The sequence below is a fragment of the Castor canadensis genome, chromosome 12 (assembly GCF_047511655.1).
Source record: "Castor canadensis chromosome 12, mCasCan1.hap1v2, whole genome shotgun sequence".
Classification (NCBI taxonomy): domain Eukaryota; kingdom Metazoa; phylum Chordata; class Mammalia; order Rodentia; family Castoridae; genus Castor; species Castor canadensis.
The window spans coordinates 86,521,564-86,729,853 of NC_133397.1; the positions used below are offsets into that span (position 1 = coordinate 86,521,564).

The following is a 208,290-nucleotide window of genomic DNA, read 5'->3' on the forward strand; positions in this document are numbered from 1 at the left end:
TTTGACTTAATTCTCCCAATAACCCAGTTGGTAGTTATCATCAACACTAAAAGAACAAAGGCGCAAAAGTACCCAGCTTTGAACAAATCACAGATCAATGGCAGAATCAAACCTGAACATTTGCCCTCCAAACCCCAACCCAGCCCCTGTTTTCCTCTATCCTTGGCTCTCTCCCACTAATAGAGAACCACATGTTGGGGTTCATGCTTTTTTTACCTTAAAGGACACTGGGGAGTTGGGGGAGAGTCCTAAACAAAGCAGTATGAAAGTCGGGCTCTTTAACAAACTGTGTTACTTGGGGCATACTACTTTCTTGTTATCTGGAGTTCCCACCTGACAGTAGGTGCACTGCACAAGATCACCTTTTGGGCCCCATTAGTCTGTGCTGGGCATAGCAGTGACCCACATGCTGCTGGGATGGAACTGCCCTGAATGAAGTTTTGACAGCACATTTCACACTTGTCATTAATTTCCAGCCTTTTATCTTCGCCACATCTACCCCATCCTCACTGTGGCCCTGGTGAGAGCCACATCAAAGATAAGCTTTGCATGTTTGATACTTTGCCCCCCATTGTTCTGGATCTTTCTTTCTTTCATTGGCAGCACTGGAGCTTGAACTCAGGGCTTCACACTTGCTAGGGAGGCACTGTACCATTTGAGCCAATCTGCCAGCCCTTCTTCTGGATCTTTATGAAGGAATCCTGTGTGAACTCAGGGTATATCTGCACTTTCTTAGAATTTGTCCCATTATTAACCAAACAAGCATTTGTGGAGCACCTGTTACATGGTCATTCTAGATTGGGGAAGAAAGGAAAGCCATGAGTTAGAAATCATTCTAGCCTTCAAAAAAGAACCATGCAAAGAATCAGTAGAGAGAATGGGCCCCCAGAATGACAGATTAAGACATCTGTCAGTCTGCCCATCCATGAAAGCAACAAAGACACTGACAAAACTCATAAAATCAATTGTTTAAGAACCATGGACATTAACCAAAGGCTTTCAGCAATCCAAGAAACATTTATTCAGAAAAAAACTTGCTGAACCTCCATAATAGCAACACAACTTCCCATCCTTCCTCCCCAACTCCACAACAGCCTTGAAATCAGCTTCACACCACAGAACAAATAGCAAACAGCAGGTACTAATCCTGTTTATCAGTCATTATGTTGATGAATGTTCCTTTTAAAAAGGCAGGTTGCCTAAATAGACAAAACAGCAGGACCCAATTCTATGTGGTCTATAAGAGACACACTTTAGATTAAAATGAAATTAGGTTGAAACAAAATGCTGGAAACTGCAAAACAGAGCTGAGGAAGCTGGCGTGGAAATACTAATAAGTGACAAGATAAACCTTAAGGAAAAACTGCTATTGGAGACAAAGAGGGACTTTCTATAGGGTCTATTCATGAGAAAGGTTATAAACAATTATAAATATAGGCACCTAACCATGGAACCCCAAAATGTCTGACACAAAACCTAACAGGGTTGAAGAGAGAAATAGACAATTCGACAATAGTTAAGAAATATCCCACTTTCAAAAATGGATACAACTAGCCAGGTGCAGTGGCTTACACCTGCAATCCCAGCTACTTGGAAGAGATTAGGCAGATTGCAATTCAAGGCCACCTGAGCAAAAAATAAATAAATAAATAATGTTAGAGAGACCCCATCTCAATCAGTAAGCTTGGAAGTGGTAATATGTGCCTATCATCCCAGCTACCAGGGAACATAAATAGAAGGATCACTATCAGGACAGGATGGGCAAAAGTGTGAGCCTCTATTCAAAAAATAACTAGAGTAAAAAGGGCTAGGGGCATAGCTCAAGTGGTAGAGTGCCTGCCTAGCAATCTCAAGCCTCTGAGTTCAAACCTCAGTACCACCGAAAACAAAAAAAAAGATATAACTAGCCAGAAATCAACAAGGAAACAGAAGACAAAAAAACAAAATACAAAAGATCAACTAAGCCTAAAAGATATCTGTAGAGAATATTTAAAACCTCTATGGAAAATTCTCCAAGGTAAATCATATGCTAGGCTCTAAAACAATCCTCAACAGACTTATAAGGGTTGAAATAATACAATATATAGCCTCCCACCACAATGGTGTTAAATTATAATCAAAGAACAGGAGGAAATTTGAGAAAATCATAAATTATGTGAAAATTAGGTAACACACCCCTACATGTATAGCATAAATGAAAACATATATCACAAAATTATACATGTAATAGTATCATTCATAACAGTCAAAAGGTAAAGCTGACAAGTGGGTAAATAAAATAAAATGTGGTATGTCTCTATGATGAAATGTTATTCTGCAATTGAAAGGAATGAAGTACTAATATATACTCCAACACAGATGACCTTCATGCTAAGTGAGAGAAGCCAGACATAAAAGACCACATATCAAATGATCTTATTTATATGAGATGTGTATGATAAACAGATTAGCAGCTGCCTTGACTTGGGGAGGGGAAAGAGGAGAGATGTAATTGCTGGTTGGGTATGAAGTGGGGTTTTGTTTATTTTATATTTTTTCTTATTTTAAAAATTGCTTTATTGGGGTTATAATAAACTGAATATATATGAAATGCACATTTTGCAAAGTTTCGAAATCTATATCTGAGAACTCATCACTGCCATGAAAATAATAAATATAGGCATCACCTTCAAGTGTTTTCCCGTTCCCCTTGGAAATCCCTCTTGCCATCCTTCATCCCACAGTTTCAAGCAAACTACTGACTTGCTTTTTGTCATTGAAGAGTTTTTTATTTTTGATGTAATAAAAAGTTCTAAAATTACATTGTAGTGATAGTTGTACAGTGCTGAAAATGCTAAAATCCACTAAACTGCACACTTAGAGTAGTACAATAATGTAGTAAAACAAATAGGCTGGGGAAAAAAAGAAAAGGCATTCAAGATCTGTTATAAGAAAGAAAAGGGCCAAGCATGATAGAGCATGCCTGTAGTCCTACCTACTCAGGAGGCTGAGGGTGGGAGGCTTGCATGAGCCCAGGAGTTCAAGGCCAGCCTGCACAGCATATCAAGAACCAGTGTCCAAGCTTAAGGGAGAAAAAAGGAAAAGTAGGAAGAAAAATAAGAGAAGCTACAGACAATATTTGGCTTTGTTCACAATTTTGCTTTGTGGTCAGCTCTACCTGGAATTCTGTCAACTATGTTTCTATTCCCAGATCTATAGTCCCAGAACAATGAGTGCTATGGAGAAAAGGATGAACAACACACCCCAAAGGACAGAGGAACACCGACTTGACATTGGAGTTGAGGCAATTTACAAGATGCTTTGACCTAAGAGACAAAGACAGTAGGAAGGATTTTCTAGACAAAAAAAAGAGCTGCATGAGGAGTCTTAGCCTGTTTTCTGTTGCTATAACTGAATACCTGAGACTGGGAAATTTATACAGAAAAGAAGTTTTTAGCTCACAGTTCTGGAGGCTGCAAGTCCAAATTTGGCAACCCACATCTTCTTGTGGGGGTCTTGTACCACTTCAGCTCATAGTGGAAGGCGGAAGTCAAGTGGGCACATGCAAAGAGAGACAGAGGGGGCTAAGCTCTGACAATAACTAACTCATTCCTGTGAGAAAATTCACAAGAGTGGATTCCTAAAGTTCCCACATCTTAAGGTCTCACCACCTCTCTCCACAACTGCATTGTAGATCAAGCCTCAATATGAATTCTGGTGGGGACAAACCATATTTGAATCACAACATGAGGGGATCGTACACAGTGGCTTACTCCTGTAATCCCAGTTGTGTGGGAAACAGATTGTGATCATAGGATTGTGATCTGATGTAGTCATGGACAAAATGCATGAGACCCTATCTGAAAAAATAACCAAAAGCAAAAAATGGCTTCAAATCCTAGTTCTAATCCTAGTACTAGTTCAAATCCTAGTACTGCCAAACAAACAAACAACAGCAACAACAAAAACACAGCATGAAGAATGGAGGCAGCCAGGGGTGAAGTGTGTTGAGGATGGCTGGAAGATGGTTGCATGACCAGGAACACAGAACAGGAAATCAGAAAGGGAAGGAGCCCAAAGGCCCTCTAAGGTGCACTAGAGAAATTAGATTTTTATTCTGGTCTGGGTGATGCCAGAAACAGCTGTTAACCAGAGCCCATCCTGGCTCCAGAATGGGTGATACATTCGAAGTGTGGATAGGTAAAGAGAGGAATGATCTAGACTTGCAGGAAACCAATACAAGAGCACAGGAAAGGGAAGGTGGCTGGTCCATCCTAATCAGAAGGCAGCATTAGGAGAAAAAAGTCATTCTCTTAACACAGGCATTCATTACAAGTTACGGACTATGTTTTTGCCTGTCAAAAGTTGATATTCAATTCTATTACCAAAGCATTCATTGCTCCACTGATAAAAGACCTGAAAGAAAGCTGTAATAAGAACATAATAAGCCAAGAGAAAGTGCACTTCTCCAAATCCCCTGAGTCATTGGATACACGTGAAAGTTCTATTGTTAAAATAAGTTTAAATTCTGTGATGAAAAGAAATGCCATTTTCATCACTACTTCAGTGACAACCCCCTCTTCGAGGCACACATATGAGGGTGGCCTGGTATGCTTAGGTGGCAGGTGGCTGCAGGGTGGAGGTATAAATTTTTGCAGGCTCGGGGCTCTAGAAGATCTGTCTGAGCTGTTCCTAATGGTCTGCTTCATTTCTTTTTCTTTTTAAAATAATTTTTCATTAGGATGTATTCATTATACAGGGGCGACTCATAGTGCCAATTCCAACTAGACTTATATTGTTCATTAGTTACATTGTCTCCATTGTCTCTCCTCCTCAGCCCCCTCCCCACCTACCTAAAGCAATTGCAAGAGGTTTCTCACTTCTTTTTCATATTGCTTCACTTTTTAATGCCTCCATTTTTCTAAATGCTAACTAGACCATGGACACTTGTCACACATGCTTAAGTAGCATTGTGAGAATTAATGGACTTCCATTGGCCAAAAAACACAGTGTTAGAGGACCTCAGCTGACTGTTAACATCCTTTTTGAATAATCGGACTCTCAGAGAAACTGTAGAATTCACCAAAGGGAATTCTGTAGAAACCATAGAAGCGTTCTAACTACAGTTAAACACAGAAATAGAAATCTGAGTACTTTGAAAGAGAGGAAATGGGCTGTCAGAAAAACACTGTTGAAGGATGTGTGCATTCTGCACAGGAAAGGTAGAAAAGCCCTGGAAGCCGAAGTATTAAAAGCTGCAATTTCCCTAGAAGAATCCATCCAGAGAAGAAAGGATCATCTGTCACACTGAACTTTGATTTGTTATAGTCAGAAACAGAAAACCACCTGAATGACCTCAAGAAACGGAGTTATGAAAATATAATATTAATATTTTTAAGCACTTGCATATGTCAGAAACTGTAGCAAGCCATTTATAGGCCAAAGTCTTATTTAAGCCCCACAGTGACCCTATGAATTGGCAAAGCTACTCCCCCTGTTATATACCTAAAGAGACTGAAGTCCAGAGAGGTTAAAGGACTTGCCTGAAGTCACACAGCTTGCATGGGACAGAGTAGTATCAAAGTCTAAGCGTTACCCTGAAGACAAACTCTAAATGGCTTGAGTAAATTGCCTCAAAGGATAGAAGGCATGTACACTGAAACCATTCCCAGGACCACAGCAGAGCAAAGAGATGTCTCTGTCCTGGCCTTTCTATGTCTGTCCACACTTCCTTGCCCCACACATAGCCTGTCTTCTCCCTCACATCTTTCTCAAAGGCTTTCTCTTGCCCCAAATCACCCTCACTGCATCCTAACAGTTGGAACCTTTCTTCTAACCTGCTTGTCTCTCTAGGTCTCCTATGGTTTGGACATGGCTGTCCCCTGGGGTTCATGTGTTGGAGGCTTGGGCCTCAGTACAGTGATGTGGGAGGTGGTGGAACCCTTAAGAGGTGGTTCTAGTGGAAGGAAGCAAGGAATTGCTCATCAGAAGGGATTATGCTGATCTCACAGAATGAGTTAGCTTTCATTCTGTTTCAAACAGCAAGACTGGCCCCTCCTTCTTCTCTGGCTTCCTGTCTCACCATGTGACCTCTTTCATACGCATGTCTGTTCTGCAATGACATCAGCCATGACACCCTTAATAGAGCCAAGCTAATATCAGCACCATGTTCTTGGACCTCCTGAAGTGTTTACTAAATAAACCTCTTTTCCTTACAAATTATCCAGCTTTGGGTATTTCTTATAACTACAGAAAATGGACTAACACAGGGCTCAATTCCAAATTCCTGTGAAAATGATCTCCATTCTGTCAAACTAGGCTCATGGGTCACAGCCCTCTGGCCAACCAGCGCTAAGCTGTCCTTGGGTCAACTAGTGCAATCCAGTCATCAAGGCCAAGATGGAGTTTCATGGAACACAGCAGAGCCACTTAGGTAGCAGGGGCTGGAAGGGTTACTGTCCCTAGAAAGAAAGGGGGAGCTGAGCAGAACAGGCAAAGATTAGGGTTTTTATCAGCCCCCAGTTCCCAGACCCAGGCTCCTCCTCAGGAAGTGGGGACTGAGAAGTAGCAAGGGCTATTGATGAGCAGAAGGTCAGAAACAAGGATCACCAACCCCAGTGCTTGTCCCAGACCCAACAACTCCATTTCTGTGAATATCTTCTCTTCCATCACTCAGTCTCTTCCTTCTCACGCCTCCAAGACTAATCAGTTTGTTTATTGGTTTTTCCATTTTCCCTAGCCAATAGCTCTAGAATTCACCCTTAGTTTCCATTTCTCAGCCCAAGCCCATTATCTCAGTTGCATCAATTGAACAAATAACAGTTCCACAGCAATCAAAGCAACTCTGAGGAAGGACTTTTCTTATCTGTTACAGGTAAGAAAACCAAGGCCGAGAGAGGTGAAGAAGTTTGTCCAAAGTCACACAGCTCAGAAGTAGCAGATTAAGGCTCAGACCCCAGCAGACACTTATGCGCTCCTAGGCACTCTGTGTGGGAAGAGTAAACACAAGAGACGGAGCCTGCCACCCATAGCTTATAGCCAGTTCAGATCACAGAGTGACAAGCAGAGCAGAAAAGAGTTAACCAAGCAGGCTGGCTATACAGTTGGCCCTTGGCTGGCATCTGAGAATTTGGCTTCTGCAGTATTTCCCACGAGGCAAACAGTGTGGTTTACACTGAACACCTGCCTTCCTTTGTGGGAGTTGAAATTTGGGTACATGCTAAGCAAAGTTGCATTGGTGACCAATCTCTAAGGAAAACTGTGGGCTCAGAATCTCTGGGTGCTGGAGGACTTCACTTGGGAAGGAGAGAGTATAAGGCAGCCTTACATGGGTTCTCCAGTCCTGGTCTCTTTTTTCCTTGGGGGTTGGCTATGAATCTTTCCTAGGTCACAGCCATAAACTTAGGTGTGAGTACAATTATATGCTAAGTCCCATGAGTTGTTCTCACAGCTCTCCAAACAAGGAGATGGTTTGGGGACCCTTACCCATAAACCATGATAAATACCATGTAGGAAGACATAAGGACACATAAGAACATGTAGCGGACATTGGGGCTCCTGGAAGGCCCTCTGTAGATGCTCTGCTTCAGCCAAACCCAGATGATAGGAAGTATTTCCAAGGCCAAGGGCAAGAGGAACATGCTCCAGACAGAGGAAGAGCAAGGGCAAGTGTGTGGTGGCCCGTGTGCATGTCCCGTTAAAGAAACTGAACAATGCCCACGGTGGCTGTAACACTGTGAGCCAGGAAGGCCTGGCAAGGTAAGAGCTGCAGCTCAAGGGCAAGAGTTAGACCGGCTGCTGTACCTCTGGTGAATAATGGAGGGGCCAAGAAGTGAGGAACAGCATGGTCCTAGCACTTTTCTCTTCTGGTGCAAAAGGGAGCTTGGGTTACAAGGCAAGAGATGGAAGCCAGGAGAGTAGTGAGGAGGCTATTCACACTGCAGGGCTACATGACAAAGAGGGTGGTCACTGTAGACAGAGGATGGGATTTCAAGAGGAAGAATAATTGAGACAGCAGCCTTTCTGCTGTTCTCCTGACACCCAGTGCTCAGCCTGGTCAACTCCCAGCTTACCAGACAACCTAGGCCTGTCCCAAATACTGGCTGCACTCCTGCTGCTAGTGGCAGAGCTGGTCTGTGGAACAAGTTGGTCTGAGATGACATTTTCAATCTTTGGCAAAGGCAGGATAGAGGTTGCCAGCTGTCCTTTTTTGGAAGTATTGTCCTTTGTTTTAACAGCTTAATATTTTTTTTCCTGAAGGGTGTTAACATTTCCTTTTATTGATAAAAGCAGAGTGACAGTTGATTGGAGTTAGTCACATGTCTTTACATGACAGAATAAACCTTGGTAAATTAATCTAAAATAGAGCTCCTAAGATTGGGTCATTTACTTTAAAACAAAGATTTATTTCTTACAGTTGCAGAAGCTGAAACTTTAAGGTGAAGGGCTCCATATCTGCCATGGGCATTCTTGCATGGCAGAAGGCAGAAGGGAAAGAGAAGGAGAGGGAAAGAGGGCAGGGGGGGCTAACTAGCTTTTATACAAACTCACTCCCAGGACAGATCAGGACATTAATCCATTCACAACTGAAGAGTCCTCATGACCTAATCATGTCTTTAAGGTCCCTCCTCTCAAAACTGTTACATTGGGGAATAAGTCTCCAACACATGAACTCTGGGGAGACATTTAAACTGTAGAAATAACTCACTTTCATTGTTTCTCATTTTAGCTGTTTTAAAAAATTTTTTAAATCACTGCTCTGTGAAATCCAGAAGTCTGGCAACTACATAATTGGGAGCAAAGTCCAAATTCCTTCACCTGGTAGCATGGTGCTCTCTAGAATCTGGTGTGCACCCTCCTCAACCTGTCCAGTATTCTCACCACTCCCAGTCCTGCCAATGGGAGGACCCTCCTGGCTTCTCACCCCAGTCCTTACCCCAGGGTCAGTCCATCTCCTCCTCCTCAAACTCTCCTCTTCTAATCACATCCCCTCCCTGACAACTCTCTCAGCCAGCCAGTTTGACCTTTTCTGCATTTCTGTGTGTTGCAAACCCTACCCTTCTGGAGGCAGAAATTGCCCAGACTCCACACCATCCTCCCTGCCCCAGGGTCTGGCAGGGAGAATGGCACACAGGAAGGGCTCTATTCCTCTCTGCTGGCTCCTCTTTAGTGAGCCAATGCTTGTCCAGGTTGTGGCTGTCTTACACACACTTACAGCCAAAAGAAGAGGCAATGCATTTCAAGGCCTGAAGCCTGTTCACAGTCTTTAAGAGGCCAAGCAAGCAATAATCACTCCCCTTTTTACCTGGTTGCACAATCCTGGAACAAAGAAGCCACTCATCACTCATGGGAATTATTGGAGATAATTCTCTCTGCACAGCTAATGCAGAGAGAATAAGGCTTATCAACTCCACCTGTCAGGATGGAAGCCTTGAAACTTGGTTTAGAGAGTTCAGGGCAGTAGAAATAGTTCTGTGACATGATTGTAGTCATGCAAGCTATCCTAATGATTTCTTTATAGGGCTGGATCTCTGGAATGAATATTGCTTCCAGCAGCTTAGGAAAGAGTTCTCCCCACATATACTTACCTACCCTCTGAGCAAACCATATCTTTGTTGCTTTGTTCTTCTCAAGTACTAATGTCACTATCCTAAGTAAAACACTTTTAAAATTAAATAGGTAAAAATAAGTAATGTATCCATCAGGAGGCTTTACCCCTGAATGATATGCTATCAGAAATATAGGTTTAATTTCAGCTATGGTGACAAAAAAGCAATAGTAAACTATGTGAAACTGAATATTCTGAAATTCTTCTACACCGATGATGAAGGCATTCCCCTCTATGTAACTCACCATCATTTACATAAGGGCTTACTGCTAAGTTCAACTATGATGCAAAAAAAAATTTTTTTTCTGAAAGTATTCAGCCAGGTATAGTGGTGTACATCTGTAATCCCAGTACTGGAGAAGTAGAGGCAGTAGGATGGAGAGTTCAAGGCCAGACTAGGCTATATGGCTAGACCCTGCCTCAAATAAACAATCAAAGCAAACCGTCCCCGTATAAGCCTATCTGGAGCAGCCAGCTCCCTGGCCCATCAGCAGCACCCCCACCCAGACTGACTCCACATGTCCAGCCTCCCTGGCCCAGCTCCTCCCAGCTGACCAGGGGCCAAGGGTCCAGTGCTGGCCTCCCCTCCCCCAGCTCCTGTGGACCCAATTTGCTTTAAGCAGCCTGAGCTCTCCCCACAGTTCTGGTGGGAAGCTCCTCTCTTTCCCTGGCTCCCCAACCAGCCTTGGGGCCTCCCCTTCCCCTGCGGAGCCTATAATGTGTACTTCTGCTTCATCCTCCAGACAGCACAGAGAAGCATTTAATCAAATGCTGCCATGTGGACAATACAAAGGGATTCAGTGACCACAAGGTCACTGATAAAGGGTACTGGCATAAAGTTTAAGTGTAGGTAGGGAAGGAGTTGGGGGTAGGACCATAATTAGTTCAGTTGATCGGATCTAAGACGTCCTCCAGTTGTTCAATATCTCAGGATGATCGGGTAGTATTGCTGTCTGAGGGGCAGTTTCAACTTTTGTCATAGACACCTGAATTGCAAGGTGACTGTGGGGAGGAAAGACACAGAAGAATAAAAGGTTAAATGCCAGAAGGCCAAAATGGAGTTAGTTAAGTCTGTGCCCAGTACCCTCCTTCAAATCCCTCCTTCCCTCCTTCTCTCCTTCCTTCCCTCCCTCCCTCCCTCCTTCCCTTCTCCCTTCCTCCTTTCCTCCCTCCCTTCCTTTCTTCCTTCCTTCCTTCCCTTCTTCCTTCCTTCCTTCCTTCTTCCTTCATTTCCTCTTTTCCTCCCTTTCATCCTTTTTCTTTCTAACTTTTTTTGGCAGTACTTGGGGTTGAACTCAGGACCTCATGTTTGCTAGGCGGGTGCTATACCACTTAAGTCCTGTCCACAGATCCTCTTTCTAACATTTGTCATTAAATAAAACTCCTACTGAAACCTGCATAAAACACATGTGCAACTAAATGTGTTGCTGTAGGAGGAACCCCTGTCAGTCTCCCTACCTCAAGAGACAGCACCCCTGTGTTCTCACTGGAATCTTTTTTGCTGCTGCTCTCTCCCCCACACCCACATCCTCAGCCAACTGCTGATTCTGCCTCCCAAGCCTCCTGCCATCTGAATGCAGAACCTGGGCCAGACCAGTCCTGGACCCCTGCCCCGCTCTTCTCTCCATGGCAGGAGGCAAACCTTGCAGGCTGTGTGACTACAGGGCCAGCAACTTCCAGCTGGGCTCAGACATTGGAGGCCAGTGAAAGATGGGGATGGAAGAGCCCAATCACGGGAACCTGGGCTCAGTCTGGGCAGTAGCTGTAGCCACCAGCCTTCCATGGCCCCAGCTTCCATAGGACAAGTCTGCAGGGACCTCAGACTCCGTGAATGACACCACCTTTTTCTTCCTCTCCTCATTTGGGGGGTGGCAGTGGCTTCTTACTTCCCACCCTGTGTTTGCCTCCCCAGTTTCTCTCTTATCACATAGTCAATCTCCACTTTCAGTTCCCTATTGAGGACAGATATATCCACCCCCTCCCACTTCCAGTGCCACTGCCCTCCATCCTGCCTACCACAACCTCATCACTGGCCCTAGAGTTACTGCACTCCTGCAGTAACTCTAAACACAGGTCTTCTTTGACTAGGACAATATCACTGTACATAGTCCTTGCCCAATTGTTCGTAGAGATCTCTTCATTCTCAAAATGACACTGTCTGGAATGGTCAGTTATGTGGTCATCCTACCATGTATTTTTCGTTCTTCACACAGCAGCCAGAGAGAACCTAAAGAAACACATTACACTCTAGCAATTCCAGTCTGGATATACACCCTCAAAAAACTGAACGCAGGGTCTCAAACAGATACATACACTCAAGCTCATAGCAGTATCATTTACGATCACCAAAAGGTGGAGATAACCCAAGTGTCTATGGAAAAGTGAATAAAGAAAATATGGTCTATATACATAGTGGAGAACTAGTCACCATTAGAAAGGAAGGACGTACTGACACATGCTAAAACAGAGATAAGCCTTGAGGACAGTATGCTAAGTGAAATAAGCCAGTCTCAAAACAACAAAGACTGTATGATTCCACTTATATGAGGTATCTAGAATAGTCAAATTCAGAGACAGGATGCAGAATGGGGTTCCAGGGCCTGAGGGAAGAAGGAATGGGGAGCTGGTGTTTATAGAGACAGTTTTAGTTTGGTAAGATGAAAAGAATCCTAGAGGGTGGTAATAATTGCTTTATGATATGAAGATTCCAAATGCCACTGAATTGTGTACTTAAAATGGTTAAAATGGTAAATTTTATGTTATGTATATTCCACCATAATTATTTTAAAAACTGTGGCCTTTTCATCAAATTTGGAAAAAAAATTCCATGGATAAAACTAAGGCTTAAAGGTCCCACATTAGTGGCCCTACGTTTCTCCAGGCCCAGTCCCACCAGCCTCCCTCCCTCTGACCTCACTCTGCTGGAGTAATTCCCACTACTGGCCTTTTTCCTCCTCCTGGGGTCTCATCCCCCATCTTTCTGTGACTGCCCCTTCACACCACCTGGTGTCTTCAGAGATGCACCTGCTCAAAGAGGCCCTTCCTGGGCACCCACCCTAAAGGGTTTCTCCTCCCTTTCCAGCTTCATTTAAAATGTTTACTGAAGTGTGAGCAATAGATTTTAAAGGATTTTAGGGGTGGGGTGGGTCAAGGATAGCAAAAGTCCTGGAGGGAGGGTGACCTCTGTCAAAGTAGCTGAGGGAGGAAGATCCAGGGGCAGGAGGGAGCACAGAGAGGCCTCTGAGGGCTTGCAGCTACTGACCTCCTAGGCCACAGCTGTAAAAGCTGTTCACAACTCAGCAGATGCTGCAACTTGATTGATTTGCCCATCTGACTCCTGATTCAGTTGCTCCACATAGCTAATTTCCAATACCTAAGAAAGAAAGTTTCAAATCCTATTGTTAAAAAGTCCTCTCAGGTGAGGGTATGTCCCTTCTGTTAAAATTAAAACTTTGACAAATTCAGCAGGGTTTTATTGAGCAAAGAACCGCAGCCCTGAGAACCAGAAAAGGTTCAGAGAACTCCTCTCCACCAAGTGGGCAGGCAGCGTTGATGGACAGGAAAGGAAGCCAGACAGACAGCTGGACTGCTCACAGTCTTCTCTGAGCATAGGAAGATCAGCAGGCGCCTATGATTGGCTGAAGCTCAGTTGCTGAGACTGGCTGGGACTCAGCTGCTTATTACAAAAGTCCACTACTTCCCTTCCTTGGGTAAGAACTCAAATGCAAGGTGTCCTCAGGCCAAACTTGGTTTCATTTAACTTTGTTCCCACTCAGTTCTTGGAAGGATAAAGAGAGGATGACACTGGTGGAGAAGGGGTCTAGGATGTAGGCTCAGGGAGGTTCTGGATTTGAGTAGCTCTCAGGTGGCTCTCTGGGAAGATTGAATTCCTGGCAAGTTGAGTATTCACTCTGATGACAATCAGACATCATCTCTCCAGATCTAATAACTAATTTGGAACATAAAGAAAATGAGAATGAAAACCTTCTCCAACATCTTATTGAGCTGTGTGATGTTTGCTTCACATCCAACTAGCAGAAACCAGAAAGCAGGCTGGAAAGGAAAAATAACCACAAATATTGTTAAGCTTCTATTGTGTGCCAGTTGCTTTATATCCATTTTCTCCGAATCACACAAAAACCTTGTATTATTGACACTGATTTATAGGAGGAAACTGAATGGGGAAGCATGAACTTGCCCAAATGTTGACTTCAAGGCATGTTCTCCTTGCTCTTGGTCACCACCAACTCCCAGACAAAAGGCCACTTCGTTAAATCATATTCCCAGCTCATTTTAGTACTTGAGATGAATATCCATCTTGGCTGAATTATAACTTTTAAAGTAGGAATACTCAGTCATGGAGGGTGATCAGAGCAACACAGGTATGGCCTCAGGAAGTAGGTTGAGGATAGGATCCTGTATTTATTGAGTATTGATTGTATGCAGAGCCCTTGCTAGGAACTATGAAGGGTGGGAAGAAATTCAAGCTGCACTGGCCTCAGGGGCTTAACATCTGGTCCTGATACCTTGCTATTCTTGATGCATCATCTCCCACATCCAATGGCCATTGGGTTCTATGGCCTGTACCACTGCAAAGCCTGGGGCACTGTCAATCACACCCTCACAGAGCACTATCCTAGCCTGGGGCTGCCCCTCAGTGCTTGAATACAGCAGGGAAAGTTGTCTGTGCCTCAGTTTCTTTGTTTGGAGACTGGGAAGATGATCTTTGTCTTACCTGCCTCATGGGGTGGCAGAAGGATAAAACAAGATGATAGAGTCAATAAAAAGCATTTTATATGCCTAAAGTGATATTTATTATCATTATTACAGAAAAACTTTGCTTTTGGCCTCATTGCCAGCCTGGCTTGATTCTGGTTTGAACTGAGTATTGTAGTCATGACCAAATTGAATGCCTGTACTGAGCTCTGGGTTTGTGCCAGTGGGTACATGATCTCATTCGATCCTCACATCAGGATCACATGCTTTGTAACTTGGGTGCTGTTATCATTACAGCTAGCCTTCCATATCCGGGGGTTCCACATTCCTGGATTCAACCAACCGTGGATAGAAAATACTTGAAAAAATTGCATCTGTGCTAAATATGCACAGACTTCTTTTCTTATCATTATTCCCTAAACAATACAGTATAATAGCTGTTTGTGAAGCATTGACATTGTATTGGATTTTATAAGTCATCTAGAGATGATTTAAAGAATATGGGAGGATATGCGTAGGTTCTATGCAAACACTACACCATTGTATATAAAGGATTTGAGTATCCATTGGTTTTAGTTACCCACCCCCCCCAAACACACACACATAAATACTGAAAAATAGCTGTTTTCTTAATTGGCCAAGGATGAAGCTAAGATTCAGAGAACTTGAATGAATGGCAGGGCTGAGGTATAACTACAGGTCTGAGTCCAGAGCCTATGTCATGAGCTGAGCAGGGGGCTGAGCAGAAGCATCTGCCCCAAAACTGAGACCAGATGGACAGTTTTACCCGCTGAACACATCAATGCTCAGGCAAGCAGTGGGCTCCTAGCTGTGGGTGCTTGATTGAGAGCAGACCTCCCTGGTCTAGGTGGTTCACCAATACAATAGCACGGACAAGCAGGATGCTCAGATTTAGAAATGGCAGCAGGTATGTCACCCTGCACCCCAGCATTGGTGTGAATAGTGACTCTTGTCTACAGGCACACACTTGAAGGGAGTGTAGCTGGCTCAATGTCACCTGATTGCAGGAATCTATTTGCTTTTGTTAACCTCAGTGTTTGCTTTTGCTTAAAGACTGGGTATGGTTGTTGATCATACAGGCCTCACAGACAATTATTGAAGGTATTCTGCTGTCACCGTTACATTCCAAGACTTCTTCCCATACAGCTTAGTCCCTTCTTCCTGTCTGAAGCTATAGAAAGATTCGTTCTCGGCTTCCAAAAAAGAAAACCAAGTTGATATTTTGCTGAATTTGAATAGCAACCAGAAAAGAAGGTCAAGTTTTAAAAGAGGCAACATGGGAGGGGATTGTAATTAAATCCTCTCTGGGCTGGGTAAGGATGATTCATTTCAAGTACATAACATTCTGGAAAGCACGTGACCGAAGGTATTTTTCTAAATAACCTCAAGTGCTAGTCAAGTTATTTTTTAAATTGCATGCCAGCGACATCTCCTAACTGGTATTTCGCCTGGCAGGCTCTGTGCCACTCCTCCAGCCCGGATTTTCCTGCAGGCAGATCCTGGCCTTATTTTGCTCATGGTGTCTGATGCTGCTGCCACAGCCTGAGGATCACACACTGCAGGGCAGGAATGCATTTGGTGGTCCAGCTGTGGAAGGCACCTTCACTTGGTTAGAGGTTCTCTCTGTGTCCCAGGGAGATGGCCCAACAAAGCCCTTCAGTGGGAGGCATCATGAAGCCTTAGATTTTCTCCAAATGATGGTGCTGTTGAAATTCCATCTCTTCCAGGAAGTTTTCATCATAAATAATTAGGAGAACCCAGGACACTGTTTGCTGAAACACTCCCTTCTAATGTCGGCAGTCCCCACCCCGACTCCCATGCTACTCCACTCCCACTCCCGTCATCCCAGTGGTTCCCAAGTTAACTCTCCGGAAGCTCTAGAGGATACACTAGGGTGGGCCCTGGCAGGACCCCTGAGTCCAAGCTAAGCCCATCAGAGGCCTTTCAAAGCTGGGGAACATTGATCTCTGGAAGGGAGAGACAGCTAATCAAATGTCCAGATAAGAGCAGTCCAGAAGTCAGAGGGAGAGCCTCCTGATGGGGAGTGAGCCAACTATAAACAAGGTGTCTATGTGGGTAGACGAAGTACAGTCACCAAAATTTTTTACTTTGGGTTGAATAATAGGGGATTGAGGAGAAAGGGTAGGGAAGAGTAATAGAGGGGTTAGACGGATTAAAGTACAATACATTCACAGGTAAAACACCAATCCACTGGGTCCAAGCTGAAGGCTTGGCTTCCCTGAAGGCCAGCTGTGCTCAGAGTCTGCAAGACATCTGTCTGTAAAATTAGTCCAAGTGGAGTTTCTGTCACTTGCAACCAAAAGATTCTCAATAATGTCACCTGATTCTCTTCGCACGTGACCTCACTAGGAAATCTTTTTTCTCAACATTTTGTTAGCATATAATAGTTGTATAGAGGGATTCATTGTGACATTTCCATGTATGCTTACATATACCTTGTTTAGGTTCATCCCCACCATCATTCTCCCTCACTTTCCTCCCCCTACTTAAAATAAGTTGACAGGTTTCGATGTTCTATCTTCATACATGTATATAAAGTGCATAGACCATATTTACCCTCCTTTACCCTCTCCATTCTCCCTCCCCCTCCCACTAGTACGCCATCCCTAACAGGACCTGTTTTACATTCCTGTCCTTTACTGATTGTCTGTTTATTGTTCAGTGAGGTTTTGCCTTGTTTTACCTATGAATATATAGTACTTCAGTCTAACCCCTCTATTACTCTTCCTTACCCTTTCCCCTCACACCCCTATTATTCAACCCAAAGTAAAAAATTTTGGTGACTATACTTCATCTACCTTCACAGGCACCTGTTTATAGGTAGGCTTACTTTAACAGATCTTGATGTGTTGACATACTAGAAATCTGATCTGAAAAATAAATGAGTAAGCATTCAGACGCCTGGAAGGATTATTTATCTGAAAGAAAGTACTGGAAAGAGTTCTTTCAATTACAGTTTGCTTAATGCATTAAAAATAATTCTTTTGAAATCAAGGTGCCCATCAAAGGGATTTGTAACATAAATTTCAGAGCTCCACCTGCATTAGTCTGTTTGGTCCCATGGGCGGGGTAGCTTAATACTGTCTCACAGGCCTGCAGTCTCAAAGTCCAAGATCAAGGTGTCACCACGGTTGGTTTCTTTGCAGTCTTTTCCTTGACTTATAGATGCCCATCTTCTTCCTGTGCCACTCCACATCATCTTCTCGATGTGTGTGTCTGTCTTTCTATCCAAAATTTCCCTTTTTTTATAAAAACTGTAGTCATGTGGGATAAGGGTCCTCTTTAATGACTCATTTTAACTTGATTACCTCTATAAGTATCCTGCATCGAAATAAAGCCAGATTCTGAGGTACTAAGGTGACTAGGTGAATTTGGTTTTTTTAGTGGGGGAACACAATTCAACCTGTAATACCATGGGATGGAATCCTATGCAGGCAGGACAAAGAAGGAAGGCTGTCTGAATGTGCTGAAGGTAAAAAATTTCCATGCATAGTATGTTAAAAAAAAAAAAGCCAGTCTTCAGGCCTATGTACTTTCGTCCCTCTGTAAACTATGTGTGTGTGTGTATACATGACAGGAACATTTATATGTGTAGGTATATTTCTTGAATTTCTGGAAGAAATCAAGAAAATACAATACACATTTACCTTTTTATAGAGGAAATTGAGGAAGAAGGAAAAGAGACTTGAACTTTTTATTTTTGTTTTATTGACTTTCTATATTGTCTGAGGCATATACATGGATGCTTATATCAAACATATAAATATTTATCTAAATGTATATACACACATGTTTCTTTTCATCTTTATTGTTTTCTGTGCTCTATTTAAAGTATAAGCTATATGTTTTCTTATAATCATGAGTTTGTACATAAGTTCTCAGGATAGGCTTTATATAAATCAAGCAAGACCTGCGTCCTGTGTCTGTCTGTACTTGTGAGCTCTTAAAAGGTTATGTTTGTTCTAACCCATTCATTTGAGCCCTGGCATGGTTGGGCAGGAAATCAGGTCCCTTCTCATGTTCTAAGTGCAGTGACAGGGAGGGGGTAATGGTAAACAAGGTCAATCACAGCTTGGGGTTGGTTAAAGGTAAATGAGGAGAGTCACCAGGTGAGGCCTCTGTCAGGGCTTGGCACTCCCGACACTGTTGCTCCATTCCGATGCCTGCTGTGTTTTTGTAGGTCCAAGAAACATGTATTTGGAGGGAATAAGGAAGTTGGATTTGGTGCAACATTTTTACTTTTGGAGCCTTCTTCTTAGATCAGTCCTTTTTCACCCCAGTTCTGGGAGAAAAATAAGCCATGGGGTTCTGAGACACTGTGGAATATAATCAACTCACTTCCCTGTGCACCTAGGCATTTTCATTAAGTACTGCTCTTGGAGAAAACAGTCACTCCTTTATGTTCTGCAGGGCTTAATCCTCTTGCAAAACCTGATTTCAAAGGGCAGTCCTAGTATCCACCGCCCCTCCCCAATGTTCCACCCCACAGGAACCATCTTCTAGTTCTAAAAGGAGCCAACAGTCACTATGGCCCAAGAAACAAAACAGTCAGGCTAGAACCATCTGTAAAGTTCTAGCCCCATCCAGAACGCAGGTTCTACCTTGGCACAGTCATTCTGGACCTAGAATCTGGCCTGTCTAATCCAAAATGGTAGCCATTAGCCTTATGGCTGTTTGAATTGATGTTTAAATAAAATTTCAAATTTAGTTGCTCAGTCTCACTGGCTACATCTCAAGTCTTCAGTAGCCACCATATTGAATAGCACAGATTAGAGAACATTCCTATTATCACAGGAAGTTATACTGGAGAGCCCCAGTATACTATGTTTATGACGTAGATCACAAACTTTACCAAGAGAGAGCCCTAGGTCCTAACTTTACCAAGTCCACAGAGGGAGTATGTAAGAATGTCTAAGCAGCACCATGGGCTGGAACCATACACAGTTTATTCAAATCTCTAATAATAATTATATTATGATAAAACAGCTAGTTAACTTAAGCAGAGATATAAATGGTAGGAACTATGAATTCCAAATAAAGAGAAGTCAATCGGTATTAACTGTCTTTCTCTGCAGTGTGCGATGGCAAAAGGATGACCCTGGTCTGGGTACATTTGTGTTCTCCCTGTTCGTTTGTTCCCTGATACAACTGTTCCCTTCATTTTTATTCTATCTACTTTTAAAAATAAATATGACTGGAAAGAGTTCTTGGGATCACTTTTTGCAATGCTCAAAGTTATCTTTTTCTCTCCCTCTTTTGTTATAGAAACCTGGTATTGGGTAGAAATGTGTAAACTCTACTACTTCAAAAAAAATACTTTAAATATATCTTTCCATTTCTTTATAATTAGTAAAATGCATCTAACATGAAGTTTACCATCTTAACCATGTCTAGGTGTACAGTTGAGTAGACCTGAGACAAAGCTAGCTTGGTACTCAGCTAATACTATTGAATATCAGATTATAAATATAACAGGCCAAGAATATAGGGCCAACGAAGAATGCGGCATTCATATGGAAGCAAAGGTGGTTTCAAGAGAAATGCGGGTGTCTGAACTATGCTTCTTCCAGTGGCCCTCATCCTCCTGACCTGGCTTCCAGGCACTCAGCACAAATTCTCTCCTAATAAAGAAAGCCAAGGGCTTTTGGGCAGTCACAGGTTAGTCATGGGAATGGGTAGTATACCAATTCTCCCTTCTCCATTTTGGGGTTTCTAAGGTCTTCATTCTGGCTTTCCTTCTTCCCAGAGTGGATTTTCCAGGTCTTCCCCTGCCTGCCCGCTCTTGTTCTTACCCTGTTCTCCCATCCTGCACTTACCTTATTCTGGGCTCAGGAACAACCCTGCTCTGATTCTATGCCCCAGGCTTAAAAACCTGGTTACTGATTTACACAGGTGGCCAAGCTCCTAGCTGATACCACAGTTCTACTGACTCTTCCCTCTGTGATCAACTGAGCTACTGCTCACAGGTACCCCTACTAGTGAGATTGTATTTCTCTCTGAACTTCAGTGTTCTCATCTATAAACTGAGACTAGTTAAGCCTTGCCCACTGGATAGTTATAGATGCAGATGTAAAAGAAGGAATAGTAAAACCACAAGGTTATTCTATTTCCTAAGACTGTCTTGCCTTTCCCTCTCCAGTTTCCAGCAGGACATCCCCTTCTCATCATGCCGCCTGGTGGCACCATTCCTAAAGGACCATGTGGTCTACTCTTGAAGAATTTCAGGATGCTGAGAACTTTTGTTTTGCCAGCTCTGTCCTTCCTGCAGCTGAATCCATCTCCAAGCCCTTGTCCCACACTGAGGACTATGTCTGGTCTCTAGAACTTTGACAGCCTTAGCTGTGTTATTATGTCACTGACCAAGGTCCAGCTCAGACACCATCTGTCACAATGCCTCATCTCATGCATCTCATCTGCCCTTCTTCTGCACTCTGAATGTTTCCTCCAAACATCATGTTGAAATGTCATTGCCATTGTGATAGTATTGAGAGGTGGGACCATTAAGAGGTGATTAAGTCATAAGTGTTCTGCCCTCATGAATGGATTAAAGCAGTTATTGTGGGTGTGGGCTAGTTATAAAGGGGGGGATTTTAGCCTCCCTTCTTTCAGTTCTGGAGGCTAGAAGTAAGATTGGGGTGCCATTCTGGTTCATTCTGGTGCAAGCCCTGCTCCAGGCCATGGCCTTCTTCTCACTGTACCCTCATGTGGCAGAAAGAGCTAGCGAGCTCTCTGGTCTCTGCTTATAAAGGCACTAATTCCATTTGTGAGGGCTCCACCCTCATGACCTAATCACTTCTCAAAGCCCCTCATCCTAATACTTTCACATTGGTTTTTAATGTATAAATCTTGGGGGACACAAGCTTGCAGATCATTGCACCCACTGTCCCTCAAAGTGAGCAATTTCCAGTATGCTGCACTCAGCCAACCTCTTTTCTCTCTGTGTGCAGTTTCTGTCAAACATGTCTTTGTCTTCCACTACCTTCACATGCCAATGCCTTGTGGGCTGGTCCCCTACCCTGACCATACCCCCAACCCCCACTTTTGCTTGTCCACCTCCAGACACCATCTTTCTGGGGACTTAAGATCAGTATCTGCAAAATGGGACTCAACATCTTCTAATGTGTCTGGTCTCTAGAACTTCTTGGACAGTCAGTTTCCCCTGTCTTCTTCCATCTCTGGAGGACACTCACATTCTCACCATTATTGTCCCTTCATCTATGCAGCACTTACTTGTTCAAAGGAATGCTGTCCACTGGTACAAACAGAATAGTTTAGCCTCCTTCTTTCAAATAAGGAAAATCTGAAATCAGAACTATGACTCTCCATAGAGGAAAAAAATTAGCTTTAAATCATAGGGAAATTGTGAAATAAATCACTTAAATCGAAAAGCACTTTATTTAGCTGTATGCTGTGCTTTAAAGTTTCTTTATCTTGCTTTTAAGGAGGCTGAATCTATAACCCAGTGGGTTAAGGAGATTTGGTTAGCCTGGGAAACAGTTCAAACACCAAGGCTTTTAAACAGAGTCAGTGCTGTAGTCACCAGCCTCAGGGACAAATTCTTCATTGCTACGGTCTTTCACTCAATGCCAGATGATAAGGACTGTCTTGCTAGCAATTTTTTTTATGAGACTATGCTTACTTCCCTGAGTGAATAATCATATTGCCATAACAGCAAGATTCATGAAAAGAGCATTAGATACTTGAGAGAAGTCATAAAACACAATTCATTAACTTTTCAGTTGCTGTAATCATCTCTTCACCCATACCTGAACTTAAAATGGACTTACTACATAGTTTTTCTTTCTCCTGACTAAGGCAAATGCCTTTTATCCTTACTCATTTAAAAACTCCACGGTGATTTCTAACATTTGAAACCAATTTCTTTGCTCTCTTCACTGTGCTTGAACACAGAAAAGATTTTTGTTGTTTCTGGGTGAATTGTGCACAAAAGATATGCTCAAGTCCTAACTCGGTACCTCTGCATGTGACCTTCTTTGGAAATAGGTCTTTAGATGCACTCAAATTAAGAGGAGCTCATCCTGGGTCAGGGTGGGCCCTCCTCATCCAATGTGACTGGTGTTCTTTTGATAGAAAGGAGAGATGGGACACAGAGCCACTCACAGAGCAAAGGGCATATGACAACAGAGGCAAAGATTAGAATGATGCTTCTACAAGCTGAAGAACTCCAAGGGCCACCAGCAACCACCATGAGTTAGGAAGAGGCAAGGCAGTATCCTCCTGAGAGCCATATGAAGGATCAAGGTCCTGATGACACCTTGACTGTGGTCTTCTAGCTTCCAGAAGTGTGAGTGAGAGTAGATGTCTGTTGTTTTAAGCCAGTCTGTTCATAGTGATTATTAGAGCATCCCTGGTTGGCTAGTACAGCAGATGCTGTTCTCTGATGGTGTCTAAGCATATACTATAATACGAGTTTTGTGGAGCAGAAGCTCCATAAAAGCAGGTGTCATTTGCAAGGGGCACCCTGCAGGGACCCCATTATCCCCTGTGTGTCATCAGTACTCCATACAGGAGGCGGCCCTGTGATGAATGAACTCTGAACTCTGTGCAGTGCCTACTTCCTTACATCCTTGCTCCTACAGGGTCCATCCAGTGGGGACAGGAAGATATTCTTTGACTCTCTTGGGGCTTGTCCAGAGCTAGGTCCCCTGTGAAATGCCAGTCAGTTTCTAAAAGAACTTGAGCAAGCCACACGGTTTCATTCTTCAGTTCACTGATGAGTGACATGAGACGACAAACAAGAGTTTGTCAAACTCCTCAGATGACAAATTAGGAATTGGCCTAGGGTGAGGGTTGGTAGGCAAAGTTAAGCCCTATTCATCCTTTCAGAGATGCTTCGTAGCACCTGTGCCACTCAGTGTGCACCAGTCCCCTGGCCCACCAACACTACAGGCGTCCTGCGATCAGCCCCATGTGGCCCATAAACAGCAGGCACATAGTCCCAGCCTGACTCCTCCCTCCTACTGCCCTTTTTGTGAAAATAGAACAATGGGATATCAATGGAACAATTTGTCAGGTTGTAAGATCTCAGTTGAAAACCCAATATCCTCCTGCCATATACTGGGATTGGATTACCATATATAGATTTATGTAAAATTCATAACAGTCTGCATGATCTCTCTATACACACATATCCATCACCCCAAACCAAACTTCCCACCTGCTTCTAGTGTATCTATATGTTTATGCTAATGAAATGAGATATGACTTGTGGAGGACAAACCTCCTCTCTGAGAGTCACAAGCCAGGGTTGAACTCTGGAGCTGCTGTGTGACTTCACACAAGTCACTTCACTTCTCTGAACTTCAGTTTTCTCATCTATAAACTGAGACTAGTTAAGCCTTGCCCACTGGATAGTTATAGATACAGATGTAAAAGAAGGAATAATACCATTGTTATTAACTTGACTCTTTTTAATACAGTCACAGTTCTTTTAAAACCTGATGACATTTATGAAAGCCAACTAGACAGAAACAAACAAAAACCAGGAAAGAGATGTCCTGTCACAAGATGACTTACTGGAACTACACATGGACATAAGTCTGAGCTTGTACATTTCATTTCAGACATGGAGGGGGTGGAGACAGTGCTCTTGGAGTAAAAACACCTGTCACCTTCTGGGAGACAGGGCCATTCAGGAGAAGAGCTGGGCAGAAGGCAAGAAGGAGGAAATGGGGAAGGGAGACTCCAGGGGCCTCCGGATCTCTCGATAGGGGAGAAGAGGGCACATGGCTTCTCCAAACAGGATGCACACCTGGTGGTCACGTTCTCTGACCTTCCTGGGGCATTGCCTGTGAGGTGGGCCTGGAGAGAGCCCAGTGGCCATCAGGGCTGCTCTATTTAGACTATTTCAGGATGCTCTGAGCAGTGACCAGTCCCAGCTTTCCCATCAGCTGGCTCATAGTGCACTCTCTAAACCAGGGGCCACACACTTTCAAACTCAGCTGAAAGGCATGTTTCATTTGCCTAGCATAAGTTCCCTGTTTGTCCTTCCATATCCTCCCCTCCCCAACACATGCTGCCATTTCTGCTTTACACGTGGTGGCTGGTGTGGATTGACTTCTTTGCCCCTCCCCATTCCTTTCCCATTCTCACATGCCTTCCCGGAAGAATGAGCTGGAAAGCTCAACTTTACATTTTCCACACTTCTTGTCAAACTAGGGTCCAGGGCAAGACTTGGAAACTACATATTAGACGTAATCATAGGATTGGATTCTGAGCTGAATGACACCCTGAGAGGTCCCATCCTCAGGCAAGTGCCGATGAAGGCAAACATGCATGACACAGTCCTGTACCAGTGTCACTGGCCACAGTTTTTTTGGCAGCCTGACTGTGGTATGACTTTGGACATTGCTCTTGTGAGCTTAGAAGAGCCTTTTTCATCTTTCCCAATAATTCTAAACACACATTCCATCCTTCAAAAATCTTTCTCTGCTTAAATAGTCATAGTGGATTCCATTATCTGCAACTAAGAACTTAGGCCAATGCAGTGCATTAAAGTTTTCATAACACACCCCTCGGTGTTCCAGGGAAGCCTTTGTCTAAAGAGCCATTCTAGGAGAGCTGATGTGAAGTGACTTTCTTAAAATCATAACCTGGCAGCAACAGGTTGATTTATTATGACATGCCTAACATCCAATGTAAATAAATTAACAAAGGCTTCAAAAGAGCCTCACAATGCTTTAGCCCTTGAGTGGAAATAATTCAAAGAAAAAAGTCAGGAATGTGAAGACTTGCACAAATTTGCACCTGAAAAGTCTGGTCTTCATTTGTGTCTTGTATTAGTCACTGCTCAGGCTGGACCTACATAAACTTGCTGTCTTTTGCACATGAGAATTCACAATTCCAATGGGAAGGGTGCAGAGCATCTCGGCATTTTGTAAATCTCAGGCTGAGATGCGTCTCCATGTCAGACATGGCGCGTATTTTGGTTATTTCCAGAGCTCATGCCATTCTTAGGATCATCTTTTCTATTTCTACTGTGCGCACAAATGTGGTTTCTTCTGCTGTGAATGCCATGCATGGGGGCAATGAGAAGTGATACTAAGCAATTTTTGCAGGAGTCTTTTTGGGTATTTTTAGGAAGAGGCACTTTGAATTTTCAGTTGTGTGAGACAGCCTGTTTTTGGGTGGGGACGCGGGCCTGCTTGCATCAGTCATTTCTGCGTGGAAGAAAGGTTTCTATCCTGGGCCTGGCAACGCTGACGCACAGAATGTTACTGAATTTTGAAGAGGTAACGTGGGGAAAATGTGATGTCTGAGGCTGAACTAGGAGAATGACATGCCTGTTAGGGGGCCTATGAATCTATGCCCAGAGTCTCCCGGGAGCCTCGAGCCACTTACAACTGTGGGATGGAGGCCAGCTTAGTCTTTGCTGGCTGCTATAACAAAACACCATAGTTCCACGGGCTTAGAAGCAGAAATTTGTTTCTCACAGATCTGGACAAGTCCAGCCTGTAAATCCAGGATCAGGGTCCCTGCAGGGTCTGTCTCTGGGAAAGGTCCACTTTCAAGTTCAGATGTCTCTTCTCACTGTGTCCTTTCATGGGAGGTGCAGGGGACTTTCTTAGGCCTCTTTCATAAGAACATTCACAAATCCCAATCATGTGGGCTCTACACCTACAGCCAAATCACCTCCGAGAGGCCATACCTCGTAACGCCATCACCTTGGGTGTAAGGATTTCAACATACATTCAAACATCACACTGCTGTGTATTCAGATGTACAGTTATTACATCTTAATCCACAATCTTTAAAGAGAGTTTTGGAAGGGACACAGTCAGACTAAAGAACTTGACAGAGAGTTGTCTTTTTCTTCTTTTTTTTTTTCCTGTTCTTTTTCATCTTTTTGAGAGATGTCTTTTCAATATGAATAAAGAGAAAATAAATAGTGACTTCTCTGAAAACTCAACTGGTCTTAGGATTTAAAACTGGATGAAATTCTGCTTACCATTAGGAATTTAATATTAAAAATTGCCAAGCCACTAACAATCACAGCAGAAAACTACCATATGGAAAAGTTATCAGCATGTCTTTTTTGGGAGCAGAAAATCACAGCAATGTTTTTAAGTATCCAAAAAAAAAAATCCATTAGACATGTTTCTGGAGATTTTTCCTTCCATTGGGGTGAGAACAACATTCCCATTAATGGCAAAGGGAACTATTCATATTTTCAGAAGGCACGAAGGGCTACTTGCAGATGAAGGATGTAAATTCAGCCCAAGAGCCCAGTGAGGTTTTCACAGCACTCAGGGTCCCATCCATCTGACATCCCAGCAGTCAGATGGAAACACAGATCCTTTATTCCCGAAGTGCTGCTGGGTGTCTGAGCCTATCCACAAAGGGGATGGATAACTATTACTTCCCAGCCTTCTCCTGGATCCCATTGTTAGCGGGTGGGAGGTTCTGGCAGCTGTGGTGTGTACATCAGGAATTGAATCAGACTTCATTTTTAAAAACTGGCCTCCCTCACTGTCACTCTGTGGATATAGTGCACTATAGATTGCTTCCATCTATCTGTTCAGCTATCGTAGATTTAGAGTTCCATGTTTCGTTTCTATTCAAATAAAAGTGCGCAAAATCCTTGTCTTCCCCTGCAGGGTTACAAATGCAGCCTGGAGAGAGGGTTGTTTGGAAATTCTGGGGAACAAAAGCAGGACAACAGTCATCGCTGGGGTTCTAAGTGAGAAAGATCTTCAGTTGTACTTGTCTCCTCCTGTACAATATATCGCCTCCTCCTGAATCACCTTGCAAAGTTGCCCTCTTCCCACCCTTTGCATCATCCCCTAAGGGCTTCTTGAGTTCAAGTGTGTTTTTTCTGGCTTGACAGTCTGCGTGACTAATCCCCCTTTGTGCAGAACACAACCTGCACAGTGGAATCAGGAGCCCTGATTAACACATTATGTTACTTAAGGTAATACAATAGTTTATTAAGAGGTTAACAAGATTCCTTGACCACAAATAACTTTTTACCACACATTCTCCTCTAGCAGAAAAAGAGTCCTCCTTTAAAGGACATAGGACAAGCAAGCTTGGAAGACAAGGGTCAGGAAGAGGCATGATGTAACACCCAAACAAGCAATGGCGCGGTATGCATGTGACATCGTGACATCAGCACCACTTTTAGATAAGACATGAAGGGCCCCTAGTGGCCTCTTGTCCCCTTTGCCCCACCTCCACACCAATTTGCTCAATAATAAAAGCAGAATGTAAGCAGGTATGTTTCAGGAAATTCTTCATTCATTCATTTGAGATCAGCAGAATTTCTGAAAGTACACAGTCTGCCTTTGCCACAATCACAGCAGGAGCAAGTCTCAACCTGGACGTTGTGGACAGCACCAGATGGTTCTTCCCTGACTGGCCTGGTACTGTGCAGGAAAATGGGCCCTGGAACCAATAACAGACCAAGGAGGGAAGCGAGGCTATGGGGAAAGTCATGGGCTGAGAGGAACAGGGGAGCTGCTTATGCAACCAAGGTCCAAAGTCACAGGGCCTCAGGAAGGAGAAAGAAGAGGTAAATGGGGAGCAGCTGTGGGAATCAGGCTCCAAGGGAATCCAGGACAGAAACTCAGGGGAGGCTGAGTGTGGGATCTCATATAGCTTGTGATCCATCCAAGGGCCATGGTGAACATAGGGATGGCCTTGGAAATGCCACCTGATCTTGCTGAGCCCCAGTTTCCGCAGCAGCAAAACAGGAAAACACCACCCTGAGGTGTTGCTATGAGCATGAAGTGGGCTGCTTTTTTTTAACACATGGAAGTGGTTAGAGTATTTAGCTTTGTAGGCACAGTATAGCTTACAACTCAAAGCTCATGAGGCATCATCAAGAGATGACATTTAAGTGTGAGGTATACTAGGAAAGACTGAGAATTCTGCCCCTGTTGGGTGCCATCCTCCCACTGTCAAAGTTAAGACTTAGGAAGTCTTAACTTTAAGACTCTGTAAGACTAGAGTTACTCATCTGGGAGCCATTGGCCCATGGATTAAACAGGACTTAAGAGTCATGAAGCTGGACAAACTGACCAGATTGGTAAATGAGGTAGGTAAAGGAGGAGAGATCTGAGTCCAAGCTCTGAGAACAGTTGGTTTCTGTTTTTACATAAAAAACAACCTTAATTGAAATGACAACTTTAAGGCCCTTAGCAATAAAAATGGAAAAAGTTGTGCATGGAATAATATGTACAAATACATATATAATGATAACAATGAGGAGGGAAAGTCCTCTTTCGGCAGAAGGACTCAGGGAGCACTTCTTGGAAGTGATAGCATATGATCAAGACCTTGAGGGACAGGAAGCAAAGATGTGACTTGGGAGCACCTATTATCACACACAGAGCACAATATTCTGTGGAAAACAGGTAGGAAAGCTAGGTCATGGTCAGGTTAAAATAGGCCCTGAAGATGGCAAGAAATGAGGATTTGGTTTGGGGTCACTGGAAAAACACTGAAACTGGGAGCAAGGGTTTCAGAGGAAGAGCCATGGATCAACACAGTCACCCACAGGGCCCTGCGGCTCTGGCGACTGTGGTGTGGAGTTTCAGGGAGCTGTGCCAGAGCAGCACGGAGATGGGAGACAGTTAGGAGGCCCACCGTGGTAGCTGTTTACCAACCAGTTCAGAAATAGATCAAGATGCCCCTGCCAGTCTGGCTGAGCCAGTGTGCTCTGCTCAATGCCAGGACTATCACAGGGCTTTCTAAACCCACTCCCTTGAGCACACAGTATGTGTCAATTTTCCCAAGATGACCTGCTCCATTAATCAATGGACTTCTCTCCAGGCCCATGGGTTTCAGGTTTTAAATAATTGACAGCTTGAAGATTACATTAGGGAATTGTGAAACTCTCCTAAGTGCCAGGTCTATCTTGCACAATTCATATTCTGAAGTTACTATGGCTAGTAAGAAGGCTATGGAATAGTCCTAAATTAGAACTGAGCTATAGAAAAGAAAGAAAATGGGCAGAAAGAGATGATTGCAAGTAACAATGGGAAGCAAGGATCTACCAGGACTCAGCTACTCTTTGCTAGAAGAAGATAGGGGGAATATTCAGAAGTAAAGTTGAGCTTCCAAGCCTGGATATCACGGACAAAGATAGTATCTTTAAGAGGACTAGGGAAGCTGGGAGAATGAGCTGGAGTAGAGAGGAAATGAAAAAGGAGGAATCAAGTTTGTGTTAGACAAGCTGAGTTGAAGATATCCAAATGGAAATATCAGTGTGAGACGGGGAATGTGGGAGCGGAGCTGAGAGACGCTGCAGGACCACAGGTACAGATTAGAGAGTCTTCAGCCCAGAACCATTGGACTGGATTCTCCCCAGAGAGAAGGGTAAGAGCAATGAATGGGCTGAAGACAGAGTCTTAGGAACCTGCACACTGATGGAACAGCTGGAAGAAGTAATAAGGAGGAGAGGCATAGATCAGGCCTTGATATAAAGGCAGCATGATGATGACAAATGAATGAATGAGTCATTAAGAAAGAAGAGTTGGGAAAATATATTAGTCTTATTTTTTGTCTTTTAAATAACTTTATTCAGACATAACTCACACCATACAACTAAAGTGTACAATTTAATGGTTTATAGGGCATTCACAATGATAAAACCGCACTGCAATTTGAGAACATTTGTAATCACCCTTACACCATTTATCTGTCATATCAGAAACCACCATGTCGTCAGCAGTAAGCAACCATTATCTGCATCTGATTTCTGTCTCTATAGATTTGCATCTTCTAGACTTTCACATAAATGGAGTTCTCGGTCATTATTTGGACTGCCTTCTTTCATCCAGCACAATGTTCTCAAGATCCATTATGTACTAGCATGTATAAGTACTTCACTCCTTTTTATTGCCAAGCTGTCTTCCGTCACATACATATTCCATGTTTTGTTTATCCACTCATCAAATGGCATTTGAATTGATTCCAATTTTTGATGCTGAATGCTGTTCTGAACAGCATTCAAGTTCTTGTGTGGACATTTATTTCCATTTCTCTTGGGTGTATACTTAGGAATGGAATTACCAAATAATGGTAACTCTGTGTGTATCTTTTTGGGGAGCTGCCTGGCTGTTTTTCAGAGGGACTGTACCATTTTCCATTTTCACCAGAAGCGTATGAGAGCTTGTTTCTCCACATCACTACCAGCACTCTTAGTTTCCACTTTGTTTCATTTTTCAGAATTATAGCTGTTATGGTTTGTGTACGAAGTCTCCCCCAAAAGGCACATATGTTGAAGACTTGGACTCTCATCACTGAGAGATGATCAGATCATGGCACTCTGACTTCATCGGTGGATTTATCCTCTGATGGATGGTGATGTTATCGAGAGGCCGAGGAAAGTAGGACATGGGGCCAACTTGGAGGAAGTAGACCACTAGTGGAGTGCTCTGGAAAGACACACCTTGCCACCGCCCCTTCCTGTCTCTCTCTTGGCTTCCTGGCTGCCATGAAATGAGCAGCCTCTTGTACCACACCCTCCCACCACCATGATATTCTGCCTTACTTCAGATCCAAAACAATGAATGTAACCAACCATTGACTGAAACCTCTGAAGCCAGATAAATCCTCTTTTTAGTATTTTCCTCTCAGGTATTTGTCACAGCCAGGAAAAACTGACTAGTGATAGTCAACCTAGTGAGTGTGAAATACAATCTCATCATGATTTTACCTTGCATTTTCTTAATGATTCATGATGTTGAACATCTTTTTATGTGCTTACTGGCCCGGTGTGTATCTCCTTTGGAGAAAAGTCCATTTAGATCCTTTACCTATTTTAAGTGGATTACTTGTCTTTTATCTTTTAGATATAAGCATCCTTTATATATACCAGATATAAATAAAGCCCCTTACCCGATACATAGTCCCCCCTTATCCATGGTTTTGCTTTCCACAGTTTTAGTGCCTGCAGTTAACTGTGGTCTGAAAATAGTAAAGGAAATTTTCCAGAAATAAATAATTCAAAAGTTTTAAGTAACTTTGTATTATAGTATATTGTTATAAGTATCCTTATTGCTAATCTCTTACTGTGCCTAACTTATAAATTAAAATTTATCATAAGTATGCATATGAACAACATAGCATATGTAGAGTTTGGGACTGTTTGCAGATTTGGGCATCCCCTTAGGGTCTTGGGATGTAGCCTCATGGATAAGGGGGGACTGCTGTATATGATTTGCAAATATTTTCTTGCATTCTGTGTGTTGCCTTTCCATTTTCTTGATAGCTTTCACATTTGATAAGATCTGATTTTTCTACTTTTTCTTTGATTGCTTGTACTTTTGGTGTCATATCTAAAAATCGTTTGCCAAATATAAGTTTATAAAGACATACCCTATTTTTTTTCTTCTATGAATTTTATCTCTGATGTTAGTGCATTTGATTCATTTTGAGTTTTTTTTTTAATATGGTGTGAGAGAGGAACCCAACTTCATTTTCATGTGTTGATAATCAGTTGTTCCTTTTGCTAGATAGACTATTATTTTCCTATTGAATTGTCATGGTACCCTTGTCAAAATTAGTCACCCACAAATGTGAGGGCTAATTTCTGAGCTTTCATTATACTCCCTTAGTGTTTTATACTGCCATCCATGCATTATGCTAATATTTTTCTTTTTATTTTAATTTAGAGTACATATGTCTACTTCATGACTTGGTATCACAGATCAGTGTCATCTCCCTTAAACTACTAGCTCCCCATGAGCTCAAATGCCCATTGAACCTGATTTGCACATGCATAGAGAACCTGATTTGCATGGTGGAGCAGCTCACTGGAGTTACTGTACTTTCTTCAGTACTATGCTTTTTTTTCTTTTTGAGGTGCTGGGGATTGAACCCAGAGATATACATATACTAAGGAAGCTCTCCCCACTAAGCTACATCCCTAGTTCTTTTGCCTTTTAAATTAAGGTCCCTCTCTGCTTCCCCTCTCTGAGGGCCATGGAGAAATCACAGCCTGGAGACAGCAGGTCTTGACTCAGTGCTCTGATTTAGACTTGGCCTGACTAGACTCTGATGAGAAAGAGATAAGAGATGTAATGATAGCATGCTAAGGCAGCTCATTTCTCTGGGGGAGCTGAAAGTAAATGAAGTGATAAAGAGACACTGAGAAAAGTAGAAGGGAATAGAAATAATGGAGGGGATGAGGCAGGGCCCTTGCTAAAATTCTCATCAATGACTGTGACTGTGTCCCTAAGCCAGCACTACTACAAGGTACACAGTGTGCTTTGAAGCATAGGTGTGAGCAAAAGAGAGGCCCAGGCCTCTATTCTGCCTCCATTCCCTACCAGCAGTGTTCTTATGCAAGTAGCTTAACTCCTCTGGGCCTCCATTCCATCATCTGTCATTGGGAAAATAATAAAATGACCTTCAGGTACAGTTGTGAAAGAAACAACTAAATGAATTCTTGCAAAGCTCTTAGCCTAAGGCCTGGCACAGGAAGCCCAATTTACCCCTCTCTCCCAATCTGCCTACCAAAAAATGTCTAGGGCAATGGAAATCAAACTTTATATGCATTCAAATCTCCTGACACAGTTTGCTAGGCCAGCAAGTTCTGGGTTGCAGGCTTATGAATTGCATTTCTAACAAATTTCCAGATGATGGTGAAACTGCTGGTCCAAGGAACACACTTTGAGAACTACTACTCTGCAATTGTGAGCAGTCAATAAAACCAAATACTGCCTGCTGGCATCTTCAGTTTCAGTTTTTAATCTTTCATTAAAAGCCCTTGTAATCACTCCTGTAGAGAGACATGCTAGACCACCTGGATCTTACTAATGTTATACAAAGGAAAGGTGATTTTAATTACCAATTTCTAGAATATAAAAACACAGTCAAGCCCAGTTGCCAAGAAGAAACCTTCTCCCCCTTATCTGGAAAGGAAGAAATCTGAAATAACATGCAATAGCACGTGTGCATTCAAAACATCATATGAAGTCATCTTTATCATAGAATCATGTTCACTGTCAACACAAGTATTCAACTGGAGCCACTGAGAAAAGCCGCTTTCTCACCCAAATCTTGCAACAAAACATACTGATCAAATAATGCTTGCCTATGCAGGAAATGCTAGTCTGCTGCCTGCTTGGGAGAGACTATAAATAGCTCCTTGGAGAACATTTTTCTATAATTAGCTTTTCACTTCAAATGAACTATGTGTAATGAATTTCCTACCACTAGATGTTCTTCCTGGTCAGAGTACATGACAGATTATGCATTTGTTGGTGCAGAAACTTAGCTGTTCAAACAACATTGCACAGAAGTCAGAGAGTTAAAAAATGAGACAGAATTAGAAACCATGCTAGGAAATTAAATGCCCATTGTATGTGTGTATGTGTGTGAATGAGTGTGTGTGTATGTGTGTGTGTGTGTGTGCTGCTCTTCCTACATATACACATAAGTACATTAGAATCAGCTCTTCGTAAAAGGGATAGGAGCTGAGAGCTGCTCAGGCAATGGCCACTTGAGTGCCAATACAGTTGTTTTTCTACCTGTTCTTAGAGGGTGTTCCTTGTGCGTATCTCAACAGCTTGTCTGTGTCTCAAATGCTAGCCAAGAGCAAGCACTTCATAGAATCAGTGATTTCTCCTCTATTGGTGGAGTTGAACTGTGGCTCCACAATTCTTTCTGAAATCATCTCAGCTAATTGCAGAGCTGAACACCACCTCCCATCCTTCTGGCACTTTCACAGTGCACCCACATTTGCTGCCCTCACACCTGCCTCTCCCTAACTCCCAGCACTCTGTACACAGACACTTTTCTTCTCTTCTATTTTCCACAGGCACTGAGTGTCCTTCCCACATTCCACAGGTTTCCTGTGGTGGCTGTTGGGTGGTGAAAGGGTTTAAAAGCTTCCATGGCACACTGGCAGTTTCTCTAGTCCCAGTGACAAAAGCTACATCCCTGTCCCCTGTGATAACCAGCAGGATGACCAGCTCAGCAAGCAATCTCCTTAGGCAGGCTTGTTCTACTTCTTCATTCTGGGGCTAGGTGGAGCTGCACTCAGTCTTCCTGTAGTGACGGGAACTTGCCTCTCTTCCCAGCCTGAGATCCAGAGTTGGTTTGAAGATCATTTGTTTACAAAAGGGCACTCCCATCCACCCTATTGCTAAAGTCCAAACAGTGCCCTTGGTAAGATGCCAATATACTAATAATGCACATATTGACCTATGGACTTTACTTCCTTCTATGAATTACCAGGACCAAGTGCTGCTCTTTTGCCAATCCCAATGCTTCATCTACAGTTCTATTTCCAATGCTTGGAAGATAGCCACTTTAAGAATGCAGTAAAGATATTAATAACTGGTACATTAAGAGGAGAACAAGAGAAAACAGAAGCAAGAATGGACAGTGATGTAGGTCTGCTCTGGCAGCTTGTATTACCCAGCAAGACCTCATGGAGAATGAAACATACCATAAGCCTCTTTGTGCTGGCATCTGACACATCCAAGTGGTGGGCTGGGTGAGAGGAAGCTTGGGCTCAACAATCATTAAACTCAGGTTCAAGCCTTTCTCTGTCATGTATTTACTAAGTGAATGAGGGCACCTTGAGCCTCTCTAAGTCAGATTCTTTATCTGACAGCTGGAAATAATAAATCACTTTTTTAAAACAGGATCTTATGAAGATGAAATGAGGTAATGTGAATACCTGCCACATAAGTATTAGATAAATGTCACCTTTTATTACTGCAAACATTATTTACTAAGATAGCATTTTAAAAATCCTCTTGTCCAGACAATAGAATATTATTCAGTGCTAAAAAGAAATGGACTAAAGCTTTGGAAACAACCCAGATGCCCTACGAATGATGAATGGATCAAGAAATTGTGGTACATATACACAATGGAGTATTACTCAGTCATAAGGAATAATGACATGAGGTTTGAAGGTAAATGGATGCAACTGGAGGACATCATATTAAGTGAAGTAAGCCAAGATCAGAAACACAAAAGCTGCATGTTTTCTCTTACATGTGGGCAACAGATCCAAAGATAAACACGTGCACAAAAACAAGCATGATCATACACAAACAGAACATGTTTGTAATTGTGGAATTACACTATGGAACTCGGGGAAAGAGAGAACGGAAAGGAGAATGATAGAGCATCAGTAATATTGTATAACATAAGCTCTGAAGGTAGAGAATATAAGGATGTGTACTGAAAGCTGTTGAAAAATGGGGGCGCGAGGTAAAGGCGTAACTGAGAGTAAAGAAAGGGGTGGAACGGACCAAAGTAAATCACATCCACAGTGGGCATAAAAAAAATGAGCTATGAAAACACACAGAGGCAATGCAGATTACTAAGTGAATAAAGTCGGTCTGAAAAGGCTTACAAATGATATGATTCCAACTGAGTAAAATTCTGGAAAAAGCAAATCTATGGAAACAATAAAAAGATCGGTGGTTGCCAGTGAATGGGGGTGGGGGAGGAACAAGCAGAGCACAGAGGAATTTCAGGGAGGTGCAACTATTCTGTATGATACTATAATGATGGATACATGGCATTGTACAATTTGGCCAAACTTATTGAATGTACAACACCAAAAATGAGCACTAAGGTAAACTATGGACTCTGGGTGATTATGATGCAGGTTCATCAAGTGTGACAAATGTATTGCCCTGAGGCAGGGGGTGAACAGTGGGGGAGTCTGAGTGGTCGTAGTGAGGAATATGTATTTTCTCTGTATTTTACTTCTATATTGCTGTGCGCCTACAACTGCTCTAAAAAATAATGTCTATATTTTATTCCTCTTACAAGAGAGAAGTAAATGGGACCTAAAATCAAACCTTATTATTAGAGGAAATGCACATGAAAGGATTTCCTCGGGGGCTCAAATATAAAGACAGATTATTCTCAAGTGCCCATCTTGCAATAGTGTTCTAGCTCTTTTTCAGATTTGCATGTATATGCTCATGTGCAGGCCTGCACACGTATGGACCATTTCCTCCCGTGATCCTCAAAGATACTGTCACTAACATGCAGGGCACGAGCTGAGGGTTGGGGCTCTGTCGCCTTCAGAGCAGCCCAGTTTTCCTCCACAGGTCTTCCACACCAACTTACTTCATTCTTTATAGTTTGCCAACCGCATGACTAACAGGCACGAATGCCAAGTCAAGCCTAACTCTACCAGACAGACTGCACAAGGCTTGATTGTCTTCTGGTAGCATCTCAGGCTCAGAGACAGTTTGCTGCTCCCTGCACTTTTCTGTGAAGTTTCTGCAGAAGCAGGGCACTCTAAAATTGACCTTGGTAGTTGCCACACAGAGTGGGCATTCTTGATTCATAAGCACCCTAGCCTGAGTTAGTCTTCAATTACTGTGTTCTAAGGCCTCCTTTTCATGCTTCTACTTACCTAACTTTTCCCTCTGCCTTAGAGGCTGAATTATTCTTTCCCAGCATAATGTTATTCTACCAGATAATGCATGGTATGGTGCTTTATTTTTCTTTTGAATGTGAAGTACAAACTGATATTCAGGAGTGACAAATAGACTTCTGAACTTTCATATGAAAACAAAGGGTCTTCCTACTTTAGGATCAACCAGAAAAGCAGTGATATCATCTAGCACGAGATCTTCTTCTTGTGGTCTATTCCAAAGTTTGTGTTTAAGTTACTCAACGTATGTGCCAATGGGGTTCCAAGCCCTGAGCTAGTACTGTAATATAGATCACCACACATTGTATGTAACACTAAAAATGGACACTGATTGTCACCCAATACATGTTGGGAAATTAATTAGATAAAGATTTTTTAATTAGGATATATCACAGATAACACTTCAGTGATAGAAAAGAAAATCCATTTGGACTATGAAAGCTTTGAATTATTAGCTGGGTGTGGTGTTGCATGTCTGTAATCCTATTACTTGGAAAGCAAAGGCAGGAAGATTGTGAGTTCAAGATCAGCCTGGGCAAGGTCCTGTCTCAAAAAACAAATAAACAAAACCATCGCTTATACCTTCAAAGACTGGTATAATTTACTAGAAAAAAATTGATCCTCCCCTCTGTACATTTTGATTCTTTGAAAAATATTGCAGTCATCATCAGTGCAGTACTCACTTGATAAAGTCATGTTTGTATAAAGGACTAATGACTGGGGAGCATGCACGAATTCTCCATTTCTGGCAAGGCAGTTTTGAAACAGTTCTTTTGCTCCATGGTTTATGTTTTAAGTAATGCATAGATTATGCTCTAGTTTGGCTTCATCATCTGGTTAATGAAAAAGCCCTGCACCGGTGCCGCCTGGCTCAAGAAGCCCATTCTAAGTCCTTCCTTTGAACCCATTTGGCACTTTGTCTTCTGGCACTTGCCCTATTTAGCTCACATTTATCTTTGTCTCAACATTGTAAACGCTTTGTGTACAGAAACTGCCTCAATGTTCCCTTGGTCCATCCCAGGCCAAGCCCAGCCTGACTCATGGCAAGCCTTCAAGGAGTGTCAGAGGAAAGAACTGAACTGTCAAGTGTGTAGAATGAACAGGAGGTACACTTGCCTCTTCAACTCTCATCTCCATTTGGAGGGGAGGATGCATTGTTCTGGGGACTCTGTTCTCCACTTGGCCTCATGGTCTGACCTAGGTGAAATTTTCACTAAGGAGATGGGATGGCATTTGGAATAAATCCAACAACCACAGGCAAATCATCTCTATGGTGCATAGGCAAAAATTATTTAGTAAGATATCTTACAACAGATAAAATCAGGGTATAGCAAAAATACTTGTTGCACTACAGTTATTTGATGAATTACTACTCAGGTCATTTCAAGTTTCCTAAAAGATCAGTGAGTGTTCAAGTTCCCTAAGGGAGTAGGGGAAGGGAGTTGGAATCTCTCTCAAAGCAAAAAAAGGAAGGGAGGTGGCTTTAAATTCTTCATTAAATCTGGTTAAAAGTACATAAAGTCATCCTTTAGTAGATATTAGTCATATCCACACTTGAAGGGCAGGGCAAATCCTACCAGCCTGAAGGGAAAGAATGGGGAGAAAAACAAAGCAAAATAAAATAAAGGAAAAAAAATATTTTTTTCTCTGTTTGGAAAGAGAGGAACTCCAAAATCATGATGGGCCAAATGCTTCTTCTCTTTCCTCAAAAGCCCTCTAAGTCAGAAGCAAGCCTAAGAATAACAGCTGCTCCTCGGATGCTCAAAGCTCCTCGTGGCTGATTATTTTTCAAGAGGAGAATTAGACAAAAATAATACGAGTGGGAAATAAAGAGAATGACCTACTTTACAGGGGGGGAAAAAGGAGCTCTGTGTGAGCGTTTTGATCTAATTGACGGTGTGGGGTTGCATGCCCAAATAAGGTGCTGCATAGGAGAGGCCTCTGAACTTGAGCAAGGAGGAGAAATCAAGGCCCTAGAACCGCGTGAGGCGTGACCCCCCCCCCAAGTCCCCAGTCAGGGCTGATGCTGGGGCAAAGACCTTAGAAGACCCTTTCTGGCCACAAAATTGAGTATGAGAATTAAAACAAATAAATAAAAATAAAAAAGGCCAGCGGGGGCGCTTTTCTTTCTAGGGCTACTTGCCAGAATGTGTGAGCGACAGGGACGTCCTTAAGGGCTGCTGAGCGCAGTGCTGTGCCAGGAAATGTACCTAAGCGATGTCAGGAAAAGGGGTGACCTTTAGTGTATGTGGAGGGGGTTTCTATGCTTCTACCCAGGTGCCTCATGGCTGTGATCGCCGCCGCCAGGGTGGAGAGGGGCTTCGAGCTTAGGGGAAACCGCCACCGTTCTGGACCTCGGCGGGGATACAGTCTGCCCTTTTTACCCCTCGATCTGGGAGCCCCGCAGCTCTCGGCTTCTGGGAGCTATTTATGCGCATCTGTCTCGGCTCAGTGTTTGCAGGAGCTTGGTAAATGCCCCCCACCCCCCTGTTTTCTCGCGCGCTCCTCTCCTGCTTCTTTTTCTTGGATTCTCGCCTGTCTCCTCCCACAGAGGAAAAAAAAAAAGGTCACGTATGTTTGGAAAAATATGTAGGTCAGTGGAACATTTCCTGCACTGGTGCAAAAGGAGAGGAGGGCAGAGGGGGAGGGGAGAGAGAGGCAGAGTGGAACTCCGAGTGCGTGCCCCAAGCTCCCCCCACCTCACCCCACTTGCCTCTGCAAAATAAAATAAACGAGGAAAGCAATTAGCTGGTTCCTTTCCATCCTTGACCCATTTTCCAGACCGGCTACGGAAGAGACACCAAGGATTCCTCCCTAGTAGCCGCTGCTGTCAGCGAACAGCGTTCACCCACCACCCTCACCTCCCCGGACCCTCACTTCCCACCTTGCCCTGGTCCTCGCCCCCTCCCCCACCGCCGCTCTTGGAGACATCACAGGATTCCCCCGCAGAGACGCGCCCAGGGCCCGGGTCCGCGCGGGCCCGCAGCCCTGCCCTTGGATCTCGGCGTTGGTAGGGGGGTGGTAGTGGGGTGCGACCGTGCTGTGCTCGGCGTCCCCCTCCGCGGGACAGTAGGGTGGCTGCGGGCACTGCAAAGGTCTACACTAAGCGGAGGTGAAAGATTCCTTGCTACCCCCAGTGACAACTTTAACGGGATCTCGCCTGGCAGCCCCGCATCTGCTGGCCTCCCCTCTCCACAGGTTCACCACCAAGCACAACCCCCAGCCCTTCACCGCACCCAGTCCTGATCCAAGGCTCCAAGCCAGACCCCACCGCGCGTCCCTTTCAGCCCAGCAGGGCCATCGGCGGCTTGGGAGGTGCAGGGTGTCTGCGCTGCTCAGAGAAGCCAGGGGTCCTGGGGTCCATCTGCCTGCGGCGCGCGCGGGGTGCGTGTCCCAGGCTGGATCTGGGCCAGGATAGACCCGGACAGCCGCGGCAGCGAAGCGAAGGAGGAGGAGGAGGAGGAGGAGGAGGAAGAGGAGCAGGAGGAGGAGGAGGAGGAGGAGGAGGGGGAGGAGGGGGAGGAGGAGTGGGAGGAGGCGGAGGGAGCGGGGAGGGGGAAAGGCAGCGGCGGCAGCGGCGGCTGTCCCCGCCGGCTCTGCGTGCGGAAGAGTTTGCCGCGCGAGCAGCCGGCCTGCCGCAGGAGCCAAGGGTCCGGCGCGGGGCGGCCCAGGAGCGGCGGCCGCGGAGCTCCGAGACCAGCGGGAGCGGCGGCGGCGGCGGTGGCGGCAGTGAGAGCAGCGCCTCCCGCCGCCGCCCGGGAGAAGCTCGCAGCGCCCGCTCGCCGCCTCGGCTTCCAGCGGCGGCGGGAGGCGCGTCTCCCCGGCCCAGTCCGCGCCCGGCCCGGCGGGGCCGCCCCGGCCAGCTCCGAGGTAAGGGCCGCGGGGCCGGGGGACGCAGGGTCCTGGGGTGGGAGTACGACGTACGCGTGGGTCGCAGGACTCCGTCACCTGCTCGCCCGCGCGGGGGACGCGCGGGGCCGGGAGGGGCGCTCCGGCGCGAGACTGCGCAGCGCTGGGGACTTGAGGCGCACGGGGAGGTGAGTGCCCCTGGGCACGCACTATCGGGCTGCCTGGGGCATCGCGTCCCGCCAACGACAGCAACAATCCTGCGGGTGGGCTCCAGGCGCGTCTAGCCGCGGGAAGCGGAGGACTGGGCACCCGAATCTCGGAATTTGGGGCTTCTCAGAGGGTACCACTGGCTTGGATAGGGTCTGTGTACCCGGACAGCAGCTTCGGAGGTTGTCCTCTTTCCTCCCAGAGCTCCATCGCGCACCCTCCTAAGTGTGGGTAGCCCGGGACCCCCGGAGAGTGCGCCATGCGCGCCTGGGGCCCGCGGTGTCTCCACGTTCCTGGTTCGGAAATGGTTCTGGGCCGGATTGGGTACCGGGTCCTGTGAGCTTAGACAGCACGTCGCTTGGCTCTCAGGAGCTCCCAGGTTGGATGCCAGCGTGCTCTTCTTTTGGGAGGTGTGTGCCCCCTCCCTGAGCGGAGGAGGGGCGCACCTTTGACCTTTCTAAAGAGCAGCGCTGAGGTTGGGAACCCCGGGTAAGGGACAAGTATCAAGGGGCTACTTTCAAAACCGGCCTTGCCCCTCTGCCTGCCATTCCTTAACTGCTTAAGGTAAGAAAGTTTGCTTTTGCCTGTGATTCATAAATAATTAGCAACCAGTTTTGTTGATTAAGCAAGATGGAAACCTTAAATATACACACGCACTTCCACAAAATCTAAAATCCTCCAGGATTGTATCCTGGAGGCGTTAGTTTAGGAAGTTAAAAAGCCCTGGCGTTCAACAGGTGTTAAGAGGGGTCCTAGAGGGGTGAGTGCCAGCTTTTCTCCTTTGCCTCTTGCTTTGGTATCCGCCTCAAATTCATTAAACTGGTTAGCCTGTTTGTTTACAGGTAAAATATTGAGTAGTTATTAATGTAATCAGCAGAACCAGTCTTGATCATTAGAATCCAAACCTTCTTTTCCTTAATAGGAGGGTTTTCCCTGTTTCCACTTCCCAGGTAATTAGTTCTGAAGCAATCTCTGGCATGACTTAGCTCTGTCAACACCTCTGTGTCTCTCACAGCAACCAAATGCCCATTCTGTGAATTGACCAACTAATTACGGCTTCCATTAAAAACAGAGCTGCCCTCCTTGGAAGGCACCCTTCAAATTCAAGGGCATATATGGGCTCTATCTTTCTGCTACTGAGATTTCTTTAAAGGAAAATGTTTGTCAAAAATAACCCTCAAATTTATTTTTTAAATAACCCCCAAGTAAATATAAGCATAATGTTTAAAAGAGATATTCTGAGTTGGGCCACTGTTTTACAAAGCAAAAATTCAGTGTCATTACACTAAGCCAGAAGTAGTTGAATTACTGGTATTTCTCAGCAGTCTACTTAAAGATTTAGTTAAAAATAAAGTGTGCAACACAAAGACATTCAGTAATTATCTTCTACCTCACAGAGAGATGTGGAGTGTGGCTTAGAAGAACTGTTAATGTGCTTTTAGCCATTTTCCTCTTAGAAACTCATGCCTCTGTTTGCTGATCTGTCCCACTGTGTGCAAAGGTAGAACTGGTTTTATTTTCAGAACTCTCCACAGTGGCTTCCAGGGAGGCAAAAGGAGGGAATACACTCTAAGGAAATATGTTACTAATAAAATGCTGCCTAGGCCCTGAAGAGTTACGAATGCCAAGAAAAGAACCAAGTAGACTTTGCTAATTAGTGTGAAAAAAAAAAAAAAGAACAGATATGATGGATGCACAGGTGGTAACTGAAGAATTGGTCTTTATATAGAAAATAATTGTCTTTACGTTCATGTGGTTCTTTTTTAAAGAGTTTGGTCCCTGTATTATGTTTCTGACTGTTTAATAATGAAAATGATAAAAATAATGAAAATATTTTTAAAACCCCACATCATTATTAATTTAAATGCATCTTTTAAAATAATCTTTCTTAATTCCTGTTAATCTGTGTATCATACTTGTAACACTGTTATTTGCTCATAAATACAAGATTCAGTGTTATTGAATTTCTTAGATTTAAATACTGTATCAATATACTTTTTTCACCTCCATCTTTGTATGTTAGTTTTTTTTCAGTCTTGCTTTTGAACTCGAACGCACAGGACTAAGTCTTCTTTCTACATTTTTAACACAAGTATGTGTTTTGTTCTTGACAATGGCTAGTTCTTCTGATGTGACCGCCACACAGACTGTCGCATGCTGATAGCATGCACCCTGAAACATCTTCACAAGACAGGTCAGATTATGAGGCGTTGAAAATAGCCTGGTGACTCAGTATTCTTGGCTGCTTTACACCAACAGTTTAATTGGCTTCATCATAGCAGGCATCTAATTGTGTTTCACATTTAAATAGTGAAAATGGTACTTGATGTCTTATTTACTTACAGAAATGTTTGATTAGCATATTCTTGATCCTCATTCTATTTGTAGCAAAGACAGGAGGTCGGGGACAGTCACATTCATATTTCTTTATCTCATCCCTATGAGTCCTTGTTCATAACAGATGCTCAATAACTAGGTGTGGGAAATGAGCTGAATTGTTGGTAGTCACTTTCCAAAAGTTAGAAATTTCTGAATGCTAATGGAGTGCTTAACCATGAGTAATTCTATTTTAAATCTGGTGATAATTAATACTACCCTAGAGCACTAAATAAACATTTATTAAATATGAACATATGTTTAAAGAGGAAGTTTTCATGAGTCTTTAGCTAGGGCACTGCCGTTTCTCACTTGGATTCTTTGACTGAGATTAGACACCCTTTGGTATTTTAGGCAAAGTCATTTCTTAAGTAGGTTTTCCCCAAGGACCACTTGATCTTCCGCAGGTCTTAAAGTGTGGGTCCATTTGTTGATTCAGAATGGAAAGGAGAGAGTTTTTCTCCTATGCCAGTGTGAAATAAACAGTGTATAAAGAGGTGGAGGGTGTGGGACCTCACAGTGCTCATGAGTCACGTGGGGGTCCTTATTAAATGCAGATTCTAAAGCAAGGTGTCTAGGTTGGGATCTGAGCTTCTGCAACACTTCTCACAAGGTCCTGGATTCTACAGACTAGCAGGTTCCGGGATATACTTAATCCTGTTCAGCTCACATTACTGAGCAGAGAGTGAGTAGAAGGCACAGAAGGTACAAAATACAAACATGGGTCCTACCTGCCCCCAAGTAGCTGACAAGGTGAGCAAAAGAGAATGATTCTTTCTAGACTGAAAATGAGGTCCTGAGATGCCACTCTGTAGGGTGGTGGCCAGAGAGGGACCCAGAAAAGAAGATTTCTGGGACTGTGTCTACATTGCTGTAGTGTTGTTTGAATGGAGAGCTTTGTGACCTGGTAAAAAAAATAAAATGTAGTTTTGAAGTCAAGCAGACTTGAGGTAGCTCCCACTCAGGTACTGTGTGACTCAGGCAGTTTTTTTTTTTTTTTTGCTGTTGTTGTTGTTTAACTTTTCTGAGCCTAAGTGTCATTGTCAGAAAAATAGCAGAAATAATGTCCACCGAGCCAGGCTTCTAGGTTTATCAGTAAAAGATACTTGTTAAGCCTAGCAAAAATGATTGCTTTTATTATAGTTGATGGAGGAGGGGTCTAGAAAGTAAGGAAGATGAGCTATTTCCTTAATATATTTCTATGTAGTTCACTAATGGAACTATAAACCCAAGGCAGGGGATAGAAAGCCAGGCTAGGTAGGAAAAAAATTTAGCAAATCAATAAAAGGTGAGCATAGTTTTGTGTGCCTGTCATCCCAGCTACTAGGGAAGCATGTATAAGAGGATCAAAATCCAGACTGGCCTGGGCCTAAACACAAGACCCTATTTGAAGAATATCTAAAGCAAGAAGACATAGCACCTGCCCAACCTGCCCCACCTGCCCAGCAAGACAAGGCCCTGAGTTCAAATCCCGATACAATATATGTATATGTATATATATACATGTATACACACTACAGAGGGAAGGGGAAGCACCTCCCCTCTTTGATGGGCATTGGTCCATTCCCTGGTGGGGGACTTTTAAGGATTAAAGCCTTCAATCTCCCTTTCACCACATACAAGTTACCTGGCGTTAGTGCAGGCAGGTGGGAATTTGCCTGAGGTGCATTTTCCATTCCACATTGGGAGATGATCGCTTCCTCCTGACATCAGAGGAGATGAGCATTCCAAGGCAGTGGTCTTCACCCTGATCTTAGGAGGGGCCCTAGAAATACTTCATCTTTCTGCTTTTAAAAAAATATTTTGGTGTTCCATGTCTTTACAAAGGCTATTTCTTAACACTACTCCATCTCATTCCCCCGAGAGTGAACTTTGAAAACCAATTTCAACAGAACATATTCTGTTGAAAAAAAAAGGTGCTCTTAACCCCTGTGGCCTGCCTGGTAGTCATTCCCCTTTTTTGACCTGGCAGAAACCTGGTTTTGTAGAAGAGTCTACCTTCCACCACCTGTCTCAGGAGATGAATTCTGATTGGCCAAGCAACCCTGATGGGCCTGCAACCCTGTTCAGTAATTGGCCCTGGGTGAGCACACAGTCCCTGTGTTTGCCGATAAAATGTGAGGAGGCCTACTCAGAGGCTTCTGGGAAAGATTCTCTGGCTCTTAAAAAAGAGGCAAGGAAGAAGCCACCCTGTTCTTCCACTGGATTCTATGGGGTGGGGACATAGTTCCTGTTAGCTGAGCAGCCATCAGCCACTAGAGAAGACTGGACTAGGCCCCAGTTCACTTGCAAAAGATTGCTAAGATGAAGAATGGGGATTCCATGGTTCCCTCAACCTTCTTAATTTCCCAAGAAGTCTGCTTTAAGACATTTGTGAGGTTTTGGAACCTTGATTGCAAAGTGTAACAGCTCCAGTTAGAATTTTTGTTAGTTGTAGCCAAGAACATCCTAACTGATGCACCCGTAATGCTCCACTCTTTGTAAGAGGTAGCTACTCTTAATCATGGCGTATGTTCTATTAGTCTTTTTTTTTTTTTGGTGCATTTGCAAACATACACACATGTGTATATTATTTTTTAAAAAGAATTCATTCTATGCATATTATTTAGTGACTTTATTTATTTGGATTTAAACTTGGGGATTCACACTTGAGCCTCTTGAGCCATGTCCCCAATCTTTTTTTGCCTTAGTTATTTTTCAGGTTACCTGATACAATGTAAATGTCATGCAGATAGCTATTACTCTGTATCGTTTAGGGAATGATGATAAGAAAATAAGTCTGGACGTGTTCAAGACGGATGGATTTTTGTTTAAAAATTTTTCTGAACTGAGGTTGGTTCAATGTATGGATAGGAACTGGAGGAAGGGAGTGAAGGGGCAAATATAATTGTTTTAGGGAGTGTCTCAATGGACATGAAGGTACAAAAGGGAATTTTTAAAAATTGAGACTGTCTGTGAAAATTCAGTAGGTAAGATCAACCTTTCAGCAGTCCAGTAATGTTTCCAGGAAAATCACAGAAGAGACAGCCTTCCAGACCCGTACAAGCCCAAACAGTGGGCTTCCCAAGCATCCCTAAGAATCTTTATTTCTTTCGGGATCCATAAGTTTATCATGTGACTGATTTCTGAAATCAGTAGCCAGTTACAACACTATGCGCATTGTATGAGGCATGACTGAAAAGACAATTTTCTGGATTCTTTAATGTTTTTCACTTTTGCTAGAGAAGACGGGGAAGCAAATGGGATGAATGATGCCTATTAGAAATGGTAATCATCCTGCACAGAAGGGCACATTTGCCAAGTGCACTCTTGTGCCCAGAAACACTAGCCATATGCTATGCTTTGATAGGAAAGGAAGAGGCAAAATGACAAAGGGAAAAGCTCCCAGAGAAAACATTGGCCATATATACAAAGATGGTTCCAAAATGAAACCTATCAGTACAGTTCCTGGTGATGTAATAAGGCACCCAGCATCGCTTTTTGGTCTTTTTTGTGTGTGCACAAAGCATCCCAAATATCCTGGCATGAATAGAGCGATTAGTCATTACCTATCTGCAGAAACATGACAGGTGACAGAACAAACTTTAACACCATCAAGAAATGAGAATGTTTATCATTAATTCTTATTAATGTCTATATCTTTAGCATGCAAACATAAACATTTTTTTCTCCTTAATTCATACAGGTTAACTCCATTGCAAATGTAGCATTTAGTTATTGATCCTCTGAGAGGGCCTATAGATCTTATGGGGCAGTTTTACAAATAGTCTATTTTAGGAGAATTCAGGTTTGTCTTTAGTGTTATGCAGACACACCCATTCAGTGTTGTTAGTCAGCTTTTTGTCACTGTGACAAAACACCTAAAATAACATAATTTCAAAGGAGAAAAGGTTTATTTCGACTCACCTTTTCAGTCCCTGGTCACTTGCTTTCAGGCCCACGGTGAAGCAGGACATCGTGATAAAAATATGTGGCTGAGGAGCTCTGTTTACCTCATGGCATCCAGAAGTGAAGGAGGGAGACAGGAAGGGCCAGGGTCCCAGTATCCTCTTTGAGGGTCTGCCTGTATGACCTAAGTTCTATCCATAGGCAGGCATTTAAAGGTTTTACTGACTCCCAGTAGTTCCCTAGGCTGGTGACCAAGCCTGTAGCACATGGGCCTTTGGGGGACATTTAATAAGTATGTTTTCAGTTTCTGAACTTGATGGCTTCAATTTTCCACTGTTTCATTTTGCAGCATCCCGGGTCTGCACATCGCAGGGTGAACCGTTCCCATTAGCTGTCTGTTGACAGAGTGAGGGAGGAAAACAGACATGACCTCGCAGCTGGAAGGCTGGTTTTGAGGAGTTGGGCTGGAGTGAGGACAGGGAGGAGCCAGTCTGGCTTCTGTGTTGACCCAACAAATCACACATTTGCCACATCACCACTTTCATTTGGGCTGCCCATATCGTATCACCATTCCTTCAAAAGATACCTGTCTCCCGGATTTTTGTGGTGGGGGCTAGAATGTTTTGTGATGGGGACCGTGTAGTACTGCAATTAGCTCATCTGACGAACACAAGTAGACATCCATCTTCATATGACCTCTCCCAGGCCTTCTTACTGGTCAGGTTTGTGTGCTCTCCTTCTCCTTTTCTGCCCAGTAATGGGCAGAGAGGGACACTCATTCACAGCAATTGGCATGGCAACTTAGATGTGATCTTAAGATCACTCATGTCAGAGAACTTGCTTCTTCTGCTCCCAATCAAATGTCGGCTTTGACTGATAAGTCTCCAGGATCTGTGGCTCAGCACAAACTGATTTCATTAGAGGGAAGGGAACTTATTTCTGAGTTTCTTCTTGGACTTTTCGCCCTTGGCCTTTGTTTCTCAGGTCTCCATTTGGAGAGTGATGAGGCGACCTCCATCCACCTGGTCCAGGGATCACGGGAGTGCTTGTCATTGACTGTAATCCCACTTCTGAAACCTGTAACTCATTCCCACATACCACATTAACCAACTGGTAAAACAACTCCTGCCCTTTACCTTCATTAGATCTGAAAAAAGCACCCCTTTTGGAGATTGTGTCCAGGGGTAGCACACGCTCCTGGATTTGGGGTTCAAGGTGACCTTGATGAAAACAGCTGCCTGTTCTGCCTTGCCCATCTCCTTCCTGACTTTTCCACCTTCTCAGGCCTATAATCCCTACCTCGTCTCTCTTTACCTTGCTGGCATTTACCCTCAGCATGCTGGCTCTCAGCTCCTACAATCCTGAGTCCTGTACTTGCTTTCAGAGTGCTTCCGGCAGACTTCCTGGCAGGGCTTCAGCACCACTCTTGAATTCAGGTGCTGGGATCATGGCTTTCATCCACACATGCGAGTGACTCCCACAGCCAAGCCTGGGCTCTGGCTGGGTCCTAAGCACCCTTTGCCCCCCACCACCTTGTGAGGGCAGGCACGTAGGCCTCCCATGGTGTTTTACGGACGGAGTGGGAGAAGAACTGCACTGGCTCCTGACTGCCAGACAGCAGATGTGACCTTTTGACAGAGTGTGGAACAAAACTAACCACACCCTGATTCTTCCAAGGACAAACAGCACCTTGTCTGTCTTCTCTCCCCAGGCAGTTCATCAGTCATCCTTGTCCCCCAATTTCCTGAGGATCCTGCTCCAAGCACTTACCTGGTAGCTTTCCATGCTGCCTCTGCCCTGGCAGTTGGTGGCTCCTCCTCAGCCAGAGCCCGCTGCTGTGCTCTGAAGCCCAGGGCGGTTTCCCTCCTGCTCTGCAAAATGGTGATGTCCCTGGTAGCAAGGCAGCATGCTCTGGCTTGTGCCACATTTGTTGGGATTTGTGCTGTTTGACATGCAGTTATCCCTGAGTATCCTTGAGGGATTGGTTCCAGGACTCACACAGAGGCCAAAATTCAAGGATGTTTTAACACCTGTGTACAGTGGTATAGTATTTGCAGAGAACCTACACACACCCTCCCACGTACATTAAATCATCTCTAAATTACATGTACCGCCCCATTCAATGTAAATGCTGTGAAAATAGTTGCTATACTATGTTGTTTAGGACATAAGGACAAGGACAAAGGTGGGTATATATTCAGTACAGATGCAATATTTTTTCTTGAATATTTGTAATCTCCAGCTGGTTGAGTCAGAAGGTGCAGGACCTGTGGCTACAGAGGGCCTAGTGTTTACAGAGTTCTCAGTGGGAGTCACTTGTTACTCTTGTCACTAGGCAGTGGGTTTCCTCTTGTGCCTCTGTGCCTAGCATAGTGTCATCCTCAGGAAAGAAACAAGACAGCTGCTGCTTACCAGCATAAGACCCTGGGTAAGGCCCTTACTGGCAGAAACCTAGGAAATAATGGGGGTGCCTAGTGAAGAGAACATCATGCTACAGTTTTAAAAAGAATGGATCATTTTGTGTTCCTAGTTTCTGTGAAGCTGTGCTGGATTTGCACAGGTTAGCTGCTCAAAGTGGTCAGGTAGGTGGCCGAGACTTCATGCACAAGGTCAGTCTTGCCTTGTGTCTAGGGACACATATCTATTGAGCGGCAGAGTCTCATTCCCTATCTTAGGTTTCTTAGGCGGTATCATTAGAATATATGTATCGGGGCTACATTTGTGCTTTCTAACAGCTGTGCATATAGTGCAACCAGCTTCTGTGAGATACCCATAAAAACATCCCATTTTTCCTTGGTTGTGCCACTGTTGACCTGTGACCTGATTGTAAAATGTGAGTAACCATCATTGTATTGGTCAGTGACACTTTGACATAGTTTAATGAATATTGCTTGTGGCCTGCAGTAGAAAGCTTTGGCACCCTGATATTGTCACTGTGACCAAAGTGACCTTGGTGATTTCCATCCACCCCAAGAGGTGGTTTCTTCATCTGTAAAAGGGGGATAGTAATACCCAAGGCTGAAAGTCAAGAGGAAAGAATGCTTATTTAAGTGCAGCATAAAAATGAAAAACAATGTATTTTTTATTACTTGCTGCCGTGACCAGCTCATCCCTCAGAGTCCTGGCACCTAGCTGTCAATGCCAGCCCCAAGGTGTTTTCTTCTGGACTGAAGTACTTGAGTTTTTCAGAAAAGGTGCATGGTAGCAATTAAAAACAGTGTTCTCTTGAAAGCAACACAATGGGGAATGTGAACTACTTGAGACTATAGAAACCAGACACTTAGAATGGTATGACAGTTGCTTGGGGTTGCACAGTTTCCTTGCAAGAGCTTTTTCCATTTATAAGGACCAAGTACCCTGATAACCTTGGGTGTCTGAGATTTCAATCCATATCAAATAGCCCCGGAGTATTCCAATGGATTCTGAGAGCTTATAGGCTTTTTGAGGCCATTTTGCTGTGACAGATGTGACAGGCACTATTTCATATGACCTTTCATTTTTTCTAAAGAGGGTTGGCTTGAGGTTTGGAGACTCAGCTCCCACCTCCCTGAGAGGATGCTGCTATTTTTCTTCTTTGTTTTTTGCTAAGTTGGGTGCTCAGATTGGCCTCAAACTCTTGATCCTGCCTCAAGCTTCCAGATGCTGGGATTATCGGTATGAACCACCACATTCATCTCAGATCCTATCATTTTTCTCCTGTGTCAGAATTCCCCAAAGTACAAGGATCACCTGATTTCAGTGGTGTGAAATTGTGTATTTTTTTCTCATATACTTAATTCTGGGCATAAAGTTGGTTTGAGGTAGAAGGAAAAGAACTCAGTAATCACCTACTGTAATGTGGTTTAGGTTTTCCAAATGGAAATTGGAGATAGACAGCACAGGAGATAGATAGACAGTACCTGGCCCCGGCCCTGCAGCTTCCAGGGGGCCCTTCTAGGTGGCTCGGTGCTTCCCTGTCTCTGCTAAGACCTGAGGAATTTTCTTCACCTGGAAAACCGTAGGTTCTCAGGCTCTGGTTCCAGTGAGTCTGCAAGAACAAGGTTCCCTGGCCTCAGCCCACACATGCACCACCCAGAAGTCCCGAGAAGGACGCACTCAGGACTGAACAGCCAGCTTTGCCATGCCTTCCTTATCTCTCTGCATGTTCTCCACAATCTGCACTCTGACATGTGTATAAGATAAGGAAGTCAGAGTTCTGGACCAGCCGGGTACAGGGAGAAACGAGGGCAAGGCTGGACACACACTGTCCACATTCACTTCTGGGAACTGGCATGCTCTGTTAGTCTCTGACATCTGACTTTCTTTCAGATAAACAGAATAAATGCCCAAGAACTCACATCGATGATGAAAAATAAAATGCCTACTTATCTTAGTAACTTTTTAAATTGTCAGATAATTGCACATCTTTATGGGATACAGCGTGTTCTTCCGGTACATTTCTACATTGTACATAGATCAACTCAGGGAACAGGTTACCCATCATCTCAAACAGTCACCATTTCTTCAAGATGAGAACATTCAAAATTCTCTCTTGCAGCTATTTTGGGTTATATATTACAATATTATTAACTATAATTGCCCTCTGTGTATTCACACACCAGAACTCATTTCTCTTCTCTGGCTGTAACTTCTTTTAACAACTTTTTGTAGTGTTTCTCAGACATAGCAAGGATGGCCAGCGCTAACCATAGGTTGTCACTGTCATTCTTTGAGCTTTGCTATCATTTTTCCTGAAGCAGTTAAGCAAGGTGAAAAATCATTAGGTCTAGGAGTCATTTGGGAGGAGAGACCCTGCGTTCAGCTGTCACTCTCACACACATCTGCTCACTTGATGGACAACAGTTTCCTGAAGGAAGGGCTGTTTTGTTCCCATTTGACACACAAGACACCACCGAGGCTTGGGGCAGTTAAATGACTCACACAAGGACAGTCAGAGGCAGAGCTTGAATGTAGCCCTTTTTAAAGTGACAAAAATAGAACAGCCATTGTTTATTTACTTTTTCTGAAATGCCACTTCCAAGAAGATAAATGTGTCTAGAACAAATTAAGCATTTGAAGCATGCATTCTTCAGTGTAAGTGTTTTTCTCAAGTGTGAGGTTATTGTGCAGTCTCCGAGTGAGTGCAATTTGGTGTCCATGTTCTGCCCAGCCCTCAGAGGAGGAGGCTGCTTGTGAAAGGGTATAAAAGAGGGACGTTTGCAGGAAAACCTTTTTTAGGGCAAAATCATTATTCTGTTTCTTGCCATCTTTTAGCAGCTAACCTGCTTTACAAAATTGTTTCTGTGCCTGTAATGAAGACTGTTAAATCAGGACACTCATTCTGTCTCTCCTCATTTTCTTGGAGTCCAGTACATCTTTCTTCAGCAGAGCTCAACCATGAAGTCAGTGTGAGAAGGTAGGGCTACCTGGTACTACCTTTGCAAACTGCTTTATCAATCCCAGGTTCCTAGAAAAACAGTGATGTACTGATTCATGGAGAAGTCTCTAGAAGTGCCTCCTAGAAGTCACTAGGATTACCCTGAAATGTCCCTTTGTACCTGAGTGCAAGCCTTGGCTCTCAGTATAATATAAAGGAAAGCTGAACAAATGAGGGAGTTCAGGCTTTTTAGTAACAGGGATTCCCAGGTTGTTTCCTAGGTTTAGCTCTTTGTCAGAGCACCCAATTCCCTCTCCCCACCTAGTTTTGCCATCTGTGGGCAGAGGTACTGGGCTTTTCTTTTAGGGGAGCATTAAAGAGCAGAGTTAGGTTTGTCACATGTTTACCTTCCCATCATCACTGTTTATGAAAACAGAAACAAAGCCTGAATATAAACATCAAGATAATTTGGTCTGTCAGATGACTCGTACAGTCTTAGGTCTGTACCACACCTATGTCAGAGAGGTGAAGTTAGCTTCCAGCACCTTCTCAGGGCTATCATACTCACCCCGACCCAAGCACCTTCCTTCTTTCCTTCCTCCCTCCCTCCCTCTGTCCCTCCCTCTCTTCCTTCCTTCCTTCCTCCCTTCCTCCTTTCTTTCCTTCCTTCCCAGAATTCTTTAGCACAGAATAACCGAATTATTCTGTGCTAGCATAATATCCTAGAAGATTCTAGGAAAGCACTGATTTAGGAAAGGCTTCGGATAGAAGAAAGAACAAATCAACTTGCACCTTGGAGCAATGGTAATAGGGGATGGTGGGGTGGGATTACTTGTAGGGGCCAATGGTGGAATAATACGTATGGTCAGAAGTTAATGTTGATTCAAGGAGTGCCTCGGAGTGCTGATTGTGCAAGTCAGGTATGCTAGTCATCTTTCCTTTTCTATAACAAAATACTTGAGATAATAATAAAGAGAAAAGGTTTATTTTGGCTCACAGTTTTGGAGGTTTCAGTCTGATTGGCTCATTGTTTTGGGGCAGATGATAGCACATCATAGTGGGGGCAGTTCTAGGGATAAGCCATTCACCTCCTGGCAAGGAAAACAAAAGAGAGAGGAAGAGAAAGAAGCTGGAGTCTCACAATCTCCTTAAGGGCCTGCCCACAATGACCTAACTTTTTTTCTCACTAGGCCCAACCTTGTGAAGTTTCCACTGTCTCCTAGTAGGGTCATGGCTAGGGACCCGGCCTTTAACACATGGACCTTTCAAGGGCATTCAAGATCCAAACTGTAGTATCAGGGGTAGGCTGTACCAGGTGAATGCCCTTCTTCATCTGTTTTATACACATAGAACTTTTTGCATCTTGACATTAGCAGTTCCACTGTGTTAGGACTTTGTCCCCATCTGGAGGTTGAGTCCTCAGGTTATAGGAATCAGGGGACAAAGGTATACAGATTTTGGGAGGAACAGTTCTCTTCAGCTTCACCAGATAGGAAAAAGTTTGGTCAAAGATAAGAAAGAACTGTGTAAAGAACATGAGAGGAGATGTATACATTGTGAAACCCAGTGCTGCTTTTAGTTCTAGTGAAGATTATCCAGGATCAGGAAGTAAAACCAACAATACCTTTGAGCACTTTAGTGTAGCTCAACTGGTAGCCATACTCCATGTCCATGGCTATTCTTATGTTGCCCACACACACCTGAGGCATTCAGGAATGAGTCCTCACCCTTCCAGAATTTACTCATGTTCTAGGGTAAATCTGGCATCCCAAGGAGATTTTGTTTGAGCCAGAGCAGAAGGCTGAACTCACTTGAACTCAGGCAGAATAGATAATTCATTCAGATAACTTGAGGACCCAAAGTGGATTGATTTTATATTCTGTCTAAAAGTTAAATTGTAAAGCACCATATTTATCCTAATATCCTATGTGTTATTGCTATATGTGGATTGTCGTTTGTTTTAAACAAATAGTTGACATCCTACTTTCATGCCCTCTTTTGATAATGATCCAGAGACTGGGCCGTATTTGGAGTTAGCTTTCTATGGAATTGAAGGTAAACTGAATTTTCTTCATATCGTTTTTTTTGTCCTCTTGAAGCTGAAGTGAAGAAAAATTGGAGTTGTACAAAGAAGAGATGATGTGGAAGAGACACTGTTCACCTCAAATTTGTCTCTTCCCCAGGAGTACATCCTCTAGAGTGGAAAGTCAGGACTCCTCAAGTTGAAGACACCTTGAGGGCAGGAAGTCAGAGCCATCAAGTTACAAAAAGGGGAAACTGAGGCTGGGGCTCAGCAGTGGCAGAACCCAGGGAGGAAACAATCCTCATTCTCTTGTCATGAGGCTGCCATCTTTCTTTTTTACCCTACTGTCTCCAGGTGTTGTAGAAATAGGGACCAGATTGTAATAATGACATAAAAATACTGTGTCTGAATAGGTTATGTCAAACATAAAAAAAAGTGCTGTTCATGTATCTGTGTGCTGATTTATTTTTCTTGAAGATTGATTTGCATAGTCAGTGAGTTGAGATGCATAGCTGGGCGCCAGGGCCAGGAGACCCCTAGTCTAACCCCTTTTAGCTGGGGAGAAGTGATTCACTTACCTGTATCTCCTGAGAGATAGAGATAAGGAGGCCCACCTTCTGTTTGTGATCATTAGATGACAGAATGAGGGCGAACTCGCTGTAAAAATTGTTGGTACTTAAGTGTAAAGTGTGTTTGCACTATTGCAAAGAAGTTATTAGAGAAGTTATTTTTAATGTGCAAAGAAATAAAATTAAATTTTAGAAATATATTGTTTATAATCTAATGCAGATTATTTTGTGGTACTTTTTTCCCCCTTCTATTTCATTTTTATGAAAGATTGACATTCAGCATGTCTAGAACTTTTGTTTCTTATCAGTAAAAAATATTTGTGCTTGTAGAAAGATAAACACTGCATGTTCTCCCTCTTATATAGAAGCTAAGAAAGTTGATATCATACAAGTAAAGAGTAGAACAAAGGTTAGAGAAGGCTGGGGAAGAAGGTGAGGGGAATGGAGAGGAGTGTTAATAGGTACAGGTGTGTGGTGGAACAGGAGGAAGACCGTCTAATGTCCTCTAGCAGTGGGATAATTATGACTGACACCAATTAATTTGTAGAATATTTCAAGATAGCAATGTTCTCAATGCAAAGAAATTATATATATAAATGTGGCTGTATCTGTCTGAAGTGATAGATAGATCTGATCTTTACACATTTTATGCAAGTATTGAAATGTCACACTGCACACCATAAATATGTACAATTAGTGTGTCAATTAAAATTTTTAAAAATGTTTTAAAGAATAGATGTGCTTGAGTTTTAAAATCCATCTTCTTATGTACAGTGATTCTCTGTTTAAACTACACTTATTCTTTTTGGTGGAATTTAGGATTGACTAAAAACTGCTCCAAGTTAGTAGATAAAGTATGTGTAAAGGAAACATTTCTCATCTGTGCCTAAGGTGTTTGTATTTTGACATTTTATGTGAACGAGTGTTATTGGTGTTTAGTTCATCTTTGCAGGCCTCAGAGCTGTGCTCTCTGCCTGGAACACCTTTCCTTCCATTGTCACCATGGCTTGGGCTCCTCAGAGCCTTCCCAAGGGCCCCTTTTCTGTCCTCAGGTCTATTTTGTGGTAGGATCTGAGTTTTGCAGTTCTGAGCGTACTAGTTCCTGCAGCTCTCTCCCCACTGGATTTGCAGGTTCCTGTTGTAGAATGAAATCTTTTTTCCCTTTTTCTGCTGGAGCTACTGCATGGCAGACTTGCACCATCCATGGTCACTGAGCTGAACTGAAGGTCAAGTCAGAAGGCCTCTGTTCATTTGAACGGAGACCCACTTTTAAGAGCTGTGTACCAAAAACCTACATTGGAGAAAAGACAGCCTTGTCAACAAATGGCATTGAAACTGTATATCCATATGTACAGCATACGAGACCCTTATCTCACTCTGTAAAAAAAAGTCACAATGAAACCCCTTTGTACAACTAATAATATTCTAATAGAAAAAGTTAAAACATCCAGTGCCTCTATTTTCTTCTCTGTAAAATGGGGATAATTGTTTTACTTATATTCTGGAAGGTCAGGATAAGAACCCTGGATCCTTTCCATCCTGTCTCCAAAAAGCAATGGTTTCTCATACTCCTTTCCTAGGCAGGGAGAGAGACAGCTGCTTCTGTCCTGCATACAGAGAAAATCCACTGTGTTCCATGGCTCGATGGGGCTTCTCTGCACCCACCATTCCTTTCAGCTCTCATCACCTTGCCTGTGGTCTGGGTGTGGGGCCCACTCTGCAATGGCTCTGGCCTGTTGGTCTGGTTGTGTCTTTCCCTGACTCGGCCCCTCCTATTTCTGTCACAGTCACACATCTAAAGTGTAAGCTATCTCTCACGGACCAGCATCTCTCACACTGCAGTTTGACAAAGTAGCTCTGAATAAATGGGTGCTTCACTGCCTGAGAGACCTTGAACTCGTCTCTGAGCTGTGTTTGAGGAGCTAGAATGAAAGGTCACACAACCTTTCAATGGTTCAATGTCAGAATCAGGAAGTTCCATGCAGTCCCTTCCTTCTTTCAGCAAAGACTCTGTACATCAACAAACAGCCACTTTTTTTTACAGTTGTAGCTGGATTCTTTCATAGAAAAGTGCAGTTTGATGAAATTTCATCCCAAGCTATTCTTAGGGGTAGAAAATGCTAATATCTGTCTCCTGGTGTTCTAACTGGGGATCACCCTCATCTGGGAATTTTGCACATTTTCTGGTCAAAGTCCAAAGTCTCTGCTTTGTTCAAACTTTAATCATTGGCTATTGGTTCCCCCCGCCCTCCTGCATACACACATTAAAATCAGGCTGCAAACAGTGATTTTGTGTTGGTATTTGAGGACAAGCAGGTAGTAAGTGCATATTTAGATAAATAGGTAACCAGGGCCTTCATTGTGAAAAGGTGTTTTGACAGTCTCGGGGAAAAGTTCACTTCAATTGTTTTCGATGTAAGTTTTCAGTGTATTTTGATATAGCTTGTCCTATGTACTGAGTTTTGCTAATTGATGAAATGACCCCAACTCATGTTTCTGCTATTTCTTAATACTTAGGTCAAGGAAAAGAAGAAATATAATTTTACTTCAAATGCTTTTCAAACTTGAATACCAACACTACCTTTTTTTGAGTAAAAAAAAAAAAAAAAAAAAAAAAAGTTCAAGCTGTCCAAAGGATATTTGTGAAGAAATGTGGATAAGGAGATAAAGGATCCCTTCGCTGGGCAGCGCCTTCTCAGAACTTTGTGGCTTCCCCTATCAATTAATTGCTCAGATAGGTTGGAAAATGGGAGATGGTGTCCTGATAATCCATTGAAGAACTAAGGCAGCTCAGACCTCATGTCGTGCACTCTGTTGTTGCACAGGAGACAAAAGTGGAAGAGTTAGGTGACTGGATACTTGGGAGGAGATGAGAATAAAAAACTGGAATGTTAGGAGGAAGAGACAGCTGGCCTGCTAGGACAGTGAACAACACAAACTCTCAGGGCCACAGCAGCTTTCACTTTCTGCAAGCTCACAGCCTTGCTACCTGATTTGAGTGCTGGCCTTACTAATGTATAGTTTGTATTATTATCCCCAAACACAGTGAAGTGATTTAACTGTCCAGAATTGACCCAGCGTTCTTCAGTTTCCTGATGAGCCAAGCACCATGCTCAGCATGGGATGCCACTGAGGGGTAGATGCCATGGGGAAGGAAGGATGGTGTTCAGAAGGACCATAGAGACTGGACTTAGTCCATTTTCTGCTGCTATAACATAATACTTGAGATGGGTAATTTATAATGAACAGAAATTTATTTGTCTCATGGTTCTGGAGGTTGGTTGGAAGTCTGGCATGTGGTAAGAGCCTTTGTGCTGTATCATCCCATGGTGGAAAGTAGAAAGGCAAGAGCAAGGCTCTGCATCTTAGTTTCTTTCCTTCTTTCTTTTTTTTTTTTTTGAGACAGGGTCTTCTTATGTAGTCTAGACTGCCTTGAACTTGAAATCCTCCTGCTCAGCCTCCTGAGTTCTGGGATTCTAGATGTGCACCATCATACCAAGTCAAAACTCATCCTTTTAAAAAATCAGGAACCCACTCCCATGATAACAACATTAATTCATTCACATGAGCTCGGTCCTCATGACCTAATTAATTTCTCATAAGGCTCCACCTCCCAATACTGACATTAGGGAGTAAGTTTCCAACACATGAACTTTGGGGACCCATTCAACCTTAGCAGGATGTTTGCCCAGAATTTTTGGAAAATAAGGAGATCTGATCAGCAAGCATTTTGATCGTTCTTTCTAAATATATATTTCGTACTCGAGATACTAATTTTCAAGGTATGAAATTGATGTACAGCAATATGAGGGTATGATTAGAAATGAACACTTAATCTCGTTTCATTTAGCTCTATTTCATCAGATGAGTAGAGGAGAACTTTCAAATGGTCTGATTCTGCATCAGTGACTATTTACTACTGATGCTTCCTGGATGAGTCTCACACACACACTACTTTAAAGTGTGAGAGAGCATTCTGTGATTACAAGACCTGCTTATGTGTGGTTGTACCTTTATCCAGAGCAGTGGTTGACTCTTACACTAAAATTAGTTAACTTTCCTTTCTACTTTGGTTAAAAAAGGAGATAGGCAGATCAGAGTGAGGAAGGCACGAGAGACATACTGTGGGAATAAAGAAAGACCAGTGAGCATGGCAAGTAAGGCTCACACAGTCTGCTGCAGCGAGGGACTTAGTCATTATCTCCTGTCTGCGGCAAAGGTACAATTTTAAGTGAGGAAGTGAGAAACCTTTATAGTGGAAGAAAGGGAAGTTTTCAGGTATGCCTTGGTTGGAGGCTGTCAGTGTGACAGAGACAAAGGTGGGCTAACTAGAAAAGAGCGAGCTGTATGATTGGTTAGGGGATATGTTTGGTTTCTCTGGATGGTCCTAATTGGAAATGGGGTAAAAAAATAGGTCAGCTGTGAGTTATTCTCCAAATCCTGGCCATTTGAGACTAATGGTTATTATTTGGCTTCCTGGATTGTTGTTAGAGATGGTGGCCTGACTTCCTACAAGTCTGACAGCATAGGCTGATCTCCTGGGCTGCTTACTATAGATAGGAGTTGGTTTCCTGAGCAAATTTCTGTAGGTTTGGGGTCAGGGTTCTGTTTTTGTTTTCTTGTGGTGCTGGGGATTGAACTCAGAGCCTTGTGCATACTAGGCAAGTGCTCCACTGCTAAGCTGCATCCCCATTCCTCAGAGTTCTACTTTTATACATGGTATGATCATTGACCACTGGTATATTCAGTCTCTCAGTACCAGTGTAGCACTGGCTATGAACAAACAGACCCAACACACTTGCTGGCACAGGAACCACTCAGATGGGTTAGCTCTCAGTCATGTGGGTAGATAGATAGTCAGAAAACCAACTGGGTGATGTCAGGTCTCCAGACTGCTCTGAGTGGCCACTGGATGATACCATCTAGTGTCAGTCCTGGTGAGTAGCTATGTACTTGACCATGGGGCATGCAAACACTGCAGGTTCCAGCCCATCTCTGGTAGTGACTGGCTGTCTTCACTACTCAGGGAGTCTTCTGAGAGTAAAAGATTCTCTTGTACATTCTTAAGGTACTCCCTCATCATGACAGGGTTTTCTGGCCAGAAATGGATTCTTCCAAACCATTCTGGAATTTCTGTTGTCATTGACTCCTTCTTCAGTGAATGTTCTGTGCCACCCCCCAGAAGTTCGATCAGGTAGATTCCCTGCTTTGGTTGTGGCCTCAGGGCCTGAGGTGTGAGGAAACTGTACCCAGCTTCGGGCAGTCCTCCAGAATTTCCAGGCCCACTTGAATTCTTCTGAAGATGGACCCCACCCAGTAGTTTTGTTTCCATGCTTGTTGTGTATGCTCTGTTTTGCAGAAAATTCTTAAGAGTTCAGGGATACAGTGGAATCTCACTTTTCTAGAATATATTAAAAAAAGTTTTCAGAGTTTAAAGCACTAAGTTTTACATAAAATGTGTTGAAAGTATTCTATAAATAAACTCTAAAAATATTATGTAGGGTTTTGAAAGACATCTGCAATTTTTGAAGTAGAGATGGTTTTAAAAAGACATTTCTTCTCTTGCCTTTGTGTGTGTTTGTACTTTTAAATTAAATGACATCCGCTGTGTGTAGGAGTTAACTCAAAGCTGTCAAGATTTTTTTCCTCCTAATAACAACTCTTGTGCCATTGACTACCGAGAATAACAATAAGTCTTTATTTTTGTCACTGAAAGAACAATTATTCATGTCCTTAAGTTATTTAAAGTATTTTTATGAATTCTAAGAATAAGGCATTTTGAGATTCAATGGCATGAAATAAAAAGGCCTTATTAAGTAGTTTTCACCTGATACATCATGGTTGCTGGGCCTTGGCCTTTCAATAACAACATGCATCATTTAGTGAAGGCTTATTTGTGCCATGCACTGTTGGAAATGTTTTGGATATGTTAATCATCAACATCTCACATTATCTCTACTTTATAACTTGAAAGCTATCTGAGTCCATTTTTTGCTGCTATTACAGAATACAAAAAACTTAGGTAAATAATAAACACCAGGGGTTTGTTTAGCTCATGATTCTGGAGGTCAGGAAGTCTGCGAACATGTGCTGGCATCTGACAAGGTCCTTTGTGCTACATCATCCCATGGTGGAAGGCAGAAGGGCAGGTAAGCGCTGAGACAGAAGTTAGCCGAATTCATCCTTTGATGAGAAGCCTACTACCATGTGATAACACCATTAACCCATTCATGAAGGTGAAGCTTAGTCATCTCTTAATGATCTTATCAAATTTCAAAATAAATTTTGGAGGGGACATGGAAACTTTAGCACAAACTGAGGCCCAGAAGAGATCAGCCATTTGCCTTAGCTCATGCAGCAAAGGTTACCTTGTTGGACCGTGTTCAGCGTGACCTCTCCATTGTGAGACTGCGTTGACTATAAGAGATTCATTCACTGCATGTTGTCAGCACATTTAGTTTCTCTCATTTCCCCCAAAACATACAGTTGGGACAGGAGAAGAGCCGATTACTGTATACATTTTCAGCTCAGAATCCTTAAGATTTTGGAGTACAAGAAATAATAGTGACCATTAGACTGTTGCCAATTTGTCATCTGTAAAGCTGAATTTGAGGACAAGTAAAAGAGAACCAAGAAGATTATAGTGGTAAAAATAATTTAGGTCTGTCTTCTTATCTCGTAATTCTTTTTTTAATGGGTTTTCAGAAGACTTACTTTTTAATTGTGGTAAAATACTTAATGCTACTGAACAATTCCATTAAAAGCAACTAAAATTCAGATTCATGTTGTATATTTCACCACAATAAAAGTAAATATATACATAAATATGATGATGTTATTTTTTAAAAGCCATGGGGAATTGCTCAGCAGGGTGTGGTTTGTAAGACTTGATGACTGGGTGACATTTCCCATCATGCTAATGTACTGCCCTGATTTGCTGGTAATCAGAAACCTTCGCAGTGTCTGAAGACCTTTAGAGAGGAGCTGAAAAGAGAGAAGAAGGGCCTTCTTTTCACACAAGTAGTGGCTGAGTTAGCGTTCTCAAGATCCATTTCAGTTTTACTGTGTTTGTGGATCCTACAAGAGTAGATAACTGTGCTCGGAAGATGTGTTCTTCTTCATTTAAAAGGAGGGGGCAGTTTTAATTAAGAAGGGGAGCCCTGGGTCATAATTTTAATTTTGATGAATCTGGTGTCATTTAGAAGTGAATGTCTTCTAGGACTTTCCTGTAAAAGCCCAGGGAAGAAAACTGCATAGTCTGGACTTCTGTGGGGTGGGCCTGGGAAGATTCAACTGGACTCAAGTTTATAGTAACATTGTTGTTGATTTAGTGACTATCCTGGCTACAGGTCCCATGGTCCTCAGGTTCTCCCCAATTCTGTTTTCATTTTGGGGTTTTTAGGGTGGTATTGGGGCTTGAACTGAGGACCTCATGCTTGCTAAGCAAGCACTCTTATCACTTGAAACAATTCCCCACCCCTTTTTACCTTAGTTTTTTTTGGTGTAGGGTCTCAAATTTATCCAGGCCTGCCTGGATCACAGTCCTTCTATTTAAGCCTCCTTTGTAACTGGGATGACAGACCTGAACCACTACACTAGGCTTACTGGTTGAGATGGGGGTCTCATGAACTTTTTGCCCAGGCTGGCCTAAACTGCAGTCCTCCAGATCCCTACCTCCCAAGTAGCTGAGGTTAAGGTGTGAGTCACTGCACACAGCCAGATCTGTCCTAATTCTATCTTTCCTGTTAGTCCTGATTTTTGTTTTCTTAAGGGTGTGATTTTCAGGATAATATAAATAATGTTCTAGAAGATGTACCTGCATCGTGCTTGGGAAGGCCATGCTGTTAACCATTCTTACAGAAATAGGGAAGAACAGGATCTGGATCAGAACTTGAGTGTTTGCTCTCTCTGTGATGGAAACTCAGAAAGCACAAAAGAGGATTTAGAGAAGGATGAAATGGACAATAGGAAGAGATTTCTGGAGTCTCAACCCCTCTTTGCCCACATTCAGAATAAGCTAAGCGAGTCACCACGAAAGGGTCAATTCCATATCTAGCCCTCATTGATGGACAGAATGCACTCATGTCACCCTAGGTTGACAAGTGGTAAGTGTTGGAGAGAGAACTACTTGTGCAGAGAACAGTAACCTGGAGATGCCTTTTCATTCCAGTCTGTTAATGGTAGATCTGTAGCTGGAAAGTATTTTAGTTTTAACATTCACTTAGTCAACACACTTCCCTATAAGCACAAAACTCACTACTTTAAACTGGCAAAAATACTCTTCTGTTTGGAGAAGAGCTTGTTATTGTTTCTTGTCCCCAGTTGACCTGATCCCTTCTCTGTCTTCAGTCTCCAAGTCCCCTATGATGAGGTGCAGCCTGTGTATGGTCAGGAAGACAGCACAAGAGAACAGCTCACAGTGTCATCTCACCCCCTTTCCTTGCATTTATCTCAGGAATATAGGTTTCCTCATCCATGGTTGTGCCAGAGCATATAATTTGGCTGAGCACTTGCCTTCCCCAAACACTGCTCCCTTAGCAATGCTTTCATCTAGATGGAAGCATTTCTTCCAGAGTGATGTGGTACATGAGACTGAAGTCAGCTCCCTGTCTCTGGTTTAGGATAGTAGTGGCTGTTTGGATTTTGTGAAATGGAGGGTGTGAATAAAATAACTAAGAGATCCCAAATAGTGTGTTAAATAGTCATCTCCTTACCTACTGGTGGCAGTAGGTGATAGTGGGAGAAGTGAAGACCATGCTGGCTGTGAGTTCCTGCCTTGCTGCCCACTAGCTGCAGGAATTGGGCAGTTGGCATCACTTCCTGGGTCTTGAGTTTCCTTATAGGGACTGAAGGTGATTCCCTTCAACTTTAAAAGATTTTCCTCAACTGTATTGTGATCACATTATCATAAAATGGTAAGCATGATTTTACCATATTTACAAAAAGCCATAATGCATTTTCCTAACCATCTATGTGAAAAAGTTTAAATTGTTAAATTCTTTACTTTGCTCTAAAGCCAGGTAGTGGAAGGTTTCGGGTACCAGCAGGTTTCTCAGGGCTAGAATTTGCAACAAAGAGGTCTTAAAAAACTGGGGAGAGGTGGAAGAGAAGGAAAGGAGTGAACATGACATGGTTCTGGCCCCATCAGAGGCCCTTTTGTCAGTAAGTATTTGATGTATGCTAAAAGAAGCATCAGGAGTCATCTGGGAAGGTGATTCTGTAATGTACAGGGAAAGGCTTTTTGAAAAACAAAATCTAAAAATTTACATCCTCACTGTACCTTATATAGCCAACTTAAATTCCAGACAGAGCTAGTGGCGACTTTCTTTTTTGAAAAGCAGGAGAAAATAGAAAAAGGAACTTCAAGAATAAAGAATTTCTAGGAATAGAACAAAAAAAAACATAATGAAAGTATCAACAGATTTCAGTTAAACTCCTGTAAGTTATAAAAAGATAATTAAAATTTGAAGATAGTCCACTTTTACAGAATATTTGCAGAAAAGAATTAATATCTTCAGGATAAGGAAAACTCTAGGAAAAATTTTAAAACTAAGTCTATCCTCCAGAATTTCTCAAATTCTAGCCCAAGAATGGCTTCCAAATGAGGATTCCCATCCTCCACCAAACTCTTCAGCACTCACAAGTTGTGACCCCTGCCCTTCTGTGGTGGAGAGCATTTTTTCGGGAAACACACAAAGGAAGAATGGTGTAAGTTTACCAGGAAAATGGAAGTCAGGGAGTGAAAATATAAACAATGAGATAATTTTTATTCAACTGGAATACCCCCAAAATATTAAAATACTGTATATCCATGTTCATTGCAGCATTATTCATAATAGCTAAGAGGTTCTCATGCTCAGATGAGCAGAGAAACAAAACGTGGTGTATACATACAATGGAATATTATTCAGCCTTTAAAAAGAAGGAAATTCTGGCACTTGCTCCAACATGGATGAATCTTGAGGACACTGTGCTAAATGAAGTAAGCCACTCACAAAAGAACAAATGCTTTATGATTCCAATTGTATGAGATACCATGAGTAGTCAAATTCAGAGACAGAAAGTAGAACAGTGGTTGCCAGTAGCTGGGGGAAGGGAAGGTGGGGAGTTAGTGTTTAGTAGGTACTGAATTTCAATTTGCAGAAGGAAAAGATAATGGAGATATGTTATACAACAATATAAATGCACTTAACACTTCTGAACTGTACAATTAAAAATGGTTAAGATGATAAATTTTGTGTTATGTGAGTTTACCACCATTTAAAAAAATAGTAATGAAAAATGCTAAAAGGTAATTCATGGGGTCATGCAATGAGCTCTCCACAGCATTGTGTATGCCATGCATACAGGGAAATTTGGAACATGGGCGAAGAGTCCCTGCCATGTTTGCACCCTGAACCCCATAGTTCTACTTTGGGGGCCTGTTGCAGAACAAGCCAGTGGAAGGAGGGGTCTTGTTAGCCAGTGCCATGTGTGTGAACAAAAAGTTGGAAACCAAGAAGTCTGAAAAACTTAGCGTGGTTAGTGAACCCTGAGTGTCCAGTGGCTGGATCAATGCAGCTATTTCACGTGACGTTTTGAGGACCACAGAGGAACAAGGGAAGCACGTGTAGGGCTAAGTGGAAAACGAATGCAGAATTACGTCTACGGTGTGTCTCAACTACATACAGTGCACTCATCCTTAGAAAGGAAAACACAAAATGTGAATAGGGGTTGTCTTGGGTCATAAGTCCATGGAAGATTTAAAATTTAAATTTTTAAAATTTTTTTAATTCATTAGTTTATTTTTGTGGCATAAGGGATAGAACCCAGGGCCTTGCCCATGCTAAGGATAAGCCCTGTCACTGAGCAACACCCATCCCTAAAAATTGTGTTGTTTACTTTCCTGAATTCTCCAGGTGTTTGAATGAGTGAATATTTATATGGAGAAGGCGGTGGTGGTAGCAACACACTCAGAAATGATCTTCAGTGATGGAAAAGAAAAGGAAGTGATTACCTGCATAGGCCGACCCTGGTGAAGGAGGTGGTTCCAGGAATCTCAGATGATTCTTACAGTATTGACCCAGATAGTATGATTGTGCTCCCATTTTGAAGATGAGAAAGTGAGGCTTAGGCAGGGTAGATAACCTGTGTTGGGTTCTGCAGCAAGTAAGAATCTTTGAAAGTTCCAGGACAGGTGTCCTGGCCATTTCGAGGCAAGAATTTTCACCATGGAGCTCTAACAAGCAGTGTAAGAACAGGGCCTCATGTTACAGATGTTGCACCTGTAAATGCAGAGATCACAGGGTAGCACACTCAGGCTGCAAACCTCTCCTTTTTTAGCCAAAGTAGGGAAGAAGAAAGCAAGACAAGTGTGATGGGGGCAATGCAAGGAGGGTATTCACACCCCTGACCTGAGGTCACTGCCCCACACTGAAGAGATGGGCAGTTTGCTTCCTGCCTCTATGTCCTGCACCATCCAAAGCTACAGGAGGAAAATGAGCAAATTAGAAAGGGTGAACCTTTGGGGTCCACTCACTCTAGGAGTATCCAAGGGTGGTTTAGCACTAGTTCCTAAGCAGGAGAGCTTAGTAGGTTAAAAAAAACCACTAATGGCTCAATATGAATTTCACTCATTATTTTTTCATATTCCTTAAAACATTAAGCATTAATTAACATGCTGAACTCCTTAAGGACAGCAAGACTAATTTGAACTGTGGATTTTAGTGACAAAACTTACAAACTCCTCTATCAAGAGAGGTTAAGTGAAGAAGCCCTATCAACAGCCCCTTGGACATTCAGGGGTACTATATAAGATTTCATAATACTACCCATTATTACAACAGTGAATAAAGTGTTGTGTTAGGAGTACATTGCTCAACTACTAAAGGCAGTCCTCTGAAACTCAGTCTTCTGCCTGAAACTTGCTAAGAGAGAACAAGGCCTAAAATAAAAGGAGAATTGATAAGTACTTAACATCTTGTTTCTGAAAAGACAAGCATTGACGGAAACTTAAATTTATATTTATTAGAATTTTCTTAGTAAATCACCCTCCACGGTAGGGTCAAGGTCAGACAAGGCTTTATTCCCACAGTCCATCAAGGGGTGGTTCTCAGGTACCCCAAGTGGCTATTTCCTGGATGCACATAGGGAATTGCTGTGCTGGGAGTACCAGTGACAATTCCATGCCTATGCAGAGGACAGGATTGCATCCTTGTGTTTATAACCTCAGGTGTGGAACAGTCTCCTTTTGTGCTCAGTTGATTCTGAAAGGTCAGTGTTTCAGAATAGGCCTTTTATGTGGTCCACAAGGAGGCCAGTTAGCTTCTCAGTGGAAAAGCAAAGTCATGGTGCCATTCTGCTTCTTCAGGCAGGAGGACAGAAGGGTCACCACAGGCTTCAGCAACAAGGTGGAGCCCCTCAACTTTCTGGCACATGTCTGTCCACAGAATGGAGGTGTGATAGTGAAGATCTGAAACCACATGGTGACCTGGGGAGGGAACAGGAGCTACACAGCACCAGTGAAAGTTAAAAGATGGAGATTTTTGTCTTTTGAGGTCCCTCTGGCATGCTGCCTCACAGTCAGGCCCTAGGCATTCAGTAGCGGGGAGCATGGCTCCATCTAATGGGAGTGGCTGAAACCCAAATCATAATTAGCCTAAGTAAATGAGAGGAGGACTTGGAAAGAAATAGAGCTGGTGGATAAATCCAAGAAAGAGATCCAAACCAGGGCCTCAGGGCTTGGAACTGTAGTTTTACTTGGCCTCTTCATGGCCCCATCCTGAGACAGCCTCAGCCCCTAATGGGGGAGAAAGTATCTCACTCCATCACTGTCCCCATTCTGGATATGAGTCCCAGGGAAGGATTCTGATTGGGCTTGCCTGGTCACATGCCCTACTCTTGGACTACTGTTATAGCACAAATTATGACTGGAAGGCTTAGGTCAGGTGATCACCTGGGAGTGAGGTACCTGTGAGTAACAGCCTCCTCAAAACTATATGGTAGGATGCCACAGGAAATAAAACACAGACCAACATAACTGAAACTTCACAAAGAGGGTGCACTCCAAACCTGCATTGTAGGTATACTCACTATCTGTCTTTCTACAGGTGCATATGGTGTGACTGTTGAGTCCAGGTTGTCATAAATATAAAATACATAATCACAGGAAAAAATATATAAATTATCCGACTAATATTTTTTATATTTATTACATGTTAAAATGATAATATTTGAATATATTGGATAAAAGTACATTACCAAAATTACATTCAACTATAGCATGTTACTTTTTTAAAATGTGGTTTCTAGACATTTTAAATTACTCATGTGGTTTGCATTGTATTTTTTCGGATAGCATTTCTCCAAACTGTGTTCATATTTCTAACCTTTAGAATATTAATGTGGTAAAATAGACATTAATCCTTAAGTTTACTAGCCAGTGGGTCATGTATTTTTGTTTTCCTTGAATTATTTCCTCAAACTTCAGTGTGAGCTCCCTGCTTGAGTGTTGGGGGATTTCAGTGAATGAGTCATCTTTGCCCTTCGTGATTCTGAGACAAAGTCTCCTAACTTGTTTAGTCTGTCTCACAAAAGCCTAGACTGTGGGTTCAGTTGGAACTATGTTGGATTCAGAGGGGAAATGATGACTGGCAGATATCACAACCTACAGAATCTCATTCTTGGATTCCTTTGGTAAAGTTTGCGTGTCCATTAAAAGCACTGTCTCTCAAATTTGCTCTGTATTAGTTCTTACAGAGGATTTTTCCTAAACTGTCCTTGTTGACCTATCATGCCTTTAGTCTGCAATCCAGATGTGAGAAAGCATTTCAGAGATTAACCAAATGGGAACTCTTTGTCCCATTGTAGCATTGTAGTTCTTCCTCCCTCCATCCATCCATCCTTCCATCTGTCTGTCCACTCCTTCATCCACCAAGCTGGATTCTGGGAACCCTGCAGTGAGCTGGAAAGACCCATTCTTCAAAGTCCTGCAACTGGAAAACTGAATTACAGAGGGTCTCAGAAGAGCTCAGCTTGAATGGGGAAGGTTGGCATTGGGGCAGGAATCCTCACTGTGCTCTCTTAAAGACTCTGCCAGAAACCCCAGTTCCATGTCACCCCTGTCCTTCAGAACATATTCCTAGTTGTGCTTAGCTTCCTGTAATACATTTTGCTTAGATGGAGTAGAACTAAGATCCTTACTTAATCAAGAAAAATTGGGGGCTGGAGGTAAGGCTCAAGTGGTGGAGCACCTGCCTAGCAGGTGCAAGGCCCTGAGATCCACCAAAGAAAGAAAAAGAAAAAAGAAAATTGAATGTGCTTTTCCTGAAGATGACATATTGAGAGAAGCACATCAAAGACAGAACTAAAACAGAAAATGGACACAGGTCTGCCTGCTTCTTAGGAGTATTTCCCCCAGGATAAGAAATAGGAGTCATCTCTCCCTGTGACATGGAACTACCCAGTAAAAGTCAGGCAAGATTGTAGATCTGGATTTCTTTTCAGTTTCACATATTTATTTTGCTTGCTCATTACTAATCTTTCCTTCCTGAATGAAGCATGCAGTTAATTTTGGCATACCGCTGTTTTGTTAAGCTCCTGCCCACATTCCTGAGCCAATGTGAGGCTGTGTGCTCTTACCCTGCTTTCTCGCCAGCACCTGATCTTCAGTGCAGACCCAGCTACAGGCCCCATTTTACCTGCTGGTGGACTGTGGCAGAAGTGTTTTCTTATGAGATTTTTATTATTACTATTTTTCACAGATAAGAGTTTCAATTTTTTTAATTTTAAATTTTTTTAAACTTTATTATCTCGTTATTGTACTGGAGGTACATTTACAAAAAGTGCTTACAATATATTTTAGTCAGATTCATCCCCTCCATCATTCTCCTTTATCCTGCCTCTGTCCTTCTTAGAACAGTTTTCAACAGGTCTCATTTTTCCATTTTCATACATGAGTGCATAATATTTTCACCATATTCAGCCTCCTTCACCCCTTCTCATATACTCCCCACCTCCCACTGGTACCAACCCCCATACAAGACTCATTTTACCTTCCTGTCCTTCATTTTTGAAAAAAAAATCTGTTTTTTTCATGGCATGCTCTGAGTGCAACTCTGCATTTTATCTGTGTACCAACTAGGAATTCAAAACCAACACAGAATGTGTATATTGGGGGGAGGTGTGTGTGGCAAAGCCATAACTGATTTAAATATGAAAGAGGCTTTTGCTGTGGTCAGGGAGGCCAGGCATAAGAAGTGGGGATGTGCCCACTGTGCTTGGCAGCTGGACTGCTGCTGCTGCTCTTTTCTGTTTGATTATGAGTCATTTAACAACCTCAGCGTGAACAGTAAAAGGGCACCTGGGTGAATTGGTGGGGCAGGTGATCCACAGTGGTAGAGATCCGTAGACTTTAGTATGATATCCAGGAAAAGGACAGGATGTCCAGCACAGATTAAGATGTCATGCTCTGAGACCCCCCCCCCGAGCTTGCCACTCCTTGAAAACATCTGCCCAGTCCTCTGTGGATGGGTGGCAGGGACATAGAAGTCAGAGTCTCTGTTCCAGCTCCCAGGAAACTGCCACTGGGAGAGGCATCTGGGTGAACCATCGGCATGGTGGCTGCTCTTGGATGTGGTCATTGGGCATCCTGGGTCTATGCTCACCAAGGTGGGACAGGCCAGAACAGACCAGTGCCGGGACCTTGATTCCCAGCCCAGCGAGTGTCTGTGCAATTAGCGTCTATTCCAGGGAGGCTACATTTCATTCCACAGTGTTGATTTCCTTCTGCATCTCACCAGGTGACTGCTTTGCCTCGCAGAAATATCTCCTGCTTGTTTTGTGATGTATAAGCTGCATCTCGCATAGTGCCCTAACTGCGTATTTGCCCATTATCAGTTATAAGCGGTTGGAAATCTAGTTCTCATACATCCTTTTCAAGAGGATGAAATTATGTAGGTTTTTTCTTCTCTCTCTCTTCCTGCTTCCCCACCCACACATCATTGAACCCATAGCCTTCTTCACTAGACAAATGCTGTACCATTGAGCGACATCCCCGACCCTAATGTAGGTTTTAAAAAAAGCATAATTTGTTCAGTGTTAATTTGTTTGTATGATAGGCCTAGACAAAAAGACAGGGTAAGATCAGGGGAAGAGGACCCATGTTCTCTTTTCTGCTTCCTATCTGGCTTTTGCTGCAACTTTTGGAATTCTCACCTTAAAAGTCACAGGCCTTCTGCCTCCATCTCATCCTTCAGGGATCATTTGAAACTGTGACAAGGAAGACTGAGCTGGTAGGTGGTAGTTGTGTTTAAACTTGAACTTGGATCTCTTGCCTTTCTCTTTGTTGAATTCTCTCTCTCATGCTTTGTAGCTTGAAAACTGCAGAGAAAAACTTACTACTTCCAACATGCATGCTTGTTGGTGTCAATTACTTTAATTTTCTCCCTGCACAGGAAAAGCATTGGTTGACTAAAGGTTGACTGTGTGGGTGTCTATTTCTGGGTCTCTGCTTGTCTGGCCTGGAAGAGTTAGGCCTGCTGCTCAAGGAGCTGTTCTGGAGAAGGTGGTGGAGAGCTACAAAGGCCCCCCAGGACTGCACGTAAAAGTTAATTAAGAAAAGAAATACATCTTTAATGTCAGATCCCACAATAGGTCCCAGTGTGACTATTCTGTGAAATTAATTACTCCCTACTTTACTTTTTTTTAAAATCATCTTCTCTGTACTATGAACATAGCCCTAATTACCATCATCAGTTGTTTTAAGTCATTAAGGGTCACTGTTTCACATGTCCGCATACTTGTTTGTCCTGTTTGTTTGGATTTAAATATAGAAGCCCTCATCCTTCATGGGGTCACTTTTCCTGAAACAGTAACATGTTTGGTAAAATTCAGTAAGGTTGCTAGGTCAAAGTCTTGAGAAAAATCAGGTGTCGGAGTAAAATAATGAAATCCAATTGTTTGTTGAAAGACTACAGCCACCAAGAGTGGAAGCGGGTCAGGTCTCTACAGTTGAGATGTTTGTTTGTTTGATTTTTATTAAGAATGGCCTTTGGCCCTGGGAGTTCAAAATGATGAGGCAAGTAGAATCTGGAGCTTATAGTGGGGGAGACAGGCCGTGGCGTGGATCATCCATACATCACTGTATGATGTATGAGTATGACCTTGTCAGAGGGCATCTGATGGCCTTTCTAAAGAAGTGATGTTTGAATGGAGACCTGAGTGTCAGATAGGACTTAGGAATCTGTGATTCACAGGAGGCAGAGAGAGTTTTCCACACAGAGGGAGCAGCACATAAAAACACTGTGAGTAGAGAGGACACTTGTGACTAGAGGCGGGGTTGGAGTTACAAGGGCCCATTTGCCCTCCTAGCATTTTGCCACAGTGAAGGTTAGCTGATTGATTTTTACATTTTTAAAAAACATTTCACACTTAGAGAAAAGTTGCAAGAATAGTACAACTAGGTTCCTTATATGCTTCCCTAAGAATTCCTGGTACCATGTGACTGCCTTTACCTTCTACTTACACACCTGTTGCTGGTTTTCACTAAACCATTTGAAGTTTGTTGCTGCAATGTGGCCTAAGGACACTTTCCTATGTGTCATCAGAAGGTGGCAGCTAACATTGGGACAGGATTTCTAATCCTCACACCCCATTGGAAATCATAGATTGTCCCAGTAATGTCCCCAGTGGATCCAGCATCCATGTGGCATTTCCTTATCTTAGGGACTTTAGTCTCTTCTGTCTTGTTCCTAAATCTTCTCTTGTTTTTTATGACCTGGACACTTTGGGAGACTACAGGCCCTTACTTCACAGAATGACCCTCAATTGGGGTTTGTCTTTTGTGTTCTACCAATTACATGTAGATTAGGTACTTTTGGCAGGAGTATCACAGAGTAATGCAGTACTCAGAGACTATGCTGTTGATTAGCTCCCTGGATCATTCCATTAAGGAAATATCTGCCAGGTTTCTCCACTGAATTGTTTTTTCCTTTAAATGAATAAGGATCTTGTGGGAGATATTTTGAGACTATATAAATATACTGGTTCTCATTCAGCCTTCTCGCACTAATCTTAATAGTCATTAATGCTTCCTGGTTGAAACATTGCACTACGGTGGCCGCCAAATGGTAAGTTTCTAACTCCACCATTCCTTCTGCACTTAGCAGTTCACTTGAAGGATGGAGCTTCCTTCTCCACTGTTCGTTCATGCATTCACTCACTCATTCATTCCTTCATGCCTTTGCATCTGTATAGATTGTAGGTTCCACTTTTATTCTGTGGATAATAATTACAACAGTGAGGCTCAGACTGTCCAATTCCTGTCCATTGGGAGCCCTTTGGGGCTGACTTTTGACATGTTCCATTGTTCTTTGAGCACTCCTGTCTTTGTGGTCCTGTTCCTTCACCAGCCCTGGAATCCACCCAGTTCCTTTTGGTGAAGAGTATCATACTAGGGGTTCTGAGCTGGAGAGTGGCCTGACTGACAATTCTTAAATATTACCATGACTACCCTTGGGAGCTGTGTTGAAGAGAGAGGTAGAGACAACTCAGGGAAGCAACCTGGAAAACTTTTGGCTGAAGGTCAGTGTGGTAGCTTCTGCTGGATAGTGAGTGTAAATGGGAACTGGGGATGAGGACGAAGTAGACTTTGAAGATAGAATTAACAGAATTGTGATGGATAGGATGTGGTGGTGGTGGAGGGGAGAATGGAGGTGTCCTTTCCTAAGATGAGAAACACAAGGGATGGGAAGGAGAGGAGGGACAGGTTTTGGCAAGGAAGATCCAAAGTTCCAGTTTGGGCCTGTGAACCTTGAGAACTGTGTGTCAACCAAGAAGCAATGGGAGGGGGCAGGTGTCACAGGAGTCTGGACTCAAGAGAGAGGCCAGTGCAGGAAAAGTGTAAGATTAGATCACACACCTGAGGACCTCTTCTACAAGTTCTGAATCAGCCCTCCTGAATTGAGCGATGTGTCCTTAACTTGTATTCTACCTTGTTTTCTTTGTGCAATGCTTGGCAAATACTTGGCATTTTCACAACAGATTTAAAAGCCTTGGGGCACATTTTCTGGGTCTAGCACCTTGATGGTGCTCTGCACCATCTCATGGTTTCCTAACCCCAGGATACTAGGGAAGACAGCAGCAGCATTTGTCACATTTTTTTGTGTGTGTATTCAAGATCTGTACTGAACTGCACATGTACTAGGAAAAAAAGAATGTGTATATACTTATACATACATGTGTATGTATATATGTAATACTTAAGTTACTTGCTGTCAAAAAAATCACAAAAATTTAGATTGACAAAGATTTATTAAAAACAGAATGTAGACAGTCCATGATAAGGAACTTTGGTCACAGCATTCCCACAAGCCAGTGGAAGCCAGTGAGTGGTAAAAGGAAAAGATTAGAAGGGCACATCTCAATCAAGGAAGATGCTGTGGATTGGAGATGGTTGGAATGTCCTCAAAGGTTCACTGGTCCCTAGTGTGGCAGTGTTGAGGTGGTGGAACCTTTTAGAGGTGGGACCTAGTGGAAGGTGGGTAAGTCATGGTGGCTTATGTCCTTGGAAAGAATTAATCATGATCTCAAGTAATGAGTTAGTTCTCACAAAAACAGATTGTTTTGGTTCCTTCTGTGCACAACTGATTCCCTTTCTGCTCTCTGCCATGTTGTGATGTAGTCAGAGGAACCCTCTCCAGAGGCTAAGCGGATGGGACCACCTCTCCTTGGACTTTCAGACTCTAAAACTGGGAGCTAGATAAACCACTTTTTTTGTTATAGCAACTGAAAATGACCTAATACAGACAATTAGAGCCAGAATTTCTACCTAAGTAGATGCATAGTTCACAAACATTGGTTTTGTCACCCAAGACCTCCTCAGACAGACTGTAAGAAAAGGGTCTGGCTTTCATGACTTAAGTTCAGTCATTCAGTAGATGTGGATTTGTTTGGGCATTTTTGGTAATATTTACTGAGTTACATTTTTCTTTAAATCAGAAACAGCTGATGTTCCCAGGGTTGTTTTTAACTTCTGCTTTTGTCTGAAAAGCTACATTGAGAGCTTCCAGTGCCTTTCCGTTTCATTTTTATTTTAGATCCAGGACTGGTGTTAACCATATCCTGTCAGTGCAGAGGCCAGGTGGAGAGCTTGTGAATGGCCAGGACTGGTGTGGATGGTGAGGTAGTGGGGCAGGTCATGGTAATGCACTGACAGTCATACAACACCTTCTTGAGTCTTTGGTAACATAAGAAGAGCCTTTCAGGTTGGCCCAAATTGTTTGCACTTACAATAAGCATATTTATTTTTCACCAAGTTAGCACACTCCTATGTCTTTTTCATAACACCTGTAATACGTATAGGATTTGGCTTTGCACATGGTCAGTTTGACTTGAAGTACAATGGGGAAAGGTGCAGAAAAATTACTCTTTTGGTGTGGTGGGGAGCAGAACTAGAGGTGGAACTTTGTGTTTTCTAGGCTCTACCACTTGGCCACATCCCCAGCCCTTTTGATCATGCTAGTTTTTGAGATAGGGTCTCACTCTATGCCTGTACTTTCCTGGACTGAGATCCTATTTGTGCTTACCTACATAGCTGGAATGACAGATGCCATTGGTTGAGATGGTTGCGGGGGAGCTCAAGAATTTTTTTGCCCAAGTTGGCTTCAAACCACGATCCTCTAGGTCTCCGCCTCCCAAGTATCTTGGAGTATAGGCTTGAGGACTGTGCCTGGGTCAGTTGCTGTTAATGAGATATTTTTATGGGTCACTGTGTGCACCTCCCTACTTTATGTCCTAGAAATGGCAGATATTTGGGATCCATGTGACTATCTACTTATCCTTTTAGCAGCCTTAGTAACAGCTTGTATAGGGCAGTGTGTCTCTGATGAGGTTATTAACATGTCTGTTGGGACCACAGCATGTGCTCAGCAGTGTAACAATGGCAGCCACCAGTCTCTCTGGGTGATTTGATGCTTTAACAGCCTGTTTTGAAATTGCATGCCCCCCAAGCAAGAGAGAGAGTAAAAGGGACTTGGTTCACGGCCTCCTGTCACTTACCACAGTGAATATTTATCCCACGTGCTTGGGTGCCACATACACTTAATGTGACCTATGCTCAGCGATGTGAGCTCCATTCCACCAGAAGGGGGCCATGGCTGCCAAATTCTGCTTTCTGTTGCACAGTGTGATGGCTGGTTGGTTGCTTGCCCCCCATGGTTACTCATGAGCCCTTTCTGCACTTATATTGTGTTTCAGAGAGAGAGAGATCCTGGTAGGTAGACAGAAGCTCATATCAGTGGCTACAACCACCCACCCCAACTATGACCCATGCATCTGTAACCTGTGTTCAGTGCACCGTTTGCTTTCTTGACATACTAGTTGGGTATGAAGCCTATCACTAACTTCTTTTTGTTTCCTTCTTTTTTTAATTATCATGTTATTGTTGAACTAGGGGTTAATTGTGATATTATCAAAAGTTCTTACAATATATCATAGTTGAATTCATTCCCTCCATCATTCTCTTTTATAGATTCCCATTCCTGGAATAGTTTCAACAGGTCTCATTTTTCCATTTTCATACATAGTACATAATATTTCTACCATATTCACCCTCTTACACCCTTTTCTTATATCCTCCCCCCTCCTACTGGTACCAACTCCCCAGACAGCACTTGTTTTGCCTTCCTGTTTTCTGTTTTTGAAAAAAAAACTGACATTTTTGTTTAAGATAACTATACAGGGTATTTCTTTGTGGCATTTCCATGTGTATATGTATTATAACCTGAATTGGTTCATCCTCACTATTTTTCTTCTTTCTACTTTAGTCCCCTTCTTATGGTGATTTCAATAGGTTAAAATTTCTATATTCATTCTTGTATAGAAAGTACATCAACCATATTCACCTTCTTAACTTTCTTCTTTTACCTTCCCTCTTCCCATCACTAGCTTCTGATGGGGAAGTACATCTAGTGGTTAAGAATGGCATGTGAATGACTTTAAATAACTTTTCTATCTTTTCTCCTACTATATAACAGTTTTTTTTTTTTGTGGTACTGGATTTTGAGCCGAGGGCCTTACACCTGGCAGGCAAGTGTCCTACCACCTGAACTATACCCCCAGTACTTTTATTTTTTGTTTTGTTTTTGGAACAGGGTCTCACTCTAATGGGACTGGCCTCAAACTTCTGATCTTCTTGCCTCTACTTGCTGAGTAACTGAGATTATAGGCTTGTGCCACCATGCCTGGCTCAAGAGTTGAATATTTAAATATAACTGGACCAATTTTACATGATGATGAAGACATTTTTGTTCAAATATTTTCTCTGTGTCATTTGACCATTGTTATTTAGTCTTTTCTATCTGGGAGCTTAATGACTTCTTTCATGTATGTAATTCATATAGAACTTCCTGATTTAATCGCATGGTATGATTACCTTCTGTCTCTCCTTTCTCTGTCTCTTTCTTTCTATCTCTCTCTGCCTCTGTCTCTTTTCTCTCTGTTCCCTCCCTTCTCTCTTGACTCTTTCCTCCTTCTCCTCCTCCTCCTTCCTTCCTTTCTCTCTCTCTCTCTCTCTCTCTCTCTCTCTCTCTCTCTCTCTCTCTCCTCTCTCTCATAATACACAGTATCCTCCATGAAAGCAAGCATTGAACCAGAAGCACATAATAATTTGTCACACAGCTGAATCTGGGCTGAACACAATTCAACACTTATGAAATACCCGAAATGAATGAAAACATTTCTACCACATTGAGACTAGATGTGTTAGCCAGATTTCTGTTACTGTGACAAATACCTGAGGTAATCAACTTATATGGTGAGAAGGTTTATTTTGGCTCACAGTTTTGGAGGTTTCAGTGAATGATTGTTCATCCAGGTTGCCTATGATGAGGCACATGGCAGGGAGTGTATAGTAGAACCAGGATATAAAAGAAAAAAAGGAATAGACCAAGATCCTACAATCCCCTTTGAGGGAATGAGTTCTTTGAGGCTTTCACCAAACCAGCCAACCAACCAATCATCAAAGAGGAAGACCTCCTACAAGTCCCCACCTCTTAGAGTTTCTACTACCATCCAATAGCACCATTCTGGGAACTATGCCTTTTACACTAAGGTCTTTGGGGAGCATTTGAAATCTAAATGACAGCATAGTTGAGTTGTGAAAATACTGTGCTGAGATGTGAAGATGGAATGAGTATTGCATTTGATATATCAGTAACTTGATGCTTGGTTAGTGGGAATTTGGTTGATTTACATTATTGAGTTAGCATCATATTTCTTTGGAAGTTATAAATAATTCAGAGCACATATGGGATACCTTTTATTTTTCTTGGCTTGGTGATTTGTGTGTTGCTTGTGTAGGAAAGAAGCTCATCCTGAATGTCAGAAAAACATTCTGTGGTTATTGTTTTAGTTTATCAAATTACCTTAAAACCTAGACCTTAGTAGCTGATCGAAATAAAATATTAGGAGTATAGTCAGAATGCTAACAAATGCCCTTGGCATTTTCCAAAATAGTGTCATATAGTAAGATTCTGTGCTTCCTATAAGGGTATAAAGAAAGCCTCTGCAGCATTTAATCATAACGAGTTCCCGTTTGATCAGCCAACAACTCCCAGGAATAAATAACTCCCTAAGAACCCTGATTTAGGGCATATATGAAGTGTCTGGCTTTGAAACTATGTAGCCATTTCTGAGGCACAAAAAAAAAAAAAAAAAAAAAAAAAACCAACATTGAAAACTGCTTCCCAAGGCTTTTCTATTGCTCTTACTTTTACATAACCAAAAATGTACCACAGGATTCTCATAGTCTTTTGTTTGTTTTCTTGAAGCAGGGTCTCCATGATGTAGCTCATGCTGCCTTGAATTTGTGATCCTCCTGATTCGGTGCTGAAGTTGTAGGCATACCTGACTGTTATTCCTATAAAGTGACTACTAAGTGTTTCCTCTAAGTGTTAGGGTTCATAATCAAGGATTATGGTGAAAATATGAGGCAGCTGATCTCAAACCCCTTTATCTTCTTAAAAAGTATTAAGGGGAGTAGAGCATGGTGATGCGTGTCTGTAATCCTAGCACTACGAAGGCTGAGGCAAGAGGATTGTGAGTTCAAAGCCACATAAAAAAACCCTGTCTCAAACAAACAAAAAACTATTAAGGATTCTAAAGACTTTTTGTTTATGTGGGTTATGTTATAGCTGTGGATATTTACCATGCTAGAAATTAAAAGTGAGAACATTTTATGTTTATTAATTCTTTTTAAAGTAATGAGAGTAAGTGCATTGCATTTAAACATAAAAATAGTGTTTCCCAAAGCCATGTAATTTAGTGAGAACAGTGGCTTGCTTTAGTTTTTGCAAATCTCTTTAATGTCTGGCCTCCCAGAAGGCAGACATCACACTTCAGTAACCTCTGTGTATTAGTTAGAAAATTAGATTGAAAAAGACAAATAATGTCTTAGTGTTGTAATTAAACTAGTTTTGATTTTGTAGACTCACTGAAATGGTCATGAGCACCCCAGGAGTCACCAAACCACACCTTGGAAACTGCAAACACAGGGTAATTACTTAAACTGGATAGTCTTGGACATAAGAACCCTGAACCAACTAAAAATCTGTTCTCTGTGCCAAGATATTGGGAGCCTATGAGAGAACACATGTTGCTCCACTCGCACAAGCCACTGTTATCCTCTGAACAGATGTTCTACTTTCTCTGTGTACAAGGGCAAAGCCTGGCCCCCTGTTTGCTTAGGGGGGGTGCTGTCACCCTAATTGCCTGACATGTGTTCCTAGACTATTATTTCCCACCCCTGCGGGCTGCTCACACAGTCCACCTGGTTCTCTGACCAGAGACTACTGACATCTTTTACTTTGTAGAACACCTTTGCTTAACTTAGGTGCCTGTCACACCAGTCACCACCACCATGACTTCTAAGATTAGAAAATAAGCTGTGAAAACACTCAGGACCCTAATCAAAAACCCAATCCCTTGACCTCATCTCAGAGAATACTCTAGAAAAGGGGAAGTTCCAAGTACCTGGTGTTATTGCCTGAATCTCCATCCCACACTGAAGAGATCATGCTTCCAGTTGATGCAGAAATTGAAGTTGCTCTGTCCAGGAAGGACAACTGCTGGCTTTGGGAACAAGGCCACTTGTGTTTGGACCAGACTCTCAGATTTCTGGAAAGCCATACCTAGAGCAGAGCTCAGAGGAAAGCCTTGAGCTGCCTCCAGCTAGTGCTTGCCTGGATTCTGATCCTCATACCTGCTGCTGCTTCCCTCTTCATTGATTTAAATTCCAGCCTGGGACCCTCCTCTAAGGCTGACTGCCTAGTGTGAGCCTCCATCACCATATCAGTGTTCTTCCTTTATGAATGGATAGAGGAACAGTGCTATCCTCTTGCATGGATCCCTGCTGTCTGACCACACACTTTCCTAGACCCTAGTTGTACCATCAGTGAGACAGAAAGAAGAAAACTGGAGTGAGCAATGTGACAAAGAAGTTGAGACCAAGATGGAGAAAAGAGCAAAGGGTTCTTGCCTATCTTCTGCTTTTCTTCTTGGACATTCCTGACACAGTTTGTCAAGAACAGGCTACTCATGAGTCACTTGTTTGCTGTGTGGTTTCTCTCTCCTCCCTGTAAAAAAATGGGAGGGCAGGAGAGCTGAGTTTATTTTTCTTTTATCTACCCTCCTTCTGCTCTTCCCAGCAGGCTTTGCCTGTCAGTGGGCCCAGATATGTCCAGAAGGCATCTCCTTGTCCAGTAATCTCAGACAGAGTTAAACTCGCATTGCAGCACAGGAAAGCAGCACAGACATTGAGTGCTTTCTTTTTGAAATACATGTCTGAACCTGAACACCCGCTGACTAGATTGCTCGCATGCCAAATAGAATATATGTCACAAAATATTAGGAACTATTGTAGTGTCACAAGGGAAAGCAAAACACCTAATAATAGTGTAGCATCTTCATTTATTTATTCATCCAATTATACAGAAATATTTATTATGTGCTGTTGTATACCAGACATTGACACATCTGTAAAACTTTGTGTAGTGATTTTTACTCTATTTATACTGACCTTGTAGCCAGTAACAAATTATTATGCAAAATTTGAGGAAAGTACATCTTTTATCTAGATTCTCAATGGCTATTATGAGATGAATGGATGTTACAGGTTCTGTGTTATTTATTTGCTGTTTCTTTATTTGCTCAGTCCAGGGATCTCAATCTAACCTAGAGAAAACAGTTATTTTCTTTTATGACATAAGGCACACCATTCTAAAGGCAATAATTTACAGGTGAATTAATTTATTTTGTAGCCAATGTAATATTTGGTCACTCAACAGCTAGTTGAATTTGAAATGGTTGCTCAAAATTCTCTGTTAGAAAGACTGAAAAAACAGTCTACTCCAATCCCAAAAAAGCAACTCCCAGATGATCAAAATTTCTTTATGTGTACCTAAAAAAATGTTTATTCTTCCATTACTGGGTACAATATTCAAGATATGTCCATTAGTCCATGCTGCTCTGTTTATATATCCTAATTATATGTCAGTTATGAAATGAGATCTGTCAAAAATGTCTGGTTGTGACAGTCAGTTTCCCTTTGAGGTTTAGTATATTTTTGCTTTATATATTTTGAGGCTGTATTATTGGGCACATATAAGTTTAGGAATTATTTCTTTAAAGTGAGTTGAAATTTTTATCCTTTTTTATGACCCTTTATTATTTCTATGTTATACTTGTAAGCTAAGTTATACTTACTGCCTTTAAGTTTATCTACCTGATATTAATAGAGGTATAACAGATTTCTTAGTATTTACATTGTACTTGTTTTTCCTCCTTACTTTCAAGTTTTCTATTCTTACATTTCAGACAGGTTCTTACAATCAACATTTGCTAGATTAAAAAGATTCCTGTCTGTTGATCATTTTATAACCTGGATAGATTAGTCTATACATTTATTATGATTACGTAAGCATTTTAATATTTTACTATTTTATTCTATAGTTGGTATTTGCCCTGCTTTTTCTACTACTTTTTGCCCTTTCCTACCATCCTTGGATTTTTCTTTCTCTTCATTACATTTTTCCCCTACTACTTTGAACTTACACTCTCTGTGCTTCTTATTTGAATAATTACTCTAGTATTTTACTATGTGTACCTAACATAGTTTAATATTAGTAACTTTATTCCAACAAGGACCTTGGAATAATTTATTATTTACATGTTTTTGTTACCCAGCATTGCAAAAAAATTAAACACTATATCTTTTTCTATCATTTCTTCTTGTTTCCCAGAATTCCTATATGGGATAATTTTCCTTTGCCTGAAGAATATCATTTAGAATGTATTTTAGTGACAGATTGTTAGTGACAATCTTTTTCATCTGAAATACCTATTTTATCTTAGTTCTTGAAAGTCATCCTTACAAGGTAAAAAAATTCTAGGATGATGGTATGTTCTCTCAATTTATTAAAGTTATGATGCAATTATAGCCCAATAAGCCCATGTAGCTCACACCTGTAATTCTAGCTACTTGGGAGGCAGAGAGCAGGAGTATTGAACTTCAAAGCCAGCCCTGGCAAATAGTTCACAAGACCATATCTCAAAAATACTCAACATGAAAAAGGGCTGGGTGAGTGGCTCAAGTGGCAGAGCACCTGCATAGCAGTGTGAGGCCCTGTGTTCAACCCCAGTACCACCAAAAAAAGAGAAGAAAAGAAAATGTCATAAATTGAAAATGTAATACATTGCACCTAATGAATATCATAGCTTAGCCTAGTCTACCTTAAACATGTTCAGAACACTTGTATCAGCCTACAATTGGGCAAAATTGCCTAACACAGTGCCTATATTATAAAAAATGTTTCATATCTCATGTAATATATTGCATATAGTACTGAAAGTGAAAAACAAAGTGGTTGCCTGGGTAAGGTTTCACCATCAAAAAGTCAAAATAGATTAAGTCAAACCACATTAAGTTGGGAGCCATCTGTATTTTCCCACCATCTGGCTTCTGTTATGCTTGTGTACTGCCAATCCAGGTGTTGCTCCTTCTTTACTGGCTGCATTTAAGATCATCTCCTTGTCTTTCTAGTCAACAGTTTCATGCTGATTGGCTCTAGGAGTAGATCACTTCTCTTTATTCCTCCTAGGATTGCTGAAATTCTTGAGTCTAAGAATTGGTATTTTATATACATTTTTGGAATTTTCATTTTCAATACTTCCTGTTCCTCACTCTCTCTAATATCTCTTCCTAGTCTTCCCTGTGTGCACTCTGTCAGATTTCCCTCCTCCTTTATATTTTCCATTTTTTTGTCTCTGTATTCTGCCAACTGGATAATTTCTTCAGATCAATTTTCAATTTTACTAAGGCTCATTACACCTGTGTATCAAATTAATTTTAAGTGTGTGGTCTAATTGAGTTTTTAAACGTTAAATTATTTTATTCTTATCCGAAAAATTCTTTTTCTTTTTCAAACTTTCAAAATTGCTTGGTCCTTTAAAAAAATAAATCCTTTGTTTCTTGCTTTTGTTTTCAAGCCTCATGTTTATATCTTTAAATGTATTAAAATATTGATTTTATAGTTTTATGTATGATATTCTCAATATCTGAAGTCCTTGTGAATCTGATTTCGCTTTCTACTGTTTCTGTTGCATCTCACGCATAGTGTCCTTGCTCCTTGAACATGTGAATTTTGACTGGGCTCCTATTCCTTGGAGCTTGATCTGTGAGAACTTTTTTGAAACCTGGGTTAAAGTTACTTTCCTCTAAAGAGAATTAGTGTTTGTTCTGTTGTGTATCCAAGTGCTTTCTACCTGAAACCTCTTGACATTATCGCTTAAGGATTTTCAAATCATGTAGTAGGAATTTAGGCCTAAAATTTGTTTTCAGGCCAGTTTGTGGTTATGACTACGTTGAAAGGCTATTTTACTTCTATTCCTTCTTATATGCAGGGGTCTCCTATTTAAGACTCCCTACAAGGAACAGGCTTTATGTGTTGCCTTCTACCCCAGCCCCACAGCCTTCATGTCAGAGGCATTGTCATCAGGGTTCACCTTCCAAGAGAGCACTCACTAACTTCGGTCTTGTTTCCTCCAAAGAACCCTACTCCCTCTTGGTATTTGATTTATACAGAGTCCTTATTTTCTTATTGGCTCTTCAGCTATTCAGATGTTTTTATTTTTTATACCTGGGTGAAAGCTTACCCAGGCAACCACTCAATAGCAGGAGGTTGTCCAGGGTATCTTCTGGGAGTAGAACAACATGTGGGTGATACATGTTCTGTTGTGTTAAGGTCAAGGGAGTCCCACGTTGTCTCTAACAGATGCCACTGTGTTTCTCAACCCAAGGATGCCATGGATCAGTCTGTTCCTCTTCCTCACCCTTTGTCATTCAACACACACCGCAGTAACACTGTAGTGTGAGTGGTTATACAGACACCAGCAGCAACTGGTGGCAAACATCAAAGCTTCAGGTCCCTCCAGATGATTCCTGTGAAGAGCCAACCCTTCCTTCTTCTCCGGTGAATTTTATCTGAGTGACCTCTGGTAGTGCGTTGAACTTTGAAGGAGTCAGGTTCTACTTCATTCAAGCCCAAGGTCAACAACTCTTGCTTCCTACTATTCTGGTAACCTCCCTCTAGGTGGGCTTGGGTGTCCTGCCAGACACCCAGATTTCAACCCCCATGCTCTAAATCAGGATCCAGTGAACTCCTACCTATAGGCTGCATCTCATCAACAGCCTGATTTTATAAATAAAGTTTTATGGGAACATGGCCATGCCCATTTGTATTATCTTTGGCTGCCTCCCCACTACAGTGATTCACAAAACCAAAAATATTATCTGCCCCTTTAGAGGAAGAGTTTGCCAGCCCTGCCTGAAGGCCCTATGTGGGGCTGATCCCTTCTGCTTACTCCCTTAGCATATCCCATATTCAAGCTGGTCCCACTCACAAAGCTCCCCAGCTCCAGCCTTTCTCCCCTAAAGATTCCCTCTTGTCCTCAGCCTGGTCGACATTTACCCTTTGAAACACTACAAGGGTCTTTGCATGTTAAAAGACAATTTCCAACTTGCACTGGGAAACCCCTCTTTTTTTCGTTAGACACTGAAAGTCTCCTGGCTCCATAAGAAACCTCTTTCTACTCTGGAGTAGGTCTTCAACTTGCAGACACTTTGGGAGAAGACAGATATCTGCCTCTATTCATTTACACATTCCCTGCAAGTATTTCAGGCAGTATATACGGTCTTGGAAATACAACAATAACTACAGCAAACATGTAAGGCGATTATTTCAGTTAAGTTAAGTATCATTGAATAGCAATGGAGGAACTTTCCTTATAAAGTAGTAGCTTGAGTAGTGAAAAATTAATTGGTATTGAAAACAGTCACTGGCAAGTATGTCTGATCTGTATGATGGTCATCAGAATTCCGGCACTTAGGAGGCTGAGCCAGGGAACCCTGGGATACATAGCAAGTGTGAGTCCAGCCTGAGTTACATATCAAGATCCCATCTCAAAAAAAAAAACCAAAACCAAAAACAGCAAAAAAGAGAGTCATCAGTGTGCTTCCTATAGCTGAAGAACATGGGTTGGTGCTGACCTCAGGGTGAAGCCAGATTTCTTAAACAGAATCCTACTCTGCCACTAAGTAGTTATATTAGCTAGGGTGCTCCTGAGAAACAGAATCAATAGGATATATACTGATATACAACAGTGGATTTATTATGAAAACTGGCTCACATGATTTTGGAAGCTGGGAAGTACCACAATCTACCTCTGCCAGCTGGAGAACTAAGAAAGCTGGTGATGTAATTAGGCCACATTCAAAGCCTGAGAACCAGAGCAGCCAATGATGGGATTCCCAGGCTGAAGCTGAGAGTTTGAGAACAGCTCTGATGTCCCAGCTCAAGAAGGAGAGAAAATTTGCCCTTCTTCTGCCTTTGTGTACTATTCTAGCCTTCAGCAGATTGGATGATGCCCACTCACGTTGGTGAGAGCATCTTCTTTATTTAGTCTACTGATCCAAATGCTGAATTGCAAAGATTCTGTCACGTATCTGTGACATATCTGTGACCCAGAAATAATGCTTGACCAATCCCTTAGCCCAGCCAAACTGACACATGAAATTAACTATCCCACTGGTAATTGTGATATGAGTGAATCTCACCATGCCTCAGTTACTTCGTCTGTGCAAAGGGCTCACAGGGTCTCTAACATGATCAAATGAAATAAAATATTTTAAAGTACCTATAACAGTGCCTGAAACCTAGGAAGTATTCATATGTTAGTCATTATCACCATAAATTACTTCATCTGTCTGACCTTCTGTCTCCTCATTGGTAAAATGGAAATCACAGTAACAAAATTTCCTTTTGCTTAAGAGTAACTACCATGGATTCAAAGCCTCAAAGAAGCATCAAAGAAGGAGACAATGTATTTTCTAGGATTTCATTAATATTTGTCTCCCCTTCCCTGCTGAGGCAGGCTATTTACAAATTCCTTTCTCAAAAGAAGTTTCTAGAAACATCTAGAATCTACTGGCCAGCCTCAGGACTTCCAGTGACTTCTTACTGGCTCATTCTGTAGGTAAATACTGGATGAGAGGCCCAGAAAGATTTGTTCTTTTATCTGCCGAAGTCAAGACTAGTACCATTTATCATTCATCCACATATCTATTCCAACTAGCAGATTATGTTCTGGAAAGTTCCAAAGACATACTGGTTCAGTGCATGAAAAAATTAATGAATGAATGGATACCAATCAAAATCTCTTTGAGTATACAATAAGGACACCTATCTTAAGAATTTTATGATATGACTCATTTTCCCAATACAATATTAAATCTCACAAGAGTACTGTGTAAATGTATCCCCCCATTTTAACCTGTCTTTAAATTACACAATTATGGAGATATGCACACAAAATTCCACCCAAAATATATACCACCCCAGCAATATTGTTTTTTAAATTGATGTCATTTGTCCTATTCTTTACATTTTGTTTGAATGCCATTTTACTTTTTTATGCCATCTGTAAATATGTACTATAATTATAATATAATGTGTTTCACTTTATAATAATTCAGTAGGATTCGTTCATGAGTGGGTTAGGTTTGCACAGTAACCAGGTCCAGTGTGTTGTATGGTGCGGGTAATGTCCTAACCACTGCCACTTACCCAAGGGCTACACCTGCCTGTTCCTCCCTGTTGTGCCTGCCCATGGTGCCACAGGGCTTAAGGACACAAATGTCTTCATATTTTAGTGAACCTGAAAAACGGGAAGGGCTTTTGTTAGCCTTTCTTCAGCTGTCGTTTTAAAATACATAATCAAGTCTTAATTGTCCAGCAAGTAGAGAAGAGTAAGGGAATAAGACACACAGGATTTAATATAGCAAAGTGGGGCATGTTTGAGTTTGTCATAGACTGAGCACCCCATGTTACCTTACACAAGATGCAGGCTTGGTCTTTGCTTCACTGCGGAAACTGGGGATTCTTATGCAGCAATGACCATTTTGAAAACTTAAACTAAGTTATCTGTTTTCTGCAAGGTTTCTCACAACCCCTCCACAAGGTAGAGAATGCCCCAAACCCTGGTGCTCTTTCCTGTAGCTGTCTCCAATCCTAGAATTTTGCCTGCTCTAATGCCAGGGTCCGTGCCATAGACCCAGGAGATGTGTGTGATATGTGTGTGTGTGCAGGGGAAACTGGCCCTTGTAACTATGCACTGGACCTCCTGTCCTGCTAAATCGTTGGCCTAGACAGTTTTTGTTTATTGAAAACAAACATGGAACCCAGGACACACTGGCAGGTTGAAGAGAGCTATAGGATCATCTTTTGAATGAAAAAGTTAATTGAGCACATGTGGTATATGCACACAGCAATATTTTTGAGCTTTAACAATGAAGGAAAGTCTGGCACAGACTACAACATGGATGAATCTTAAGGACACTATGATAAGTGAAAGAAGCTGGCCACACAAGGACAAATACTTTGTATGATTCTATGAAGATGGGGACCTAGAGTGGTCAAAGTCATAGAGTCAGAAAGCAGAACAGTGGTCGCCAGGAGATGGGGGATGGCAGATGGAGAGGTGGTATTTAGTGGGCACAGGGGTTGTGTTTGGGAAGAGGGAGAAGTTCTTTGGCTGGATGGTGGTGATGGTTGCACGACAGTGTGAATATGTTGAGTGTTGCTGAATGTACACTTTGAAATGGTTAAGATGGTAAATTTGACTTCTATGTATTTTACCAAAATTTTAAAAATTAAGTTTAAAAAAAGATCTTAAGCTCACACCCACTTTGGGGATGGCACAGATGAGAGTAGGGACGCCTCAGTACTTGACCTCTCAGAGGACTTGAGGACAGGCTTCTGTCCAGCGTGACTCCTGGAAGTGCAACTTGCCCTGACTTGAAAGGAACAGGCAAAGTTGCCTTCTTTGTTTTGAAGACGTTTACTTTGGCATTTTTAACAGATTTCAAGTTTCTGGAATTTGTCAGTCGCCTGGTCTAGAGGCTCAGATTAAGCAGCTTGTATTTTTTTCCTTAAACGCAGAACAATAGCAGGCAGCATAAAAGCTTTCCCAGGGCTATTTTTCCCTTGAAGTAACAAAAGGGAAAACGAAGGAGGAAAAAACACCCACATGGAATCCAATACGGCAGAAAGTGAATTTCAAACCACATGATGCTAGCACAGAACCGGTTCGGGGGACAGGTTAAAACTGTGTGAAGTGCAGAGTTCTGAAGTGACGGCTCTTAAGCTATTTTTAGTCTCAAAAATGCTATAAATCCTGTTATCCCATTACACTCCAGTGGATCAAATCATTTGCCTTTCTCTACATTTACCATGAGTAACTTTTTGTTTGATTAGCTGTGAGCAGGCCTGCGTCAGAGGCAGAGCCTTACTTGGGGTACACAGAGCCTCACTGGCTCTATTTCCGTCTTCTCCATGTTTGGTACTTGGAGCCACATACTATATCTGCACAGTCACTTTGCCACCTTTCTCCAGAGTGGAGAGGGTGACGGATCACAAATCTTGAACCAAATCATGTGGCTGGCATCATTTTGTGGGATCAGAATGCATCTGTTGAAAAGTGCATTGATGGCTTCGCTCCCAAGCGTGCTGGGCGGAGTGGCACACACAATCTTTGTGGCTGCCGTGTTGCTTCCCACATCTGCTAAGAGGCCTTCAGGAGAACACAAAATCAAGTATCTGCCTCCTTTTGGACCTGGCCTTCCAGACCTTTCAGATGTGCCTATATAACACAATCTCCAGCTACCCAAGGGGCCTAGAAGTCTGTATTTTTGTTGCTGCTATGGTTTGGAAGTATCCCCCAAATTCATGAGTTGGAAATTCATATGTTGATGGTATTTGAAGGTAGGGCTTTGGGGAGGTGATTAAATTTAGATGGAATCATGTAGGAAGAGCCCCTGTGATGGCCTTTGTGTAAGAGGAAGAGAAATATAAAAGGAAGAGAAACCCAAGTGAGCCCACTTGCTCTGTCTCATCCTGTGATATCCTCTACCATGCTCTGATGCAACACAAAGCCCTCACCAGATGCTGAGCAGATGCTGGTTCCATGCTCTTGGACGCTCCAGCCTCCAGAACCGTGAGCCAAAAAATTTCTCTTCTTTATAAATTACCCAGTTTTGAGTATTTTGTTATAGCAACAAAAAACAGACTAAAATAGTTGCTTTCCAAGTAACTCTGCTACATAGCCACATTTGGGAACCATGGCCTTAATCAGCGATTTTCTGTCAATGGTAATTAATTCATAAAGAACTTCAGTGTGGACTGGCATGTGGTTGGTGGGGAGGGATGTCTCTTGATTCCGACTTCTTGTTACTGTTGGTGCACGTGATTATGGTAGCCCAGGGCAGAAACCCATCTCTCTGGCCATCTCACCTGTTTGGAAAACACAGCAAAACAGATAATGGAGTTCTCCATGCTGAGCTTCTAAGAAGGCAGAGAGCTTGCACTGCCTTTTACTCTAGATACCACCTTTGCTCTCAGGTGCCCTGGGGAGAATTGCCAGGAAGAGCAAGAGCTACAGCTGCCAGGGGAGACAGGTGACCCCCAGAGACCAGAGGAAAGACAGAAAAAATGATAGAACACTGGTAGAAGAACTGAAGAGGCTTGGTATTCCATGTTCATTTTGATGACCCTGAGCCATCAGAGAGCTTATAGTTATGGTCCATTTATTTTGCTGAGGCAGACAGGGTAGTATGAGACCCAAATGGAAATTGCTCCATCCAAAATGGTTAAAATAAGAAAGCTTTCTGGGTCAGTGGGTTCTGAGAAGGATTTTTTTTTTCCTGTTCAGTTGAGCCACCCCTCTGTCAGGTGAACTGGTCAGCCCTGAGTGTGTTCATGAGGAATTTTCTCGTTTGAAAGTGTCCTGTGAGGTCCAGGCGCCAGTGGCTCACTCCTGCAATCCTAACTACTCAGGAGGCAGAGATCAGGAGGAACGCGGTTCAAAGCCAGCCTGGGCAAATAGTTTATGAAACCTTATTTAAAAAAAACTCAACACAAAAACAGGGCAAGCAGAGTGGTTCCAGTGGTAGAGCACCTGCCTAGCAAGCATGAGGCCCAGAGTTCAAATCCCAGTACCCCTAAAAAAAAATCCTGTGACTATTATGCCTGCACTTTGCACAGTCCCACATGTGTTTGCTGGTATTTTTGCATTCCATGGCTGTCAGCTCAGTCTTCAGTGATGAATATGACATGATTCTTGGTTCCGGAGGCAATTCCTGGCATGTCCTCTTAGGGAAGCCTGGTCATTTTGCTAAAATACAGCTCTAACTTCAACCAATGAATCCTTTTGATTCTATCCCATGGACTTTTCTTATAAGAATACCAGAGACCTTACTTGTATATTACCAGGGGCAAAGTAAAATGAAATGACCAAACTGTAAACATGGCCCAAACACTAAATGACAAGTGTTAGGAGCTCTTTGTTACACTGTGGGGACTTCAGAATGTATCAGTTACAAATGCTTCAGCTAAGCCCAGAATGCTGTATCTCTGCAGGCTCTCTGGACTCCTGCCTTGGTTACAAAAACTGGTGGCAAGTCAGAGTTACTCAATCCCTGTAGAAGGTTGTTTGGCTGCAGCTCAGATACCTCTGTGACAGAGGGTACCCTCCAGGAATCGGGGCAGTGCATGTGACCATACAAGGGTCAGAAGTCACCTGACTCCACATGCGAGGCAAGGCTGGGCAGGAAACAGCAAGAGCTGGACAATTGTTCCAGGAACTCAGAAAAGAGCCAGGAGCAAGGAGAGGCACATTCCCTGAGATTTTTGCTCAATTGAGAGGAGAATGGGTCATCCACTCAAAGTAAGCATTGGAAAACAGCTGGGTCTGGAAAACCAATAGTTCATCTTTCCAGCATTGGGTAAGGACAAGAGAGAAGATGCACAGCCACAAGCTGAAGAGAAAAGGCTTAGAGTGGTTTGGTTGCTCCATTTATTCTTCAAAACAGGTACCTGGTTTGAAGCATCTGCTGAGATGGCCTTGTGAGGTACACCAGACTCAATAAGAATATATACATTTGGTTACTTACCTGTAGAATCAAGGTAACTTTCTTGTTTTGTTTGTAAGAAATGTTTTCCAATGTTGTTGGTACTGACTTTGTAGATTCTCACTGATACCCAGCTGTAAGGGAGTGATGTTTACTTAAACTTTAATATTCACCCGAATGCATGTAATATAATTTGGGTTTTAAATGTTCACCATGGATTTTTTAATGCTATAAATTATATAAATTATTTAGGACAAAATTCTTTCTAAATATTTTCATAAAGGTGCAGTAGAAAATATTTCTAGGACATATGTTACTAGACAGGGATAATTTCCTTCTTTGATAGCATTTGTAAAATAAATTTTATTGTATATATTTGAGGTTTATGGCATGTGTTATGGGTTACATGTAGATAATAAAATTGTTACTTTTGTAAGGTAAATTAACATATCCATCATCTCATGTAGTTACTTTTTTGGGGTAACAAAAGCAGTTAAAATTGACTTGTTAAACAAAAACCCCTAACGCAAGTACGATTTTACTAGCTGTGAACCTCAGTTGTACATTGGGTCTGTTGACTTGCTCATCAGCACATTTTCTACCTTGTATTCTTTGACCTACGTGGCCCCACTCCCCACATGCACACCTGCTACCTTGACCTTGGTAACCAATATTTTATCCTCCATATTGGATCACCTTTTTTACAGTTGCCTAGCATTCCATTGTTCATTCGTCACATTTCCTTTCTTTCTTAGTCTGGACACCTAAACTCTTTCCATATCTTGGCTATTGTGAACAATGTTGCAATGACCATGGGAGTACAGATGTCTTTGGGAGGTGGTGATGTCATTTCCTTTGGGTGGAATATGTCCAGAAGAGAGATTGTTGAGTCATGTGGTAGGTTACTGGTAATTTAAATGTGGATCACATTTCCTTTTTTCTTCTAAATCTGTGGGCATAATCTGTTTAGGAAAAGAAAAATCATGAGACTGTCAATATTTCAACTTACAGGGATGAACGACAGTCACTTAAATATAAGAGTTGATGGCTGCATTTGGTGGAATGTTGGGATGGTGCTGCACACTGGCTGGGCAGTGTGTTCCTTGTCACTCAGACTAAAGCAATCCAGATGGGCATACAAAGTGCCTGGCTGCAAATCTAAGGTTGCAGTTCTGCCTTGGGAACCAGTTTCTTTGTCCCCTTTTTTTCTCTCCTGTGACCAGTCTGGCACCTTGAAGTGTCCTTCTCTCCCAGCTCCTCCCTGGGAACCTATAAACCCTCCCACAGTCAGTGAGACTGGGACACAGCGAGCATCTGTCTCTACAAGGAAAATCCAGACAATAACGCTATGCTTTATGCTTTTCTAAAGGCTTTCAGCTACTTTAGTTTAGAAAATACCTGTAAGCAAGGGTTCAGGGTGTTCCTAGCAGCCACTCCAGGAGACAGCCCTGGATCTGTGGCTGAGTGAGTCTTCTCTAGGGGTGACTAGTGGCCTGCATCATGGAACTCTAGAACCACTACAAAACAGAACACTGTGCCTACATCCAGAAAGTGGACAGGACCACTCTGCCTCTGCACCTGAGGCTGACTGCATCCCTAGCATGGATTTAATTAGAAATAATAATGTGATGGAAACTTACAAGTGAAGGTGAGAATATGGAAAAATTCTAATCTCACACATTGCTGATGGGAATGTGAACTGTGCTGCTCCTGTGGAAAACAGTATAGCGGTTCCTCAATCTAGACTTACCATATGGCCCAGCAATTCTACATGTTGGTGTACCCCCAAGAGAAATGAAAGCCTCTGTCCATATAGAAACACACACACCCATGTATTAATAATTGTCAAAAGTGGAAGCAACCAAGTGTCCATTGATGGTGAATTTTTTTAAAATATGGTATATCCATATAATGAAATATTCAGTCTTTAAAAGGGAAAGAAATTCTGATACATGCTTCAATATGGATTGACCTTGAACATATTGTGCTAAATGAAAGCCAATGATAAAATGGCACATACTACATGATTCCTTTCATATGATAGAGCCGGGAAATCCAGAGACAGAAAAAAGGTTGAGGGTGGTGCGAATGAGCAACTGTTCTTTAATAGATTTGGGTTGTTTCTCTGGGGTGAAGAAAAATTGTAAAATGAGAGAAAGCTGGTGCTTGCACCATGTGGTGAACTCTGTACATGCCACTGAATTGCACATTTTGAAATGGTGAATTGTGAGGCAGGTGTAGTGGTAGACACTTATAATCTCAGCACTGTGATTCCAGTCCTTAGAAGGCAGAGGCAGAAAGATCTCAAGTTCAAGGCCACCCTGGGCTACATAGCAAGACCTTGTCTCAAAAAAATTAAAAACAAAATGGCAAATTGTAATGTGAACTCTCTTCATTAAAAAATAATAATGATGAGAACTGTTGTTCCATGTGGACCCTGAAAACAGAAGAAATGAGTAGGAGCTCCAGGAAGGGAGGGCAGTGGTATTTGGGCTCAACAGGAAGAACTTTGTAATAAGTACAATCAGCAGGAAGTAGAGGAGGTTGCCAGAGAAAGTGGCACACCAACGCCCTCTCCAGGAGGAGACAGAGGGTGCTCAGCTGGATGCCCTGGCATTCACGTGTGGGAGGGAGCAGTGACTGTCAGCTTGGCTATACTTAGGAATCTCCTAGGCAGCACAAAAAACATACAACACACATAAAAATGCTTGGGTCTCACCCCAGGGATGCTCAGACCACTAGTCTAGAGTGTATCCTGGTTATCCAGACCAAGGCACCAAGTGACTTTTAGCTTTAGGTAGCAGCAGGTGGCCTTCTGTATCCCTCCCACCACCCTGTGCATCCCAGCAGTACTTCCATTTTAGTGACCACAGTGCCTCATGTGCGAGGATGCTCAATAACCATGGTGTGAGCAAGGAGCCTGCAGCTTCATCCTTACCTGGGAGAAACACAGACTCTGCCCCTCTCCGCAGCCCCTAGATCATCACCTACACTCTTAACAAGACCCCACGGTGACCTGAGGGAGTGTTGCTGTGCACTTGTATTTGCAAGACACTTTGAATTCCCTGTTCTGTTTATCTTCTGAACATCCATGAACGGCCACCAGGCCAGTGACAGATGTCTTTGTTAGCAGATAAGAAAGTGCAGGCACACTCACTCCCCATGCCCTCCAGCCTGGGATCCTGTTTCATTTTTCTTTCATTTCCTACCCACCTCCCTCCTGTTCCCCCACCCACCTACAGTCCTGCCTGGGCTGAGTAAATATTTGATGTGCTAAGAGGAAGAAACAACAGAGGATGGAGGAAACACAGGGCCGGCTTCTGCTATAGCCAACTCCCAGGTGCCCAGCACACCTGTGCACACCCAGAGCTGAGCTACCTGTTTTGATTCTTAGTTCACCTGGGAGTGAACTAAGAATATTAGTTCTGGGTTGTGGTGTGGTGCCTTACTGAAGGCACTGGCAGGGGTAAGAATGAGAGTGGACACATGGTGGCTTCCCCAAGGAACAGGGTGCCAGTGGAGCCTTCCCAAGGGAAGGAGCCTTTGGCCAGTGCTGTAGAGCCCTGTTCTTTGTGGCTGCACAGGGAAGGAAGGCTGATCCATTGGCCTCTGCCAAATACAGATATGTTTTGGACATTATTGTTACTAGCACTGCTAGCCGACATGGATGAGACATTTTCATGCTGGTGACTTTTTTTAAAAATGGTACTGGATATTGAACCCAGGGCCTCATGCCTGCCAGGCAAGCAATCTACCACTTGAGCTATACCACAGACTCTACATTTGTATTTTGCATTTGAGACAGTGTCATGCTAACTTTGCCTGGGCTGGCCTTGAACTTGTGTTCCTCTTAACTCTGCTTCCCAAGTAGCTGGGATTGCAAGCATCTGCCATCCTGGCTGGCTCTGCATGATCTAACATCTTCCAGTTTGGGTTTCTCACTGGCAAGTGGAGAACCTTACACTGCAATCCCCTGGAGCCCAAGACAGAAGAAGGGAGAGATGTCCCACACCCAGGCAAGGGGAGAGCAAGTGCATCAACATCAAATAAGTTCCTTTTCTTTCAAGAAGTCGTTGAAGGCTTGGAGCTGTCTCATTGGGCCAGTCAGTAATGCAAGGTCAAGATCAGGGACAAATGCTCCCATGGCTAGTGGCAGTCACTGAACTTCGCAGATGAATACCTTGCAACGAAAGTGCTTTACCACAAATATGAATTTGGATAGTGCTTGTTGCCAAGTTACCCTCTGAGAATTTGTGGGCTATGGGGGACTGCAGCACTTGCTAAAGCCAAGGGTTCAATAGTTTCTGCTGGGTATTGAGGGGGTGGGGGGGAGAGGGAGGGGGCAGAGTGGGTGGTAAGGGAGGGGGTGGGGGCAGGGGGGAGAAATGACCCAAGCCTTGTATGCACATATGAATAATAAAACAATAAAAAAAATCAATCGATCGAACTGGCAGTGAAGATAGTGGGTGTCCAAATCTATGCCTTTGCTCTCTTGGCCCAGGGTTCGTGGCATCCAGCACTGTTAACAAGAAGAGGGTTGATTTGGAGTCTTACTTCTCCATATTCAGTGGGTGTTCATGCACCCTGGGTACTGCAGGACCTGTGGAGGTGAAGAAAGCCCATCCCCTAGCCTTGGAACTGGATGCCACTGTGAGGGTCCTCACTGTATACCAGTCCTACTCCCATTCACTATTTCCTTCCTCAAAACAAAAAACAATTTTAAAAATCCACAACTTTTTATATTGAAATAATTATAGATTCAAAGGAAGTTGCCATAAGGTCCATGTTTGGTGTGCCCATCACCCATTTTTCCTAATGATGACATCTTATATCCCTATAGCCCAGGATCAGAACCAGGAAGTAGGTGTTGTCACAGTGCGTGGTTATAGTTCTTTGTCATTTTGCTATATATGTACATTTGTGTAATCATCTTGATTTTTAAAAAATTGTAAAAAAAAATATGTGGGAACCTCAATTTTCAACTCCATAAAGAGTAATTTCCTAGCAGCAGGAAGGAGCCACTGTGTATCTCAAAGCAGGTCATATTTTACTCCAGAGGAGGGATGCAGTGATCCTTGTCCACACATCTCCCCTCTCACTTTCTCTCTCTCTCTGTCTCTCTCTTTCTTTCTGTATCTATCTGTCTCTCTCTGTCTCTGTCTCTGTCTCTCTCTCTCTCTCACACACACACACACACCAAAATGTCCTTTTCCCTTTTCTGTGGCAGACTTGAAAGTGTTTGAAGCTGCTCCTGAGGTCTATTCCCCCTTGGTTAGGATGGGGAGGAGCTGCTCCTTTTACTCATGTTCCTTTTCAGAGGAGAAAGCAGCATGACATCAGATAGTCTTGGAAATGGAAGTTGCTTTCATGCATAGGAAATGGAAACTGATCATACCATCAGGAAATTACTTCAAATCAAAGGTCCTATACTTAGAAACATTCTAAAGCACACTGGGGGTCTACAATGCATTGAAATCAAAATGCCTGAGAAAGAATTTGCATCCAGAAACCATAGTAGCAGATGACTCACTAAAATAAATATAGCTATTTTACTTCTTTGGTGTTGAATTTCACACAGAAGGTGTATTAGTTGGTTTTCTCTTGCTATAACAAAATGCCTGAGTCTGGGTAATGTGTAAAGGAAACAGGTTGATCTAGTCCACAGTTTTGGGGCCTGAAAATCTGAGATGGGGCAGCCCCATGTGTTGAGACTCTGGTGAGAATCTCTTGGTAGATGGCATCACAATGGCAGGCATGCATGCAAGAGATCACATGATGAGACTGAAAGCAAAGGAAGGATTCAAGAATCAGGCTGGCTGTTTTATAACTACTGCCTCTCACAAGAGCAGCTAACTCACTTCATAAAACTGGCATTAATTCTTTTGAAGGACAGTGACCCACTCCATACCCCAACCATCTCCCACTACTCCTCACCTCTTAAAGGCTCACAGCACCCCACTGAGGATCAAACGTCTAACACAAAAACCTCTGGCAGACAAACCACATCCAAACCCTAGTAGAAAGACTTTTTTTTTAAACTGAGAACAAAGGACTAGCTGAGACTGACCAGGGCTAGCTGTTGTCATTGGTGACTGGATTTTTGCTAGACCATCAGCAAACTTGATTGTGGGTGGTACACACAGGGTCGCTGGGTCAGAATGAGTTCACAGCCTAGTCATTCCCAGCTTCCAACATCAGCACCTGACAGAGGGTGGCATTCATCTGACTCATTGGTACGTCAGAGTCATGCATAGCAAGGCAGGGACCTGAACCTCAGGAAGTACAAGCTCCCGGGTACTAAGGATTTGTTAAGAGGAGAGGGGCCTGGCAGTAATGGCTCTGATGTGTCACCATGGCAAGTCATGGGTGGAGAATGCTCTGTTGTAACCAGAACTTCTGCTCACTGTGGGATCTTAGCACCCTTCCTCATCCTGCCTCCTTATCTACCTATATGGCCACCTGTGCAGGTAATTTCTGCCCAGAAAAGTACTTGAGCCATCTTCAAGTAATTATAAGACCTCATATTGATATATTTCATAGTTTGCAAAAGTTACTTATCCCACCAAAGAAAGCACGGTTTAAGGAAGGTTGATGATTCCCTGAGGCCACCCAGCTCGTCACTGATGGAGCAGACACTGACACTGAAGCCCAAATCTTCTGCAGAGACCTTCCCATTGACTCAGGTCCATCACAGAATCGACTTTCCCTTTCACCCCTGGAAGGGGGGATGCTGTGTCCTAAAGCTTTTGTGAGCTCGTGGAAAGAAACAATAAGAAAGGAGAAGCCCCTGCTTCCACAGGAAGCTGAGTTGGATTCCTCTCTTCTCATTCAGCTCCTTAGAAGTCCTCCAAGGGCAGGAGTGTGAGGGAACTTGACCCTGATTCTAGATTATGTTTTCTAAACCTAGAGTCATAACTATAGATCAAAGAGGTATCTTGCAAGCTGTCAAATCAATACTTTTTCGGTATTTGAAACTTCTCCAAGGCTGTTCTTGAATTTAGCACCTTCCTCTGTCAAAATGCAAGCCACACTTTGATCATCTGGTTTTGGCCATACAGGAGATCATTCAGGCTCTTATGAACTTAGCAGAAAGCAGGACTTCAAAAGTAAATTAATTGCACTGGTTTTTCTGCAAACAAGATGAGAGAGAGTCAATAGAGGGATGTGTATGTTGGTGCAACCCCATCTCAGATAGGGCGTGCTCTTCCTGCCTCTTGTATTCTTGGTCTTACCACAGTATAAAAATCTTACTGTGATGCGTATACACCCACACACGCACACACAATCAAGATCTCACTTGGGATGAAAAGCAAGAAAAGTTGTGTTGCTGTTACTGTAAGCTTTCATAACCTGGAGATGTTTGCAAGCTTGGACCCTGGGGATGCTGGAAGTACAGCACTCCTCAGAGGGGGAACAGCACAGGGTCATTCTTATAAAGACACTGCCTTCTTTTCCCTTTCAGAGCAGGGCAGAATAAACAATTTAAACCATGCGTTGGAGGAAAGAATCTGAAATGACTAATTCAGTGAAAGTATAGGTTAAAAAAAAAGAGAGAATGTACTTGTAGCAGAAAGAGTTAGAAAGGTCTTCGTGCATCTCACTGCCATTCTACTTTAAAAGAGAGTTGGGAGCAGGAGACTTGACTGCCTAATGAAAAGTAGCATAAAAACCATTAATGAAATAACAAATGAATTGCAATGTGTAGGTGTTGCTTCTTCCTCCAAAAACATGAGAAATTTCAAGTGCTTTTATTTAAACTAAACATCATTTGTTTTATTCATTTGTTGGTTTCCCTTTCTCGCAGACTTGCAAAAACTGAAATTTATTTCTGTTTTTTGTAACATCTGTGTGTGCACGCACGCGTGTGGCCTTTGAGTGATTATTATTTTGCTCTGTTCTAAAGAATCTGAAAGTTTTTTTCATAGACTTGATAATGTAGCATACTCTGGGAATTGAGAACTGCCTGACTCTATTTAGGCAAAGATAAGAGTATAACACTGTGTCTATACTAAGCGCTTACTTAAGTAACTCCAGCGAATGGAATGTTCTTTGAGATAATACCTTTGTGGTAAGAATGCTTTCAATAGTAGACAGGACTAATGCATAACCAATTTAACAGCATTTCACTTTCAACTTTGTTAAATTTGGCTAACTGCATAAACTTACTTACTTAAATTCAAAAAAAGAGTCCAAACATCTCCCCTCGTTTTACCCGAGAGTTCTGAGAGTTCTAAAGTTAAAAACAAATTGCTGCCAGCTGTGGTCGCCTGGAAACCAGGTGTGTGCTACTTTGTTAAGCAAACTAATTGACAGAAGAGACACCAGTGAGGCGGGAGGGATTCTGTCCTTCTCCAGGCGTTGGGCTCTAAGCCACTCTACGTTTAACGTGTGATTTGGTTCATGGGGATGTATACCTCCAGCTCTGTATACTTTTATGTCCCTTGGTCTAGCAACCTTTTTTTGGATTGCAAGGTACATTTCAAGGATTTGCCTTGCAGGTTCCCTGGTAGCTGGTGACTGTCTTGGAAATTTAGAAATGAAGACAATTAATGTCTCTGGCCAGGATATGGTATTTAGAGGTAGAGCCATTTAAATACCCTTTGCAATTGTTCATGGATTGTGATAAAAAGAAGAAAAAAAGGAGTCAGTGGAGCTTTTACCCTGACTTTCACATTCCAGGTATTCACAGTTATTGTGTTCTTAGGTCTCACAGCCGCCCTATAATGGTAAGATAATGAGGAAGAGAGAGGTAGTAACTTTGCCTGAGGTCACTCAGTTAGAGCGAAGAGTCAGGATTTGAACACAGGATCTTCCTGGACCATTGCCTCTTTGCCAGTGGAGCCTCATCTCTCCTGCCACTGGCGGATCCCATTTATCATCTGCTAAATAAATTTGTGAAAAGAGGCCAAGTGGAGGAGGAGGAAGGAAGGAAGGAAGGGCAGACTGATCCTTTGCCCTTTAGTGCTTGAAAAATGCCAGAGAAAATTTTTCAGATAAGGTCATTTCCTGAAAGAGGTTGGGTGAACATTCCCGAATCATGGGTTTTAGATTCCAGTGTTCTAAAAGGCTTGCTGACAAAATCTTCTCAGATGTTTGTTATAGAAGTGAAATATACAGACAGCAATGTCTAGCATTTGAGAAGAAAGGTCTCAAAAACTTGTACAGATCTGCATTTGTACAGATTCCATCCCTCTGCTGGGAAACATCTCCAGGGTCCCCCAGACACACCTTCATTTGCTCCTGCTCCAGGGGCACCACTTGAGCCATCTCAGGAGGTAAGCCTGGTCCAGTTCTCCTAGAGTTTGGCTCTCTGTGTCAGCCTCCAGGTGGGTTCTGAGCTGTCCTGACACCCCCTGGTTCCAGACATCACTCCTTAAAGTATGCTAGACCACCTGCTTCCTAGGGATCTCCCAGTGCTCTGTCCAACCTTGAGCCAGAAAGCCCCTTGGGGAGCTTTGCATCTGGATAGCAGCAGCCCAGCTCCGCTCCAGGAACAGCAGGAGAAGATGTGGTCTTCTCTCTGGTGAGCACCCACCAGTCCTGCCCCACTAACACAAGGCTGTTCTGGTCCCCCAGGGAGCATCCGTTATTCCATCAGGGGTGGTAGGTGGGGTTGGGGGACCATTGAGGGATTGAGGAGAGAGGACATCAGGTAGAGGAAGCCAGTGAGCTGGAGCTGGGAGGCAGCACCACCATGGCCAGCAGGGCGCATGCTAATAGTCATGGCCATGAACCTGTGCGAGTAAAGTAGCCTATAGCCCCACCATAAAGACAGGAGTGATTTACCTTTAATGACAGAGAAGTGGCAGTGAGTGTGGATCTATGCTGGTTTTCTGTAGTTTGGGGTTTTGTTATTCTAAGGACTGTCTCCCAAGTGTTCTTTGGGTTTTCCTTTACCCTGGGTCCCCTGTCTGACCCCTAGCGGCTGCCTTGAGCTGCCCAGCTGGGCCTGGGATGGGCCAGGCTCTGGCATCGTTGTTTTATCTCCATGGAAGAAGTGGGCTGTGAGCTGACCTACTTTTGCTGTTTGCCCACAGCACGCTAAGCCTGCTTGGCCCTGTCCAGAGGGGCCGGGCCGAGCAGAGCGCCTTCCGAGCAGTGCAGAGGGCAATATTTTGAGTGAGGGTGTGTGAATCTGCGTGCTTTGTCTAAACGGTTAGGATGTGGCAACCCAGGGGGGCCCGAGCTTAGGGATGCCCCTCGACCCACATTTAGTCTCTCCCCTGATGAGTCTGCATTAGGATGAATTCTTGCTGGGAACCACAGCCAGGCTTCTTTCCAGCCTTTGACAACAGATTGCTGACTGCAAGCTCTTCAGCTGTGAATCTCTCTGCTGAGCACCTGTCCTGAGCCCTAACTTGCTGAGCGTGGGAACCATCATGTCCTCGAGGGGCTTGTCATCGAGTGTGGGGGGGTGTTGAGTGACTAAGACCAAAGAGAGACAGGAACATATACAAGAGGGTGGTGACAGATAGTAGAGTTGGAGGAGAACACAGTGGCAGGGCAGATGTGGGGATGGGAAGGGACATGACTGAGGGTGGGACTGAAGTCACTGGTTGGCACTTTGTCATCCTAGGCTTTGAATGTGACAATTTGGAGTTGGTGCCCTGAACTATGGAAAGTGCTATATGTATATATTATCCCCCACCTAGCCCCACACACATTTACTGCTTTTATTCCTTGCTGAAATTTTGCTATGTTGTTGCTTGTGGGTAGAGGATAATGTTAGTCTTTTGTGTGGAAAAAAGTTAAGATAAGAAAACTGTAACCAGAACTTTATCTGGGGCTTACTTCACCAACTCCTGTATTTTGTGCATAGCTATGTACCTTAAGAAGGGTGTTCTTACCTGGATGTGGTGGTGCCCTCTGGTAATACCAGCTACTCGGAAGACAGAGATCAGGAGGATTGAGGTTGAGGCCAGCTCGGGCAAATGTTAATAAGACTGTATCTCAGCCAGAAAGGTGAACTTGGTGGTGTGCACCTGTAACCCTAGCTACTCTGGAGGCATAGATAGGAGATAACAGTCTGAGGCCAGCCCTAAGAAAAAAATTTCAGATCCTATCTGAAAAATAATGAAAGCAAAAATATACAGGAAATGTGGGTCAAGTGGCAGAATGCCTGCCTAGCCATCGTGAGGACTTGAGTTTAAAGTCCAGTACCAGAAGAAGAGGAAAAAGAAGAGGAAGGACGAGAAGGGGAGAGAAGGAGGGGAACGTGGCCTGGACCTGGGCTTTCTGATTTTGAAGTCATAACTGGGCCTCTTGCATTCAGAGCTTACAAACCAGGGCCATGGAGGAGTTGGCCTGTGGGTGAATTGTGTCTTTATTGGGACCATTTCATTGGACAGTTGTAAGAGCAGAGAGGTCAGTCAGTCTGTGTCCTAAAAAAGAAATGTACTTCTCACTTTTGCAGCTACTTCAGTATTATCCAGGGACAAGAAAGAGGCATCTAAGATAGCTTTCATCTGTATCACAAATATCAGAATATACACTAAGAAATGGGATTTCGAGACCTAAAGAGGCAAAATCTGACTGGCCTCTGATGTTTCTATAATGGCTGACTCTTTCCCATTTCTGGATGAACTGTTGTGACCAGAGGTTTTCCGCGGGCATCAGGGTCCTCCTGGTGGACATGTATCAAGTCCATCCTCTTGGATGGACTTTACTCAAGGTTCTGTTTGGGACTCATCTTTCCATTTGAATGTCCTGTCCGAGACCAGGCCTGTCTTCAGACTTGGTATGTGCTCAAGTCTCCAAGTGTTTCTTGAGGAAAAGGTGGAAATGAAACATTAGCTTCTGGGACATTGGCCCTGCTCATCCTACGATCCCCTTGTCCCTAGAGGCCTCAGGATGTACCACAGTGGTAGGGACTAATGGAATAAGAGAATATATGAAAAGGCTTGCGAAGTGGGAAGGAAGCAGAGACAAATTCAGGTCATTGCTCTTATTACAGAAAGCTCAGAGAACAGGCACCTGGTGAAAGAGGGGAGGACATTATTCTGTGTTGAAAATCTTCATTTCAAAGCTGATGGCACCTCCAGAAATGTGACATGTCCTTAGGACTATCTTATGACCAGTATTTTATGTCTTATGAGGAGATCTCACCTTTGGGGGTCCTGGCTTTGTCTTGCTGTGCTGCTTGACATGGGTGAGACTCTGAACCAGGTGGCCTAAAATGTTCATAATATGCATATTTTCTCCCTCTCTCCCTGCTCTTCTCTCTTCCTTCCCTCCCTTGCTTTGGACATTAAAGCAAATGCCTATTGAATACTTGCATGCTTCTCTGAATCTTGATGTCCCAGAATTAAGGAGGGAATATATGGCCCGATGCTGCCTAACCACCTTCTCCCTAGGAAACTATGAGCTGTTTGGGCAGGGCTTCATGGCGGGGTGTTGCATTCATTGGGGTTCAGCCTCTCCCAAATAGCTCTTCTAGCTCGGGTAGCACGTGCCCTTCTTGTGATGTTTGGAAACCAGTTGTCTGGTCAGCTTTTTCCCTACTGATCTCTGGTCCCCATAGCCTAGTTTGTCTCTGCCCACCAGTTGGTCTTCCTGGCATGTGCTTTGTTTTTCCCCATGCATTTGATCCATGTGCACATTTTCACCAGGCTGAATATCCTGAAGTTGCATTGATCAAGTTTCGGGGATATGAAGGAAGAATGGAGAAGGTGTGGCTAGCACTGGTTCACTGTGTGGTTTAGTGTCCAGAGGCCATGGGAGAAAGGCCTGACCAGGTGGATAAATATCAATCAACCTCAAATTCCCGTTGCTGTGACTGCCAGTCCAGCTGGACCTGCATGCAGTATTGAGTTCTCAGATCATTTAGAATGAGGTGGGGTCCTCCAGGCCTGCTCCTGTCTGCCTAATGCAGGAGTGTGCACTTTGTCAGGTGTTGCCATGACTCACCTGGGTGACAGCTACTAAGGTTATCTCTAGAAAGACCCCTGCCCTGGATTAAAGCCTTCGAAAGGTATGCTAGTCCTCCACAGTGAGTGGTCATGCCTGGGGGTAGGACAGGCTCAGAAGTAGTAAGAGCCCTCAGCCGGCTTTAGGACTCACCAAGACCCCACCACCACATTTATCTACAGGGGTGGTTGGGGGGAGGGCAGGGGGAGACATGACCAGGTTGGCTTCATTCTGGGGGCCAGTGAAGGAGCAGGCCAGGAACTTCCTTGACAGTTTTAGCCCTGATGTACCTCTGTGCAAAATCATGAAGACCTGGCAGGACCATAGTCTGTGGAGGCCCCTTGCTGCTGTGCTGGTCTGGATGTTTCCACAGGTGGCCTGTGAGCTCCCCTAGGGCCTGCACAGGTGGGCAAGAGCCTGTGGCTGTACAGGGCACACAGGTGTGCATTCCCTATTTCGACTGTTAATAAAAGAAGTGATGGTGACAGAAGAGGGAAGACAATGCTGAGTAAGGACACTTTATCCTTCTGGGTATGAGGCATTATGCATGCAGAGGCCACATGGCCTGTGCTTCTGATAGCCTCAACCTGTTCCCACTTAAAACTGCACTGTGGAAGAGGATGCCATGAGCCAGGGGAGGCATCCTAATGGATCCTGTCCATGTTGGACAATTGTAGCCACATGGGTTTACAGATGATGTCATCATCCCCAGGCCTTCACACAATGTGAAGGGAAGAGGGTAGAGGAATATCATGGAAATATTCTGTACACATGTATGTAAATAAACGAATGAGACCTGTTGAAACTATTCCAGGAATGGAGGAATAGGAGTAAAGGAGAATGATGGAGGAGGTAAATTCAACTATGATAAATTGTAAGAAATTTCATAAATGTTACAGTGTACCCCCAGTACTACAATAATAAAAAATAAAGTATAAAAATAAATATAAAAAAGAGGGTGGAGGACATTCAAAGCTATGTTTAGTTCATTTCCAAACTAATTCTGCCATCTCCTGCAGTTAGTGGTTTGTGTGAAACATCCCACATTTTGTTTAAATGTTATTTGAGTCTCTGATGTATTAAATGCAAAACTTCCAAAACTAATTGGACTCCCTGCCCCAAAGACACCTTTTCTTTTTGCTCTCCTGGCAGACCCAAAGCAACACGTGGAACAGTACTTCTGTGGAGGGAGACACAGGGCTGAGCAGTACTTGTGAGCCATTTTGGTTCATCTGTGGCAACAGAGGAGCATTTCCAACAAAGACTTCACTGCCTCAAATGCAGCGTGACTCATAAGTCTCCTTTTCCCTCTTGCTGATTTCTCTAGGCAGCTATTGTCCACACCCTGACCACACACTGTCACCCGTCAGATTCTCTCATTGACTCTGGATGACACGGTGCACTTTGAACTCCTGATAAAGGAGCCCCAGGAAGGAGCCCTCGATGACTGAAATTTAAGTATCAAGGGTTGTGAGAATAGCATGTCACATAAGAATGGCCCTTGAAAGCCAGATATTACCTTTTCTATTTTGGAATTTCTTTGCTGACCAAACAATGTCACTGTAAATTTACTTAATAACAAATTTTCTAACTTTCTCCATTCATTCCTTCATTGGATACATCACCATTTCCCTGAAAAATGAATCATCAGCCCTTTGGAAAAAGGCAAGTGTGAAGGAGGAATAGTGGTCATAACTCAGATAACGGCCCAATTGTGGCCTTATAGGCATTTGTGGGTAGTGTTAGCTGACGATCACAGGAACTCCGTAAGGTCTAGTCATGGTTTCCACTGGGAATCTAGCTCTGTGAGGCCTGGCAAGTGCTCTGAGACATGGCTACTTGGAACAAGTGCTGGGGTGAGCTAGAGTTAAGATTGGATCAGTCAGCTTTGCTGAGGAACGTCCTGAAATGTGATGAGAATCTCTTAGTTGGAGAGGAACTGGAATTGGAATTGCAGGAGCATCCTGTTCTCGAGTTTTCATTGTCCATTTTCTTTAGAAAAACTATTTTTCCCCAGTGAATGAATCACTGTAACCCAAAAAGCCATTCCCTGGAGAGGAAGAATCAAAATGTGGAAGTAATTTCCTAGCTTCCCCAAATGACAAAGGGAGACAAAGTGAGTATCGCAGTTCATCAGCAACTGTGTCTCAGAGCCTTTTTGTTTCTTAAATCTAATGAGGAAAAATTACTATAAGTTCCCATGTGTGAGATACAGACGTCATCCAAGACGACATGAGGTCCCCTCACCAGGGGCCAACTGGGAGGACAGAAGGCACATTCTCTGTTGGCAATAAATAAACCCAGCTGATTAGGGGGATATGTGTGCTTGGTTTGGCCTCTTTTGATTTCAACTTGTTCTTGTTTTCAATTCTGTTTCTTTTTAATGAACTAAATTCACTGAATTTCATTGGTGTGGTAAGGAGGAGTGTTGGGATTTTCCAGTTACTTGAGACCTATAATTCAAACCACTTCGCAGCCAATTTGAAAACATCATGATTTTATTTTGAACAAATATTAGCCTTGCAACACAAAAGGCTTATGATAGTCATTTCACGGAAAACTCATGCTACAGAGTGATCCACTGGGCCTATGAAGACTGTGCAAAAAAAAACTCAACATGAAAAAACACTGAAGAGGAAGCTGAATAGTGAATCGGTGATAGTTTAACATGAGCCGTCAAACTACTGGGCTTAGGGGATGGGGAGTGGGTATGGAAACCCAGCCTACTACCTGTTTTTGTAAATTAAGACTACATATTGTCAATGTCTGGTTTTGCACTACAATGACAGGGTTGAGGGGTTGCACAAAGACTGTTTGATCTGCTTCTAAAATACTTACTCAGTGGTTCTTCACAGGAAAACGTATTGTCTACCCCTGCTTTAGAAAAATAACCTAACTTGGGGTTGGGGATTTGGCTCAGTGGAAGAGTGCTTGCCTGATACAGTTTCCTGTGGGGACCCAGGAGTGAGCTGCCAGTCCCTATAGGCCCTGTCACTTTTGTGACTCCCTAGTCTTCTGCCTCACTAGTCAGATGTGGCATAAGAAAACAGTCTGCTGTTAATTGCTGGTCTCCATTTACCCAGGACAAGTGCTTCAACTGACTGCGTGTGAGTGACTCTGAGAAAGAATGTTCTAGAGTCCTTGGGGTAGAAATTTCACCAAGGTTGTGTAAATGTCACACCATACCTTATAAATGTATATAATTATTATATGTCAATTTTTTTAAATAGAAAGTGCATTACATTAAAAAGAAACTCAAGGCAGACTAGGGAAGGGTATAAGGCTTGTGTCACCTGCCTTAATAACTTGTAAACAGTAGCAGTCAGGCTGCAGGCAGGGGATGATCAGGACCCACCTGGAGGCCTTCTGTGCTCCAGGCATCAGGCTGGGCCCCAGACTGCACAAGTACATGCAAACACACGTACTGCCTGGTGAATGGCAGCACATTAGGACTGAGGGAAACAGAAACTCCATGTCTTAGAGTCACAAAGCAGGCAGGTTGGAATGGGAGTTTAAATAAGGCTCACTCCGAGCAGCAGTGGGTGGAGAAGCCTCTGAGTCGGCTCCAGGGCAGGCCCCAGGGTCTGCTCGCTCACACAACTGGATGAAGATAAGATGAGCTTTGGCTTTTTCTGAACTTGCCAGAGGCCAAGATTGGTGAGGGAGCTGTGGACATGGGTCGTCCTTTCCGTCTCAGTGCGTTTTCCCTTTAGTCAAGAGCTTCTGCACACACAGCGGTTTTTGCTTTAATTTTAGTCATGAGGATATAACTCTACTTTCAAATACACTTTGCCAACAAGTTTGTGGAAGTGTTGTTAAGTGATTGCAGGGGATCGAATAGTTAGCCCCTGGCTGTTTTCCTCCCTCGCTCTCTCTGCCTCCCTCTCTTCCTTCTCTCTTTCGTGCCTCCACATTTATTGAGCATCTTCTATGGCTGAGGAACTGGGTTAGACATCATGAAATGGGTAGAGCCACTGTGCTTAACTCACACCCTTAAAGCAGGAAGCCTGTTTTTGAGTGTCTGCTGGGAACCGGGTTTGTGAACTTAATTCACTTAGAACCACAGCTGTCCCAGGAGGCCTACATCTGTCACTCCTCTGTTCAAAACCTCCAGTGCTTTTCCAGCCCACTTGAATGAAAAGCCAGCTCCCCTCCAATGTGCCTCTCAGCTTCCCTGCCTGGCCTCCCCTGCACAAGCTCCACACACCCTGACCTCCTGGCTAACCCTGCTCTTCTTGCTGTCTGTCAAGGGGTCTTCCCAGAGGCATCCTCAGGGCTTGTTCCCTTATTCCTTACAGCTGGAATCATGTCTTTTCAAGGAGGCCATGAAATGATCCCCTAAAGAAAGCCCCCCACCCCCCCCCCCGCCCCGACCTCAACAGTGCTCTGCCAGGGTTCTCTGAATCGCCATTATTTTTCTCTCAGGTTGTTACAAGCAGGTGACAGGCTCTGTGCTCTGTGTTTACTTGTTTACTTGCCCCTGCTCCCTGAAACACACATCCCCCCACCCCAAGAACTGACAGGAGAGCTGGGGCTTTGCTCATGGAGGGCTTCCTGTTGCCCAGCACTCAGGAGCCATCTGAGTCTCTGAACATCACACGTATCAGGCACAGTTAGCACTTCAGTGGATGCATTAAGTTGCCTTGTTATAGATCTGAAAAGGAAAAGAAAATAGAAAAAATGGTACCATGTTCATGGGCCAGACCCCTCAACATTGCCAATAGGTCAGTTTTCCCAAATTGGTCCCTAGATTCGACACAATTGCAATCAAAATCACAGCAAGCATTTTTATAGAAATCAGCAAGCTAATTCTAAAATTTACGTGGGAATACAAAGACTTGGAGTGGCCACGACCATCTTGAGAAAAAAGAATGTTGGAAGATTCACTGTGCATTGATAACAAGAATTGCCACAAAAGTACAGGAATTAAGTCAGTGTAGAACTGGAGTAAAGACAAACACAGGGTGTCACAGAGTTACGAAACAGAGTAACTTTGCTGTAACAGCAGTTTAGTTACAGTTTCTAATGAAATGATTAATATGTTTCCAGGTGAAGTGCCTCTGAGTGTCAGGTAATGGGCCCAAGTGAATGTGATAAATTCAGTAGTTACATACCCAAGTTCTAAAAACAAGGACAATTTCATCCTTGTCCTTTCTTTCTAATTAATAATTGGATCTGTTGCTTTGAATGCACAGATTCTTCACCTAAAAATGGGTATTTGAAAGCTGAGGAGAAACATGTCACACATGTAAATGTAGCTAGTGTGTATGCATGTTACATATGTAATATATGAAACATCCATAGTATGTGTGTAACATGTAGTAACATACATATTAATATACAGTCACATATTGTGTAACTAACATACTGCTTAAAAATAAGCTTATCAGCCAAGTGATTAAGGTGACATGCAGTACGATGTAATGAGTAATGCTGTGCCCCTGGGTTCCTCCTCCTGAAGCCCATATGCCCAGTCTGACCATGAGAAAAACATCAGACACAAATGGAAGAACCTTCTACAGACACTTCCCAAACTCTTGAAAGTCTTCAAAAACAAGGAGAATGTGAAAACTAGCATGACCAAGAAGAGTCTAAGGAGACATGGCAAGAAAATGAATGTGTTGTCACCAATGGGGCCTGGAGCAGAAAAAGGGCATTAGGTATGGACTTTCTTTAATAATGATGTATCAGTATTGGGCCATTATTGGTAAGCTAATATACCACCCTCATGTGAGGTGTTAATAATGGGAAAATTGAGGGCAGGGTATATGGGAACTCTCTGTGTTTATATCTTCTTATCAGGGGACAGGGGGAAAATGATGCTTTCTTGGATGCTTTCTTGATTGGGTCCCTCTTTGAAGGCTACCTCCCCTTACTACACATTCTTTCCAGGTTTGGGAAGCCATTTTCTCTTGTGCTTCAGCTCTGCTGTTTCCAACCCCAGGTGACTACACTGTCCTTTCTGGTTCCCTTTTCCCACACCTTTCCAAATAACTCCTTGTAAATAAGCCCCCCTCCGGGTATCCTAACTGTGCCATATGTTTCCTATTTGGTGCCTTACGAATGTGAGTAAAGTCTCCACTGCTTTCCTCTATCATTCCTTCTTTGTTAATAACACCAACAGGTATTTTACAGCTCCAAATAATCTCTTTTATTTTTGTCTAAGTTCATTTCTTCTTCCTTGTCATTGTGTCATTAAAAAAAAAAAACAGCTGCTCAATATTTTTCTCATTGGAAACTCTTCATACAGTTGAGAGGAGTAGCTATTAAACTTCTCCATCAGTCCTTTAACCTGAATTTCTAATCTCCTCTGTTATTCCTTTGACTTGACCTAGTAGGACTTCTTTTCTTCCCATTGATTTTCTTCCTTGTTTGCCATTGGCCCCTCTCTAGCTCCCTTATATTATGAAGTAAAAAAGTGGCTTGTGAGTACAAGGGGAGTATACGGGTATGTTCATAGTAGCAGCATTCACGGTACTCAGCGTGCGACCGATGACAGATGAGTGGATAAACAAAATGTAGTACATCACACATGGAACATTATTCACCTTAAGAAGGTGTTGTATATGCTGCACATATGCACATATACTGCATGGATGAGCCTTGAGGACATTACACCAGGTGAAATGAGCCAGCCACAACAGAACAAATACTGTGTGATTCTACTTTTACTAAGTTATCTAGAATAGACAAATTCATGGAGACTGAAAGTAGAATGGCAATTGCTACTGGCTGGGATGAATGGGGAATGGAGAGTTACTGATGAATGGAAATAGAGTGTTAGTGCTGTAAGATGAAGAGAGTTCTGGAGGTCTGTGGTGGTGATGGCTGTACCACAGTGTAAGTATATTTAATACCACTGGACTGCACACTTATAGGTGCTTAAGATCATCAATTTTATTGTGTGTATTTCACCACCATTTTTTAAAGTAAAATAGTAATACATAGGGAGGACTTTAACAACAACAGAGCTGGTAAAACAGGATGCTGGCATGGAACTTCTGTGGCAGGTGCTTTGATGCTTTCTCTTAATATTGAGAGCAGTGCTGCTGAGTGGCCAAGACAGGATGTCTAGTCAGAGGAATTTGGTCAGGGATGTGGGAGGATTGGGGAAAAAGAGGAGCTGGGTGTAGATCATCTAGCCTTCATGGATTCAGGAAATGTTTAAGGACAAACAGATATAAATCAGAGAAGATGGGGTTGATAAAGATGCTGTTAGTCATTTTTAGGTGTTTAGTTTATGACTAATCAACTCCCCATATCGCAACTGGATCCCAGCACCTTACAGCCTGATCCTCCTGCAAATGTGCTCTGTCCAGGGGCTTTTGGTAAAGGACACAGCCCAGAGGGGTCCTTGCTACTGCCCTGGGTAGTTGGACAGCCACTACTCCCCTTGGGAGCACAGGCAAGGCAGGGCATCACCAAACAAATTCACACCATGTTTTTCATGTCATAAAGCTTAGAGCAGATTCCATCTGGAAAACATTAATTGCATGCCTGTTTGCAGATGTGTTAACCCCATTTTAATGGTGATACAAACTTCAACTGCTGAACAGTTTCCTGCAGGTCTGTCCCTAAATACTCTTGCCACTAACTAAATGGGCCATGTATAAAGAGAGGCGATCGCTGCCGAATTCCTCATCCTTGCATTGGCTGCGCCTGTCCATGTAGGTAACCAAAATCACAAGCTTAAACCGTCTCAGAGAAAGCACCATTAAAATATTTATCTAAAAATTTGAATTTCTCGAGTAATTATTAAGGCATTTGCAAAATCTAGGTTTTGGAGGTCTGACTTCAGACACTCTGGATTGAAAGCAAACTGTGTGGACAAGGGTGACTCAAGCTTCTCTGTCGTCCCCACCCCATCTCAGTCATTCTGATGCCTCAGCCACTGCCACCTTCTGCCTTCCATCTCAGCAGGCTCTGGCCTGCTGAGAATGATTCTGCTTGGTGTGCTAGCTGGCAGGGGAGCACCCCAGACAGGCAGGGCTCTAGGAAATGTGTGAGTGAAGGAAGAAATCGGGGAGGTGCTCCAGAGGTGAAGGAGCCACAGGCCTGCTTAGGGAAGAAGAGGAAACTGGGTCATTAGTCCTGAGGGACTAGTGCCCTGGGAGAGCAGAGGCTCCAGGCAGTGAGGTAGGCCCTGGCGACATGGTCTGCAAGAACATTCCTGGGTTGCAACTTACTTTGCATTTCATACCTGTGAACGGTCCTGTCTAAGTGAGCATAACTGCCTTCAGGAAAGGCCCATGGATCACACTCCTTTGGGATTGATTGCTCCAGGCCATATGTCAGAGGACTATGTTGCCAGCAGGTCCCAGGCATCCACAGTTGGCACTCGCTGGTTTCAGGCTCAAGACAAACAGATGCTTCTTCATTGGGCAGGAGAGTCTCCACGGCAGTTCTCAAAGTGGAGTCTGGGGAACCCCTGGGGTCTGCAGGGGCAAAATATTATTTTTCATAATAATTGTTTGCTTTTTAAAAACCTCATTCTCTCTTGAGGGTATGGTAGACTTTTCCAGAAGTTTCATCTGATGTCTTCGTCACCCTGACATCTAAAGGCATTGAATGCTCAAGTACCTAAACATTTCTCGGTTTAAACACACATACACAAGGATGCCTTGGAGTCCTCAATAAATTTCAAAAAAGTTTAAGAACCACTGGGCTAAGGCATGTAGATTAGATAAGACCAAAGTCATGACAACCAGAGAGATCTATAAGAAAGATCTGGAAACACAGCATGATCACCTGGGTTTTGGCTTTGTTTTGCAGGAAAAACTGCATAGAGAATCTAATGGATGAAGATGAGAAGGACAGAGCAAAGAGGTAAGCAGGAGTGGCCCTACTCAGCCTGACTCTGTCTAACCTTGCTCTGCTTAGCAAATGCACCAAGTCAGGCAGCTATGGGACATGTCTGTACGTTCTCTCTCTTCTCTCTCTCTCTCTCTCTCTCTGTCCCTGTCTCTCTCTCTCTAACACTTCAGAGCATTTCCTCAATTTTGCTCCTCTCCAGTGAAGTTATTCTGTGTCTGCATCTTGCCAAGTGGTCTGTGTTGTTAATGTACTGTGTGTTTCCCTGTCGACTCCAGCCATCCTCAGAGGCCTTAGATTATTGCTTGTCCAGGACAGATTGGCAAGGTGGACTGATAGGAACCAAGCTTATCCAAGCCTCTGGCTTTGGATAATTATAGTGTCACTGTTACCCTGTTGTTTCCTGTTGTTACTGAGCAAGTGATGGCCTCCATCTCTGTGCTGAGCCTCCTCATGTATATTAGTTCAGGTTCTTCATCTGTAATTGCAGATATGGCCACCTTGCACCATGGTTGGGTCAATGATAAATGATAGCCTGGTAGCTGTCATGTTGGAGCTTTTATAACCCCATCCATGTTTATTCCTTCAAGGGACATTTACTGAATACCTGTTGCATAGGAGCTTAGGTCATGAAGTGGACATTCTGGAGGTCAAGAATGGCCGAATGTCATCAACTGTACTCAGTTCACCCATGTCAGAAGTTACTGTGGTAAGGTCTGGGGAGAAAAGGATGAGCATGAGGCTACCTGCTTATAAGGAGTGCCCAGGTGAATGGAATGATTAAGAGGTCACCACAGGGTGCAGGGCAACAGGGCCAACAATAGAGGTGGCAACTCAGAATGTCCCCTCTTGGGACAACTTTCATCACAGGCTCTGCAGACTAGCCTCTTCCCTCTAATCTCATTCCATCTGCTTCTGCCACTGTGTGTGTGTCGGGAGGGGGGACATTCTGTCTTCTGTGACAGCCCCTCATGGACCTCTCTAGCTGAAAGATGTGGCCATTTCCCTGCATAGAACCCCTCGCTTGGTTGTCACTTGCAGACACTGGAGGCCTCAGAACTATCCCAGCATGGTGGCTCCAGGGTGGCTGTCCTTCCATGTCTCATGATGAGGCACTCATGAGAACCACAAATCCCAGATACCCGCAGACCTGCTATATCTGAATCTGCAAAGAATGAAAGAGTCGGGATTATTTTAAATGCCCCCAATATTTCCTTTAAAAAATCAGGGATCAGGGGCACTGGCCAGCAGTGTAGATGAAATGAGGTTGGTGTTGAATGAGGACTAGGAGACAAGGACATCAGACCAGGGATCAGTTCCATGTGCTGGGGAACCACAGCACAATAATAATTCAAACAAATGAGCTGGGTGCTGGGTGCTGGGTGGCTCACGCGTATAATCCTAGCTACTTGGAAGGCTGAGGTCAGGAAGATCACGTTTCAAGGCCAGCCCAGGCAAAGAGACTGAAAGACCCCCATTGACAAAATAACCAACACAAAATGGACCTGAAGTGTAGTACAAGCAGTAGAGCACCTGCTTTGCAAGTGCAAAGCCCTGAGTTCAAACCCCAGAACCACCAAAAAGAAAAAAAGAAAAGAAAAATCAAACAAATGGCAAAGCCGTGAACTCCCCAGCTTACTTTGCTTGGCACTGGGAACCATGCACTTTCCATCCCCCACAGCAGTGCTTTGTAAACCATAGGACATAATCTACAAGGGCTGTGAAACCCATTTGGGTCCCAGCAAGAAGTAGATGAATAGAAAGGAGCAGGCCAGCCTAGAACAGACTCCCTCTGCCCCTGTCATGGACAGACTGGCGTCCAGGGCTTTTTTCTGGGCTGTTTTGCCTTTGGTTTCCTGCAGGGTCACTGTGGATAGAGTGCTAGAGTCCAAAACCTGAGCCAGTGAATTCCTACAAACCCCTTCATGACTCAAAGCCTCTGTTTTCTCACCTGTAACCCAAAGGTAGTGATGTCCATCCTGCCTTCCTCAGGGGTTGTGTTGAGAATCAGCCCACGAATTATACTATGTAATCACTGTGTGTAAGTGAAAATGCACGAGGTATTCCCTTTAGCCATACTGCAAAGGGTGGCAGTGGTGGCCTGCTTTCATTGACTGCTTCCTGTGTGCTCAGTGCATGCCCACTAACTGCTGAGCTAAGTGCTTCTGTATACGTTATCTCAAATCATCACCTCAACAGTCCTTTGAGGTGTATTCCCATTTTACAGATGAGAAAAACAAGGCTCAACAAGGCAGAGTAATTTGGCAAAGACGAGTAAGCTCTAGTAAGTGTCAGACAGGAAGTTACTGATTGACTTCCTGAGCCTCAGACTCTGCTTTTATCCCTCAGAACACAAGGAACTGTCTTCATATAAATTTCATCTCTCTGGTAGGCCCAGACTAAGACTTACATTCCAGTGTGACTTTGAAGTCACACTGGACTTTGGGCATTTCACTTTTGCCCAAAAAAGTCTTAGCTAAAAGTTTCTAGAAACAAATCAGGTGGTACGCAGTTTTTCATTCATTCCCAACCCTATATATGTTGGGCTGAGAGCATTTCCCTTGTATTGGTCAGTTTTACATTGCTGTAACAAAATACCTGCCACTGGATAACTATAAAGAAAAGAGGATTCTTTAACTCCTGATTCTGAAGGTTCAAGGGCATAGTGTCAGTATCTTCTGGGCTCTAGTGAGGACCTCATGGTGAGGACATCAAGATGGGAGAAAGGGAGAGATTACCTCACAAGCCAGGAAACCAGAGTGGGGAGGGACCAGTCTTGCCACCTCCCACAAAGCCTCATCTCTTATAAGACCTACCCCATCTTCACATCATCACACTGGGGACCAAGCTTCCAAGGCATGAACCCTTGGGGACAAATCATGTTCAAACCATAGCCTTATCCCTTCCCTAAACCTTCCCTGCTTAGAAGGTACCTTTGCATAAGTAGCTAAGTAGAGAGGCTGCTGGCCCCCACTGCTCTTGTCCTTGGGTGGGGAAGGAGGTTAGAATATTTGTGAACACCAAAATCTCTTTGCCATAACGGCAGCACCAGCAGCACAGTACTCTTCCTGACACTCGAGGAAGATAAACACAGACCTGAGACAAAGCCTCGAGTTTTGCAACAGCAACATGGGGGGCCTTTCCCCCAATCTCGCCTGGCTCTGACATGAATTATTTTCTTTCACATGATATTCTTGATGACATTAGAAATTTTTAGTTTGGGACAAAATCCCTGTTCTCTCCAGAATAAATGCTTTGTGTGAGGCAAAACTTTTGGTGCTTTGTGGGAATTCATGGTGCATTTGGGTTGTTTGATCATGTATTCTGATGCTGGATGTTGTTCCACTTGCTTCAATGAATATCCATGTGAATCCAAGACATATTAATTGAGTGCCTGTTGTGTGTTCAGAACTGTGGACTGTTTTGGTCCTTGTGCACATTGGTCCTTGTACTATTTTGGTCCTTGTACTCAAGAGATCAAAAGGGAAACAGCTTGACTGGGAGATGCTTGGAATCCCTGGGTAATGAAGTTCACAGTTTGGCATGTGGTGTTCCAGTCATCAGTTTGTCTTTCTAATTCTGATGTGACATTGTGTTGTGTGTGGGAGGAGTTGTGTGGTCATCCAGGAAGTGCACAGTCTTAGGATCAAACAGACTTGTTTTTGATTCTTGTCAGTTTTTGTCTGTTCTTGGACAGGTCATTAAACCTCTCTTAGGCTCAGTTTCTTCTTCTGGAAAATGGAGTTTTTCAGGAATTAAATGTGGTCCTGTATGGTGCAGTGCAGTGTACACAGTGCTAATAAAACACAGGTTCACAGGCGCAGGCTACTCCTTTTGCTTCACTACATACTTAAGAGGTAGGGACAGTAGGTGCTGATGGAATTTTTTGCTTTCCAAAATACCAGGTGTCTACTACATTGCAGTATTATAGAATAGTTACTCTGTTTCTTGATATAAATGAACCTTTCTTGACCAAGAAGAAATTGCTTCCTGTTTGCTTCCTCCTTTGACCCAGTATTAAAGGAATACGTGATCTCTGGCCTATGGGCTGAGAAGTTCTATTTCCATGCTAAAATGTATTTAGTTCAGGGAGAGAGGAGGGTGGTTTTGTCCAGGAAAGTCAAGAGTGTCAGGCAAGATTAGCTGATTCTTCCAGAAACAAAAGCTAAACCCTTTTTTACTCTTTGGCTCTAATCTTTACTCTCAACACGGATAAAATGGTTCAGGCAAGAGGGAGGAGTTGAAACACAGCCATCAAGAAGCCTGTTCACATCCTGTGCAAAAGCAGATGTGTCAGAATGAAGACCATGGTCTTTTAGAGGTGGGCTGTTTCTTCTGGTCCCCCAGGTAGAGGAGAAGGACATGGGGTAGTTTGCTGATGTGGGCCAATGACTGAGGCCTCTTCTCTGCGTTTGTTAACTAAGCGATGTGGCAAGCAAGTGGAAGCTACAGAAGAGGACAGAGTTGTCCCACCTTCAAAGTGCCTTCAGGCAAGTTTGGACAGCATTCGCTGTAACAAGCAGAAGGGTGGAAAAATGTATCCTCCAAAGTGTGTGTTACACAAAGCCAGGATGGTGATCAAATGTGCAGGCACCAACTTCCTAGCCAACTACTGTTTCACAGACTATAATATGACCAGGAGGAAATGGAAATTCCTTAGGTCTAAAAGGAAAAGCCCATCCATGAAAGTCATGGCCAACTTGACTTCAGGTTCAAGCACGCTTGCATGAGAGCACCATTCAGAATGAAGAAGGCCGAGTCCAACGTGGCATTTGCTGTGCTCCCAGCTGGACCCTCTAGGGCTAATTTTGCTGGGATGGATTTATTTATTTATTTATTTATTTAAAACGTTAACTTTTTATTAAGGAGTAATATAGCTTATTGGGGAGGCTGATGCAGAAGGATTGTGAATTTTTTTTTCTTTTGTTTATATGTGCATACAATGTTTGGGTCATTTCTCCCCCTTTCCCCCTACCCCCCTCTCTTACTCCCCTGCCCCCAGGATTGTGAGTTTACTTATTTATTTTTTTCATTTTTCTTTTATTATTCATATGTGCATACAAGGCTTGGTTCATTTCTCCCCCCTGCCCCCGCCCCCTCCCTCTCCCCCCCCAATACCCAGCAGAAACTATTTTGCCCGTATTTCTAATTTTGTTGTAGAGAGAGTATAAGCAATAATAGGAAGGAACAAGGGTTTTTGCTGGTTGAGATAAGGATAGCTATACAAGGCATTGACTCACATTGATTTCCTGTGCGTGGGTGTTACCTTCTAGGTTAATTCTTTTTGATCTCACCTTTTCTCTAGTACCTGTTCCCCTTTTCCTATTGGCCTCAGTTGCTTTAAGGTATCTGCTTTAGTTTCTCTGCGTTAAGGGCAACAAATGCTAGCTAGTTTTTTAGGTGTCTTACCTATCCTCTCCCCTCCCTTGTGTGCTCTCGCTTTTATCATGTGCTCATAGTCCAATCCCCTTGTTGTGTTTGCCCTTGATCTAATGTCCACAGATGAGGGAGAACATACGATTTTTGGTTTTTTGAGCCAGGCTAACCTCACTCAGAATGATGTTCTCCAATTCCATCCATTTACCAGCGAATGATAACATTTCGTTCTTCTTCATGGCTGCATAAAATTCCATTGTGTATAGATACCACATTTTCTTAATCCATTCATCAGTGGTGGGGCATCTTGGCTGTTTCCATAACTTGGCTATTGTGAATAGTGCCACAATAAACATGGGTGTGCAGGTGCCTCTGGAGTAACAGTCTTTTGGGTATATCTTGCTGGGATTTTTTTAATCATAGGCTTTGCTATTTGGGAGGAGTAGGAGTGGGACTGGGATTTGAACTCAGGACTTCAAGTTTGCAAAGCAGGAATTTAACCACTTGAGCCATACCTCCAGTTCATTTTGCTTTGACTGTTTTGGAGATGGGGTCTTGCAAGCTATTTCCTTGGACTGGCCTTGAACCATAATCCTCCCAATCTCAGCCTGCAAGTAGCTAGGATTACAAGCATGAGCCACTGGCGCCTGACTATCATAGGCTTTGGTCATCATCATAAGCTCCATCACAGGGGAAAAACGGAGGTAAAAATTTTTGTGGTTTCCTCTGTTTGTTTTGATGGTGATAAAGACAGCAGCAGGGCATGGCAAGAACAGGAGAGGAAACAGGATACGCAATTCATTTATATTACCCTGTAATTTCCAGATGAGTGATTCCGATCTCAAAACAAAGGGAAAAGTGGAGCCACACTTGCAGGCAGAATGCTAATTCTCCCTGTGGCCCAGTAAACAGCAGAATGGAAAGGACTGTGCTCCTCCAGGGGCATTCAGCTTTTACCTTGCCTGTGGTCTCTTGACTGGCTGTTGTCAGAGGAGAAATGTGTGCCTGGAAGACTTGGAAACTTGAAAATGACTTAGCTGAGGGAGACCCAGAGGCTCTCTGGGGACATCTGAGACAAAGCACAATTTCCTTAAAGATAGGTCAAAATTTCTAGAAATTGTAAATTAATAAAGGACAGTCAGAAGCCTGCCTCCTTGAATACTCTATCTTTCTTTGGAACAAGCTAAATTTCACTTGGGATTTTGGCGATGAGTTCCTAAGAACCGTGCTCCAGTTAAGCACTGTCTGTGTAACTGTTAACTAAGAGTCACGGTGAAATCAGGCCAGCTTCCCATAGGGACCCAGACATTCTCTGATAACGGTGGTTAAGAGTGAAGATGTCCCTGTTACATCTCAGAGGAAGGAACAGCCTCAGCTGCTGTCAGTCACTCCAAGACGCTTTGCCAAGTCTCTGCAGGAGAAGCAGACCAAGCTCCCCAAGTTCTCCTTGGGATGAGTATGCTACCAGCCAGACCCATCTTGCCTGACACTGAAAGTTACTCATGACTTTCCTTCCCCAAAACCCAGATGACATCTCTTGCACCCAACTGCTCAAAGCTCCAAACTCAGTGGTGCCTCCAGATCTGTGTTTGCAGGGTGCTGCCTGAGTTTCAGAAAGGAGGTGTGTGCCTGTCCCCAGGACCTAGGGCAGAGAGGGACAGCATTCAACTTCAGTGGATCTTGTCTTATGCCCAAGTACCTAAAATGGAATCAGAAGAACACTAATCCCAGGAATTCCTCTCCAAAAATAAATTTGGACCATGATATTTTACTGTTTCTCCTCTTTGGAGAGTTTCAAGGTAAACAAATCTCTGTTCACTTGTATGCAACTCTGTCATTAAAAAATTATCTGGAACTGGTCACCAGTGTCTCAGACCTGTAATCCTAGCTATTTGGGAGGTGGGGATCAGGAGGATTGCAATTTGAGACCAGTCTGGCCAAAGTTTGTAAGACCCCATCTCAGCCGAAAAGACTGGGTGCAGTTGCATGCTCTTGTCATCCAGTTGTTTGGGAAGTATAAATAGGAAGATTACAGTCCAGGCTGGCCCAGGCAAAAAGTAAGACCCTATCTCAAAAAATTATCAGAGAATAAAAGGGCTAGAGGTATAGCTCAAATGGTAGAGCACCTGCTTAGCAATCACGAAGCCCTGAGTTCAAACTCCAGTAACACCAAAAACAAAAAATTATCTGGAATGCTGGGTGTGGTGATTCATATCTATAATCCTAACTAGGCAGGAGGTGGAGGTAGGCTAGCTCTATGTAAAAAACATGAGACTCTGTCTGAAAAGTAACAAAAAGGCTGGAGATGTAGCTTAAGTGGAATAACACTTGCTTAGCAAGCACAAGGCCTTGAGTTCAAACCACAGTACTGCCAAAAAACCAATTTATCTGGAAAACAATAGTAACAACAAAATAACCTGTTCTGGCCATGGGTCTTCCCCTTTCTCTAAGTGATTCTTCATGCTTTTCCATGGGGATCCCTTTGAGCCACACTGTCTTACGCAATAGATACATTGACTTTGTTCCTATACTTTTTGTGTATTTCCTTATATATGAAAAATACCAAAACAACATTTGAAAAATGCTGAAACATTTAAAGAAGAAACAGTCATTTATGATCACATCACCTAGTGAGAGCCACTGTTAACGGTTTGGTGTTTTCCCCATCAGCTTTTTCTCTGCATTTTCATCCAGTTTTAACAGGAGCACTCTTCTAAGCTCTTTGTTACTACAGGTGATGGTACTCCACTGTACTCTCCAGGAAAGCTCACCTTTCATGAACAGGACCACCTTAATATAGCAACGCTTCAATTTTATTTCTTCAAGTCTCTGAGCATTACACACTGAGATGTTATCTGTCTTCAGACATTGCCCGTGAGCACCTATTTGATACCTTTTAATTCTATAAAAAGTTGAAGTTCCTACATGCATAAACACTCTATTTCATGCCCCGTGGAGACTGTAAACGAAAGATTAGGCCTGCTCCTGAGAAACCATCCATGCAGGTTCAGTTTGCTGGGTGTATAAAACTCATGTTGGAAGGCCTAGTTCTGTTCCCTTATCAAGCATGATTTCTCATTCTATATTGTGAAACTAGTTACCCCAGGTAAGATATGCCAGAATTCCCAATCTACAAGAAACTTTGGGCACCAGTGTATCTTTATTTTAGGAATTAATTATTCTGGGTACCTGATGCTATGTAACAAACTGCCCTAGTATATATTCCATAGGCATATGTACTCCACAGACTTTCAGGTCTGAATCTCAGGGCACTCACCACCCAGGGCCTATGATGCCATATGGGACACTTCTAAACTGTAGGTTTCTCATCAGAAACCATGGAAACCTTCTGATAGCAGCTCGATGTTTTCCAAATGTTGAAAGAGACGAAGTGTTAACCCAGAACTATACACCCAATGAAAACATCCTTCAAGAATAAAGGGAAGCCTGTAATGCAGCACTCAGGAAGCTGAGAGAAGAGAAGAGGATCTCGAGGGCTAGGCCAATGTAGCCTACATAACAAATCCCCATCCAAAAAAAAAAGGTTAATATTTCCCAACTTGGAGTATGAGGAATAAAGGAAGAATGACAGAAATGGTAAATATCTGGCAAAGAATAATAAACACACTAACATTAAAAATAGCGTAATTGGAAGGGCTGGGGATATAGTTGAGTGAAACAGTGCTTGCCTAGCATATGCAAGGCCAAGAATTCAATCCACAGCACTGGAAAAAGAGAAAAAAAAGAAAACCCACAGTCTAATAGAGTATGTATACATAATATGTAAGACAAGTAAAATATAAATGGTAGAGGACAGTTAAAGGGAAAAATGTAAAGTAAAATTTGTACATTCCATTGAAATGCTACAAAAGTCTAATTGGGCTCTGAAAAGACAAATTTTGTATATTATAATCCCTGGAGTTATTACTAAACACTGTACAAAGAAATGTAGGGGAAAATTAAATAAATTAAAATAAAATACTTAAAAAAATGTTTAATACAAAAGAAAGCAGGAATAACAGGCAGGGAAAGCAAGAACAACACCCAAGAAGCAAAGAGTAAAAAACAGAAAACAGATTGCAGGGCAGTAGTTCTAACTCCAGATATATATATATATATTTACATTAAATGTAAGTGGATAAACATGACAACTAACAGATAGACATTGTCAGAATGGATTTCTTAAAAAATAACTTAAATGTATGCTGTCACAAGACCTTCACCTCGAATGGGGTGATGCAGGTAGGTTAAAAGTAAGACTGTGGAAATAATATACTACACAAAACACTAGTTTTAAGGAAGCCAAGCTGAGCCAGGCACCAGTGACTCACGCCTGCAATGCTAGCTACTCAGGAGGTGGAAATCAGGAGGATCTGGTCAGCCTGGGCAAAAAGGTCTGAAGATTCCATCTCAACAGAAAAAAAATGCTGAGCATGGTGGTACATTCTTGTCATCCCCACAATGGCAGCAAGCAGAAAATAGGAAGATTGCAGTCCAGGTTGGCCTGGGCAAAAGGCAAGACCCTATGTCAAAAGAGTAAAAGGACTGGAGGTGTGGGTTGGTAGGTAGAGCACCTGCCTAGCAAGCTCAAAGCCCTGAGTTCAAACCTCAGTACCACAAAAATAAACAAACAGAAAACAGACTCAGCAAAGAATCACCAGGAACACAATGACATTGCATAAGGACAAAAGATCAGTTCGCAAAGAACAGACAACAATTTTTAAAATGTGTATCTACCTAAAAGAGCTTCAAGTTACATGAAGCACAACCCAAAGAACTGAGATCAGCCTTTAATACATCTCTTTTAGTAATAGAACTAGTGGACTGAAATCAGCAAGAATGTAGAACTAAAAGGCCATCAACCAATAGAATCTGACTGACATTTCTAGAACACTTTACCCAACAATATCGAAGTCATGTGTTCAGTACCTATTGAACATTTACCAAGATAGACCAAATATCACTTAATAAAACAAATGTACAGAAATCTAAATGAACCAAAATTAAATTAAAACAGAAAGACAGAAAAAGATTTCCAAAGATTGTAAATTAAACAAGAAATTTCTAAGTAATCCATGGATTAAAGAGAAAGTCTCAAAGAGTATTAGAAAATAGTTTTAGGTGAATGAAAATGAAAATACAACATTTCAAAATTTGTGGGTTCCAGCTACAGCAGTGCTTAGAGATAAACCTACAGCATTAAATGTTCCTATTAAAAAATGGAAAAAGTCTCAAATCAACCATCAACTTCCACCTTAAAAAACTGGGAATAGAAGAGCAAACAATATTCATAGCAAGATAGACATAAAACCACAAATTAGTAAGAATGAAAAGAGGAAAACAATAGACTGCCATTGATGAAACAAAAAGGTGATTTAATTCTTTAAAAAAAATCAATAGCATTGATAAGCCTATTGAGAGAGAGAGAGAGAGAGAGAATATGTCCATAGCAAGAATAAAAAGAGGGGATACCACCACACAGCCTTCAGATGTTAAAAGGATCATGGGGATACTATGATGGCTGCACCCACATAAATTAAACAACTTAGATGAGATGGACCAATTACTTAAAATCATAAACTCCAAACTCACACGAGGTAAAAGAGATAACTTAAAGAGTGCTATAACTAATCAATTGAATTTGTAGTTAAAAACCTGAACAAGAAATCTCCAGACCCAGATGGTTTCATTGATGAATTCTGCCAAATATTAAAAGAAGAAACATCACCAGATTTCTATGCAGTCTTTTCTAGAAAGTCTAAAAGGAGGAAATGCTTTCCAAAAAATTTATTCTATATGTCAGCATTACTCAAAAACAGTATGACAAAAGAAAACCTAATTCAAATACAGCAATACTATGAAAAACAGTGATGCTAAGGGAGGTCACATACAAGAGAGGGAGGGTAAAAGAAGGTAGTTAAGGTGAGTATGGTTGATGTACTCTCTATACAAGAATGAATATAGAATTTTTAAACCTGTTGAAATCACCATAAAAAAGGGACCAAGGTAGAAAGAAGAAAAATTGAGGAGATGAACCTAATCAGTCTGTAATATGTATATACATGGAAGTGCCACAAAGAAACTCCCTGTGTAGCTATCTTAAACAAGCAAAAATGTCATTTTTTTTCTTATACAAAAATCAGAGAACAGGACAGGGGAACAGATTCTGCCTGGGGGAGTTGATACCAGTGGAAGGGGGGAGAAGGGGAAATGGTGAAGGAGGGTGAATGTGGTGCAAATATTGTGTACACATGCATGTAAATGGAAAAATTGTATCTGTTGAAATTATTCCTAGAATGGTGTTGAAGGAGAATGATGGAAGGGGTGAATTCAAGCATTACATATTTGATATATCTTAAGAACTTTTGTAAATGCCACAATGTATCCCCCACTCAGCACAACAATTTAAAAAAAACATAATTACATCCAACTTTATATAGCAGAAAACACAATCAAGTAAACGTCATCCAAGGAATGCAAAGCTAAAAGTATTTTAAAATAAATCCGTGTAATACACCAGGTTGCCAGCCTACAGAAGAAAAACCATATGACATGGTCAGAACATTGTTGAAGAAAAGTTATTTGATACACTTGAACAACTATTTATGAAATAAAATCAAAATGGATCATAAGTTGAAAGGTAAAATATATAAAACTCTTAGAAGAAAACAGCAGAGAAATCTTTGTGACCTGAGGTTGGGTAAAGAGTTCCTAGACCAAACACTAAAAGCACAGTTTATAAGAGAAAAAAAAAAGACTTAACTTGGACTTGATCAAATGTAAAAACTTACCCTATGAACGATATCACCAAGAGATGAAGCAAGCTGCAGTTTAGGGCAAATATTGACAAACCACACATCTGACAAAGAACTCTTTACAATACAGAAAGAACTCTTAAAACTCAGCAGTTCAAGAAGTAACCCAATTTTAAAACAGGTAGAAGATAGGAGTAGATGCTTCACCAAAGAGGATGTACAGAAGGCAGAAGTGTACATGAAAAGGCGTGTGACATTGTTAACCATCACCAGAGATGCATGACATCGTTCAGCTATATGGAAATGCAGATTCACTCCCTGGTAAGCCACTGCTGGTCATTTCTGAGGTGGCTAAAATGTAAAGCACTGGCAGCATCAATCCCCTTGAGAACCGCTGGGTCACTCCTCGTTGCTGGCAGAACGTAAAATGACATAGTCACTCTGGAAAAGAGGTTAGCAGTTTCTTATGAAGTTAAGCCGACGCTTTCCGTAACACCCAACCCTCCTGCCCCTGGGCTGTTTACTTCAGAGATCTCAAAACATGGTCACTCAAAACTGATACACAAGTGTCCTGACAACCCTGTTATTCATAAGCACCCAAACTAGAAACCACCCATATCTCTCAGTGGGTTAGTGGATAAACCAGCGGAGATTTATTATATAGTAGAAAACTGCTTGTCAATAAAAAGGCTCAAGGTACAGATCCACACTGTGGGTGACTCTCACATTATGCTGGGTAGAAGCCAATCTAAAAACATTCGTTACATGCTGCGTGATTCTATTTATATGGCATTCTTCTTTTTTTTGGTACTGGGGTTTGAACTCAGGGCCTTGCACTTGCTAAGCAGGCCCTCTGCCATTCGAGCCGTATCTTCACCCCTTTTTGCTCTGTTTGTTTTGGAGCTGGAGTCTTGCTTTTCGCCCAGGCCAGTGGATCGCAGTCCTCCTGTTTTATTTTTCCCATTGTAGCTGGGATGACAGGTGTGCACCACCATATCCATCCATTGGTTGAGATGGGGTCTTGAGGACTTTTTGTCCAGGCTGACCTCAAACCATGATCCTCCTGATATCAGACTCCCGAGTAGCTAGGATTACAGGCATGAGCCACTGGCACTTATACTCTTAAAAAGAGTACACATGCTCTTCAACTTACCATGAGGCTACACTTCAGTAAACCCATGGCAGGTTGCAAATACTGTAAGTCAAAATGTATGCAATACGCCTAATGAAGAGAACATCCTTGTTTATCCACACGGCACCCTAGAGTGTGGGCTGTTTCCCTTGTGATCATGTGGGTGACCGGGAGCTGTGGCTCCCTGCTGCTGCCCAGTGTCCTGACAGAAGATTTTCCCATAGACCACCAGCTGGGAAAAGGTCAAAACCCAAAATTCAAAGTACAGTTTCTACTAGGTGTGTGTCACTTTCGCAGCATTGTAAAGGGAAAATTGTAAGTCAGACCGTTCTAGGTCATGATGGAGCACAGAGCAGAGCTCTGTGAGTTCTGCTGGCCGGAGTTCTAGGGAGTGGAGAGAATGAGGGAGTTTTGTCTTGATTGTAAGGGTGGTTACACAAATGTATACATGTGCTAAAATACACACAGTTGTGCTCAAGGGAAAAATCAGGTGTACTGTATGCTAATTTTAAGGATAAAATGTTTAAAGGTCTTTATTTTCAGCATTACTGTTCCTAGAAAATGGATCCTTTGTCTGGAACCTGCTTCATCCTCTCTGGTACCTCACAGGTGTTAGGACTCACACTGGGGGGCAGAGGGTCCTCATCACTCCTTCTTGTGTCTGCTCATGCCCCCCTACGTTGGGTTCCTCCTGCCTTCTCCTGGTGTCCTGACTGGTTTCCCTTCTCAACAATCATCAACACCCTGTCCCAGACTCATCCAAATGTGCCCCCAGATTACGGAGTGTCATTTAAGGCTCTGCTGTAGTTTGGCTCTAGAACGTTCTCCCAAAGGTCCCTATGTTAAGGCTTGGTTTCCAGAGTGGTTCTATTAGGATGTGGTAGAACCTTAGGAAGTGGGGCATAGTGGAAGGTCTTCTGGTCACCAGGGGTGTGCCCTTTTGAAGAGAATTGTGGGACCCCAACCCCTTCCTCTTTCTTTTGTTACCTGGACCATGAGGTGAGTGGATTTATTCTACTACATGCTCCTATCATGATGGGCTATGATTGACCCAAAGCATCCAGGGAAATAACTCATGGAATGGAACCTCTAAAACCTTTCCTCTTTATAAGTTGATTGTATCAAGTATTTTGTTATAGTGATGGAAAACTGTCTAGTACAGGCTCTGTGGTCTACCTCACTTTTCTTGCCCACTTTCTTTTCACTGAACTTTCTTCCCTGTCCCTAACATGACCACCTAGCTATTTCTTAGGCTCCCCATGCACCCCTTGAGGCTGCCTCACTTGCGAGCCCCTCTCTGAGAACTTCCTCAACCATCTCCTTGGCTCATCTCCCTCCTTTTGAACTCCTGGCCATTTGTGTGAACGTCCCACCCAGCTCATGTCACATGGCACTTGATAAGAACTACAGATGGTAACTCTGACACTGAACTTCTTTTATTTAGATATCAAGATCTGCTTGTTTTTGCCTCCTCCATATTACATAATGGAGCATCTTGTACACAGATGGTGCTAATCAAAGAACAAAGAACAAAGGATAGTCTTCCTTGTTTCTAATTGTTAAAGTCTGGGGAACCCTCATGTCAGAAAGTATTAGAAGATTACTGCAAGAGTAATCTTAGTTCATTTTGTGTCACTATTCACCCTGGGTGCTTTAAAAAAAAAGGGGGGTTCATTTAGCTCACATTTCCAGATGTCCAAGAGTACAGCAGTGACATCAGCTGGTGAGGGCCTCCTGGTAGATGGTAGATGGCATCATTTATCAGGAGGGTCTGTGTATATGTGTGTGTGTGTGTGTGTGTGTGAGAGAGAGAGAGAGATAGAGAGAGAGAGAGCCAGAAACAGAGAGAGGGAGGAAGAGAGGGAGAGGGTAGGGAAGGAAAGTCCTATGGTAAGAGAGGAAGCAAGAGAATGATCTGAGAAAACTAAAGACAACCCACTCTCATGGGTTATCTCCATTCCCATGAGATAGGCATTAATCCTTTCCCAGGGTGATGCCCTAATGGCCTAACCATCTCGCATTAAAGCCTCACCTCTTCAAGGTTCCACCATCCCAATACCATTACTCTGGGGTCCAAGCTTCCAACACATTAAACTTTGGGGTACAAAGCATGGGGGGGTTGGAGAATGGGGAAATGTCACTCAAATAATACAGAGCTAGCCAGGAAGAATAAGTTTTGAGATCTGTTGCAAAGGGTTGATGACTATCACTAATAATATTAATAATCTTAGTATTTCAAAGTTAAAGAGTACTTTTCAAATTTCCTACCACAAAAAGACAAGTGAGGTAATAGACATATTAAGTAGCCAGAATTAATCATTCCACATCACACATGTTGTACCTCATAAATATATTGGTTTTTATCAGCTGAAGATAATAATAAAACTCTTTCAGAAGCCCCTGTACTGTCAGGTGTGGGCCTGGAAAGTAACACCTGCTTCACTGGGGCTCTGTCTTTATTGTGAATGGCAACTTGAGCTACACTGCTCATCTGGATAGATTGAGTTGTACTTTGGCAACAAACAACCCCCAAATCCCAGGAAACCCTGCGTGTTCCTCCTAGGGCTGCTGGGGCCATGGTACAACTGTCCTTACTGAAAGGACAAGTTAAGAAACAGCAATGTGTCAGGTTCTGTGCTGGCTCTTCACACATCTACCTGGGGACTGACACAGATGTCCTCATGTTTCCTTGGCTGAGAGTCATACAGCCATGCTACACTTCCAGGGGCAGAGAAATGCAATCCTACTCTGTCTAAAAGGGAAACTAGAATTACTGTTTGAATAGCAACAGCAATGTTGCAGATGACCACAGCAATGGCACGGCCAGTCTAGGAGTTGTAGCTGGAATCACTCTCTTCCCTTGGTTTCTTTTCCCAAGTGGGAGTCCCAACACCATCATCCCATTTATGGGCAATGCTGTTTTTCTGTGGGATGTGTTCATTCCTGTGCCATAAACTCTAGCAGACAGAGTTACTCTCAGTCCTGTGCTCCAGAACACTGGATATGTGGCTCCTTAACAAAATATGCCATGGGATTTGGGGTACCCCAGAAAGAGACAGTGCTTCACCCATGGTGTGGGAGCCAGCCTGTATCACCACTTCTTCACTGTGTGATGTTGGCAAGTTGCACATTTTCTCAGAGCTTTGGCTTTTTCAAAAATCTGGGGAATAAGAATGAAAATTGTACCTACCTTTAAGGTTTTGTGAAGGTGAAAGAAATTATTACAGTTATGCATTGGCTAATGATGGAGATAGGTTCTGAGATATGCATAGTTAGGTGTCATCACCATGCAGATGTCATAGTGGGCCACACAAACCTAGATGACATAGCCTGCAGCACACCTGGGCTAGTGGTGTGTATGTATGGTATGGCCTGCTGCTGCTCCTAGGGCCATGATGAACAAAATAACGTGAGATGCAATCAAGTGAAAAGATGCCATCAAGTGATGAGATGAACACAAAATGTATGAGGCTGTTGCCAGCATAACACGACATAGAATTTTCCAGTAAGCCTCGTTCTAAGTACAAGGATACTCTACAATAATGATAAAAATGTGTAATACAATAAATATGTAAGCCAGGAACAGTCATTTATTATCATGATAAAGGATTATCTACTTAATAGTTGCATGGGCTGTTCTTTATATGATTGAAAACAGTGGAGTTTATTTACACACCAGCACTGCCACAGTCCCTTGCCTTGTGCTGTGATATTATGAGGTCACTAGGCCACAGGACTTTTCCTGTTTTGTTATACTCTTTGGGAACCACCACTGACCATGTGGTCCATTGTTGACTGAAATGTTTCATGTTTTGTGGCATATGACTATATGTATAAAGCATTACCCAGAGCTAGTTACATAGCAAGTGCCCAGCAATGGCATCTATGTAACCAGACCCAAAATTCCCAAGGCATCCAATGAAAGACACTTTAGAAAGGGTAACCTGGGGCTTTTTGAGTCCTTCATTAAAAAAATCAAAGAGTGAAGTTTATAGGGATGTGCATTTTAACATGCCTACATTTCCCTTCCTTCCTTTCTCCCTCTCTCTTTCTCTCACTCTCTTAAGCTCAGTAAGAGGAACACGAATCACCCAATTAAAAACAGGCAGAAGATTTGAACAGATGCTTTCCAAAAAGAGATATATGAATGGCCATTAAGCATGTCAAAAGATGTGCAACGTCACCAGTCATCAGAAAATGGCAAACTCAAATCACAATAAGATAACACAAAGTAAAAAAAACAATTCCTGACAATCCCAAGTGTTGGCAAGGGTGGTGGCACCTGGGACTCTCATTCATTGCTGGTAGAAATGAAAAAGGATATTGAAGCTTTGTATAACAATAGGGCAGTGTGCTATAACTTAAGCCTGCACATATCGAGTGACTCAGCAATGTCATGCTGAGTATTTGCCCAAGAGAAATGAATGCCTATGTCTACATAAAATATTACACAAATATGTACACAGATATTCAGAAAAGCATTATCCTATACTCCCAAACTGGAAATAGCCCAAGTTGCAGATGTTATATTCATACAATGGAGACAGAAAAGATAATGAAATATTAATATGTGCAACAACATGGATGAATCTAAGAACTTTATGCTAAATGAAAGTCAAAGACTAAATACCATATGATTCCTTTTATGTGAAATTCTAGAAAAGGCAAATGAAGTGCCTGTGGGGGCGGCTGGGAGAGGAATCCACAAGATGCAAGAAAAACCCCTTTAGGTTGAAGCAATTGTCTATCTTGGTTTTGTGGTGGTTATGCAATTACAAAAATTCATCAAACTATACACTTGAAATGGGTGGATTTTGTGGAATGCAAAAAATGCCTTTAAAAAATCCCCAGAGACAGAATGTTTAAGTTTAGTCTTTCAACCTGTGGTCCCAGTGCCTTGGCTTAAGTGGACTTTGTTACTGGAAACGAGGTCATCCAGGTGCTTGACTTTCTCTTGCCTCAGAGCTGTGGATCCAGCTGACATTGACCGATTTCCAGTGGGCACCACAGTACATCCCAGCAGAGGCTGAGTTTCTGTTGCTAATGATGACAGCCTTCATGGAATTCTCTGCCAGGCCGTGTTCATCGTCACTACACCCATTGAAGAAGAGAACAGAGCAATAATGAGCTGGGTGTTATCAGCTCACAAATAATTTATAATGGGCAAACTAGGACAGGAGCAGAGCTTTTTTTGGCGATGGAGGTTGCATGTCACTCTTTAAAATCTAGGCTAAAAAATTATTTATAATGTAGAGACAGTCAGAAAGGGAAAGGGTCCTTTCTTCTCTCCCATGTGTGAACACTGTGCCTTTTACCCTGAACTAGCAATAGAGCAGCTCAGCATCTTCCTGCCACACCTGCCACCTGCACCCTTTGCAGTGTAAGGGCACTTGGGAAAGTAGTAGCACAGCCAGGAAAGTGGCCTTTGCAGGAATCCATTAATCCAAAACCCAAGAACGAACAGGAAGGAGGGAAAAGTCAAGAGAAAGAAAAAAAAAACATAGGAAAAACAAGTAACGATGCACTGGAGTCAGGCTTCGACACTCTGAGATATGATCAGGAAACATTCCAGACTGAGGTAGGATCAGCATAAAATGGGTTGTAAACATGTGTGTTGAAATAAAGACAGGTGCATGTCACAGGCAGAGCAGATAAAGACCATTGTGGCATCCAGGGAAAGGGTACTTGGGTTGTGTTCGTATGATTCTCCAGGCTATTTGGGGAAGTAGGGTCTTCACTGATGCTGATGCCTGAAGTTATTGATACCTGCCCTAGGGGAGGTGAGCCACCATCTACCATCACCTTCTGTTCTGACCATACCTTCTCTCCTGGCTAGGAGCCTCCCGCTAAAGGATCCACTTTCCCAGGAACCTTGATCGCAAGCCCCAGGATACCTGAACAAACATGCAGACCACATGTGACAGCTATGAGCAATGGCCACTCTCCCCTCATGGGACAAGTCCATCTTGGGCATCTTTGGGAAGGGTGGGGCAACTTACCCAGTTTTGGATCACCCTGGGATAAGCCAATTGTTGACAAAGGGACCTTGGTGTGTGGTTAAAGATCAAGACCCTGCAGGAGACTGCTTCTTGGGCTTCCTCAGGGGAAGGGCTCTCTCTGTCATGTGTTCCTTGTTCATTGGTCTGTTAGAGCATCCCTAGAGCCCTGGTTCCCTGTTCTAATTCCTGTGAAGCCTGGTGTTTCTCAGAGGTGGCTTGGTGGTCCAGGAGAGGTTCCCTCCCCTCAAATTGAGTGGCTTCACTTCTACCTCTTCTATAGGCACACAGTATAGATGTTATGTTTTAAATAGACGCATCTTTTAGAGCAGTTTGAGGCTCACAGAAAAATTGACAGGGCAGTACAGATGTGCCCCACATGCACACAGCCTCCCCTGCCATGGTCATCCCCCACCACTTGTTACAAAAGATGAGACACATTGACAGGTCATAATCACCTGAAGTCTGTGGTTTACATTAGGGTTTGCTTTTGGTGCTGCACATTCAGTGGTTTTGGACAAACAGAGGCATGAGCCACCATCACAGGATCACATGGGGTGGTTTCATTGCCCTCCAAATCCTTTGGGCTCTGTCTGTTCACCCCTCTCTATAGTCCAGCAAGGAGACTAATCACTGTCTCCACAGTTTCACCTTTTACAGAACATCCTACAGTCAGAGTCAGTCAGCATGTGGCTTTCTCAGACTGGCTTCTTTGACACAGTAATATGTATTTGAGTTTCTTCTGTGTCATTTTTAAAGAGTGCTCCGTTGCTTGTGGCAGCTGTATAGCCACACTGAGTATGAGCGGCCACCATGGCTTATGGACTGTGCAGAACATGCCTGTCTTCCCAACAGGATGTTGATCTTGGGGAAAGGGCCAGGACATTTGCCCTGGTAGCATACATGGGACACCGGGCCAACCTCCTGATTTGGCACCAGGTTAGAAGCCCTGAGTGGAAGGGGACAGGGTTGAAGCCTTAGGAAGTGCTCTCAGAGTGCATCCCTCTGGGTGATGCCATCCAGATAAACAGTGTGCTGCTTGCTCTCTATGAAGTTAGAGGGGCAGAACTGGCAATGGAGTTCAGCTGTATAAGGTTTTGTATGTGAGTCAGAACTTACTTATTAATGCTGTCTCTCTTTGTGGCCAAGAGTCTAGCAAAACATCTTTCTTGCCCCATTACTCAGCTCTGAAACGTGGCTAAAGTTACCACCCGGAAAGAGTTTCTGATAAGATGATCTCAGGAGAACACTCTTGGCTAGAAAGTACCTCTGTTTCTTAACTAAGCCTTGGTAGAGTGGAATGTTCCAGTAACCTGTGTGCTGTGTGTGTGTTGCAGAGCTTCTCGAAACAAGTCTGAGAAGAAGCGTCGGGACCAGTTCAATGTTCTCATCAAAGAGCTTAGCTCCATGCTTCCTGGAAACACGCGGAAAATGGACAAAACCACTGTGCTGGAGAAGGTCATTGGGTTTTTGCAGAAACACAATGGTAAAGGTTGCGCTTCTCTCTGGTTTTATCCCGCCTTAGCAAGGATACTCTCATCAGTTACAGGCTCCCTTGTCAAACCCCCCCAGTCTCCACAATAGTCCCAAGTTCAGCAATTTGGGGAGAGGACACTGACATCCAGATTCTTTTACAGACAGAGGAGAGTCACAAGAGTAGCCTCACAGGTGGCACTCAGCCCAAGCAAGTGGAGTCATCATAGGTGCATCTTCATCAGAAATTTATGCTGGGGACATGGCTTAAGTGCATGAATTGAGTTCAAACTCCAGTATCGCAAAAATTAGTTCTTCATCAGGAATCCTTGGAGGAGGCCAGTGTCAAAGCCCAGGTCAAGAAGTGTAAGCTTCCCCAATAGCTGCCTTCCTGGTCTACTTCTGCTTTCCCCAAATGTGACATCTGTTCTGACCCCCACTACCAGAGGTTGGTTTTGCCTCTTGGGATCTTGGTCGGATGGAAGCACGCATTATGTGTAGGATGCCCTGCATCGTGTTCATTTCCATCGGCAGATATGATGCAGTCATATGCAGTTACCACGGGAATCCACCCTTGAACTTGTCTGTCAGTTCATCCTCTCTGCAACCCTTTTGTGTCAGTGCTGATTGCACCTACCCCTGCCCTCACCTTGGATGGTACCAAAAAAAAAAAAATGAGAAAATAGTTAAGAGGGTTCCTGAGCAATTCACAAGCAGAAGGAACAGAAGTCTTTTTGCCTTAACCATGACACCAAAATAATAAAGTCAGAAATGTCAGAATCCTTGAGGAAGTAATTACAGATCTTCTGTGCACACCATCATGTCTCTCCCCCTGAACAAAAGTTTTCTTAGACAAGGTGATTTCATGGAAGAGAGCACTGCTGGGACGTGGGATAGTTTCATTATTCATGTTACTCTTTTACTGTCTCTTTGATAATTGTATATACCTATTAACAATATGACAGCAATAACAGATCTGCCTATCGTTTTTTTCAAAACTGCCAATGGAAGAGTCAAGTGCACTGTAATTGCTTTTATTAAAAGTCAGGGAAGACCAAACAAGCAGAATTGGAATAAAGTGTTACAGCAGTATTGGACTGCCCTGATCATTTAAACAGGATGCTTGTATTTCCTAAATAATGATTTATCCAAGTAAAACAGCAGGTTGATTTGATTGCCAAGATATTTTGTGCAAATTACTCAAACTAGGTCAGTGCCACAGAGAGGCAAGACAGCTGTTAAATAGGACAGCTGGGATCAAGTTCATCAGTGTGACATTTATGCTGGCCTCTGTCCACTGTGGAAGTACACAATTATCAAATCTGGGCCTTGGAAAGGACAGGTCAGGAGAAATGCAGCCTCCTAACCAGGAGGGCCTGTCTGGTCTTTTTCATAAGACGAAGACCCGCTCTGCATAACCTGCCTCAATGTTGACAGGATGACTCCAGGATCTCACTCTTCTCAGTGATTCCATATCCCAAGAAAACAGAAAATCCATAGCAGACATGAGCAGGTGTATGCCACAGGGTTGAGGATAATGGTGCTGAGGGTGTATTCAGGGCTCCCTGCAAGCCATGCATTGTGCTAGGGGCTCTGTATGTAGCAACTCCTCTCAATGGCACAGCAGCACTTTGAATAGTCCCATTGGACAGATAATGCAACTGAGGCACACAAGGCTAAGTCACTCATTCAAGTCCAACAGCCAGGAATACGTGGTATCTAAACCCAGTATCCTGGCCATAGAACCCTGTGTTTTGTTTGTATTGTTTTATTTTTCTTATTGTTGAGTTTGTTTTTGTGTTTTTGTTTTTGTTGTTGTACTGGGGGTTGAACTTAAGGCTGCATACTTGCTAGGTAGGCTCTCCACCACTTGAGCCACTCCACCATCCCTTTTTGCATTGGTCATTTTGGAGATAGGGTCTGGCTTTATGCCCACACTGCCTTGACCATAATTCTCCTATTTGTGCTTCCCTGCCTAACTGGGATGACAGTCATATGCCATTGTTCCCAGCCACTATACTTTGGTTTTAATACCTCGCTTGTCTGTTTCTCTACCAGAGATGTTGTATAGGGCTCATAGAGATATTTAAATCGTAATTGTACAGTAGCTATGCATTAACATCTCCATTTAGACTATTTCTTCTCAACCCATTAGAATCACCTCACTCAAGGAGCTTTTAGAAAATACATTTGAGCTGATACCACCCACAGATGAATAAATCAGAATCTCTGGGCACAGGTCCCCAGCAGGGTGCTAGAAACAGCTTGTGCCAGCGTAAGGGAGGATTGCTAAATTTTCAGGCATTTCGCAAGCTAGTTGACATCAAGTTGGTAACTTGCAATCAGCATGGTAAGGGTATTTACACAGAAATGGGCAAACATTCCAGATCCAGGCCTTTGTGGTGGGGGTGAAGAGTCCTTTACCCACAGACCCCTAGGCACTGGAATATTTAAAGCTCCTGAGGTCTTTCCATTGTGCAGCCAGGGTTAGGAAGTATGGATTTTGACAGGCTTCCTGTCTTCATTCAGGCTGGAGGGAGTCTATAGGATAAGTAATGGTGACTAGGCCCAGGTAGTTGTGGTAATTATTTAGTTCTTTCCTTATTCTTTCAGGCACCCTTACTTTCTCAGCCTAGGAGATGGATCTTGATCCTGGAATGCACATTCATTTTCTTTGAAGTAATCTAAATTAAAATAAGAATCTGGGGCTGAGGCATGGCAAGTGGTAGGACACTTGCCTAGCAAAGCTTCAAACTCCAGTACTGCTAATAAAATAAGAATCTGACCACATCTTTTGGTCAGTGAGATTTCACGTCAACAGTATTTGTTATAAGAAAAAAAACAAACCCTAATGTATGTAAATAGGGTATACTGGACATCTTTGTCCACATCCTTCTGCATGCTAGTTCTACAGGGCCTGGCTAGCCCATATATTATCCTTTTCCTGTGTGAGTATCACACTGATTAAGTGTAATGTCGTCCCAACATCAAGTCCCATTCCTTATACATGTCTCTTCAGTGTGTCTGCCTTCATGGATCGGGATGGGGTGGAGTGGAGGAGGCCACAGAACAAGGAGAAATGTCCCTTGGACAGGGTAATATTTGCCCACCTTGGCAGTTGGACTTGGACATCTCTCCCATTTTCCAGACTTTTCTTTTACCACATAGAACCAAACATGTGCTGTGCCTTATCCAGCATACCAGCAGCAATTGGGAGATAAGATTTTTTACAACTATAAATTATACCAGAGTAGAACTGGATGGGAGGGGATTATACTATTAATTGTAATGTTTTCTTTGCCAAAAAAAACAGTTCTTACTGGTTAGCAAATACTTCAGCCACACCTCTTCACCAGTCCTGCCCCACTGCTTATGATATTGGTCACATCAAATGCCAGTGGATATGTAATTATAGCCCTGAATTTTATTTCCCAGTGTGATATCTTATCTAATTTATCATATTTTAATATGCAAAGGATTGAGCCTTATCTTTCAAGAACTAAAATCAAATTATTGAAATATATGGTGAATGAAATGGCTGTTTTCAGTAGTATTATGTTGGTGTCAAGAACCTATCCAGTCTTAAGGAATGACCTAAAGGTTACTTATGTCAAAGCAATGACTTTCATTTTCCTTCACCATTAAGTTGAATGAACCTCTGTCTAAATGAACTTTGAAAGGCTTACAGTCTACAGTTTATCCTACTGGTCAGAAGTGTTTTTTCAGATGAATGTATGTACTGGGGAGAAGTAAGAAGGCATCTGTGGGGTCCGTCTCTTTTCTAAGTGGTCAAGCTGTGGCAATTATTTGTGTAAAAGCTTAGGAGTTGCTCCCTTGCTTCAGCTGACACCCCAGGATGAACACTGACCAAGATTTATATATAGTGCCCTGCCTCTGCTTCCCAGGATGCATTTCACCACAAGCATCATGGCATCCAGCGCTATGAGGTAGCCCCACACACTGGCCCTCCTCAGAGCTGTGGACTGCCTTGACTGTTGGAAACCTTTCCTCATTTCTTCCTGGTTTCAATTACCAAAGGTTCTTAGCAGCTCTTTTGTATTCCTTTAAAATCACAAAGGACAAAAAGTCCAATTTTGTATAACAACAGCAACAATTTGTCCTTTCAGACATCTGGAAGAGAAAAAACCTCCTAGAGAGCCTGGCATTGCCAGGAACATTGGTGATAGATGGAATAAGTGAAGGTTTACAGAGTCTTGTGTGAAACTCAGCCATTCACATCCTCTCTATTCATGAATGATGGCTGAATTCATTCAGATTCGTTCATTCAGACAGCAGAATTCACTCCCATGCTCCATGTAAAAGATTACCAAAAACAGTGGTGGAGAGGCTGGAGTTGTAGCTCAGTGGCAGAGCACGTGCTTAGCATGTGTGGGGACCTGTCTTAAATGCCCAGCACTTTAAAAAAACATGCAAAGGAGAGAGCCTTGAAATTTCATCTAGTTGAAAGTGGGCAGATTACCTGCAGAACAATTATTTGCTTTCTCCAAGAAGTTGTTCAACAGGTTAGTTTTATTATCTGAGGTATAAGTTGTATGTTCATATAGATTTCTTAGCACCAAGAAAATAATCTCTAGAGAGAGCTTTTGTCACATAAAGTGGAGAAAAATGTTGGCTTAAGATGGAGGATAAACCAAAGGAAAAACAACTTATACAATAGCACATTGCACTGTCTGTAATATCTTATCAGAGATAATTTCATAATAGAACAAACCATATTTTTAAATTCAAAAGAGCCAGAATATTTCATAAGTCTATATAAGCCAATAATTATTAAATTGGCAAATGTGAAAAATATCTTGGAGTAAGATAGTTACATGAGACGTATAAGTTACAGATTAACCAAAAAAAAAAAAAGTTTGGAGAAAAGTTCAGGCCCTTCAAAGCAACTAAATGGATGAGGATTAGCTCGGGTAGGGCGCTTGCCTCCCATGCGTGAGACCCTGAGTTTGATCCCCAGCACCACAAAAATAAATAGATAGATAGATAGATTAAAGAATGAGTATTTGCATAGCACATTATTATTCAGTAATGGAAATGGTGAAAATTTTGTTCCATTGTACATAACACAGTGGGTTATTTACTATATGCCTAAGAAGTTTTTGGAATTGGAATTATTCTGTGTTTTGGAGATTGGTGTGTGTGTGTGTGTGTGTGTGTGTGTGTGTGTGTGTGTTGCATGAGTAGAACCCAGGGCTTCCCACATACAAAGCACATGCTCTTCAACTGAGCTCTTTGGAATTGTGAAAATCCCCGATGTCTGGAGTGTTTGCCTCCACCAGGAAGAAGCAGCTTAAGAAGATACACCACCACACAGTCCTTGTTCCTGTTGCCTTGTTAGGTGGAAGCTACCTGATTCCATCCATGGATGATGGAAGCTTTGTCACGTAAAAGTTCAAGGGCATTGTGTCACCTGCAGTGGCAGGTGCTACACCCATGCTAGGAGTGGTGTACTATGAGATCATCAAAAGTGTTTTGAAGCCCATTATACCCAAAGTTCCCAAGTCTTGGAAATCAGGATAACATATTTCCTTGTATTGATTTCTTTAATGGTATTACATAGAGGTTTTCACAAAAATGACATAGAAGTAACATCTGCTTCATTTGTTAATTCCAAATTTTAGGTCCCCTTTAATATAAAAGTTTGTTTTTCTTTCTTTTTTAGAAGTCTCAGCACAAACGGAAATCTGTGACATTCAGCAAGACTGGAAGCCTTCGTTCCTCAGTAATGAAGAATTCACCCAGCTGATGTTGGAGGTGAAATGTACTTTCATATCAGCTTACTTAGTTGCAAATTAAATGGTACCTCCTTGTTCCTGATACAACCCTGTGTTCAAAGGAAGCAGAGATTCTTGGCCCTCCAAAGAGGTCTTGAAATAGTGGCCTGAGACTCTGCCTGCTGTCGCTTATGCTCTGGCTACTGAGTAGGGCAACATAAGTAAGAATCCCTCATCTGAATGTAGTTGTGTGCTGTGGCTGTGGCTGTGGCTGCAGCATGGCCCTTTCATGTCTTCCAGCCACAGGACATCAAGTGCAAGAACCAGGAGAGGGCAGTGGAGGTTGGTAGAGAGTGGAAGAAGGGAAGGAAAATTGCATCCTTGCATCTGTCATTTGGCTCAGAGGGTCTGCTTTTTAGAGTACAGTGATTATACTTTTTTCCCTAAGTAGAAGCACATTTGGAAAACAAAAGTCTTCTTAAAATTATGCTTTTAACTTGAGCTCATATCGTGGGGACATGGCATGTGGGTTTCAGTCATGGTGACCTGTGCCTGTACCCCACTCAGCCCTTGCTGTGCTAAGATGCCCACACTCCTTCCTCTGGATCAGGTGCCAGGTTCACTGTAGGGCTGTGTTTGTGAAAACCTGGCTGATATCAGCTAGTGGACTCCCTCAGCATCCTCATATATGGGTAAAAGTCCCAATACAGATGAGAGTCAGTCTCTACAAAGCTTCTGGCAGCGTGCTCTGATTTCCAACCTAGGGAGAAGACTGGAGGTACATGGGTATGGCCATGAGGACAGTGAGAGCCTCAGACATAGCATGTGCAGGCCCTTGTCCCAGGAGAACTGGAACAGGCAAGTTTAGCAAAAACCCATGTGCCAGTGACTGGCTTCTGGCAGGGTTTCGAGAGAGTGGCTTCTTAGGATAAATCTTTCTATAGCTCATCTATGTGCCTATATAAGACTCATGTAAACTTCAATTTACATAGATTAACTATGCAGAAAACAGAAAGTACTGGAATAAGAAAATGCCAGAATAAAAATGTCCAAATATTATGAAATACAAATGCATTAATGAACATTTGCATAAAATGAAAGATACTTAACTCTACATGGGAACTATATTTAAAGAAAATACAGAACTTTCTGCAGAAGCAGTGCATCTTAAGTATGTTAAATTTAAAACAGCTTGTGAAATACAATGTTAAATTAATGCATCATTATGCTACTTTACATACATTGATTTATCTTTTAATTCTTATGGAAAAGTAGTTAAAACAGGTAGCCCTATTGAATCAAGTGCTTTTTAAAGAGCCTGTGTCACAACCTTTTTGGGTTTTTTTATGCTGAGTTTTAAAGTATCAAAAGAATTTGAGGAAACAAGGCCTTTATGAAATTAAAATGGATACATTTATGGGCTGGAAGACAGTACTAAGATTCAGGAAACTGGAATTTCTAGAAAACGTTTTTAGAATAATATGGAAAATTTTAATACACTTCATGTACCTGCTGCCAGCATGGACTCCCTGAAGTGGATAGGAAGGAAGCACACTGGATGAATGAGTTGGATCTAAAATCAAGCCTATTTGACCAGCAGGCCTGCTTTGTGAATTACAGCTCTGAGCTGGAAATCCATCAGCAAGTAAATCTCTATGTTAAGCTTCTCTTCTAACCTGCTACTCTTTGGTAGACACAGACCTGGTTTTGAGTGGCCAGAACCTTCTGATTTCTCCTCCCTGATAGCCTAAGCTCCCCCATCCACCTCCCCACAAAAACTGGCCCTCATGATGACATCACCAGTTTCCACAGTGCAACTTCTTTGTGGTGTGAGTCCTCTTCAGCTGCACATGCTGCTCCTCTTGTCAGAGCCACTCTGTGAGGGTCCTCATGAGGACATGAAGCTCCAGATGTCACGTCTTGGAAACCAGGAGGTTCCCTTTTTCTTAATGGTGACAGAACCTAGGAGAGAATGCACCATGTCCCCTGGGTACTGCTGGTGTCTCTGGGCGTAAGTCCCTCCTTCTTTCCTCTTTCTCTCAGAAAGAAAGAAAGCCAGACTCCAGGAGGACTTACATAGTTGTAAAGTGTGAAAGAATAAAGATGGCCTTGCTGTAGACAATCCCCTGATAAAATACAGACTGTGGTGACAAGCACCTGGACAAGTGACTTGAAGAGAGGGAAAGCTCTTGTTGACTGGGAATTAAGGAGTTCATGTTATTCTGTACTTTATTAAGAAAAGCTATCATAATTTTTTCTCTTAGGCCAAAGGCTATCCCAGAGAACACAAGTATGTTCCACCAGCATTAGGAATTAGCAGAAAGCAGCTGTTTCAGTTCTTTCTGGTGTGTGGCAGGTATAAAATTCTGGGACCTGTCAAAATCACCTTTACTGGATAGGGGCACATGGCTGTGACATTGCCTGCTATTGACTCACTGTCAGTGCTGCTGGTGAGACTTCCAAAGTTGTGAAATGTGGCAAGTGTTCTTAACACAGTGACTTAGCACAATCCTTGCATGTTTGATAGAAAATGTCAGTGAGCCATAGAAAGGTTTCTTCCATCTATAAATACTAGAGCTTTTTAACACCCACTTGCTTGACAAAATCAAAAAGAAATGGGCTCACTGTGCAGAGAGACCATGTGTATGGCTACTACTTTACCCAGCTTTCTACTCTGTTTTTTCTAGGAAGACCCACCTGTGTCATCAACTCTACCTCTACGCCTTAAAAGCATTCACCTCAGGAGTGGTGGTTACCAGAGGCTGAGGAGGAAGGGATAGGGAAAGGTCCATCAGTGGGTGCTGAGTTACAGTAGCTAGAAGTAGGAAGCTTTGGTGTGCTAGCACAGTAATGTGATTCTAGGTAATGATAGTGCTCTGCCTATTTCAAAAAACTAGAAGAAAGGATTTTTTAGGGGTTCAAACTGAGGTTTGAACTCATACCTTGTGCTTGCTCGGCAGGTATTCTACCACTTGAGCCACACTCCAAACCCATTTTACTTCCTTATTTTTGAGAGAGGATCTGGCGCTTATGCCCAGGCTAGCCTGGACCTCGATCCTCCTATTTATGCTTCCCACATAGCTGAATGACAGGAACATGACCCTGTGCTCAGCTCTTATGGGTTAAGATGAAGTCTCATGAGGCCCATGCTGACTTCATACCAAGATCCTCCTAATCTCCACCCCCTGAGTAGCTAGGATTATAGGTGTAATCTATCACACTCAGCCTAAGAAAGGAGTTTTAATGTTTGCACCATAAAGAAATGATAGATGTTTGAGGGGATAGTTTTATTTATCCTGACTTAAACATTCAGTGTATACATGTGCCAACACATCACATGGCACCCTGTGAATATGTACAATTCTTATCTTTTATGTATCAGTTCAATTTAAATTTAAAAATAAAAGAAAAGGCAATTTAGAAAAAATGAGTGGGGGAACAAAGAAATAAAAGTTACTGGGATATACTTCTTTTGTTCACCATAACCCATGACTCTAATCCAGAGTTTCTCAACCTTGGCACAAGTGACATTTTGGACCTTTTAGTTTGGGACCTGGCCTGTGCAGCATACGATATTTTGCAGTATCCCTGGCCTTCCCTCTAGATGACAACATCACCCTTCCAGTAATGACAACCAAAACTACCTGCAAACATTGCCATATGGCTCCGGGTATGAACCACTGGTCGAACTTCATTTCAGAAATGTGCTTTACACTGGACGTGGTGGTACAGGCCTGTAATCCCAGCTCCTCAGAAAGTGGAGATGGGGAGGATCTCAGGTCAAGGTCAGCCTAGGCAAAAATAATGAGACCTTATCCAAAAAACAACTAAAGCAAAAAATAAAAAGGGCTGGAGGTATGGCTCAAGTGGTAGAGTAAAGAAAGCCCTGAATTCAAACCCAGACCACCAGGAAAAAAAAATATGCTTTCATCTATTTTTCAGTCTTAAATCTTGCCATATATCAGTGTAAAATAATAAATGAGCCTCATGTCAGTTTTCCTGGTGGAAAGTGCTCCCTGTCCTTGTCATACATCATAAAACTGCCCATCAGCACAGTTAGTGTCCTGTCTCTGGTTCTTGCTGTGTTGCTCTAAGGCAAAGCCTCCTAAACTTCAAAGCATCAGTGCCCCCTCACCCTGCAGATGCCCTGGGAGAATCTAGTTAACGGCATACAGAATGTTTCCAGAGCTTTCTAAGAACATCACTTTTCTTTTAAACCCAAAACAGAAAAGTTCCCAGGTTTGCAGAAGATAATATTTCAGAGACAGAATAAGTAAAACAACAGTGAACACCCCTGAATACATGTATTACTCCCTCAAAGATACATTTTCTGGTGAGGTGAGCTTCAGTTTTAATCTCTTCCATTTCACTGGGGATCCACAGCCAACCAGTTGCTGGTGTGACCCCATTCTTCAATGAAATCCGTAATCCAAGTTTTATATATCAGGTTGGAGATGTCTTATGAAAGCATTATAAACATCGAGATTAAAATAAATCTTAAACAAGACTCTTAAAACTCCAAAAGTGTCTGCTTTGTGAGAAAACATTGCCCACATCAATCTTTCTTGCATCATAAGCACCAGGACTACAGTAGGCACCCAGTAGATACCTTTACATTAATGCTTCTTTTCAGACATTCAGAAATGCTTATGAATTATAAAACCCCCACCTCACTCAGCCTCATGGAACACTGTGAATGTTCCTTACAAATGTTTCCTTCCATAGCTATTTCCTCCATGGAAGTAAATGCAGGCAGAGGTCAACGTTGGCCCCCAGGCACACTTTCTGTATGCAAGGCATCTTTTGGGGCCTTACATCTTGCAGAAAATGTCTACTGCTAGACTCAAAGTGATTATCAGGGCTCCAGGGATGGGGACCATAATGTATTGCTGATACCTTTTAATGGTTATGATGATGTTTCTGACTCAGCTGAATAGTGTACCTATTATGAAACTACTTAAGCAGTTTCCACAGCTAGATTTTACTTGGTGATGCCAGTAGGTTGACTTTGTGATTGAGTCTGTTGTATGTTCACAAGCACTTTTCTGGGGCTAGAGAAATTCTGTGCAAAACCATCCTTTGTGTGAGGCAAAAAAGTGTGGTGAGGTTGTTCATGGAAATATTCTGAGGATTGCAAAACAAAGGCAGTGTCATCATTTGTGTCAGTGATTGCCATTCCATAAAAGCATCACTAAGGGACTTTCAACTGTTGCATTTTCCACAGGCATTAGATGGCTTCATTATCGCTGTGACAACGGATGGCAGCATCATCTATGTTTCTGACAGTATCACGCCTCTCCTTGGGCATTTACCGGTGAGTTTCTGCTCCAGTGGCATTGCCCTCACACATTTTCATCTTTTCCTGGAGAATCATTCAGCTCTTAGATCAGAGGTGGTACAGGTATGGGGGGATGCTGTGTGTGAGAAAGGGATCCATGGAGAGGTAAGGAGCACCCAGGTCCTGGAAGTCTAACCAGATTAAGGTCAAGTCCCAGGGCAGAGGAAGGGCAAGGATAGGCATGTGTCACACTGGAACAGCCCTGGCACTATGATCTGCAAAGTCAGGCTTGGAGTAGGGATATGAGAACAGATTCTCATCCCTAGTCAGAAACAGAGACCACACAAGAGTCGCAGCACAGTTATTAGAGCCCAGAGGACAACAGACACCCTGAGTTAATTGAGAGCTGATAGAAGAATAGACAACATGCTTTGCGGTTCACTGGGGACATATCTGAGATTGCAAGCAGGTTGTAGCACTGACAGTGGTGAGGGTTTAGCAACAGGGATAATTTCTGGGAGTTAAAATACTCTGGCAATTCATCATTGGACCAATGTCTTGGAAGGCCTTGGGGAAGTAAGGAGGGGTTGGGTAGGCCAGGAGGTGAGGGCCAGCTCTGCAGCCCAGGGGTAGGTGATAAAGACTGTGTTTGGGGTACCTACAGATGTTAGCAGGTGTCTGTCATGACAGGTGTCCCTCTCTCCTTCTTTCTTTCCCTCTTCTTTCTCCCTCCTTCCTCCCATTCTCCTCTCTGCATAAGCCTCACTGACTTCCTAGTATTCCCAGAGCTCAGGATGACATAACTCACTCATGGATCTTCACCAAGATAATAGAGGACCCACCCTTGAGGGCCCCTCAAGCCTTTGTCCAACCTCCCATTTCCTGCTACACCATCATTGAGTCCTACAGAACCTTTGAATGTCAGCCTTGCAGAGAGCATTGCATGTGAATGACAGATAAACGTCCTCTCTTCTCTGTTCTCCCAACCAACCCAGCAACCCCTCATCCCATCACTTCTCCCCACTGCACATGGAGGGATAGATCACTAGTTTATGTGATGAGATGGGTAGCAGCTTGCCCTGGGTTTGTACTTAGGGAATCTTAACCAGCGTGACCCTCTCTTTAGCCACACTTGCCTGGGAAACAATGTGGCCTTATTCTGTGGGTAGCTTCTGTCTGCCTCGAGGTCATGAGCCCCACTCTGCTGGGGGCCAAAGGTTCCACATTGTCCTGGGTCCATCCGTTCCTAGGAAGTCAATCCCCCAACCTGTCATTTCTGCAAATAGTGTTGTGTGCATACAAAACTGCCACTCACTGTTTTCCCTTGCAGTGCTGTGTTGCAAACGTAATCTAACCAAAAGCCCTCACCTTTGTGTTGCAGACCCTTTCCTGAAGCCAGGGTGCAACAGGCTGGCGGGGGTGTCTCTCCTCATGACAGCTCTCTGAAGATGCTCTTTCTCAGCCCACAGGAGGCTAAGGAAGCCTTAATTTTTTATCTCAGGCCAGAAGGATAGTGATGGGGCTGACAGGATAGAGATGATAGATAAAATGTGACTCCTGTCTCTAGCACAGCTTCTAGGGGATCATCTGAGAACAGCTAGGGAAGAGAAAGGAGATGGGTGCCTCTTTGGAGGGAGCATCTGTTTTCCTTTGAGTGGAAAGGACTGGGCAATGACAGACCCTGACAGAAAACAACTAAAGGCCACCTGCTTACTGACCGGGAAGAGACAGGAGCCGAGAGCTGTTTGGGTACACAGGATCTCACCATTCTGCTTTACGCTCTTGTAATTATCTGATGACCCAGTTGCCATATATGGCAGAAGGGACTTAGAAAGTAAGATGGGAATTCTTCTGACTTGGATAGCAGTACATTAGGCCTTTTTCAGAAGGGAAGATGAAGAGCAATGTAGTCCACCTTTGTAGATTATATTCTAACTCTGGAAGGGCCAGAAATGACCCCAACTCTAATTGCCAATGCTAGATCTACTTGAGTGCTTATTAAGTGTCTGTACACAGAGACCCACACCCAGACACACACAGCAAGACAGTCCTCAAGTTTAGCTTCAATTTACTTTCAGCTTTCATTGTCTACTGTTTATTGCAAATGGGGACAAGGGCTGTTGAGGGTGGAAGCTTCCCTGTTCCATCAACACACAGCTGGTCACTCTGGGAGCCAGTAACTTCTGTTACTTCCGTCTTACTTGTGCGGCAGTGGGGTGTATCCAGCCAGTGAGCACAGAGCAGGGCTTACACCAGGTGCAGCTCTGCAGGGCTCATGCTGGGTACCACATTGCTCTGGCCTCTTCCTGGTGCTGAGGATTTGGGTTTGCAGCTTAGGAAATCTGCATTTGATTCAGTTCACTTCAATTCATACTTACTCATTGCTCAGTGTGAGCCTAGGATCTGTGCATAGCAAATGCAGCATTTCCAGGAGCCCCTGTGAGATTGTCTTTCCTTCAAGATTTGCACTTTTGATGAGAGAGTCCACCTATTCAACCATTAGCAACTAACAAAGACTTACAAGGTACCAGGTGCCGGTAAGAGTCACTTCCACATGTTAACATGTGTAAAGCCCTTGGAATGGTGCCTAGCACAGAGGGAAAGCTAGATCACATTTCCTCTCTATTAATCCTTACTCCATAAAGTAGGTATTACCTATTCACAGATGAGGAAATAGCACCACAGAGAGGGTAAGTAATTTACCCAAGGGGTGGAGCTGCGATATGAATTCAGTCACTTTGGCTCCACAGGTGGTGCTTAACCATTCCTCTGAGAAATGCTACAGAAGACAGAATAAAGTTGAAAGTTCCCAGGTTGTGGTGGTGGTTAGGAAGGGAGAGAATGAGGAACTGAAAGATGGCGGCCATGAGGGGAAACACAGCCAGCTGGAACACAGTGTGGCCAGGGGTGTTGGGGAGGGGGAGGTGAAGGGCAACCAGAATTCTTTCCACATGTGAGACTGTTGGACTTAAAGTCTCTCTGTTTCCTTCATACCACTAGAACCTCAGAAGCTCATGTGATAGATTTTTGTGTGGTGATTTCCTGATAAACTAACCTAGAACTTTCTTTTCCAGTTTCACAGAGAAAATAATAGCTGAAAACAGAAGGTGGTTCTATAAGAAAGGCAAAGCTCTTCAGTAGATAGCAGCATCCATAGCCTTTCTCAGAGTCTACCGTGAGCACAGGCATTCAAAGGAGAAGTGAGAACGAGGGGACATGTGTGCTTCTAGAAGCTAAAGGGAATTTTGGAGATGAAAACCTTTTGGGAGAGATCCAGGGGGAGCAAGCCACATGCCAGGACACAATAGGAGAACTGTCCAGATGGGGCAACACCAAAGGAGGCATAATCTGTGTTTTTTTATTTAGACTTTTGTATACTTTTTTAAAGTTAGCTTCCCAGATTCCCTTTCTGATTTGTTCATGAATGTGATGTTTGCCCTGAAGAGCTGGATCGTGATAAGCTCTGAAGGCAAAAGTCATGTCCCCATCCTTAAGCATGTGTCTAAATGTCCATTGAATGGGATACTGGATTTATAAATGAGCTGCCACTTTCCCCGTGACTGCATGCACACAGCTTGTCACAATGGGCATGCCTTGGAAGAGAGAAATAACCCAACTTCTCCAAAAGGAAATAATTTAAGGACAAGGACTTACAAAGTTGGAGAGGTCTATAGGCTACAAGATACTTTTGTGTAAGGTTGATTGTTCAGGTAAAAGCTCCAGCAAGAACAAAGAACAAAATCAGAATGGAGAATGTGGCCAAATTCCTGGGGCCGGGACACACAGGGAAGAAGGTCACAGAAGGGGAAGACAGAGCCCCTGGCTTATGTTACCACAAAGTGCAGCAGCAAGTCCAAGGCCATGAACCACTCTTTCCAGGAAACACCTCTCTATCCTTCCCTCCCCCCACCCTGCCCTCACATGCTGGAGGAGCCAACCTGATGCAGGCCACTTTGTCGGAGGTGGCTCCAGGTGAGGACAAGGACCCCAGCAGATGTGATTGCAACTTAAAGTTGATCATGGGTTAAAATAGTTCAGGTCTCTAGATTTTGGAAATGTTTTATGCTTCCTGATCTTCATATGCCAGGCATACAGATTTGCATATAAAACAAATGTCTAGTATTTAAATTAATGACTAAGTGAGCAGGAATATAAAGGTGACCATCACCAAGGCTAAGAAACAGAACAGAGTTAAGACCCTAAGACCTCCTATCTGCTTCTCTCCCATCACACCCAACCTGCACCCAAAAGACAACTGTTTTCCTAACTTTCAAAATCATTGCTTGCTTATTGTTTTTTGTAGTTTTACTAAATTTGAATTGATTGCTAAACTATAATTTAGTAGAGGCTGAGTATGTGAAATGCATGGAATCAGAAGTGTTTCTGACTAGGGATTTTTTTCAGATTTAGTAATATCTGCATATATTTGCATAATGAGATATCTTGGGAATTGGACCCAAATCTAAACACACAATGCATTTGTGTTTCAAATACACCTTATATTCATAGCTTGAAGGTAATCTTATGCAATATTTTCAATAATTTTGTGCATGAAACAAAGTTTCATGATGGGGACTTTTCCACTTGTGTGTCAATGCACAAAAAATTTCAGATTTTGGATTTTTGGATTAGGGATACCCACTGTATTGCCTTTTGTTTAGCATTATGGACATGTAATCATGGAAAATGGACTCTGTGACTTCTTATGCTTCACCTGTGTGCCTTCCTCACACTGTTGGGCATTTCTGTATTTGGTTTTCATGGCAGTGCAGAATTCTGTTGTAAGAACATGCTCCAGTTAGGAATTCATGGGAACTGTTCTGTGTCCAATCTGTAGTGTTTCTTGATGAGTGTGCTCAAGCATCCCTCACTAGTTACAGAATGGCTGGTAGTGGGCAGGTGTTCCTTCACTGTTAGTAGGTAGAGCCAGATTGTTCCCATAGCAGCTGCATCAGTTTACCCTCCCAGCAGAGCAGGGAGTTCCAGCTGTTCTGAGTCATCAGAACTTGGGTTTTGTCAGACTTCTTCATTTGTGTCAATCTAGTGGACAAAGGTGTCTCACGAAGTTTTAATTTGCTTTTCTCCTACTTACTAACGAGACTGACAGTCTTGTCATATTTCTGTTGGCCATTTGGATGCTCTCTTCTGTGAAGTGCCTGGTCATGTACAGTTGTGCATTTCTTAATGAGAGGGATATGCTCTGATAAAGGAATCATTAGGCAGTTTCATCATTGTGTGATCATAGAATGTTCAGCACAGATCTAGGTACTATGACACTATGACTTATTACACACTAGAGGCTGTATGTGTAGTGGAGCCTTGTAGCAGTCATGACACAATGGTAAGTATTTGGGTATCTAAATATAGAAAAGTGCAGTAAAAGGTACATCAGAATTTTATGGGACAACTATCGCATATGTGATCCGTCATTTACCGAAACAGCCTTATGGTGTGTGTATTTTACATTTTGACATTTTCTTTTTGGCCTACCTCTCCCTTCTCTTTAGGGTATTTTGATGAACAAAGATATTCTTTTTTTTTTTTTTTTTTTATTCATATGTGCATACAAGGCTTGGTTCATTTCTCCCCCCTGCCCCCAGATATTCTTTCTTTATAGTTGTTAGTTTGGATATTTAGTTAATTGTTCATTGCAGCAAGGTTGCAGGTATCCTCACACTGTCTTCTGGAAGCTTGGCTGGCCATTAGTTTGATTTGAATCTCAATTGAATCCAAGCATCTCAAATGCATTTGTGACTTCCTGGTCCCTTAAGCCAGGTCAAGGCCCTGGAGATTTCTCTGAGACCATCCCTGCCTCTGTTCAAGGCAAGGCATCCCCAGGACATCTCATTGTTATCCCTTCTAACTATGGCCAACACATGTCTCCAACCAGAACTGCCAGGGCCCCTTAGGGACATTTGGAGACTGAACATCCACCCAGCCCATTTGCAGCGTAGCCAGCCAGCTTCTGTGTGCTTTTTGTACAAACCTGCTTCATTTTGCTCAGTGAAGTTGAACTCATGCTACTGGCTCAAAGGCAAGAGGTGCCCTTGAACTCACAGTTCTCCCAGAACTGTGTCTTCACAGTTCCAGCACACTTCCAGGCCCTTGGCGGCCCATGGGGAAGGCTGGAGGAATTGCAGTGTAGAACTCAGGGCAGGCCTTTCTAGGAAAGCTCAGCACAGAGCCAGCTTGACAGCACAGCCTAGGGCCTGTGAGCAAGTGGGGGACAGAAGCTCCTGCCTCCCAAAGGTAAGTGACACTCATGACAACGTGACTCATCTGTGAGGATGGCTACAGATGGCTTGTTCCCTCCATTATGTCTGTAATTGCTATTATTTTAATCAACAGAACTTGGATCATTTGAGGAACCATTCAATTGCAGATGTAATCTACTTTTCTATCAGAACTAGGGCTTAAGTTTTCAAATTGTCACTTTGGCAGTTTTTAGCATGTAGAAATGACATAATAGTAATATACTAGCAAACACATATAAGAGTCAAACACAGTTTGACTCTGAATCATTATTAACTCATAGTCCTCATAGCCTCCCATATACCCCACCTACTCCCACATTCATCGATTCATCTTCATTCTGAGGTGCACTCCAGCCAGTCTGCCATTGCTCTTTCCACAAACATCTAGGCCAAGTGGCCCCCAACCTTGCTCTGGGGAAAGCAGCTTCAATGGAGCCCTCCAAGAAAAGACCATGGAGTTACTTAGTTATGGTTTTCAAGTGTCTGAAATATCTTTAAGAAGAAAGTCTACTGTCTTCTGTGAACATTAGTCAACTGCTAAAAGAGCTAGAGAGAATGGGATTAAAATAAATCATGAACATCAGAAGGCAAGTGAGAAAGCCAGAGAAGTAATAGCGTAGGCTAGTGAAGGTATCTGTTGGTAGGTAGTCTTTGTCCATAGAAGTAAAACTTGGTGCCTCCAATAGAAGCCATTCTGAATCCTTCCTTTCTCTCTTCTTGTTCTTCAATTACCCACCAAGCTGTGTCTACCATGTGCTTCTAACCCAGTGCCTAAAACAGTGTCTGGCACCCAGGAATCCTCAGTAATGTTGGTTAGAACATTGGTAGGCAATGAATGGCTTTGGATTCTGTTCCTCCTCTCCATCCCCTTCCCTGTTTGTTCACACTCTGGCCATCTCTAGCTTGGCTTCTAGTGCCCCACCCAGGATTGGACCACATAGCAGTATCCCAGGAAAACACTCAAATTCAAAATTCTAAAAGCAGTCCCTACTGAATATGGATAGATTTTGCACTACCATAAGGTAAAAAAAAGTCCTAAGTTGGCCCATCTTAAGTCAGGGAGTGACTGCTGTCCTGCTGTCTCCTGTCTTAATGTCCCTCTGTGCCCTCCTGCTGCCCTAGTTCCTCAAGCCAGGTTTTCTATAATCTGGGCCCTGCTTCCTGCCCTCTCTGCTGCTACCTTCCTGCAATGTTTAATGGCTCCCACTTTGCCTTTGTGCCCACTGTGGCCCCTTCTGGAGGATCCTTCCTGCCCTGCTGTCTGGCAGGCATCAAGTCTCATCCAGAGATTGCTCCCTGTGGGACTGTCCCTGGGACACTCTGTCCCCAATCCCTCATCCTCAGTGTTTTCTGAACACCATTTGTGTACTTCTCTCATGGTGCTGTCCATGCAACTTGTCCAGCTAGTCAATGCATTTTTATTGAAGGCCAAGCTCCATTCTGGATATCAGAGATAAAGCAGTGAACAAGGCTCTGGGATTCCCATGGGAACACGGGGAGCAAAGTACACTAGTCAATGAATACATGAACAAGAAAATGTCACTGGAGTTGCCTCTGTAATCATCCCATAAGTGCCCATTCAGTACAGCTAGCATTTATTGAGTGTTTGCTGTGTGCTCTTTTATCATCAATGTAAACCAATGAGCTCATGCAATCCTCACATTTCCTCATCTTGCATTGAGGAAAGTGCAGCTTGAGGGGCAAAGCAAGTGTGTCGCCCATCTCTGGGGCTCTCACCTGCCTTGCTATGATACTGCCATTCACGGACACTGAGGCATGCTAATCACCCCACAGAGGGGCTGTCCTTAAGGGTCCATAGCCAGCAGTGACAACATGGCATGGCAAGCACAGCATTAGGAAAGCACAGAGACCGAGTGGTCAGGGGAGGGCATAGTCAGGGTGGTGGCTTCAGAGCTAGGACCTGAGGGATGCTCTGGGGTTCACTAGCTATAAGGAGAGTGTGGGAGAGTCCAGCCTGATGGAATAGGCCAGAAGAAGGAGCAAACCTGGTACACTGGAGAAAGGAAAATTGGGAAGGTTTGGAGTATTGGGAGCAAAGGGAAGGTAGAAGGCATGGTGTGCAGAGCCTGAAAAGTGTCCCAGAAGTTTAGTCCTTGTCTCCTGTGTAACAGGAAGCCAAGGGATGCGTGTAAGCAAGGTGATGACCTGGTGCTACCCAGTGCTCCTCTGGCCAAGTTGGACAGGCACTGTAGTTGAATGGGGAAGACCAGTTTGGCCAAATCATCCCCCAAGCAAGAGATGAAGGTTGTCTGCACAGGGGTAGAAGCCACCAAAACAGAAGGGAATGGAGCAGCTGGATGTAGTACATCCCTATAATTCCAGCACTCAGGAGGATGAGGCAGGAGGAGTTCAAGGCCAGCCTGGGCTATACAGTGAGACCTTGTCTCAAAAAATAAAAACAGATAAATAACATTTCTAGAAGAAAGGGACAGCAGAGAGAATTGGAAGGAAGAAAAATGGGCAGAAAGTGGGCATTGAGTGTGGAGTGAAGGTGGGAAAGGGAGGATAAAAGGATGTCACCTGGACATATGGTGGGGGCAGGTGACCAGTTGCAAATATGCTTTATAGATGAGAACCCAAGGTATGGAGAGGATAGGGCCAGAATGGATAGGACAGTAGGGATATGTGTGGGCCTGTGGTCCCTGGGGGCATCTGAGCAGAAGTTAGAGGATAGAGCCTGGGCACCTGAAGAAGAACTGTCTGGATATTGAAATTTAAGGGTGTGTACAGATCTGTTTAGAGCTGTGAGGGTGGAAGCAATTATTGAGGGAAACTGACGAAGAGAGAAAGACGTCTCTTTTCTCCATAGGGAGTTCGTACCTGCACTGTTCCAGTACAGTAGCCACCAGTCATGTGTGGGTGTTGAAACTTCTAATAAAATTAAAAATTCAAACCCTCAACCACACTGGCCACATTCCACATGCTCAGGAGCCACATGGGCAGTCACTCCTGTCCTAGACAATGCACATTAAGGCCATTTCACTCACCCAGACAGTTTGATTGGACAGGGCTATATCTAGACTCTGTGTTACATTTATTTACATCCCACTGTCCAGGCACTTGGAAAAAAGTGCAACTCCTGCAATTAGAGACCATTAAGAAATAAACAGGCAGCCTTTTCTGGACTAAAGATCAATAAAGGAGCCCCAGGCAGGAGTGTCAGCAAATGGGCTCCTCAGGCAGAAGGACTCAGTTCTTCGAGCATGTGTCAGGCTTGATGCCTGGTCTTTCCTGGGCCCATGAACAGCACAGCATACGCATTTGAGCAAACACAGGGCGGGGGGGCCTTATATCCACAAGCTCCACAAGCAAGGGTTCAGTAAAACATTTGAAAAAAATGCATCTGGACTGAACATGTACAGCCTTTTTTTCTTGTCATTATTCTGTAAATGATACAGTGTAATAACTATTTATAGAGAATTTCCATTGCATTCAGTACAAATAATATAGAGATGATTTGAGATATATAGGAGGATATGCTAAGGTTCTATAAAAACATTACATCATTTGATATAAGGGAATTGAGCATCCATGGATTTTGATATCCACAGAGGTCCTGGAAACAATTCCGAGGATATAAAGGGATAATTGTAAAACTTTTAAATTATGCATATATATATTTCTCTCTCTTTTTTTCTTTTTTGGTGATACTAGGGTTTGAACTCAGGGCCTCTTGCTTGCTAGACAGGCACTCTGCCACTTGAATCATGCCTTCAGATAAGTCTCGTGCTTTTGCCCAGTCTAACCTCAGACAGAGATCCTCCACCTCCACCTCCTGAGTAGCTGGGATTACAGACATGCATGCCCCATCCTTTTTTTTTTTCAGTGTTTAGGATTGAACCCAGGGCCTCACTGAGCTATAAAACATTTTGGATTACAATTCAAGATTACAGAGTGATCAGCTGAGAATCTTTCCAGGAAATCAGATCTTGAAGTTTGCAGTTCAAAAACTGGTTCTGAACGCAGAACTAAGAAGAATCAAGAACACAGTTTTTGCCTTTGCTTTTGCTGTTCATTTTCGTGGAGTGTGCACCATTGCTTTTTATTTTCTTTTGCAGTCGGATGTCATGGATCAGAATTTATTAAATTTCCTTCCAGAACAAGAACATTCCGAAGTTTATAAAATGCTTTCTTCCCATGTGCTTGTGACGGATTCCCCCTCCCCAGAATTCCTAAAATGTAAGTTTTACTATCCTGGTGTTACCAGATCTAAAATTGAGAATTTTACTTTTGAAAGGAGTTAGAATTAATTAAGAAGAGAGGACTAATTTTAAGAATAATTTTCCTCATGACTCAGAACTTTTCCAAAATCCTTCAAGCTAGATTTTAAGTTTAAAGCTAAAACTGGAATTTGGAATATATAGGACATGTAGCTTTTATGTGGAAAATTTGAAAGCATAGAGCTTAAGAATAATAACTTGTTTTGCATGTATGGCAAGAATTTTTTTACATGAGTCTTTTAGTAATGAGCAGGGCAAAGAACAGTGAACAATTTGCTTATTTCAGTGAACCCTAAAATGCTAAATTTCTGTAATACCAAGTAGCCAACTGGTGATTGAGTAATTAGGTCAAAAATTCAAATTCTGTCCTTCTGAGGCTGTCACCTGCTGTTTATATACATCTGCAATTTTTGTAGAATTTTAAAGTTTTTAGTCAAAATATTTACCAACATGGATAGAAAGCCAGCCCTGGTGCCTATGAATCACGTGTCACTTAATGAAGCATGCTGTAGCAAAGATGCTGCATTTGTTCAAGCCTCAGTCCATTTTCCATGCATAATTTGTTCTGTCGTACATCTGATTTTACTTCAAAGCAAAGCAAAAAAAGATTAAATTAAAGAGAGCAGCTCTATATGAGCAGCTTTATTTTAATATACTGTATGAAAACAACCGGAACTAATCAATGCCGACATAACCAACCACAGACATCTGTGAGCAAATTAAGACTAATTGGGTCCAATATAGAATTCCGACTATCTATGCAGTATGGAAGGGAAGCCCTGGGCTGCAAAGGTGAGAAGCCAGGTTCCATAGTTGGTCAGAACGAGAGAAATGTGGTGGCCCTGTGAGATTGACACCTGTCTAGAACAAAAAGACAGGACCTGCGTGGGCTAGAGTCCATGTGATGCTCATCTTCCTTTTTCTCCTCTTCTTCCTTTAACGGCCCAGCTGACAACGATTTAGAGTTTTATTGCCATCTTCTCAGAGGCAGCTTGAACCCAAAGGAATTTCCAACTTATGAATACATAAAATTTGTAGGAAATTTTCGCTCTTACAACAATGGTAAGCTTTAATTGTCCTATAATTGCAACAGTGACTTTTATCATGTAAACCTGCACACAAGGGCCTAAGAATCACCTGGGGGAGGAGGGAGAATGTGTGCTTTTCATATTTGCATTTGGATTTTTTTATTCATCAGTGTTTTCTTCCATTCGAGAAAGTACACTCCTACACCTGTGTATGCCAATGCACAGTCCCCTTGACTTGAATGGGATTTGGGGTTTTTTTCCCCCAAGATGATGAAATAATTTGGTAACATGAGAAACACTTTATAGTTAATAAAGAACAGGTTCAGCTAGGCCTCTGTGGTGATATGGAGAGATTCAACCTTGCTTTCTGCATTTTTATCTCTTCTTTACAGTTATGCTGTGAGTATGCTTCAGTAGATCTGGCTCATGGTTCATTGTTTAACTGTGTTCCTAATTCGCTGCAAAGGGGCTATTTTATCATGAGCAGCAATCTATATTAGATAAACTATCATGCGGAAGAAGGCAAGCAGTAAAAGTCTTATTTTCTGAAATTTCCCAGTTAACTAATTATCCAAACTCTAGCTGCAGAGACATGAACTCTAAATAGACTTAAACACCCACTTTTACTTTTTTTTTTTTGGTACTACTAAGATTTGAACTCAGGGCTTTACACTTGCTAGGCAGGTGCTGTTCCACTTGAGCTACTCTGCCAGCCGTTTCTTGTGTTGGGTATTTTTGAGATAGGGTCTCATGAACTATTTTTCCACAGGCTGGCTTCGAACTAAGATCTTCCTGATCTCTGCCTCCTGAGTAGCTAGGATGGCACACAGCCTAGCTTGGTTTTTTTGGTTTGGAGGGTTTTGACTGGTTTATTTGTTTTGTTGTTGTTTGTTTGGGGGTTTTTTGTTGTTGTTTTGGGTTTTTTTTTTGGTTGTACTGATGTTTGAACACTGGGCTTCACACTTGCTAGGCAGGCGCTCCACCACTTGAGCCATTTAGCCAGCCCTTACTTTTACTTTTTGACACATGCAAAATGATGGTACAGACCTGATGCCAGAAATGTTCCTCAAAACTCAACGCAAAACAAATAGTTTTGAAAGAGCTAATATTTCAAAAAACAGCGAAAATGGGAAAAAGTAGGAAAATATGTTGACAGGGAATGCAGGAAAGAGAGAAGAGAAAACTGACATAGAAAAACAGAGACAGAAACATGAGCTGCAGAAATCAGGGGAAGGCAGGTGGGAGGTGGCAGCTTAGGGAGGAGATGAGGACAACATTAACTTTTGTTGCTTACATTACTATGTAATTCTGGGCCCATGTGCGTCTGTTATCCCGGCCAAATTAGTCCCAGGTTCCGTTAGAACCAGTCAAAGTAATGGCACTGAGTCCCAATGCTGAGGCTAGCCAGGATTTTTTCTTCAACCTCAAATGATCCTTTGTTGCATGCTATTTGTATAAATGTGTATATTTATATATATAAATGTTTATATATATATATATATATATATATATGCTTGTTTAAAAGACTTCCACTAGATGCTAAACAGAGTGATCCTGACAGAGCAATTTTCAGGTCCAGTGTCCAGGATTTTGCCTGGATAGAGAGCTCCCTGACTGACTTGGAGGGTTTTCAGTGAACTGACCCATTCAGGTCACTGAATGATTGGAAGTAGTATGAGGTCACTTTCCCAAAATCTGGGCAAAGCCAGATAAAACCAAGACCTGACCATGTCTAATCCAACTCGTCTGAAAGGCTTGCCCAAACTTTATGAGGCAAATGTTAAGGAACCACAGTCAGAAGTAAATGGTGGCTTGTTGAGACTCCCAGTTCAAAAACCTGACCTAAGAGGAGCCCCACAGAAAACCCAATGTCAAGCCAACCCTAGTGTGGGTTTTTCAGCTGAGGCACCTTGTTGAAATGACTATTCTCAGGCCCTGCCCTAGAGATTTTATTTCAGGAGAGTGCAGTTGAAAAGGACTGGGGAATTCCAGTTGGAGGAGTCATGGACTTGGACCAGTGTGATTCCACATGTGAACCCTGGAGGTTTTAATGGCACACCTTCCAGACCACTTTGTCATTGAGTTAAAGTGGTGGTTTAGAATTTGCTTAAAATGTGTATGTTGATTCCTCAAAAACATAGAACTACCTATGATGTAGCAATTCCAGTTCTGAGAATTTATCCAAAAGTACCATCAGGGACTCCAAGAGATATTTGTGCATCTGTGTTCATAGAAGCATTATTTGCAATAGCAGAAGGTAGAAGCAACCCAAGTGGCTACCGGTGGATGAATGGATAAAGAAATGTGCATAACCTTACAATGCAAAATTATTCCGCCTTAAGAAAGAAAGGAAATTCTGACCGTGCTGTATGGAAGGGCTTTGAATAACATTGCACACAGTAAAATAAACCAGTCATCAAAGGACAAATATTATATAATTGCACTTATAGGAGGTGCCTGGTGTAGGTACTTACATTCATAGATTACAAAAAGTAGGATGGTGGTTTGCCAGGTGCTAGGGGAGGGAAGAATAGGGAGCTGTTGAATGGAAAAAGAGTTTCAGTTTTGCATGATCAAGAGAGTTCTGGAGTGGATGGTGGTGATGGTTGCACAATATGAATGTAGTTAGCAATATTGAGCTGTACTCTTAAAAATAGTTAGGATGGAGCTGTGGCTGTAGCTCAGAGGTAGCATGTGTACTTAGCATATGCAAGACTCTAGGTTCAATCCCTGACACCAAAAAAAAAAAAAGATGGTAAACTTTACTATATGTGTTTTATAACAATTTTTCAAAAACTTTTTTGTGTTTTGACCATAATATCAGCTGCTGGAATGGCAGCATATTCTAAGCAGTCACTTGCACAGAGGGAAAGGTGCCCTGGTCCTCAGACTGTGGGAATTAAGGGAGACTGCTCCTGTGAACCGCCCCCCCACAACACTGCACACACTTAATTTAAATAACAACCTGTGATTGGCTGTTGAGCAGTTGTATCCTCTGTGAATTTACATTTCCACAACCCTCATTAAGAAGCTGCCACCTATCACTTTGAAGCATACTGTCACTTATCACATCTTAGATTTCAAGGAAACAGGGAGGCTTCATTCTGAATACCTGGGATGTTTTATTTTCACTTCAAGTTGAGACAGTGTTTGATTGAAAAAATGTGTGCAAATTACGTGTGACTTTTTTTAGAGTTACTGCTATAACACAAAGCAGTGAAATTTACAAAATTTAAAACCAACAAGGTAGTGTCTCTGCAGAGTCTGTAGTACAAACCAAAGTTAGAAGGGCTTTACTGAAACAAGAGCTCCAAATGTAAATGTGGAACCTTCAGACCCTAAGGCAAAGGACCCCAAGTGAAAATGTAGGCTTGTTCCAGTTAGATAGAGAAATAAATTACTGGGTTGTATTGCGCAGTAGGGTGACTATGGATAACCATAATATACTGTATATTTCAAAATACTAGAAGAAAGAATATTGAATGTTCTCTCACCACACATACAAAAATGATGAATGTTTGAGGAGATACATATACTCACCATGACTAGAACATTGTACAATGTATACATGTATTCAAATGTCACATGACTCACTAATATGTACAATTCTTATGTGTTAATTTAAAAACTAAGGACTGGAGATGTACTCAGTGGTAGAGCACTTGACTAGCGTGAATAAAGCCCTGGGTTCCATCTCTAGCACCGGGGATGGGGAGGAGAGAAACAGATAAAAAATAAAGAAATAATAAAGAAATGTGTATCCCCAGGGTAGGGAAGAAAGGGTGAGACTGAGCCAACAAGGGCTTTCAGTGACCCTTAAAATGAGGGTCCCCTCTGCTTGCCTGCTAACCTGAGTGACTGTTAGGGATCCCTCCAGCTCTGGAACCATTGCAAGTGGATCAAGTTAGCAGGAATCTGGGGGATGGGACAAAAGCACCTTTGTCCTTACTGAGGAAATTACACTTTCAAGTCAGAAATTTCTGGCTGTCGGAGTGGCTCAATTGGTAGAGCATCTGCCTAGTAAGTGAGAAGCCCTTAGTTCAAACCCCAGTACCACCAAAAAAACTAAGTTGGAAGTTTCCAGATACATACAGGGATTATACCCCATTCCCCACCTGCCCCAGGTCCATTTCACTGTATAAACATGGCAACCATTGCCCAAATACTTGAGCAAAATGGAATTTTCCCCTCGTTCAGTATTTGCACAGCCTGGTCACGCCTTAGGACTACTTCGTCATTTGCCTCCGATGACCTGCAGGAGAGGAAGGAAGACAGGACTTAATTTTTTTTTAACCTAGATTTTTAATAAAATGAAGACATAAGTGTTGGGAAATGAGACAGGAAAGTAGCCTTTCTTGGAAGTGCTCCCTTGAGAACAGTTTCTGACCTAGTCTGGAAAAAGCTCCTGGAGAGTCCAGGCTGGGATAGGTGACCACATGTCCCATACTCTCCTGGGAAAAGCCAGCACGGATCCTGGCTGGCTCTGTTCATCAACCATTTCCAGAATACACTGGAAATGAAAAGACTTTATTCAGGTTATATTTGTCTTATGACACAGTTTTTTTTCCTTGTGGTACTGGGGATTGAACTCAGGGCCTTACTCTTGCTAGGCAAATGCTTATAACATGTTTTTTTAAGAAGAGACAGAAATGTTTTTCGGACAAACTCACCAGTCCATCTTTTTACTTTTCCAATTAAACATGGAGCCCAGGAGGCACTCCTCAGACCCCACACACACCCAAGTGCCACATCCCTATAGCGCTGAATGAGAAGAAACCGGCCAAATGATTTGCAAAGGCATAATGAACAGTCTTTGTTTTAAGGGGTCCTAATCAGCAGGTTGGACTCCTGAAAGATAACTCATGCCAAGAAGAAAGAATCCTTCATTTGCACCCTTGCTCTTCCCCCTGACTTGGATTTAAATGTGCAACTGACTGAAATCCAGACGCAGTATTTCAAAAGCTGCTGGTGTGGTTCCAAATAGGTCACCCTCAGCAAACATTCCACTCTGGGCTTTCCAGAAACCACACACCAGAGTATAAAAGTTTCTCTGCCCTCATTTTACCTACTTGCCTCTAACCACACAACCAGATTTGAAATACTGGCAGAAACTGAGCCCTTTCAGCTTACAACACTTGATTCCATGTGCTCCCTGGGATTTCTCTGGGTAGGTTGCCTACAGAAATGCCTGGCTCAGAGATTGTTGTTTTAGCGTTTTGTTTTCCCCATGAGCTGAATTAATTGAGATGTCTCAGTTAAGAGATCAAGGCCCATGCACACCAGACCTCCCTGGAAATAGGCAGGAGTTTGAACAGCCTAGGAAAAGAGTGTCTGATCACCAGCCCTAAAGAGTAGGAAGCAGAGGGTTTCCTTCACCCAGTAATGCAGCACCATGTCCTTCCCCAGGGGTGCTCATTGCTACCAGATGAGACTGCATTGGGGTTCAGATCACGATGAAGAGTGAATTTTCACCAAGGGCAGCGTCTTCACCAATGTCCATGTTAAAATGGAGCGATGCAGAATGGCTGTAGTTATCAACCACATATGTCTGCTTGCTTCAGTTGGGAGTGAGCAAACTTCTGTACAAGTTGTCTCATAATTGTAATTAAAATGTGCTCAAGGTATCCACTTTGAAGACTTGGATAAGGGCCTATGGGAAATTCACCTTCCTCAGCATCCACATTGGCCACGTATCTTAGCAATGCCATTACAACCCGGCCCTTAAAAATTAGTGAATGCCAGGAGAAAGAAGAATTATTTAGTAAGATATACAGTTTTCCTTTTGAGTAATTCTTTTCAATCTAGCAAGTTGCAAACGCTCAGCTTTCTCATTAGGCACTCTCATTTGTCCCGTGCTGTTCTTCCTTTTTGACAAGCCAAGGTGGGCTTGAGCAAGGTGGGCAGGGCCCAGGCTAAGAAGTAGGGACTCTGTCCACCTCAGAGTCCCGATAGCTGTTCAGAGCATATCCCATAAGCTGCAGAGAGAAAAAGGAAGAGTCTGAAATTAGTGCTTAATTAGTACGAGATGATTTCTCATGAATGTGCAGAAAATTATTTTCCTCTCCATGTTCCAAACATGTAGGACATCTGTCCCATCTGGGATTTAGAAACATCCTTCTTTCTGGAGCAGTCCTCATCACTGGTGGTTTCACATCTTCCCGGATACCTATCAGCTTTGTTTCTCGTTTGTTCTAACAAGTGCTGAGAAGGCCATCTGTTACTTTCCTTGTGGATTGCTTGCTGTTTTTCTTTAGCTGTTGCCACTGAGTTATCACAAGCAGGCCACCTCTGATGTGATATACTTAGTTGTTCTGATGCTTGAGTTGATAACTGAGTAGAACAGGGTTAATACATCTTTCTCCATTCCTTTCTATCCCTTTGCTGCTAAGTAATTTCAATATCATTTCTGCTTCTTCCTTGTGCCTTCCTAACCCCTTTTAAAATAACTTCTTCCAGAACCTGAGATCTCCCTCCCCCTAATGTGGGAGCTCACCTTTATCTTGGGACAGACTTGGAAGCCAACCTCAGGTGCAGCCAAATGAAATAAACTTTAGTCATTCTGAATATCCAGGGAACCTTGGGACTCTTATTTTTGGAATCCCAAGGACACCAGCCCAAGGCAAATCTTTCAGAGTGTCTGTCATGGAAGTTTCAGGACTTAAGAACCTATGGACCATTCTAATATGAAGACACAAACTGTACCTTTCCAAGCAGGAGCCCGTGACAGGCACTTCCATTGTTTTTCTGACACTGAGTGATGACTGCCGAGTATGGTTCCCAGCAGCTACCTTGCCTAGGCCTCCTTCTGACCAGTATTTATGCAACAGTAGAGCCTGAGGGCCATGGGGTTCAGACCCAGGCTGAGTGGACCCCCAAAGGCTGAGAGGACCCCCAAAGGCTGAGAGGACCAGCTCCCAGTAGCACCAGTTCAGGCTGCAGAGAAGCCGCCCTGGAGTCCCAAGGTCTGTGTGCTAGTCAGCCGCAGGGATCAGAAGGTTTCTTCCTGAAACTGAGCCATAAGCTGTGGTTTGGCTATGAGATGAAAGTTCCCCTCATGAGAGACTCACCCAGTTATTCCACGTTGAGCACCTGTTAATAGGACACCTATTAACAGCTCTGGAGGAGCAAGTCTCAGCTGCCACCATGGAGAAACCATCTCTTTAGCTTTTGGCAAGAATATGATCAAGATGACTCTGGAGGGAAGTCTAGCAGGAAAGAATCACTTTTCTCCATATCGTGAGTGGTCAGAGATCTGAGCCAACAGGGCTGTGCCTACATTTAGTAGACAATCCTTTTGAGAGGCAAGGAAGCCAGTTGTAATTAGATGTATTTTTTCTATTTCTTAAATTGAAACAACTAATTGAATCCTTAATTAATGACTTTAAACTACCTTGGGATATGAAGTTGCTCTAAGTGCTAAGTGTGACTGAAGTCCCTGGGAATACTCTGCTCGTCTGTTGACTCTGGAATATGCAAGGAGCCTCACGCTGCAAGGAAAAAGTCATTTCAGAAACAACTGGCAAAATATTTAAATGAGCGTCTTCCTCTTGGTTTTTCCCTTGACTTCTATTAAAACTTTCATCCTCGATTTACTATGTATTACCCTGGGTGAAGCCCTCACATATTTAAGGGTTTTTTTGGTGTGAAAAGCTTGTTTGGAAAAGAAGTGGCTCAGTTCTGGGCCCATCTGTAAAATATCTAGCTGATCAAGTGCAGGCTACAAGCAATAATGAAACCTCCCTTTTGCAGATGCATTTCCATCCTTAAAGCCTTTGAAGTTATAAAGGAACAGATAAAGTTAGGTTGGGAGGCAGCCAAGCCAGGACTTCACTTAATGACCTCCACTTAAAACCATGGTCCCAGTCTCTGTTGCCCTTGAAGAAGGAACAAATCCTGTGCAGGTGTTTCCCACTTCACGATCTTTTCCTTTCCTCTCTTCTCTTCACAGTACATCAGGAACAGGGCCCTCTGACAGCAAGAATGTAGTAGCCCAAAGGATGACTCAAACAGATAAAATACAGAGGCTTTCTCTGAAATTCCTGGGGGGAGGATAAAAGAGAATGATGGAGGAGATGAATTCAACTATGATATATTTAAGAAGTTTTGTAAATGTCACACAGTGTACCCCCAGGACAATAATAATGTGATAATAAAAAAATAAATTGATTTAAAAATAAAATAAAATTTCTGGGGAGTTCTCAGAAGTTTGCTTGAAAGGTCTTGGTATTCCAAAAGAGTCAGGAGAATTTATTAGGTCATATCTGGCTGGGTAATGTCTCTTAGATTCAAACAGAGAGTATTTCCATCTGGGAAGTTATTAAATGTCTTTTTTTTATTACACAGATGTTCACATCTGCAGACCCTTCCCTTATGTGGAATTGTTTTCCTTCCCCTTGATAAATCTCTTGGCTCACCCTACAAAATAATCTGCAATAGTCTATCCAATTCATGACAGATGTGAATTCTCAAGAAATCACTATTTTTTATTTTACCCACTTTATATTCATGTTTGGAAGCATTTATTAGTATTTATGTGAATGAATTCCGAGAATATGTTTGGTGAAATGAATTTATTCACGTTAGTGGAGAGAAGAGCACATTATAGAATCATTTAGAGACCTATAAATATATAAAGCAAGAAAAAATGTAGTCTTGCAGATTTCATTTTAAAATGCATTTAGTTTTCCGACACTCAATATGTCTTTAGCTAATTTAGAAAACAAAATGATGTTTAAATTTGCAAGTTCAGAATGTACAGGTCCGTAGGGAATTGGTCCCAAGATCCTTTGAAGAAACCCAAAATCCATGGATGCTCAACTCCCTTATGTAAAATGGCACAGTATTTGCGTGTCACCTGCACACATCCTCCTGTATACTTTAACCATCTCTAAATTTTATGTAATGCCTAACACCATGTGAATGTAATGTCAGTAGTTGCAATGCTGTATTGTTTAGGGAATAATAACAAGAAAATGAGTCTGTACATGTTCAGTACAGATGTGGGTTTTTTTCAAATATTTTGGATCCACAGTTGGTTGAATTTGTGGATTCAGGACCCTTGGGTTAGGGAGGGCCAACAGGAATCAACCATATTTTACAAAGAAGAGGTAGTGGAAGGCTCTCTTCCAGAATTCCTCAACCCCAACTGAAGGTCGGTGAGCCTGAAGAGCTTTGGAAAGTGCCAGGGCCTATGCTTTGTTAGCTGATCTGGACAGGGCCCAGGCAACCAGACCAAGGGTCTCAGGGGAACCAGGAGTACAGTTGGATTTGAGAATCCCATGTATGTGCTAAGTCGAATTCTCTCATATTTAACAAGGCTCTTTTCCCCACCTAGCAAACTTCATGTAAAGATAATAAAGTTTTTCTGGCCCAAAAGATCAGTCAGTTCTCCACGGTCACCCTGAAGGCGGGTCTGGAGACTCCCAGGGAAGACGCCACTGGTGTCCAGTGGTACCTCCCACACGGTGCTGGAAGCCTGGTTCCAGCACCATGGTGAGTGTGAACCTAGAACCATGCCCTGTCTTCCCTAATAGAACCCAAGATTTAGACTCCAAAGACCTAAGTAGCATCCCTGCTCCATTATCTCAACTCTATTAATAACCTTGGCCTTTCTGGGCCTCAGTTTCCTCATCTCTAAAGTGAGGGCAGTAATGCTTTACTAGACTTATGAGGATAAATAGGCAGACACCTGGGAACATACATGTTACCCATGCAATGCTACAGAACTCCTAAGTTCTGTTATAGGTACTGTATTGCAGTGGTATTGGGATGACCCTGTGTGTTCACTAGCTTTCTGTTACTGTACAAAATACCTGTTGTGGTCAACTTAAAAAGATAAAAGTTTTGTTTTGGTTCACAGTTTCCGAGGTTTCAGGCCATGCTCTATTAGACCACTGCTTTGGGCCTGTGGTAAAGTAGCGCATCACATGGGGGGAGCACATGGTGGATCAATGCTGCTCATCTTATGGCTGAAGATGAAAGAGACCAGGGTCCTACAGTCCTCTTCGAGGACCCCAATGGCCTAAAACCTCCCAGTAGGCCCCACCTCTAAAAGTTTCCACCACCTCCCAATAGCTCCAAGCTGGAAAGAAGCCTTTCACACTTGGGCTGTTAGGGGACATTTAAGATACAGACTATATCACCCTAAATCCCAATGCCACTTCCTAAGTGACTTAGTCCCTGCATCAGCCTGGGCTCTCAATGGTAATTTCCAGGCAGAAGCCCTGGAGTCCCCTAGGTGTCAAGATTGGGCTGAGTGGGGAAGAAGGTACCGTCCTTTTTCTGCCAAGACACTACTACTTTCCCTGGGACCTTCAGTACCAGGAATACCATATGACTATGGAATTCACCTTAAAACAGTAGCTGAAGGAGTAGTCAGGCCCTGCTGCAGAACAAAGGTCTTCTCATGATCTAGAACAGTTTTCCCAGCACAAGAAACAAAGGGTGGAGGGCTGGTGGAAGTATAGTGGCTACCAGCATGTTGTCGACTCCCCACTCTACCTCTAACAAGCTGTTTGGCCTTGTGCATCAGTTTCCTCATCCGTGTAGTGAGGTAATAGGACCTTGTCAGGTTGCTGTGAGAATGAAATGGATTAATATGCATAAAACCCTTGGAGCAGAGCACGGCTGTCAGTAAGTTGCCAGCTAGGGAACGGCTGCTGACACCAGACGGAGCTAACCCGTGTTTCTCCCCAACCCTGCAGTGCCTAGTCCCTCCTGTAATGGCTTTGACAACACCCTTTCAAGACCCTGTCGTGTGCCCCTAGGAAAGGAGGTCTGCTTCATCGCCACTGTGCGTCTGGCAACACCACAGTTCTTAAAGGCAAGTCGCTGACAGAGAAGTCATTGTGGGTTGTTTTTTCAATGGAGCTACATTTGGTTATATTTCACTTACTGTCTTTATTGGGAGAGAATGAAATTGCAATGAAGTTGTCACTAACTTTGAAAAATCTAAAATGTCTGGTACCCTGGTTTCCTGTTTTATTTTTGTATGACAGCAACATCAACTGCAATTCAATCTACAAAGATGCTGTTTGGTAACCAAATTGTCCTACCTTTTTCGCCACCGTTAACACCACACAGAGAACTGAAAGTCAAAATGTTGAAGATTTGTCATTGTTTCTCCTCTGTGATTGCCTTCACATCTCTGGCACAAATGTGGAGTTAAATTAGTAATTCAAATTCAGATGAAAAGCTGTTCTCCACATGTTTACCACACTTCCAGATAATGGGTAGGGAGTGGTGTGACATTTTGGCTCCTAGGTATTTTTCCCCAGCTTCTGAAATAAATTTAGTATCAGCTAATACCAAAATTAGCTACAGATGACGAGTTTCAGTCCAACATGACTTGGAGACTGGCTCAGGATGGTTTTAACTTCTGTTACCCACCATGCGCTCCTTTTGAACAAACCTAGGGTGAGCATCTGGCACCCCAAGCAACATGGTTTTTTCCTCTTCCAATACAGGAAATGTGCATAGTTGACGAACCTTTAGAGGAATTCACTTCAAGGCATAGCTTGGAATGGAAATTTTTATTTCTGGATCACAGGTTTGTGAAAAGAAAAACATATTTGGGTTGGGTCCTTTTCAAGTGTTGTGCATAAGCCAGGCTCTGCCTGGAAGAAGAAAGTCAGGCCTAGTTGTCTGAAGGGGAAGGACTCCCTGGCAGTGGGGAAAGTTGCTCATGGCCAAGGGTAGGAGGAAGGAAGGAAGGACAGGTTGTCTTTCATGCTCTTGTCCCATTCCCTTTTAGGTTCTATGCTCAGGTCAGTGCCTCAGCCCCAGGAAATCTTTGGGATGATCTGCATTCAGGTCCATTCTGTTCCCTAGTATAACAGAAGCAGATGTGAAAAGAATCTCTCCTCTGGTTTCTCTCAACATGCTGTTGATCCTTTAGCCCAGTCTTTTTTCTTTCCTTGGTAATATTATCAAAGTTAAAAACTAGCCATCTCTCCTCCCCACCCTTTAATTTTCATTACATTTGGGCATTGGGACGGCTCAATCTATAGCTGGTTTTAATTATTCAATAGCAATACACTTTATTATTATTTGGGCTGGGTTATGCCAAGGGAGTGGAATGTCTAAATGCCAAAGTAAGTGAGAGCCCTTTGGAAAATAGAGGCTTTCCAGACTGACTACTGCGTTATTTTCCTCCCCTGGGTCTTGAGAATTGAGGCCTCCATTTGAACCATGAAGCATGCAAATGGTATCTTCTGTGTTGAGAAGCCCAACCAGTATGAGTCCTGCAGGGTTTTCTCTGATGAAGAATCCCACTTGTCTCCTGCAGAGCTCCTCCAATCATAGGATACCTGCCCTTTGAAGTGCTAGGCACCTCGGGCTATGACTACTACCACATCGATGACCTGGAACTCCTGGCCAGGTGCCACCAGCACCGTGAGTACCCCTTACCTGGCTTAGGTGCTAGGGCATTGCACTTGCTCCATGAAGGTCCAAACAGCAGGACTCTGCGCTTCTGGAAGTTTGCTTATTACCAGGCTTATTTTGGAGGCAAGAAACTTGGTTTTCTCTGCAGTGATCTGACAGCATGGTGGAGATCCTTGTCTGTATTACTCTTGTGTGGACTGTTTTAATTTAAAATTGACTTTGCACCAGTCCCCAGTATCTCCCTAGTTTTATCCAGATAGGCACATTTTTTAATCCTAATCAAGAAATTAAGGCACCACCTATTGTTAACTTTGTGGTCTCAAGTGTTTAGCTATTACGCTGGATTCCTTAGATGAAATCTTTTATCATTTAGATGTTCTGAGACATACTTTGTTGTCTAAAAGAAAAATTTTGTTAAAATAGTTTAAGTTTCATCTTGTAAGGTCCACTTTTTAAATTTTCCAGCCCTTATAGTTAATTCTACATGTACTAGTACTCTAGAAATAAGTTTGCAGTGAAACGAGTTGATAGGAGGAGCTCTGTACAGGGATTGTTTTCCAAAGAAAAGTGCTGTTTAGAGAAACAAAACTATAAAATTCCTGAATGTGTTGTAAAGCCATTCGAAAACAAGGCTGTGTTTAAAAGATAACAAATGCAGATGAGTTTTTTAAAAAAAAAAAAAAAGGGAAAGAAAGATATTTAGGCCTGCCGGATTTATTTATTTATTTGTTTTGGTGGTACTGGTGTTTGAACTCAGGGCCTCATGCTTGCTTCACAGGCACTCTACCACTTAATCCACTCTGCCAGCCCTATTTTGTGTTGGGTTTTTTCAAGAAAGTGTCTCTTGAACTATTTGCTTGGGCTGGCTTCAAGCCACCATCCTTCTGATTTCTGCCTCCTAAGAAGCTAGGATTACAGGCATGAGCCACTGGCACCTGGCTTCTTTTAATTTCTGCAAAAACAAAAGACTGAATGCACATAACTGCTCTTTGCAACAGACAGGTATTGGTCACCAACCACAGGCCAGATAATGGGCTTTCTTCAGAAACAGCATTCTGCAAGTCAGTGGCTCTGGTAGCTTGAGTTTCCTTGGTAAGCATTCTCTTAACTGTTTGCAAGAAGAGATGCAGGTGTACGTGAGCTGTATCTCCTCACTGCCCTGCAGGGCGGAGTCTGCTGGGAAAGCCAAAACAGGTTACTTTGTAGGATGTCGTTGGTGCATGGATAAAGGGATATTGCAGGATGTTGGAGGCTCAGGAGAGCCCCTTTCACAGCTCATGGAGGGGTCAGGAAAGCTCTGTGCCACGGAAGAGGGGAACACTCTGACAAACACGTGGTTAGGACTCATGATGTGAGGGGATAAGAATTAAAAACTTGTCCAGTTTTCATTTCCCAAGAGTCAAGGATTAACCATTCAGAGCCATATTTTCAGTGCCAACTCTTAGCTAACATTTGTGGTAACGTTGACTTATGGACCCTGATATATGAATTGACCACTACCATTGTACTTTACTAGCTGCCTGGTCTGCGGTCTCTATTAAAACTTTCTCGTTGTGCTTTCAGTGTTGAAGGAAAACAGGCTTGAGTTCCAGATGGTTCGGTTACTGGAATCAGGGATCATTTTTAAAACTTTAACCCCTTACTCTGCAAAGTGTGGTCCTTGGCCTGGCTTCATAGCACTGTGGATTTGCGAGATTTGTAGAATCTCAGCCTCCTTCCACCAGGCCTAAAGACTCAGTAGAGCTATTTTTACAAGATCCCCCAGGTGATTTATGGTCACGTTCAAATTTGTGGAGCACAACTGCTTGAGACCTTTGGCTGGAAAGAAAAAGCCCTAGGTTGAAGAATTACACTTGGCATCTGAAAGACTTGCCCTATAGCTAGGACAAGAGTTCTTGTTCCGTGGAGCCCATGCTCTGACCCTGCTGGGTTTTTGTCCTCTCCAGCAACCACATTCTCCAAATCACTGTTTCCTTTGGTAGTTTATTTTCTCAAGTAAGATTTATCTTAACTCTTTGCATTAGAGATGCTAAATTCCAGGCACTATGGCAATAAAACCAAAATTGTGCTTCTTTCTCAGATCCACAGTCCATCTTTCTGCCTTGCCAGGCTAATAAACCACCAGCGTCCATTTTGTCCTAAGCATCCCCAGAGCAGCCACCTACAAACACAACCATAAGGACTCCAGCCAGATTTTCAGCTGCAGGAGTGGGCCTGTGGCAAAGGCATCCATACGAGACACTCTTTTCTAGAACAAGGGGGACCGAATCTCAACTATTGACTGGCAGCTGCAGAATCCATCCAGCGGCTGATGGCTGTCAGGTCTATTTTAGGTCCAGTTCTCCCTGTGTCTGGATGTTCCCTCCTCTACTCAACTCTAGCAGCTCCAAAGACAGCTCACCTGCAGCGGGAAGATGAGCCCCAGGAAAACCAGGGCCTCTTTTTAATTAAAACTTCCAGCTTGAAAATCTGTTTGTACCTGCCTGTATTCAAAGATCTCTTTAAGCTTTTGAGCATTTGGAAAAGTACATGGATCATTCTGTTGTTTAAGAATTTGTTAGAGTTTGAGAGTATAGCTCAATGATAGAGCACTTGCCTACCATGCATGAGGTCCTAAGTTCAATCCCCAGGACTGAAAAAAAAGACACATTTGAGTAAGTGATAGTCACTTAAAATACAGTTCAACCAGGGAAATGAGCAATGTTGGACGTTGTCCTTTTGAATGCTTGGGGCAAAGATCATTGTTGCATTGATACACGTTGCATGCAGAATCCATTTTCTACTCCCAGTGATGCAGTTTGGCAAGGGGAAGTCGTGTTGCTACCGGTTTCTGACAAAAGGCCAGCAGTGGATTTGGCTGCAGACCCACTACTACATCACCTACCACCAGTGGAACTCCAAGCCCGAGTTCATCGTGTGCACGCACTCGGTCGTCAGGTACCATGTGGGTGGCAGGACTGGACTCTGTCCTCGCAACTCCTGGGAGAGGTGCACAAGGACCCTGGTGACTGGGGTGAATCAGCAGCCACCTCAGGAACTCCCTGTATCTGAGGGTCTATCCAGGCTGTCATTTGCAGTAAGCAGGACAATTCCCAGAACTCCCAGGTACACATCTAGTTCTTCTCCCAAGGCTAAGACTTCTTTGGAGTTTTCAGTCAGGCCCCTTTGCAAGCTTCATGAACTCTTTTAGGCTGCCAAGATATTACTTAGTAAGTTCCTGCTTTACTGACCTACTTACATATTTTTCTGTCCTCTATCCATCCCCAGCCTTCCCTTGTCACTGCTTTGAGAAGAAAATTAAAACGTTTCCTCTAAATAACTCAAGCACATACTCCTTTTATTTTTAATGCTTTAAAACTCCCTGCTGGTAACTGAGGCAGTGTTGAGAGAACAGATGAGTTGCTGTGTGTAGGAGAGGGTCCCCAGTAGGTCCATGGAGCCCTCAGTCCAGGGTGGGAGAGCAGAGCTTCGAAGGAAGGCATCATGTCTCACACATCATACACCCATCCTGGGTAGGGTTCCGACTCTCAGAGGTGAAGGAGAAAAGTCTTTCTCTCCCTCACCCCACTGCAGAAATGTTAAGAACATAAATCATTTCAAAGCTAATTTTTAAAGAGCCTTTGAGAAAAATAAAGGCTAGAAGAAGTATGTCTCAAACAGCCAGCACTCCATATCGACTAGGTTCTATGTCCATGGATTTAACTAACCACAGATTGAAAATATTTTTTTAAAAATTACCTCAGTACTGAACATATACAGACTTTTTTCTTCTTACTATTCCCTAAGCAATACAGAATATCAGCTATGTACATAGCACATATGTTTTATTAGATATAAGTCATCTAGAGATACTTTAAAGTATACAGGAGGATGTGTGTAGGTGATACGTAAATACCATGCTGTTTTATTTAAGGGACTTGAGCATCTGTGCATTTTAGGGGAGACTTTTTTTTTTGTCTTGTCTTTTTTGGTGCTGGGATCGAACCCAGGGCCTCATGCCCACAGGTAGTCCTGGAACCAGTCCCCCTTGAACATGGAGGAATGACTACACATAGACATAACAGACAAATGAAGACATATAGACACTACACACACCCTACACATACAGACAGTCCATGCGCTGCTTACCCTTCTTTAGAGGGAGATGAGCAAAGTAAAATACTAGCTTTTCTCAGTTGGTAATCCTGACCCTGCTCCATCGTATTTTACATCCATGCTTGGAGGCTGGCTGTTCAACCTCCAGCCTGCCCCCAGGGACTTCAGCAGCCAGTGGTTTGTGACTTCATGGCCAACCCCCCACCATTCAACCTGAGCTTTGCTGGAGGGCCCCTCAGTCCCCTGGGAAGATTGGACATCATCCACACCTAAATCTCTGACTCCTCTCTGCCTCTCCATCCTCCACCTCCCAAAGCATAAAAGGAAACTTAGAGAGTAGGCAGTGAACTGAGAGAATAAAATAAGGTCAACAGCAGTGTCTCCTCCCAGACCCTTTCCCATCCTCCACACAGGAGGCCCAGGCCAGGGTCATTTTGGCATCACAACATGAAATCTGTCTACCCACAGTATTGACACAGTGAGTCCATACATTTATCAGCGGTCTGGGTCTGCTTAGTTCTAGGTTTGTTTGAAAGAAAACTCTAGAAATGTAATTACTAAAGTTTTGTGTCATACTTCTGTATACATAGTCCAGACTGAACAGGTTTTAAGAACAGTCATTATAGACCATTATGTTTAAAAACTTTGGTGGGAGGAGAATAATAAATTTGAGTGTAGTATAGAATCACAACAGTGGAAATTAAGCAGGGAATGAAACTCATTCCTTCAAACAGGTAACAGTCAGGGCTCCTTTGTGCTACCAATTCTGGGAGTGAGTGTGCTCAAGTGAACCCCAGTATGCCTTTGCACGTTGTCATCCTTCAGTGTCCCACCTCCATTGTGGTCTCTTGCTTTCCTGAGCAGTTACGCAGATGTCCGAGTAGAAAGGAGGCAGGAGCTGGCTTTGGAAGACCCGCCCTCTGAGACCATGCACCCCTCAGCTCTGAAGGTAAGTTCATCTCTGCATGATTGGTAAAAGCAAAGATCCACTGGATAGAGCCTTCCATGAGTCCTTCTAACAAAAACAGTAACAATAAGAACAGAGCTGCTTATCTTTACGAGTACTTGCTATATTCCTGCAGTGTTCAAAGTAGTTTTCATGTATTTTCTTATTTACCCCTGATGGCAGTTCTGTGAGGTGGGTGTGGTCTGTCCTGATTCTTCAAATGAGACACAAACACATGAGCCAAGGGCCCACACCCGCAAAGCTGGGTTAGAAGCAGCCTCTGGACCTGTGGCATGGTTTGGCAACTTTCCAGCCCTTCCAAGAGTGGCTCTGATAAGTCCAGTTTGCATTTCTCCCACTGATAAAAAGCTGGGGAGTTATTCCATCATCCTGTTGGGGCATGGAATAAGTTAAAGGCCCCCGTCTTTCCTTTGGCATAAATGCTGTGATGCTATCTCCAAGTCAGGCTGCCCCCTGCACCCCCCGCCACATGCTTCTATGTCATTCTGGGGTTTTTGTTTGTTTTTCTTTGTGGTGCTAGGGATGAAACCTGGGGCCTCATGAATGCAAAGCATGCACTAAACTCCATCCCTAGCCCCTCCAGTTATTTCTGTTTCTGTGTCTTGGTGTCTTAGCTGATAGCCATGTTGGTCCAGCTCTTTGCAGGGAGCTCTACTCTAAAAAAGACATTTCTCTCCACTAAGCCCTTTGCCTCCATCCTTCCCCCCACCCTGAGTTCTCTGGTCACATCTGGCCAGGCTTCTTCTCTGACAGTGCGAGGGAACCATGAAGATTGTCTGCAAGTAGACCAGAGCCCTGTTCCTCAAAGGTCATTCTTAAAGAAGCCTCATATGTTGGAAGAGAAACAGAGAAACCAAAAAAGAGAGGGAGTGTTTTGTTAGATCAAAGCTTTGAAAATCCACCACTATTTTGTCTCCTGTTAAGAAAGAGAAAATGCTACCAATCGATCCATGAAATAAGTATTCCTTTTCACAAATTGAAATTTCAGATGTTAAAATGTGGGTAGGAAAGGGCCTCTTAGAAGTGATGAAGTTCAAATCTTAGAGACCTAGAATCCAGAGGTTTTGGCCAGAGGCTGTCTGTGATTGAATAAAAGCATCTCATCCCTTGAGGATCAAGTTTGGAGGAAGGAGAAACCACCTTTAAGATCAGTGTGTCTTTGGAGGCTCGCCTGCTGACACGTTACATGGAGGTGCATTGTATGGTGACTCATCACCGACACGCTGAAGTGACTGAGCTGCCGCTGTTTATAGGAGTGTTTATACCCAGCTCTGTCACATAATACATCATGTGCCATGCCAGAGAACACAATTAAGATGTTAATAGGCAGGTGTTAGAGTCATCAGACATCAGAGCCGAACAAGTATGACATGTAGGCATTATTCAGTCAGAAATTCCCCACTGAGGTGCTGGTCCTTTGGGAATCCTAAGACCAACAGAGTATCTTCTTTTGAAAATGCACATGTGTATCCACACACAAATACAGTCTTGGCCACTGGGTTAAGAAACCCTTGTTAAAGTAGAAGCTCTAGGACAATGCTTCTCAACCTATCTATGGTGATGGACCACTTTGGTTTTTTTTTTTTTTTTTAATTTCAAATCTGTCACTGATTGACATGTATGTGAAATGCAAATTCTCATGTGTAAATGTGACAGGCAATGACATCCAATGGCTGTGAATGTTTCTCAGTGTTCACTGTCACTTCCTGGGCTTATTTCTCTGCTGACCAGGAAGACACAATTCATAAACAGTCGTGGCCGAAGGGCCTGATCTAAGGAGACCATCACCGAGCAGTGAGCAGCAGAGTGTCACAACTGGCCTTTCCCACAGCACAACCAGGAATGTCCTGCCATTCTGTCTTGAACTAAGGTGTGCAAGTCATGTACCAACACACACACACAGTGTCCACCCTCATGGTCTCACATATGAGCTTCCTGCCTGAGTCTGTGGGCAGGAATCATAATCCATGGGTGCTACCAATTTCCATCTTCTAAGACTGAGTAGGAACAAGGCTCAGGAGAGTAATCACTATGTTTGGTTTTTAGCTTCAACATGATCATAACCCCTGTTTTCATACACCTATGATACTTAATCCATAGAGGATGGGAAGGTGGTTCTCAGCAGTGGACCACCACAGTTGACTTCTCATCATACTATGTTTGAGGCAGACATCCTGAGAGCCAGGGTCAGTTAACAGCCAGGGGTAAAAAGATAGGAGGTCACAGGCCATTTGCCCTGCTCCACTCCAGATCACTGAGGCTGCAGAGAACAAGCAGGTCATGTGAGACAGTGTGAGACGTGCCCTGGAAAGTTCCAAAAGCTTTTGTCTCATTGATTATACTAACAGTCTAGTGCTGACAGCAACCTTATTTCTCAAACCTGGTTCTTCTCCTCTTCCCAAAAAACTAAAATTCTGGGTGACAAGGTAAGAACAATTTTATGGAAAAAAAATTAAAATTGCAAAGTCACTTTGGAAAATCTGAAAAATCAAGATAAAAGATATAAGCCTCTCAGTGATGCTTAGATTATATATATGACTATTTACTCCACCAGAGTGAGTTTAGACTTACCCCCCAGCTATGGAATTTGTCTCAACAGCTCCCCAATTTTTCCACATAGTTAGAACTAAAGCCAGAGTTGATTCACAGCATCTTGATACTAAAATGTGTGTGTGTGTGTTTCAGGACAAGGGCTCAAGCATGGAACCTCAGCAGCACTTTGATGCACTTGACGTGGGCACCTCTGGCCTTAACACCAGTCCTTCTCCATCAGCATCTTCAAGGAGTTCCCACAAATCCTCACACACAGCCATGTCAGAACCCACCTGTGAGTACTATTCTGTGGATGGTAGATGGGGACCCTATCAGAGCAAGGGCACAGAGTCCCTAAAGACTCCTTGCCTGAGTTGAACCAGGACAGTCTATGTCCAGACAGTAGATGTTGTCCTTAGGTTTATACTCCTTGTTTGCCTTTCCACTAACCTGCCTTCCCACTCTCTGCCAACACTCTGGTATTTCCACTGCAGTGCCAAGCAAAGGCATAAAGCAGGTGACACACAGGTCAGCTAGCTTAGCTACTGGTATCTCTGGGAAGGCGTTCGATCAGGCAGGTGGTTGGACCCAGTGATGGAAATGACGCGGTGGTTGGACCAAGTTGGTGGATTATTTGTGGTGTCTTCTTCCTGCTCTCAGGTTGGGCTTTTGTGGCTCAGCTAAACCATTTCCATTCATGGTAGAGTTCCTTTATCAGAGGTTCCCAACCAAGCCACAGGCTCATGCGCCCCATTGTCATTGTTCCCCTCATTTTGCCAAAAATGCTGGTAAGTATTTGTGAGTTGGGAAGGTAATTCCTTCTTTGCTTGCTTACAGCCACTCCAACCAAGCTGATGGCAGAGACCAGCACCACAGCTTTGCCAAGATCAGCCACCCTACCCCAAGAGTTACCCGTTCCTGGGCTCAGCCAGGCAGCCACAATGCCGGTATGTGTTGACCCCATCTTCTCCGCAGGGGTTCACTGCTGTGTGATGTGGGCAGCAAAGCCCCAGGCAACATGCTGTATCTTCCCAGGGAATCAGTTTTACTTAGAGATTGGGAGTAAGGGAGGTGGCAGGTGGGGGTGTGATGTTAAGACATTTATTTGGCTACTAATTTTAGATATTTTATAACAAAATGAACATGGATGTATAGCTGTATAACACAAAATTCTAGTGAATTTTAAAGATAAAACTCAAAGCTTCATACTTGAGGTCATATCCTTAGAGCCTGTGGAGGAGGGACCTCCTTCCTGTTTTGAGTCCTGTTTCAAGCTGATGACAACGTTTGAGAAGCCTGATGTCAACAAAAATGTATCTCTGTATACATCACATGGTGGCTCTGAAGTATGTCAGTCCTCTCCAGAACACCAGTGAATGAATAGCCTCTTAGAAAACCTACCAGCTGGTGCAAAATCACTGGCGTACAAGATTCTGGCCATTTGCTACCAAGCAACAAACCATACCTAACTTCATGGTATGAAGCAGCAATTGTCTAACACATCCCCAAAGTCTGGGTCAGGAATTCAGAAGGGGCACAGTGGGGACAGCTCTTGGCTCCATGGTACCAGAAGTCTCACTGGCCTAGCCTGGAGAAACCACATTCCAGACAGTGCTTGCACTTGAATGTTGACATCCGGCTATCATGGCAGAAGGGCTGGGCTCGGCATCGTTGATGCGCACAGGCTCTCTGTGGCTTGGCAGCTGGATTGCAAGAGGAAGCATCTGGAAAGCCAGGCAGAGGCTGCATCGCTGCCAATGACCTTACCTTTGAAGTTACATAGGTCTCCCCTGCTATAGGTCCTGATCAAAGCAGTCACGCACTCACCCAGAGAAGGGGATATAGACCTCCACTTTTGGGTGGGGAGAGTGTTCTGGAGTTTTAGGGGCAACATCCATAATACCTCAGGCCCATTCCCCGTGACATTTTGGATATAAGGTCATTGTGCCACCTCCTGCTTGTCGTCTCCATCAGGGATATGCACACCCTGCCAGAGAAGCTTAGGTGACATGTTGTATTCTCAAATAGGGCATGACGAAGGAAGACCACTTTCTTCCTCTCCAGCCCCATCTGGAGGCACTTGTAAGCTGTAACTGCCTTTCTTCCAGATCCTGTCCTGACCAGGATGACCCATTTTGTCAAGGACAGTAGCCCACGGTGCTTCCATTTCCCCTAGATATGAAGGGGACACAGCTAGGAAGACCCAAGCCAATGCTTGGTGGGCCCTGTGCCTAGGATCTCTCATTTGAAGTGAGGATTCCCACTGTCATTTCCTCCCATTGCTATCCTGGATGATACTTTCTATTCAGGCTACTTTTTATAGTCCCTAGGAACTCAGGGCAGTTTGGGAATAACTTTAGGGGAATCCTCTCACTTTTTCTTTTTTTTAATTTTTTTCCAGTACTGGGGATTGAACTCAGGGCCTTGTGCTCACTAGTCAAGTGTTGTGCCACTTAAGTTTTCACAGTCCTTTTGCTTATAGTTTATTTTTCAGATTGGGTTGCATGCTAACATTACTCAGGCCAGCATTGAACTACAAATCTCCTACCTCCACCTCCAAATAGCTGGGACTACATGTATGTGCCACCACACCTGGCACTTACCTTTTAAAAACTCCCAACAGCCCATGAAACCGGAAGTTTCATTTCTCCCGCTATCCACCACCCCACCCACCCAAGCAATTAGGAACAAGGAGGTGACTCACCTCTTTTCCCAGGAGTCTCTAAAGATCCCAGGTGACTGGCAGAATTGCCCTGATCTTCACTGCCTGAAGATCTGCCCAGCATGTCTGCCCATCTGTATTTGTGCTGAGAGAAGAAGTGAGGGCTATGCACAAGCCCACCCTGGTTAAAGTGCACCCCCACTGAAACTTCTTGGTGACATGATGAGAATTAATCAGTTGGGGAAAAGAGCAGCCCAGCCTACCAAGGATAAAGTCTTGAAGAAGTTTTCACAGTCTAGAAACCGGAAGTGACCAGAAGTGGAGCAGAGCTGTCCAGCTCAGTCAGGTAGCAGCAGCCTTGCTGAACACACCATGGTGGCAGTAATCATGGACCCTGAATGGTGGAGGACCACCTAGGCCTTTCGCCATCCCAGCCAGGTGTTGGCCCTAACTACATGCCCTGTGCAGAAAGCAATGCAGCCAGGAAATAGATGCCTAATCCTTCTAGAAGTCTTCACTTTCAGCTGTTCGCCTTGGCAGCTACAGAGGGCTTCCTTTAAGCTGGAGAACAAAACCAAGAGATAGCAGCCTTGTTCCCCTGGGACCGCCCTGAAGCAATGTTTGTTAACTAAGCCGCTTTATTTTCCCAGACTCCACTGCCTTCCCCATCCACCTGTGACCTCACGCAGCAGCTCCTGCCTCAGACCATCTTGCAGAGCCCACCTGCTCCCATGGCACAGGTGAATCTGGGTCTTGGGACAGAGCAGCACTTGCTCCAGACAGAATGTGTGAGATCCTCTGTGTGGGTACCAGTGGAAGCACTAATATGGGGAACTGTCCTCCAAGGTGCACATGGGGTGTGTGGAGTTCTGTGCTCGCCTTTACACATGTCCTCATCTGCCACCCTTGTCTTCTTCACATACATTCTCCACGCTCTTTCCCCCAGTGTCTGTTCTTCTTCCATATAGCTATCTTTCTGCCTCTTTTCTGCATTCTTTTCCTTTTTATAGCTCCAAATTGGCCATGATATCATAGGAAAGGTCTTTATTAGGTCAGATGTCATAGGGGGACTCTGAAAGAACCTAAAAGCTGTGAGTCCAGTACTATAAATATCAGGTTTATTTTTTTTTAAAGGATTATGGCTTTGCTGAGTAATTCCTTCCTTGGTTCAACCACATTCTGTGAGTTCCTATTTGGGTCAGTCTGTGAGTGTATTAGGAATACAGAGATTATTGTAACAATCCTTGCTCTAAGTACTCAGAGTTAAAAAGAGAAGCAGGCATCTAAACAGGGCAGCCGTCCATGGCAGGGCAGGGGTTTTATACAGCCAGCAAGAAAGTAGATGGCTGGGATATGGGCATGGCTCAAGTGGTAGAGCACCTGCCTTGCAAGCACAAAGCCCTGAGTTCAAATCCCTGAACTGCTGAAAGGAAGGACGGGGGGCGGGGTGGAAGGAAAGAAGACGAGGGGAGGGGAGGGGAGGGGAGGGGAGGGGAGGAGAGGAAGAAAGAAAGAAGGAAGGAAATAGAATCGTTGGTAAGTCCCTAGGAAGTGACACAAGAATTGGCCCTGGAAGAATGACTAGGAGATTGCTAGATGGAGAGGTAGAGAAAGCAGAGAAAAGGGGATATGCTTTAGTGGGGAGTTATGAAAATGTCTAACATACCGGGTGCCTGATGACAAGTTGACCAGCACAGGGGAGCGGTTGCACTGATTGATTGACTGGCATATCTTCTCCTGAGTCCAGAGCTCTAACTTCATCTCCTTTATGGGGCATTTAGCTTTGTCCCAGTCCCTGGATCCAAGCCTGATCTGGGTCCCAGGCACAGGTTCACTGGCACTTAAGCTTGTCAAAGTGTGGCCTTCTCTGATTTAGTGCTAATCTTTTATGACCAATGAACACTATTTCAGAACATGTGTCCTCATAGAAGTGGCCTTAAATGCCTTCCTGGAGTAAGAAAGGCAGGTGCTGGCATATGCTTCTTGCTAGTGTCAGACTTGAGCAGTGATAGGAAAGCTGTTCACTCAGAGTCTGCTAATTAAAATAGTCCATCTTTATCCCCTTTGGGAAAAAATCAGAATGTTTTTCCTCTTCATATTTCCAAGGCGCATTTGAAATTAGTAACATTTTCAATCCAAAGGCAAGAAAAATGAGACTTTCCTTAACCTCTGGGCCTTGCACAGTTAAGAATATCTATCTGTGTTTATAGCATATAATGGTGTCAGGCCCTTACAGAATTCTAGCTTTTCCTTTATTGAATTTCACTTTACTTAGTTGTGGTTGCTCTTGGTCTGTTTGATGTACTATACTTAATAATAACTGTGTTCTGTAAGACATTTTTGCATAATACAGTTGTTCCTAAGTATCCACTGCAGATTGGTTCCAGGACCTCCCACATACACCAAAATCCTTGTGTAAAATGGCATAGTGTTTGTGTAGTACCTTCACACATCCTCCCATACTTTAAATCATCTCTGAGTGATTTATAAGACTTAATACAATGTACATGATATACAAATAGTTGTTGTGTGTATTCTTTACAGAATGACAATGAAGGAAAACTCCTGTACATGTTTGGTACAAATGAAGTTTTTTCTGAGTGTTTTCTATCTGAGGTTGGTTGATCTGCATACAGAGACCCAACTCCACTGACTTTTCAAGTCAGCTGGTCTTTCTCATATCCATCTCAAGTCACAGGATGAGATTTTTTCAATTTTCCCTCATTCTTCTCACCAGTGTTATCTCTGTAGCATCTGTCAGGGAAAGGGGAAAAAACAAAATCCAAATTCTAGGAAGTAGTTGTCTGGGTAACTGGTGGTTTTCCAAAAAGTCTCTAAGTTCGAGTAGATCTGTTTATCAAAAGGCTACAGTCAGGGCTGAGGATGAAGCTCAGTGATAGAGTGCTTGCCTAGCATGTGCGAGGCCCTGGGTTCCATCCCCAACACTGCAAAAGAAGGAAGGGAGGAAGGAGGGAGGGAGGGAGAAAAGGAAAGAAAGAAAAAAGAAAAGACTGGGTGCCTAACTAACACTTGTTATGCAGCTGGCTTCTGCTGACTGCCCCCTGGCCACTCCCAGTCAGGGCTAACTAAGCAACCAAGAGCCTGCTCTGCTAGGGGCAGAGCTAAAGACCTGAATGTTCCTGGCTTTGTGGAACCCACCATAGAAGCTTTTGTGTCTTTTTTAAATTAAATACTTGATACAGATTGTTTGCTTGCTCAATAGAATATTCTTTTAAAATCCCAGTTGAGTGCTTTGGTTAGCTATATTGTGGGGGAGATTTCTTTAAAACAGGCTGGCTGGCATAGCACAGGCAGAACCTTCCATTTCAATGTCAAAGCCATTCTTACTGAGGTGGGACTGGGACTGGGAGTGGGGCTTGCTGGAAAACCTCTCAGCCTTGCCCAATTCCTGAGACTCAGGTTCAGTCTGGCCCTACCCCATCCAGCTGTGTGATGTGGGTTTATGTGAAGAGGTAGAGATGTTCTGCTTCTACTTGCCTGGGGCAATGGCAGGCACTTGTGGTTCTCTGCAAATAACAACACAATTGTCATTCTCATTGGCTCTTTTGATTATTGTTTTGCTATGCAAAGACTATCATCAATCATTGCATCCTCTAGTGTTTCCTATCTGTATTCTCAACTCTCCTCTCCTAGTCACCTCACTTCTGTGAATGAGAGAACAGAGGAGAAGAGAAAAAAAAAAGAGATTCTGGGGCATTTGCAAAAGACAGTGGGAAAGAAGCAGACTGGAGAGATTTCAGCATAGAGATTGAGAGAATGGAAGGGAAGTCATAAAAAAGAAGGAAAGAAGAAAAGAATGGAGGGAGGGAGGGAAGCAGAGAGGAAAGGAAATAAGGAAGGAAATGGAGAGGGAGAGAAGGAAGGAAGGAAAGAGGGAAGAAAGACAAGAGGGAGAAAAAAGAGCGGGAGAGAGAGGGATAGAGAGAGAGAGAGAGAGAGAGAGAGAGAGAGAGAGAGAGAGAGAGAGAGAAAAGGAAAGAAAAACTCAAGTCCAGTAAACTCATTTGCCTTAAGAAATGGAAGTCACAACCCCAGAGAGCCCAGAGCAAGGAGGGAGGCAGCCCCTACTTGCATCTTGTGATCTGCAAGAAGAGTACCCTATGTAGAGGTAGACAGGTGACAGGGGACAGAGATCACCTGCACGATTTTCCTTAAAGCCAACCTGGGTCTCAAGAAGCAATTAAGGGGTCCAAGGCAAGGGAGACTCAGTATTCTGTGTAAAGCAGATATAAATGGGCACTAACAGGTCCCCTCTACCAGTGTTGCCTTTGGACAAGTGTCAGATGACTGTTCTTCTCCCTAGTTCTTTTTTGCACTTGAGTAACCCCAAGTGAGCCTAGAGCGAAGGAGAGGGGTCCCAGGCCCATGAGAGCACCAGGATCAGGATCAGATTTAGGATGACAGGGCCCAGAAGTGTCTGTGAAAGTATTACATCTAGACTGTCACGCCATGGATGAGAAAAAAGGAGTCTCAGATGCCTTGCTTTTGACCTTCATCCCTAAAACCAGTTGTCTGCCTGACTAAATTTGGAATATATTTGTGAACGTGGCTTATATCATGCCAGAGCATATGGGCCTTCCAGCGTGCAGTGAGTAAATCAGACCTGCAGATTCAGGTGCGCCTGCTGTCACCACCAACCTGAGAAAGGCCAGATGGCGACCCCAGGACACCCCTGCTCGTTGCCCAGAGCTCAGCAGTGGGCTCCAGGGGGTGCTGGGGAGCATGGCTAAGGGGCAGGAGAGGGAGTACGCAGGACTGATCAGAATGACTACCATACTTGTCTGCCAGGCTGAAGTAACTCTTTGATCTGGTTATGTTTTTGACTCCACCTGGAAGTTTTCAGCACAGTTCAGCATGTTCCAAACCATCAAAGACCAGCTGGAGCAGCGGACGCGGATTTTGCAGGCCAACATCCGGTGGCAGCAGGAAGAGCTCCACAAGATCCAGGAGCAGCTCTGCCTGGTCCAGGACTCCAACGTCCAGGTGATGTCCCTGCCCAGACCATCCTCCATCCTCCCCACCTTGTGGGCTGGTCCTGGGCCTCCACCTTAGGGCAGGCAGGGCTGCCCCCACACTCCTTCCACAGTGCCTCACTCAATCCTGTGTGCTTAGGAAGCATATGGACTCTTCCACAGGCAAAGTACAAGGAGCAAATTCACCTCCCTGTCCCCATCTCTAGACCAAGCATGAAATTCCCAGGACATCCTCTTCCCTTCTGCCTCACTCTGGTTGGCACATTCCATTTGCCGCCTCACCAGTATATCCATCCTTGGGTCTGGTTTTTGATTGCCTTATCCATATGCCACCTTGGTCCTGAATTACAACTCCCAGCATGTGTATAGCTTTGCTTTCATAGCACCCAGCCCCAGCCTAGGTAGAGGAAGATGGATGCGGCCCTGCTCTGCTTCCTCTGATACAGGATGAGCTCATAAGTTGAGGGAGAAATGGGAAATGTGCCATCTGTTATGCAGTCTTGGTGGGCAGCAGAGGGGGCAGAGCCACCTGTGTGCCATCCCACTGGGGATGAGCCAGTGGGGGATACTGCATTCTAACAGCAGCGGCTCTCACTACAACCCCAGATGCCCTTCTTGGAATGTCTTTGAGAAATTTTTCTTGGAGGAAAAACTTTATATACTGTATCTCACTCAAGGATAGATTGCACAGGTTATTTTTTACCAGGTTTTACTTATTCTGGTCCAGGAAATGCATCATTTGGACTCTGCCTTTAATTGCAAATGTAATTCTAGGTAACCTTGGTGTCTCCCTGGGAGCACTAAGCATTTGCAGGTCCCTTTGAGACAGGATGCATGAGAAATGCTATAGGAAACTAGCCAGAGCATTGTCCCTGCCACTTCCCTGTCCCTAGCCTCCCAGCTCCTCAGGCTCAGTAGCACCTAAGACAGGCAGGCAGTGTGGGCACCATGGGAGCCCCTACACGACAGGATTATTGCAGGATCGTGTGGTTTTGTTGGTTGTCCAGAGACACCTTTCTCAGGCTGTCCTGCTTCCCATGGTATCCAGAAGCTCTGCTGGGCAGTTTCAGAGACCAAGAGTGCCATTTGCTACTCTTCCCCTTCCTACCTCTGAGGAGCCCTGTCACCATAAAGGCAGGCTGCTCCTACTTCAGAGCAGCCCTGTCCAGCTGAGGCAGGCCATCACCCTGCACCTACACCCCAGGCATCTATGTCTGTTGTGCTAGCATCACTCAGATAGCCTGGGCCACACCCAAACTCCTGGTGCTCCAGCACTGCCACAGGGTCACCCCTGCATGGACGAGGGAAGAGACTACAATGGTACATGAAAAGAAATGGAGACGGAGGCTTCGAACTGTCAACATGGTTAGGAGCCACTTTTTACTTATTTCCCAACAGTAATATTTTCCCTGCTGATCCCACAGCCTGGTTGGTAGTGGAGAACTTGCCCAACTTCAATGACTTTAATGGGATTTTTACACTAACAGAAAGGGGGGAGAAAGAGCCAGAAACTGTTAACAGCAAGGTAGGCATCTGAACATCCTCCAGACAGCCTGGGCTTTTCTGCTTCCTGCCTTCGTAATATTAGAGCAAAGTTGTCACTTTGACTCCCTGTAACAAACATTTATAACTTTTCCAGAGTTTTTGTTAACCCCAAAAGTACATATGCCCCCCCCTTAAAAAAAAATTACAGACACCAAGAACACCTGACTCCCATGAGCAATGCTGTTCTAGTGCATTCCTTCCCTGAGTTCGTTTCTTTTCCCTTACCTTTACAGTGGAATTTTCCAAAGAACGTGGAAATCCACAGATAGTCAAACCCGGTATTTCCTCCAGCAACTCTGCCTTCTTGTTCTCTTGCAAGATTCAGGGAAATACATTCTAAAATGTCTAACCAGTATTTGTTTTTCAGAAAAACAAAACCAAAAAAATGTGTGGTTCAAGTGTAAAGCAAAAAAGCAAGTGAAAATTATCCTAGCTTCCCTCACATGCCAAAGAGTGAGAGAAGGGGATAAACAAACATGACAGAACATTGAAAGTGTCATTGTACTGTTTCTCTATTTTCTGTTTTTCTGAAATCTCTTGTAATGACAAGAATTTGTAAAAGTAAGCCAGCCAGAATAATGAAAAATCACATGTGCATGCCAGGCTGATTTGTTCTTGAAAATTAGGAGCTTTTTTTCCTCTCATAATTTTTCCTACTTGAATTAGGGAACTATTTTTTTTTCTCCATGTTTCCTGTAAATTTGAACTTAGGTCCCTTTTAGGATGTCATCTTTGTAAGCCACAAAATTCTACTTTATTGTTGATAAAGCAGAGGCACCAATGTATGCCACAACAAGCCATTACCACCCAGGGTTTTCATCTCAACTTGGTGAACTTCTATTTTACTTCATTGGTTCAAAACTTTCAGTGAGACTGTGTGCTTATGGTGCTTGCTGAGTATGAATTTTTCTTTTAATTGAATTCTGACGGAGTGGTCCGCTAAGGCTATTGATATTTGTACCTAGAAGGGGCCATGAAGGACATGGGCCAGCCTGTATGTGCAATGGCCCATTCCAGTCAGTGAAAAGCTGCCTCTTGCTCTTTTTGAGAGTATGTGCGCCCTCTGCTGGCTATTCAAATGAATGCCTAAAAGGACACCTGTAGCCATGGCAAATAACATGTTCCTTGATTGAATCTTTCTGACATCCATCAATACATTTGTCCTCCCATGCAACCTTCCACCCACCCATCTCATCCAACCATCAGCCCATCCACCCGTGTCCATCCATCTGTCCATCCCTCCATCCATCCACCCACTCACCCTCCAGTCAGCCATCCAGCAGATACTCACTGTGTACCAGCCACTTGGTTGAGCACTGTGTGGACACAGAGATATATAGAACAGGGTTTCCACCCTCAGAGACCATATGTGGATGGGACAGGGCAGCACACCAAGCAGTTATGTAACACTAGCAAAAACAGTTTGGAACAAAAAGTTGCATTCCTTTATTTATTCATTCAGATATTTCCCATGTATTCATTCATAAATTTTTATGTGCCCAAAGAGTCAAAGGGGCAAAAGCTTCCTTTCTTTCATTTAAAATAAATTACTATCTAATATCTATTCAACATTTACTGTGTTTCAGGTACTTTATATACATTACCTCATTCAATCCTTTGTGATGTGTACTGTTAATGTCCTTATTTTATGAATGAGGAAACTAATGGTTTGAAAAATTATAAAACTTGCCCAAAATTGTACTGTTAATAGATAGAGGTGTGGTATTTTGGAACTGGTTTGTTTTTTAAGCTAGACTATATATATAGCCTGTCATAAATAAAGCTTCTACTTACTTGAGCTCTAATCTGAAGGTCTCCTACAAATAATATGGTGATTGGATTTAATGAGATTTTTGCTGAAGTGGTGAGATCCTGGTTACAAACCATGCACTAGGAGGCAGCTAGGAATGCCTAAGACACCAGTTCTCAAGCACATGGTATTGAATCTGAAATGATGGATGCCAGAAAGTTCTTCTTAACCTCTAAAGTGACAGAGCCCTCATTTCACAACTGCAGGCCTCTGGATTGGAAGTGGGGTGTTGAAAGGACACTGGGGAGGTCAAAAGAGCACTAGATCAGAACTTGATCCCAGCACAGCCACTTGCTGACCTCAGCCACTGTTGGGTGTTTCAGACCATCTGTAAATGATATGCTGAGCACATGGGCCTTTCTGTGGTCCTCTCAGCATCTGCAGGACACAGTTCCACACCTGCCTGTCCAAGCCTGACCTGCTGTGCCACTTCAAAAATGGTGGCATGTCCATCTCTGGGTATGAAGTTGGACTGAACTGAGCACAGGAATTGGGGCTAAAACACTGCATACTAGGAGTAAGAGACCCCCTCCAAAGAACGCAAGGCTAAAGACCTAGAATGGAGCAGGGCATGCATGTCAAGAATCGTGACACAGATAATTTCAGTCAATGTGTTTAATAACCAAGAGGGTTTTTCATTAAAGCAGGATATGGTGGCACATGCCTGTAATCCTAGCACTTTGAGACACTGAGATATCAAATATTCAAGGCCAGCCTGGCTTGTCACAATAAATAAATAAATAAATAAGAGAGGTTTTAGTTAAAAGAAGTAGTTATAGGTCTTATTTAAATTATTACTAAGATTATTAAAGCTTTTTCTACGCTGAATGTAATGTGACTAGCCTTCATTTCACTGTTCATTCCATTCATAAGATATCTACAACTTGAACTATAAAAATACATCAAATTACATACAAAGCACCGAGATCTAAGCCTCTTCACACTGTCAGACCATAATCACTTGACTATGATCTTCATGAAAGCAGACAGTGTCTCTCCAACCAACCACTAGGTCCAGTGCCTTCTTCCGTGGAGGGAGCATCATAGGCACTTGCTATCTACTGCTGAGTCAGCAAACTATTTACAGTCAGATCAGGGAGAGCAAGAAATCTGCCTTCCAGCTGGGTATGGTGGTCATACCTATAACCCCAGCTACTTGGGAGGCAGAGACAGGAGGACTGGAGTTATAGTTAAGGACCCTATTTGAAACACAAACTAAAAGCAAAAGGCCTGGGGGTGTAGATTAACCCACCTAGCAAGCATAAGACCCTCAGTTCAATCCCCAGTACCACCAAAAAAAAAGGAAGAAAGAAAGAATATCTACCCTTCTACTGTGACCAAGACAAAGCAAAGAAGTACATCGCAGCCCTAGCCTCACAAGTGCATCTTTTCTGCTCCCAGATGTTTCTGCAGCAGCCAGCTGTACCTCTGAGCTTCAGTAGTGCCCAGCGGCCTGAGGCTCCACAGCAGTTACAGCAAAGGCCGGGTGCAACGTCGCAGCCCCACCTCGTGGCCAGCCCTCAGCTTCCAGGGCAGATGGCCTCCACCCAGGTCACAAACCAGCACCTGCTCAGAGAATCAAGTGTGATATCCTCCCAGGTAGGGGGCCCTCTCCACATTTTGTCCTTGCCCTAGGGCCGAAGCACTCTTGCAACCAGGATAAACTTGACCCCTACAACCGATGGGCTCTGTGCTCTGCTGTTCTCTAGACTGGGGGTAGATTATGGTGCTATGTTCTTCTGTATTTCAGTCACTTTGAGGACCCAAGTTGTGTACATTTCCTGCTGTATGTTATGCTCTTGCCCTAAAGATGTCATTCAGTTTTCAGTTTTGGTACTGAGTTAGAACTGGAGGCAGATGAGGACATTCCAGAAACTCAATACTGATGGACATGTGTCTCCAAATGCCTGCCCTCAGTCTCCATTGCCTACTCTTGATTTCAGCCATTGTCCATGTGAGCAGTCACCTCTGTTCATTGTCCTCTACCCTAGGACTACCTTGCCCACCCAGGTCACCCAGGTTTCCTGCCAAACCCTTCCCTGCAGCCATGGTTCCTCACTGCAAACCACCCATCACCTCCCAATCTGACTGGCTCACAGGGATAGGTGGCATTTGCTTCCAGGAGATTGTGGGCTGAAAAGCAGGTGCCACCTCTCCTCATGCCTTCCCTTCCATATGGCTCCTGGGTCCCTGTGAGCACATGCTGAGCTCCTGTCCACAGGGAAGCATACAAACTAGAGGTGCCCTTGTCCTTGGACCCTCCCAGTCCAGTAGAGAATCTGGGAACTTAGCCAGATACGGTTCAGTACAATAGGGGTGAGTACAGCTCTCACAATACACAGGGCATGGGTTCCAGGAAAAACCCAAGCATCCTTGGGGCCCTTATGTTAAATGGCCTCATCTTTGCATACAACATAGCCACATCTTCCTTCAAATATCTTAACTCATCTCTAGGCTACTTCTAATCCCTAATACAATGTAAATACTTTGTCAGTGATTGTTACATTATTTAGGGAATAATGCCAAGAAAAAAAATCTACACACAATCAGTAGAGACAAAGTTTTTCAGAATATCAGTGGCTGACTGAATTCACAGTTACAGAGGGCTGACTCTACCCATGTAAGGGTTTTACTTAAAAATGCAGCCTTTTGATTCCATAAGTCATCAGAAAAATGAAATGGATAAGAATAGCCAAGAAACTTTTGGAAAAAACCTGAGGAAAGATTTACATCACCTGATACACATGAATCTGTAAAAGCTCTAAAAATGAAACCATTGTAGTGTCACCATGTGAACAGGCAGTCAATGGCACAAATAGAAAAGGAAACACCCCCTCCCTCATTAATTTATTATTTTACTCAGTAAATATTTATTAAGTAGTCACTGTGTGGCAGGCATGGAATTCCTAGCACTGTCTATAACTCAACAGAGGGGACAGTCACAAAATCAGAATAATTGGTAGATTACCAATTATTACCTACAGAGTTGGTGGGTCCTAAGTTCGAGGAAAGGCTCAGGTAGGCAGAGGAGGTCTTTGGGAGGCTTCCTGGAGAGGTGACCTAACTTGAGTCTTGTATTGAATGATGCTCCAGGGTCCAAAGCCAATGAGAAGCTCCCAGCTGATGCAGGGAGGCAGCCATTCGGTGAGCAGCTTAACACCCCAGTTCAGCAGCACCTCGGCTGTCCTTCCTCCAGGTCTGAGCCTGACCACATCTGCTCCCACCTCCCAGGATGCCAGCCAGTGTCAGTCCAGCCCTGACTTCAGCCATGATCGGCAGCTCAGGTACGAGACCGACTCTGTTTATAGGATGCACACCCTTCCTTTCATCACTCCTTTCTACCTTAGATGGAGGCCGAGCTCAGGCAGATTTTAAAGACTTCACAGCTCAACTCAGCTAAGGAAGCAGCAGGAAAGAGATGGGGGTCCCGATGGCCAGGGGAGGTGACCTGTTTGTGTTCACATCTGCTAAAGACAGCAGGGAGATGGGGATGAGGGTCACCTGTAAAAGGACCCAGCAGGCTGCACAGCACTGCCCTTTGCATTGGGACTAGCTGATCATAAAGTGCTGTTTCTCTTTCTCTGCTTCCAGGCTACTGCTGAGCCAACCCATCCAGCCCATGATGCCTGGGTCCTGTGATGCCAGGCAGCCCTCGGAGGTCAGCAGGACAGGACGGCAAGTCAAGTAGGTGGCTGAGGGGAGGCAAGGAGCAGAGAGCTGCACTATATGGTCCCAGCCTGGCCTGGCCTTCACCTTTCCCCCTTAAGATGATGCTTTAAGGTTTCATGGGTCTGGGCTGGCAGGCTCACTGTGGGTGTCCTGCTAAGACAAGATCAAGTGTGCCCACCCGCAGCCTTCATGGACTTCTGCCTAGCTCTTCTTCACCATTTCCCATTTTAAATACATAAAATTTAGTATCCACTCTCCATGCTTCAAACAGGACCTGAATAAAAGAACTGATACCCCCACCCTATCATCTTTGGGCTTCTTTACAGGTCTGAAAGCCTTCCCCACCCCATCCCCCTATTACATCCCTGGCAAATGTAGCCTTTTCCCCTTCCTGAGGGCCCTATCCAGCCCCAGCTGCCTGTTCACAGACACACTTTTTGAGCTTACCTGCTCCATGCTTCTGGCACTACACCCTATAACCGTGAGACCCTGCATATGTGGGGGCTCCCTCCCCTCTCCAGACACTGGCTCTCACTTCTTATCTGTTATTATAACTGAATACCACAGACTGAGAAATTTATAAAGAATGAAGGTTTATATAGCTCACGGTTCTAGAGGACAGGAAGTTCAAGAGCATGGTGCTGGCATCGGCTTGGTGTCGGTGAGAGCCTTGTGCTGCATCCTAACAAAGCAGAGGGCATCATGTGGTGAGACAGACCTGCATGCCAGCTCAGGTGTTTCTTCTTCTTTTTTTATAAAGCCACTAATGCTATCGTGACTTCGTTCAGTCTTAATTACTTCCAGAGGGCCTACCTCCAAATACCATTTACACAGGGATTTGGGGATTAAGATTTCAACAGGTAAACTTTTGGGGAGCACTTTCAGACAATATTTCCCTAGTCTCGTCTGCAGGACCAGAAGTGGGTATACTAAGCCGCTTCATTACTAGGGAACGGGGTAACTGGAAAGTCAAGGATGAATCATTTAAATGCTAGTGGAAAAGAGTTTCTAGCCTCCTTTCAAAGGAGGCAAAAACAGAATATCACACAGATGCTTGTGTTATGTAAATACTGGTTGAATTGGGGTTCAGAGTTCACCAGGATAGTGCTAGCTAATAAGGCCTGGCATGCTGTCACGTAAAAGCCTCCAAACATCCTGTGAAAAGCCCTTCCCATGCTGACAGTCACTGAGCAATTCTGAGGCTCAGGACCTGAACCTACATTATTTCTTTTTATTCCTATACAAACTCTGATGTAGGTATGCCTTCCTTTATTTATTTTTTTTAATCAATGAATAGACTAAGTAATAAAGAGATTAGGTCACATTCTCAAAGGCCAACCACCTCTAGGGCCCAGACCCCCACGACTTCCTGATCTTCCAACATGACTTTGTTGACTTGTCTGGGGTCTCCCCACAGCCCTGGGACAACTTTCTCAGTAACCTCTGCCCCTGAGACTCTCTGGCCCCTCCCTTCAGTCACTGAGGGCAAGGAGAGGCATACATCGTGCAAGCAGCCATCATTAAAGTTCACTGATTATGCTCTCAATTAGGCAGGGGTGTTTGGGTTTGAATTTTAGATTTTGCCTGTTCTTCCTAAATGATCCAAATAAGGAAAGAAAGATTCTTATTACATCACTTTCCACAGATGCTTAAAATGCACTGAACTAGGCAAAAACAGGAAAGTTTTCTTTCAGGAACCAAAACTGCCATTTTTGGTTAGACCAATAATTTCTACTCTCCCCATCACCACAACCATCTCTTCCAGACATGACCTAACAGTTCCATTCTCCAGGGAGTGTCAGGATCTTCCTCCCCTTTGTCCCTCCCGACACACAGAGGCCTTTGCAGGGGAAATGTGGAGTCCCAAAGCCTGTTACAGATGACCTATGCAGGGAAATGACATCTCTAAAACTCAACGCAAAGTAGAATTCTCTGTAATATCTTCAAACATCCATTCCTGATCCATAATCCAGAGCTTTCATTAATGGCCCTTCTCTTCTCCTGGTTAGTGGACCATTATCATCAACATCTCTTTCTTTATTATGGCGAAATATCTATAGTATCTTCCATTTTAACTGATCTTAAGTATGTAATTCAGTGGCATTGAGTATATCCACACTGTTGTACAACCATCACCACCATCCATCTCCAGAACTTTTTCATCGTCCCACACTGAAACTTTGTCCTCATTAAACAATAACTCTCCATTGCCCCTCCCACCACCCCTGGCACCCACCATTCCACTTTTTGTCTTTCTGTGACTCTTCATGGTACCTCTTACAGCACTGTCCTTTGATGACTCGCTTATTTCACCTAGTATAGTGGTTTCAAGTTTCCTTCATGTTATAGCTTGTGTCAAAATTTCTTCCCTTTTTAAGACTGAATAAAATCCTATTGTGTGGCTATATCAGTTTTTATCCATTCTATCAATGGACACTTGGCTTGTTTCCACCTTTTGACTATTGTGAATAATATTTCTATCATGTACAAATGTCTATTTAAGTGCCTCCATTCACTTCTTTTGGGTATATGCTCAGAAGTGGAAATGCTAGATCATATGGTAATTCTATGTTTAATTTTTTGAGGAATCACCATACTGTTTTCCACTGTGGCTGTACCATTTTACATTCCCACCAACACTGCAAAAGTTGCAGTGCCCCAACATCCTTACCAACAAGTGCTATTTTCTGTACCTACTGCCATCACAATGGGTGTGAAGTAGCAGCCATTTTGGTTTTGATTTGCTTTTCATGTGCTTTTTGGCCATTTGTATCTTTTCTTCAGAGAAATGTCTACTCAAGCCTTTGCCTCATTGCTTTGTACAGGTTGTTTGGTTGTTACTGGTATGGTGGTGGTGATGGAGCTGTAGGGAGTCTTTATATATTATGAGTATCAATCCCTTATCAGACACATGATTTGCAAAGATTTTCTTCCATTCTGTGGACAGTGCCCTTGATGTACAAAGTTTTTGATGAAGTCCAGCTAACCTCCTTTTTCTTTTGTTGCCAGTGATTTTGGTGTCATATCAATATTTCTTTCTTAGAGGACCTATTTTCTCCTTCCCACATGAAACTGAACAGGTATGCACACAGCCAAGCCGTGTTTCCAAGTCCAGACTCACACCCCGCCAGCAGCAGCGCCTCAACCCCTGTCCTGCTGATGGGGCAGGCAGTGCTTCACCCCAGCTTCCCCACCTCCCAGCCGTCACCCTTGCAGCCGGCACAGGCCCAGCAGCAGCCACCACACTACCTGCAGGTGGGCACCAGGGCCCAAGGGGAGCCAAAAGGGTTTAGGGAGCAGAAGCCAACCTCAGGCATTCTATCCATTGAAAGGCCTTTTTACTCCCTGCTCTGTCCCTGGTAGAGAGAAAAAGCCCAGAAAGATTCATATTTGATTGATTTTAATGCTTAGAGCTCTTAAAGTCTATGTATGTGAGGTTTGAGAAATGAAGGATCAGCTATTATGCCTCCACTGGTTATATGCTAAGAAGATCCATTTTTTAAAAGTAATTTTTATAATTTTACATTGTGATATTTCCATATTTTTAGAGCAAAAGTCAAATATTAATGACTAAGTTTGTAGGACTCTCCATGCATTCATATATACAAATGTAAAATTCAATCACATTTAGTTTAAGATCCATCAAACTGCCTTAATAAATATGACAATGTGTGAAATTGGGGCTTGCCAGAAACATCTGCAGCACATTTACATGTGGTCACTATTCAGAAGGCAAAAATTATTCCAGGCAAGTCAAACACACTGGAAGAAGGAAGGGTCAGAACCACTAGTCTGGGGGTCCAGATTGGGTAGCATGCCTGTGAGGCTCTTGAAGGGCTCGGGCTTCTCCTTACACACGTGCTCAGGGCGTCCCTTCTAGCCCAGCCTTCACCCTGCCCTGCTTAGTATCTTCATAGCCAGAGGACAGTGTGCAGTCCTCTGATACACCATAGGACTGCAGGACAGAGATGAAGAATCGTCCTTAAAAATCTGGAATGTAATTTAATTCCAAAGCTGCTAAACCCTCTGTGGTCTACTTTTCACATCTCTCTGACCCCACGCATAGTAGGTGTCGGCCTTGACTTTGGCTTTGCGGATCTTGTCAGTTCTCCGTTCACAGAGTGATCTGGGAGGGGAAATGAGGCAAGAAGGCAGATAGCAGGGGAGGTTTCCATATTTTTTCAGGAGCAGCACAGTAGCTCACAGACACTTGTTCCATGCAAGGCACAGGTAAAGCTGCAAAGAGCTCAGGCCTGCTGGCTTCCCTTAGGAACCCAGATATTCCTAGAAGATGGGTTAGCGCATGCACTGAGGCTCTGGGTTAGTGCAGAAAGGGAGGACTAGGGTGGGGAAGCCTTCATAAAGGAAGCCACTTGGGGAGGAGGAAGGCTCTGAGGAATCTACCTTCCAGATACATCCAGAGACTATCCACCCCATGTGTCGGGGAAGGAGTAGAGATGAAAAGACTGCATTTCAGTAGGACAGTCCAGCACAAGGAAAAGGACCAGTGTATTGACCAGCTTCAAACCCAGAGTGGGGAGACTGGGTTACTTGGACAGGGACATTTATTGGTAGGCAAGAGTGGAAAATGAGATTGAAGCTTCTAAAGACAGGCTTTGACCCATTGAGGCTTCTAAACTTCAAGTCAGGATGTTTCCACAGAGTCATCCCTGGGCCACTACCTGCATGGGGACAGACATCAGAAAGATGGTGTGCAAATATAAAAGAAACCAATCCCTGCAGCCTCAGCTAATTGGGCCAAAAGGAATCCCCAGCATTGTCAGAGAACTGGGTTTCAGAATTCCCCCCCATCTGGAAGAGCCTAATGTGGCTTCTGACTCCATTTACGATCCCCAAGATGCTACATGAATCCCCCCCACCCCAGCCATCTGAAGAGGAGAGTCCCAGAGTCTGCAGCATCTCCTCTTCTTTCCCCTCCCCCCACCCCAAGGATATCCAAGTGACCTTAAAGCCAGAAGAGAGACTGACCAATCAGAACCCGTTCTGGAGCTCATTTTCTTTTCTCTCTTGGCACAGGCGCCCACCCCTCTGCACAGTGAGCAGCCGGACTCGCTACTTCTCCCCACCTACTCCCAGCAGCCAGGGACACTGGGCTACGCCGCGCCGCCCGCACAGCCGCAGCCACAGCCCCCGCGCGCACCCCGCAGGGTCAGCCGGCTGTCCGAGTCAGGCCTGCAGCAGCCACCCCGATAGAGGCCTGGCGCCGGAGTCGGACACAATTAGCTTTAACCAATGGACGAGGGGGTGGCTGGGAGGTGGGGAGACGGATTTGCAATAAGCCCTTGGCCTGTGTGCATCCTGCGTACATTTCAGAACTGGATGGTGGCCATCAGTGGAAAAAGAACGAATACTGGCCATGTTTCCCTGGGCGCGGAGGTTCTCGGGCACACTCTACAGCCATTCCGGACGGTAACCGGCGTGGCCTGTGTAGGTGTCGTTCCTCAGTTTACCTACAGAGATGGCGCCCCTCGCTGCATCCCCGAAAGTGCGCAGGTTATTTTACCTGTGCGCCCTACCTGGCCTTCACTCTTGATCGTCTTTTCCTTTGCATTCAAGGACTGGGTCAAAGATCTGTTGGAGAGAGAATAAAGAGATTATTTTTCAATGGTTGTTTTTGTTTTAATTTGCACAGCTGCACAAAGGAAATAACTTCTAGGCACTTTCAGTTTTAAAAATATAGTAAGGTCTCTTGGCTTCATTTGGAGACCACAGTAACAAAAACAGCCCACCAATCAGCGAAGCTGGTTGTTGACCAAGCTGTATAGATCCACACGCTTGGCCTAAACCTTCGCGGAATGAGGCTTTCACCCCATCACCCCACCGGTGGTGATTTTTCCCTCCCAAACATTAACACTGGACTATTTCCTGTTTACTTCGTTGATTGCAACTACAAAGGTGGACTGATGCAAAGCAGAATCTTGCAGCTGATGTTCCAGAATTCCGTAAAGAACTCTTAAGACTTTGATGGAAGAAGTTTCACAAGCAGCCTTGGGGGAAGGGGCAGACTGCAGTCTCCCAAGAAAGCCCACCACCTGCTGGCGCTGTGTGGGAGGACACACATATCTTTCTACATATCTCTCACGATAATTCCGAGGATTGGATTTTCCTTTTCAAAATGCACTTTGCTTTTTTTTTTTTTTTGTATGTTTTGTTATGTTGAGATGTTTCTAAAGAAAAGATTTTATGTAATTATAAGAGGAATTGTAGTGAATTGTACAGCTGTTGGAATAATGACCTATTTCTATATAAAATAAAATTGTACGGATTATGTGTAAATTATTTTGTATCAGAGACCACCAGTTCCTTTCCCAAATATAAAAGTTCCTTGTGTTTTTCTGTGAGTGGACATTTTGTAATAAATTAACAAATTTTTACAATTTCCTCTGTCCCTTGTTATACATCCATGCATACATCTTTTCTCCAGGAAAATATATATATTTTTAACATAAAGATATTTTGAGGATAATCAAAGATTTGTAAACTGTGTGTTGATCAGTTTTCCATTGCTATAATAAGCTGTAACAAAATATCTTAAATAATCAACTTAAAAGGAGGAAATGTTTATTTTAGCTCACAGTTTCAGAGGTTTCAGTCCACAGTCTCATGGCTCTGTGCTTTGGGCCTGGGGGGGCACAGCATATATGGCAGAAATGTCACTTCATGGCAGCCAGGAAGCAAAGAGACAGGAAGAGGCCAGTGTCTCAATATTCCCTGCAATGGCACATGACCAGTGACCTAACTTACTTCTTCTAGGCCCCACTTCCTAAAGATTCCACCACTTCCCAATACCACCATCATGGGCCAGTGACCTGGCCTTTAACACATGGGTCTTTGGGGGACATGTCTAAGAAATCATTCACCTCAGAGGAAATCAAGAGCCAAACCAGAGCACAGTGGAGGCAAGCAATACAATAAGTCATGTAAAAGCATTAAGTTTTTTGTTTTTGTTTTGATGGCACTAGGGTTTGAGCTCAGGGCCTCATGAGCGCTAGGCAGACACTCTACCACTTGAGCCACTCTGCCAGCTCCACCCCCACCCCTCATTTCTTGTAATGGGTTTTTCAAGATAGGGTCTTGTTAACTATTTGCCTGGGACTGGCTTTGAACCAAGATCCTTCTGATCTCTTCCTCCTAAGTAGCCAGGATTATAGGTGTGAGCCACCGGTGCCCAGCTACATTGAGTTTTTCAATGTGTACCAGCCTATCAAGATTCCTGATCTTTATATTAAAGTTTGTTTCAGAAAAACAGTGATCCTCTGTAGAAATAACAGGGAATTAAAACAGAAAAAAGTTTCTGGGAACATCTCAACCTTACAGACAGAGGTTATCTGTCGAGCTGACCAAGACTTTCTCTGGGAAATCATTCATTCATTGCCCATAGTTAAACTCAGCCAGGGGATTCTGTGGGCTCTTGCTGCCAACACTTAGTTGTCAGTGATGTGGACAGGGGAGGGGTGTCTTCGTGTGAGACATATATGCACATACTGTTTGGGGGGAAATATAACACCAACAGCATCTCTGAGGTTGCTTCCAGCTACAGACATCCACCCCCTCCTGAGACTCATAAGGGTGCCCTGGTGTACTATGCTTGAGAACCACCAAGACAATTCTCTTTTCCAAAAGTGCTGGTGAGAGAGCAAAGTTCCTTTTCTTGCTCCACCACATAGGTCTGCACTTCCACCCTCTTCTCTGCAAAATAAAGAACTTTTCTCAGTTCTGTGGTGAAGATCAGTTTTGGGTGCATAAGAAGATGCTATATAATGCTATTTTTGTCAGTATTGGGATTTGAACTCATGGCCTCACACTTGCTAGGCAAGCACTCTACCACTTGAGCCACTCCTCCAACCCTGAGGATGTTATACATCCAAAATTGCTCTAATCTTGAGAAAAAGGTAAGTCAAAATATTTTGCCTGCACTGGGTACATTTATTCTTTGAGGGAACCAGAAATGTACCCTGTTTTTAAAACAAAAAGTCTCGGTGAAAGTGAATTGCCTATTTTTTAATTTAATGTTTTGTAAATTCAAAGGTTTAGAGATCTGATTTTTCTATAAAAGAATATGTGTTTCTAACTGCATTCACATTGTGATTGGATTCTAGAATTTTCTAAGTATAGCACGGTTTTTAATGGACTCAGTGTATTTATTTTCCTAAGATTTTCTAGCTGGAAGCCACTAAAAAAGGGTGGAGTATAACATGCCCCTAATTTAATTTTGTTCTGCCTTAATCTTACACATGTTCAGAATTTGGATAAATTCGAAAAACTGTTATTGTGTAATATTTCTCTAAACCTACAAATATCATGGGAATTTTAATCTCTAAGCTTTTGATTCATTAAATTTTGCTCATGAAAAGGCTATTTTGCAACCCTGTCTTATTTCCAGAAAAAAAAAATGACCTTTCTATTTGGAGAACTATACAAAGTCTTGGCTCAAGTAGTATGACCAAAATGTGAACTTTAAAGCACACTAAAGCTTACTATATTGTGAACAAAGTTAACTCAAGTGTAGCATCTTCCATCTCTAATAACAACTAAAGTTTATAAAATTAATTTAAAAATGTTGTTTAAACATGTAATGTGAATTGGCTAACCAGTAAGCAGTTCTAAGCCATGACATTTCACCCTCTTGCCTAAATGTTCTGGTGAAACTTGAGTGTTTGGTACAAATTTGCTTTCTCTCTTCCCATTGGATAGGAGCAGACTGAAGATCTCTAAGCCAGCTGTTAATATCCTAGAGAAATATCTAATTTAGATCCTCCAGAGAAATGCTATTGGAAGTCTTTTGGACAGACTGGCATGAACTTCATACTATGGAAATAAATTGTTTTTTCTGGGAAAAAAAGTTCATTGGAAAGAAAAAAACTTTTAGGATTTTTGCCTAATCACTCAGGCATATCAACAATATTGACTCCTTTTTAAATTCCAGCTACTGTTTTTTATTGTTATTTCATGTTTTACTTTCAGCACAAAGTCATGACTTTGTGGTTTTTTATAATCTCAGCTTTTCTAATTAACCACTGTTACTGTTTTTTGTCAAATCAGCACAACCTGGCAGTGGGAACTTGCTTCTTTGACTCCTTTATCTTTTTCCAGCAGTGCCCAACAGAAACCAGATTCCAGATTTTATTCTAGATCAGGGTCATAGTCCATCTTAATTCTTTTTCTGCCCCAAAATATGGAATCAACTACCTTCCAAGTAAGGAGTCCTGATTCTTTTTAGCTTTTTGAAGAAAAAAAAAAAAGCAGTACAGATTGAAATTTGGGTGCCTAGAGTAAGAATGGGAACTGGTATTCAGTAAAGGTGCTGCTTCTATCCCTGTTATTGGCTCAACAGCATCACAACAGTGTGACAGAGCTGAGAACATGTGGTGCATAGGGATGGTTCAGTCACTGGCAGATCACCTGGATGATGGTGCACTGTTCAGTCTAGGTGTGTGTAGGCTAAACCATCTAGGTTTGTGTAAGCACTGTATGGTGTTTGCGCAACGTTGAAATTGTGTAATGATGCACCTCTCAGAATATAGCCTGTTATTAAGTGGATTACAACTGAATTCCTCTTAGAGTCATGGGATCACCTTGATTTTACCCATATAATAATCATATTTGCATGATTTTCTACCTTTCTAATAAGATTTGTTAGCCACTGAGTCTTTCTCCTACATTGCCATTCCACATGAAGTCACTTGGAACTATTTGTTTTCATTTCAAATACCTTGAGGGTCAGTGGGAGGGGGAGGGAGGAAGAAAAGGATATTGAGTGGGGGAAGAGGATAGAAGTGGCATATGTGAACATAGCGTAATGAATCCCACTAATTGCTGCTTGAAAAAGGAGGGAAGAAGGAGAGGGGGAATGGGGATATAATGGAGGGGGAATCCCCTCTTATTATTACTGTATGATAAATCCAAAAATATTTTAAATCAAAAACCTTTTGTATGATTCCTGTCTGCCCCACAATTTCAGCTGTATCACAGCCACAGTCTCCTGACTAACCTCCCACTCAACCCACAAACCCGCATAGTACTACAGGACATATCTCCTTTAGTCCCTTCTTTATCACCAGGCCTCTTTGGTTTTTTTGTTTGTTTTGTTTTTTCCATATTATGAGGAACAAACCTAGTTCCTACACATGCTGGGTTAAAAACTCTACTACTGAGCCGCATACTCACCCTTTTTCCTTTTAAAAAAAAGAATTTGGCAGTACTGTGGTTTGAACTCAGGACCTCACTTACACTTGTTAAGCAGGTGCTCTACCAATTGAGCCACCTCCCAGCTCTTTTTGCCTTTGTTATTTTTGAGATAGGATCTCCTGGGTTTTGCCTGGCCCTTGGTTCTCCTACCTATGACTCCTGAGTGGCTGGGATCATAGTTGTACACCACCACAGCCAGCTTTTTTTTGTTGAAATGGGGTCTCGCTTACTTTTTTGCCTGGGGTTAGCCTCAAACCATAATCTTCCCACCACCTTCTAAGTACCTGAGAATACAGATATGTACTAACATACGCAGCTCGTTTCAAAACATTTTTAAGTGGTTCTGCTGTGAAAGTTCCATTGGAACAATGTCATGCTCAGCCCAACATGACATTGCTAAGGAGGACCTCTTTCAGCCTCTTACAAGTTTTGTTTCCAGCAGTGAGGGCTGGAATGTAGCCTGTCCACTTCTTGCTGAACCCACTGGGAAGCATTCAGATCTTGTTTCATTTTAAGGATTCTCTGCTTATCACTAAAAGTAAAAAGGTATAGTTGATCAGTACAGTTAACACAGGAAAGTTACAGAGAATAAGATGTTCCTAGTAAGGAGTTTGGGTTTCTGGGAGGCCTAGTTGTCACTGGCCTGGCTCCAGGCTTGAAAGGAATAGATGAACTAAGAGGACCAAGGGACTGAAACATGGAGCATGCCCCAGACAGGCTAACGATTTTTCAGTCCCCATCCAGCCTTTATTCTATGTCTATTCAACCTTTATTTAAGGAAGCAACGCTGACACCAGAGGGCTGTTTTGTAGATTTCCACTAGAGGGGTCTATTTACAAACAAGAAGTCATACCTATTCACATGTCATCAGTTACATGGAAATGAGGCAGCTGGCAGCAATCTTCTGATTTATTACAGTGACATTCTTTTACCCCTGTGGGTAGTACCCCTGGAGGCTGTTCCTTGATTCCCCTCTAGGCACTGGGCAGGGCATGATGCAGGAGTTAAGATCAGAATTGTGATTCTAAGGGCTGGGGACCTGGCTTAAGTGGTAGAGTGCCTGCCTGGTAAGTGCAAGACCCTGTACCACCAAACTCCACTTCAAACCCCAGTACCACCAAAATAAATAAATAAACAGAATTGTGATTCCAAATAGGCCATGAAGTAGGAAAGGTCTGAGGCAGGTTGTAGGCAGGCAAGGGGAGGAGGAACCAGATTGACAGCAAGAGCCACTGGTTTGAAACAAATTGTTCCACATCCTCCTCTTAACAGAATCTCATTTTGTTGGGAGAGGAGCAGCAATGGGTGTAGCCTCGGTCAAAAACCAAAACTAAAAAACTAGGCTAAATAGCAGTCCTATTTGTTTTGGGCAGGTGTGTGCTCTCCCAGCCTGATTATATGAGAGAGTGAGCACCAGTTCTAGCCAGTAACAAGAGACTGCTAAAAAGGACTTTGTTCTCTGATTAAAAAAAAAAAAGATGGGAGACAGTTTGCCTGTCCATCCCCAACTCCTGGCTTTGGGGACACCTGGGCAACCTGGAGGCATAGCACACATCCTGCTAAAGGATGCACAGGGCTGGGGTCCTGATGAGATCAGAGCCTCTCTCCAGATTTTTTGTCCGCGAGATCTTGACCCATGTCCATTGCAGAAACCCCCATCAGTAGACTGGGGTGGGGGGGGTCTTACCTGGGTCTGGGCATTTTCCCATTCGTTGAAGTGCTTGGCATTAAGTGGACCTTTTCGCCTTGGAAGATCAAGCTCTTTAATTCTGGCTGTGTCTGTCATCCCTAGGACGGCCAGCTAGGTACAGCACCTAAGAGATTCAGTAAAGGTTGGAAGAATGAATGAGTGAATGGGAAAAACAATAGAGTGTCTTCTCTCCCTGGCCCTGCTCCCATCCAATTGTGGGCCTCGATTTTGGTTTCCTCAGAAGGCAGATAAGAGAAGCAAGCCTCTTCTTACAAAGCCAAAGGGAACCTTCCTCCAAAAGAGGGGCAACCATGCGCATAGCTGAATCGCTCGGCCCCCCGGCCAGTCCAAGCCCCGCCTCCGCCCCAGGTCGCTCCTCCCCTAACAGGCTACGCTAACCTCATAGCCCCGCCTCTCCTTCCCTAGCCACACCCCCTGCCCCAGCCCGCCGCCGACAACCCGGAAGTTATACTTGCGACGCGGCTCTCCTTCCCACAATCCTTCGCGCTCTTCCTTTCTACCTTGGGCCTGGCAGAGTGAGTATGGGTGATTGGTCCCGGCTCCGGGAATCCGGCTCCATCCTTCGCTGGGACTGTGCTGGTTGGCACAGCGGGATCTCTCTTGAGCTGCTCAGGGGCTCCGTGTTCTCGGGACATGGAGTCCGGCGTTGTGTTAAAAGTCTCTCGGAGCCTGGGAGGGAGAGCGACCAGGCTTAGTAGGGGAGCCGGGTGGCAGAAGTTTCCGGGTCGGGGACACATGAGCGGCGCGGATGCCTAGGCCGCCAGGTGGCCAGCTTCGCCTTGTGCACACCTGGGCAGCTGGGGTCTGGCCAGACTCTCCGCACCCGGCAGTGTGGGGCCGAGAGGAGGGAGGACTTAGCTTGGGCTTGCCCCACTCTGCTTGTTCAGAGCGTCCTTATCGCCTGCATTTAGATGGCTCCCGCAAAGAAGGGTGGCGAGAAGAAGAAGGGCCGTTCTGCCATCAACGAGGTGGTGACCCGAGAATATACCATCAACATTCACAAGCGGATCCATGGAGTGTGAGTATCCCTGCAGGGGGCCGGGGGTCCGCGAGCTCAGTCCTTGAGCCTGGTGGTGGTTCTCAGGACCGGGTGGTCTCGACATGACGCATTTCTGCAAAATCTGTATTGTACTTGAGGTGTGCACGGTTTGAGTGTAATGATCTGTGTGAGGTTAGTGACTGGGAATTCGATATTACCTCGTTGAAATTTCTGGAAGAGTCAGTTTTGGAAAATTTGATGGTAAAGTGAGAACTAAATCTGAGCAGCCTAAAAGGTAAAAGAAAAGCATCCAGGGCATTTCTTCCAGTTAACTAAGAAAAGCCCTGGATGTGAAATGGGATTATTTTTGTTCTCTGACCCATACAGATATATACTAATACTGGTTGAGTTGGAATATCAGAAGTGAAAGTGGAGAGAGGCAAATAGTTAGCAGCAGTTATGAGGGCAGTGTATGTTGATGACCCATGTTGGTTGTGAAATTGGGATGTGTGGCTATTACATGCAATGATTGTGGATACTCTGGTGTTTGTATGTTTTAGTTTTTGATAAGTTTCCCCCCATTTTTGTCCATGGTGCTTACTGGTGATGATGGAGACAAAACCTGTTACTTGAGGTCGCGTTCTTTTTTTTAATAGAAAAAAAATATACTCAGTGAATGTTCTATTCGGGTACCAATTTCTTGGACTTAGCTGTCCATTAGGGCAAATATTAGCAGAGATTTAAATGTGTGGCAGCCACATTCCCTCTTACCCTTTTTATTTGGGGCTTATGGAGCGCTTAACTGTTTTGAGCTCTGTGGGGAGGCTGTTAGGGAAAAGTAGGCAGCAAGCATTTAGAGTATTAGATGGCACAACAGCACTGAGTGGAAAGTAAGCGCTGGAGCAAAAGCGGGGTGCAAATTAAACGCCACACAAATAGAACCTTGTAAAGAGTGGGTGTGAGCCATGGGGGCATTTTGGGCTTTGTTGCAAAAGTTCTGTGTGAGAATCTGCATGCATCCTTTGGTCATTTCTCAGTCCTCACTTGATCAACAATTGGCAGTTAATTTTTCTGAGACAATAATTTATTCTTGATTTTGCTTCCTGTGGCTCCATAGTATTCCTACTTTACTAAGCTCCTCAGGCTCTGCAAATCCTTCTTAACGTGGAGATGGACAAGACTCAGTCCTCTTTTCTGTTCATGCTTGGTAATAGCAACCATTCAGGCTTCAAACATCTAACTGCTATTTGATGTTTCTCCTTAGGTAAACAGGCACCTCAAACTTGATAACATCCAAACCAAACCACTGTTCTCTACTCTAACCTATTTCTCTACTGGTTCCTCCTATTACATTTATTGGTGGTTCAGCCAGTCTTGTGGGCTCTTACCTTCAGGAATACACCCACAATCTGGCAAAATGTTCTGCCTCCCAAACATGGTGTATTGTCATCTTCCATTAGCTTTCTAACTTCTGAGTGCTTGGCAATGAAACCACAGTTTACTAATCCTTTTTTTTCTGGTGGTGGTATTGGAGTTTGAACTCAGGGCCTCTGTAGTATTGATGCCATCTGATAAGTCACTTGCATGAAGTATGTGAACAATAAGAGTTTTGTCTGCTTGGCCAGCTGCTCTTGTTTCTAGCCCCTTCTGGAAGTTAGCTTGTTTGGGCTTTAGAAATAGCAAGGAGGCTGGTTAAAGTAGAGCAAAGGAAGCAATTTATATTGTCTTGATTGTGGGACACTTCTTTAGGATGTTTGGTGTATGTCTCAGGGTAGCCTTCACTTACACAAATGCTTGGCAGGCAATCTGCGCGCATTTCAGGCCTCTGCTTAGTAATTGTAGACCAGTGAATTAATTGCATTGAAGTGATCTGTGCCAAAACATGCCATCTTGTGTTTTAATATTTAATATTAAGCATCTCAAGATTATACATCTTGTCCCAAGTACTAATGGTAACTGAGCATTGAATACTGGTGAACAAAGAATTGCTTCTGCCTAGTTCAAGGTTTGCTTTCTACTTGCTTTATGAAAACATGACATAGCATAGGTATATGTCGTAAATTTTTTTGCTCATTTTTAATTTGCTTGCTTGTATTTCAATCTTAGAGGCTTTAAGAAGCGTGCCCCTCGGGCACTCAAAGAGATCCGGAAATTTGCCATGAAGGAGATGGGGACTCCAGATGTGCGCATCGATACCAGGCTCAACAAAGCTGTCTGGGCCAAAGGAATAAGGTATTACAGTTATCTGTGTTAAAAAGTGGCCTTCTACAATAACACCAGCTTGATAGTGTGGTTACTTCGAATGGAAGTATAAAAACTACTGCAACAGACTCGGGTGGGCTGGCATTTTCAGGGAGGAACTTTATCTAGGAATGTGGACTGACAAGGAGACAGCAGTGTGGGGTGGGGGAGGCATTGCACAGAGAGCAGACTTGGTCAGATCTGGGAGCAGCATGGGAAGTGGGTGGAATGAGTGCATGGAAAACCAGTGAGTGGGGATGGAGAGGCAGGAGCTGAGCCAGATAGGATCCTCTGGATTACATGGGAAGCCAAGCCCACTGTGAAAACAACGGTTCTTAACCTGGGGCAGCATCATTAGCCTTTCCACAGAATAGTGCTGAGGTTGGGAAACCTTGTTTAAAGTGGAGAGGGGCAAGTGGCAGTAGATTGGGTTATACTGGGAAGGCAGTGAAGTGCCAACCTGGAAGTAGGGATGGATCAGCTAGAGGAGGGTGAAGATGTAATATAGACTAGGTTATTCTATGGTGGGGGGGGTCTTCCTCTGGGTGGTAAAAGTTTACAATTGGATGGATGATCCAGAGAGAGGCCCAGGACTCAGCTCTGACAGATGTGTGGCGAGAGGAGCAGTACCCAAGTAAAGGACCTGTGATGCCTTCCTGAAGGTACAGGGAATTGTGTTGCAAGTGCTAAGGAAGACTGACTTGGAGAGGTAGGAAGGGATGAATTTAAGAGTCTTGATGGAAAAAAAGTGGTTTGATATTTTTTGTTAATCCTTCATCACATCCTATCCTGAATCCTAACTATTTATATTTATATTTTAACTCCCCAATAAAACCAAGAGCTAAGGGAAGTCCTGTAGGAACCCAGGGCCTAGAGTGACTCCTAGCGATAATGGGAGGAGATAATCAGCTGTCCTGCTGAGAGGTTGGGTAAGATAGGATGAGAGGACTGTGTATAACTTTAACTAACAGAAAAGTCCCATGACAAGATTCTACCTGTATATATTTCTGGCTGGTCAATCAGATTAAAAGACAGAGCATTAGTAGCAGGGTGGGATGTGTGAATGCAGCTGGTGGCTAGTTTCTTGTGTGAGTGTGTGGCTGGAGTTTGAACTCAGGGCTTCATGCTTGCTCTACTGTTTAGCCCTAGGTGGCTAGTTTCTAAAAGGAAGAATTAACCTCAACATTTCTATTTTTATTAGGAATGTCCCATATCGTATCCGTGTGCGGTTATCCAGAAAACGTAATGAGGATGAAGACTCACCAAACAAGCTCTATACTTTGGTGACTTATGTTCCTGTTACCACATTCAAAAGTAAGTTTCACTCCATCCACCAAACTGTTTAAATTACCTAAGAAGTTTCCTTAGCAACCTGAATTCATCAGTTACCCAAATGCTGTGCACACCTGTATATATGTATGCCTGATAACTCCAAAAGGCAGACAATTACAACACATTTTTAAAAATAGTGTCTTGATGTGGGAAAATGAAGAAAAATTTGAAAATTGATTCATATTATGGGTTTTAAAAAGGTCCCAGGAAATGTAATACAGATCTTTCTAGAACAGATTTTTGGGGATTTGAATATTGTGATGAGTGAGCATGAAAGCTGACTGGCTGTTAACTTCTTTTGCAGATTTGCAGACAGTCAATGTGGATGAGAACTAACAGCTGAGTGGAAATAAAGTTATAAAACTGCCTTTGTTTTGGTTTTCCCTTTCTAGTTAGGATGTACTGTGCTTGTATGTCAAAAGCAGTTTCCAGGTGTGTGAACACTCAGAGAGCCTGCCCAGTCCCTGGAGTTTATTTGAATAGGGTCCAGGGTATTTTAAGATGATTCTGACAAGTACCATGGCTCTAGGTAGTTGGGAAGTTGAGGTGCATTAAAATATTTTTGCAGAAACCAGTGTGTAGGGTTCATTCAGCTACCCTTGGCCACTTTTGACATTTAAAAAAATCAGGATTTTAGGTTTAATGAAAAAAACTGGCAGTATGGCTTTACACTCTGCCTGTCC

The 208,290-nt window shown here is 43.2% G+C and overlaps 2 protein-coding genes and 1 long non-coding RNA gene across 9 annotated transcripts; 2 read left to right on the plus strand and 1 right to left on the minus strand.

Annotated features, from left to right (window-relative positions):
• Nucleotides 1–40,468: 40,468 nt before the first annotated feature.
• Npas2 (neuronal PAS domain protein 2) lies at nt 40,469–196,761 on the plus strand. 6 transcript variants are annotated; one of them, XM_074050369.1, is made up of 21 exons: nt 40,469–40,598; nt 113,171–113,224; nt 133,806–133,954; nt 139,625–139,716; nt 144,901–144,990; nt 155,288–155,408; nt 156,398–156,511; nt 167,181–167,299; nt 167,943–168,025; nt 168,764–168,870; nt 171,651–171,798; nt 173,821–173,905; nt 176,609–176,750; nt 177,293–177,402; nt 179,768–179,857; nt 183,975–184,121; nt 188,868–189,065; nt 190,560–190,750; nt 191,058–191,150; nt 194,216–194,390; nt 196,173–196,761. In XM_074050369.1, exons 2-21 carry the CDS (start codon nt 113,193–113,195, stop codon nt 196,347–196,349), a joined length of 2,463 nt encoding a protein of 820 aa, XP_073906470.1. In that variant the 5' UTR covers nt 40,469–40,598; nt 113,171–113,192; the 3' UTR covers nt 196,350–196,761. The 6 variants fall into 6 exon arrangements, with proteins under 6 accessions (XP_073906470.1, XP_073906472.1, XP_073906471.1 ...); XM_074050371.1 differs by lacking the exon at nt 40,469–40,598 and adding an exon at nt 40,648–40,765; XM_074050370.1 differs by lacking the exon at nt 40,469–40,598 and adding an exon at nt 40,772–41,348.
• On the minus strand, nt 193,729–203,407 carry LOC141414880 (uncharacterized). Of its 2 annotated transcripts, none has more exons than XR_012439835.1 (3): nt 203,032–203,407; nt 196,673–196,727; nt 193,729–195,817 (listed from the first exon to the last, which is right to left on the minus strand). It is a non-coding gene; the product is annotated as an uncharacterized lncRNA (long non-coding RNA). The 2 variants fall into 2 exon arrangements; XR_012439834.1 differs by having other exon boundaries at nt 196,660–196,727; nt 203,032–203,406.
• A 112-nt stretch (nt 203,408–203,519) lies between these two features.
• On the plus strand, nt 203,520–207,974 carry Rpl31 (ribosomal protein L31). The gene is made up of 5 exons (XM_020177056.2): nt 203,520–203,570; nt 203,967–204,073; nt 206,141–206,266; nt 207,477–207,589; nt 207,912–207,974. The coding sequence occupies exons 2-5, from the start codon at nt 203,967–203,969 to the stop codon at nt 207,941–207,943; spliced, it is 378 nt and encodes a 125-aa protein (XP_020032645.1). The 5' UTR covers nt 203,520–203,570; the 3' UTR covers nt 207,944–207,974.
• Nucleotides 207,975–208,290: the final 316 nt, after the last annotated feature.

What these genes read in the sequence shown, in the direction of transcription:
- Npas2 (XM_074050368.1), top strand. Translation starts at nt 91,172, where the DNA reads ATGCGAGGCAAGGCTGGGCAGGAAACAGCAAGAGCTGGACAATTGTTC. An exon ending in TTTTCGCTCTTACAACAATG is followed by an intron (nt 156,512 to 167,180) that starts GTAAGCTTTAAT and finishes CCAACCCTGCAG; the next exon opens with TGCCTAGTCCCTCCTGTAAT. An exon ending in AGGACAGGACGGCAAGTCAA is followed by an intron (nt 191,151 to 194,215) that starts GTAGGTGGCTGA and finishes GAAACTGAACAG; the next exon opens with GTATGCACACAGCCAAGCCG.
- Rpl31 (XM_020177056.2), top strand. Translation starts at nt 203,967, where the DNA reads ATGGCTCCCGCAAAGAAGGGTGGCGAGAAGAAGAAGGGCCGTTCTGCC. An exon ending in CACAAGCGGATCCATGGAGT is followed by an intron (nt 204,074 to 206,140) that starts GTGAGTATCCCT and finishes TTTCAATCTTAG; the next exon opens with AGGCTTTAAGAAGCGTGCCC. An exon ending in GTCTGGGCCAAAGGAATAAG is followed by an intron (nt 206,267 to 207,476) that starts GTATTACAGTTA and finishes TATTTTTATTAG; the next exon opens with GAATGTCCCATATCGTATCC.